At 36.2% G+C, this 243,793-nt stretch overlaps 1 protein-coding gene across 3 annotated transcripts; it reads left to right on the top strand.

Moving 5' to 3' along the window:
• Nucleotides 1-3,439: 3,439 nt before the first annotated feature.
• Nucleotides 3,440-121,482, top strand: ZBBX (zinc finger B-box domain containing). 3 transcript variants are annotated; one of them, XM_036898378.2, is made up of 21 exons: nucleotides 3,484-3,546; nucleotides 8,535-8,590; nucleotides 9,064-9,180; nucleotides 13,583-13,696; nucleotides 16,046-16,136; nucleotides 22,485-22,533; nucleotides 23,426-23,535; nucleotides 29,282-29,377; nucleotides 58,279-58,434; nucleotides 63,316-63,490; nucleotides 69,874-69,994; nucleotides 86,510-86,619; nucleotides 86,993-87,093; nucleotides 88,184-88,266; nucleotides 89,914-90,053; nucleotides 94,924-95,228; nucleotides 99,552-99,705; nucleotides 100,468-100,584; nucleotides 109,021-109,278; nucleotides 118,702-118,840; nucleotides 120,594-121,482. In XM_036898378.2, the coding sequence occupies exons 3-21, from the start codon at nucleotides 9,104-9,106 to the stop codon at nucleotides 120,718-120,720; spliced, it is 2,523 nt and encodes an 840-aa protein (XP_036754273.2). In that variant the 5' UTR covers nucleotides 3,484-3,546; nucleotides 8,535-8,590; nucleotides 9,064-9,103; the 3' UTR covers nucleotides 120,721-121,482. The 3 variants fall into 3 exon arrangements, with proteins under 3 accessions (XP_036754272.2, XP_036754273.2, XP_057355782.1); XM_057499799.1 differs by having other exon boundaries at nucleotides 120,251-120,715; XM_036898377.2 differs by lacking the exon at nucleotides 8,535-8,590 and having other exon boundaries at nucleotides 3,440-3,546.
• Nucleotides 121,483-243,793: the final 122,311 nt, after the last annotated feature.

Below are 243,793 nucleotides of genomic sequence, written 5' to 3'. Positions count from 1 at the left end.
GTAGGATGTTTGTTTCTTGAGATAGTGGAAAGGGTTATCGAGGAGAGAGACACACTTCAGCATTGCTTGGAGGAACTGGGAGATGACCTATGGGATGCCCTTAAGAAAGAGAGACAGTTATTGAGAACACAGGTCACACTCCTCAAAGATACATTAGCAGCGAGGGAGGAAGCAGCCAGAGAATCTGTGTTGCAGGAGGCCATGGGGGAGGGGAAAGAAGGAGTGGTGCCTTCAGCCCACGACATGGTAGAGGGGATGTCATGGCAGGGTGAGGGTGTGGGGCTGAGGGCCAAACTGTTGCTGAAGCCACCTCCCAAGGCACCAGCCCCTCCCACATTAAAAGCTTACATGGTTGTATTTAAGAAATTAAAAATGCAATAACCTTGGGCTCCTCATGGGGAGAAGCAACCCCTCCTCAGGTTGTGGAGCACTCCATGCTCTGTCCCTATACCCAGGATGAGCTGGTGGACATGAGCATCTGGTTTTGGCAGAAGCCTTTGGAACCTCTGTCTACACGGCTTTTGCATCTTTGGGATATGGGGGTGGGAAACATTGTTATGTCAGGTTCTGAAATGAGTAGACTGGCTCCCCTGATGACTAACCATTTCCTCCAGCAGTGGTTGGAAAGTGTCCGTCACACCTCAGGGATTCAGGTGCTTCTGGATTGGCTGACAGCAGCCATCAGGGCAGTTTAACCTAATTAGGGTGATTTATCATACTTACCCACTAGCTGGAAAATGTATGCAGAGCTCCAGCAGCTGTTAGAGGAGTTGGGCATGAAAAACATCATCTATAATATGGACCCCCAGGACCCTGATGAGGAGTTCTTCATTGTTTGAATGAGGATCCCGGAAAAGGACCCTTGAGCCCTGTGTACATGCTAACACACATTGCTGCCCCTCCTATACAACTGTATGTGCAAACTAAAGAGTAGTCATTAAAGCCAGGATATGGCCCGCAGATCAACATCCTGCTGCCAACCCCAAACCCTGGAGACTCTGTTGAGTGAATGTGGCCTTGGACATTTCAACACATGGACCAGCAATGGCTGGCCTTTCTGGCATCTTGGGGAAAAGGCCTGGAAGCTGGCCTCCTGGGTGTTCCTGGAATAACAGCAGAATGGCCCCCAAAGATAATTTTAGTATACCCCAAATGGCTAGGAGGTAAGAGCATCTTACAGGGAAGTTTAATTTTATCTTTATGGCCATTGCATGTACCTCCCATAGCCCTATAAATTGACCCATCTGTAACTCCCACAGGGAGGGAGGTGAAAGTCTGGTATACTAGACTGGGACAAGATCCCATTCCTGCCACTGTCCCATCACAGGACCACTCTCTTGCATGCATCCTACCTGATGGACAAGATTTGCTTATGCTGGTGTCATTAAAACACGTATCTTATCGCCCTTGAAGGTTATTTTCTTCTACAGTCTTTGTGGCCTGGACCCATCCCCTATCTCCAGCTGCTGAATGATTATTGCTCTGAACTCCCTACCTGTTCAGCTACTGGCACCTGTGGAATAGACAGACTATGGACTTAATCTGCATAGGACTTTGAACCTAGCTAAATCCTATGTTTTGAGAATTATCATGATTTTATTGCTGTTGTTATTGTTATTAGTCTGGTGACAGTGCTCCAGTTTTTTCACACAGGGGCTATTGCAGAAGATGGGGAGCAAGTAGATTGTGAGGCAAGATTTCTGGATGGGTGGGCTGTGGGTAAAATTGCAATATTTACAGAATCTCTCACCTGGCCTTAGTTCATCTCCATATCAATATGTGTTTCCAAGGGGTGGAGAGAAGGTGATTACAAGGGGGAGCAGGGGCATATCTGGACTGGAGAGGTTGGGTGGAGTCCTTTTTTGCCACAGGGGCACAAGAGATGTGGATGACCGCTTGTAAGCAATAAATGCATTTCTCCCACTTTATTTCTCCCTTTGACTGATTTCAACTTCAAAGATAATTTGCCCCATGCTGGGAACATAATTATTCCCCAGAATAACACAACATGATGGACTATATTTTCCTCGCTGCAGTATTTTCAGGACCTAGAAGAGTAGAATTTCAATATGTATTTCTTGAATAAGTAAATAAATAGATGAATGAATGGATGCATGCTGAAAATACCTTTCCTGGTAATTCAGAGAGCATACCTGTCTGGGGAATACAGTCCTGCACAAGAAAATTCTGCTAGTATTACATCTATTTGAAACTTGATATTACATTAGCTTTAAAGAAAGAACTTGGTGAATTTATACCATGAATGCTAAGATAACAAACACCATAGTCACACCACCACTACCATTTTTAATCATTTATTAAGTGCCCAGTTTGGGCCTGGGTTAGTGTTAAAGAATTAATATACATTGTTTCATTTGTTCTTCCTGCTATACCAGATAAGTATATCTGATTAAGTGTATTGTTATCTCATTTAACTAATTAAACTGGGTTTTATAACTTAAAGTTGCACAACACGTGAGTTGTGGTAGGATCAGGATTCAAACCAAGGTCCACTGTATTTTCAAAGCCCCAAGTCATAGCCACAGACATTCACTGTTTTTTCTTATCTATGCTGGTTATAATCTTATACAACTGAATCTGCCAAGGGAAAGCATTTGCATGTTTTCTTAACTGAATTTGGCAGGCACATTAATGTGGAAAGAAAAGGTGCAAAGTTTACTATCTTAACTATAATAGTAGAAATCTTAGTCCAGTAATAAGGTAGATACACTGTGCATAAGCCTAGAAGTATTTTAGACCAACTGACTACAGGACCAACCACACATCCTACTGGCAGCATGTAAAAACAGAGATTAAAAACAAAAACAAAAACTACAGCATATTTAGGAAGCCAGTAATAAGTTTGCCATAGGGGAGTGTCTGGGTCAGAAATTTTGAGAAGTGTCGGTTGATTATAAGTCTATGTTTATCTCTCTTTCTCTATATAACCCTCACCCCCAAGAGTTCATATATTTGGTGTAAAGAAAAGGGAGCTCTAGGCCTGCCAAGAAACCTGGATGGTAGTCTTGATTTTGTCTATTGTGAACTTTGAAAAACAATTAACAGAGCATATATATGGGAGTTCTTAATTGCTTGGGTTAATTCTTCTTGGGTCAGCCATTTGCTAGCTTTGTAATTTGGTGGTGTTATTTAAACTTTCTGGGTCTTAATTTTCCTAGATATAAATTGGGCTGTTATGAGGATGAATTAAATATTACAAATAAAACTCTCAGAATAGTGGAATATGGTAGGGGCTCTGTAAGTGTTAGATGTGTTATCCCCTCCAGCAGAGAGCCTCCAGGGCCTGCTGAGTTTACCAACCTTTTAATCCTGAGAAAGAGTTTACCCTTCCCTAATTCCTTTCCTTTCCCTTCCTCCCATTCCCCGCAGGGCTCCCCTGCCCCCTCTGCTGGCCAACCGCGGCAGGATCCGGTGCTATGGTTGCTATGGGTACCGAGGTAACGCGGTAACCACGGAGACCAAGGCGGAAGCTCCGAGCCGCCCGCTGCGGCCGGCGGCGGGGACGCAGGCGGCGGGGCTCTCCAGGTGGGTCGGCGGCGGCGGCGGGCGGCGGCGGCGGGCGGCGGGCGGCGGAGGCTGTGGCGTCGCTAGTGGGGCAGCGCGCCGGCTCTGGGCCGTGCGGGGAGCGGGTCGGGTCGGCGGGAAAGGAGACTGGGCTCCGTGCAGCTGGGACGGTGGCTCAGCAGGTATTTGAGCAGCTCCTTGACGGTTTCCCCACCCGTGCCAGCGCCTCCGGCCTCAAGACACGGCCTTGCCTCAGGGGGTGAAAGTATTAGTTTCTGTAAGCAAGACTTCCCAGCCCACGATACTAATGTTGACATGAACCGAGCTCGAACCCCAGACAGTGTAACTGGGGCCTTAAAGCCCATCTACAACCCGACTTTCTCAGATGCTACCCTCTTTTAGCCTTTGAAGTCATTTACGACTTATGAAAAATTTGGCGCCCTACTGTAATTAGCAATCACAATATGGGTAGGTCAGGGGGAGGGCAGTACAGCGGCAGTACAGCACAGAGGACAAATAATGACTCCTCAGCATCTTACTGAGCTGATGGACAGTGACTGCAATGGGGCTGAGGGTGGGACTTGATCATGTGGGTGAATGTTGAAACCACAATGTTCATGTAAACCTTCATAAGATTGTATATCAGTGATACCTTAGTTAGAAAAAAATTTGGCGCCTTGGCAAACCATTTTCACATCCCTTCTGTGGCCTCCTCTCTGCCTGTGTGGCCACGCACACACGCTTCATTGTAGAAGCCCACTTCTCCCGAGTGGTCAGGTGAGGGGATCCAAATTCCTGAGAAATCTGAAGCTGTAGAAGTTTTTTCTTCTTCCTCATATCAGCCTAAGAGGTGCTCAGATATACAGATTCAGTTATGTAATTTTTATTTTGTGACTACAGAGTTAGACTCATTAAAAAAAAAAGTTGTAACACCTAGATTAAAACTGTGCAGACTGTATGCTTATGAAAAATGAAGCAAACAAGCAAAAAGAAACACTCCACCTTCCTCTAACAACTTATAGCCTGGATAGAAGCCTGTCCTGATCTCCCATAATATTGCCAGTTGTATTACAAATTAATTATTTGAAAGTACCTTGGTTCTTTATTTACTTCACAACATTAATACTTGCTGAAATTATTTTATTTGCTTTTTTATATAAAATATAAAAGAGCTTAGGTTTTTGAAAGTTATGATTTATGACTTTAATACTTTCTTTGCTATTTGTAATCATATATAAATTTTTAGTTGATAAAGAGTTACTGATAATTGTATATTGGTTTACAAAATGGGTGACTCGGCTAGTATTGAGTGCCTTTCAAGATTTTTTTAGACTATAGCAGAGTTTATATTAAGTCTGACTCAGAGGTTCATTTTGTAAAATAGAGGAAATCAGAGAAGCTTGTGGGTAAAGCAGAGAGCATTGATGCTCCCCTATTCCCTTCTCAAGGTGGTTTCTGAGACTGCCCCCTTCCTTAAATCCAAGTTCTTTGGAGGCCCTTCAGGAAACCACTGCTTTACAAGCCACAGATCAGACCCCTTGTGTGATATCCTGCAAATAAGGTTGGGGTGCGGGGGTCCTTACCATTTTATACTTGAATAAACTGAAGCTCAGATTTCACTCTGACACAATAGGTCTTCTGAACTTAAACTCAGTATCTTTCAATGTAATCATTTGGAAAATGTTTTAAAAGGATATCTTTCTTGCCCTTTGGTATCTAAGGGCAAATTTTCTCAGCTGTTCTCAAGGGAACCTGCACAAAGAAGTTAAAAAATGGATGACTTGGCTAGTATTGAGTGCCCTGAAACAGTGTTTAATTATCAGATAAGCTGTTTGGGTGAAAAATTGAGTGCAGCTTGGAACTCAATACCTGATTAACTTTCGGGGCCTGTGCGAGGAAGAAAGGGCATATATTAATTTTGTAGGCCACTGAAGAACAAGCTATTATGTTAGGGATCATGTATAATCAGTCTTTTCCTTACATTTTTAAAACAAGATTTAAAAATATATGAATTTAGAATAAAGTTAATATCAGAGAAAGTACTAAAAGAACAATTCTTTTAAGAGTTTAAAACTATGTTAATTTAAATTCATTTTCATTTAACATTTCTTGCTTGGATGTTTGATTTTTAAATACTTTGACAAACATGTTAATCTCTACAAGAGATCATCAGATGCATTTAAAATATGTGCTAAAGTAATTAAAAATCCTTATTTATTGGCTTTTAAGTTTTCAGGCTAGAATGATCTGGGTCATTAGGAGAATCAACTAACCTTAGATTAGTTTTTGGTTACAGTAAGTGGCCCATCTTGAGAAGAGTGGTTTCTCAAACCTCCTGTTCTTTCAGTGGTGTGATAGCGCATTCTCTGCTGGGTGCATGGGTTCCATTCCCAGAATGAGAACTTGTGTAGGAAGATCATCAATACATCATAGACAATTCAGAGTCATATTGTATGTATATGTGTGAGGAGGAACAAGGTTAGGAGCAGAAAAATGATGCAGTCTAATAAATCAGGGAACTAGGAAATTTTCCACATAGCAACTAAACTTTTGGTGTTTAATTGTAAGAAAAAACCTGAGTGACCGAATGACAGATGGAACTGTGAGGTTTGCATAGTAGGGAGTTTATCTATTTCCCTGGTTCCATTAGGTGACAAAGCTTTGTGCTTTGCTGTTCTTCCTGTTGACATTGTTATATCCTGGTTGTTCCAAGAAAGGTGACGAATTCCCTGTTGGTTTTACAAAAGGAAATAGGCAGAACAGCATGAGTCACAAGTATGATCTTCCTTTTTTCTTTACACAAGAAAATTGGCTTCTGTGTGTGACTTGACAGAACATTTAATTGAGAAGAAGTCTTACTAATTGCATTCAGTGAAGTGAAATACCCCTACATAAGACCATTTATTGGTTAAATCACATTATTAGCAGAACTATAAATCTGAATCATCTCATTCTAATGAAATGTATACTTTTCTTTCTTTCATTTCGGTCTTTGTGTGTCAGTTCAGCTTTATGCATGTATATATGCACATGTAAAATTGTATGTCTCGATGTGTAAATGAAATTAGAGCAATGTGAATTATTTTACTTAATCAGACATTAACTCTGGGGATGATTAAAAATTTTTTTAATGATAATGGTAATGATAACATCATGGAACTTTTCACGAAAAACTTATTCACAGTGGATTTGGGTACAGCAGTTGAATTTCCTGATTTTTACCATCAGCTGGATTTTATGATCAAAAAGGGGTATAGACTCTATGTTTTATGAGCAGAATTACTTCTGGAGGTAGTTTTTCAAAGGTAGCTTTTGTAGCCTCTGTTTGATAAAAGTGAGACACAGGTTCTACCTACAAAGAAGGGGTAGAAGGTGCATCCTCCCTGTGGAAAAGCAAACCAAATCTTGCTTTTCCATTCTTTTGGTATTTTTAGTTTGCTTTGAGACCAATTTTAGCATTTTAGCTTTGAGAGACAGAGCTGGGTGGTAGAGAAATGAATCTAAGTTAGATGTCCCTCCTAAGTACCTCTGTCAGAATAGCCCACAGTATTGTCATTGTGAGGCCTTCCCTTTGTTAGTTCTTTAATGGAAGACTGCATGTCTCATTTACCATTGTGACTTCAATACCTGTAGTTGGCTTTACAAAGGAGCATCTACATACATGTTTGTTGGTTGAGGGCATAAATATACTTAGTTCTATGACATGACCCCTACATTGTTGACAATGTAAAATTATTTTGTATAATTCCATTCTGGAATTATTTTCAGAGAATAAATTCCTTTGAAACTCCCTGTAGTAAAAAATTCCCCAATGTAGTAAAAAATCTACCCTTTCAGGTTGGATTTGAATTTTGAAGGTAGAGTAATTTGGAAGAAGATTTGAGTGTGTGAAATAGTTGCTCGTGCTGGACAATATCATTTTAGTTTCACATGTGGAACAACAAAGTGGATTTGTGTGACTTTTGTGTTTATGATGGACTTGAAAATTTTCAAAAGACGCACTCCCAAAGTGTTCAGTGGTTGGGCCATTGAAATATGAGTCTCCCAGAGGAACAGCACTGAAGTACTATGCATTTGATTACACAGATCTTGATGTCACAAGAGCCTTCCATTTGGTTATTCCTATTCTGATGCCTTCTTTCTTTAAGTCTTTGAGCAAAGTTTCTCAACTTGTTTTCTGTTTTTCCCTCTAAAACTGCCAGTGACTCTCATTAGCTACAGAATAAATTCCAAATTCTTTAACTTGGCATCTAAAAGCACCTATTATTGGGCCTCAGTTTACATTTCCAAACTTATAGCTACTACTCCCCCTCCATATAGCCTGCCTGTTGACCCGATGGAACCAGTCATTGGTCCCTATTCAAGAGCTGTTCTTTCTCACAATGTAGAATATTCATCCAGTCAGCAACTTCATATATGAGCCCCCTTATCCTTAAAGTCCCACTTTAAATGCTAGCTGACTTCAATTATCTTTTTCTCACTTCTTATTACTTCGATACGTTTTATGGTCCTTATAATTTTTGCTTTGTTTTATGACTTTTATATATGGTCTTATAAGCCCTATTTGACTTTGTGCCATTTGAACCCAGAAAACGAATCTCCTTGGGCCTTGACTCTTTAAAGCCTCCTAGCACAGTTCCTTGCATATAGCAGAGCTTTAATAAATATTTATAGGGGTTATGAGCACATAAGGACATATATATAAACCTAAACTGACAGTATCAAATGGTTTGGGCATTTAAGACTATGGACTCTATGATATGGCCTCTTATATTTCTTTTAAGAGCATTTGAAATTTGGAAATTTTTATTCATATAAAAATCTAATAGTTGTGCATGTGATTTAGTAATTCAGCATTACAGAGTAAATTATTACAGAAGCATGAATAATTTGGATACTCAGGAAATAGGGTATTCTGAGTAATTTAATTTTCTGGTTAGGCAGAGAATCTTTTTTGCTTCATTTCTTGTTGAAAAATTTTTCCTAAATATGCTAATTTTCTGTCTTAGGCAAAGAGCATCATTAAAATTTTCTTTGATAAATGAGGATATTAGAATGCCTTTGGGTAAATATTACTATCTTAATTCTCATTTTACTTTACCAGATATGTTAAAAAAAGGTTTTTGAATTTGAATTGTATCTCTAGGGTTCTTTTTCACTATATTTAGCCTTGGATATTATTTTTGGATGAGAACAAATACCTGATATATATTTTTATAATCTTAACTATACAAAGAGATAGAATATGTGCTCCATTTATTTTACTGAATACATTCTTTACTTTCAGTTGAATATTTCCACATTCTTTACTATATAATTATTGATAAAATATTAGTTCCATCCAGTATTTATAACTGTTTTCATATATAAATATTTGTATAACTGATATTTAGCATCTGAAATAACTCTTTATTGTTTAATCTTTGATTTAGCCCTTCTCTCATTTCTGTTTTTAACAGTTTCCTGAATTTTATGCAGTTTTGAATTTACATTTTAACTCCTTTACTGTTAAAATCATTCTTTTGCTTTCTTTTTCAGAAGTTTTCACAAATCACAATAAGTTTGAGACAATATTAAGATGGCAATCATGAATACGAAAGATTTTGTAGTTCTTCCATGGGGAAAACCTGGAAATTCTGTAAAGTTAAAATATAAGTAAGTGCATGTATCTTTATTACTTAAATAGAAACAATTTGCTGAAGTTTCTCTATAATGTAATTTAAAGTATTCTTTTTATTTGAGGTTGTTAAGAGTTCAACTCGAATTTGTGAATTATCATCTCCATTTTCTTCATATTGCTGTATTTTTATAAGAAAGTGGGTTTGAAATATTATAAATACATAATAGTTTAAAAATGAGGATTAAAAATATTTATGCCCCAGAATCAAAGTGAAAAGTTCTAAATGAAGGTTGGACTCATTAACTATTGAAGCAGTATAACAGAAAGTTACAAATTCTTTTGTGACACTTAAAATAAAAAAAGAGTCATCCTGAAAAAATTGAAATAAAGTAAAATTTAGGGAAACTATTAGGGTAAAAGACTTTAAACAGGGAATAGAAAGTACTACCTCCCTAATGCTTTGCATAAAGGATATAATGTTGAATTCACCTTTCTCAAGAATAATAACATCTGTCCTAGATTGCCTGGTAGATATATTTAGCTGTAGCCAAGCAATTCTAGGATCCCAGGAGTTTCATGACAAGGCATGGGTACTGAGAGGTTCAATGTATGTTTCCCTTGGAGATCATCTAGAGTCACTGGAAAGTCCTAATGTCTTCCTCTCAAATATCAGTAAGGGAATGCCATTTGGGACAGTAGTGATGGACCTAGAGGGTATTATGCTAAATGAAATAAGTCAGAGAAAGATAAATATCATATGGTTTCACTTGTATGTGGAAATCTGAAAAACCAACTAACCAACCAAACAAAAGAGGAACAGACTCCTAAACACAGAGAATGGGCAGTTGGTTACCATGGAATGAGGGGGATAGACGAGCGAGGTAAAGGGGATAAAAAGGCACAACCTTCAAATTATAAAATAATTTAGTCACAGTGTAGTGTAGCATAGGGAATATAGCCTATAAGATTGTAGTATCTCTGTATGGTGGCAGATGGTAACTACACATTTTTTTATGGTGAGCATTTAGTAATACACATAACTGATGAACCACTAAATTGTTCATCTGAAACCTGTATAATATTGTATACAAACTGTATTTCAATAAAAAGTTTCAAAGGGCCAGCCAGCATGGGTTGGGGACAGATTGTTAATTTTTAATTTTAGTTTCTGAGTTCCCTGATCCAGATCAATAGACCTGTGGTTATTCAATGTCTTCAGAGCTTTCCTAATTCTCCCTTAACTTTTGAGACACTGTGTGTAAAAGCAATGTGTAAACTGTAAAATATAATACAAATATATGGCATTATCATGATTAGGTTTACCATTTTTGGTGGGAAGGGGAGCTATCCAATTGCTAATATTACCAATTTTTCTTTCTTTATGCAAAAAGAGAAGGGGACATGCATTTGATTTTGGTGATATGCTTTACATCTATGTGTGTATACTTATACATTCATCCAATGAACATGTGCTAGGAATACAAGCTCTATACACTGTGCTAAGGAATGGTTGATACAAAAGTAGAAAGCCATGATCTTTGACCTCAGGTAGCTTGTAGAGGATGTGAATAAGTAAAATTACACTTATAATACAGTGGGAAACATGGTGTGATGTTGAAAACATAAAACATGTTCTATAAGAACATGGCCCAAATTGCTGGAACAGTGGTGAGGAGGTGGCCAAGCTTGCCTGAAGATGCAGTTAGTTGAGTGAAACTTGTGCAGAGGCACAGAGACCACATCATTTGGGGATTTTCAGACATATTCAGTTGGCTAAGATTTATAGAACAAAGTGGAGAAAGGTCAGGGTTGTATAGATAATAAATTAACTTGCATGTCACAATAAGAAGTTTGGAATTTATCTTAGAAATAAGGGGGAATCACTTTCTCTGATCTATCCATGATCCAAACCTGTAAAAGCTAGGATGGGGACCACCCCTCTATGGCAATTGCAGTGGAGTTCCCTTTCTTGTCCTTTCCTTATTTCGGGCCTTTTTTCATTTGATACTGTCTTAACCATATCTTAATATTGTCTTACACTTTGGTGTTCTTCAACTCTTCTCTACCTCTTTCCCAGCCCCCAGGGCATGTCAGTGGGTTGTTTTTGGCCCTTGCATTTATTGATATGGTCTCTGCAGGATCAACCTTAGTTTCCTCAGTGGACCTGCCTGACCTTTTGTCTCTGTGTCCAGGGCTGTTTCCACAAGGAGTCTTATTTCAGACCCATAGAATTCCACCATTAGCTTGACCACTTGGTTGGTAGGCCTATAAAAACAACCAAGTCCTTGTTTTTAGTCTCACTCCTGTGTCACAGTGGAAACGTCAGAAGCATTAAAAGTTTTGTAAGCCAGCAAGTGACACAATCACATCTGTGCTTGTAAACTCTTCCTGGAAGGCATATGGAAAGTGTTCTAAGCTGTTGAAACTTTGGGCCAGGAGGCCAGCTTGGGGAGTGTCCCCAGCCCATCCCAAAGTGATCTGGTTCAGGAAATGGCATCATTGTCCTCCTGGTTGCTCAAGTGAGAAACCTGGGATTGTCTTAGTTTCCTTCCTTGTCACTTCCCTGGTCAGTCACTACTTCTGGTGCATTTCTAAGTCCAGTTATTCCATTTTTTTATGTTTTTGAAATGCTCCCATTTTTCACTCCACCATGTCTATTCAGTAACACCAGCATCATCTCTCTCTAATAGGATCACAGAAATAGACTCTTAACCTGCTGCCTTGCTTTCAGCCTTATACCCGGTAATTAACTTTCCAGAGTGATCTTTCTAAAATGTTAAGTCTGATCAATTCTCTTAAAACCTTTTAATGATTCTTATTGCTCGTATAGTATAAATCCCAGTTCCTCATCATGGCCTCCCCAGCACTACCCGAGCTGGCCACTCTCTCCCTCTGTAGTTCCGTTCCTTGCACTTTTCCCATCTTGCACATAATGCTTGGTCACATGGAACTTCCAGTTTCTTGACCCAAATATCACCCTTTTCTACTTGTGCCACACTTTCTTCCTGGAACGCTACTCTCACCACCTCCCTTTGACTGTTCTTCCATCCCTAGAGCTCATCCCAGATGTCACTCTCTCTGGGAACTTTTCCTGTAGTCCCAGGGGCTGGGTATGTGCTCTTCCTGGGTGCTCAGGTACCTCCCTGTACTTCTCCACGGGCAACATCATTGTAGTGTATTTTGCCACCTTCCTGCTTGTCTGTGGCCCTCTCCACGCTGGAATCCCATTGGCTCTCATAGTCTCTCACGTACTACCGTGCTTCCCTGTAATGGGGCCGAGTCACTCCTTGTGGAAGAGATACTGAAAGTAATGCTTCTCCCTCAATATCTTTGCCAGCTCTTCTTAACCTTTGGGACTGCCTTTGCCTCCCATCACTTTCTGTATATCTCCCCTAGATTGTGTCTGCTTGGGGACATATCTTTGGCCCACTTGTTCTTTGGTAACTGCTCACCACCTCTAAAATTTAGTTCCCCTTTCTGATCTCCATTATTCTTATTTTGGCTGTTTGCCATAGCAAGTATGGGTGCCCGTGCTACTTGATTATGGAAAACACTAATGTAATAATGAAGGAAGAGATTTAGACTCATGATGGATGAGAAAAGCTAGAGAACTAGGTTGGATTAGACCTATGAAAGAGAGAATCAGTGACTAATGCTAATAAGAGACAAGTATTATAAAATAGAGGAAATGGCTTGTGTCAATAGCTTGATGAGACTGATATTATTATCAAAGTCTCTGGCACAAGAATCTATAAGAGGGCTTCGCTCTGTCCTCAGAAAGTTCTTTTCTTACTGCTTTCCTTCAGAGGAAACAATAAGTTGTGCTTGGCTCATTGGCCCATTTAATCCTTTTTGATGATGCCTGTCTCAAAACACTTAATCAGTGCTTTATCCTTAATTGGCCCCAAGCAGGCTCTGCTCATTTTTTTTTTTTTTGGTATTATACATACATGACATAAAGGTAGAAATTTATTGAAGGTTTCCAAGATAAATGTGTTTTCTACTTATGTAGAAGAAAAATTATTTTAAGTACTATGCTTCAAACTCCTTTAGAAGAAAGACAGTATGAAAACAAGGAAATAATTTTTCTTTTGTGTTCTATCTGTGTCAGAGATATTTGTGCATCCATAAAGACATAGCTCGTATATAAAATTATATGAAATTATATAATTATGATTTGAAACCTCTAGCAATGTAACAGGAAAAACAAAAGTCTAAAATTTGATGAAATAACCTTGCTTAAGGAGACTATCAAAGGAAGGCAAATGCCAACTTTAGAAACCATATTTCAGAGAATACAAAGGAAGTCGTTAAAGTACTTCCTTGCTTTGTCTATTACTCATAGTTTTAATTAAAGGAAAACATGATATAAAATTATTTTGCCTTGTTTTTGCTGATTTACCTCAAATGAACATTCTGTATTTAAATCCTACTCAGAAATGCTCGAGAACTGAGGATGGAGAAAGTACAGTTAGAATTGGAGAATCAAGAGATGGAAAAGAAACTACAAGAATTCCAATTAAAAAGGAGCAACACAAAGGAAGAAAGAGAGTGGGTGACATTTTTAGAGAATTTAGAGGAATAAACAGAATTATGTAAAGAAATGTTTTATATATTAGTGTCATTCCAATAAAGATCTGACCTGAATGAATAATTTCTGGCTTTTCCCAATGAGCAAACAATATTAAATTTGCCCTACTTTTTCTGTTTCTGTCCTTTGCGTAAGGCACGTTGCTTTTTAAAATTACCATTATTATTATTATTTTTTCTGAACTGTTTCTGGCCTTACATTTTCTTATTTCTCTTCTAACATTACCCTTCGGAACCATTTATGATCTGGAATGTTTACTGCAGTAGGGCAGAATTTTTCCTTTGCTTTCATGAAATTTCCATCAATAGGAAATTGTCAATTTATGCTTAGGGTCATTTTTATTTAATTAAAGACCTTCGGGGGCAGGAGTTTACATGTACATATATAAGAATCATTCAAACCCTCAAGTATGTTTGAAATAATTTTAGCGAATATGCTTTAGCTGAAATTTTATTAATGAGAACTCTCTAATATTCTGCTTGTATATATGTACTAATTTTACTGAGAAATTTGCTTTATTATAAAAACAATAATGAATACAATAAAATCAAATAGAACTACTGTCTCTTCATAGTGCTAGGCTGACTCCCAGCCCATTTTGTAGTACCACTTTAAACAGTTAAAAAATTTTTCTCACATATGTCTTATCTTTCTTTATACAAGCTTAGGTATGTATTGTGTATGAATGTGTGTGTGTGTCTGATAAGTCTGTTTTTTTTACAAATCAGATCATCTATAAAAATAATATACATTGACTTACATCCTACTTTTCTACTTAAGATATGTTAGTGTTCTTGTCGCATCAGAACACATTGATCTCATTTTTTTAATGGCTACACAGTATTTCTTTGTGTGAACATAATACATTTATTTTTCAGATCTTTAGTAAGTTTTCAGTATTTTGTGATTTTATGTGCTGCCATGAATCTGCTTCTACATATATTTTTGTTTACATATGCAAGATTATCTAAGGGATAAATTCCTGTGTTATTTTAGGTAAGCATAAATGTACAGTTTATATTTAGGTAGACATTGGAGAAATCATCTTTCAAATAGGCCTTAAGACTGTATAACATTCTCCTGTAGAGTATGAGAGTGCATGTTTCATGTGCTTTATCTGGTACTAAATATTACCAGACTCTTTTTTTATTAAATTTGGTTTTGTCTTGTGCTCAAAGCGGTAATAATCAAATATTTATGAGGTACTTTCTGAACCACTAGAGAAAATTCAAATGTTTATTATAGTTTTAATAGTACTTATCTCTAGAGTCTAAACTCTTTGAAAAATATTTATGACACATATTTCTAATAAACAACGCATTGGTTTAAACAAGGTATCTTAATGTTGTACATCATCCCAGGTGACAAAGCTTACTGTGTATCTTGATGCTATGGTCTTACTGATCCAATGATCAGTTCTTTTTTTTATCCTTCACTGCTTTGGACTTAGTTTGGACTTCTCAGTGGATCGTGGATATATCTGGGAATCAGAGTTCCTGGAATCAGCCCACAAGAGTTAGTTTTCATTAGCTGAGAAACCTCTTCTAGATATTTTAAAAGATGTTCTAAAGTTTGATTTAGTTTTTAGAATAGTTGAATGCTTTTCTAAGGTCACATAGTTAATAAATGTCATAGCCAGAATGAGAACTTGCTACTTACTAAACTTGCTACTAGAAAGAAGTCTAGTATTCTAATCTTGGCTTCATTATTTATTATCTGTGTGACCTTGGGCAAGTTTTTGTCACACAGTTTTTAAATGGGAATTGAACCCTTCCCCTCTTGACTTCAAAAAATATTATGAGGCTCAAATAAAAGTACTTTAAACTGTGAACAGTTTGCCTTTTTAGCAATCTCTGTTACCTTTCAATATGGCTAATTTGAAGTCTTAATAAGGAATCATCACTTAGAAGATCTGTTGAATGTTTTAGCTATTGTTTTTACCTCCTTTTCCTCTTTACATTTGTGAACTCTTAGCTTTTAAAACTGCCTGACAATCTGTAAAATTACCAATAGATCAATATGTCTATCTTTAGTCATTGCAAATGTCTAAAAAAAGAAATTCTTCATTTGCATTTGGACATTTCACTTTTATTCATGTCTCCTCAGAAGTTCCAAATATGGTAAAACTATATTTTAGAATTATTGAGAAAATTGTGGCATTATTGATATTTCATTTTCATTTTGTGGTGATTTGTTACATGTTAACAACTGAATCTCCATTTCCTGAAAAAGGAAAATACATTTATATTCATTAAAAGGAGAACTGTATTTAGTAATTACATTTTGTCTTCTGTTTATATATATTGAAGGTCAAATGGATATCACTGGAAATCTGGACAAATGGGCAAATTGGGTAATCGATCACAGGTGATGTCACAAAATAAAGGAAATGTTATTAAGGTAAGAAAATACCATTTGGTTCTCAGGCAATTGGCTAAGCAGAAGACATAAATTCTATTTTCAGATCATGTGTTCCCTTCCATACTTAAGAACCTACTATTCTTGTTTTACAGTTTTGCATGTTATTGATTTTGTATGGGTTAATTTTGTATGGGTTAATATGCAGCTTTCATTATTCAGATATGTTTTTGTCTTTCATCTGAAAGTTGATTTTTAAAAGTTCACCTTGAGTTGAATTTCTCTAAACCAAATTTTGCCTTTTAGTTCAGTTCTGGTTTCAAGTATGTGAAATAGAATTACGTAGTTCTGTATTAAGTTGAAAGCTAAGTTACTTGACCTAACAAATGACAGACTCTTTTCTGCCTTTTTATTGTATCACATTTGTTTAATGTGTTTATGTTCTGCTTGAATAATAACTATTATTTATATGCTGTTGATTCCATGTGTGAAGATACCCAAGGAAAAAAAATGCTCTCAGGTTTCCAGTTACAGAATTGCTTTACCTTTACTATGTATTGTAAAATATAACATTACCTTACATTTAAGATTAAAACCAAATGAGTGTTTTTATCTAAAGAAAACCATTATGCTTCTGGATTCATTAGTATAAGATCCGTGACTTTGTAAGTTTTAACTTACATAGCTTTTTCTCTTTTTATATACCTATCATTAAACTTTCATTGGGTCAGTTGGCATCTACAAACATCTTACTTAGAGCTTCTAACATTTTTGGCTTTGAAAAAGCATTTTATTCTTTAATGTCATTCTCTTCCTGAGATATGTTTCTTTAGGTTTTGGATGAAAAGTTATCTAATTCACTTTCCGTTTTTCATTTTCTTTCTGAGATAGTGTTTCATGTTTCAGATGTTGTTGTAAAATACATTAAAAATGCTGACTCTGATTATACACTTATTTACTTAAGAACGTTTATTAAGTGCCTTCTTTGTCATGTAGTGAGTTACCCTAGTTCTTGAGGAGATCCTCATCCAGTGTGAGAGATGATGCATGTATGAAAATGATCATTCATAGTAAAAGTCAATATGTGATTTTTGCCATAACTATTTAGTGTATGAACCATATGTGCTTGGATGTAATAGTGTAGTTCTACAAATATTTAGTTCTACAAAATAAATCTGAGCCTACTCTATGTCTTTATTAAGAAGAAGTGATGAGTAAATCATAATTCCAGTCTTCACAAACCTCATAATTGATTAGGAGGATGAAAGTATGGAACTTGGGGAGATATAGATGGTGGGTATGAAATGTGAGATTGGGTAAAAGGGATAGTCTTGAATTCTACACTCAGGAGTCTTGACTTTTTTGTTGGGTGAATGGTAATCCCTGCCAGCTTTTGATCAGGACAGTAGCAAGTTTAAAGTGATGATTTATGCTGGTTTATCTTGTTCAAATATCCAATGCATTTGGAGTATAATGGAGTATAGAACAAATTTTATCCAAACTGTTTTGATCAGGCATCACAGCAATAAATAGTATATTTTGAGCATGGGCTTTCTACTCATGAACACTTAATTTTTTCATAAATAGAAATTATTTATGTATGTACTATATTTTCATTATAAAACAAAATATGGAAATTAGTCAAGAATAATATAAACATAAATAGAAATTATACTCGTTGGTCTTTTCCTGAGCTCCCTCAGGAATGTGTACACGCTACGTTGGAAGCTCCTGGCATATGGGCAGAGTGACTATTTAGTGGAGTACTAAAAATGTCTGTAAGTCAGATGGGAAGAGTCTGAATTGGAATGTAACCAAAGAAGTACAAAGGAATACATGCAGCCAAGAAACAGCAAGAAGGGAAAGGAGAAAGTCAAGTATTTAACGATATTCCAGGCTGGACTGACTAAGGGATAAAGTAAAGAAGTTGGAAAAAAACGTTCTGGGGCATAGATTTAGTCCTTTCTTCCTCCCACCCTCCCTCCCTCGTCTTTTTTCTCCTCTCCTCTTCCTTTCCTTTTCTCTTCTCTTCTCCTTTTTCCTTTCTTTCCCTTCCCTTTTTTTCCCAGCTTTGTTGAGGTATAATTGACAAATTAAGTTGAAAGATACCTAGTGTACAACACAATGATTTGGTATACATATATACTGTGAAAGGATTTCCCCCATCCAGGTAATTCACACATCCATCCCCTCACTTTATATACCTTCTTATGAGGGGGGTGGTGAGAACATTTACATTCTACCCTTTTAGCAAATTTCAAAGATTTAGAGTGTTGTTAGAATTCTCATGTGTTAGTTGAATCCAAGAGAATAAATGTGCTCTCTAAGAGTTTATAAAAAGGAGAAGAAAGGTATAAAGAATAAAGCTCAGGAAGGGCGGGTATGAAGGATGAAGTTCAAGGAATATGGAGGCAAAGAGAACTTTAATATTTACTTTTATACCAGTCAACAGTTTAGCTGCTTTTCCTATTTTATCTCATTAAGTGCTTATATCACTCTTAAGAGCTACTTGTTATTTTTCCAGTTCCACAGATGAAGTAATTTAACATCAAAGAAGTTAAATAACTTGCTCAAGGTCAAGTGTCAGGGTCAAGATTTGGAAGGCAGGCTTTCAGGCTGATTCTAAGAGCTCTCCAGTAAAGGGAGCCTGAGAAGAAAAAGAATGGTAGGAATAGAATCAAAATAATGTAATTTCATAGAAGACGAAAGAAAAGAATGGTGTTTTTAGAAAATAGGGGGAAGGGAACACTGACTGATACATTGTGTGAGGAAAAATGTTGTGAATACAGTTTTAGACCAGTGTTTCTCAACGGGGGGGCAGTTTGCCCCCCAGGAGGCATTTAGCAATGTCTGGAGATATTTTTAGTTATCACCACTTAGTTGTTTTTTTTTTTTATGCCAATGATATGTAGTGGCTGCAGGCCAGGTGTGCTGCAACATATCTGACAGTGCCCTGGAGAGGCCCCACAGTGAAGAATTATTTGACCTAAAATGTCAATGGTACTAAGGTCAAGAAACCTGCATTAGACTATAAAGATTAAAATCCTAACTCACTTCACAAGCTCGGTTATTTTAGACAAGTCACTTAACCTTTCTGAGTTTCTGTTACCATATTTGTAAACATGCATAGTAATATTTGCTAACTGCTTAAGAGTTTTGAGCAATGTGTGAGATAATGTGTGAAACCAATTGTAACATTAACTGAAAATCACATTGTAATGTCTATTTACAGAGAATGAGAATTTTTTAAAATACTGAATTTGATTTGATAATTGGGTCATTAGATGTAAAAATAAATTTCAAGTGGTTGAAAAAGAAAGACAGATGGTAATGAGTAAAGACTAATATTACAATGAACATGAGGACAGAGGGTGATCTCTCAAGGGTTTAACAGGATCAAGGAAAGACTTTATTATATTGTTTTTTAGAATGAGGAAGAATACTTGAGCCAATTTGTATTGAGGGAATAGACTCATTGGTGGAGGACAGAGAAGATGCAAATGAGAGAGGTGCTGTTGCTGGGGGTGTAAACTTTGAAGAGGTGGTTCATTCAAAATGCCCTAACCAAGGGATGGAAGACACATTTTCTCTGAGACAAGAAAGTTGGAAGAGGAAACAAGTGGTAGTAAAGGTAAATGTTTAGAGGTTGCATTTAATGGCATGAGCAGGAAGCAGTGGAGAAATCTTCATGGGACGACCTCGGAATTCTTAGTGAATTTGAAGACAAGATCAGCTGCTCAGATTAAGAAAGGGAAATGGGGTGATTTTGAGTTTTTTGGAATGGAGAAGGTTGGGAGTAGTCACTGTGGGAATCATAACTAAAGTTTAACAGCAAACGAATAAATGGGTTCTGAAGAGCCATGAAAGCCTACTGGAGTTATTCAGCTGGGATTTGTAGGGAACTCAGTCAGGATTATTTCATCACAATGGTAGGTAGGTAGATATGTGAGGTCTAAGGGGAAGGAGGTGAGGTGGTAAGCGGTTAGTACTGAGAAACTCTAGGTTGGGATTTTGGTGTGGCCATTCAGATTGTTGCTTAAGTTTAAGTTTTGGTCATGATGGGCAGGTGGCTGCAGAGGCACTCAGATGTTCATAGTAGTCAGCATGTTGGAGGGTGTTCAGTGTAAGCATGTCAGGTCAATAGGGCCTTTGAAGTCTCCATGATCATCATGCAGAAATCTGATGGAGGGAAATACCTAGCATATTGCTGAAGCTGAAATAGAAGAGGATTTGGAATATTGGTAAAGGCAATAGTGGATGGTAAGGACCTTCACTAGAGGCAACTATGTTGAATGATGAGAGTAGAGCTATATTCTGGAAGAGGAACAGAGGAGCAGACAGTAAGAAAAATTTTCTTCTCTCCCAGTGAGTGAAATGGAGTAAAAATGGAGCGAGTTCCTCTGGAGAGTTCTGTGGAGAAGGTTGTGTCTGGGGGAAGGTGGGTCCAGTCAATGTGAACTTTTGAAGAGAGAATTTTAGGAAAGATTTAAGGCGTAAGATAAACGATTATTTAATAAGGGCTCTATGAAATGGCAGGGGAGACTGGGTGAAAGGACAAGCAGCAGGGAATGGCAAGTGTTAAGTAGTTAATTGAATTAAGAATGAGAGTATTTGAAATGGTGGCTCATGGAAGGAGGGTGGGCCTGGCATGGCAGGTTAGGATGTTGGCGTGAGTTTGGAGGCATTTGTGAAATGAAAGCCAAGGAGGCTGAAGATGACAGCATGTCTGAGTCCAGTGGCCCAGACGCTATGTCCATGTGGTGGAGCTGTTAAGCTGCGCTGGTTCCTGATGGCACTCTGCCAGCATCTGCTGGTCGAGGCGTAAGTGGGTTAGTAAGGCAAAGGCTTCAGTATATTGAATTCCTGATGTTTGGATATTCATATATATATATTTATTTATTAATATATATGTCTATGAATATGTGTATGTGTGTGTGTGTGTGTGTGTGTGTGTATAGGTATGTATATGTGTTATGTGTGTATCCTTGGTCCCTACCCTCACCTAAACTCTTTCCCCAAGAGATAAAAATCAGACTTAGGAGAAAATTCTATTTGCCCAAAAAGCAGCTACCAGTTTGTTCATTGAAATATTTTTATTGAATTTAAATTATTGGAAGTCAATATGGCTATATTCATAGAGCAGGGAAATATTATTCACAATAATAAAAGTGAATTGCAAAATTTTCCTAATAATGGGTTTAGTTTGCTTTGGCATATCCATTCTTATCAGATAGCTTATAACTGCATTGATCATGCTGTATTCAGGTGTATCATTAAGGCAATAATATCACATAATTTTTTTATGAAAAATGATGTGAAATTATCTGTAACTTGTATAACATTGCCAGTTTAAAAATAAAAGTGTGATTCACACAAAAATTGATTATTTCAATCCTATTTTCTTTTCTGCTGTGTTTGCTACATAGCATCTGAGCAGCTACTTAAAGAATATGAACAACAAATGCCTTTTTGAAGGAAAACCACTAGCTTCACTGAGAATAATTAGGCCTAAATTTTCAAAGATGAGTGCAGTTGGTACAGCCACAGACATAGAGGCAACCATTGTTCTCATATTCTCATGTACAAATTGGGCAATTGAGCATGCAGATTGCAAACTGAAAACTAGGCATGAATTGACAGTGTCTGTATAAATGGGCACCATCCTCCCTGCTTGTTTGTGTACTCTGAGAGTTGGTTTTAGTAAGACCAAGGCAAGTATGTGCAATAGGCAAGTCTGCTTTATTTCTTAAAATATGAAAGCCCCCAGGATTTTAGGTGATTATTTGAAATAACTAGCAGTGAATCTTATTTTCTCAAAAATTTTTTTTTTGGGCTACAACTTGGGAAAGATAGGGATCACAAATAATACATTTGGAGGTTAAATCTATGATGCTTAAATGTGGTTCTCTAAATTAGGCAAATGACATAATATTGGCTTCTACAGTTATGTGAGATGAGTAGCACAGTCGAATTCAACTTAGATTAAGTCTTCACAAGTATTAGACAGCATTTCAGAAAAATGAGAGAGAAGGCTTACTGAGCCTTTACAGTTTTAGACAGTAAATATTTATCATTTCCTAAAATCATTTCATGATGATATATAATGATTTTTTTTGTTTAAAAATAATTTATGGCATGTTTTTAAAAAACTGGTTTATATGTATTTCCAAAATTTATTTTCTTTTTATGAATTTTCTCTTAATTTAATTAAAAAGTCTCATATGCTTTAATAATGATCTTCTATTCATTGTACAATATTCTTTAAAAGTGTTTGTTTTGTTCAAGACGCATCAAAATGTTATGGCTTCCTAATATTTTTGTTAATAATTTAAATATTCTTTGAATAAGACAATGTATACCTGACAAATAGTATCTATTTCATTAATACAGCTTTCTTCTGGGAAAGTGAAATTAAAATTACTGAAGGAGCAGCTCGAAGGTAAATAGTTTACCAATGTATTGTTAGATGCTAAAGATATAATTTATTTTCTCTTACACATGAATTACATAGAAAATTAAAGTGCTAGAATTGTTCATGCTGTATAAAAATTAGAAGTCTCCAAATGATGAGTCTTTATCTTTGATATTCAAAATATATTTTATTTATGTTTTTTATGGGGAAGGCTTATTTTAAGTGAAAAGTGTCAACTTAGAATATGATTATAGTAATAACACTTTTAAAAAGTGTGGACTTTCATAACGCTGTTCCTTAAACTTTATTAATAAAACTTTTAACCAGAACATAACTTAGTATTATTTTAAATTAAGAATTTAAAATGGAAACTTCACTCTGGGAAATCAAAGGAATATTAAAAATTGCTTTGTATTTAAATAAATTAATTGGCAGAATCCAAAAATCAAAACTCATTTTTGAATTCACACTAATTCCAAAAGAAATTTGTTTTTTATAGAGGATAAATGCATGCAATTTGATGACTAAGATAATTTAGTAGAACAAACTCTAGAAATATATATAACATTTATTATAAAAGTTGTTCTGCTTGGGCTTTGGTTTGATCCATAGAATGGCATAAGAATTCTATCAAGAGCATAGTTTCTAACATAATATTACATGTCTATTTCATGTCAGCTTAAAGCAGAAAGTATATGGGTGGATGTGTATGGCCCTGTGGTCACAGGGACAGGAAGGGGACTGTGGGCTCCCCAGTCTACTGAATAGTTCTGACTTGGCTACATGACATTCTTATTGGTCAATTAATATTCAAATACTGTTTGAGAATTTAGCAATATGCAACTTTTATTACTTTATCAATAAGAAAACTGAATATTGTATTTTAATATGATTGATCTGACATTTTGTTTTCTTCCAGAGCCAGTGAAACAATCACTCAATTTTAAAATGGCAAATTGTTCTGAGCATGGAAAACCCAAGATAAAAGGGAAGGTTTGTGGGCAGTGTGAGAACAAAGCTGCTCTGCTAGTACGTACTGAGTAGTATTCCATTGTACAGATACACCAAAATGTGCTTATTCATTGACATGTTGAATGCAATTTTTGTTGCTTCAGTAATTTTTACTATTACATTTAAGTCTGGACATTTATGTGCAAGTCTTTTTCTTTTCCATGTTTTTTTTCCCCTTAGATTACAGTCATTGTTTTGAAATTTAAAAAAAAGTAGAAAAACATGCTTTCTGACAGCACTCTAGCTTTTTCTTTCAGTGCTAATTTCATGAACTTTAAAACAATTCATGGTGAAATATGCTATAATTTAAAAGTTACCATCTTAGCCATTTTAAGAGTATTGTTCAGAGGCATTAGGTACATCCACATTGTGCTGTCATCACTGCCATCCATCCACAGATCTCTCTTCACCCTGCAGAACTGAAACTCTGTGCTCATTAAACAATAACTCCCTGTTCCCCCATCCCCTTAGCCCCTGGCAACCATCCATCCATTTTCTGTGTCTACGAATTTGGCTATTCTAGGTGCCACATATATGTGGAACTGTACAGTATTTGTCCTTTAGTCACTCAGTTATTTCACTCAGTAATGTCTTCAGAGTTCATCCATGTTGTAGCGTATGTCAGAATTTATTTCCTTTTTAAGACTGAATACTATACTGTTGTGTGTATTTTCCATGTTTTGTTTATCTAATCATTTATTGATGGACTCTTGTTTGTTTCCACCTTTGGCTATTGAATAATGCTGCTATGAACATTGGATGTACAAATATCTGCCCAAGTTCCTACTTTCAGTTCTTTTCAGTATATACCCAGTAGTGGAATTACTGAATTCTCATTCTTTCTTAAACAGTCTCCATTCAGTATGGGGTCTCCACTACTGTCCAGCCACTTCTCCTATCAATGTTACCAGTGACTTCCCCATTCTTAAATACAGTGATCAAGTCTTAGTTCTTATCTTAATCTATCAGTATTATCTGATACAGCACTCGTTTCCTCTTCTATGACTCTTCTCTTGGCTCTCTCTGGGGTGCGATTCTCTCTTGGTTTCATTTTGCTTGCCTCGCTGTCTTTTCTCCATCTCCTTTGTTGCTTTTTTGTATTCTGACCCCTTAATGTTGGAGTGCCACAAGGCTCAATCCTTAGACCTCTTCTCTATATTCTCTATTTATTCTTTAGGTAATTTAATCTATTCTCTTGGCTTTAAAGACCATTTCTACATTGATTGCTCCCAAATTTATATCTCTAACTTACACCTCTCTCCTGAATTCTCAACTCAAACTGCCTAGTCAACACCTCTTCTCGGATGTCTAACAGGAGTCACAACTTGTTCGGAATTGAACCCCTAATATCTCTCCAACAGATTTTCTCCCTCTGCAGACTCTTCCTATAAGTGAAAGTCAACTCGAATGTTTCCTACACTGACAGCCCTTTATAAAACTATAGCAGCTGAGTTGCATTCTCAAGTTTTGTGAAGCTGCTTCATCCACTTACAAAGAAAGCATTTATAACCCTTTATTATATACACTTTTTGTTTATTTTCTACCCACCTACAGTGTTAACTTCATGGGAGTAGGGATTTAGTTTTGTTCGTTGGTCTGTGGCCACCACCTAAAATTATGCCTGCAATTTAGCAGGTACTGGTACTCAGTGTTTGTTGAATGAATCTTTCTTTAAAATTTTCTGTAACATAGACTTTAGATATTATATTCCTTTCAGTTAGTATTGAAAGTACTCCAATATCTTTCGCAATTTAAAATATCATATACACTTAGGAAGCAGGTCCCCCTCCCCCATTTAATGGTTATAACTAATATTTGTAGATTATTGCAACTAATATTATGGTTCCAGAAAATTTAGCCATAATAACTTCCGATTTAAGACTATGTTGCTAGCATTATCTTATGGCAGTTTTAGCCATGCTTAAAGAATTGGAATGCTGTTAAGTCTAATAAAGACCTAATGTAAAGCCCTGGGTCTTAGTATAATGCTCTTACTATTACATTATACTGTTTTCTTATCTTGCTTGATATAGTGGTGGACAGTAATTTAAAAAACTATAACAGGTTGTACCAATTTATAAATGTTTAAAAATGCAAACAAATGATAATATTCCTGAAGTTGGGAGTATGAAAATTAAAAGGGACTTATTGGCTGAGTTGAATTGTTGGGCTCCACTGTCATGGTCTGAGGAAACGTTTATGTAGGAGCTATGAGTCAGTATTTCTTGTGAATTCTATCTGTGTTAAGCACTGTTTAAAGCCATGGGATTTGAGCAATATAGTATATGTAGATTGACTTGATCTGGAAGTAAAGGATCTGTTTTTCCAAAGAGAAGTAAAAATGAGAAAAGGACACCCCATACAGGGTAAATAGCAGGCGCCTTGGCTGGGAAGCAGATGAGAGTGAGGACACGTGCAATGATCAAGCTGACATGCCGCAGACTGTTGTGATCGGAAGCCAGGATTTAGGCCATGCACATTCTTAAAGAATTTTGCAAAAATTTTGAGAAAGGCTGTTCTTTGATTTGAAATGAAAAGTACCCTATGATACTTGTCAAAGTTCAACATAAGTTATTTAAGAACTCAAGCTATGCAGACCTAATGAAGTAGATGGTGGTAATCTTTAACTCTGAGGTGGTCTTCTGTTCTTAGTTTCCATCATTCTAGATGGTAATGCTTATTAGATTATTAGAGTAAACCTTCCTGTATCTGGTGATAGGGTCTTCATCAAGGAAAATTATACATGGGAACTAGGGGTTAAGAGTTTGTGTTCTGGGGGTTTGCATCTCAACTTTATCTTTTATTAGCTATGTGACCTTCTGCAAGTGACTTAATTCCTCTATATTTCTGTTTTCTCATTTGTAAAATGGGATAATATGGATAACAGTAGACCATACCTCAAAGTTATTGAGAATAGTGATTATTGCATATCAATTTGTTAACATTGTGCCTGGAATATTGGTAGGAGACAATAAATTGTATGTGTTTTTTGTGGGCACATTTTCTTATGTCTTGATGCATTCACATACATTGATGGTAAAAAAAACCCCTCAACTTCCAAATTCATTATTCTTTTTAAAGAAATTCCAGTAGCTTTAGGTTGTTTATACATGGAAAATTGAAATAGAAAGTTAAAAATTATATATTAATTTGGAAAATGGGAATAATTTAATTAAACTCAAATGGATCTTGAAGGCTTAATCTAGCCTTGATCAAATTAAAAATATTTGCTAAAACTGCACTTAGGTATTCCATCATTGAAGAAGCATCTGTGGTTCATTGGAGTCCTTATCTGTATTTTTAGAATGTTCCTGCCAGTTATACAGACTGCCTAAAAAGATTTTCCATTTGGCAGTCATTTTAACCCAATTTAAATCCACATATGCTTGTATAACAAACTATATAAGCTTACTCTGCAACTCCAGCTTTGATCTTCTAGTCTTCAACATGCATTTGGCTACTTTCATTAAAAGTCTGTTGTTAGCAAATGCTGGCTTAGAGGTATATGCTGATACTGATTTTCAGTCCTCTATATTACATTGTAAAAACAATGCCAAATCATTACATGAGAAATTCATTGAAACATTAGCAGACGTGTTAAATAAAAATTACGCAGAGTACATTTGAAATCTACATTAATACAATCATACTAGCATATATTTATGTGAAATTATAGCTTTTTGTATGATTTTTGAACTTAAAAATTATTGATTTAGATAATGTTTTTATCATCAGTTCTCTAAGAGAATGCAGCTCTTGAAACAAGAATTGAAAGGGCAGGACCAGTTTCTGTACTAGGGTTACTGTTTATTTTTCTTCCGCTTAAATAAAAATATGGTTATGTATAGCTAATCACAGTTGAAAAAGATATATTTGGATTTTGATAAATTCCAGACTGTGCAATCACTTGACATACTGGATTTTATTTTATTAGAGATTTTATCAAGGTTTTTCAAAAGATGTTTAGTACTGCAGTTAATGGTCAGCGACTAATTATTAGTAATATGGGTCATGGGAAAGAATTTGAGCTTTGAGCCAGACTAGGGGGCTGAAATTCTAGCTCAATTAACTGTACCACTGGGCAGATTCTCAATTATTATGTTCCTTTGTTACCTTATTTTCACAATAGAGGAATAATAATCATGGTAACTTTATAAGGTTGTTCTGAGGATTAAGTGAGATGAAATATATGGAGCCCTAGAACAGTAAGTGCTCACTAATGTTGTGGATATTATTATTTGATTGTAGCCTTCCTTTTTATTTTCATTTTAGTTACATAAATTTATGTAAAATTTCTTATTCTTTTAACCTTTTTAGTGTTGTCCTAATCATTTTATATTTTGTAAACCTGGCTATATTGTATATAACCATGTCCTTGTATGAGGACTTGTAATACAATTTTTAAAAATTAATGGACTCCTACTGTGTTTTTACTAAACGTTTAGCCTACTTTTCCATGTCCTGTACATCCTAGTGCCATGTTATTATTCACTATGTGGTCTGCCCTCTAGCAGCTACATGGGCATCACCCGGGAGCTTGCTAGAACGCAGGATCTCAGAGCGATTCCAGACGTCCTGAATCAGTCTGCACTGTTGCAAAAGCCCAGGTGCTTCCCATGCATGGTACAGTTTGAGAAACATCACTGTGTCGCACATTACAGCCTGCCACTGACCAGTACGAGGTAGAGGAGCTTGGTCAACCTTTCCCAGTCTGCCCCAGCTATTTTATGCTTATCATTCCCTGACACGAAGTAAGAGGAAGGAGGGGAAGACTGGCAGTGACCACCCTAAGGAGAGAGGAAATGAAAGAGTGTCCACAGGGAATGTGAGCTCCTTGACAGAGATTTTCTGACACCATCTCTCCAAGCCTTCATGCTTTCTTATTTGTGCTGCTGGTAATTTTCAACCTAGGTAGGCCAAACTCAAGAACATGAGGGATCTTAGCCATTTGCACCTTTTGAGTATATTGTAAACAGTATTGAAGTGGCTGTACAACTTCATAGTAGTAATTTACTTGCAGTAAAAAGTCCATTTTCTTTTCTCTTTACTGTTAGTCTTGCTCAGCACCATCATAGGTACAGATATATCACATTATTCAATTTATCTATAAATTAAAAAGTTATACTTACAACTGTAGAGAATTTGAAAGATAAATACAAACTTGTCCATAATCATTTCAACTCTCATAAACTTGCTGACATATTGATACAGTTCCATCCAGTTTTTTTTTCCTTATACTTTCTTTCCTTTAAGCTGCCTTTTAAGAATACTTTTAAAGTCAAATTTTGAGAATCACCAGTGAAGTAGTGTCATTCAAAAGCGTATAGGGATTTTTGGAAACAAATAGTATACACATCTTTTGAAACTAATTGTGCCACGTAGATCCATACGGAAAGGTTGAAAGAACTCATAAAAATGAAGTAGCTTCGAGCCAGAGGTGAGGGTGTTTAGTTCTGACCTGGTCGAGCAGTTTGACCTGAGGTTGCTCGTTTTTTTAAATTCATATCTGCATCTAACACATATATCTAAAGCCTATTGTAGCCATTTTTACTTATTTTGATATGAGGATAATTAGAGTATTCAGGTAAGTTTTTCTCAGTTACATCTTAACTGGTTGTACCAGTTTCTTTGGGCATCTCGATTCTGATGATTCAATCTATGTATGTAATTGGAGAAATAAAGATGAGAGCAATAACTTCTTTATGTAAATGTTTTCTCAAAGTCGTATTATTATAAGACTGTATAATTTTTAATATCTTTGAAGGTATGCCTTGAATGTGGAGAAGATTACTGTTCAGGATGCTTTGCCAAAATTCACCAGAAGGGGGCACTAAAGCTCCATAGAACAACTCTTCTGCAGGTAGGACTTTAAAATGGTTTACTTGTAGTGTGTGTATGAAATGTTTCAACACAAATACATTTAAAACGTTAAATTATCTAGAACTTAGGGTGATTTATATTAATTTCTAAAATCCTATTACGTACAGTCTTTACATATATCTTAAAATTATTTTACTGAATGCTTTTTCTGGATTCTATTTTGCTATTTAAACTGTGTTTTAATGTAATTCCTAAAACACTTAGCTTGATTAGAGTTGTTAGATTATGCATTTTGTCTGTGAACTTGACATTTAAAAACTAGACAATAGTTTTATTGTGGTTTCAAATGAACACATGGTTTAAGTATTATTTCTGTTTGGAAATAGAAATCTTGTGTTTTCTTTTCATGTTTATTTAAAAAAATTAGTCTTTTATTTGTCCTTACCCATTATCCTTTAAATAAGCTTATCTCTCCGGTTTCAACTTTTCCTCCTATATACCCAAAACATATTTATCTTCATATAGTCATTGTTTTTTAAAGCGACCAAACTCAAACTCTGTCAGGTGGTTTAAAATTCTAATACTTCTTCAATAAGTATGGTTAAATAAAGATATGACATTATCCCAGGTACATTTCATGATGCATTGATTTGTTGTGGATTTCATTCATTGTACATAAGTCATTCAACAAATATTTATTGAATACTTTTTAGGAAGCAGTGTCTGTACTAGTCAGTGGCCTTAAACAGATGAATAATACTAGGATCTTGTTCTTAAGGACCTGGAGATGAAAGTGAAAACCAAGAACCTTGTGTAACAGGTTAACCTTTTAATATCTTGTAGGCACAGGGAAGGAGATGATCAGATCCATATTCAGAAACATTTCCATCTTTACTTGTTGCTTCAATATAAATATCTTTTAATATTTAACTCTCAAGGATGTTGACAACCCAAGTCATGATAACCACAAAACATAAAATAGGCCTCCCTCCTATCAGTTATTTACCTAAGTGGGATGCTTCTGAGTAGCTACTCAACGTTTACAGAGAGCCTGCTGGCTGAAATGCTGGAGGGGGAAAAAAACCCAGCCCACCACCTGCTATTCCCCTGCTTCAGGAAGGATTGCACAACTTAGACACATAAGAAGTGAAAATTACCATGTATAAAATTGAGTGTAATTGTTAACATAAAAATAATAATTACCCCACTATTGAGTTCATATTAGGAATTTTCCATTCAGTGACTTATTTGGCATATATTCTGCCTTAGTGAATTTACATGCTGTGCTAACTGGTGTGAGAGCTACAAAGGAAAATGAGGCATGGCTCCTTCCTTTAACTTTAGTATTCGATATTAAATATTTATCCTGATTATCTTTTCTCCTTCACTCTCTTCTCTTCTTTCTTACTCCCCTCTTTTCTTTTTCTTGCTCTCTCACATATACACACACAAAATTTCAAAAGAAGTCAAATTTTGTTGTGCTGTGGCTAATTGTTATCCAGAGGCAGGTATGATTATGAGTCAAACCATGTTTATTAAAAGCATCATGGCATAGTATATCCTTTCTAAACATTTAGTGTTTTCCTATTCTGTATTTTATTTTATTAAGGTATCATTGATATACAGTCTTAGGAAGGTTTCCAATGAGCAACACTGTGGTTTCAACATTGACCCATATTATAAAGTCCTCCCACCCCACCCCGCTGCAGTCACTGTCCATCAGCATAGCAAGATGCCGTAGTCATTACTTGTCTTCTCCATGCGGTACTGCCTTCCTTGTGACCTACATATATTATGTGTGCTAAATTATAGTGCCCCTTAATCTCCTTCTCCCTCCCACCCACCCTCCCGAACCCCTCCCCTTTGGTAACCACTAGTCCTTTCTTGGTGTTTGTGAGTCTGCTGCTGTTTTGTTCCTTCAGTTTTGCTTCATTGTTATACTCCACAAATGAGTGAAATCATTTGGTACTTGCCTTTCTCCACCTGGCTTATTTCACTGAGCATGATACCATCCAGCTCCATCCTTGTTATTGCAAATGGTAAGGTTTGTTTTCTTCTTATGGCTGAATAATATTCCATTGTGTATATGTAGCACATCTTTTTTATCCATTCATCTACTGATGGACACTTAGGTTGCTTCCATATCTTGGCTATTATAAATAGTGCTGCGATAAATATAGGGTTGCATATGTCTTTTTGAATCAGGGGTGTTGTTTTCTTCTGGTAAATTCCTAGGAGTAGAATGCCTGGGTCAAATGGTATTTCTATTTTTACTTTCTTGAGGAACATCCATATTGCTTTCCACAATGGTTGAACTACTTTACATTCCCACCAGCAGCGTAGGAGGGTTCCCCTTTCTCTGCATCCTCGCCAACATTTATTGTTATTAGTCTTTTTGATACTGGCCACCCTAACTAGTGTGAAGTGATATGTCATTGTGGTTTTTATTTGCATTTCCCTGATAATTAGTGCTGTGGAGCATCTTTTCATGTGCCTGTTGGCCATCTGAATTTATTCTTTGGAGAACTGGCTGTTCAGCTCCTCTGCCCATTTTTTAATCGGGTTATTTGCTTTTTGGTTGTTGAGGTATGTGAGCTCTTTATATATTTTGGATTTTAACCCCTTATCAGATGTGTCATTTATGAATATATTCTCCCATACTGTAGGATGACTTTTTGTTTTACTGATGGTGTCCTTTGCTGTACAGAAGCTTTTCAGCTTAATATAGTCCCATTTGTTCATTTTTGCTTTTGTTTCTCTCACCCGAGGAGATGTGTTCAGGAAAAAGTTGCTCATGTTTATATTCAAGAGAGTTTTGCCTATGTTTTCTTCTAAGAGTTTTATGGTTTCATGACTTAAATGCAGGTCTTTGATCCATTTCAAGTTTACTTTTGTATATGGGGTTAGACAATAATCTAGTTTCATTCTTTTACATGTAGCTGTCCAGTTTTGCCAACACCAGCTGTTGAAGAGGCTGTCATTTCCCCATTGTATATCCATGGCTCCTTTATTGTATATTAATTGGCCAAATGTGCTTGGGTTTATACTGGGCTCTATTTCATTGGTCTGTGGGTCTGTTCTTGTGCCAGTTCCAAATTGTATTGATTAATGTGGCTTTGTAGTAGAGCTTGAAGTTGGGGAGCATAATCACCCCAGCTTTATTCTTCCTTCTCAGGATTGCTTTGGCTTTTCAGGGTCTTTTGTGCTTCCATGTGAATTTTAGAACTATTTGTTCCAGTTTGTTGAAGATGCTGTTGGTATTCTGATAGCGATTGCATTGAATCTGTAGATTGCTTAAGGCAGGATGGCCATTTTGACAATATTAGTTCTTCCTTTTAATGTGCAAGGCATATATTTCTATGTATTGGTGTCTTCCTTTTTTCTCTAATGAGTTTCTTGTAGTTTTAAGGGTACAGGTCTTTTACCTCTTTGGTTAGGTTTATTCCTAGGTATTTTATTCTTTTTGATGCAGTTGTGATGGAATTGTTTTCCTGATTTCTCTTTCTGCTAGTTCATCGTTAGTGTATAGGAATGCAGCAGATTTCTGTTTATTAATTTTGTATCCTGCAACTTTGCTTAATTCAATTATTAGTTCTTGTAGTTTTAGAGTAGATTCTTTAGGATTTTTTATGGACAATATCATGTCATCTGCAAATAGTGAGAGTTTACCATCTTCCTTACCAATCTGGATGCCTTTTATTTCTTTCTGTTGTCTGATTGCCGTGGCTAGGACCTCCAGTACTATATTCAATAAAAGTGGGGAGAGTGGACATCCTTGTCTTGTTCCTGATCTTAGAGGAAAAGCTTTCAGCTTTTTGCTGTTAGTGTGATGTTGGCTGTGGATTTTTCATATATCGCCTTTATTATGTTGAGGTACTTACCCTCTATACACATTTTGTTGAGAGTTTTTATCATGAATGGATGTTGAATGTTGTCAAATGCATTTTCAGTATCTATGATCTATGGAGATGATCATGTGGTTTTTGTCCTTCTTTTTGTTGATGTGGTATGTGATGTTGATGGATTTTCACAAATTGTACCAGCCTCGCAATCTTGGAATAAATCCCACTTGATCATGATGGATGATCTTTTTGATTTATTTTTGAATTTGATTTGCTAATATTTTGTTGAGTATTTTTGCATCTATGTTCATCAGGGATATTGATCTGTAATTTTCTTTTTTTGTCAGGTCTTTGCCTGGTTTTGCTATTGGGGTGATGCTGGCCTCATAGAATGAGTTTGGAAGTACTCCCTCCTCTTCTACTTTTTAGAAAACTTTAAGGGGGATGGGTAGTAGGTCTTCTCTAAATGTTTCATAAAGCCATATGGTCCAGGGGTTTTGTTCTTAGGTAGTTTTTTGATTACCAATTCAATTTCATTGCTGGTAATTGGCCTGTTCATATTTTCTGTTTCTTCCTGGGTCAGTTTGTATGGTTGTATTTTTCTAGAAAGTTGTCCATTCCTTCTAGGTTATCCAGTTTGTTAGCATATAATCTTTCATAGTATTCTCTAATAATTCTTTGTATGTCTGTCGTATCTGCAGTGATTTCTCCGTTCTCATTTCTGATTCTGTTTATGTGTGTAGACTCTCTTTTTTTCTTGATAATTCTGGCTAGAGGTTTATCTATTTTGTTTATTTTCTTGAAGAACCTGGTTCCATTGATTCTTTCTATTGTTTTATTCTTTTCAATTTTATTTACTTCTGCTCTCATCTTTATTATGTCCCTCCTTCTACTGACTATAGGTCTCATTTTTTCTTCTTTTTTGAGTTTCATTAATTGTGAGTTTAGATTGTTCATTTAGGATTGTTATTCTTTCTTGAAGTAAGCCTATGTTGCTATAAACTTTCCTTTTAGAATTGCCTTCACTGTGTCCCACAGATTTTGGGTTATTGAGTTGTTGCTTTCATTTGTCTTCTTTTATTGCTTGATTTCTGTTTTTATTTGGTCATTGATCCATTGATTATTTAGGAGTTTGTTGGTAAGCCTCCATGTGTTTGTGAGCCTTTTTGTTTTCTTTGCATAATTTATTTCTAGTTTCATACCCTTTTGGTCTGGGCTGGTTGGTACAATTTCAATCCTTCTGAATTTACTGAGTCTCTTTTTTGGCCTAGTATGTGATCCATTCTGGAAAATGTTCCATGTGCACTTGAGAGGAATGTGTATCCTGCTGCTTTTGGGTGGAATGTTCCGTAGATGTCTGTTAGGTCCATCTGTTCTAATGTGTTGTTCAGTGCCTCTGTGTCCTTACTTATTTTCTGTCTGGTGGATCTGTCCTTTGGAGTGAATGGTGTGTTGAAGTCTCCTAAAATGAATGCATTGCATTCTATTTCCCCTTTTAATTCTGTTAGTATTGGTTTCACATGTTGGTGCTCCTGTGTCAGGTGCATAGATATTTATAATGGTTATATCCTCTTGTTGGACTGACCCCTTTATCATTATGTAATGTCTATTTCCTATTCAATATTAATGTCATTAAGATAAATGTATTTTATATTTTAAAGAGGAAGATAAGTGATCTTGGTAGATTCTTATAACATTCTAAATGTAGAATTGAGGAAATTATATTTGAGGTAATAAATATTTACTGAATATACACTTTACATCATACACTGTTGTTTTATACCACCAGCATCACATTTTCTAATTTTGGTTGTAAGAGAGGAAAGGTTGGTATACCAGAAATAGTAGAATGGTACTTAGGTTCATAGTAAATCTCAAATTATAGAAGATACATTTATCTCTAAAAATTAGCATAAATAAATTTCATTATATGTGTATAAACTAAAGAACATAGCAAGTAATAGTGAATCCTGGAGAGGTTTCTTCAAATATAGAGGTTCTTTTATGTATATTTTTTAAAGGTAAATAATAATAAAGACATGTTTATCTTCCACATTCATGTTATGTCTGCATTGCCCTCTTGTTTGTGGACTGAAGTTGCAACTTCTTGTTATCTTGAGGATAGTTCTGGGAAGTTTATTGCCTACTAGGAGAGTCAGATTGTGAGATCGACCCTTAGAAAGGAGCATGCAGAGATCACATATGCTGGAGCTAAACATACATTGCTGTTACTCTCTTTATAGTGTATCATTTCACTTACCCAGATTGCTGAGTAATGAAATACTTGGAGGGAGATAATTTTTTTTTCAGATCATTCCAGTAAATTTGACCATTTATCCATTCAAGAAAAATGTAAATTAAAATGTTATTTTTATTTTAAAGGAAACTGTTTTAAAATGTATAGCTTATTCCCTCCCATCTTAGTTAAGAGTCCAATGAACACAGTATTCTTTGCTGGTGTCTTCTGCTCATTATTTTGACCACTGGCTATTGTAACAGTTACTAAGAGGCCTGACTTAGCTGATCTAGTATGGTTAGCTATGCATTCCTCCTAAAAGACTTGCTCTTTTTGTTAGCACCTCACTTTGCTTCTGGATCATGGCCTTGCCCACTCTCTATCTTCACTTCTTGATTTTGATCAGTTGACCCATTAGCTATCTGCTGTTTTCTTTCCAGTTCTGTCCTCTGTTTAGCCCTTCAATTTTTTTAGTTGTCTTGCTTTTTCTTCCTCCTTATTTCCACCATTCTCCCCTGCCTTTTCCTATGCATAAAGGTGCTTGATGCTCTTGTGCCTTAGCCTGATGGTCAGAATGAGTGGATATCTCTTTCTGTTTAGCTCTTATTAACCTGTCATACAGTGATTCTAGTTTTCCACAATTTTGATAAATGTCGAAGTTGTGAGATTTTGTGTTTTTTTTGTTGACTGTTGAATTCATACCTAATCTGAGAGGTTAGAGCAGATATCTGAATATTAAGCAATACTATATAAAAATCAAGCATTCTAGGTTGATGGCTGCTATACTGTCCATTCTTAACCTATGTGATGTTTCTGGTTGTTATAAAGCATAGTCAAATTTGATTGTTGTAAACCACTTCATCTTCCATCCAACAGCTCAGCGAGTCTTTGCAAAGTTTACAGTCAATAGGGACCATTTTGTATGGGCATATCTGTTTTAGTTCAGAGATAAATTGAAAGCTAACTATTACCAGTTCCGTGCTGACTTACATTAGAAATTCAAAGGGCCCTTCTTTTGATTTATGATTGATTTATATACTTGGCAGTAATTCCAACATAAGTTTGTTTTTTGCCTTCTCCAAACTGTTAAACAGTTTCTTATCTGCAAAATCAAGTGTAAATTCATGAGAATGACAATTCTACTTCTATATTTAGAATGATTTCAGTGCAAAGGATTGAAACAAAAGTTTTCATTGGTTAAGCCTCATATTGATGAAAAATAAGATCTTAATATATGAAACATTCCTATTTCTTTTTAACAACGTATGGTCAGACAGAAAAGACAAAGTTAATCAGTGATAACAGAAGAGTGGGAAAAACAAACAAAAGACATTCTATTGTGAAGTGTGACATGCACAAAGGGAAGTTGGATTAAATAAATTATTAATAGATTTTGGTATGTATATTTTCTTAATTGAAGGAGAGATTTTTTTGACTGAAAGGAGAGACTTTGGAAAGGGAGGGTGGTTAGTAATGACAGAAGAGATAAAGGTAGAATTTCAATGTTTTCTGCTATGAAGCATTTATATGCAGCCTCTTAACTTGTTTATATTCAAAGAAAGGTATGACTATATAAATATGGATATAAATGGGAATATATGCTTGCTTGCATGTACTTACAGAAAAATAATTAGTAGGCAGATCTGGTTATAGTCACAATACTATTATGCTTACTGACTTTATGGTAGATTTTTTATTTTAGTGGACAATGACCAATATCAGCTTTTAGGCTCATGCTATCATTATTCTGTTAATGTTCAGAATAATACAGTATTTTTAGATCACAGCTAGTCATTTGGGTAATATTGTGGATGGTTACTTGGCTGATGTTAATGGACCTGTTTTAAATGCTATGCATAGACATATTGTAGATGCCGTGGTGTACCACCCAAATCCTCTTCTTTAGGACTGAGACACTCATTTCCCTAGCTGCCTGTGGCATTGCCTGCAGATGGATCATAATCTCTCTGCAGGATTTGCCCTTGCCAAAGAGAACTGCCACTTCAGAGTTTATACTCCCCTAGTCTCAGGGACAACTCTGATGGGCCATCACAGCTGCTCCCTTGGGATTGTATTGTATTAAATTCATCTCTCCTCTTTGTCCCACTCTGCTTCCCGCTCTCATCCATGGTGTCCTCAGAGCACTCCCCACTAAAAGTCATGCAGGCAAATCTTAGAGTTTGTTTCCTGGGGAACCTGACCGATGGCAATATGTCATTCAGAGTAAAATTATAGATAATTATTGGCCTAATTTAGAGTGTGCTGCACTTTTTGGAGGTCACTGTATAATGTCTCTTTCTTCACTTTCCAGATTCTGAACCAAGTAAGAAATAGACATTAGGCTCAGAAGGTAGAAATCAAAATACTAATTTTATTATTGATACAATCAGAATCGGTTGTTGTGGATTGGATGTTCTGACAAATTCTGCTTCCTGATACTTCTTGGAATTGAGATTTTTGTTGTCCCCCTATCCCCCAAATTATAGATGTTCCTGTCTAGCAGGGGAGGGCTTACCCAGTACAACTCCTTAATAAATACCTAGGTTAGAATGTAGTCCTCTCTGGGCAGGCAGTCCTTAGAGAAAGAACCCAGAAGGGGTGGAGGTGAGCAGGCTCACTTCTTCCAAAGTCTTACCAATAAGGTAAAAAAAAAGGATGGGGAGGAAATGTTCCTTTAAAAAGGAATTATCACAAGTCCACGTCATTTTAGAATTCAGGTTATGTAAATACCCTAAAAAATGTATAATGTACTACTTATAAATATTATAATTAAGATAAAATAAAATATTTAAAATACATACAAACAACAGAGTATTGGCAGGTTTTTCTTCTGTTTCTTAAATGTGAATAATGTTATTAATGAATATCCCTTGTTCTGCAAGTTTGTGTATATTGCCCTTCAATATGATTATCATTTTGTACTTCCTCCATCAAAAGATTTTTATAACTATAGTTATTGATTATTCACTCTTTTATATATTCTGATGAATTTCAAATCCTGTAAGGAGAGGGATTATTTTTACCTTGTCCATCCTTGTCCATCCTTGTCCATCCTTGTCCATCCTTGTCCATCCTTGTCCAACCTAAAGCGGTACCTGACATGTAAAATGAATTACATTTTTGAATGAGTAAAAACATAAATGAATCCCTAATGATATGATCAAGCTCCTGAAATAATTTAAAACAAGCAAAGATTATTTTTCCCTGAATTTTGAATACCAAATATTGGATAATTAAGATAATTTATGGTATGTTAATGAGTTATGTTTGTTAAGAGTTAGCAAAAGCCTCTTATATCTGAGAATTTAAACTTTAGTTAACTTTCTAGCTCTTACCCTGGGAAACAGATGAAGGCAGTAATGCAGCTATGTTTCTAGAAAATAGATTATAGTAAATATGACTCCTGATCAGAGTCATTAAATTCCATTTCAATGGGAGAATTATAAATACTTGGAGTAAGCAAGAGCTCTTTGAATGAGGTGAGCTTTGTAACTGGCATGTCTGCTGTAGGGCCCTGGAAGCCATGCAGATGGGGATTGACTCTGGTGGAAAAGAAGGCTTCTAAGCCAAGTATGTCCCTCATCTGTCTGAGCTGTACTTTTGCATGAACTGCTGTTAAGACTTCCACTCAACAACTGATGCTGGTCTGTCGGCAAACTGTTGTTCCTGTTCTCATCTTTCTTGAGTAGACTGTTGCTGAGGATGCTTTGATGGCAGCCTGAGTCTGAAAGTTCAGTTGGCCCAGAAAGACTCCTTGGTGTCTTTGATTAACCAGAATTTCAAAATGCAGTATATTGGGATACTCAAAAGATAAAGGAGGAACACTTGCACAGACGTCATTGACAAGAATTTTTTAAAAACTTCTTTATTGAGATATAATTCACATACCAACACAATTCATCCATTTAAAGTGTACAATTCAATGAATTCTAGTATATTCAAAGACATGTGCAAACATCAGCACAGTTGTAGAATATTTTCATCACTTCAACAAGAAACCGCATACCCTTTTGCTACTATGTTCGTTCCTCTACACCTGTTTGTCCCCAGTCCCCTGGCAATTATGAATCTACTTTCTGTCTCTATAGATTACCCTATTCTAGTTTTTAATATAAATTGAAAGATATAATATGTGCTCTTTTATGATTGACTTCTTTTACATAGTATAATGTTTTCAAGGTTCATCCATGTTGTGATATGTATCAGTGCTATAGCCAAATAACATTCCATTGTAATGATATATCACATTCTGTTTATCCATTCATTGTTTGATGGATATTTGATTGTTTCTACCCTTTGGCTATGTTGCTATGAACATTTTTGTACAGATTTTTGTGTGGACATATGTTTTTATTTCTCTTAGCTGTATCTCTAGTAGGGAAATTGATGGGTCTATTGTAACTCTTTCTTTAATTGCTTGAGGAATTATCAGAGTGTTTTTCAAAGTGGCTGCTCCATTTCCTAACCCCATCAGCAGAATAGGAGAGTTCTGATTTCACTTTCTGAGCCAATATTTGTTATTTGATTTTGGTATCCTAGTAGGCCTGAAGTAGTATCACATTGTGATTTTGATTTGCATTTCCCTGATTACTAATGATGTTGAACATATTTTCATGTGCTTATTTGGCCATTTGTATGTCTTCCTTGGAGAAATGTTAACAAGAATTTTTGAGAGGACCTATATGAGAGAGAGTTTAATAAACTGCTCTTCAGTGAAGCTACATCTGTAATGATGAACTTTTACGTGCCAGTACCAAGAAAAGCTAGGGAAAGGGAAAAGGTGACATTTGAAAGGGTTTTGGAAAAGGGAGGCTAGGTCTTCTGTTAAAATTAGTGTAGAGTTGGCAGAAAATAAGTGGTGTGGGGAGTAAATTACAGAATCAGTGACAGAGTAACAGGTAGAGTGGAGTGGGCAGATGCAGAGCAAGGGCTTAATGAGGTGATGGCTCAAATCAGTCTCAAAGGGAGGAAGGGTATTTCTGTAATATTTATGCTAATTGAAGCTTTAAGATAAAACTCATACATGCAAGCTCAGAAACTTGCAGGGTTGTTGTGAGGATCAGATTAAATGACAACAAATATAAAAGTATTCTGCTCATGGCAGGTGCTCCATATATTAAGTTTTATTATTCAGGGTATAGTATTCTAGAACTTCAATACAATATCTACACCATTTAAATTTAGAACCTAGAAAATAAAGTATATCAATGATAATAAGTATAAAGCATTAATGAAATGATTACTTTGGATCTATGGCTGTTTTAAAAAATATTATAGTAATATATATTTTGGAAGGCATTTGTAAACAAGACAGTAAAGTTTTAGAGAAATACACACTTCTGCTATCCAAAGAAGAGAATCATAGAATCTTAATTTTAGTGGGAACCATAAAGACCATTAGTCTAACCACAAGTCTGAAACTTAAATTAATCACATTGGTGCTGGATATTTGAGGGGCCATTATAATTTGCAGGTGCTACTTATGGTATCGCACAGTTTTTCCATGGACAAATTTTATAGTAGTTTTGTTTACTATATTTTATGCTCATTAGTCTTTATGGGGTAAAAAGCATCCAGCTTTGATGTTATAGCATTATTTTATATAAAAACCAAATATGAAAAACTATTGATTGTTATTTGATGGGGGATTTATTCTGCTATGCCTAAAAATCTGTTATTCAAAACATTGCATATAAAATCATTTCTTCCTCATGTGGCTCAAATGTGAGTAATCACAGAAAGAGCTAACTCATCTGGATGCATTATATATGTAATGTTAGTTGAAAACAATAGTAAGTACTTGCTAAGATAATTAATATAGTGCATAATTATATGGCAACAGAACTGCAAATAGAAAGCATATTGCAGGTATGAATTTCTTGAGTTATTTTCTTGTTGCTATTCTGGCTCACTTTTAAGATTGCTCTTTAAATAGAATTTTTTAATGTAATAAAATTTGAAAGGCACAATTATTTAGAGTAATCCAATTTTGTTATTTTTCTTGATATGAAGTGAGTTAAAATCTTTGACAATGTGTTACTTTGTGAATTATTACATTTATATGCTATATTGTCTTACATTAAAATATTTTAACTACATGAAGTGTGCCTTTTTTCATTATTTTCACATTATTAAAACACTAAATATTGAGTCCATTATTGGACTTCTGACATTGATAATTTTTATTTAAATTGTCTATTAAACAGTAAACTGCATTTATGTTTATTTTATTGATGTAAAAGTGGTACATACTATTATATTATTTTTAGGCATAAACATAATTTTTGTCCATAGAAAAAAGTGATCACAACTATAAGTCTAATTACCATCTGTTACTACACAATTAACCCTCAACTATTTCACCCACTCCCCAACTTCCTTCCCCTGATGACCACCCATCTGTTCTCTGTTTTTATGAGTTTTATTTTGTTTTTTAGATTCCACATATAAGTGACATCATATGGCATTTGTCTGGTCTGACTTATTTCATTTAGCATTATACCCTCAGGTCCATAATGTCACAAATGATAAGATTTCCTCCTTCTGACACTGAGTAGTATTTGACATATATATATATATATATGCTGGATCTTCTTTATCTTCATCTATTGACGGACACGTAGGTTGTTTCCATATCTTGGCTATTGTAAATAATGCTGAAACGAATATAGGTCTTTTGTGGTTGCATACAAATTTTAGCGTTCTTAGTACTCATTCTGTGCATGTATCTTTTCAAATTAGTGTGTTCATTTTATTCAAACAAATACCTAGAAGTTAAATAGCTGGATCATATGTTAGTTCTATTTAAAAATTTTTAAGGATCCTCCATACTGTTTTCCATAGTGGCTGCTACAATTTAGATTACCACCAACAGTGTGTGAAGGTTCCCTTTTCTCCACATTATTGCCAACACTTGCTATTTCTTGTCTTTTTGATAATAGCCATTGTAATAGGTGTGAGGTGATATCTCATTGTGGTTTTTATTTGCATTTCCCTGATAATTAGTGATGTAGAACATCTTTTCATGTGCCTGTTGGCCATCTGTATGTCTTCTTTGGAAGAATGCCTGTTTAGATATTCTGCTCATTTTTTAATCAGATTTTTTTTTTTGCTATTGAGTTTTTTGAGTTATGTATTTTGAATATTAACTCTTTATTGAATATTTGATTTGCAAATAATTTCTACAATTTAGAAGATTGCCTTTTCATTTTGTTGATAGTTTCCTTTGCTATGCAGAAACTTTCTGGTTTGATGTCCTACTTATTTATTTTAGCTTTTGTTGCCTTTGCTTTTTGAGTCAGATCTAAAAATTCAACACTAAAACTAATGTCAAGGAGGTTACCACCTATGTTTTCTTCTAGGAGTTTTATGGTTTTAGGTCTTACTTCATGTCTTTAATCCATTTTGGTTAATTTTTGTGTATAGTGGAAGATAGTAGTCTAATTTTATTCTTTTGCATTTTACTAAAGAGAACATCTTTTTTCCATTGGATTTCTTTCCTCTGTTGTAAATTAACTAGCCATGAGTATGATACTTCCAGCTTTGTTGTTCTTTTCAAGGTTGCTTGGCTATTTGGGGTCTTTTGTGGTTGCATACAAATTTTAGGGTTCTTAGTACTAGTTCTAAGAACTAGTATGTTTGGATATTTAACAATATTTATTCTTGCAATCTATAAGCATAGTATATCTTTCCAGTTATCTTCATTTTGTGTGTGTGTGTGTGTCATCTTCAGTTTCTTTCATCAATGTGTTATAGTTTCAGAGTACATAGGTCTTTCACCTTGTTTGTTAAATTTATTCCTAGACATTTTTTTGGTGTAGTTATAAATGGGATTATAATTTCTCTTTCTGATAGCTTGTTATTAGTGTGTAGAAACACAACTTACTTCTGTAAGTTAATTTTATATCTGAGACTTTACTGAATTCATTTGTTATGACTGTTTGTTGGTAGAGTAAGGTTTTCTGTATATGTAGTGTCATGTAGTCTGCAAGTAGTGACAGTTTTACTTCTTCCTATTAAGTTTAGATGCTTTTTATTTATTTTTCTTCCTAATTGCTGTGGCTAGAAGTCCCAATATTATTTTGAATAGTAGTGGTGAGAGGCGCATCCTAGTCTTATTCCTGATCGTAGAAGAAAAGCTTTCAGTTTTCCACCATTGAGTATGATGTTAGTTGTGGGTTTCTTTTATGTGGCTTTTGTTATGTTGAAGTACTTTCCATCTAATACTCTCTTTGTTCAGGGTCTTTATCATAAATTGATTTTAAATTTTTTCAAATTTTTTCTGTATCTTTAAGGTTATCATATGATATTTATCCTCCATTTTGTTAATGTGGTGTATCACACTGACTGATGTTGAACCTCCTTGCATCCCTGCAATATATCCCACCTGATCATGCTGTATTATCCTTATAATGTATTGGTGCATTCTATTTGTTAGTATTTTGTTGAAGTTATTTGCATCTATGTTTATTAGTAATATTGACCTGTAATTTTTGTTATTATTATTTATAGTGTTTTTGTCTAGTTTTGATATCAGGGTTAATCTTATCTTGTAAAACTTTGGAAGTGCTCCCTTCTCAATTTTTTGGAATACTTTGAGAGGGATAGGTATAAATCTTTGACTGTTTGGTAAAATTCACCAGTGAAACCATCTGGTCCTTAAGGAATTTTTTGAGTACTGGTTCACTCTCCTTACTAGTAATCAGTTTATTCATATTTTCCATTTCTTCATGGTTCAGTCCTAGAAGATTGTATATTTCTTGGAACTTATCTAGTTCTTTTAGGTTGTCTAATATGTTGGCATGTAATTCTTCATAAGTCTGTTATGATCTTTTATGTTTTTGTGGTATTGGTTGTACTTTCTCTTTCATTTTTGATTTTATTTGAGCCTTCTTTTGTTGGTGAGTTTAGCTAGAGGTTTGTCAATGTTGCCTATCTTTTCAAAGAACCAACTCTTACTTTCGCTGATGTTTTCGATTGCTTTTTAGTCTCTTACTTATTTCCTTTGTGATCTGTGTTATTTCCTTCCTTCTACTAACTTTGGCTTTATTTCCTCTTCCTTTTCTAGTTGATTTAGGTATAAAGTTATATTGTTTATTTGAGTTTTTCTTGTTTTCTTGAAGTAGGCCTTTATAGCTAGGACCTCCCCCGCCACCTTTTAGAACTGCTTTGGTTTTGTGCCATAGATTTTGGAATGTTTATTTCCATTTTTATTTGTCTCAAAGTATTTTTTATTTTCTGTGATTTCTCCATTGATCCACTGGTTGCTCAGAAGTATATTCCTTAATCTCCATGTATTTGTGATTTTCCAGTTTTCTTGCAATTGATTTCTAGTTTCATACCACTGTGGTTGGGAAAGATTCCTGATTTGATTTCAATCCCCTTAAATTTATTGAGACTTATTTTGTGACCTAATGTATGATCTATCTTGGAGAATGTTCCATGTGCACTTGAGAAGAGTGTGTATTCTGTTGCTTCTACATGAAATGTTCTATATACATCTATTAAGCACATCTGGTCTAATGTGTCATTAAAGGCAGATTGTTCCTTATTGATTTTCTTTCTGGATAATCTATGCTTGTTGTAAGTGGGGGTATTATAAGCCCTTATTATTATATTTATGTCAGTTTCTTTAAAAACTATTAATATTTGCTTTATTAATTTTTAAGTATTTGCTTTATATATTTTGCTTATTATTTGTTTAACATATTAATACATAATTTTATATTATATATTGTATTATATATTAATATATACTTTATATATTTATGTGCTCCTATGTCGGTGCATAAATATTTACAATTTTATGTACTCTTCTTGGATTTACCTTTTATCCTTAGTGAGTAATGCCCTTCTTTGTGTTTTATTACAGTCTTTGATTTAAAGTCTATTTTGTCTGATATAAGTTTCACCACATCAGTTTTCTTTTCATTTCCATTTGCATGGAATATCTTTTTACATCTTTTCATTTTAAGTCTGTGTATGTCAGTAGATCTGAAGTGAGTATCTTATAGGCAACGTATAGATGGGTCTTATTTTTGTTTTTCTTATCCATTTAGTCAGTCTGTGTCTTCTGATTGGAGAATTTCTTCTATATACATTTAAAGTGATTATTGGTAGGTATGTGCTTATTGCCATTCTGTTAATTGTTTTCTGGCTGTTTTTGTAGTTCTTCTATTTTCCCCTCATCTTCTCTTGCTGTTTCTCTTGTGTTTTGATGACTTTTTTAGCATAATTTAAGATTCCTTTATTATTATAATTTGTACATCCAATATAGATTTTTGCTTCGAAGTAACCATGAAGTTCTCATATAACAGACTACATATATAGCAGTGTTTTTTAAAATGATAGCAACTTTAGTTTGAATGAATTCTAAAGACTCTACATTTTTACTCCCCACTGCATTTTATATTTTTGATGTCATATTTATGTCTTTTTTTTTAATCTTGTGTTTCTCTTAACTAATTGTAGGTACATTGGTTTTACTACTTCTTTCTTTTAACCATACTACTAGATTTTAAGTTGTTAATCTACTACATTTACTATGCATTTTCCTTTTCCAGTGAGATTTTTACTTTTATATGTTTTCTTCCTACTAGTGCCTTTTCAGTGTAAAGTTGTCCCTCTAACATTTCTTGTAAGACTGGTTTAGTGGTGATGAGCTCCTTTAGCTTTTGCTTGTCTGGAGTGTTCCTTATCTCTCCTTCAGTTCTGAATGAGAGTCTTGCTGGGTAAAGTATTTCTGGTTGGAAGTTTGTTTTATTTTCCTTTCAACACTTTGAATATATCTGCCATTCCTTTCTGGTCTGCAAAGTTTATCCTGAAAATCAGGTGATAGTCTTATGGGAGTTCTCTTGTAATGAGTTGCTTTTCTCTTGCTGATTTTAAGATTCTCTTTATTATTTGTTTTTGACATTTTAATTTTAATGTGTCTTGGTGTGGATCTCTTTGGGTTCATTTTAATTGGAAACTTTCTTTGCTTCCTAGACCTGTGTTTCCTTACCCAAGTTAGGGAAGTTTTCAGCTATTATTTGTTCATAAAGTTTTCTGCCCTTTCACATTCTCTCCTCCTTCTGGGATCCCTGTAATGGAAATGTTTTTCAGCTTGGTATTTATTGTCCCATATGTCCTTTAAGCAATCTTTACTTTTTAAAATTATGTTTTCTTTTCACTTTTCTGTTTTGGGTGAGTTCCATTGTCTTGTTTTCCAGGTCACTGATCTATTCTTCTGCTTCATATATTGTCTGCTGCTGATCCCCTCTAATGTATTTTTCAGTTGTTATTGTATTCTTCAGTTCAGTGACATCTGTTTGGTGCTTTTATTTTTCTATCTCCTTGTTCAAGTTCTCAGTGTGTTCATCTGTTCTCCCAAGTTCAGTGAGCATTTTTGTGACTGTTACTTTGAAGTGTTTGTCTGGAAAATTACTCTCTCAATTCATTAAGGGTTTTTCTGGGGTTTTTACCTTATCTTTTGTTTGGAACATATTTCTCAGTTTCCTCATTTGCTTTCCACTCTGTTTCTATGTATTGGATGAAACAACTGCCCCTCCCAGTCTTGAAGTGGCCTGGTGTAGGCAATGAAGCTTATTGTTCAACCTTGTCCTAGTTCTTCACTGTCTTTCAAACCTTTGTGATTGTTTAAGCAGCAAAATTTATTGGTGGCAGGTCCCAGCTTTGAGGTTGGGCCAAGCCCTGTTAGTGTTCCAAAGGAAGGGATCTCAGTCAGCATTCAGTTTTGGGTAGATTTGAAGCCGTGCCCTCAGGCAGCAGATTTTAAAGTATACAAATATATGCAGGTCTGTGGCACCACAGTCATAACCCCTGCTGGCCTCCATTCCAGATGATTTGGGGGTGTCCCCTTGGCCAGAGTTGCGAAAATTGAGGCTCCAGATGGGTGTATAAACTCTTTTCTGGGAGGTACTGGTGAACTGTGGTGAGGCCAAGGGAAAGCACAAAGCTGGTGTCCCCCAGCCCATGTTCCTTGAAAGCTCCCCATTAGCCTCTACAAGTGTGGTAAACCTGAAATCTGTATCTCAGGCTGAAGCTCTGGGACAAGTAAATAGGCCTTTATCACAGGAAGACTGAGGGCTGTTTTATTCTGCTCTCTGCTATGCCCTGGGCTTGGTACCCTGTCAAGAACTATCTTTCCAATTGTTTCAGTCCAGATGGCCCAGTAACAAAGGCCCCACTGGCCATCAGAACTAGACATTCAAAAGCCATTCCTGTGTGAACTGTGCACCCACCAGCTTCAGCGGGGCTGCAGTGGAGTCTATAGGCGTGGTTAGCCCACCAGCTGCAGTAGGACTGCATGGGAGTCTGGGAGTTGACAAGCTTGCGTACTGCCGCAGGATCCCCACAGTGCACTGGGTTAGGACAAGTTCAGTAGCTTCACTGGGACCATAGGAGAATGTGGGGATGGGACAAACCCACTCCTACTTATAAGGTATAGGAGCCCAAAAATGGCCTCTGCCAGTGCCAGTGCTAGCAAGGTGGAATGGGCACAAAAAATGGTACCCACCAGCACCTTCCCCACAGATCTCAGCATCACTGGCAGATACCTGAAGATTAGCTAAGGAATCCCCTTTGAGTATGGTCTAGACGCTGTTCAAACTGCTGCTTTTGTGCTAGGTCCTCAGATGAGTGAGTCTGTGTGCAAGGCTTTTAAGAGCAGACTTTCTGTTCCCCACAGCCTTTTGGGTCTCCTGGATGTAAGTCCCATTGGTTTTTACAGCCAGATGTTTTGGGGGCTCCTTTGTGTGGTGTAGATCCTAAAGGTTCAGGGTATGAAACCCTCACTCCTCATAGAAAAACTCCCTATTTATGAGATCCCTCCTGATTTTGGGTCACCACTCGAGGGTTGGGGTTTTTGGCAAGGCTGTCTCTACCTCTTCTACCTGTCTCTATGTGGCCTTTATCCTTTGTTTTGGAGGAACTCTTCAGTAAGTTTCCAGGTTCTTCTTAGAGGGAATTTCTACATATATAGCTGTAAATTTGGTGTGTCTGTGGGAAGAAGTAAGTTCAGGATCTTCCTACTGTACTGGCACCTATAAATGTTCTTCCAATAAGCTTTTTATTTATTTTTTTAATAATCATGGACACATATCCAGGTCCTTACTTATTTTTAGTATCTCTTTATGTGTCAAGGGGGGATAATAATATGTAAATGTTTGATTAATAAAACCTGCTGTTTCCATTAGATCTTTAGAGACAAGTTAAATCTAAGGTTTCTTCAAGTTCTACTTGAAGTTATACTTAAATAATTCAGGAAGAAGTGATAAACTTCAGTCACATGAATTTCACACTTCCAGGATTTGATTCCTATCTGGCTTGCAAGAGTAGTTTTTTATACCATTGATATTTTTGTACTAATTATGCAAATTCTATAGCTCTTTTTTAGACATGTTATGAACAGAACTGGATTTAAAATGTGATTCTGCTGTGAATTCCCCTGTTGAGATTTTTTTTCACCCTGTAAATATTTAGTTTTATCCTGTTTCTTCATGTATTAAGTGGAGACTTTTACTCAAATTCTGTTTTCTTTTCCAGTGTCTGCTATGTAAAATCACTGTCCTTTGCTTCTCTACTTTTCCAGGTGGTGTGAAGTTAAATTAAAAAAAAAAACTTACCTTGATTCTAACAGTAGTTGAAACCTTTGGCTAAATCATTTACAGATACATCTTTCTTCAATTTGCCTATAAAATTCAATGTTGATTCTATGGTAAAGCCTATTTTTAGGAAACAAATGTATAGCTAACACTATTTGTAAAGATAGATTCATCAGAAAAAAAAATTTGTTTTAAGAATGGAAGATATATTTGAATAATGTGGAAAAATTGAGAGATAGAGCTTGCCTTTTCCATTCTTGTTTAATGGATTAGGGTGTTCAAAGTTATGTATTGTTTATAAGTAAATTATTTTTATTTGCAAAGATTTTTACTAAGTAGATGTTTAATGGGCTATAGGATCTTCTCATAGATCCATGATAATTTGAGGAATTTATCTGTTTGGTGTAGTTAGTATTCCTTCTTTTTTATGTAGCTCCCAACTCAAGGGAGGTAATCTGATCTGTTATTGATTTTAGATATGGAATCATGCAGTATGTTCAAGGCAATGTATATGCAGAAACATGCTGGAAAAATAATCTGTAGAATTTTGTTTGGGTAAATAAATTTTGAGCACATGTTTTGATGATTTTAATTTAAAAAGTTTATTTTACTATAAAGCATAATTTTTCACTGTACATGTTTCTGCTATAACATGATACATGATTTCTGAAAAACCTCCCATTCTGGAAAATCACCCACCTAATGAGTCTTGAGGAAAAATTAGGGTTAGGGGAGGGTCAGGTCACTCATATCCTATAGCATTTTGTACTCAGAACATTAATAAAATTAGCTAATAATCCTAATAACACCACTAACACAGATACCTTGAAGTATGCCTACTTCTCTGTGATGTAGGTCCTGGTAGCAAATTATTTCTAACAGAGATAAGTTTCATGAAAATGAAAAAACTGAATCAAACTGTTTCCTCCTTTAGAAATGCATTGTTTTGAATCAGGAGGAGTGTCTACAGCATCTTTAACTGCACTCACTTTTTCCAGATAGCTTAACTTAATGGAATGCATGGCTGTTAAGGCCTTTAAAACAGTCAGTACTTGCACTAAGGGGAGGCATTTCTATAGATTTTCAGCTTCTTTCTTAAGATGTTCCTATATTGCTAAGGTTTTTGGCTTTAATTGTGACACAGCTTGCCTCTAGTTGCCTCAAAACAGTAAAAGGAAAACTAAAAATCAATAAAAATCCACAGTTATACCGATGTCATTCCCCTATTTACCAATTGAATATGAGGTAATTCACATCAAATACACCAGAACAAACCGTACTTGGGAAAGTATTCCCAGTTTGGGAGGGAAATGTGTTCTCAAAAGCAGGACCAAAGAAAAAAGAATTATACATACACATATATATGTAAATGCATATATAAACATATCTAATTATTAGTATGTATAAATTGTATATGTTACACATTAATATATATTATAATTACATGTAAGTTATATATGATTACATATTATATATAAAATATGCAAAATATAAAATTTACACACAATTATGTAACATAATTTATGTATAAAACTATATAATTATATAGTATGTATAATTCAAAATTCCATTAGCATATCATTTGATCATCCTGAAATGATTTTATAGTTGAAAGCTATCCAAGTCCCAGCCGTATTCAACAATCAGTGCAACCAATTAATTCAGAATTCCTAATGTTTCTTGTGTTCTACTGTAACTCAATTATTGTGTGTTCGTGTGTGTGTGTGTGTATATTTCTACCTCTATATTTATTTGCCTAGCAAATACAAGTGAAATAAGAGAACTCTTGTTAAGAAATTAGAGTTTTCAGTTTGTAATGCCAGGCTGTGGTTGCAATAAATATCTTGTTTGATGTTGCAGCTGGACAGTCAATGAAAGTTAACACCATATGCAGACATTCCAGCATTTTTTCTTTTTTCCATACTTAGGAAGTAACATAGGTCTAAATTATGTGTGAATGCCTTTGATCTGGACTTCAGGATACATAAGAAGGCATGGCTATGCCAACCTGATCATTAATATTTATTTCTGTATAGCCAGGGTTTGGGATGATCACAGTAGTTAGACTTCTGAAGCACTAACACTACCGTAAAGCATATCCTTTTTCTAACTAAACTAAAGCTTATTCTTGGTGCCATCCATTCCACAATACTATAAAATATCAACCCTCTTTACTTTGATTAATGATACATTGTCAGAATGATAAATTCTTCTAGAGTGTAATTTGAAAGATAATATCATTCTAGGAAGAAAAAAGTTCAGGTGAGAATTTAGAGTAGTTACCAGATGAAATCTGACTATCACACAGTGTAGTGAAGGATGTGGGGGAATCTGGAAATACTGGCAGTAAATCACATTCTTTGGCTTTAGTTTAAAATTCTATCCTACAGTGAGATATATGATTTACTATGTGCTCTGAAGGCTGTTTGTGTTTGATTTTTAAACTTTTTAGCATGTCGAGAAGTTGCACAGATAATTTTATTCATTTTCAGTCCCCTCTATATCCTGTTGCTATCTATCAGTACTATTATATGTGAGTTTTCATATTTAGAAGAAGAAAATAAAATTATCTTTCAGTTTTAAAATTTTAAACTATTAATAGATGTGGCATAGTGTTATGATACTTACTATGCATTATTAGCTTTAAATATTTTATAACAGCCTTCACATTCTTGTTCATTATTATTACTTAGGATGATTGTTCTGTTATTTAGTGAAAGATAGTATGTTTTGTGACTGCAAACCTAGATGTATTCTTCTAAGCAGAAATAAAAAGATTATAGGGATATAAACCAAAGTCTTAATAGTGATAACCCCTGTGAATTACTGTTCATGAATTGGAAGGACATTCTATTTCTTACTTATAAATATACTGGCATTATGATTTATTTTTACTGGGTTTCTGAAATTAATAAAAATGTTGCTAATTTAACGGTAGGCCCTTGTTACTGTTTCTCAGAGGCAATGCTCTTGAATATTTTGGGCAGGTATTTTTCTTTCTGAGATGTACCATTCCTCACATTTCAGAATATCCATTAAACCTGTTTAACAACCTTTAAATAGTAATAATTCTCTCCAATGATTGTGAAAATTCAAAACACCTCCCCACATTTTCAAACCTCCTTGCCCTGACTGGGAAGCTCTGATCCTTGTATTAGTTAAGTCTCTTTATGCTAGCTTGAGCAAAAAAGATTTTTTCTTGTTGCTAAAAGCCTCACAGATGTCTCACTGTATGGAAGTAGGGATGATAAAGCTGACTCCTAGGACTGGAAATTGAAAAGTTGTTGAGAGCCTAGGCAGACTCCTTCCATTTTCAACTTTGTTTTTATTCTATATGTCTACTTTATTTCTTTCTTGTAATTAGCAAATTATGAATTTACATACTAGATGATCAGTGATAGAATAAAATTGAGTTCAAATCTAAATTCTCATGAGCTCATCCTTGACTAGGTGTTCACTTGTCCAATGAATTATGGCCTAGAGGGCAGACATATATTGAATAATTGTGCCTCCCATGGTAGGGCTTGTGGGGATGAGCACTGCTGTGTGTCAGGGAGAAATTACCCTAGAAGGGAACATTGCTGGGTATTCACTATTCACCCTAAAATAAGTTTCTGCTGTGGTCAGCCATAGTGACGTGGGAAGCTACTTTTCTATTGATTTGTTTTTTAGTCCAAACTCATTTTACTGAGGTTTAATTTACATACTATGAAATTCTCATTGTAACTATAATTCAATGACTTTCTAAAGTAAATCTATAGACTTCTGCAACAATCACCACAATTGAATTTTACAACATTGGCCATCACACCAAAAATTTCCCACTGCTTTTTAAAAATCAACTCTTGCTTGCTCTTCCAGCCCCAGGCAACCACTGGTCTGCTTTCTGTCATTATAGATTTATCTTTTCTAGAAAAGAGAAGCTCAAAAAGCTATTGTTAGTTGAGGACAAAAACAGCTTCTCAGAGACATTAAACAATTTGCCCTCATGAACTACTATTTTATAATACCACTGAATATATATTGGAACTGGAAAATTTGACATGGGCCTAAAGTGATAAAATAGAATTGTAATAAGAAAGCTAGCCTTTCTAAGTAGAGGGAAGAAAACTTTGACAAGACATAGAAATAATGTATTTATACATGCTATTAATGAGAAACACCTTTTTTAAGACTTTTTTCTTTTTTTCCCCGCTGAAACAGTATATCTAGTTAGAGGTAGTTTCCAAATATGAGGGCATATGTTAGGACAATGTTTGCTGCAGTAAAAGAAAAGCCCCCAAATCTCAGTAGTTTAAAACAATAAAAGTTTCACACAACCATAATGCAAACAAAGAAAAGTAACTGGAACTAGGGCTTGCCCTGTCTTGCTGCTCTGAGGAACGTTGCCACAGCAACTCCGTGCAAGGCCCAGGCCAGCCTTGAGGGGGATGAGAGACACATGGCCCACTCATGGCCCTCACCCTAGCCAACAGCCAGACAGCTGCCAAGCACCAAGAGCCACTTAGCTGACCAGTAGCTAACCAGGAACCCACGAGGTAGCTGAGCCAAGACCGGTGATAGAACTGCCCAGTTGAAGCCAGCCCAAATTTTTGACCGCTGGAATCTTAAGTTAAATAAATAGCTGTTGCTTTAGGCGTGGTTCATTATTCAGCAAAAGCTAACAAAAACAGCTAATAAATAAGAACATGTTAAAACTCACAAGCAGCAAATTTAAACAGAACATCATTTTTACTCATCAAATTGACAAAAATGAAGACATGATAAGTTTGGTTCAGTGGCCCTCTTAAAGACATGGAAATAATGCATGCCACAGCAGATCACAGAAAGAGAGTCAGTCATTCATAGCTTTTGAGTTTTAAATTCGGAGGCCCTCATCTAAGCCATGACTATTAACCATCCATCCTAACTGAGATAAAAACACCTCACCAGGCAAGAAGAGAGAGCATAATGCACTTGAGTAGTAGAGTCCAATGGTATCTCTGAAAGGTAAAATGTAACTTAAAATACATATGTGGAGTGTTTACCAGCAGGCTGGCTGGTTTTGTGAGTGAATCTGTAGTCATGGATTCCCCTAAAAGACCCAGCTGATATCCTGGGGGAGCTGTGGATCCCTGCCATCCCTCCCCACCTGCACCCAGGCTGCCACTGAACAGTCCTGCATGGAAACCTCATGACATTCCTACAGAATGTTGTTCCACAAGAAGCAGCCAGATGCTTTGGGCAAGTTCACAGAATTTTCTAAAAAATGCTTAGTAAAGAAGAAAATCACCATGTATGCTAAGGGGAGAGGAAGACTTGAAGATATGACAAAAGTATACAAGAATAGCCTCCTGCAACCTTGTTTCATTCTGCCCATCACCCAGAAAGGGAGAACATCTCGGAGATGTTGCAAAAGAATTGGGAGAATGTTAGCAATAGACTTAGATACTGAGACTGGTGGTTTCCATTGGGGAGGAGCTGGGGTGGTGGGTGACATAGGTGAAGGAGATGAAGAGGCACAAAATCTCAGTCATAATATAAATTAGTCACAGGGATGGAAGTACAGCATAGAGAAGATAGTCAATGGTTCTGTAACATCTTCCTGTGTTGATAGATAGTAACTGCACTAGTTGGGACGAGGATTTAATTATGTAGATAACTGTTAAATCACTATGTTGTATACTTGAAACTAATACTATATTGCATATCAACTATACCTCAATAAAATAAAAATTTTTAAATAAAAAAAGCAAAAAAAACAATAAAAGTTTATTTTTTACTCACCTAAGAGTTCAACATGGATGTTCTTCAGCTGTCTCTCTAACACAGTGATTTGGGGATTTGTGTCTATGCACTACTATCTTTGATATGTTACTTCCAAGGTCACTGTACATCTTCTTATCAAGCTTGCTGAACAGCAAAAGGAGTAGAAAGTTCTTACTACCTCACCACTAGAGGTAAAACTCATTACTAAGTCTCGCATTCTATTCAGCTGTCACAGAGCTCCACCCAGATTCAAGGAGAGTGACTACCTAGGTGAAGAGATGTGTGTAGCAATTAGTTGTCAATTCTTCTCTGAAGTGAGTATGGGAGATTGGGTCTGGAAAACAGGAAGTAGTGAATCATTAAAATGTATGTGACATATTTTTCACATACCTAGGAACTTTTAAGTATTGTAAAAAGCATTAGTACTGTAATTAATTTCTAATCTTAATGATTTGATACATTTTGCACCTCTTAGTTAAAAAAGATAGATGGCTGAAGTGTGTTCTATAATTGTACTCTTCTAGAATACTTTATTTTTGCTCACCCCCCAACCCCATATAAATGGAAGAGGAAGTGAGTTAAAGGAGAATTTCTGTTCCTCCCTGCAACTTGCTAGTGCTTGGCCAAACATGAAAATAAACAAGCAAAGTAAATAAAAACAAAAACTAAACGACCAAATTCCTGTGTAGGCAAGTATATATGGAATTATGGATTTTTTAAAGGCAGAAACAATATTCATATCTATTAGAGATAAAATTTAATATATTTAAAGTTTCAGGAAATCAAAAGTAAAACACTTTTTCTGTGTTACTATAATTAAGTAAGGAAAAGATATTAGGCTAGAAGAAGGAAGAGTTTAGTTCTAATTCCGACCCCAACATTTTGCATCTGTTGGCTTTGACCTAATCTTTATGAACTTGGGTTTCCTTACCTACATAATGGGGATCATAATATCTGCTTACTTTGTTTGCATGATTGTTTTAAGAATAAGAAAAATAAAGTAGAGCTGAACCTTGAACAACAAGAGGGTTAGGGGTACTGACCCTATTTGCAGTCAAAGCTTCACATATAAATTTTGACTCCACAAAAACCTTAACTACTATTAGTCTACTATTGACTGGACACCTTTTGGATAACATGAACAGTCAATTAACATATTTTGTATTTTATATATATCATATATTATATTCTTATAATAAAGTAAGTTAGAGAAAAGGAAATGTTTTTTAAATTGTCACAAATCTCCAAAAATTTTTCTAATATATTTATTGAAAAATATCTGTGTATAAGTGGACCTGCACAGTTCAAAGTCATGTTGTTCAAAGGGTCAAGTATACACATATATACTCTTACAATTGAGAAAAGTAATATTTAAATGTAATATCTTCTAGGAAAGAAAACTCCCATTTATTGACATTTTTTATACCAAATTAATAAAACTTTAAGATATTCACATATAGCATCCCATTTTGTTAGTTATCCATGATGTTTATTTTTTTGGCAATAAATTTAACTTAAGAATAAAACCATTTCTTTTTCATTCTTTGGTCATTTCAAAATCTCCTAATATGCCACCTAAAAATGTTATAACAATTACTGGAACACTGATAGCAAGATTCCTTTTTTGACAGGAATAGTCTTTGTTCTGTGTTACTTAAATAAACATATATATTTGAATAATAATTCTATCTTGATAATTTAATATAAAATTAATACTATTGTTTTTGGTATATTTTAAGATGAAAAATGAAAACTAGATATTTTAACTCCTTTGAAATAAACAGACTTTTATTTTAGGGAATTTAAAATCAGGCTTAGATTGGATTAATCTGTTTAAAAAGTATTTGTTTAAAGTACAGATATTTCTGGAAGAATGAAACATTACCATTGGCTTGAATTTTCTTTACAAATAAGGACTACATAGGTCTCTATACATTTTTTGATGGTAATTGGGAAAATTAGGAAAAGAAACTAGAGGTTTGTTTACAGACAGCAATGTATGTGCATAGTCACATTATTAATCTTTTTATAGATAATTTATTAATTCATTGTGAAATAGCACTAGTTAATTTGATGTTCACTGATTTATTCCAGAATGAAATTGCAATGAATCTTAACAGATTTACAAAAGGTCATAAATGGAAAGTTTCAGTGAAATCTTAGGTACTTAAATAGGTAACTAGATGAAAACTTAAATATAAGGATATTTTCATGGGACACAAATAATTATTATGTCTAAAATAATTATTTCTGATCCTTGCTGAAGTTTTCCTGTTTTGAGGATATTGGTTAAGAAGTGAGACCTATTGCTTGTCTCCCTAATGCCAGGTTCTCAGAGAGTCTTTGAGGGGCCTGCATCTTCCTGGAGGTTGTTTGGTTTGAGCTCAGATGGGATCCAGAATCCTGCTGAGTCCTCGGGGCAGACAGGGTAGTGACCAACTGGAGACCCCTCAAAGAACAGAGCCCTCAAGAATTGCCTGTTCTTTTTCAGCCACACTACAAATGGAAAGGTTTTTTGAATTCCTTTTCTCAATCATTAATTTTAATTCTACAGTTCTTCCTCTCCTCTCCCCATATTTTTACCATATGCTATTTGCCAGGCTTTGCAGTAACCATATCAAAAATGTTAAAAGACATGATTTTTTCTTCTGTAAGCTTGTATGGAATGATGGGATGGAAAGATGCCAAAGGGTGATGTAGTATCAGTATTGTTTGGGCTGGAGAAATATATAGGGTTCAGAGAGCGTAGAGAGGATGGGCATTTCACACAGCTGGGGAGGAGGGCAGGGAAAGGTTCCTAAACCTGGGGAGTAACATGGGATGAATCTAGAAGTACAAGTCTGCCAGGCAAAGAAGACAGTAGAGGAGGGAGAGGACTTCCAGGTAAGTGAAACTCAGGAGCAAAGCACAACATGAGAAACAACTTGGAGTTTATTAGAACTACAAGTAGAGGCACTTCCTTATGTACACTTTGAATAGTTAATACTTTATAAAGAAGTCTTATCACTAAGGAATACTCATTACTGCTTATTCAGACTTCTGGATTAGCTCTATTTAGTTCTTTAGCCGTCATGTGCAAAAAATAACCCATCTGTCTATCTGGGGTTGGCATAGTGGAAAGTCTATGAGTCATTAGAATTATGCACACCTGGGGTCATTTCCCAGCTCTGCCACCCACTCACCATGTGACCAAGGACAAGTTACCTAAACCCTCAGAGCTTTCTTTCCTTTATCCCTAAAACAGTGATAAAATAGTTATGCTTTAGAGTGACTTGAGGATTCAATGATGTGTTCTTGTGATACTTAGGATGGTATGAGCCCAAACTAGCCCCTGCATAGATGGCAGCTGTCATTATTATATTGGTTAATGTAAATGTCAATTTGTGTTTTTAAATATCAAATAAAATACTGAATTTCAGTAGTCATAGAAAAATGAAAGTAGATTTAATGTGCCCAAATTACTTAGGCTGAATATTAGGCTTTTCACTCATATTTTGTTCCTTTTATATAGACAAAACCTCAAATATTATCCAATGTGTTGGATGTTGCCCATCAGTTTATAAAGGAAGTTACTCCAGATGAACTCAAAGAGGAGATTCATTCTACAAAAGAAATTAGTAAAAGTCAGCATAAACCCAAATCTCTTCTGCAGGGGCGCAACTCTGAGGTAAGCTGAGGAAAATATAGTAGGCATTTTCTGCCACACAGGATCATGGAGACTGTTATCTACATACTTAACTAGAGCTATCAAGTTTTGCAGATTATTTTACCACATTGTTGTTTAATATGAATTTTTATTAATAAAAAACATTTTGACTTAAAAATTCTTTTAAAGGGATTGCTTTAATTCCACTAAGTACTAATTTTATTTGATGAATAATCTCTTGACTATGTTGCTTTCTGGACATTTTCTACCCTGTCAAGGAATGAATATTTGGGAGAACCATTAAAAAAAAAACAAACCACAATGCAGTATAACAACTTTATATAAAGAAGGATTTCAGATAAGCTAAAAATACAAAACCTTGCCAAGTGTTTAAGGTGATGGGCAATTTCACAGTTTTTTAAAATTGGATTTATACCAAATTCTGGTAGTTGTTCAGATTGACTACTTATCCCATGATGTGCTAGGTAATGCTTTCACCAGCTCGTCTATATATAGATTTGCAGTTTTGATCCTTTAGCAGGAAATAATTTCCTTAAATTTTGATCTATGTAATAGCCCTCATTCTTTCAGACACCACTTACTATTTCACTGTAGTTCAGAAATAGTGAGTAATTGGCCAGAGTCACATAGCTTATTCCTTGGAGACAGAGTCAATCCTGAACTTCAGTTTGTTGCATCCCAAACCCATACTCATAGGGCATGAAATATACTCTATGCTAGTAGGACCTCTTTGCAACAAGGAACTGTGCTTTAATTGTCCAGGGAAGGCAGGATATTCACTAGATTTCACTTTCTAATAGACTTACCAAGGGTGTTTGTGAGGAATCACTGAATGAGTTATGGCCTCATCATTATAATAATAATGTGCCAGACACTGTCCTACATATTGTACATGCATTACCTCTTTTCATCCTTTCTTAATTCTTTTTTTTCAGATGAGAAGATAATGATGAAAAACGGTTTTTATAAATTTCCCAAAATAAAATTGATAGTGGAACTTAGATTTGAACCCAGACCTTAGGATTCCAAACTGCTTGCTTTTAACCACTACACAGAGGCTGTGGTTTTAGGGGTTTCTACTTTCTGCCTGTGATTTTATCTGATTTATTCTATCAAGAAAAATAGTGATAATACCTAACATTTATTAAATACCTATTCTAGGCATTGTGTCTAATCCTTTCATTGCCTTACCTTATCCAATAATCACAAAAAACATATGTGTTTTGCGTTGTTATTATGCCATTTAATGGGTGAGAAAGAGAGGTAACTAGCTCCACTAGTAGGCTGTAGAGCTTACTCCTTCACCTATGCTCTGAAATCCCTACAGTAAATGCTGCTTCTTGTCCCCGAAAGTAACTGTGCATGCTGTATGGATTCTCCATCTTTTGTCTTAACTGAAAAACCATTAATTTAGTGGTGTCATCCAGAAGTAAACATTAGAATCAATTGGAGAAATGATAAAGAAACACGTATAACCTAGTTCAGCAGCTCTGTGGGTAGGTACAGACAAGTGTGGTTTTAACAACTGCTCAGTGAGTCTGGTGAACGTTCCCAGCTGGCCGTCACTGCTGTCGCCCTCAGGTGTGCACCTGTGTGCAGTGCACATGCTGGAGAGCCAGCCAGCCCGTACACAGGGTTCTCCTTTGTGCCTAAGAGCAGTGGCTCTCCAGTTGTAGTAAGCATCAGAAGCAGTGGGTGAGTTTGTTAAAAATGTACATTCCTGGTCTGCTACTGAATTTTTTTTTTTTGGCATCTAGGTTAGGTTCTAGGAATCTGATTTTTAATTAGCATACCAGGCAATTAGAATGCCTGGAAGATTCTAAATAGTGCTAAAGCCTGCTCTCTGTCTTAGGGCTTTTCTCATGGATTCCTTGAGATAAGCCAATGGATATTCTTAGAAAGGGGTGCAGTTCATGAAAGAGCTTTCATTTTAGAGACAAAAATGTGGGTTTGAAATACTGATCCTGGTTTTCTTTCAACTTTGTAACATCAAGCAATTAATTTTGCATTCTTGACCCTCTGTTTCCATTTCTGGAAAGTGGGACTATTAAGACATATTTTGCAAGGATATCACGAGGCATAGAGAGTAATGGATGTACAGCCCTTAACTCCATGTGTTCCTTCAAATTTCCTAGCCTTATTGGAATTGGACAGGGTCATGTTAGCCCCTGGGTGAAAGTGTCATGTAACAGTTCTGGGTTGCAACATTTAAGAGCTGATATACAATCCTCTTCCTTCTGCCTATCTTGCCACTGCTGTAGAAGCCAAGTACTCCAAAGGCATAGCTATAAAATGCAAATGTCTTATATCTCTGATTCATTATTTGGAAGGGAGCTGCCCTGGAGAGCTGCTAGAATCACTGCATACTAAAACCACTTTCTGTTAAGCAGTGAATTTCCAGTGCTCCTTCATTAGTGCAACACACACACACACTCTCACAGATTATTTACTAGATACTTGTAAATACCTTCCCACATACTTCTAAAACTCAATATTTTCAAACTAAATTCATCTCTCCAGAATCTATAGATATTACCATTGGTGGCATCCTGTCTTCTGACCTTCCAAGTTAGCCAAAACAGTTATTTTCTATAGTCCTTCCTCTTCCTCCTCTGCATATCCAGTTACCATATCTCCTGTAGTTTACTGTCTAAAAACTCTCTTGAATATTTGGCCACTTCTGTCCTATTGCTAGTCCAAATATTTAAATTAACTTTTTCTCTAAGTGCAATAGATTTATAAAGTAGAAAGCACATTTCATTCCCCTTCCAGAAATGAATAATAATTCCAGTGTTATATGTATATATTTATCTAATATGTTGCATACTTTTCTCTAATACTTTTCTCTACTATGAAGACATGCTTTTTACACTTAACAATGCAGTTTTAATATCCATATAAATACATTCTACAACCTTCTCGTTCTGTATAACAGTTGAAAAATATTACATTTATTAGATATAAAATGATTTTTAAAAATTATTTTCCACTCATCAACATTTACACTGTTCTGCTCTTTGCCACTACATATTATAGTATAAAGAGTAATTTTGATAATTTGGTTTTGCATATATGTAAGTATAGCCATATGATAAAATCCTGAAATTCCTAGTGAAGAGGGTCATGCATTTGTAATGTTGATATCAACAATTGGCTGTAACATTTTAATTGGTTTCCTTGCATCTACATTCACTATATTTTCTAATTTTTCTCTCTCTCCCCTACTACTATGTAGGGCACTTCAATGACTTTGTATTTCCAGTATGTTTAAATCTAATTTTCTCCATATGGCAGGCAGGATCCTTCGTGATCTACCCCTGTGTGTCTTTCTACCCTTTGTAGTTTCTCATCTCTCTTTTTGCTAAAGCACACAAACTACTTACAGTTCCATGACACTGTGCTGTTTCATTTGACTCCATGTCTTAGCACATATAGAATTTCCTCTCTGTGGAATACTTTTCCTACCAGTTTGTGTCCTTAGGATTCTTACTAATCTGTGTGAAGTAACCTGCTCCTTACCCCCTTTCTACCATAGACTTACTAACCTGTGTCTCTCTGGCCTCCAGCTGGCACAGTGTCTGCAGGTTCCCTGATGCATTTTGTTTACACTAAATTTTTTTTACACATACTTAATGATCTTCTCTCAGCTGTACTCTTAACAATCTGCTTCTTTATTTATAATTAAGAGCTGAACACATAGGATTTTATGCTTGTATCCAGAAGACACACAATAGAGTTTGGCAGTCTGATCTGATCAGTGTATGCAGTCCTCATCTGATAATTCAGCACTGGTGTGGAATTTATTTTACCTTAGTTTTCTAATTTGGCTGTTTTCTCTGATTCACCTTTATTTTTTACCGTGTGGTCACAGTGTATCAGTATTTTGTAGTAAATCCACCCTTTCCTCCCATGATTACACTGAGAAGCATGCAATGTTTCATACACATTAATTAATTGGCTTATTCATTCAACAAACTTTTAATGAGTATCTACTTTGTGCCACGTGGTGCTCTTGGCACTGAGGAAAAAGATAAAATCTCTGATCTTATTACACTCTAATGGGGAGAGACAGGCAATAAATAAACATGTAGAGTAAACTCACATGGAGATAAATTATTGGCAGAAAAATAAAGCAGATAAGGGCTTAGAGGGAAAGAAAAGGACTCTACTTTTATGGCCCATCAGTAGTGTCACCACCTACTCTCTGAGTAGATGACTTTTGAGCAAAGAACAAATGAAATGAGTGGAATGGCTGTGTGAAGATATGGAGAAAGACCTTATTCCAGGCACTGGGTAAAACTAGTGCAAGGCCCTCAAATGGGAATGTGATTGATTGGTTCTCAGAACTGTGAGAATATAAATTTGGCCTGAGTAGGATGAATGAAGGGGAAAATTGAAGGGAGTGAAGGACAAAGCAGGGAAGTAGGGCTCTGTAAGTCCCAGTAATAACTGGGGTGTTCATAGGAAGTCATTGGAGGACTTTGGACAGAGGAGTGACCTTGGAGGACAGAGGAGTGACCTTATTAGATTTACAGGTTGAAAAACTGCTCTTTCTGCTGTGGGGTGGTTGCAGGGAGCAGAAGGCTGGAGGAGTAGCAGGATTAGATACAAGGCTGTATCATTTGACTCCATGTGCTGGGAGAACATTGGTGAATAACATGATGCATCTGCAGTCCTGTAGGCTGAGTTTTAATAATTTCTGAAAAGATCATTTATAATTGCCAGTACAGTTTTAAAAAGCATATAAATACAACTTAAAACATTCTATTCTAAGTTAAAAAATAATGTGTGATTCACAATGCCTAATAAGTAATGCTATCTGTGCTTTAAGATACACAAAATTTATGAAAGTACACTTAGATGTATTTTTAATTGGTTTAGGTAGAAGTTTCAACAACAAAAAAAGCAGAATGTAGCAATCCAAGAGATAGGCCCTTGTGTGAGGGGACATTTGATGAGGAAGCTTCTGCCCAGTCCTTTCAGGAAGTTTTAAGTCAATGGAGAACCGGACATAATAATGACAATGAGAAACCGAAGTTACACACATCAAAACCAGGTACAGCTATTTTTATAAAATCTGTCATAAAATAAAACTGAATTTATTTTATTTATCTCCATTCTCTGTAAATATAAATGCAGTGTTCAAAAACTATTAACACTAGAGTAGCAGTTTGGTATAACTCCTCAAAGGAGTATTCACTGTATAACCATTGGTTTGTGATTTAATATTTATAGAGCCCTGTATTGGGCATTGGGGGTATGTGTGTTTTTTTTTTCCTATGTAAATTCAGGTTGTCAAATGAATGGAGAATTGGATTCTGTCAGCTCCCCCTCTCCTAGAAGAAAGTTTTTGTCAGGACAACTATTCCTTTATTGAACTGTAATTACATGACAGGAGAATCTGTGATATAAAGAAGTAAAGAATTTTGTATGTGTCTTGAAAAATATATTTCAAGGACCAATGTGAAGTTCATGGGGAGAATTGATTTGTCCTTTTTCTCTCTTTCTGAATAAATATTTCTGGTTTTTATTTTCCCTTGATTTTTATACCCTTTTTCTAGACATTAAATATCCAGATGACTGAAGTGTATAGTATCTGGTTTAAGTTTCCTAGTGTCTCTTAAGGAAAATCAGACTTTCTTAAAAGTGTTCATTAGTTTTATTACTCAGTTTCTTGTAGAGGCTTCCAATCACTTTTCATTTGAAGTAAAATGTTAGATAATAAATTTCAATCATGAATCTTATTTGACAGAATCTAATTTTATTATTTTTATTTCATTATTTTCCAGCAAAGGAACTCTCTTGATTATTATCCTTTATAACATGGTGTAATTTCTAATGTTAAGGTATTATACAGTGTCTTTCCAATGAGAATTGGATTTTTTACTAAACAGTGCTCTCTTTTTCAAATATTTATTCCTCCATTTGCTCCTGATACATCAATTTCATTAATATTCCCAAGACTTTATCTCTTTTTTGTATGTACCTCAATATAACTCTCACTGATTGTGTCCTTTTATGTGCTTTTTATTTTCACTTTCATATTTTGATGTAATTTTTATTTTTCTACTCTGAAAGTGATTATTGAAGTACTTTGTCCACTTTGAAAGACATAATATTTAAAATAATAGAACTTATTAGATAAAGTATATCAGATTATATCAGAGAAGTCCAAAACCATTTAAAAATTTTGTTTTTGTAGTGGAAATAGCTACATAATAAGAATAATATGATTTTTTAAATAATTTGGTTATAACAAAACATTACCGAGAAGAAAATGAAAATAACCCTGTTTACCATCTAGAGATAACCAATGTTAACATGTTGGAACGTATTTTTCAATAGATACAGTTACATACACTTACATACACACAAGCATCAATTGGGTAATAGTGTATATGCTATTTTTTAAGCTTTTTGCATAGATTCTGTCAATAATAGCTTTCCATATAAAATACATAATCATTGGTAACTGTTGTATGATATTCTATATGCCATGATTTACTTTATCAGACCTTTACTGATGGATACTTTGTTTCTAATTCTCACTATCATAAAATAAGTTAATGGTAATACATAAGAAGATGGACCTAGAACTGTCTAACTCCCCTACCAACTTTCACACTAAAATAGCATTCCAGAAGCAGTAACTACATTTCTGGAGACTGCAGAGATTCACGCCAACCTCAAAGACTTGAAAGTTGCAGAATACTACTTTTTCTTATATTTCCACTTAGCCTGACTATTTGCTGCAAAAGTCAGAGTGGTCTTGGAGAATGACTACCTTTATCAGATGATGATGATGATGATGATGATGCCAATCACAGTTGCTTTTCTGCACATAGTGCCTTTACTAGAGAAAACCAACACATTCTTTGTGGCCGGGCAGACAACTATTAAGTTAGTACAGGGGTTGCTAAACTTTTTCTGAAAAGGGCCATATAATAAATATTTTAAACTTTCAGGGCCATTCTGAAGTACTCAGCTCTGCCATGGTAGAGTGAAAGTAGTCATAGACAATCATAAATAAATGAGTGTGGTTTGTTCCAATAAAATCTTATTTATGGACACTGAAACTTGAATTTCATATAATTTTGCACTTTATATGATATATTATTATTTCAATTCTTTTCAACCATTAAAATATGCTTAAAAGGACTCTTAGCTTGAATGGGATAAAAAAACAATTAGTAACAAAATTTCACCTGAGGGCTGTAGTTTCCTGATCCTTGACCTATCAAATGCATTCTTTTCTATCCATCATAAAGATAACCAGAAATAGTTTGATTTCATGCAGCAGGGCTAACAGTTTACCTTCATGATCTCACTCCAGGCCTATATGAACTCTCCTGCTTTCTAGCATTACATAGTCTAAAAGGACTTTGATTGTCTCAATATTATACAGAAAATAATGCTTGCCCATTACATTGATGGCATGACGCTAAGTGATTTTGGTGAACAGGGTGATTATACTGGACCCTTTCCATCATGGACAGGGCTATTATTTGTTCTCCTGGTAAAAGTTCAGGTATGATTTGCCTTCTCTGCCTGCCATGTGTGTGCCAGGAGAAGCCTTGTTTATCACCAAGGTATTTCACACAAAACATTGTCTTAGATGAAGACACATTTTATTATGATAGAGTTATGACAGTAGGCTTATACCCAGGGAATTTCTGATCTTACCATGTGTAGCATCACCCAGAAGCAGCTGGCTTGATAGTTTTATGGAATGGCCTGCTTAAGGTTCAGCATTAGTTCCAGCTAAGAAACAACATCTTATGAAGTTGGGGTGCTTTACCTTCAAAATAACATGACTCCAGTTATGCTTCAGTTAAACAGGAAACTGAGACTGGCCACACATTTTGTGGATCATCAGCACTGAATTAATGATCAGGAAGGGTCACTGTACTAACGATGTTGGTTGAGCACAAGTATCAAAGAACAATTGGCTTGTTATCACACAGTGAAGAAAAGATAGACTTCATCTAGAAACCACTGAATGGTCTTACTCATCTTTCTGTGTCTAGTAACAATGATCATTGGGAAAATGGCAACCCAATGAAAAGGCTTCTATAAATCTGAATATTTTGGGAATGAAGACTAGACTCACCCCACCAGGTAAAATGGTGTTGGCGGATGGTAAGGTGGATGTGGGATGGGTGGTGAAAGAAGGAAGCCATGCAATCAAATCAGTTTAAGGCTTCAAAACCAGCTACAAAAATGGAGACCACAGCATCTGTGTTTATGTTGACTAATTCATTTTTTTTTCTACTACCTTATTTGCTGTGTACTACTGGTATCTAACACTTTAATTTAGGGTTCATTTGGGAGGATCATTACATTGAGGAGTATGTGGTGATACACAGTAACTGTAGACCTTTGTGGTTTCCCTATGCTTCAGACATGAGTTTCTTCTTTTTTTCCCCAGAGAAGACAAAGAGAAATGGATTATCAGATGCAAAATAAGTAGACTGTGTCTCCTCAGACCCATTGTCTTCCATTTCTACCCTACTCTGTGTCCTTACAAGTTAGTCTCTAGAGGACTGTATCACCTGAGCTCCCTTGTTCTCTTGTTCTCCGGCTTCTGGCCATGATTGGCCATTTGGAGACAGTAACAGGGCACTGAAGGGTGAGAAGAAAGAGGTGAAGGTGTTTACTCTCCCTCTCCTTCTTGATGAGCTGAGATTTTGTAGTGACTGCATTTTCTGCCTGTGTCATTAGCACTGCTCAGATGACCTTTCATCCACAGCCGTTGCTTTCAGTGACTTCTTAGGGCAGGTCTCTTGCTTTGTCTCTTACTGTTAGGGTTGGTAACAGCTTTTCACTATTTTAAATCTCTGAGTGCTTCAATTTCACTTGTTCCCTTAACCCTACTACATGATTATAAGTTTGTCCTTTCCTTTGACTTTCTTCAAATTATTTTTTTGAGTTTTTTTTCCTATCAGGACTCTGATACAGACGATCAGAAAAAAGATTTCTAAGAAACCAAGATTTGAGTTGAGGTCTAGAAAATGAGTTGAAGAGTGGGATCTAGAAAATGAGTTGAAGAGTGGGGTCAGAAAACAGCATGTGCAAAAGTTCTATGACAGAAAGATAGTATTGTGTTAATGGAACTGAAGGTAGGTGTGTGTGGCTGGACCTGAGAGACCTAAGGAGACTATTATAGTCTATTACAAAGCTAGAGAGAAATTACATTTAGGAATTACATTACATTAGGAATTACATTACATTCTTGGCCTGCAGAGAAGATAAAGAGTGTCATAGATACATGTAGAAAGAAGAAAGCCATGCAATCAAATCAGTTTAAGGCTTCAAAACCAGCAAATTAACATGTAGAAAGTTGGTAAAGTGTATTATAAAAACCAAAGGAGAATAGTGTTTTTAAATAAACAAGTGAGGTCAACAGTATGGTTGCTGTGGAGAAATCATTAAGATAAAGACTTCTGTTGATATAATATGTGATTTTTTTTTTTTGCTCTAGAGTATTCTGTATATGATTGTGTGTGTTATGTCTGTTTGTAAATATTTTCCTTTCCCTAAGATAATAAATAGATACAAAAAAATATATAAAATTTATACACTTTATGGTGAAAAAAAAACAGTGAACACCTGCTCTCTCGCCTTCTCCCTCCTCTATAAGAGATTATCATTAGCTTGGTTTTTGTGTTTTAAAAAATCTCATTGATTTCCCTGCAGTTTACAGCATGTATGTATCTCTACAAACAAGATGTTGTTAGATTTGCATGTATTTAAACATTATGTAAATGGAAATCTATTATATGTATTCTTTTGTGATTTGTTTATTTCACTCATATTATTCACTGAGGTTTATATGTGAAGATGTGCATAGTTTGTTTCACTCATTTTCAGTGCTTAATAGTCTATTATGCGAATATACTACTCTTTACCTGTTTAAATATTGAGGTTGTTTGGGTTACTTCCCATTCTGCCATTACAAACAATGCTATTATGAATACTCTTACACAGCTCATACATACACATTTCTAAGATGTCTATTCCTGGGAGTAGAATAGTTGGGTCATAGGGTATGCATGTCTTCAACTATACTAGATAAAGCTGAATTATTTAGCAAAGTATTTCTATCAGTTACACTTCCACCTGCAGTGTATAAGAGGTTTGGTTGGTTTCCGTTATCACCAACACTTAAATTGTCTGATTTTTTATTTTCTTCTGGTCTGATAGAGATGGAATGGTATATTTAATTTGTGTACTTCATTACGAATGACGTTAAATATCTTTTCATATGTTTCCTGGCCATTTAGCTTAGTAATATACTTTGAATTTTTTTAGTTATTTCTGTTATTGATTTCTAACTTTCATTTTAGCATATTCTAAAAGCTTGTATTTTTTGTTGTGTAAAAGGCAAGTACAGTGGCCTAGAAACTTCAATGTAATCTGAAGTCCGTTATCTTTGTGATCTCATCTCCTGCTACTCCTGCCCTGACTTCTTCTCTTTCAGCCACACTGGCCTCCTGGCTATTCTTCAAACACCTCAGGCATATTTTCACCTTAAGACTTTTATACTGTCCATTAATGAAAGTACCCACCATCCCATCAATATGAATAACTGGGTATCACACCCAGATTCTCACATAAGTAGCCAGTGAACCATGAAACAAGGGAGCAAACCACAATAGGAGTTGGGTGACAACATTCTTTTGGTTTATTTCTATTATTGGCATTTGATTGTTTCTGGAAGGTATTCATTAAGGGCTGCTACAGTACAAGGTTGAGATTATTCCTTAGGTTCAGAGTCTATAAAAATAATTTTTCCCATCTTTACTACTACTTCTTCCCCTCCAACATTTTTCTTCCTCTGATGGTCAGTATGCAGATAAGGATCATATCTAAGGGACTAGTAATCCTGGATTTATACTGCTTTCTTTCCTAGAAATCTCCATCAGTTTTAAATATCTCAGAATAGTGGTTTTAATTTAATAGTACTTTAGAAACACCTTAAGACCTTAAGCATCTGGAAGTGAATTGCTATTTAGATATAAATTCATGAGGACAGTTGTCTCCTTCAGGTGCTGTTATGAGTTATTTATTTGCTGTTTCCCATAATGTGTAAATATTATTGTCAGTGGCTATCATGCATACCTTTAAGTGTCTGTGCATTCATAGAATATATAATGAATCTATATTTATCTTTATCATCTAAAAGAATTAGGTGCTTTTAAAAACCTTGTGATTCCTAAGATTTCTTTCACTTCAAAGCATTGTTGAAGAAAACTGTCTATACACTTAATAAATCACCAATATTTAACTCGTTTGCATTATTGAAGCCTAAAACTATTGATTATATAGATGAATATCAAAGCACATTTGCCTCAAAAATGGTAAGTTCTGTATCTCAAGAGAAGATGTAGCAGTTTATAGACTAAGTTATGTTAATTATGCACATTGTACTTTTTATAGACTCATTGGAAGAATGTGAAGTACAAACTAACCTGAAAATTTGGAGAGAGCCACTTACAATTGAATTTAAGGAAGACAGTCTATCCTATATGGAAAAATTATGGCTTAAAAAACACAGAAGGTATTTTTTGAAATTTTGCATTATTAATAAAAAGTATAAAAGCTATTTATGTCCCTTGCTTATGTGACATGCTTTTTGTAGCAATTTTATATGTGTTTCACATTTGCATAAATAATCTTAAAGCAATATTAAATCTCTGTTAAGCTTCCACTGTTCTAATGAAAATTTTAATTCTATTTATGTATATGGTACATCATTAATTTAGGGTTTGCCTTAAGAAATTAAAATGTATTTGTGGGAAAAAAGCACAAATAGATTATAGAATTTAAGAATAATAGCAAAAATAATGCAATCAATTAAAGATTACTTTGAAAAGGGACTGCCCTCAGTTTTTTTTACAATAGTATAAACTTTTTTTTTTTTTAGTTTTATTTCGGTATCATTAATCTACAATTACATGAAGGACATTATGTTTACTATGCACCCCCCTTCACCAAGCCCCACCACATAACCGTTCACAGTCACTGTCCATCAACATAGTAAGATGCTGTAAAATCACTACTTGTCTTCTCTGTGTTGCACAGCCCTCCCCGTGCCCCCCCGCACACACTATACATGCTAATCGTAATGCCCCCTTTCTTTTTTCCCGCCCTTATCCCTCCCTTCCCACCCGTCCTCCCCAGTCCCTTTCCCCTTGGTAACTGTTAGTCCATTCTTGGGTTCTGTGATTCTGCTGCTGTTTTGTTCCTTCAGTATTCTTTTGTTCTTATACTCCACATATGAGTGAAATCATTTGGTACTTGTCTTTCTCCGCCTGGCTTATTTCACTGAGCATAATACCCTCTAGCTCCATCCATGTTGTTGCAAATGGTAGGATCTGTTTTTTTCTTATAGCTGAGTAATATTCCATTGTGTATATGTACCACATCTTCTTTATCCATTCATCTACTTATGGACACTTAGGTTGCTTCCATTTCTTGGCTATTGTAAATAGTGCAGCAATAAACATAGGGGTGCATCTGTCTTTTTCAAACTGGAGTGCTGCATTCTTGGGGTAAATTCCTAGAAGTGGAATTCCGGGGTCAAATGGTATTTCTATTTTGAGCATTTTGAGGAACCTCCATACTGCTTTCCACAATGGTTGAACTAATTTACATTCCCACCAGCAGTGTAGGAGGGTTCCCCTTTCTCCACAACCTTGCCAACATTTGTTGTTGTTTATCTTTTGGATGGTAGCCATCCTTACTGGTATGAGATGATATCTCATTGTGGTTTTAATTTGCATTTCTCTGATGACAAGTGATGTGGAGCATCTTTTCATGTGTCTGTTGGCAATCTGAATTTCTTCTTTAGAGAACTGTCTATTCAGCTCCTCTGCCCATTTTTTAATTGGATTATTTGCTTTTTGTTTGTTGAGGTGTGTGAGCTCTTTATATATTTTGGATGTCAACCCTTTATCGGATCTGTCATTTATGAATATATTCTCCCATACTGTACGATAACTTTTTGTTCTATTGATGGTGTCCTTTGCTGTACAGAAGCTTTTCAGCTTGATATAGTAGTCCCATTTGTTCGTTTTTGCTTTTGTTTACCTTGCCCTGGGAGATATGTTCAAGAAGAGGTCACTCATGTTTACATCTAAGAGATTTTTGCCTATGTTTTTATCTAAGAGTTTTATGGTTTCATGACTTACATTCAAGTCTTTGATCCATTTTGAATTTACTTTTGTGTATGGGGTTAGACAGTGATCCAGTTTCATTCTCTTACATGTAGCTGTCCAGTTTTGCCAGCACCATCTGTTGAAGAGACTGTCATTTTCCCATTGTATGTCCATGGCCCCTTTATCGAATATTAGTTGACCATATATGTTTGGGTTAATGTTTGGAGTCTCTATTCTGTTCCATTGGTCTATGGCTCTGTTCTTGTGCCAGTACCAAATTGTCTTGATTACTGTGGCTTTGTAGTAGAGCTTGAAGTTGGGGAGTGAGACCCCCCCACTTTATTCTTCCTTCTCAGGATTGCTTTAACTATTCAGGGTCTCTGGTGTTTCCATATGAATTTTTGAACTATTTGTTCCAGTTCATTGAAGAATGCTGTTGGTAGTTTGATAGGGATTGCATCGAATCTGTATATTGCTTTGGGCAGGATGGCCATTTTGACGATATTAATTCTTCCTAGCCAGGAGCATGGGATGAGTTTCCATTTGTTAGTGACCTCTTTAATTTCTCTTAAGAGTGTCTTATAGTTTTCAGGGTATAGGTCTTTCACTTCCTTGGTTAGGTTTATTCCTAGGTATTTTATTCTTTTTGGTGCTATTGTGAATGGAATTGTCTTCCTGATTTCTCTTTCTATTAGTTTATTGTTAGTGTATAGGAAAGCCACAGATTTCTGTGTGTTAATTTTGTATCCTGCAACTTTGCTGAATTCTGATATTAGCTGTAGTAGTTTCAGAGTGGAGTCTGTAGGGTTTTTTATGTACAATATCATGTCATCTGCAAATAGTGACTGTTTAACTTCTTCTTTACCAATCTGGATTCCTTGTATTTCTTCATTTTGTCTAATTGCCATGGCTAGGACCTCCAGTACTATGTTGAATAACAGTGGGGAGAGTGGGCATCCCTGTCTTGTTCCCGATCGCAGAGGAAAAGCTTTCAGCTTCTTGCTATTCAGTATGATGTTGGCTGTGGGTTTATCATATATGGCTTTTATTATGTTGAGGTACTTGCCCTGTATAACCATTTTGTTGCGAGTTTTTATTATGAATGGATGTTGAATTTTGTCGAATGCTTTTTCAGCATCTATGGATATGATCATGTGGTTTTTGTCTTTCTCTTTGGTGATGAGGTGGATGATGTTGATGGATTTTCGAATGTTGTACCTTCCTTGCATCCCTGGGATGAATCCTACTTGGTCATGGTGTATGATCATTTTGATGTATTTTTGAATTTGGTTTGCTAAAATTTTGTTGAGTATTTTTACATCTATGTTCATCAGGGATATTGTTCTGTAGTTTTCATTTTTGGTGGGGTCTTTGCCTGGTTTTGGTATTAGGGTGATGTTAGCTTCATAGAATGAGTTTGGGAGTATCCCCTCCTCCTCTATTTTTTGGAAAACTCTAAGGAGAATGGGTATTATGTCTTCCCTGTATGTCTGATAAAATTCCGAGGTAAATCCATCTGGCCCGGGGGTTTTGTTCTTTGGTAGTTTTTTTTATTACCGCTTCAATTTCGTTGCTGGTAATTGGTCTGTTTAGATTTTCTGTTTCTTCCTGGGTCAATCTTGGAAGGTTGTATTTTTCTAGGAAGTTGTCCATTTCTCCTAGGTTTCCCAGCTTGTTAGCATATAGGTTTTCATAGTATTCTCTAATAAGTCTTTGTATTTCTGTGGGGTCTGTCGTGATTTTTCCTTTCTCGTTTCTGATACTGTTGATTTGTGTTGACTCTCTTTTCTTCTTAATAAGTCTGGCTAGAGGCTTATCTATTTTGTTTATTTTCTCGAAGAACCAGCTCTTGATTTCATTGATTTTTGCTATTGTTTTATTCTTCTCAATTTTATTTATTTCTTCTCTGATCTTTATTATGTCCCTCCTTCTGCTGACCTTAGGCCTCATCTGTTCTTCTTTTTCCAATTTCGATAATTGTGACATTAGACCATTCATTTGTGATTGTTCTTCCTTCTTTAAATATGCCTGGATTGCTATATACTTTCCTCTTAAGACTGCTTTTGCTGTATCCCACAGTAGTTGGGGCTTTGTGATGTTGTTGTCATTTGTTTCCATATATTGCTTGATCTCCATTTTGATTTGGTCATTGATACATTGATTATTTAGGAGCGTGCTGTTAAGCCTCCATGTGTTTGTGAGCCTTTTTGCTTTCTTTGTACAGTTTATTTCTAGTTTAATGCCTTTGTGGTCTGAAAAGTTGGTTGGTAGGATTTCAATCTTTTGGAATTTACTGAGGCTCTTTTTGTGTCCTAGTATGTGGTCTATTCTGGGGAATGTTCCATGTGCACTTGAGAAGAATGTGTATCCTGTTGCTTTTGGATGTAGAATTCTGTAGATGTCTATTAGGGCCATCTGTTCTAGTGTGTTGTTCAGTGCCTCTGTGTCCTTACTTATTTTCTGTCTGGTGGATCTGTCCTTTGGAGTGAGTGGTGTGTTGAAGTCTCCCAAAATGAATGCATTGCATTCTATTTCCTCCTCTAATTCTGTTAGTATTTGTTTCACATATGTTGGTGCTCCTGTATTGGGTGCATATGTATTTATAATGGTTATATCCTCTTGTTGGACTGAGCCCTTTATCATTATGTAATGTCCTGCTTTATCTTTTGTTACTTTCTTTATTTTGAGGTCTATTGTGTCTGATACCAGAATTGCAACACCTGCTTTTTTCTCTCTGTTGTTTGCATGAAATATCTTTTTCCATCCCTTGACTTTAAGTCTGTGCATGTCTTTGGGTTTGAGGTGAGTCTCTTGTAAGCAGCATATAGATGGGTCTTGCTTTTTATCCATTCTATTACTCTGTGTCTTTTGATTGGTGCATTCAGTACATTTACATTTAGGGTGATTATTGAAAGATATGTACTTATTGCCATTGCAGGCTTTGGATTTGTGGTTACCAAAGGTTCAAGGTTAGCTTCTTTACTATCTTACTGTCTAACTTAACTTGCTTATTTAGTTATTATAAACATGGTCTGATGATTCTTTATTTCTCTCCCTTCTTATTCCTCCTCCTCCCTTCTTTATATGTTAGGTGTTTTGTTCTGTGCTCTTTTTAGGAGTGCTCCCATCTAGAGCAGTCCCTGTAGGATGCCCTGAAGAGGTGTTTTGTGGGTAGCAAATTCTGTCAACTTTAGCTTGTCTGGGAATTGTTTAATCCCTCCTTCATTTTTGAATGATATTCGTGCTGGATACAGTAGTCTTGGTTTGAGGCCCTTCTGTTTCATTGCATTAAGTATATCATGCCACTCTCTTCTGGCCTATAGGGTTTCTGTTGAGAAGTCTAATGATAGCCTGATGGGTTTTCCTTTGTAGGTGACCTTTCTTTTCTCTCTGGCTGCCTTTATTACTTTGTCCTTGTCTTTGATCTTAACCATTTTAATTATTATGTGTCTTGGTGTTGCCCTCCTTGGATGCCTTGTCATGGGAGTTCTGTGTACCTCTGTGGTCTGAGAGGCCATTTCCTCCCCTAGTTTGGGGAAGTTTTCAGCAATTATTTCTTCAAAGACACTTTGTATCCCTTTTTCTCTCTCTTCTTCTTCTGGTACCCCTATAATGTGGTTATTGTTCCATTTTGATTGGTCACACAGTTCTCTTAAAATTCTTTCATTCCTGGTGATCCTTTTATCTCTCTCTGCATCAGCTTCTCTGCATTCCTGTTCTCTGTTTTCTAGTCCATTAATGGTCTCTTGCATCTCATCCATTCTGTTTTGAAGTCCTTCCAGAGCTTGTTTCATTTCTGTATTCTCCCTCCTTAGTTCTTGCATATTTCTCTGCAAGTTCATCAGCATGGTTATGACTTTTGTTTTGAATTCTTTTTCAGGAAGACTGGTTAAATCTATCTCCCCAGGTTCCTTCTCAGGGGAAGATGTAGAAGCTCTCGAAGCTTTCTGGGTTAGTCTTGTCTGGATCAAATTTTTTTGCCTTTTCATGTTGATAGGTACAGTGGAGTGCTATTGATTTGTCTGTCAGCTGGGAGAGTCAAGACTCTTTCCACTTGATCCTGGCCTTTCTTTACTGGGACAACGGCGACCCCTAGTGGCTTGTGTTGGGCAATTGCGTTTAGACTGGTTCTCTCTATCTTGCCCGGCTGGTATGGAGGAAGCTCCCTTGCTGTGGGAATTGCCAGCCCCAGGCTTCTGCTCTGCTATGGCGGGGCCCCGGAGGGGTAATGGACGGGGAGCTCTTTGCCTGTTTACCTCCGTGAGGGGTCTCAGAGCTGTTACCCAGGTTGTTAGTGTGCCCAGAGTTTCCTGGAATTTCCAGCTGCTGGACTATGACCAAGGATGCTTCCGTCCAGTTGTGGGGTCCCTGTCCCTTTAAGACTTTCAAAAAGCACTCGCTTTTCTTTGTCCCAGGGGCACCGGCTTCGAGACTAGCTCAAAGGTCTTGCTGTCCTGCTTCCCTAGTTTCCAGCACCCCACGCACGCACTGTGTCTGCGCTCTGGTGCAGATGGCTGGGGCTGGGTGTTTAGAAGTCCTGGGCTCCCTCTCCCTCCCTGCTCTGACTCCTCTCCTCCCGCCAGGAGCTGGGGTGAAGGGCCTTGTGTCCCACGGGGCTGCGGCTTGTATCTTACCCCTTTCACCAGGCGCTGGGTTCTCGCATGTGTGGATGTAGTCTGGCTGTTGTCCTGTGTCTTCTGGTCTCTCTTTTAGGGATAGTTGTATTTGTTGTATTTTCAAAAATATATATGTTTTTGGGAGGACATTCCCACTGTCCTACTCATGCCGCCATCTTGGCTCCCACTCACAATAGTATAAACTTTTGAGGCTATTCTTTTCAGAATCTCCTTTTAAATTAATTGGACCTTCAATTTTTCAGTTTTGTTAATAGTATTCAGATATTTCTGTTCAAAAACAATATCATTATATATACCATTTCATATATTGTTTGAAAGTTTAGCTATTAAGTATTAAACCAAAACTGACTGAGTACATGTTGTAGGCATTCATAATTTTACCATCACATAAGAACCATATCAAGAGGTAACCTTTAAGGGCCACCAGCCCCGTTGGCCCTGTGGCAGTGCTGGTCACGCTTCATGGTGCCTGAGTTGCCTGGAGACTGTGGCAAAATACAGATTCTTCTTCAGTAAGTGTGGGTGAGTCCTGAAATTCTGTATTTCTGAATTTCTGATAGCTCTCAGCTACTGGTCTGGGTACCCCGTCTCTGAACTACATTTGGAGGAACATGGTGTTGGAGGACCTGTCTGGAATGTGGGTGAGGGCTGGTCCTCAAGCCTTTGCTTCACCTTCAGTCTTACAAAACCATCTTCTGAGATGGCTTCTTCCATCTTGGAACATTCTGCCTGCTATCGTATCTCCTAATGAGATGTAATTTGTTCCTGACTTGTTTCTAAAGTTGTCTCCAGTTCTACAAATGAAGCCAATAGAGAGGAAACTGAATTTCTCCTCTCCATGGCAACTCTTCAGGTTTTTCAAATCAACCCTTCTTGTCTTTCTCGAAGCTTCTTTTATGACATCTATCTCCATGCCCCTTCAACTGTTTTTCATATAGCAGATTCTTTTCTTTAAATTTTCTTATTTTGAAATAAGACGTACAGAAGAATTTCAAAACAGTATAAAGAATTCCCACTTATAATTCTTTCATCTTTTCCTAATGCTAACATCTCACATAACCATAGTGTGTGTATCAAAACCAAGAAATTAACTTTGGTACAATATTACTAACTAAACTACAGTCTCTATTTGGATTTCACCTTTTTCCTACTAACATCTGCTTCAGGAGCCAATCCGGGATCTCACATTGCCTTTTTTTGTCATACCTCCTCATGTACTACAATTCCTCAGTCTTTCCTTGTCTTTCATGATCTTGACATTTTTAAAGAGTACATGCCTGCTGTTTCATGGAATATATTCTGTTAGGGCCTAGATGATGTTTTTTTCATAATTAGATGGAGGTCATACATTTTGAAGAAGAATACTACAGAGAGAATGTGCCCTTCTCAGTGCATGGTATCACAGGGTCCTGCTGTCAGTAATATCATTACCAGAAAGTTAACTCCAGGTAAAGGTGCCAGCAGATTCTGTTTCTGGAGAGAGCCAGTTCCTGGTTCAGGCATGGCTGTCTTCTCACTGTGTCCTCACATCACGCAAGGGGCAAGGCATCTCTCTCTTACAAGGGTACTAATTCCATTCACAAGGGCTCTATTCTCACAACTTAAGCACCTCCCAAAGGCCCATCTCCTAATACTATCAGGCTAGAGGTTAGATTTTAGTGCATATATTTTGTGGGGACACAATCATTTAGAACAGAGGTTTCTGCTCTGACCTCCCAAAGTTCATGTCTACACAAGCAAAATAGACTCATTCCATCCCCAAAGCCCCAAGTCTTAACTCACTCCAGCATCATCTCAAGTCTAAAGTCCAACGTCTTATATAAATATCATCTAAATCAGATATGGATGAGGCTTAATATATGATTCATTCTGAGGCAGATTGATAACTGTGAATCTATGAAATCAAACATGTTTTATGCTTTAAAAATACAATGGTGGTACAGGCATAGGATAGATATTCCCATTCCAAAAGGGAGAAATAGGAAAGAAGAAAGGATTAACAGTTTCTGAGCAAATCTGAAACTCAGCAGGACAAGCTCTGTTAGACCTCAAGCCCTGAGAACTGTCCTCTTTGTCAATGTTCTGCCATCCAAGTTCCCTGGGATGGAGGCCCCACCTTCCAGACACACTAGAGCAGGGGCCCCACCTTCTGGAGACTCTGAGGCAGCCGTTCTACCCCTGTAGCTTCGCCAGGCAGAGGTGATTCTGACCCCATGACTTTGGATGGCCCTCTGGTGGCTCTGTGTTGGGTCACATGCCTGCAACTTGCCTGGACTGGAATCCTGTGACTTTTCTCTTCTGGAGTCATAGGAGCAGCCTTCCCCTCACAGTTTTGCTGGACATTACCAGGGGCTCTTTGCAGTAAGCTCACTCTGGGCCTGTGATAGCAGTGCTAGCCCTGATGATTTCTGAATTGCCTTTGGGGTCATCCTTCCAATTTCTTGGACGTAATTCCTGGCTTCTGCGTAGGTGGCTGACTAATCTCCCTGTCAGAGGATCCTTTGGCCATATACCTACTGTGTTCTCTCCTGAATAGTCTCTCTCATTATTTTCATTACGGATATGCTGAAAATGTTCCAAATATTTAAGTTTTGCTTCACTTTTGATTAATAATTCTGTCTTTAAGTCATTTCTCTCTTCTTGCATTTAACTATGAGCAGTCAAAAGAAACCAGGCCTCCCCTTCAATACTTTGCTTAGAAATTACCTCAGCCATGTATCTAATTTCATCATTCATGTGTTCTATCTTCCATAGAACACTAGGACATGAATACAATTTTGCTAAGTTCTTTTCCACTTTATTAACAAGAATTGCCTTTTCTCCATTGTCCAATAATGTGTTAGTGCCATCTGATACCTCATCAGAATGACATTTACCATCCATATTTCTACTGATGTTTTGTTTAGAACTCAGGTATTCTGTAAGAAGAATTACTTAGGTATTCTCTTTTTCCTTCTGAGCCCTCACCAGAATATCTGTTAAGGTCTGTTTATAGCAATGTAGCTTTTTTCTAGCACGAACTTCAAAATTCTTCCAGCCTCTACCCATTACCCAGTTCCAAAGCTGCTTCCACACTTTTAGGTATTTGTTACAGGAACACCCAGTTCTGGTGCCAATTTCTGTCTTTGTCCATTTGGAACATTGTAACAGAATACCCCAGACCGGTGGGCTTATGTACAACAAGCACTTATTTCTCAGAATTCTGGAGGTTAGGAAGTCCAAGATCAAGATGCCAGCAAACTCAGAGCCTGGTGATGGCCTGGTTCAGGGATGGCTCATAGGTGGCCATCTTTTCACCTTGTCCTTACATGGCTTTCTTAGGGCCTCCTCCATAAGGGCCCTCATCTTACATGGGAACTCTGCTTACATGACCTAAACGCTCCCAAAGGCCCCACTTCTTAATACCATCACATTGGGTGTTAGGATATCTACACAAGTTTTGGTGGGACAAAAATATTTACATCATAGTGAATATTAAGTATTTTAGGGGAGATTCTGTGAGATGCTGCAAAATCCTGTTTTGCCTTAAACTTTCCTCTGTGAATTTTAGCATTTATAAGTGAATTTTGCCTGCAGCAGTTATTACTCTGCTGCTCTATTGGTAATTTTCTATTTCCTTCATTCTGTCTAATTTTCGGTATTTATTAACTGCAATTCTTCAAGGCAGAATAGCCCTTCTTCTACTTTAACTATTTATTAAGCTGTTTATGTAGATTCATGGATATTTATTTTGTTTTCTATATTTATATTCAAAACCACTATTTATTTTGTGACTCAAATAGTTCCTGCTCTGACCATTGAGACTCCTTTCAGATTGATGCCTCTCCTTTTCAATGTGTTCTCATCTCATTTTGTTTGGTGTTTGGTTTGCTTTGAACATTTCTTCATTTTTCTGGCACACAAGGTGCATTTTCCTATTCTAGCCTGAGAATAGTTTCTCCAAAGAATCCTGATCCATTCTGTTGGTAAATGGTATGCAGAAATGAAGATCTAGACTCTTGGTGTGCTCATTGCTTCTCAAGTGTTTATAGATCCTAGGCCTTCTTAGAGACCTTCTAGGAAATACATATATATTTTCTTATCCTGCTATACACACACTTCTAAATATTTCTGTGTCTGTCTGCCTGGATATCTGTTAAAGTAAACATGAGTTCACACTCATACCTCTGACTCCAAACCAACATGACATGGTTCATTTACATTCTCCCTTTGCTTCTTTGTAGCTTCTTTCACCTACAGTGAGAATCCTGGCTTTCCTTATCCTTGATATAGCGATAAATTTACCAACCCTAAGTTTGGAACAAATGTACCAACCAAAGTACATTGTATACAGTGCTTTTTATCTTGAGCCCACAGTATCCAGTCAAAACTTTGTTTTCCCGAGTTGCCTGGGCCACAGTACTCATTTCTTTCCCACTTCCTGTAGAGTGGATCTACCATTCATTGGATTATGCCCATATCCTTAGAACTTCTAAAGGTTTTAATAGCATAAACTTGTGCATTGTTGTATGAGTTTTACCAATGCCTAGGGTCATGAATTCACTGTAGTACCAAACAGCAGAGTTCTGCCATCCTGAAATCCCATGATGCTTCCCCTTTATAGTCAACCTTTCTTCTCCAACTGTGGCAACCATTGGTCTGTTTCCATCCTTATATATTTACCTTTGTCTGAAGGTCATGTAAATGAAATCATACAATATGTAGTCTTTGTGTCCTACATTTAGCAAAATGCATTTAAGATTCATCCACGTTCCTGAGTGAATCAAATCCATTGCTTTTTATTGTGGAGTAGTATTTCATCAATGCGATGTACAGTTTATCCATTCATCTGTTGCAGGGAATCCTGCTGATTTCTAGGTTTTGGCAATTATATGAATAAATCTGTTATAAACATTTGCATATAGATTTTTGTTTGAATATAAGTTTTTAATTCCTTGGGTAAATACCTGGGACTGGATGGCTACACTGTATGGCAAGTATATGTTTATTTTTATGAGAAACTGCCAAATTGTTTTCGAAGTGACTGCAGTTTTGTGTTCCTTCTTCCAAAGTATGAGAGTTCTAGCTGCTCTCCATCCTTGCCAGCACATGGCATTTTCAGGATTTTTTTTTCTTTTGGTGATGATTTTAATAGGTGCACAGTGTATTCCATTGTAGTTTATGTAGCAGGATTTAAGTTCATTCGTAGTCTGGTTATTTCTTTGTACTTACTGTCAAAGTTGTCTGTATCTCTTTTGAAGAATGATGTCCCTAACTATCCTTCGGGTGTGAAACTCAATAATATGTGCCTGTCAACTGTCTCATTCTAGCTTAGGAATTAATATATCAAAGTAATTCCAAAGTCACGTATCTTTTTTTGGTGGCTGCTTTTCACAGTTTCTTATGCAGTAAAAGAAGCAGTTTTCTTATTAAATGGCTACCATCATATGTGCTTTGACACATACAAGAAGCTTTAATAAATGGGCACATGAGATCCTGAGTTATGCTTAATGTTGGTAAATTTCCTTCTTAAGGAAGAATGGTTAGTGAACATATTCACTATTCATTTCGACATAATTTTTAAGAGTAATAATTTTTTGCATTAATGTTTTATGTCTTAATTATGGTTGCTAGGATAGGGCAATCCATTTTCAGTTCAGAAGTTTGTGGTAAATTTTTGAATATGTGAGGCAAAAAGTTTCCCAAGTTGACAGCCATGATCATGGTTTATACTTTATGTTTGCCTGTAATTGTCATGTTTTATAATAAGCTTATAAATATGCATTATATTGCATTTATTTTTGTATTTCTTTTCTGACTTGGGTAGTAACATTTATTGCATTTTTACCTACAACCAATATATAAGTGTTGATAGATATTAATAGCTATCTTAATAGCTCTAGTGGATCATTTAAGTGGTAGGATTTAGAGTATTTTAAAGGTGGATATTAACAGTTAGCTGATATTGACTTCAGTTCCCCTACTTTTTCATTTCATGTAATTCTCAATTCTAGCTGATTATCAGAAGCAACTGGGACAAGTTCTTAAAATACTTATTCATGGACACAACCCCAGAGAGATCTAAAAATCAGTGCTTTTTAAGGATGGCTTTGAGACTTTACATTTAAAAATCATCCTTGGTGATTCTGATGCAAACAGCCTCACAGTGATTCAAAGAATAAATTTAGAACCACGTATCTTGCTTCCCCAAATGAATTGGTCAGTGATCAATAAATATTTGTTTAAATTTTGAGGCGTATCTGGTGAAATAATCGTATTCTAAAAGAGAGTCCATCCTTTATTTATGTGGCATGATCTTTTAGCAAAGCATTGGTGCTAGAATCCCAATATCCAGAGTGCAGACTTAGTACTTAGACTAATTACTTGTTTGTTCATGGGCAAATAAATCACTTAAATTCTCTTGGCCCATCTTTTCTTTTTCTTTCTCCTTTTTTGCTTGTTTATTAAGGCATCATTGATATACAGTCTTAGGCGCAGATTTCATATAAGCAACATTGTGGTTACTACATTCCCCCTATTATCATGTCCGCACCATATACCCCATTACAGTCACTGTCCATCAGCATAGTAAGGTACTATAGAGTCACTACTTATCTTCTCTGTGCTATACTTCCTTTCCCGTGCCCCCCTATATTATGTGTGCTAATCATAAGGCCCCTTAGTCCTTTTATCCTTCCCTTCCCACCCACTCTCCCCAGTTCCTTTTCCTTTGGTAACTGTTAGTGCATTCTTGGGTTCTGTGGTATGCTGCTGTTTTGTTCCTTTTTGCTTTGTTATACTCCACAGATGAGTGAAATCATTTGCTACTTGTCTTTCTCCCCCTGGCTTATTTCGCTGACCATAATGCCCTCTAGCTCCATCCATGTTGTTGTAAATGGTAGGATTTGTTTTTAATTATGGCTGAATAATATTCTATTGTGTATATGTACCACATCTTCTTTATCCATTCATTTACTGATGGACACTTGGGCTGCTTCCATTTATTGGCTATTTTAAATAGTACTGTGATAAACACAGGGGTGCATGTGTTTTTTGAATCTGGGATCCTGTTTTCTTTGGGTAAATTCCTGGGAGTAGAATTCCTGGGACAAATGGTATTTCTATTTTTAGTTTTTTGAGGAACCTCCATGCTGCTTTCCACAATGGTTGAACTAATTTACATTCCCTCCAGCAGTGTAGGAGGGTTCCCCTTTCTCCCCATCCTCTCTAGCATTTGCTGTTTCTCTTTTGGATGTTGGCCATTCTAACTGGTGTAAGGTGATATCTCATTGTGGTTTTAATTTGCATTTCTCTGATGATTAGTGATGTGGAGCATCTTTTCATGTGCTTGCTGGCCATCTGAATTTCTTCTTTGGAGAAGTGCCTTTTCACATCATCTGTCCATTTTTTAATCAGGTTATTTGCTTTTTGGTTGTTGAGGTATGTGAGCTCTTTGTGTATTTTGGATGTTAACCCCTTATCGGATATGTCATTTATGAATATATTCTCCCATACTGTAGGATGACTTTTTGTTCTACTGATGGTATCCTTTGTTGTACAGAAGATTTTTAGTTTGATGTAGTCCCATTTGTTCATTTTTGCTTTTGTTTCCCTCACCTGAGGAGATATGTTCAAGAAAAAGTTGCTCATGTTTATATTCAAGAGAGTTTTGCCTATGTTTTCCTCAAAGAGTTTTATGGTTTCATGACTTACATTCAGGTCTTTGATCCATTTCAAGTTTACTTGTGTGTATGGAGTTAGACAGAATTCAGTTTCATTCTTACATGTAGTTGTCCAGTTTTGCCAACACCAGCTGTTGAAGAGGCTGTCATTTCCCCATTGTATGTCCATGGCTCTTTTATCATATATTAATTAGCCATATATGTGTGGGTTTATATCTTGGCTTTCTATTTTGTTCTATTGATCTTTGGGTCTGTTCTTGTGCCAGTTCCAAATAGTCTTGTTTGCTGTGGCTTTGTAATAGAGCTAGAAGTTGGGGAGCGTAATACCCCCAGCTTTACTCTTCCTTCTCAGAACTGCTTTGGCTATTCAGGCCCTTTGTGGTTCCATATGAATTTTAGAACTATTTATTCCAGTTTGTTGAAGAATGCTGTTGGTATTTTGATAGGGATTGCATTGAATCTGTAGATTTCTTTAGGCAGGATGGCCATTTTGACGATATTAATTCTTCTTATCCATGAGCATGGGATGAATTTCCATTTATTAGTGTCCACTTTAATTTTTCTCAAGAATGTCTTGTAGTTTTCAGGGTATAGATCTTTCACTTCCTTGGTTAGGTTTATTCCTAGGTATTTTATTCTTTTTGATGCAATTATGAATGGAATTGTTTTCCTGATTTCTCCTTCTGCTAGTTCATCATTAGTGTATAGGAATGAAACAGATTTCTGTGTATTAATTTTGTATCCTGCAACTTTGCTGAATTCAGATATTAGTTCTAGTAGTTTTGGAGTGGATTCTTTAGGGTTTTTTTTTATGTACAATATCATGTCATCTGCAAATAGTGACAGTTTGACTTCTTTCTTATCAATCTGGATGCCTTTTATTTCTTTGTGTTGCCTGATTACCATGGTTAGGACCTCCAGTACTATGTTGAATAAAAGTGGGGAAGGTCAGCATCCTTGTCTCATTCCTGATCTTAGAGGAAAAGCTTTCAGCTTTTCACTGTTAAGTATGATGTTGGCTGTGGGTTTGTCATATATAGCCTTTATTATATTGAGGTACTTGCCTTCTATACCCATTTTGTTGAGAGTTTTTATCATGAATGGGTGCTGAATTTTGTCAAATGCTTTTTCAGCATCTATGGTGATGATCATGTGATTTTTGTCCTCCTTTTTATTGATGTAGTGGATGACATTGATGGATTTTCGAATGTTGTACCATCCTCCCTTCTTTTCTCATCTGCAAAATACTGAGTTTAGAATAAATGATCTATAGGGCTCTTTCAGCTCCAATTATGTAATAACTAGACCCTATAAATAGTCTTTGGTTTAGGGCTTTGCCCATAAAATTATATAAGTTTTAACTTCATGAAGGAATGTCTAAATAATAATACATTTATGTGTATCTATGAACTGAATTTTTAGTAGTGTGTATCCATGTCAATCTCATGGGTGGGTACCAATTTGTCTTTCACCTTTATTCTTTAATATTCCAACAATTTGATTAAATTTTGGATGTAAGATGTTATGCTTCTCAAATTTGTTAAGACACAAACTGAATAATATATAAATATTTTGGTGTGTTCTTATACATATATTATGCATATTTGGAAAATGCACATAGTTGTGTATTTCCAGATTATAAAATTTTTAATGCCTTTGCAAATTACAATAGGCAATATATCATGGTAGAGAATATGGACTTGGGGAGGCAGACTCCTTGAGTTTAAATTCCTCTTCTTCATGTACTACCTGAATGACTTTGAACAAGTTGGTTTACTTTGTACCTTGCTTCCTCTTCTGTAAAATTAACATAATACAAATGCTTATTTAATATACAAATGCTATTAAGATTTAGTTCCCCAAATTTTTTAGAACAAAGCCTGGTTCATTGTAAGCTTTGGGTTGTTATCTACTAATACCATTAAGAAGGCCCTGACTTTTACATGGGGCTCTATGCACTTGTATAGTCTAGAAGGGCTATAGCTACTTACATTCTTAAAAGGTGACTGTCTTCCCAATAGTTTTGGAATAATGTCTGGGACCAAACGCACACTCCTGACCTCTGAGAATTCTTGTGTTTTGTTGCCTCCATATGAGATGGGCCACTCCAGCCTTCATGGTTAATTGGTTGATGGATGCCACAGCCAAAATACCTCATACTCATACTGTGGGAGCCAATTTTATCATCCTGATGGTTTGGTAGAATTTTCAAAAACTGTCTTTAGGTCCCTTGTAACTTATCAATATAATGCCAAGGCTGTGAGATATAACACATTCATAAATTAGCTTTTTAAATTGGCATTGCATGTTTCATGAAATCCATGTGGCTTTTGTGAGAACAGTAACTTCCATAAATTTGATTTCTATCCTAAATGAAAAACAGTAGGATATGCAGTGAAAAACTATTGTGTGATGCTAATTTGATTCATAAAATTATTTTAATAGATTAGGATTCTGTTATACAAGCATGATTTTCTTCTGTGAATTAGAGTTACAATTATGGTTTCATCATTAATTTTGTAGGCTCACTTGTATGTGAAATAAATTAAGATCTTGTCTGGGAACGTTTCAAGTAAATGTGTTTTAGTGTTTTAATTGCTTCTGTCTTGTTTTGTAGAACTCCACAGGAACAACTTCAAAATATGCTACCAGATACATTCATATCTCAATGTCAAACCACTTGTGAGGCACATTGTTCTCAGAATGAAAATGATGAAGATATTGATGGTTAGTTCAGTTTTGATAAGCTATTTTAGAATTTATTATTTCAAATTATATATGCTAGGTATTAATCAGCATCTGCTTTTTTAAAATTTTTACTCTATTATTATCAACTGGACTATGTTCCCTTTATCTCCAAAGTCATGTACCCTCTTCCTCCCATTCTCTTGATTTACTTTGCCTTAAAGAGTTTCATTTAAAAATTGAATGTTAAGAAAAAGTGTGTTTCATTTGAACTGGTAAAATTGACAGTATTTATGTATTTGTGTGGCTGCATAGGAGAATTTATTCTTTTATTGTTGGCTATGTTATTTGAAGATAGGAAATGATCAGGTAAGGTATATTCTTGATGACATTATTTTCTAATCTTATTTCCTAGCTGAAGAGACTAAAGTAGAACACCCAGCTCTTTTTCTGCCAGCAGAAGAATTAAACATAGAAAGACCTGAGCCATCTCTAACAATAGTTGAACTGGATGATGTAAGTGCTTTATGACCATTCATATTACTTAACAAACAGGAAATTCATACACTTACGTAATATTTTCATCAAGGTTACTTTTGTAATTCCACAAAGTTTAATGGAAATTTGCAAGTGTTTGAATTTAAATATGCTATAGGAATAAAACAGTATTATTTTTAAGTAGACAGTAAATGTGTGAGCTGAATTGATATTGTGGCATTTTTTTGGAAGCATGTAGTTTGGGAGAAGAAAAGACATTTCACTTTTTCAACTTATAGAGATGCAGCTCCGTGTTTGTTTTCTTTCTTTCTTTATGTTTTCAGGTTTTTTAACAGATTAATCACATATATGGTACCTACTTAAAACATTTGTATACATTTAGTTTCTTGAATGTCATTTAGCATTATTTTCTATTTAAAGGGAAAATTGGTACTAAGATTTAAGGGATTTAGTATAATAATACATTTAATACAAACCTCTAGAAGACACCAAGTAGAGTGAGCTAGAACTAGAGACAGAGTCAGAGCTCCAGGGCCTGAAGGCTTATGTTGTAAAAACTCAGTATCTTTCTGACTTTTTTGTCATCTAGTAGGTGAGTATACCACTAATCATAGGTATTTCTTTTACTGTGGTTATCACAGGAAAAAACTAGAATGGAGAAAGTGCCTCTTTAAATACTACTTTCTCTTTTAGGGTGTGTGTATGTGTGTTTGCCTAGATACACTTTTTGTTATTCCTCTGGAACAAGTTAAGATATTGAACAAATCAATACACACATGCAGGAATATATGTGGGTATGTGCTTGTCATTAAATGGTTGATGCATAAAACCATCTTACTACTTGGAACTTAGTAGTTATATAATAAAACGTAAGTTATTCCTAGCTTTGGGTGTGATTGTAGTGATAAACTGGCTGACATACAAATATCAACAAATATCAGTTGAATTTGTTTACTTCTTTTATAACTCATGTTCTATGGCATATAGTTAGAGAGCTCATGACATTATTTGTAGGAAGAAATTCTCTAAATGTTACCCACAAGTTAGCTGGTTAATGTATAACATGTTTGATAAACATACTAATATTATACAACATGCATTTAATAAGACTTTTGAAGAGGAATTTGAAGAACCAGATGTTGTACCTTATAAAGTTGAGTTAACTGATGTGGATGCAGATAATCAACAAAGGTAAGATCTTTCTAATGTTGATGCTTATTAAAAATCGACACAAAAAGTCAACTCTCTTTAACTGAGAAATTCATGATGTAAAAAAGTGACTTTAGTGTTAAAGTGTATTTTACCAAAGCCATGTTTAAATTCATGTACAATATTGCTAATATTTGTCAACATTCAATAATTAGAAAATTGTCTATAGTGATGCATTTATACTTTTACTTGATATCTAGATTAATAGGGGTTTCTGAATTGTGGAATTATTATTTGAAAAGTCTGATCAAGCCTGATATATTTCACATGAGCTTTCTTCTTTTCTCCTAATATACTCTTTGGATTTTTCTTATTTCATTTTGTTATGAGCCCTAAATAAAAACAGGTATGTTACTGATTAGCTTGAAAGACAAAAAGAGCTGCCAAACTGCAGATTACTTCCTAGGTAGATTTTACCATGTGATAAATTCAATAAATGAAGTATCATGGCTTATTTTGTAACTTTTTTCTATATGTTTTCTATATGTTGTCATTTCCAAATGTAAAATAGTATCTAGTTGTATTTGTTAGTAATGTTAAAAATTACTCCAAGCTCCCTTTGCTGTTGGAAATTTAGCTAGGATTTCAGGTGTTACAACTACAAAGTGTTACATTTGGTAAGCAGTAGAATGAAATTCCTATTAAGTAGCCCCTATATGGATTCTTTGTTTATATGTTCAATCAATTTAGGCCCCTGTCAGCATTTTGGAAGCAGTGGGCCTAAGTGATGCCCTCAGACCTGAAAAGTCCCATGTTTGGACACATAGACCCAGATACCCAACAGCAAATGTGCTTCTGGCAGGAGATAACTGTCTGGTCAGTAGATAAGAGGTTTACATACACTACACTAATGCTAAGGAAATGAATGGCATTTCTGCTCCCTAATTTGACTCTTTTATGTATCTTACTGCAAATCTTTTCTTTGACGTCCATGTATGTTTCTAGAGAAGGTAGAGAAAGTCATTGATGATTGTTCTGGCAGTAGTTTTGCATCTTGGGTTTGGAGGTGCCCATAGAGCTTCTTTTTCCTAAGAATAATCATAAAGAAATAATCATAAAGTGATATAAGAGGATCTTTTTGATTAACTATAATCTATGAATTTTTATAATAGCACAATGAAGAACTTACATAATTATCAGGTATTATTAAATATATTATTTCATTCATAGAGGATGTTGTTTAAATTGTAACTATGATTGTATATAGTACTCATCATTAAAAATTGAAACAAATACCACATATGGATTTTTGACACTTACAGTTTTTGAAGAATAAATAAATTTCAAGTAATAACTAATAATACCTTGATTCATTAGATTTTAATAATCTTGAAAGATCACTCAGAACCAAATCAGAATAATTTTAAAAAGAAACTGTCAATTGAAATTTTGCAGTTATATCATATTTGGTCTAATTGGCTATTTCTTTTAAATCCATAAAACGATTTAGTTACTTGTAGTTTAAAGTGAATGTATCTGCAGTAGTTTTAAACAAATTTTTAATTAATGTGAATAATCTTGTCCACTTAAAGTTTTACTATATTTATTTTAATAACCTGGGACATTTTATTTTCTTTTTCATATCATTTCTTTCAACTGTATTCTTTTGCTCATCCCTAAACATCAAAGTTGCACATTTCATGATTATAAGAGTCCTTTTCTGTATGAAAGTGACATCTATCAACATCACGTTTTCACCAAGGGAAAAATAGACCTCTTACATCTTCATCTGAGCAACAGCTCTTCTGATTTTAAAGATAACTCTAGAGGTAACATTTTTCTTACTGCTTAATATTAATAATGAATGTTGGTAATTTGATAAAACCAATAGGTATTCCAGCATTTGAAAGCTTTGCCTATTATGCTGTTCATTTTAAAGCCAGGAAATTTAGTATTCAGAAGAAAAGTGCTTAAAACTACATAATTTCCCAGCAAATACTCTTTTTAGTCGTTTGTATTCACAAGAAAAATTAGCCAATATTGGTCTCTCTAGAAATTATTATAGACTGAGCTAACATTTAAAAGATTACATTTATAGACTTTTTGTGACAAAAGTTTGATTGGCACCCTGTTGCCTGTCCTTGCATTACATATTTTCTCAAAATATTAAAATTTGATGTAAAGTTCCACATGTGATAAAAACAAAACAAGTATCTTGCTATTACTAGTAGTTCCCTTAACATCTATAGATTAGAATGCTGTGTGCAAATGTCTGGTTTCAATTTTCAGATGGTGACAGCATCATTTAAAGACAGGCACAGAAAAATATTCTGTCCTGAAAGTCAGATTTTGATTCTATTTTTACCTTAAATCACTGTGTGACCTTAAACATGTCACTTACTTTCTTAGATCTCATTTTCTCAAGCTCAGATATAGAAACTAGATTATTTCCAATCTGACTTTCAAATTTATACTTGATCCATTTAGGATTTTCAGACAAACTGGTAAATACATCTTATATGAAGGATTGAGAGATACTAGAGAGCATTATTTAATATAACTAATTGTAAAACTGATTACCTTCTGATTGGAGAGCAGATAGTAGAGAACAGTGATTTCTGATAATACTGCTAGTCTTGACATCTTCAACTACCAAACCTGTAAATCATCAGGACCAACTATGAACTATACCCACATAGGAAATTAGGAATTTATAGGGCTCCAGATCTAGTCTGGAAAGTATTTTTTCACCTAACTGGATCATGGTGTTCTAGCTGCCTTTGAGAAAACGCTTAATATAAATGAAGATAGTCATTAAGTGTTACTTTAAATATACTTTATTTAAATAGACTTTATTTTTTAGAACAGTTTTTGGTCCACAGCAAAATTAATCAGGAAGTACAGAGTTCCCATGTACCCTCTGTTTCCACAAACTCATAGCTTCTCCCACTGTCAATACCTCAACCAGAGTAGTAGTACATTTGTTTTAATCAACAAACATACTCTGGCACATTGTTATCACCCAAAATCCATAGTTGACATTAGGGTTCACTCTTGGTGGTGTGCCTGTGGGTTTGAACATATGTATAATGACATGTGTCCACCATTATAATGTTATACAAAATATTTTCACTGCCCTAAAAATCCTCCGTTCTCTGCCTTTTCATACTTCTCTCCCTCTTAGCCCATGGCAACCATTGACCTTTTTACTGTTTCCATAGTTTTCCCAGAATGTCATGTAGCTGGAGTCATACATTACATACTCTTTTCAGATTGGCTTCTTTCAGTCAGTAATATGCATTTAAAGGTGCCACCATGTCTTTTTGTGGCTTAATAGCACATTTCTTTTTAGCATTGAAGAATAATCCATTTTCTTATGTACCACAACTTACTTATATGTAACTTATTGAAGGACATCTTGGTTGCTTCTAAGTTTTGGCAATTAGGAATAAAACTGATATAAATATCCATATGTGGATTCTTGTTTGGACATAACTTTTCAACTCATTTGGGTAAATACCAAGGAACATAATTATTGGATAATATGCTAAGAATTTGTTTAGTTTTGTAAGAAACTGCTAAACTGTCTTCCAAACTTGCTGTACCATTTTGTATTCCTACCACAATGAATAAGAGAGTTCCTATTCTCAACATCCTTGCCAGAATTTGGTGTTTCAGTGTTTTGGATTTTTGCTATTCTAATAATTGTGTAGAGGTATTTCATTGTTGTTTTAATTTTCAATTCCCTAATGACATGTGATTTTGAGCATCTTTTCTTATGCTTATTTGCTATATATATATTTGTCTTCTTTGATGAGGTGTCTGTTAAGGTCTTGGGCCCATTTTTTCATTGAGTTGTCTGTTTTCTTACTCTTAAGATCTAAGAGTTCTTCTGTATATTTTAGATAACAATACTTTATTAAATATGTGCTTTACAAATATTTTCTCCAAGTCTGTGTCATGTCCTCTCATTTTATTGGCAGTGTCTTTTAGAGACCAGAATTTTTTAATGTTAATGAAGTCCATCTTAACAATTATTTCTTTCATGGATCCTGCATTTGGTATTATGTCTTAAAAAGTTTTCACCATACCTAAGATCAACTGTACTTTCTTCTATGTTATAGAAGTTTTAGAGTTTGCATTTTATATTAGGTCTGTCATTCATTTTGAGTTGATTTTTGTGAATGGTGTAAGGTCTCTGCCCAGATTCATTTTGGAGCATGTGGATTACCAGTTTTTAAAGCAGCATTTGTTGAAAAGCCTGTCTTTTCTCAATTGACTTGCATTTGCTCCTTTGTCAAAGATCAATTGACAATATTTATGTGGGTGTATTTATGGATTCCATATTCTGTTTCTCCATATTTTGTTAATAGCACATTGTGTTGATTAATATTGTTGTATAGTAATTCTTGAAGTTGTATAGTGTTAGTCCTCTGAATTTGTTCTTCTCCTTCAATATTGTGTTGTATATTCTGGGTCTTTTTCCTCTCATAAATTTTAGAATCAGTTTGCCAATATCGAAATGACTTGCTGGTACTTTGATTGGGATATTGAACATTGAAACTATAGATCAAGTTGGGAAGAACTGACATCTTGACAATATTGAATCTTTCTCTCCATGAACATGGACTATCTCTCCATTTATTTAGTTCTTTGATTTTTTCATCAGAGATTTCTAGTTTTCCTTATATAGATCTTATATATATTTTGTTGGATATATAACTAAGTGTTTCATTTTTGTGTGCTAATATAAATAGCATTGTGTTATTAATTTCAAATTCCATGTGTTCATGTTGGTATATAGGAAAGTGATTGACTTTTGCATGTTGACCTTGTATCCTGCAATCTTGCAATGATCATTTACTAGTTCCAGGAGTTTTTATTTGTTGGTTCTTTCAAATTTTTTATGTAATCAATCATGTTATCTACAAACAAAATCAGATATATCTTTTCCTTCCCAATCCGTATTCCTTTTGTTTCCTTTTCTTGTTTTATCCCATTAGCTGGGACTTCTAGTATGATGTTGAAAAGGAGTGGTAAGAAGAGTCATCTTTTTCTTGATCTTAGGGGTAGAACTTCTACTAGTTTCTCATTATTAAGTATGATGTTAACTGTAGGTTCTTCTGTAGATAGTTTTTATCAAGTTGAGGAAGTTCCACTTTAGTTCTAGTTTGCTAAGGATTTTAATCATGAATGGGTATTGGGTTTTGTCAGCTTTTCTGCATCTATTAATGTAATCCTCTCATTTTTCTTCTTTAGCCTGTTGAGTTGATGGATTGCGTTAATTGATTTTTGAATGTTGAACCAAGACATCTAATTTTCATTATTTAACAGTGCATCACATTTTAAATATCGTTAAAAGGCCGTTTGTCCCCTTTCAGCAGCAATGGATCCTAACAGTGGAATTTTGCAACTTTGCAAAAATATTGTAAAAGTCAGCTGTAGCATTTATATATAGGAAATGGCATCTATTTCTACCAAAAGCCAGATAATTTCCATTCAAGTTTAGGAGGAAAGTATAACAGTATTGTGGAAGTTTCACTAAATTGAGAAGCTTTTATAAACTTATAAAATTATTTTTCTAAACAACCTACAAGTTATTGCATGTTTCATAGTTATTGTGCAATTTAAGAGGTGATAATAGAAACAAACTTCTAAATACTATGTGTAATTGCCAAGCTATACAAATATTTGATTGCAGAACATAAGTCCTTTGAGCTGCAAGGCAGAATTTACATCACTAGAGACTATTTTAGTCATAGTCTCTACTATTTTACATGGTCTGTTTAGAGATGAGATATTTATATTGGAAAGAGAATAAGGGATAAACAGATGCAGCTATATTCAATCTGAATAATGGCATACATGTTTTTATTTAAAATTAAAGCAGTATGGTACAAAAATTGTTAAAGAATTTTCATTCTTTAGGAAATCTAGACCTGTATTTCACAACCTTGGTTGCCCATAATAGTCACCTGGAGAACTCAGTGGAGGGAAAAAAAACACTGCTTGAGTTCCACTCCCGGCATCTGGTTTAACTGGTTTGGGGTCAGGCCCATCCTCTGACAATTTTAGAGTGCCTTCAGATGATTACATTGTGCAGCCAGGTTGAAACTGATCTAAACCAACTCATTTATTTAAAGTAGACTTAATGAGATGGTGACTAATAAAATCTTGCCCATTTTGTAGCTTTCCAGAGGCAGGTGTCCCAGCTAAAACATTTTCTGTGCCCCTAACGGCTGCTGCTCTTTCATCTCGCAGATTTCTCTTTGCCTTCTCCTCTTCAGTAGGCATGCTAAGGAAAAGAGGTAAAATGTGGAAATAAGGTTCCCTCTGCATTATTTCTCTTAAATTGCCATTGTAAAATTTGAGCGGGAGTCCAGTAGATAGGAAAGTGGAAATTGAACCGCAGGCTGAAATAAAAATTTTCATCAGTTTAAATATTTTCATTACAAAATAAAATATTTTCTCCTTCCATTAGTCTAACTCATTGAAGTTTGACTGTGTGAGTAAATTATGATTATCATTTATGAACACAGAGTGAAAATATTTTAACACTGAGAACTCAATAAAGAAATGTTAATAAAATAGTGTTTACTGGTAGCAGTTCATGCCATAGAAAACTCTTGGTTTATGAATGTTTTAATCAATATATTTGTTTAAATTTATTTAACTTTTGTAAATGTGTGTTTTCAACAGCAGGAACTTCAAATACAAAATCTGACAACATTGTGGATCCTGATGTGTATTCTCCAGCCATTGAAAAATTAGGGGAAAGCAGCTTTTCTGAAAGAAATTTCAAAGAGAAAAATATAGGTATGGAAAGTAATCAGAAGTGCAATGATTCCTACATAACACTTGAGAACAAGGATTCTTTGCCAAGTATAGACTTAGAAAAACCTTCCCTTGAGGAGAGCTCTCAAGACATCAAAGAATCCTTGGGATTTAATGATCTGCACAAAAGGCCAAACTCTGAAGATTCTGAAACTATAGAGTCACCACAGGTAAATCTCTAATGTTTAATACATTAAACATTTTATAAGGCAAGTTGTAAGAAAATTTTATATTGACACGACATATTCTTAAATGTTACTTCCTTTAGAAGTTAAAATGTGGTCCCTTATGTTATCATGAGGTAGTTGACTTTTATATGAAAGAATGTTAATGACTTATAGGACAAATTCTAATATGGTAAATGCCATAATAACAAATGGTTTTCTTAACAAAAAGTACCTTAAGGCCCACCTCATGAACCACAGCTAGAGTGCTGTTACTTTTACACATGAAATTCATTAATATGAATAACTTAGTATAATAAATCCTTTGTAGCTTTCTACTCTATAGATGCTGTTTAAAATGAAATAAATGCTGATATGTAGGTAAAATCAGTTTCTGTGGCTTAATGTAAGTACAAGGTTTTAAAGGTAATTCCTTCAAGAACATGTCTAATGAAGAAATAAGAATATGGTTTTTGTTTCTTCTTAGAGGAAAAAAAGGTAAAGTAGTTCATTATTGCATTATTGCTAAATTTTAGACTTACATTTGAATCTTTGTTCTATATACTAAAAATCTTAAATAATCATGATTATTAACAATAAATCCTTTAGAAACTAGGCAAGTCAAATGTTAAGTTCTTTGGAAATTAGGCAAGTAAAGCGTATAACAACCCTTTTAGTTCATTTGAAATCAGTCTCCATGGCGCCTAAATTGAAAGGGGGACTAAAAGAGTATGAGCTGCTATTTCTGCTTGAGGGACCTTTGTAACAGGTCTTGTTCCTTTTTGAAATGCAAAATTGGAACAGAGACCTCTGCAGAAACCTTAGATCCACAAAAGTTTGCTCAGTGACTAAAGGAATACACTAGGAGACACACAGTTGCAACAAGATGAAAAGAAACTGATTTCTGTGTGGGACCTGGGCCAGGTCAATAAGCTATCTTCCTGATACATAGAAATCTTGGGCTTTCATTAAGCATAGGTTTAGAGTTTTAATATTTATTTCTTGCTTGGAATCTCTAGGCCAAGAAGCAAACACTGATGTTAATCCATATCTATTGATACTTTAATGTATCTGGCAAAAATAAATCCCAATCCCTTCTATAAAGACATTCCAACAGTTTAGCCCATAATAGATTCCCAAACATAAAGCTGCACTGCCAATGAGCTTTTCTGCTTCCTATCCCAGTGAAGAAAACATTGATAGTAGAATGAATTTCTGCAGATGGAAGAGCCAAAAACTCTTAATTTTCCAGTTACCACAAGGTCTCGTGGAGAGGGCTTGGTTAACTCATGCACGTGCAATGTGCTGTGCTATATACAGGGGAGGGATCCTGAGCACATGGAACCCAGTTCTTTTATAATGGGCATAAACCTGCCTGACCTTTGTCCTAGGGGGATACATTATCTTCTATAAACTACCAAGAGACATTTGGCAAAAATTCACAGAATATAGTCTGTGGTAATTCATATAATGAAAAGCAATGTTTTGAAGTCTATTTTGTCTGATACTAGTATTGCAACACCTTCTTTTTTCTCTCTGTTGTTTGCATGAAATAATCTTTTTCTATCCCTTGACTTTTAATCTGGTAATCTGGCCATAGAAGCCACAGGGCATAAATCTGCAAAGAAGTAAAAAGCTAACCTTTCCAAAGAATATTGCTTCTCTCTCACTTACCAACTTTACATTTCCCTGTATGGCCCTGGAAGATGGCTGGTTAGCCAGAGATGGGTAAGATTCCTCAAGGGAGGAACAACCTAAGACAGGCACAGTCACAGGGGGGCCATCAGGTGAGAAATTGAGGGTCAACAGAGGTGAGGCTTAGAACATCACCCCCCCTGTTTTGAGAGAAATCTTCTGCGTCCGTGGATGTTTTGTTGCCCTTGTCTAGCTTGGATTAATACTTAGTCTATAGGCACACACCTGATCATCTACATTTGCACTCTTACAGCACTAAATTATGTTTTCTACCTTTATCTTGCATCTACATACCACTTCAACATTTTATTAAAAAAATAAAATAAAATAAGGGAGAAATGTGGGATTCACATATAAATCAAGTATAAAAATCAAATGAGTAATCATATCTGACTTGATTGTTTATAGTTCATGATGCGTGATCAAAACTGAAGTTTCTGTGATATGACTGCCCTTGCACTGTTCACCATGTAAGAACTTATTCACTATGTAAGAACTTGTTCACCATGTAAGAGCTTGCTCGTTATGCTTCAGAAGATTAGAGACTGTTGAGAATTAGGCTTGGGGTTGATTAATGATTGTGCATTGAGTCCCCTATACAGAATTTTATTGTTGTTAACAACTATTTGATCAATAAATATGAGATATGCCCTCTCAAAAAAATAATAATAATAATAACAGTAAAAAAAAAAGAAAAGCAATGGAGCAGTTAAAATGAATGAAAAAGAACTACTTTTATTAACATGGATACATCTCAAAAATATATTAAAATTTAAATGTAAAAGGATACATAAAGTTTAAGTCTGATTGCATTTTTGGAAACATTTAAGACAAATTGTAACCTTTTGTGATACCCTCAGATATAGTAATAGTCAAAAACATGCATTGGAATAGATTATGTCAACTTCAGTAATACATTTTGCTCTATTTATAAAGACTATTATGTATATACTTTATATACATGTCTGAAACAAATCTTTTAAATCATCAATATTACATTGTATGATCAAGTTATATTATTTGTTGTACCTCTCTTCATCTTTATTTCACAATTAAATAGAAATGTTGAAAGCTACATCATATTTTAATCCTTTATACTACTGTACTAAAAAATAAGTGGTAAGTGATTATAGAGCATAGTACTTATACCTAGGGGTAGAATCTACTTTCTTTTCATCTCTGATGACTAGACATAAACTGTTTTTATTCCCTTCCTGCCCTAGGTGAAGCCATTCCCTGAACAGAAAGTGCTTAGGAATCTGTTGTTTTCCAGTAGAAAAAAATCAAGAGTGGGAAGTAGGGGCAATTTTTAGCAGTGAAATTATTTGACTCCCAGTTTATGTGTAAGACAATTCATTTTCCACTTCAGTGTTGAGAAACTGAGTTCTTCACAAAGGTGGAAATGCCTATGAAATCAGGTACTAAATTGTAGAGCAGCCGCAGTGAGGTAGGGGCAGGAGCTGCTGGGAGCTCAGGTGCTATTGGTTCTGGTCCTGAAACTATCAGTAGTTAACTTTGTGAGTTTAGGAAAAAAAAAAACCAAAAAAACCAAGAAAAACAAATTAACCCACTCACATTCTTCTTATCTGTTAACCAGTGCTTTAAAACACCCTTCCAGATTTGTAATTGTCTAATCCACATAAAAGCTCCATTCAAGCTGAAGTGGTTCTGTAAATCAGTGATCAGGGTCTGGGAAAGCCAGTGAAGATGTCATGAGTAGAGGAGACTTGGACTAAGCTTTGAAGGAGATGCTTTATTGGTTAACTAGCTCTTTTTGTAGTATTTTATCCTATGATTTATAAATTTGAATAGTTATAATGATTTTCTTTGTATTCTTTCCTCCCTTGAAACAGACTGCATTTGGGCATTAATTAAACCCATTAGGGAAATGTTAAATACTATACCCACTCTGATTATATTTGAAGCCCATCTAGAACTCTCACTTCTAAATTTCTAATCTATTTCTTATGAGGCACATGTATATTTTAATGTTATTTATATTCTTCCCTAGATGAAAGCATATCATAAAATGAATTTGTAACATGGTAGAATTAACCTAGGCTCCAAGTCAGCCACATCTGCCTTCAAAACCTAGGTCTGCTAGTTTCTAGCTGTATAAGTCAAATTACTTAGCTCACTTCTTGCTAGTTTCATACCTGTATTTTGCTTCCCAATAAGTATTTTGTTAAGTTGAATTTTTGTCTGTGATCATGGTCAGATCAGACTTAATCCTGTTGGTATTTTACTTTTATCATTGGAATTATTTTATGTATAGACAAAGACACTAGTTCAAAAGTACAACATCTGAGAGAGATTCTGTTTTTTAAAGTAATTTAGTGTAAAATACTGATGGAAGAAAATGAAAGAAAGGAGAAGGGAAAACTTCATTTTGTTTAATGGACTTCTGTCCTTGGATTGATGGCAGTTTTTAGAAAATTACCATAATTGTGGTTTATACATTTTTCAGAACTTAATGTATATAAATATTGTGTATTATTTGTCTCCACTACTAGAACCTCACTTGAAGAGGGCAGAATCCATGCCAAGAACATAGTAGGTGCTCAGTGAATGAATGTGCTGCTTTGTGTTGATGGAATACAATAAACTTATTTTGTTGAATATTTTGTTTCCTAGTTGTTACAAGAAATAGCCCTCAGAAGTAAGCCTGTAACTGAACAATATCGAGGACTTGAAAGATTCTTTGTTTTTGATAACAATGAAAGATTCAACTTACTTCCTTCTCCTAGCTTAGAATGCAGCTATTCCAGTACTAGGATTACAATTGCAGGTAAATTCAAACATGAAATCAGATGACTTGTGGACCAACCTAACAATTTCCTCAGACATTTTTTAAAACAGTCCATCCTCATTGAAGGATATACTGGCCAATTCTGTTCAACAAATAAAATCATTCCCTTCTTCTCTAGCTGAAATTATTAACCCTGAGTGAGTTGCCACATATTTATATTTAAGGTTACTCTCAGAATGTGAGAGAACATGACTATAATTAGACTGAGGAGAAATTATTTTTAGAATTTAGAAATGTAGTGCTTACTAAATCGTAAAATAGAAATTCTTTGAATCACTGTTAAGTATTGTATGATGATTCTTATATGCCATTTTAAAAACAATCTCAAAGGCTCAGTATCTATGAGGTTTCTGAGACATATCTGTAATTTACTTTTGAAAGCTAGCTAGGTCTTGGTGTCACCTATATTCTTACATTTCCTATCTATTCAAGTGTCTTTATTCACGTACAAAGTATTATAGTTTGTTATATTGTTTATATTTTAACAAATATTTGTCTCTATTCAAATGTGTATGTGTAATATCTTTTCAATTTAGAATTTATTTTTTATTAAGTTGAGGAAGTCTATTGGTTTTTATTATGTAATTATGAGATTTTTGTCTGTCATAATATATACCCTATTGTTACAAATATTCCTTATTTAGCTAAATATTATCCAGAAAGGCAATAAATCCAATAAAGGAACAATATAGATTTCTCTCCTTTTTAAAACTTTTATTATTTTACCATTTTCTATTTCAGGAAACAGAGAATGGATCCCAGACCATAGTGTAAGTACAAGTGCTGATAATGCAGTTGCCGTGGGTGCTCTGCAGAGTGCCTGGACCCCACCATCAAGTAGGGCACAGCAGAAGATAGGTGAGATTGGCTGGAAGACCTCTGCGACTTTGAAGTCTCACTTTGTTTATTAATTTGCCTCTTAGTAGTTTACTAGGCACCTGAAAATTAGGTTTTGTGGTTTCATAATTTGAATTTACTCATTTTAACTAACTGTCCTGGACTTTTCTTCCAAAAAACCAAAAAAACAAGAGTAGCCATTCATCTCAAAAAACATAAGTTACATACAGTCTTTGTTATATTATCTACCAGTGAATTAGGGAATAATATTTTAAAATGTAGCTCAGGATATGGTATGTATTTTGAACAATCTTTATAAAATACATATTAGGTTTCATTATACTCAGAAAACAGTGTATTTATATGAAATTTTACATGCTCTTCCTCTTGGTTCATATTATGATCAGACATAGCCATTTGTGGAATGAATAGTTTATGTTAAGATGCTGATTGTAATTGTGGTTAAGATGTCTCTGTTCTAAATCAAATGCTGAATATGTTAACCTTGGAATCTTGACTTTAGTTCATTAACTCCATTCTCTAACCAAAATAATTATAATATTGTCTATAATTCTTTTGATATGTTGAATTCTCATTGCAATATTTTCCTAGTGAGTATATGCAATTTTGACATCGTTTAAATCAGTAGTGTTATTAGGTCATTCTTTTCATCCAGTAATAAGTGCTAAACTAGGTTTTTTTATGCTAGATTTCTTATGGAGTTTCAGTAAATGACTGACGAATTAAGGGAGTTTAACACTCACATGTGTTGAATGTTGACACTGTTCTGGGACCTGGAGGAAAAGGGATACATAAGTTCTGCTCCCTGATCTTCATGAGTTCACAGTTTAGGAAGAGCACTTTACAAAGGTGGCTAATTGCCTTTATCTGAGGGGTGTCTTCAAGCTAGAAATTTAGTTACATATGATTTGTTCACATATGTGCAATTAATATATGTCTCTCACCCTAAATCCTATGAGTAAAACTCCTCAGCTAGCTCAGATTGATTCCATATACATTTATATTGAGAATCTGTCTGGTTTAAAAGTTTTCTTAGAGAAAAGCCATCCTTTTGTGATAACTGTTTTTTGGTACTGTAGTTGTTGGGCAGGAATTCTGTTTGGAGACCCAGTGAAGTCAGAGTACAAGGTAAGGAAGGAATGGCAGGGAATCACAGTTGCCTTGCAGGCTGCAGAGAATAAGGAAGAACAGAGAGAAAAGGAAGTTCATTGAACTCCTGCTCAGCATAAGGCACATCCCCTGCCAGCACCTAAAGGCAGCCTCACCTGGTGTCCAGTGTCTCCTTGGATCTGCACAGCAAGGTAACTGAGTCCCTACCACCCCAGGATTTGGGGGAGCTACAGAGCACTGGATGGGGTGAGATTATGTTCTGAGAACTTCCCAAAGGCAAAGAAAGGAGATTTTCAGGCAGACTACTAAGGAGCAGATCTTACAGTTGCAGTTCCATCTGGGTCACCCAGTGACAAGAGCTTGCAAGCCCAAATCAGAGCTCTCAGCAGCCCCTCCCTACTTATCTGAGGTAGAACAGAGACAGAGTGAAGATTTGTACTTAAGTCTGGGAGGTAGAATGAAATAGCAAAGTAAAAAGACACTTCCCACTGGAAGAGCACAGAGACAAAACATAGTAAGCTGAGCAGTGAGAAGTCTATTTAAGGCAAAAATGTGCACACTCAAAAAAAGGGAAGTGTGGGGACCTCAGAGAAGAGGCACCTCTACAGGTTTAGGGTCTGGTGTTTTATAGGGCTTTTTGGGTAGGAATCAGCATACGGCATGATGTGTACAGGTAATTAATAATTTCTTTGGAGTTTTGTCTTGAGAATAAGATTATTCAGATGACTGTGTTGGTCTGGATCCCAGCATTCTTTGTCCACGTTGGTTTATTTACATTTCAGAGTCTGTCTCCTGCCCTGGTTACAAAGTTACTTGATTAAGTAGCAGGAAAAAGAGAAAAAAAAAAGGCATATAAGTTAAATTAAAGAGTAAGCTGGCCTTTTTGGCAGTCTAAGTAAATTTTATAATGGCATTATCTAGTTGACACAACAAAGACATGGACTATGCTCAGATGCTTTTCTTTATCTGGAGATTATCTAGATATTCCAAGTTGCTTCTGGCCTTTGGAACTTCAACTAATTAACTCATTCACTCTGTGAGTCCTTTCTGGCTCTCACTGTTTTATCTGGTTAACTCTTTTGAGTCCTTTTTAGTGAACTATACTGGCTTTATTCTCCCTCCACCTACTCATGTTTACTTCTCTGCCTATCATAGTTAGGTACCTATTCTCACATCAAAGTTCAGAGCAGCTTTAAGTATTATGGTTGCTTCCTTCTGAAGCTGTCAAAAGAACCATTTTAAGTCACTGTACACTGATGAAAACAAATTCACATGCATACTGTGAGAACTTTGTTACTAAAAATAAATCTTTATAAATAAGTAGCCAAATGCCTTTAGGTACCAATTTGGAGTAATCAGTTGAAATCAATAATTTACTATAGAAAACATTTGTAGGAGCACCTACTTTATTTAGGCCAGGCATTGCCAGACACTGGTGATACAAAATAAGCCCTGAACCTGTAGCTGGAGAGTTTAGAGATAAAGCAGAGGTTATCAAAAGTCAGTGTGTACATAATCAACTGGGAAACTTATTATAATGTAGATTTCTTGATCTCACTCTTAGAGATTCTGATTCATTAAGGCTGAGATAAGGTCTAGGAAGTTGCGTTTATTTTATCAACAACTCCATTTTATGCTGATTAGATATTCAAAAATCATACCTTGAGAAAACTTGCTATACAGATATGTAAACACATAAATTACATCACATACACATTTTATAAAAGGAATGTTAGTAACATAGCTTGCAGATTGGTAGTTAAATATTACAAGTACATGTGATTACTTAAAATAGATGTAGGTACATTTTCAGTTTTTTAAGAATGGAGATGGTAAAATAATTTTTAATTAATTACAATTTTAAAAATTCAAAAAAATTCTTTTTGTCATTAAAGAATGTAGATATGCAAGGTGTTAGATACTAGATGACATTTCAGCCAAATCTTACTAAGATTTACTCAGGGGTGGAGGGAAATGACTTAGGAAAAGAGATAGTGGCCTGAAATAAAAATAAAGTTTCTCTGCCTATGCTACAAGTTGCAGAAACCTTATATTCTGAATTGATGCCAGTATATAAAGGAGTATCTATTTCAGTAAGATTTTTGAGTCCGTAAATGTAAAAACATGGTAGCTATGAAATAAACATGTTTAGCAGTAAGTCTATTGTTTCTCCCCACCTCTGTCTCTGTGTGGGTAAAATTGCAGTATTTCCAGAATTTCTCACCTGGCCTTAGTGCATCTCTTTATCAATAGGTGTTTTCAAGGGGTGGAGAGAAGTGTCCACCTCCATATAAATAGATGATTACAGGGGAGCTGGTGCAAGGGTGTATGGCACAGGAGAGGTGTGGTGGCATCCTTCTGCAGCTATGTCACAAGACACATGGGCGAGCGGAAGTAGATGACTGCTTGTAACCAATAAATGGGTTTCTCCCACTTTATTTCTCCTTCTCACTGATTGTGGCTTCAAAGGTTATTTGCCCTGGGCTGGGAACATATTTTCCCATGGAGTTACAGTCTATATGGCTCAAGCATACAAACATTGCTAAATAAGAAACCTGGGAGTCATCTTGACTGTCTCTTATTGACCACATCATATTCATCTCTAGATTTTGCTGACTGCTGCTCTAAAATTGATCCCAAATCTAACCATTTCTATGTTTATTGCTTGAGCTGAGCCCAGACATTTGTCCATCATCTCTCACTTTTCTCTCATTTTCACTTTTGCCTCTCCCCGAAGTAGTTGGTATGATTAATGTCCATCAAGTTCTACTGTTTATAGTCAGTGAGTGAATTGTTTATATTTGTAGTCATAAAATTGTTCATAGTTGATAGGAAGTGCATCATATTTTCTGTAAACTTAAACCATAAATTATATCTTGTCAATCTCCTTGAAAATATTCCATAGCTTCCTATAGAAGATAGAAAAAAAATTATATTCCTTACCATACATTACACCTGAATTGGTACCACCCATCTTTTCTAACTTCTCCCACATTGCAACTACGTTGGCTTTCTGTTCTCAGGCCACACTTTTACTTACTTCTTAGCTTTAGAATTTATTCTTCCCTCCAATCTACAATGTTCTGCAACCTCTCTCTCCATCTTCATACCCTTTTTCATATGATTGGCTCTTTCTTATTATCCAATGCTGCCTCCTTAGAGAAGCCTTCTGAAACCATCCTATTTAATGAGTCTCCTAAATCATGAATCTCATTTATTTAAAAAAATTTTTTTCATAGAACCTATCTCAAGCTGAAATTATTTTGTTTACTTGTTTATTTTCTGCTCACCCTACCCTTGATTGGAAAGAAGGCAAGGACCTAGCCTGTCCTGTTCATTGGTGCATCCTCAGAGATGGAACATGGCTTGGCACATTGTCAATGCTTAGGATGTATTTCTGAATAATGAAGTGGGATAGCTGGACTGTGTGTTAGTTTGGAGTGCAACTTGAGGGTGGGAGCAATGTCTCATTCACTTTTGGATATCCTGTTACTGACACAGTTTCTGGCAATTTTAGTATTTCACAAATTATTTTACAATTGAATTGAATTGAATATTAGTGCATAGGTTCTTAGAGTTGGAGGGGATTTAAGGCATCTTTCTGTCCAATTCCTTAATTTTACAGGTGAAATATGATTTTCATGTCTTAGGTCACAGGTTGATTTCTAATTTAATGCAACTAGACAGACAATAAGTTTCTTACTTTCCAGTTTAGCATTCTTTATACTAATTCATGCTGCTAAATAAAATGTCCATATAGGTTTCAAGAACCCTTAGAAATACATCCTTATTTTTTATATATAAATTGTCCAAATTGCACAGTGGAGGAAAATATTGAAAGACAACAATGTAATTTTATATGTTTTTTTTATTGGAGTGTAGTTGATACACAATATTATATTGGTTTCAAGTTTAGAACACAGTGGTTCAACAGCTACACATATTATTAAATCCTCACTCCAACTAGTGTGGTTACTATCTGTTAACAGAAAGATGTTACAGAACCATTGGCTATATTCTCCATGCTACACTTCCATCCCCATGACCAACTTATATTATGATTGAGAAATTTTGTGCCCGTTTATCCCCCTCACCCTTTCCACCCACCCATCCCAACCTCTCTCACATGGTAACCTTCAGTCACTTCTCAATGTCTCCAAATCTACTGCTGTTTTGTTCATTCTGTTAGGTTTTGTTTAATAAGTGAAATCATAGGGTACAAATTAGTGAAATCATAGGGCATTTGTCTTTCTCTGCCTGGCTTATTTCACTTAGCGTAATACTTTCTAGGTCTATTGATGTTGCAATTGACAGGATTTCTTTATTTTTTATGGCTAAATAATATTCCATTGTGTATATGTACCACATCTTTATCTATTCATCTGTTGATGGACACTTTGGTTGCTTTCATAGCTTGGGTATTGTAAAAAATGAAGTAATTAACATAGGGGTGTGTATGTTTTTTCAAATCAGGGATTTTCTTTCCTTTGGGTAAATTCCTAGAAGTGCAGTTACTGGGTGGAATGGTATTTCCCTTCTAAGTTTTTTGAGGAAACTCCATACTGCTTTCCATCGTTCCTGTACCACTTTACATTTCCACCAACAGTGTAGGAGGTTCCTCTTTCTCTACTTTTGCCAACACTTGTTGTTTCTAAAAGACAATGTTTTTCAGCCTTTACTCAGGAATAAAATATTGGGTCCTTTGATCAGAATGTCATTTATTACTGAAACACTATGCAAAAGCATGTTGCTCTGCTTGTTTCACCCAATTCTAATCTTTAAATTTAGAATAGCAATAATAAGAATTATATTAAATACTACTCAGCAAGTGGTTCGTATTTTTCATATACTTATCAGTATTCTTATGCTGTTAATATAGCCCAAAGCACCTTTCTATCTTACCTTCCCATATTTGGCATGGTCTCATTAGTAATCCTACATCACCTATTCATTAGTTAATATCAAGGGCAATTTCTTTTGTGATATAACTGTGATCAGTGTTAATCTGTGATTCCCTAAGATTACATTGCCAGTGATGGCACAAGTTACTCCAAAAGAAATTTCTTTTATTTATAATCAGCAAACTAGACATTTAAAAAAAACTATGGAATGATCCCTTCAATCATGGCATTTTTCATGATTGTCAGTCTTAACTATTTCTTGACTCTTAAGGCTAGCAATAACATTAATAAGCTTATATAGGAAACAGAATGACATACTCACCTAAATGAACAAAATAAATAAATGAAACAAAGGACCAAATTAAAATGTCTTCTGTCTCTTTCTGTGTTTTTGGCACATGAAATTACACTTTGAACATATTTTCAGGAAGAAAGATGGTCCGTCTTTTTGCTCTGTGTTAAGCATAAGTCTGACCCACCCCCGGTGTACTGTTTTTTTCTCAATTGGGATCAATTAACCTCTAATAGTGTGGCAACCAGATGCTATTACAGGAGTTCAACCAGTGTTTGTACTCCCCTGAATTTTCTGAAGGGCATTTACATTATGTTTTTTGTTACCTCATATTTGTCTGTGTTGGCAGAACTCCAGTTCTTCCTAATAACATTATCTATTTGTTTTACTTTAATAAGAGATTTAAGTTCCCTTAAATTTTACTTGACTGAGACATAGCACAATTCAAGTAGGAAGATATGGTTTTCTCCATAGATCTAGATGTTTCCATTTATATAGTTGAATTACCATTATCCTCACTCACCTCTGCTTTTGCTGTTGCTCTTTTTACTACTGACTCTTTATGTAAGAATGACAAGTTTGCTTTTCTGGATGACTATCAACAAAATATTGATTCTTTGCATATTACAGGTAAAAGGGAGAATCATTCCCGAATTCTATTCATTAAAATAATTCTTAGGGATATTTACATTTTTTCTTAAAACATAGGCACATTTTTGTTAAATTAGTTTTCTTCAGAATTTTCTCTGAGCACAAATAGACACAAAAAGGTCAGCATATTAATTTATTCATAATTTTGTTCTAACAAAAAATGTTTTTAAAATTGATTTCTGATTCATTAAAATTGCTGCCCCTTGGGAATTACCTTAGTCAGTTTTAATTGCTTAAATAATTACATGCTGCATTAGGATTCTTCTTAGGGTGCTACCTACATTCAAAGTCAATTTTTAAGTTAAAAAAAGACAGACTCAATAGTCATTAAATATTCAACATATGATAACTGCCTGTAGCCACTCTTCTGAATTTTACATTTTCATTTGAGTCTATGGAGTGGGCTTAATGGGATAATGTTACGTGGTATATGTTCAGTCAAATGTGATTTTTCTGATAATAGCAATAGCTCTTTAAATAATCCAATATTTTACATAAAACCAAGTTGTGTGAAGATTATGCAAGGTTAACTTGTAATATAAACTATTTATATTTACTATAAATATATTTATCTAAATCAGAACTATGATTCAGTACATTGAAAAATACACCTGCACTATGGATTTCTAAGTTTGTACCTTGAATATTCCCTTGGCTAAGAACCTTGTAAGCAATAGTAAATGATATGTACAGTTATGTTGTGTTAGTATAAGATTTGAAGGGATTTCTTTTTTCTACTGCAAAAGAAACACACACGTTGAAGAAACCAACTCAGTCAACCTTTGAAATAGGGCAAGACAAAATGGTGACTGTGCTTGTGGAGTAAAGTGATAAACTGATTTGATTTATGTTTATGGAACTTTTCCACTAAAATACTCTATAAAGCAGCAGAGAATAAACTCATATTTAGGTAAATTTGGAATGTTATCTAAATTTCTTCAAAGCTTCTGTTTTTCTAAAAGATTTTGCATACTAGCCTTTTTTTGTCTCCATATTTGTTTTAATAGAAGAGTGTTACATGTTATCAGGTAAAATTCACAGATTCGCTAGGAAGCAGCACCATATTTATCCTATGGTTTTGTTCTCTCACAAGGCACAGTATGGTATTGTACAAGAATTTAAGAAATGGCACAGTGGTTGGCTATGGGTAGATTTTAAGACTGGGTGTCGAATTGTTCTGGAATTGACTTGGTTTGCAGATGATTTGCTTTAGCTAATATTAAAATTGTCTTTTTCTGAAAGTAAAAAAATAGGGGAAATAACAGAGAAGTATTCTGTATGGCAGAGGGAGAGTAATTTGGGATTAACAAATTGTGGTAAGCCAAAATGGATAGTATTCTAAAGTTCATTTTTTCATTTTCACATAAACTCTGATGCATGAAATTAACTGCTCTAAATTCAGGGGACTATTTTATATTTTTAAGTATTCATTCAGAATTCTAAAAGCAGTTGGCTTAAATTATTTTTCATTTTTCATTTTAGGCCGGACATCACAGAGACCTTCAACAGCAAATTTACCACTTTCCAACACTGCTGAAAGAAGCCCCAGCTGCCTTACTTCCTCTCATCCTCGATCAAGAAGTGCTGTTGCTCCATCATTATCTAGAGCTGCTTCTGAAATTTCGGAAATTGAATATATTGATACTACTGACTGCAATGAGCCCTTCTTAGATTGCACTGCTGATCAACAAACCTTAGACAGTTTGGAAAAAGAATTAAATGTGCTGAAAAATCTTGCAGGTAATGCTATTTTTTTTTTTTTCACTGTAGACAATGTTCCATGTGCTTTCTGCCTGTTCTTTTTATCATGCTGCAAGAAAACAAGCCTTTCCCTTTCCCTCGTTTAGTCACCAACCTTTGTCTCTGTTTCTTGGATATCCTCTGCTGTCACCTTGAAAATGTTATAAGATGTGTGGCTGCCCAGCCACACCAGGGATACTCCTGTTAGCCTACATAACACACAGTTAAGTCATGGCATAAGGAACTTCATGTGGGTAGAAAAAATTTATTTTTCTCCTTTCTACAAACCCACTGAATTACTAATCTCTGTAGCTTTATGAAAGTCACTGCCCAATACCCCTGTTGGAGAATTGAGCTATTAGATCTTTTAAAGTGGTATTTCCCAATCTTCAGTGTATATACAAACCTCCTAGGGAATTTTTAAATGCAGGGTCTGATTCAGTTGAGTCTGGGTGGGGTCCAGATTTTGTACATCTAATGGGTACCCAGTTGATGTCAATGATGCTAGTGAGCAAACCAGTTTAAGGAGAAATTTTACTTGTGCATTCTATTTCCTAAACCTCAGTGGATGCAGTCTAGAAAATCATAACCATATTCTTCAACATAACAAAGGTCTGATTCATAACATCAGGGGAAGTAACCCTCTTAATTTTCATCAGAAAGTTGTTCACACAGTTTGGTGGAACACTGCTGCAGATCCCAGAGGCAGGCCATCATATACTGGTCTCTGGACCTGTGTATTCCACTCATGCTCCTCCCTTGTTTGTTTGTTTGTTTGCTTATTTGCTTTTTAGTGATATCCTCCATATTCACCTTAGAATAATGACTTTGCTATTTTCCTAAAAAGAATACACCTTGGTTTTGACAAATTCAAACAATACGATAAATACAAAAAAGGAAGCCCAAATCTTACCACTCTGAAAACAATCATTTATTAACATTTGATGAGCATCATTTTAAACTTGTTTTTATCATAAGTGTACATATAAGAACATATATTTAGAAGGATGAATAGATTGAAAGATGGTAAGAATTTTATGAAAAATAGACATATGCTCTGCTTAATATCTTTTTAATTACACATTTGTTTACACAATTTAATGAAAGAAAAATTGAAATGAAGTTAAGGAAATTGTACAGTTCAGATAAGTATATTTTCACCACAAAAATATTAAGTTGAACTATATGAAATGAGTTATGCAGACAAAAAACAATGAAATATTGGCAATTTTATATAGTCTGCCCTGTAATTTTTACAAACATCTCTTTAAAAATTAAGGAAAGGGTAAAAAGAAACAGTAAGCCATTGAGGCCATTTCTAGCTATATGATATAGTTTTAGTCAGTAATGATTAAAACCGTGTAATAAAAGATGAGGACTCATTTGTTGGCTCTTTGTTTTTTGTGGAACCACATGTGATTAGATAGTATTGAGTAATCCTGTTATAGTTATTGTAATCCTGGGGGGAAAATGTGTTCCCAGCCTGGAGCAAATAATCTTTGAAACCAAAATCAGTCAAAGGGAAAAATAAAATGGGAGAAACCCGTCTATTGCTTAGAAGAATCCTGACTACATTTGTCTACTCTCACTTGCCCATGTCTCTCCCCATTCTGGCTTGGAAGAAACCAAAAATACCTCTGGTCCAGGTGCACACTCGCTCTCCACCCTCTCTTATAATCAGCTATTGATATGGAGATGCAGTAAGGCCAGACGAGAGATTCTGGAAATACTGCAATTTTACCCACAGTTATGTTCTAATTTTTCATTTTTTCAAAGTCTCCCTTTATTTTCATTTTCTTATTGAAAATTCATAAAGATTAAATGATCAGTATCAGCATTTTTTTATGACTTCCAAATTTTGAACCTTTTATTTTGATTCATCTCTAGAAGTTTTGATTGTGGCATTCTTGAGAATGTCTGTTTTACCTTTATGACTGGTGGCAAGTTAGCTAGTAATTTAGTGGTTCACATAATTTTTCCGCTGCACTTAGCAGACATTTCTCCACTGTCTTCTATCCTGAATATGGTGCTAGTTAGTCCTTTAGCACAGTTTTTTTATTTCCCTTAAACCCTGTGCTTACTGATTCATTGTTTTCTGGGTCTGAATTCTTCTGTAAAGTAGTCTGAGGTCTCTTTGATTTTTAATTTCACCATCTCTCTTGCATGTGACAGCTTTTTTCCTGACTGGGTGTTTGAAGAAATTTTTCTTCCTGATCTTTGAAATTCCATAACTGGACCAGGATTGTATTTCAATGTAAATAATGCAGCATTACTTAAAACACAGTGCTCTCTTTATGTCTGCAAAATAATTTCCTCCTGATTTTTAAAGGAATTTTCTGCTATTGTATATTTGTTTTTCTGTTTCATTTGGCTTTCTCCCACTGAAAAACCTATTTTGTTTTCATTGGATATTCTTTGTGTAATGTATTTACCTATATCTTCTTCAACTGTTTTGTCCATTTTTATTTTCCCTTGAGTATATCTCAAGCTCTTCTTCTATGTTAGAATTTCAATTTTCAGCTGGCTACAGTCCATTCCCTATTGACTGACAATAAATGAAAGGTATTGCTTTGATTTTTTTTGGTAATTTTTCACTTTGCAAAAATGCAAGAATAGTATAAGGAACTTCTGTATATACTTTACCCAGTTCACTACCTCTTTGTCTTCTACTTCATTTGCATATGTGTACACATGGACAGCTTTGTTTTTAACCCTTTGAGAGGAAGTTAAAAACATCATGACCCTTTACCAAAAAAAAATACTTCAGTGTGCATTTGCCAAGAATAAGAACGTTCTCTTATATAACCATGGGGCAATGTCAAAATCAGGAAATTGTTACAATATTATTCTCTACTTCACAGTTCATGTCTCATTTTTAAGAATTACCTCAGTGATGTTCATTATAACATATTTTTTTCCCTAGTACAGAAGTTAATGCAGGAACAGGTGGCTATTTAATTTTTTCCCTTTTGATGTTCGATGTGTTGTTTAATTTTGGGGATTAGTCTTACTCTTTTATAAAATGTCATTTTCATTATTTCTTTGTAGAATTATCTTGTGGTTTTGATCTGGTTTCTACTAGATTGGTCTGCTATGTAATCATACCTCATGTACTGTGGATTCTTGGATTCTACTTTTTTGTTTGCATAGCCAGTTGCTGTCATTTATTTGTGTCTTACTGACTCATACTTATCGTGGGTAGCTTTACTCATATCCTGTCTTCTCTGATACGGTGAGACACACTCTCCCTGAAATGCTCTCCACCTGTACTGAGATATGTCAGTCTTCTCTCAGGAGCTACTATTTGTGGGTTGGGGTATTGCATTATTTTCTGTATCCTGCCTGCTCAAAGAGTAAGGATAGATGGAGGACTGGGGAGCTCAGCCTCTTTTGTTGGAGGATCTGAGCTTTCTTGTCTTTCTCTGGATTTATTAAATGCAAACTTCACTAGACCTTGTTTCAAGTGTGTTCTGTCCCTGTGGGAACACCTGTGGGCTTATAATTTTATTGCCTCTGCCGAAACCTTATGATGAGTATTAGGGGATTTAAAATATTTCAAATGTTTTTTCCTTACTTCCCCTTCACCTCCTTTTTTCCAAATTGGTGTGGTACTGGTAAGATTTCTCAGTACTTTAGATGACTCTCCTTTCCTATTACTTGCTTGGTGTGTATACAGGGCAGGGAGGTAGGGGAACGGACAGTGGCACCCTGGAGCACCTCACAGAATCTTCTGTTTATTTCTTTGTTCACCCCTTATCGACACTTTTTATGTGAACTTGTATCTCTTTCTTTGTTTGATTCTTTTTATGATTTTATTGTAATTTTTCTGCTTTTTCTGTTCATTTTATTAGGAGGTAGGGGAGGAAAGTCTATGATCCATCTTTACCCATCATTCATTTGTCCCACTCTATATCAAGGGTAATTCTCCTTGGAGGTAATTCCTACATGAAAGGCCAATTCTAAAATGAAACATGTCAGGTCTAAACTGCATCAGTTCAGAAGTTTACCATAGTTTTTAATAAGAAAATGAAGAGTTTCTTATTTTGATGAATTGATGTTCCATATTTATAAATGAAATACAGTACAGACAGTAGTCTTTTTTGTTTCTAACCACTCAGCTTTTCCATTTCCTTTATCACTTTTGCTCTTACATGATCCACTTTTTCTTTGTCACTCATTTTTCAATACATCAATACAAGTATTTTTTCACTAGAATACATAACTTTTCCTATATGAAAGCAAGCACACACTGCAAAGCCTATGAACCTCCAGGGCTTTTCTGATTGTCTTGGAGAAGAACACAGTCCCTTATACACACTTGAGCCAGGAATGGCTCACTTTCTCTCTGGAAAGATTGGCTTTGACTGATGCACAGATTTGGAGACATTCACCTCTTGCTGAGGAAGGAATGGGGTAGCACGTCCGCTGAATCAGCCTAGCAATCAGTGAGGTGACAGATGCTGTAGTGGAATCAGACCTCTTCTCAAAATTCATTGATCCTGCTCAGGGCTTTTGTATTCTGTTTAGCATCAGTGGCTAGAAAAATTCCACCCACATTTTGCTACTCATAGTTCAGTCTGGAGAAACTCTTCATGACATTTGGTCTCACACAGATACAGCTGTACAGTTTAACTCTTATACAAACGTAAATGTGTTTGCATCCCTCTGAAAGCTGCTTTTCTGTGAGCAGCAAACCTGACTTATTTTCTGTTAGCTCTAGGATACATCCGCTTTCTCTAAGTTCTATGGAAAACAGCTGAGCTGAGGAGGAGCTGGCTGAAGAAAAGAGAGAAAATAACTGCATTAAGTGAACTGTTTCTTTTTTGACTCAGAGCCATTTCAGAAGTAGGAGGGGTGGGCGGGGAATGTGTTTGTACACATTGCAGACACAACTTTCTGCTGAATCAAGAGAGAGGGAGCAGAGAAACTGGGTGGTTGAGAGCCAGGCTCTGGGGCCAGGATTCTGGTTTTGAAATTTGAAATCACCACTTAACTAGCTTCATGATCCTGGGCAAATTACATCCAGCTCCTTCTATGCATGAAGGATGGGCATAACAATAGGTCCTATCATAAAATTGTGCAATGATTAAATTCATTTCTATATATTAAACACAATACTTACGAAAATTTATTTTTCTATATCTATACACACACATACAAATATACACCTAACAGTTAACAGCCGAGGACATAGTAAGTCCTGAAAAAACTATTAAATTATATAAGGAACCAGTGGATGGTGCTTTCTGTAAGATAAAGTGCTCCTGGTTAGTCTGATTTTTAGTAAAAAACTCTGAAAAACTGGTTCTTTTCTAAAATTATGTTTTCTTCTGGGCTTCTTTGAAGATTATAGTCAGCTATAGTTCATGCCATATTATTATTCACTCCACAAGTATCTTTGTAGATAACATTATAGTAACTGCCTTAATGAGCTCAATGCAGCAGTATAAGTTACTTACCAAGGTACTTTGTCAGTTTTTGGATATCGATGTAGACTGAAGAAATTTGGGAAATATCAGAAGACATGCATCATAAGAAAATATCACTAATAATGCACTTTAAAGCATTCACCTTTCAGTAGTTAAAAATGATTCATTTGTTTCAAACTCATTCTAATTTGTGGCTTAAGACTATTTTGGTCCTTAAATTCCCATGTCAATCCTGTGTTTGTATGAATTCACAGATAGTTAACTGAGCCAAGCAATTAAAGATACAAAAGTAATTTTTTAAAACAAGAAAGAACAGAAATCTGTGTGATGCTAATAGATGCAGCCATACTGTCTGTGAAGTAAAATAGTGAGGTGGTGGCTTCCTGAGTAATTGGAATGTCTGTTCATAGGTTGACCATCAAGTAAGGTATTAAATTGTAAAAGGGCTAATCAGGATTTATAGTTAACAAATTAACTAGATAACCCTCATAAGACATCTGGGTTAAGATGGCCTACAATGGCAATCTTTTCATTTTGGGGAACTTTTGAGTTTCAGAAAAATATTCAGTGCTACCTATAAGTGAAAGAGAACACATTTTTAAAAATGTGTTCTTTCCTTTCTTTTCTGATATAAAGAACATGAAACTATTCAGTGGTTAATAATAATCACTATTTTATATGTGACATTGCTGCATTTGATCTTCATAGCTCCTCTGTAAGGTAGCTAGGACAGGCATATTTTTTTATTTCCCCTTTGTGAATACAGTCACTGGCTCTGGGTGATGTACTGACTGTGCACGGTCCCCGCAGGGGTGCAGGACAGCCCTGGCACAGACCCAGGCGACTCTGCACACATCTTACCACCATCCTGCAGTGTCATTTAAACAGCATGAAATCTTTACTTCACATCTATGCTGTGACTGCTGAAGAGAGAAACAGTTTATCAGAGTGAAGGTAAGGGGAAGAAGGTGTGGAGGGACAAGCAAGGCACAATGCAATGGCAGACAGAGGAAATACGGAGGGCAAGGAGAGCGGGCCTGAAGCGCTGGGGACGGTGAGGGCCCTGGTCATCACACTCTCCTAGCAGGATGTCTTTGCAGCGATGGCCCTTTAGACGGTGGTGGTTCCTGCCCGTTTGCTTTGTTTCCATTCTTTGATGTTTTTAATCTCTTTCTTTAGTCCTTCCTTTCTGCTTTCCTTCATTCCTTTCATTCATATGTGTTTATTTTCCTGTGTGATAGTTTTATGTGTGTTTTAAATGACTTGAGTTTTAAAAACACATCCTAGAACTTCATACCTAGTCAATTTTCCTCCTTTGTCAGTCTTTATTATTGCACTTAAGAGGTTCTTCAATGATCACAGAACATACATTCTTACTCCAGGAACAGAAAAGGTTTAACCTAAGTCCATTCCTTAAAAATCAACTGATTTGATAGTTATAAAGTAACATTTCCAACATAAGCACCAATCTAGTCTTCCCTGACTTTGTATTAGAAAAACCAGGAGACTTAGGTCAATTGTTTGAACAATTGACCTTCTAGGTTTACCACTAACCTGCAATAGGGTTTTTGTAAACAGTTTTGTTTTTCTCTGCCTTGAAAATCAAGTGATGTCACCTTTGCTCCTGTTAACTTCACAGTGTATTCTGAAATATGTTTTTAAGCATGAATGATAATATGAAATAGGCCCATTCTATCTGCACAATCTGAATTAGATCTGTGCTTCTGCTTATTGAGTTAGGACTCAAATAATTAACAGATGTTGAATACCTTTCCTGGTGGTATTCTTTGAATTGAAGCATCACTATTGGGTTTTAGTACTGTAGTTCTAACAATTCCAAATCCTGAATCTGGACTGGATTCCCACAGGTAACATTTCCTTTCATTGGGGCATTGCAGGTGCCTTCCATACCTAGCTTCTTTTCCTCTGTGGAAAAACAGAAAAGATAAAAACCTAGAGCTAATAGATCAACTTCTGGAACGTAGTGATTTATTTTATCGGGGAGCTGAAAGAGCTCTATTCTATTATGTAGCTATGTGATTTCCAACTAGTTACCAGTGCCCTGTGGGCCCTCAATTTCCTAATTTCCAACAGGTGGGGAAGGAACAGCAATTTTAGCTGAGGAACCTTTTGCTTTTTCCTCAAAGTTAATCTCTGTAGAGCCCCCAAATTAAATGAGATCAGGTAAAGCTGTCCTGATTGCTTTGGGGGTGGGGTGGGAGCAGGAGCCTTGCCCCTAAGCTTATTGAATTTCTCCATGTATCATAATGTGTATGTTTCTGGACTATGTAATTTTAAGGACACTTTACGTTGTAATGCACTGAGGTCTCTCTTATGGCAGGAATAACCTGAGTTACTTTTAGTAGGGAAATCTCTGCTTGCCCCCAAATTTCTAGTTAATACTAAGCACACACACAACAATCACACAACAACCCTCTTCGGTCAAGTGTGTAATACATGTAGTTTGGCCTAATCCCCTGTGGGCCCTCAATTTCCTAATTTCCAACAGGTGGGGAAGGAACAGCAATTTTAGCTGATCAATCTTTTGTTTTTTTCTCAAAGTTAATTTCTGTAGAGCCTCCACATTAAATGAGATCAGGTAAAGCTCTCCCGATTGCTTTGGGGTGGTGGGAGCAGGAGACTTCCACCCAAAAATTTCAAGTTAACACTAAGCACCAGAAAAAGGAAAAGATCTCTTCAGTCAAGTGTGTAATACATGTAATTTGGTGTTTGGTCCTTTTCATCAGCAGGATATTTACTTAGTGCTTTATAAGAGTGGAAAGAAGAATAGCACCCCATAATTTTAACAGTTTTAAAAGTCACTCAAGTATAACTTTATGTATATGTTAGATGGCCCTTAAAACTTTATCAATGACTAAAAGAAGGCACCATGGTCTTTCAATGTAGTAATCATAGTTATTTCCATACTTGACTTTGTAGTAGTTTATATAAAGATATATTTGCTTATCCATTTGCTCTTTAACTTGCACTATTTGTCCTTACCTAGGCTGAATCATAGGCCAGCTTTGTGAAAAGGGAATAGATTTAAGACTTCTCCTCTATTACACACAAATGGTTATTATCTACCCAAACACAGCAAGGAGGCTGGAAAAGAAAGGGCAACTTTGCCAACTACTAACCTTTGCCTTGCCTTGGACTCTGTGGGGATAAAGCTTTTATTTCTTAGAAGATGAAAAGAGATGATAAACAGTTTCACATTCAGGCAAATTGTGGAGTTGTACAATATCCTAGCTTTAAAGAGGATCACGTGGTTTTCTTTGGAATTTTGTGAGTTCTCAGGACATTTGACACATTTCTTAAATATAATGTATATTTAAAAATCAATATGGCTAGGTGAAATAGTCAGAGAAAAAGACAAATACTGTATAATATCATCCACATGTGGAATCTAGCCAAACTCAGAAACACACAGAATGGTAGTTACCAGGGGCTGGGTGGTGGGGTTGCATGGAATTGGGAGATGTTGATCAAAGATTACAAACTTGCAGTTAAAAGGTGAATAAGCTCTGGGGATCTAATATACACCATGGTGATTATAGTATATATACTTGGAAGTTGCTAAGAGAGTAGATCTGCAATGTTCTCACCAGAAAAAAGAAAGTAATTATGAGGTGTGATGGAGGTGTTACCTAACACCATGGTAATAATCATTTTGCAATATGTGTTTCTAAATCAACATGTTGTACACCTTAAACTTACACAGTGTTGATGTCAATTATATCTCAAAAGCTGCAACAAGATTGAGGGATTTTCTAAAAAAGAAAATCAATATAATTAAAGAGACTTGATACTTATGCCCTAATTTGGAAGCTCAGATCAAACTTACCTCATGCTCTGCCAAACCCACAAAAACTAGAAAATTGAGATGATTAAATATCAGTGCTGATCCTCATTGTACTGCTTTCAGCACCATAGGTTGTGCATTTGTTTCTTGAATTTATGTGTTGACAATGTATGAAATAAAATATTTCAGATCCTTCAGGAAAACTTTACAGCCTAACCTCAGAAGAGTTGCCAGCATTCAACAACCACTCACTGAATGTAAGTCAGACTACCCTAGATTTCCTTAAGACCTCATGTGTGAAGTGCCCTGATGGAGTTGAAGAATGGAGGTAGGTCAAGGTAAAGGTAGTACATAATAAAATTTTTGACAAGTCCCAACTAGTTATCTTTACTATATGAAGTAAGGTTGTCTTCATGTGTGTACTTTATATGATTATTCTTTATAAAATGTTTGAGTCCTTTGCTGACCTACTATCATGATTTAGTAAAAGGCTTATGAATTGTTACATAAGTTCCAAATGTCTTCTCATTTTTCTGACACACAATGTGTAATAATCCTTCAGCATTTCTTCTCATACTGAGAAACAATTGCCTTACTTGTATTAATTAGCTTAATACACTTCAATACTTTGCATTAATACAATCTTCCCTAAATGTAAATAAAGTATAAAGTTTGCAGAATAGAACATTGAGAAGTTTCTTTCTTGAAATCAAGTCTAGATTGTTAATGATAACATTTTAATTTATATCATTTCATTCTTTCCTCACATAAGGTAAGAACATAAGTTAGGGATGGCGATCAGTTTATAAGGAACATAGGTCATACTAATAATACTTCAGAAATGTAGTCTATCAAGTCAGTCTATTGACATACTGGAATTCCTTGAAAAAGGGGGAGGAATCCTTCTAGAAGGACTAAGATAAATGTAAAGGAAAAAGTCCCTTGAATTGTAAATTTCTTTGATTGAAGTCTTCTTGAAGTCCAATATTGCAGTAAAGGGATCAAGAGTATATTACTCTATTTTTCTGAAGGAGAAAATCATTTATCTGTGGTCCTTGGATTTTTGCATTTTTAACACCACTTAAATTTTTAAAAAGAGGGATCAATATACAGTTGCTATTTTTTTTCCTAAAAAATCATTAAAAACAAAATAGAACTGCCCCATGCTCTAAGCATCTTATCACAAAGGATATTCAATACTAAAAATATAAGGGGAACATACTAACAGAACAAAGTATAGTTCTTTAAAATTAAAAATGTCATTAAAAAGTCATTACCTTGTTCCTATTTTCTATTCTCTTCTTAGACCAGTGAAAATTTTTTCAAAGATCTGCTCTGGTCCACAGATCAGAGTTAAGGAGCTGTGTTGATTTAGCCTGTGCTAGGTACAAAAAAGAATCCCAAAACAGTTACATCTATCACAGAGTGAAGTATTTTATATTATTCAGTGGCATGCACTGGCAGAAATGATAGGTAACTTGAACCAAAACTCTGAATTATACAGGCTCCTGTCTGTTTCCCCACACTACCTCTTTCCCTGAACCTCAGACTCCTATGAGCTGGAGCTTCCGCTAGTTCTTTTCCACAATAAAATGCAACAAAATAAAATAGCTAAATAATTGCTGTCATTAATTTTGGTTTTGACATATCTTGACTAGGTAGCCACATAGTCCTAATTTACTGTACACAAAAGAAGTGATTTATCTGACAGTCTATTCATTGGGATTCTATTAAACAGCCAATATAATGATGAATGCTCTTAATGATGACCCTGCGGCTCTGCAAGTTTCTGAAGTGACTTCTGAATCATCAAAGAAAGACACAACCAGAGACCATAAAACCTTTCCTCCTTGGTTCCATTGTGGCTTTATTTCTTGGGAGAAGGAGAATGATGAGAATTTCTCATTAAAAGGAGGCCTGGTATATTGGGCACATTGCAAATTATGGCTCCAGCCTGAAACAGACCCCTCACGTCTGCCTGCCTCCAATGACTTCAATGTATGCAGTATTGATCAGAAGATAAATGATGAGTTGAAACTTGGTTCTGTATATTGTGTATTGATCTTCTAATGTATTTCCAGCTCTTCTGAAAATGATACTGAAATTCAGTCTTTGCTGACACTTTCTGAAAGCAGCACAGATGAGGAGGAAGAGGATTTTCTTGACAGGCAAAATGTCACCACATTACCATGGTCAAAGAGTACCTGATGATCACTCGTTCATTACTTCTTCCATTTTGTACCCACAATAAAGCAAACAACTGAAAAAATGTAACCAAATGATTATCTTTCCAGGTGCTGGAAAATTTGATTATTAATGTCTCTGAGATTTCAAAGTCTGCAAAGTAATAGAAGTTAGTGAAATTTTAAGTTTAAGGGCTTTTTCTTCCAAATGATACATTGCATGTCAAACACTAATCTGTATTGCAAATCATATTAGTAAAATTTGGTGAATATTTATAAATAACAGTGATAGCTGTGACTCTAGAGCCTACCCTAGAATAGAACATGATTATATTTAAAGTAATTTTAAATTGTTACATTATATTTTAGATAATTACATTGTCAGCAAGAGTATATACTTGCCAGCCAAGTTGTACTTGGCAGGATCGTTCATTGAACCTAGAGTCCATTTTTTACCTTGATAATTACAGATATTTGGTTTTTGTTTTCTTAGTGTTTTTGACATTTACAGAAGTTCTGGCAGCTTCAATAGTTGTGCTAGAAAAGAAAAAGAGTACCCAAAATAAAGTGTACATGAAATTTGTCATTCTCTGTTCTAGTCAAACACAGAAAGACCCCTCCCCATCCCCAGCCTCCCACTAAGCCTGCCTTTGGCTCAAGCTACAGCATCAGTTCTTTCCTGGGTCTCCCGTCTGCTGCCCTGCCCTGTAGATGTTGTATTTGCTGGCCATCACAGTTGGTTCTGTTGCTCTGAAGAGCCCTGACTAATAACAAATACAGTCAGTTTGAAAAACCATTGTGATAGCCAAAGAAAATAACAAACATGGAAATATTTTGCTAGTCTTGGGTAGTACTAGATCCTGGCGTTGGTGCATGTTCAGTGTCTTATGTGATCTTATAATTTAAGGGCTTGAAAAGGCAGAAGACATTGGGGAGACACTCTTATGGTTGTCACTTTGTCACATTTTATGACAGTTTTCCCTTAAGGAATTTGTTGACCTCAAGAAAATATCCCTGCGGGTTGGTTACACCATCACCAAAGCATAGCCATATCTCAGGGTTCAAACTTATTTTTATTCTGTGTGATTGTAGGTAGTAGCCCCTTATATGAGACTAATGGCTGTTTAGGTTTCTTTTACACATTTTCCAGGCATCAATAAGTTGTACTGGAATTCACACACATCATCTACTGACAGGATAGAAAATGATGATGAAAGGACCTATAGCAATTTCTAGGTCTTTTTTTTTTTTTTTTTTTTATTGAAGGGTAGTTGACACACAGTATTACATTACATTAGTTTCAGGTGTACAACACAGTGATTCAACATTTATATACATGATAATTCTAGGTACCAGCTATCACCATACCAAGTTGTTACAATATTTTGACTATATTCCTTATGCTATACATTACATCCTGGTTACTTATTTATTTTACAATTGGAAGTGTGTTTATATATATATATATATATATATATATATATATATATATTTTTTTTTTTTTGTGAGGGCATCTCTCATATTTATTGATCAAATAGTTGTTAACAACAATAAATTTCTGTATAGGGGGGTCAATACTCAATGCACAATCATTAATCCACCCCAAGCCTAATTTTCGTCAGTCTCCAATCTTCTGATGCATAACGAACAAATTCTTACATGTAGTACAAATTCTTACATAGTGAATAAGTTACATGGTGAACAGTGCAAGGGCAGTCATCACAGAAACTTTCGGTTTTGTTCATGCATTATGAACTATACACAGTCAGTTCAAATATGAATATTCATTTGATATTTAAACTTGATTTATATGTGGATACCACATTTCTCTATTATTATTATTTTTAATAAAATGCTGAAGTGGTAGGTAGATACGAGATAAAGGTAGAAAACAGAGTTTAGTGTTGTAAGAGAGCAAATGTAGATGATCAGGTGTGTGCCTGTAGACTATGTGTTAATCCGAGCTAGACGAGGGCAATAAACATCCATGTATGCAGAAGATTTCTCTCAGAACATGAGGGGGGAGGTTCTAAGCCTCACCTCTGCTGATCCCCATTTTCTCACCTGATGGCCCCCTGCGACTGTGCCTGTCTTAGGTTGTTCCTCCCTTGAGGAATCTTACCCATCTCTGGCTAACCAGTCATCTTCTGGGGCCATACAGGGAAATGTTAAGTTGGTAAGTGAGAGAGAAGCCTTATTGTTTGAAAAGGTTAGCTTTTTACTTCTTTGCATATTTATGCCCTGTGGCTTCTATGCCCAGCATTTGTCTTGAGGTGTCTTTACCACTTGGAAGAATTATGATACTCGGTAAATTCGACATGTGGCATGAGTTCTATTTAAAGGTTGTGATTAGGTAGGAAGAAGAAAAGCTATAGAAGTAGCAGGCAGAAGAAAACCTGGGAAGATTGATTATTTCTTTGACATATCTTCTTGTAGAGTAACTTCAGCATGTATAGGTTTTAAACTACTAATTAAATTGTGCGCACACATTAACATAATAGGAATATAGTTACATAACCAAAGCATACCTGTAATTACCAGCCGTCTGCAGTGAAACCAAGAAAACCAGTTAGGCACCTTAGGCATTTGTGAAAACTTATCTATGATATGGTGGATAATGTCCAACTGAACTTGAACAGTCTGAGAGAATTCAGATAAATTAGAACAACCCATTCCTGGGGACTGTTCACATCCCATATGTTCTTTTAACAATAAATAGTCTGTGGTTGTAAGATCTTGGAGTGCTACAATTTGCACTTCTCCTAATTCTTGGTTGAGTTCCAACAGTATAGATCCAGTCCAATTTGTTGTTTTACTGTATGCACAGGCCAGCTTAGATACATGGTAAGTCCAGGAACTGGTGGGATGAGTGCATCTACACCTGTGGCAGTGCGTGGATGTTTTTTGGGGTTTTTTTTTTTTTTTTTTTTTGCTGATCATCTTCTGTCATGAGTCTTCCCGAGAGTGCTGATGTTGGAAGTTCTTTTTCATATCGTATCTTAGTTCATTTTTGGGGTAGCCAAATTAGGCTTTGATCCTCTGTATAAACACAAACAGACCCTTTGCCTACACTTTTATATGCCCTTTATATCATTGTGTAAAACTCATTGGAGGTCACCACACAGGAACTGCTTTTTTTTTTTTTTCTTTTATCATTAATCTACACTTACATGACGAATACTTTGTTTACTAGGCTCTCCCCTATACCAGGTCCCCCCTATATACTCCTTTACAGTCACTGTCCATCAGCATAGCAAACTGTTGTAGAATCACTACTTGTCTTCTCTGTGTTGTACAGCCCTCCCTTTCTCCCACCCCGCTATGGATGCTAATCTTAATACCCCTCTTTTTCTGCCCCCCCCTTATCCCTCCCTACCCACCCATCCTCCCCAGTCCCTTTCCCTTTGGTACCTGTTAGTCCATTCTTGAGTTCTGTGATTCTGTTGCTGTTTTGTTCCTTCAGTTTTTCCTTTGTTCTTATATTCCACAGATGAGTGAAATCATTTGGTATTTCTCTTTCTCTGCTTGGCTTGTTTCACTGAGCATAATACCCTCCAGCTCCATCCATGTTGCTGCAAATGGTTGGATTTGCCCTTTTCTTATGGCTGAGTAGTATTCCATTGTGTATATGTACCACATCTTCTTTATCCATTCATCTATCGATGGACATTTAGGTTGCTTCCAATTCTTGGCTATTGTAAATAGTGCTGCGATAAACATAGGGGTACATTGGTCTTTCTCATACTTGATTGCTGCATTCTTAGGGTAAATTCCTAGGAGTGCAATTCCTGGGTCAAATGGTATGTCTGTTTTGAGCATTTTGATGTACCTCCATACTGCTTTCCACAATGGTTGAACAAGTTTACATTCCCACCAGCAGTGTAGGAGGGTTCCCCTTTCTCCACAGCCTCGCCAACATTTGTTGTTGTTTGTCTTTTGGATGGCAGGCATCCTTACTGGTGTGAGGTGATACCTCATTGTAGTTTTAATTTGCATTTCTCTGATAATTAGCGATGTGGAGCATCTTTTCATGTGTCTGTTGGCCATCTGTATTTCTTTTTTGGAGAACCGTCTGTTCAGTTCCTTTGCCCATTTTTTAATTGGGTTATTTGTTTTTTGTTTGTTGAGGCGTGTGAGCTCTTTATATATTCTGGATGTCAAGCCTTTATCGGATGTGTTATTTTCAAATGTATTCTCCCATACTGTAGGGTTCCTTTTTGTTCTATTGATGGTGTCTTTTGCTGTACAGAAGCTTTTCAGTTTAATATAGTCCCACTTGTTCATTTTTGCTGTTGTTTTCCTTGCCCGGGGAGATATGTTCAAGAAGAGGTCACTCATGTTTATGTCTAAGAGGTTTTTGCCTATGTTTTCTTCCAAGAGTTTAATGGTTTCGTGACTTACATTCAGGTCTTTGATCCATTTTGAGTTTACTTTTGTATATGGGGTTAGACAATGGTCCAGTTTCATTCTCCTACATGTAGCTGTCCAGTTTTGCCAGCACCATCTGTTGAAGACACTGTCATTTCGCCATTGTATGTCCATGGCTCCTTTATCAAATATTAATTGACCTTGTATGTCTGGGTTAATGTCTGGATTGTCTAGTCTGTTCCATTGGTCTGTGGTTCTGTTCTTGTGCCAGTACCAAATTGTCTTGATTACTATGGCTTTATAATAGAGCTTGAAGTTGGGGAGTGAGATCCCCCCTACTTTATACTTCTTTCTCAGGATTGCTTTGGCTATTCGGTGTCTTTGGTGGTTCCATATGAATTTTTGAATTATTTGTTCCAGTTCATTGAAGAATGTTGCTGGTAGTTTCATAGGGATTGCATCAAATCTGTATATTGCTTTGGCCAGGATGGCCATTTTGACGATATTAATTCTTCCTAGCCATGAGCATGGGATGCATTTCCATCTGTTAGTGTCCCCTTTAATTTCTTTTAAGAGTGACTTGTAGTTTTCAGAATATAAGTCTTTCACTTCTTTGGTTAGGTTTATTCCTAGGTATTTTATTTTTTTTGATGCAATTGTGAATGGAGTTGTTTTCCTGATTTCTCTTTCTGTTGGTTCATTGTTGGTGTATAGGAAATCCACAGATTTCTGTGTGTTGATTTTGTATCCTGCAACTTTGCTGTATTCCGATATCAGTTCTAGTAGTTCTGGGGTGGAGTCTTTAGGGTTTTTTATGTACAGTATCATGTCATCTGCAAATAGTGATGTTCTTTGCCAATCTGGATTCCTTGTATTTTTTTGTTTTGTCTGATTGCCGTGGCTAGGACCTCCAGTACTATGTTAAATAACAGTGAGGAGAGTGGGCATCCCTGTCGAGTTCCCGATCTCAGCAGAAATGCTTTCAGCTTCTCGCTGTTCAGTATAATGTTGGCTGTGGGTTTTTCATAGATGGCCTTTATTATGTTGAGGTACTTGCCCTCTATTCCCATTTTGCTGAGAGTTTTTATCATGAATGGATGTTGAACTTTGTCAAATGCTTTTTTAGCATCTATGGAGATGATCATGTGGTTTTTGTCTTTCTTTTTGTTGATGTGGTGGATGATATTGATGGACTTTCGAATGTTGTGACATCCTTGCATCCCTGGGATGAATCCCACTTGGTCATGGTGTATGATCGTTTTGATGTATTTTTGAATTCGGTTTGCTAAAATTTTGTTGAGTATTTTTGCGTCTACGTTCATCAGGGATATTGGTCTGTAGTTTTCTTTTTTGGTGGGGTCTTTGCCTGGTTTTGGTATTAGGGTGATAGCTTCATAGAATGAGTTTGGGAGTATCCCCTCCTCTTCTATTTCTTGGAAAACTTTAAGGAGAATGGGTATTATGTCTTCCCTGTATGTCTGATAAAATTCCGAGGTAAATCCATCTGGCCCGGGGGTTTTGTTCTTTGGTAGTTTTTTGATTACCGCTTCAATTTCGTTGCTGGTAATTGGTCTGTTTTGATTTTCTGTTTCTTTTTGGGTCAGTCTTGGAAGGTTGTATTTTTCTAGGAAGTTGTCCATTTCTCCTAGGTTTCCCAGCTTGTTAGCATATAGGTTTTCATAGTAGTCTCTAATAATTCTTTGTATTTCTGTGGGGTCCGTCGTGATTTTTCCTTTCTTGTTTCTGATACTGTTGATTTGTGTTGACTCTCTTTTCCTCTTAATAAGTCTGGCTAGAGGCTTATCTATTTTTTTTATTTTCTCAAAAAACCAGCTCTTGGTTTCATTGATTTTTGCTATTGTTTTATTCTTCTCAATTTTATTTATTTCTTCTCTGATCTTTATTAAGTCCCTCCTTCTGCTGATCTTAGGCCTCATTTGTTCTTCTTTTTCCAATTTCGATAATTGTGACATTAGACCGTTCATTTGGGCTTGTTCTTCCTTTTTTAAATATGCTTGGATTGCTATACACTTTCCTCTTAAGACTGCTTTTGCTGTGTCCCACAGAAGTTGGGGCTTTGTGTTGTTGTTGTCATTTGTTTCCATATATTGCTGGATCTCCATTTTGATTTGGTCATTGATCCATTGATTATTTAGGAGCGTGTTGTTTAGCCTCCATGTGTTTGTGAGCCTTTTTGCTTTCTTTGTACAGTTTATTTCTAGTTTAATGCCTTTGTGGTCTGAAAAGTTGGTTGGTAGGATTTCAATCTTTTGGAATTTACTGAGGCTCTTTTTGTGTCCTAGTATGTGGTCTATTCTGGGGAATGTTCCATGTGCACTTGAGAAGAATGTGTATCCTGTTGCTTTTGGATGTAGAATTCTGTAGATGTCTATTAGGGCCATCTGTTCTAGTGTGTTGTTCAGTGCCTCTGTGTCCTTACTTATTTTCTGTCTGGTGGATCTGTCCTTTGGAGTGAGTGGTGTGTTGAAGTCTCCTAGAATGAATGCACTGCATTCTATTTCCTCCTTTAGTTCTGTTAATATTTGTTTCAGGTATGTTGGTGCTCCTTTATTGGGTGCATATATATTTATAATGTTTATATCCTCTTGATGGACTGAGCCCTTTATCATTATGTAATGTCCTTCTTTGTCTTTTGTTACGTTCTTTATTTTGAAGTCTGTTTTGTCTGATACCAGAATTGCAACACCTGCTTTCTTCTCTCTGTTGTTTGCTTGAAATATCTTTTTCCATCCCTTCACTTTAAGTCTGTGCACGTCTTTGGGTTTGAGGTGAGTCTCTTGTAAGCAGCATATGCATGGATCTTACTTTTTTATCCATTTTATTACTCTGTGTCTTTTGATTGGTGCATTCAGTCCATTTACATTTAGGGTGATTATTGAAAGGTATGAATTTATTGCCATTGCAGGCTTTAAGTTTGTGGTTACCAAAGGTTTAAGGTTAGCTTCTTTACTATCTTACTATCTAACTTAACTCGCTTGTTGAGCTATTATAAACACAGTCTGATGATTCTTTATTTCTCTCCCTTCTTATTCCTCCTCCTCCCTTCTTCATATGTTGGGTGTTTTGTTGTGTGCTCTATTTAGGAGTGCTCCCATCTAGAGCAGTCCCTGTAGGATGCCCTGTAGAGGTGGTTTGTGGCAGGCAAATTCCCTCAACTTTTGCTTGTCTGGGAATTGTTTAATCCCTCCTTCATATTTAAATGATATTCGTGCTGGATATAGTAGTCTTGGTTCTAGGTCTTTTAATATAAAAATGCCCTTTATTAAAAGTGACTATTGTAAGTTATCAGTAGGCAATAAAGAAAGCCAATAATAGTATTGGAATAAAATTTTTCAAAAGAAATATCTTAAGAGTGTGACCCCACAGTAATTTTTACTGTTAGCGCATCTTCTATCTTAATCCTATAGAGACAACAGTGAGTCACTCTTGAATCTTCATCATTTGTGTCAAAAGCCCTTCTAAAGTCGTGTCCTGAGGCTGCTAGCTTTATAAAATTTTAGTATCTATGGCAAAAATTGGGATTTCCTGTTCATCTGGTAAGATAGGAAAAGGTGTTATTTTTCTTTTTAGCATGTCTGTTCAGGTTTAAAGTCTTTTGACTCCCCCTACCTCCTTTGCTCTAAGACAACATCTTCCTTTACACTTCTGATGAAGAAGCAAATTGTTCCTCTGTGTGCAATTTATAAAACTCCAGTGTTTTTCACAGACAAAGTGGAAGGAGATGTTGTCCTATTCTTATTAGGGAAAAAAAGCACGCTATTTCTTCTGTGTATTCAGTTACAACTTGCGTCTCTTTATGATCTAGCTCAGAAAGAGACTTTATATGACGCCTATACCTCTTACAAGTATCTTGAAATAAAAATTAATCTGGTTATTCATTGTTATCAGTGCATTTCTGGCCAGAGTTTGAGATAAGGAGTATACTATTGACTTTGTCACTTGACTTCCAATATCACATTGAAATTAAACATAAGGGTCCTCTGTGGCAAAGCAGAGTAGACCCCCTTCTGCCTTTATTTGCTTCCTATAACCACACATTTAGAAAAGTTTAATTCCTTTGCCATTAGTCTAATGAGGAAATAAAAACTAAATAAGATTAGAGCCTTTGCCTGAAGCAGCTTCAATGTGTTCTCTCATTTTGAAGCTCAAGTTTAAAATCGCTGTAAAGGCATGTACCTAGTTCTGATTGTGCAGTTGAGTTACAGGTATTCCAGAAGAATCACAACCATATTCCAAATACTAGAGTTAGGACCTCCAGCAACTATTAGACAAAAGATCACATGATTTTATATACATATTGGGATTTAGTAGTTTATATTCAGACTTGCCTAGTAGTATAATAGTCAGATGAAATTCTGTAATTTCACAGTTTGGACATACACATGTGGAAACAAATTGGTTTTATATGAGATTTGGTTATTTTAATACATTGTTTGATATTCACTGAATTCTTGCACATTTAGTGCCCTCTGAGTGTGTCACACAACACAGGCTGGTGGGATGTACTACCCTGGAGACTGACTGCCTTATATATGAGATACACAGCAAACTTTTCTTGAACAAATGAATGTTACAAAGTGGTTCCACCTCTGTAGTAGGGCACTCAGATATTTTAAATAATGCCTTGATTCAGAAAAATACAGCTCTCTTTGTCCCTGTGATTCAGTTCTTGGAAAGCTCTCAAGCAACGCTTATCCTGATTTTGGACAGATGCTATTTCTCATCTCTAAGGTCTCAAAATGTGCCTTCTCAATGAGATTTTCTCAAATTTCTATATACATGAATTCCCTTTGTCCCTTTTATTCCTTCTCCTGGCATTCTACCTTTACCTTCATAGGATGTTAATTTATTATTATTTATGTTATTTAAATTATGGCTCTCTACTAGACTAATATTTCATTGAAGCATGGATTATGTCAATTTTGTACCAATATAAACTTAATCTCCTGCATATGCCTAGCTCAGACTGGCTGGTCATTAGTAATGAATGAATGAATGAATGTGCAGGATACAAATGATAAGACATCTCAGTCCCTAACTTTTCCCAAGAGGAGGTAGGATGATATATGTAATGGGAGGAACATAGGTTATCAGATTACACTATTTCCAGCTGGCAGATCACTTATTTGGTTTTTTTCATCCTGAAATGGCGAAAAAGATAGCTCAAAGAAATGTTGTTAGAATCAATTGCAGTAATTAATGAGAAAACACTTTGTGAACTGGAAAGTGCCATATTTATTCTCCCTTTTCATGAGTTTATGCTACAATCACTGAATATGCTGAAAATTTATGGATGGATCAATTAGTGAATATGGGATCAAGTTGACATAAATGATCCACAAAAATCACTCAGTATCAAAAGTGGAGATGGCTTTCAGTGAGCGGGATGATTAGATTGAGTGATGTATAAAGCTGGTGTTTATGTAGAAAGTTAAACATCTAAATTTCTTTTATTAATATTTCTGAAATATTGTTCCTTAGATTTCTAGTTTCTATTATGTGTAAATTCAGAATTTTAAATATTACAACTGTACTGTTTCTTTATAAACACTCTATACATCATACTTTCAAAGGGGAGAAAATTTTAAAACATATTATTTATACCTCCTCAAATCTGTTTTTATAGGATATTATGTTTCATCATAATTTTCATCCCTCGTTATTTATTACTAGCCACATTTTCATGAAAACAATTTTTATGTCCTCCCAGTTCATCTGTGCCTGCAGTTTATCCCCCACCTAAAGTCATAATTCTTTGTTAGTGACAACCTGATTGTATGCTGGGTAAATGATTATGATGTTGCAAACAGGATTATGACTGTAGCTGGGGAATAACCAGAAGGCATAGATGAACTCCAAGGAAATAACAATCCTCCTCTTTTAATGCAAATGTCTTCCATAGTTAAGGAAAAGGAGAGACGATTCTTAATGTTCTCCATGAGGTGACAGTTATGTTTAGAATTAAAAGAATTAACTGACAGGGTTATCTTGTATTTATTTTTTTTCAAATACATATAATACAATAACAATTATTAAAATGTAGTTTTGAAAGGGCTCTCCATGTGCTCTTATTTCTGCCAGAAGAAAGCAATGTATGTATTGCTTTCTATTCAGAAAACACACATTATTCTAGATACAAATGCTCAGAAAGATGTCCAAGAGGGGAAATGTACTTCACCCCTATTTAACAATGAACCAAACCTTATATATGCAACATAAATATGAAAGAAATGTTTTTGGATAAACTCTGATATGATCTCTCATTTTCAAGATAATTGTCATATTTTTGTAGAATAACATTTTGTAGTTGTTTATTCAAATAGTGACAGAGTTCTTAAACAGCTTCTGTATGTAAAAAACGAGAGCTGCAAGTCAGGCGGGAGATGAACAGATGCACAATTTTCTTTTCAGAAGTAATCATCATGCTTTCTATTCTCACCTCCTATGCCATAGGCCCGGAAGAAGAGCTTGTAAATTAAGCTATTGAATCAAGTGGATTTGTTTTCATTTTATAATACATGAAACACCAAAAAAAGAGTGGAATAACATACAAGTTTCTTTCTCTTATATGTAAAGTCTGGGGATAGGCATTCATGAGCTGTTATGACAATTGCATCTTACTGTTTCATTTCCATCCTCAATGTCACCTCATCATCCAAGATGGTTGCAGATCACCAGCCATCAGAATCTCAGTCTGAGGCATCAAGATGGCAGAAAGTTGGGGGGAAGGAAATAAGCACCTTTAGCTAAGGGAGCCTCCTTGAAAACTGTCACCCTGAGAGAACCACACAAAACATCTGCTTACCTCTTATTGGTCAGAACTTAAGGCACATCTAGATGCAAGGGAATTTGGAAATGTAGTTGCTTACGTGGGCACATTGCTCCTCAGAATAAAACTGGGGTTATGTTACTAGGGAAAATAGAATGGGTACTGAAGGCAACTGATATCTGTGCCACAGTCTCTAATGTTATCCTCCTTACTGATCCACAGCTGCTTGCTTTGAGAATGCAGCCGACCCTTGAACAACTCAGGAGTCAGGAGCACTGACCCCCAATGCAGTTGAAAATCCATTTATAACTTCTGACTCCTAAAAACATAACTACTAATAGCTGACTGTTGATTTTATGGCAGTGAATAAAATGGACTAGTACCTACATTACATATATTTTATGCATTCATGACATACCTAACTTTTTCTTAATTTTTTGGATATTTCTAGGTTATGTGGTTTGCAAGCTTTTTCAAATTATTGCAACTCTCCTAAATTTTTTCAATACATATATTTATGAAGAAAATCCATGTTTAGGTGGACCCACGCAGTTCAAACCCATGTTGAACAAGGGACAACTTTATGTGGATTTTGCTGTTAATGTGGTTTAAAATATGCAGTGAAACCAACCTTTTGAGATTTAAATAAGTCAAATTTGAGACACTACTATACTTAAATCACTTATGTCTTATATAACCCGTAACTTTTTTTTTAGTCTGAAAGACTTAACTTTAGTTACACAAACAGAGACCTCATCATTATTCAGCTTCAAGTTTTCACCTTAGGACTTCTTGAAACACATTCCACATCTCTTTAAAGTTCAGTCTTTGGGCTTATGCCCAAATCCAGTCTGCTTTGGCAAAGACTTCCCATGCACTCTGTTAAAAATATGGTGATATGAAATATTTGTCTCAAATGAATGTTCCAATATTAAGATATTTTGAAACCTTTGATGTTGGAAATTTTCACAAGAATATGCAGAGGACAAATATAAAATACTTTCTCCTTAGAGGAATGTTGAATGTTAGTATTGAAGAGCCAGAGATTCCAGATGGTCTCAGAGAGAGCCTCATGGTTATGTTCCTGTAGAGCAATGCTTAAATCCTTTATTGCTCACATATAAAATGAGAGAGTAATTGCTTTTACACAGAGTTCTGGGGAATCAGGGTTTCTTGATTTGGGTGAAAAGTATGAAAGGGGATTGAGTTGGTCAACAAAAGCATCTATGCTTGTATATTTCTTATATAAAGGGTTCTTTGTGAGATTGAAAAAAGAATTCTGCCACAAATGTTAGCAATCACTGGTCTAGTGTCCTAGGTTATCTCTGAGCCCACTCTCAGGCTGGACTTCTGGGATTTATGTTGTCCTAGAATGTTATATGTGGTTTAGATATGCGACTGGATTTGCATCACTTTGCTATAAGACAAGGCTGCAGAGAACCATGGAGAGAAGAGAGTTTCTCTTTCTCAATTTGTTGAAAGTTATCCAGAAATTACTCAACTTTAGTCAGCTATCTATGTTGCTAATTAACTTCTAGTGAGATATTTTTTTCTACAAACACAGAAATTCATCTAAGATGCTGAAAATGAAGTAGGTTTATTTTAGTGAGAAGTGGAAATTGTATGGAAACTCAGGAACAGTAATGATAGAAGAGTAGAACCTCACAGGAATTTCGGGTGTCCAGACCTGAGACAGCTCTCCATCAGAATAGTTGTAGACACTCACGGGTCCCTGCTTTTTTGGGGCACATTAGCTCTATGTTTCCTTACTGATTGGATTTTTATGCTCACTCATACTTCATTCTTATGCCCAAGGATTTAAATCCTAGGCATATGTATTTAATTTATTATGGTTCATTCAGGCATCTCACTCAGCCTCATTAGCCTCCCTCTCAGCTCTATTCAGACAGCTGTTTCAGTCTCCTGAATTGGATTTTCAATTCTACACCCAGAGAGAGAAGTTGAATTGGACCAGTTTTTATTTTTAAGCCAGACAACACAACTACCTAAGGAGGGTCTGGGGCTGGGTCAGACTCAAACAATTGTTACCAGGCCATGGTGGGAGTGGGAGTGAAGAGAAGGAAGGATACTTTGTTCTAAAACATGGCCTCTGAATCTCAGCAGACCCAGGACTCTGACTTAAGGCAGTTTTCAAAAAGTGACGTGGGTCTGGTATGCTGTAGACTTTTCTAAAAGACTCTCAGAGAAGGAACTCACTGTCAAAGAGAGAAGGTTTGTGGGAGAGAGTTGTAAATGTCAGAGGGGTGGGTATGAGGAGGGAGACAGTAAAGGAATGGGCGTTAAGGGCTGGTGGCACATGTGGACCACCCTGACTGGGAACAGTGCAGGTGGCACCTCCAGTCTCCAACAACATCAACCTGAAGTGCAGGTGCTCTACCTAGACCTCATCAAGGCCGCCCTCACATGTGACTCCAATGTGAAAATCAGTCTACTCTCAAAGAGCCATTCTTGGAAATGAGTTACCTGGAGTGTCTTCTAATTTTGTTCTCTAATGCCCTCATCAGAGACACTTTTTCATTTCCAGGACTGATCTATTTGACAACTATGAAGTGAAATTTCACACCAAATTCCCCTGAGGGTAGAGTATTCTTCAGACATCTGAGCAGACTTTGGAAAGCAGTATTACAAATGTGGCAGGCACCCTCCCGTGGTTTGTCAGGCATCCGGGGCTAGATGGATCTGACGGGAGCTCAGACCTGTCTCATACAGATTCCCCTTCACTGGTTCTTGAAATGGCCCCATTTTCTTCTTTACAGCGGAGGAACTAAACCTCAACCAGATGCTTGTGATTAAAATAGGGGGTAATGATAATAGAACTTCCAGCAAAGATGTCTCCTCCTGCTATCAGATAAATGCCAAGGTGAAAACAAGCCATTTATCTGCAAATCAACATTGCACTGGGGGTAAATGGTTTATTTCCCAAGTTTGAAACAATTATACTTTGACGGCATCACTCTCCTCTCAAGATTTTGGGTTTATTACAACATCATTAAAAACACATTTAGTTGGTATTAGTGAAACACAGCTCATTGCACTGTTATGTAAAAGACAATTTTGACATAAAGCAAGTCAAAAACAATCTCAGTTTAATTTTCCATATTTCTAAAATACATTTCCTATTTTTTCATGAATTAAAGTTATCTGATTCACTGAGACTTCTTTGGATAGATGAAATTTTATTTTCTTTTTCTATGCACAAGAATGATAGACTCCAATCATACCAAATGGCCAATTTTTCATTGTGTGGTATTTCCTATTAGAGAATTTAGAAATAGAAATGCTTCCATTTTTAAATTAGATTTAGATAAATTATTCTACTCAATTCTTCAACACCAGCCAACATAAATGATACCTCAGAAGAAGAGTATTTTTGCATTTTCTTTATGGACTCCCAAATGTACAAAGTTTCAATCCAGGTTAGGAATCTAATTTCTTGGAATGTATACCCTTTGGAATACCCATCGCCTCCCAGGATTTGGTGGGAAATTTTTTTTAAAGGAGATAGAATTCACATCTTCTGCTCAATCCAAAAAGTTCCTCCTAGATAGGGAACAGCATACTGTTATATCTTCCATTGAAAAATTGATTTATTTGAACCCATATCCTCTTCAGTCATTCCCCTCACGATCATTTTTGCTCCCTCCATAGAAAAATCCCTCAGAAGAGATGTTTATATACCACTTCCATTTCCTCACCTCCTGCGTTCTCCTTGACCCGTGAAATGATGCCCTTGCTCCCACTTAATCATAAAGTGCTTGCCGGCAGTGACCCCTATATTTCCCAGAGCTCATCTGAGCCTCTCAGCATTTTTGATGTGCTTGACAACTTCACCCTTGGAAACTGTCCCTCACATATGTTTGGGAACACCACACTGTCATCATTCCTTCTTCTCTTACTGCCTGCTCCTTCATGGTGAGGTCTGAAATTCCTCCTCCATTCCCCAGCTTCTGCATGCCAGTGTGCTCAGGGCACAGTCTTGTTGCCTACACTGTCCCTAAGTGATCCTATCCAAACTGAAATAAATAATTTCATGTTGTAATCGTGTAACCCCAGATTAGGATGCTGAGATGCCCAACAGGACTGTGGATTTTTCTTTGCAAACTGGCTCCTTTTTTGGTCTTTCCCATTCTTAAAATAACAGTGCTGTTCACCTAATTGTTGAGGCCAAAAGCGCTGGGAGTCACCTTGAATTTTCTTTTCCAAACAGGTTCAAATCCATTTTGCAGTACGTCCTGTTAACTCTGTCTTAAACTGTACTGTGAAAACTGCCCGTCCTGTCTGCCTCCACTCTCCGACCTAACTCAATTCATTCCTCTCAACTCGACTCAATGTCTCTACTTCACAAAGCAGCCAGAATTACTTTTAAAAATGAAGATTCTAGAACATGCCTCCACAATGCAAACTCCTCCACTGGCCTCACATTACATTTAGAATCAGAGCCAGAGTTTCCCAGTAGCCACCAAGGCCTCTTAATCGGGCCTCCACAGAGCTCCAGGGCGTCCTCGCCTGCACCTCTTCCTGAGCTCACCCTGCTCTGCGCACACTGGCCTGCTTGCTGCTGTTAGAGTTCGATGCTTACAGCTTGAGGGCCTTTAGAACACACCCTCCTTTTGTAATACTCTCCCCTGGATCCTTACATGGCTCCCTACTTCAGGTTCAGGTCTCCCCTCAAATAGCTCTCAGAGAAGTTTCTCTGGCCACTATGCACTTTTTCCCCTTGCATATTAATTTCCTCAGAACTGTAACAGAGAGCATTTGTTCATCTTTTTACTAGTGCCCTTCTTTAGAATAGAAACTTCCTGAAAGCATAGTCTGTCTCCTTCATAACTATGTACCAGTGTTTGGTACTGAGAACACTCATTAGTGAATATCATTCATTACTGAATATTGATTGAATGCAGGGATGTTTTTTCTTTGCAAAGGCCTGTAGAGAGCACAGTTGATAGGAGAAATTTTCTATAGTAACTTCATAACATAGATTGTCTGCCAAGTGTTATAAGCATTATCCATTGCCTCATAACGAATCTGTATGGTAGGGACTGCTATTAGTCCCCATTTTACATATGAAATATGTCCTCATAAGAAATGGAGGCACAAGATGGTTAAATAATGTGCCGAAGGTTACTGGGCTAGTAAGTGTGGATGCTGGATTACAAACATAGGTCTTCCGATTTCTGAGTTTATACTTCCCGACAGGTACAATAGTTTCTTTCTACTTCTTTTCAGTTCAGTGAACTTTTCAAAGATAGTTTACTATTGACTTATAGACCATAACTTTAGGTGCTAGGGTTTTCTTAGTAAAATATCTGAATAAAGCTTAATTTTAGGTAAGTCACAGTTTAATTCTAAAAAATGTATTTCCTTGAAAAAAAATACAATTAAAAATAATCTATATGCCTTGAAGCTAGTAGGTATTCAATAGGCCTTGATTGAATGTAATATGGAGTAAAATCTAGATATGTAGTAATACTTATACTCTCAACATTCCAGAGGTCATTTTTCTTCCAAAGGTATAGTTTTGTCAATGAACAGGAAGTGGCCAGTCGGGAGGCCATAAGTAGCCTGCGTCCTTTCTGTCCTTCACTGTAGGCTCAGGTATGCTTGTATCATCAGATATTCTAAGTATGCCTGCCCACAAAATAATTCTGTGAGACACCTCATTTAAATCAACAGTCAGTATTATTCACCTAATAAACATTTTTGACAATCCATTATGTGCTTTGCCCCGAGGTAGGTTTTGGGGCATAAATGAATAAAATATGAATCCAAGGATTTATGGTTTGATAGGGAAGATAGACACATAAGTAATTGCACTAATGAATGCAGACTGACCTCACCTCTGTGAAATTTGTGTTAAGGAAGGCTTCAAAAATAACTGATAATTCGGTTTGAGTCTGGAGAATGAATTGGATTTTGTTATTTCAACCAGGATAGTTGGGTGGGGAATGAAAAGCATTACTGGCAAAACTTATGTGGCAGAAATAGCCCACATATAGAAGGAGAGAATTATCTTTTGGGAGTTGTCATTAATAAGTTCATCAATTATTATTCACCTCTGTTTTTAGGCAATTTGTTGTCTAAATATGGAAGATTCTGAATTATCATCTCAAGGTTTGACATCAAAGGTCAGTATATTCTTCTGAGCTCTAGGGACTTGACGTTCTATCCTAATGGGACAGGAAGCAATAGAGTCTGTTTTTCAAATTGTACATTAGGTAGTAATGACAGGATGGAAAAAGAGCAAGAGGAACCTCCCCTGTTACATGAGGACAAGCTGAAGCCAGGGGTGTATCATTCTGCAGATCAGCAATGTGCTTAGGTGCCTTCTCAAATTCCCAGAATTTAAGAATTAAACTGTGACTTACCTATAGTAATGCTATATTCAGATGTTTTACCAAGAAAACACTAGTGCCTAAAGTTATGTTCTATGAATCATCTCTAGGGACTTCTAGTAAAATGAGTGATGGGGTCATAGGCTGTCTTCCTTTTTGATTTTGTGAAAGATGGGAAGCATTATCTGCACTTTTTGTTGAGATATTTATCTCCTGAATTGTCATATGCAGCTTAGATTCAACACAAAGAAAAACATTTTCATGTCAATGTGCTTCAAAGTTTATGCCGTGGATCACTGGCAGTTCCAAGAAGATCCCTCAGGATGGGGGGCTTTGGAGAGTGGAGTTGCCACCCCTACCCAAGTTTTAGTTACAGAAACGACTTTTATCTTTTCCCTATCACTCTTCTGTGTAAGCTTTTCCTCCATGAGAGATTTTTCATCTTTAAATAAGCACTGTTCTAATTCTAAGTGCATTACAGTGAGAAATTGATGCTTTTTATGACTTATTTTAATTGAATGCAAGATTCCCATGCACATTCTTAGTGCAGCATAATGTACAAATCCATAAGGTGGACTGCAGAGCACCTTGTTTTGGAAAAACTGAGCTTGACTCAGAAGCTGAGTCATTGTTCTGATGATACACTTTTATTTTATCAATTTAAGAAGTACTTTACCTCTGCAGCCTTTAGTTCTGCTGAGAGTTCAAGAGAAAGTCTTTTAATGTGTGAAGTGACTCTACAGTCTATTATCATTTACTGATAGTCATTAGAAGCTGAACAAATATGAGATTTTTTCAATCTTTTCACTTAATAAATAGTCAGTATCAGATTTTCTCCCCTACTTTTAGAGTATTTAAAGATGTTTTGGGGGTGGAACTGTAGGGATCAGGAGGGTCCAGGACCTAGACCAAAGACATGTTCCTTTGGTGGGATGTGCCCTGGGGCTCAGGGAAAGGGCCATCCTCCAGCTACAGGCATGGAAAGTGGTCCAGCCTTACAGCAGGCACACAGGAAATGAAGAAGAGGAGTGGTTAGCTGAGCCCTTGTCCCCACTTGATAGTTAGGACAGTAAATGGGGTAAGATCAAGGCAGGACCACAGCAAGAGAACGTCAAGGCACTGAACATCAAAACAGGGCTCAGGAACAATGGGACACATAGAGGCTTGATCAGAGAATTAGGTTAAAGTCTACTTCTTAGTTTGAGGTCTCTGGAATATGGGGTAAGGGGTCCCTGAAGAACCTCAAGGAGTTTTCAAATCCTATGAAATTACAAACTTCATGATTTGGTACTGTGGAAAGAGCCCATGGCTTTCATCAGAATTTTAGAGAAGTCCACACATATGTAAAAAGGTTCAAGTTTGTCTATATATAAAAAAAGTCCAAGTTTAGATTGAACTAAGGCCAAAGTAGGCTGGAACTGAGTAAAAAACTGCTTCCCAAAGGACAGGAAGGGACCCAGAATGTGTGCAGCATAATGTACAAATTATACATTAGGTAGGGATGACAGGATTAGCTGTCCCCTGCTTTGGGGAAAGGTAGAGAAAATTAGGGAAGTGTAACTCTTATCTTCCTGAAGGCTTCTTGCACCAGCCACCAGAGCTAGGACAGCCAACAACAAGCGCTGCTCCCAGCTTTGTCAGGGGGGATCTGTGCGCTTTATTTCCAGCGAACGTCATGCACAGTAATATAGGACCAGGATTCACTCCTATATTCATCAAATGCTTAGTTAGCAGCTATAATATATCCCACTTTGTGTAGGCTTACAATTGGTTCTAGCTTCCATAAAATTTATGACTCAGTAGGGTAGTCCAGTGGTAAATTAGGTACTAAGTAATGACAGTTTGTGCTTAGATATACAAAAGAAATAAAAGTGTCCTGAAATTGCTTTAGTTAGGACAGACTGTGTTTGGGGGCAATAACAAACATGCCCCTCAAATTAGATGATGAATACAATTCATGACATCTATCCATTGGGTCACTGGTGCTGGTTCCCTGGTGCTCTGCTCTGCATCGTTGTCATTCCGCAGGTGAAATCTCTCCTACTTGGAACATTATCAGTTACCATGGAACAAGGAAAGAGAATGAGGCAATCATACACTCCCTCATTAAACTTCTGACCTGGAGAGACACGTGTTTAAAGAAAGATAAAGAATGACTGTATGTGTGTGTGTGTGTGTGTGTGTGTGATATTTTGGGTTGTTAAGAAAGTCCTTTATGAAGAGATGATATTTGAGCTGAGATCTGAAGAATAAGAAAAAGCTAACCACGAGAATAAGATGAGGAGGGGGAAATGGTTCTATTAGAGAGAACAACATACATGGAAGAGTGGGCTTGGGATTTTTCTAGGGCCATATGAAAGATTGGTGTCACCTGGAAATAATTGATAGTAGAGGAGAATGGCTGAAAATGAGGCCAAAAGATAGGCTGGTGTTAGCATTTTATTTTAAGGGCAGTGGTAGAGCACTGGAAGATTTTAAGGAATTGAGTGCCACACTTGAATTTAGAGTTCAAAAAGTTCACTCTTGGTTCTCCATGGAGAATTTATTATTGTGGGGCAAGATTGTGAGCAGAAGAGTGGTTTAAAGTCTATAGATCTATGCTAGTCTAGGGAAAAGGTGATGGCTTTGTTGGGTCAAGACTAAAATATAATTGGGCTACTTTGTTTACTTGAGACTTTATGTCCTTTGGTAAAATGCAAGAATGCTTGCAATACATTTCACTAGATAAACATTTTGAAACCCCGCAGGCCTGGACTTCCTGTTCTCACATAACCCTATCTTTAATTCTACTTCTTAGAACACTGAGTAGCTTCCAGAGGAGTTATTCCTGGGATTAACCTTCCACTGTGAGTTGTTTACCCATGGAAAAGAAGTATGGGGGTGAGGTGTTCCTTCCACGGAACCTGGGGTAGACCAGGTTCCATGACCCATGGACCATTCTATAGCCTCTGCTTTTTTTTACATTAAATTAAATGATAGCCCTTATTAATTAATTCTGTCACTTGTTTACTCATTTTTCCTCTGTGTTCTGAATGCCTGGCGTGTCTGAGGCACTATGTGAGACACAGACAATCAAAAATAAAGAAGATACTTTCCTTTTCTCAAAGATCTTACAGTCTAGTGTATGTGACAGAGGAGCAAGGAAACAGATAATGACAAATATTTCGAGATTAGATTCATTGTTCTCAACATATTTTGAAAGAATTTGTCAAGAGATTATGGTCAGTAAATGCTAGCTAGGTCTGTGCCAGTGGTTTTCACCAATAAGGTGTAACTGGTTCCAGCCTTCCTTGGGTCACAAGGGTCTCAGGAGATGAGCTTTCTTACAACTGGACATACAACACACCCTTTTAATCATGGGAGAAGCATCATGTCCTCACTTGATTATTCTCAGGAGTCCAGAAAAATCCTAGCACACAAAAAAAGGGTGTTTATGTGGAGATTACAAAACACCTATAATTTTATATATTAGTGACATGCACATATATAGGCCTGGTTATAGTGGTGTTACAGAAGGCAATTCATATTGAAAACTCAGAAAATCTGGTCTACCTTTATTATTAAAAATTAATTAATTAATTTAATTATTAGGCTTGGACCCTCCAGAGGATTTTTCACCAAGTTCACTGGCAGGGCTGCTGTGTATGGCTGCACAATTTGTGCCACATCAAGGGGATGAGTATAGGTTAAAACCCACCTTGCACTCTGTTTGAGAAGCCACATGCCCTCATGAGGGATACAGCTACCTGGATATCTTTTATAACTGGGAACTGTCCTGTAGGTAGCTAGGACTCTGCTCATCTGAATTCAGGCAACAAGAATAATACCTGGTCTCAGGAATAAAGTACCTGGAAACTCTGATGTGCCGTGGAATTCCCAATGTGTTTTCTGGACCCTCAATCCTCATAAGAGGATCTCAGCTGATGAAGTACCACAAGGGCACAAAGAACGACTCCATTCACATGGGTTTTGAGACTGAGCAGAGTGCCTGATGTCTTGATGAAATTGATCTTGACTTAAGTGATAGAGAAGGAAGATGCATGCAGTGGAAAGAGATGAGAGACATTTTGAATGACCTGATAGATCAGTCTCGGTGACCAGTGGTATATAAGATCATGGTCCAGCCAGACTGATGTCCCATTATTTATCACATAGTGAGGACTTAGTTTCTGTCTTATTCCACAGTCCCCAAACAAGTGAGAGCTCATTAGCAGGGGCTGCAGAGGCTGAATTAGAGCTGGAAGCAGGGATTGTGTCAGCACCATCTCATTCTCTCTTACCCTCTTTTGTATGTAGAAAGCACTCAAGCATTTAGAAGTGCCGGTAGTAGCAATGCAGAGGGAAAGAAACAGGAGTGGCAGTAGCAGGAATCACATCACAGGACTCAGTTTTCAGATGGGGCTCTCTTTTCCTCCGCTATCCCCTTAAACTTGGTTTAAACCGTGCCCCTCCTCTTTATGGGGGTCCTCAGTCTCTCCAGATTCCTGGGGCTGACAGCCTCATCCTCCTCTTTGCATCGATTCTATGTCAACACATGTCCTTCCAGTTCCATTTGCTCAGTTGCGGCTGAAGAAGAACCACATCGCCTCCCCGGAGAGTCTTCATGCCTCGATGTAAACTGAAGGCTGCCGTTTTCCTAGAGATTTTTGGGGCAGGAAGAAGGATGTAAATTTTATGGAAGATGTCCTATCTCTGGTGGTGGAAAGAGGGGAATATTGGTCTGGACTGGCAAAAGCTTGGATGCCATGGACAAGGCAGAGAGCAAAGGTGGCTTTCAAGTTTTAAGTCAAATAGGGAGGTAGTGCTGTCATTTCCAGAAATGTATAACAAGTGACAAACTTCCAAAGGAGCATTTAATATGATTATATATTTAATTTTTGCCATAATAGTTCCCAAATATATTTTTTGCCAGGGTTAAAATTATATACTCCCAACATTCAATGATTTTTTTTTTATATTAGCTATGACATTAGATTAATTTGAGATTCATACTGTTTTATTCGGTGGTTAGGTATCATTCAGAAGTTATATCTTTCATATCTGCAAGACCTTTAGTATGCCAGTTCATTTTAAAAAATGGAATTAAGCCAATATAAATCAATTTACTTTTGAGAAATCTGAAAATAATACAGCAAAATGTCTTTAACTGATTTGCATTGGAATGTGACGGCTGGTTAACTCAGAAGTTTTATTGGGAAACCAATCTAGCCTGATGTGGAGATAATGGACTGCTAATTGCCATGCATTTGAGCCTGTTAATATTTTGCTTCCCACCCGCTATGTTCCTTCCTGTTGGCATGTCTGCCAAGCATATCGACCTGAGCTGTTGGATAAGGTTAACGTGCTTAAGGCATGAAAATCTCTAGCCATTTCATTCTCATCTACTGCTAAATTAAAACAAAGAATATTTTTAAAAAGAAATGTCAGAAAAATTAGCTATCACAGAGAAATCATTTTTTTAAATGCCGCATAGTTTATTAGTAATAAGAACATGCAAGCTGGATCATGGGGCTGACTAAGGACGCATTTAGCAAGAGTATCACAGAAAAGAAGTTTTGAATGAATTCTCAAGGACTGTAAATGTTTGAACTTAGACCAAGTAAAACATAAAATAATGATTTTAAGGCAGATATGTTACCCAAATTTCCAAGCTGACCAATGGGTTAAAAGGGGGTGTTTGTTCATTAATCATACATCTGACAGAGGAGAAAAGAGTGTTAATCAAAAGTTAAGAGCTAGCTGAAAAATCAATTTAACCTAAACTAATGATTTTATGAAAGAAACTTGAGGGTCAGAAAGGTTAAATGACTTGCCTAAAGTCATAGAGCTAATTAGAGTCAAAGCTAAAACTAAATTTTGACTCAGGATTCTCACACTAAATTACTTCCAGGTTGTGTGACTTATGGTTTCCTAGCAAGTCTCTGTCAATAAAACTCTATTTGGTTCTTTATACCTTTATTGAAAAAAAACTTTTCTTTTGAGAACCTAATGTGTACCTAGCACATTTCTGGGCATTTTGGATTCAGGAACCAATAAGCTCTTGGCTTCAAAGGGCTTAAGTACAAACAGTATACATGCTATATACAGATAATATACAGTATGCATATATACTATGTATATACTATATATACTATACATATATACATATAGTATAGTAGTATAGTATACATAGTATGTAATATGTAATATTAAAGACAGATAGTATAGCATAGTGGTGAACTTAAGCAAAACATCAAATGTGGACATGGGGAGAGGAGCCTGTGGGGCAGGCCAGGTGTAGGTGGAAAGGGAGTAGATGACTGTTAGGTCAAGGAGAGGAAGCAGGACCCACTATTGAACTACAAGCACTTTTGTGTGTCCTCTTTGGGTAGCTACAGCCCAGTCACTTTCTGTGCCTGAATTCTTATGTTGGGCACAATCTCCATAACATAAGCAGAAGGATGTTCCAAGCTGAGGGACCGTACTAGCAAATACTATATGGCCTTATACCTGTGAGGTTGTTATTAATTTAAGAGAGGTAAAAAATTCTGTATGCCAGAGAGTTACACCTTATATTGCTTACAATATACTTTAATTTACATAAATCATTATTTTACTCTGAGCTATAATAATGTATTTATTACAGGTTTTGAATCCTGGCTTCACCAATGATTTATTACCTATGTGAACTACAACCATTTATTTCTTCTCTCTTATACAATTCAGACAAAACATGCAGTGGGAATCTTAGAACATTCTTGTGAGGCCCAAAACAGTAAAATTATCTAGAATGCTTCCAAAAGTGCTTGGCATATAGTTAAATCCTGTATAAATGTTAGCTGTTATTATCTCATTTGATTGATACACTAATCCTATAAAGTCAGCAATAGTACATAATGATCCCATTTAACATGTGACCCACATATCACTTGAGATCTCAACACCACTTAAGATCTTTGTAAGATTGATTGTTGGTTATGGAAGCCCAAAGCCCTTAAAGTTTTTGCAAATTCTTCATGGCTTTTCTTTTCTCATGATTGTCTTGTTCCTTCGTCCTGCTCCGGAGAAGGGCTTGCCCTTCCTCACTGAGTCATCCCTTCTCCTTCCATATTTCTCACTATTTACGGCAACTCTCACTATAAAACTCATCAGCATAGAAGAACTTCTATTGAAATTTGAGAATTTTGACAAGGGATCAAATCACACCATACACAGTAAAACAACTTAAAACTGTATGTTAAACCTTCTCCTTCCCTGCCACAGAGATTTCTAACACCTGTGACATCTCATTGGCCCTCATACTCTTACCACATTGTCACCTGTCCTTCTCCTCTTCTATTTCTTCTTTGATTTTTCTTTCTCTTCTCATTTTTGAGAAAAGTAAAAACTAAATTTATCCATATTCTTGTGCAAAGAAACTAAGCATTCTTTTTTGTTTCTTTTTTTGTCTTGGCTCCTGTTCTCAGGATCTTATCTTCCATCACTGGTGCCCTATCACAGACCTTTTCTAAACAAAGGCAATTCTGTCTCTGGACCTGAACCAGCTATTAAGAAAGTTGATTTTTCTTTTGTATTATCAACAGATGAGGAAACCAAATCACAGAGAACTTATATGGATTGCTGAAAGTTACCCATGGATTTTCAGCAGAACATGCACTTGAACTTAATTTCTTTGACTCAAATCCAGTATACTTTTGGATGTCTTCTTGTTTAAGGAACAACTATGAGTGACTTGGAGTGCCTTGTCTTTTGACATATTTATTGAGTATGCATTCAGCTGAAGGCACTATGCCAGGGATTAAAGTTTCAAAGATGAATCAGATTTAGTCTGTGTCCTCAAAGTATTTAAAAATTTACCATGGGCAACAGAATTCTTTATAGATTACAAAGCAAATAACCTTGCATCAACTAGAGAAGTCCTGCTTTTGCCAATATTACATTGTGAGCTGCTGTCGAAGCCTTTTCTTGAAGAAATAGTTGATAGTTAAACAAAAGGAAAGGAAAAGAGAAAAGAAAAAGAAAGATCACTGATATGGATAGATTAGTGTAAAAGTCCTTTTGTTCATTCACCAGCTTTCTTCCTTAATCAGCTGTTATTTCATGATTCATTTTGTAATTCATTCGAATAGTAATTTGATCCATTCCTCTTTAAATAAATATCTTTGTTTAAAAATTCAGAAGAATATAAGGATGAAAATAAAGTGAACTTCACTTACTCATTTATTCTGTTGACTTTTTGTCATATTTCCATTTAGTTTTTGTCATAAAATACATATGCATATAGCCAGAGAAAAATTCTCCTACATATCATTGGTGTTATGGACTAAAGTGTGTCCTGTCAAAATTCATATGGTACAATTTTTAACCCATCTCAGAATGTGACCTCATTTGAAGATAAAGTCTTTAAAAAGGTGATTAATTTAAAATGAGGTTGCTAGGATGGGGCCCTAATCCACTATGATGAGTGTCCTTATATGTGAAGAAAGAGACCCCAGGCACAGGCGTGTACAGAGGAAAAGCCATGTGAGGACACGGTGAGGAGGTGGCGGTCCATGAGCCCGGGAGGCAGGCCTCAGGAGAGACCAAATCTGCCCATACTGTGATCTTGGACTTCTGGCCTCTGCAACTAGAAGTGGGAAAATTGATTTTTGTTGTTTAAGCCACCTATTCTCTGGTAATTTGTTATGACACCCTTGAAAACTACTTCAAGTGGTATCATGTTTTCTTTCACAATTGATATTAGATCATGAGCATTTTGCCATGTCAATAAAAATTCTTCATGAGATAATATGCTACTACAGGGAACATCATAATTTAATTAACTGTTCCTCATTGTTAAACTTTCAGCCTTTGTTGCTGTTTGTTAAAGAACCTTCAAGGTTGAGAATTAATGAAACTGTGGGTCTCTTAAGGTGGTCTGAATAGGAAACTATTAGGTTGATTATCTGAGATATAATAATACTGACAGTTTATTTTACCTAAGAATGGTAAAATAGGCATCACCCATCCAACCACAAACAGTGTTGCTTGATTGCAGAAGTACCTCATTATTACTAAGGCAGTTAAAGGCCTGTCATATCAACTTCAATTTTCAGGGGTTTAAAACATGGCTATTAAGATTTGATTTAAAAGGAAACTGCAGAATCATTTTTCATGTTTTCTTTTTTAGACCTTCAGTTCTGAACTTTCATTGTAGACTTGGTTTGAATTTCATTAAAACAATAGAGGAGATTACTAGCAGGAACTTACTATCTTCAGATTTTGTTCTTGGATCCTTTAAAACAAGTGTGCCTTAAAATAAAATTTCATAGACTATTGCTCGATCATATTGATTTGTTCAGCTTACTAAATTATCTTAAAACCACAGACATCTTAGTACATTGATGGACAGTGACTGCAATGGGGTATGGGTGGGGGCTTGATTATATGGGTAAATGTAGTAACCACATTGCTTTTTAATGTGAAACCTTCATAAGAGTGTATATCAATCATACCTTAATAAAAATAAATTTAAAAACTCACAGAGATATTAAGTCCAAATAAAGGTTGCATATCTCCAACAGCTGTTTCTCAGCTATTTGATCCACATCCTGATAATACTTCTCACAAATATGAGGCAAAGAGAACAACTGGCTGTTCTATCTCATGAGTTCCAGTACACTATTTCATGAGGATAAGCTTTTCCTGAGACAATTTGGAACTTCATAACATGAAAGGAACACCACTGAATTGTTAATCAGGATTGTGAATCAGGTTCAAACCCTACTTCTCTTACTAGGAAGTTGTGAGTCCTTGGATATCTCCAGTGACATTCTTAAGCCTCAGATTAGTTACTAGATGGTAAAGGTGAATGCTAACAGTGGCTCCCATTCCTCCCCACCCACCACAACTGTTAGGGACCAGTGAAGCAGAGTAGGCATACGTGCTTCATAGACTGCAAATGTCAGTCATCATTATTCCTTGGTGTGTAGATGAGAACTGTGCTGACCATTTAAACAGACAGTACATCTGTGGTGCTCTCAAGATGATGCATGAAAATGCTGTGAGGCCTTCCTAAAATACAGAGAACTAGAAATTTCCTAGTTAAAGACCTTAGGCATTTTCCATATTGTCTGGGAACATTTCCCTGAAAGTTCACCTTCCTATGTGTAGAGTTGCATATTTTGTCTGTTTTGAGGACATATTTTTTTTCTTCCAAACGTTATTTGAAATGCAGAGACACAACAAGCAAGTCTGCATTTCCTGGAGTTTGACTCACAGTGTTATTTTTAGTTATTTAAACTGCTATTTTTAGATTTCTTTTTGGTGATTTATGTAAAAAGTTAGCCAGTGCCTCTATTTTAGAGCAATTTACCTTATGTGCTCCTGACTTATTTATATCAGTAAGCTAAAATAAATAACCAATTAGTACAGTTTTGTTTGTGTTTTAGAACTGAGAACATTCAGTCTTTTTCATTTTATGTTTCTAATTGGAAATCATCAGTAATGGGGCTTTTATGGATTAGTTTGGAATGGGAATAATTCTTTGACTGCTTAATTGTTTAATAAGGAATGAGTAACAGGAAAATCATTTTAGCAGTTGTGAAAGGAGGGAAAGAAGAAATGTGTGTTAATGAAAAATCTTCTTGACTATAAAATTCTCAGAGCACTGAGAATTTTTAAAAATACATCTTTAAAAATAACTTGTGTCATGGAAATACAAAATAGATTTCCCCTCTCAGTCTACTTCTGCCAAACACAACCCTAGCCTACCACATTGACCTTGGACTGTTATGTGAACCAAATATAAAGTTAGGTTGTGTTTGAGCTATTGTACATTTTGGTCTGTATTGTACTTTGCAATTCCCAGGGGAGTTTTGGAAAGTCAAACTATTCTGGATCTACTGAGTCAACCTGCTTTGGTATGAACCAGAGGAGTTCAGAATAATGGGGATTTTGGCAATGAAGATTGAGAAGTACTGAATTAGGTGAATCCTTCATCATTAGTCTTCTTCCGCAGACTAGAGGCTCCTATTTTGGGTCAAATTATTCTCTCTGCCTAGGCTCTTCTGTCCCACCCAACTTCTCATTTCCTTTCTATCTCTATCCACTTCTAAGGCCCAATTTCAAAGCTAACTCTCCATGAAATCTGACCTGAACCTTCCAGAATGGGTGGGGTAACAATTAGTTGAGATTCCTTCTACATTGCTCATCCCTCTTTGGTGGCACATATTCTGTTCTGCTGCAGTTATGTGGGAAATGTCTTCATCATCACTGAAACTGATATGCCCCCTGGAGCAGGGGCATATCCTATTTCTCTTTCTCTACCATCTGAGTGTCATACTCATTATTTTCACATATTGTCATATACTGTGAATAACTTAATAAATATTTATTAAGTGGAATTCATCAAGACTTCAGATTCCAAGAGAAAGTGGGGCAAAGGAACAGGAAGGTTGATGTATATACTTATGCAATTATTAGAGAGAGTGGATTAGAACTCAAGCCACAGGGCAACCTGAAAATCGTTGATACTTTTGCTTAATTTCAGGCTCTGCTCCACTTTCAAAATCTGTCTGTTCAAAAGGCATGTAGAAATGAGGTGATGCTGAAGAGTCTGAATATTCTCTAGGAATCAGTTTTCCAGATAAAAATACAAGACATCTAATTACATTTTAATTTCAAGTTAACAACAAATAATTTTTAGTATAAGTATGTTCCATGTAATATTTGGGAGCAATATGTAATGTTCATGTGACACTCAAATTGAACTGAGTGGACTGGGTTGAACTGTGTCTCCCCAAAATTCATGTACCTGTGCATGTGACCTTCTTTGGAAATAGGGACTGTGCAGATGTAATCAAGTTAAAACGAGGTCATATTGGATGAAAGTGGACCTTAAATCCAATCACCAGTGCCCGTATAGGAAGAAACACAGACACAGAGACACAGAGGTGAGAAGGCCATGTGAAAATGGGGAGGGAGATTGGAGTGATAAATCTACAGACTAAGGAACCCCAAGGATTGCTGGCGACCACTAAAAGCCAGAAGAATCCAGGAAGGATCCTTCCCCAGGGCCTGCAAGGAGAGCATGGCTCTGCTGACACCTTCATTTCAAACACTTCTCTCCAGAACTGTGACAGAATACATTTCTGTGGTTTTAAGGCACCCAGTTTGTGGCACTTTGTTAGGGCACTCCAGGACACTAATACACTGGGTGTCCTTTCTTTGTCCAATCTGACAACCCTGTGTAGGATCTCTTCAGTTTCTCAAGGATACTCATTTGGTCATATTATCAGGTATCTCATGATAGCACTATGTGTTGTGACTACAGCTATCTATTCACAAAGTGCATTATTTAATAAACCATAATTTCAATAGAAATTTGAATTGACTCTAGTAAGTGATGACTCTTTGATAGAATGTAACATTAAACAAATATCTATTGGTTTGTTACATAACCATGTGCATATAACAAAACCTTTTAGACATTCGCCTGCTAGCACTCCTCTTTAACTGTGAGAGGCACAATGGAAAAATAAGTTTGTATGTGTGCTTTCCTGGATCAAAGGGCATAGCAGATTGGCATCAGGTGGCCACATTCATGTCCCTTCTGCCTACCTAGGTGGTCACCTGCATACAATATTCATACAGTCTGATGGTTTTGTGGGTCCTGCTTCCTGAAAGGACAGAATTCAACAGATTCTGTAGCTATCCTACTTGCCACCATAGGGCTAGATGAACCAGAAAGTTCGTACCCTCTGAGTGACCTCTGGTCAACAAGGGATGAGAGTTGGTGAGTCTTAGTGGTACAATAGTGGTACAGCTGCATTCCACAGTCTCTCAGATGGTCCCCATCAGGATTGGGATGGGTACCCACAGAGGTAACCTGCCATCACCTCATCCTTCATTGGCTTCCTCTGCTTCCCTGCCCTACTGCCTCAGTCTATTATGTGCTTCCTGAAATCACATGCCAAACTTTTTGTGTCTAAAACTTTATCTCAATGTTTATTTCTTCTTTCTTTCTATGCTTTTGGAAAAATCCAAACAGAAACAAAGTGAACACACATTTTTAAAGCTTTACATTTCAAACTAAAGGTTGTTAAATTGCTTTCCAGAAAGATTAAATCTGCCTGCTCTCCTACTGAATGATCTTTACTTTCTATTTTTAACTGAATTAAAGATTTGCCCAAACTTCTGAATCCTGCTTGACAAAGATAACCCCTTACTGCCTGACAGGTGTAGAGCGATTCTGAAGGTACATTATGTCATTAACAAATCCAGTGGCTCAAGTTCTAATGAGTTGCCCAAAATGCCTACCTCAAAAACCAGTTATGCTTTTGCCCAGTGGTTTTTAGAGCTTTATGTCTCCACTCAGATCTGATAAGTATTTTTATCTCTATTATTTGGCTAGAAATCTGACACAATTTTAGATGGGACCATTTAGACAAGACCTTTCCATTTAATCTTCCAATTCCTAAAATGTAACCTCTACTATTTTATGGCTTTCATGTTTTAAAAATGTGCTTTTGAAATAGTCATAGGATCTATGCTAACAAATTCTTAATTGACCTTTAAAAGAGATGTTCCATCTTCAAATCTAAGAGGTAAAAATGCTGCTGTTTTTCTTGTTTCTGCTTCACTAAGTATGTTTCAAGAATATTATAAATAAGTTTTTAGCAATGTAAAAGAGACAAGAAAAAGGAGACCTCACTAGGATTAATAAAGCCCTTGTACTAACTTTGTCACATCCATTGAAGCATGTAAAAATACACAGAAAACCAAAAGGGGAAAGCAGAGGATCAATTCTGAGGAAGTTTCTATAATGTTAGATGTGATACTAACCAGGACACTCCTCTTCAAGTAACTAGGGTGCCAGGAAAAGGGTAATTATCTTTTCTTTCCCTTTTGGGTCTTGGCCAATTCTCAAAGAAAATTATGGAAAAATCAATGTCAGTCTCCTAGAAGAGATGCTTTAAATGCACTTTAAAAAATTCTTTATTATGACCTTTGGTTCTGTTTGACTAGAGAGCCTTTTATAGCTTCTATTTTTTTATTTAAAACATTTCTTATAGTGAGGTACATACAATAAAGTGGACAAATCTTAGTGTACAGCTTGATGAATTTTGACATGTTATACACTCATGTAACCATTGCAAATGGCCTTGCAATGATCCTGAGAATAATCCTTCATGGGTGATTAACAATATTTTTCTAAAATAATCCATAAGTACAATGGGATATATAAGATACTTACAAATGGGGCTGCAAGGCTTGTATCCTGGACACAGACATTTACCTCGGTCCAGCTCCAACACTCCTAAGCATCAGAAAAGATTAACTCTGGTAAAAATGACTATGACAAGGAGGTAAAGACAGAGAAACATTTATGTGTGTGTGTGCGTGCATGTATGCATGTTTATTCATAATCTTCTAAAGCCAGCTGTTGAGGAAAATATTAAGGTGTCACTTGAGTAATTCGGTAGGACTGATTAGGGTACTCGAACAAAGAATCACATGTTGGGAGATGGAGAAATAACTCATCACTTATTTCATCCCATGTTTCTCCTTCCTTTGTTGACCTGCTTTAAGTAAGTGGCTCTTGATGGTGACAGGCCAGCTAAGAATTCTTCTGTGAAGAATATCCTTACTTTAAATGTGGTAAAAGCAGTGTTGGCAGAAATCATGGTGTGTAGAAAAGTATACAGTATTTACAAGACTCAAAAAGTTGTTCTTAAAGATATCAGATCTGTGGTTACAAGAGGGAGGAGAATTGGATGAAAGTGGTCAACAGGTAAACGCTTCTGGTTATAAGATAAATGCGTACTGATGACGTGATGTACAACACGATCACGATAGTTAAAGATGCTGTATAGTATGTCTGAAATTTGCTATGAGGGTAGATCCTAACAATTCTCATTACAAGGAAAAACACTTTCTTTCCTTCCCTTTATTTTCCTTTGTATCTATATAAAATGATGGATGTTAGCTAAACTTATTGTGGTGATCATTTCACAATAAATGTGAGTCATTATGCTATCATTAAGCATCTACAGTGCTGTGTGCCAATTACATCTCAATTGAATTGAAAGGAAACATTAAAAAATAAGATAGAGGGAGATAATTTTTTTTAAAAGATGGAAAACAGACTTGTGAGTTGGAATGATGACCCAAAACCAAGAAACTGAAATTAAACATATTTGCCTGTACATACATTTAAAAAATTTAATCATTTCATAGGGCTGAGAGAATCTTGAAAGTAGCAAGTCATATTAAAAATATAAAGACTCTAGAGATATTACTTAATTCCATGGTTCAACATGTGGCTGTCAAAGAAAATAATGGCATTAAAAAAAAACATTTTTCTTTTGATAATGGCCTCTAAAATCAATATGGATACTTAACTAAGGCTTTTTGTCTATTTCCTATGTAGAGATGGGGTCTATATAACTTGTTATATCAAATATCTGGACATATATGGTAGTCCTTATATGTCAGTATTATTTCCTGTAATTTTTGTACAAACAATATGAGAATGTAATGCCTACAGCACAGCAAGATTTGATGACCATGAATTTTAATAGCAACTTAATTTTAAAAATAAAATAATCTATTTTTTTAATATGATTCATTTGGACAGCTTGTCAATAGCACAAAATTCTTTGAACTTTTCTCTATTGCATATACTCTCAAAAATATCTGTCAATCTGGGGTTCCATGTAGTTAATTTAACAAGCCAAAAGTGACAAATTAGAACTTCTAAGGAAGTTGCCAAGAGCAAAATCTGGAAACAGCTAGATGATCAAAGAAGCAGTGACTGTTCTTCCTCATATGAGGAAAAGCATGTGGTTGTAAATATAGGGCAGTAAACTCTAGCAGTGCATAGATGTGACATAATCTTGGGATCATTTTGTAATGTATACAAATATTGAATCATTATTATGTACACCTGAAACTAATAGGATATTATATGTCAATTGTATTTCAATTAAAAAAAGAGATTAGAAAACAAATCACAAAAAGATTTGTATTCTATACTGATTTTAAAGGCTGAATTGTGGCTCTGACTGTAAAAATTCTTAAATCCTTAGCAAGGGAGTTCCTGTCCACTTTGTGTAATTCTATTCTGTAGATATGACTTTTCTTGAGTGGTGGACCACTACGTTCATCAGGCAATCTTTGGTTGAATGCTCCTCTTGCCCTGAAAGGAAAGCATCACCAGCGAGAAACAATGCATTGCATTCATTTTCATACACCAGCAGTTTCTGCCTTTATGCTTATTGTGTGTCAATACCTGCCTGATGTCTTGGCATCTCCTTATAATGTCAATAGTCAGTGAAATAGCTTTGCATTGTATGGACGTCTTCAAAGGAAGAAAATAATGATAGAAATTGAGTAACCTTAGGAAGGCTTGGAATGGCTGCTTTCCTTTTGGAGCTATTTCATTAGAAATACTTTTCATTGAGTGAATCCCTTAGTACTGACATGTTAGCCTCAGAAAGTGATACTGGAAGCTACTATTTCCCATTTTTTAAAAAATTCAGGTACCAAGCACAACCTCTTTAAATTTTTAAATAAGTTCACCATCTGTTAAGCTGGTTATTAAAATATTCTAGCATAAACTGGAATCCTGGTACCCTAGAAACTACTATCATCAACAGGGTTAGCAATGGGTGATGCAGAAATTGAATTGTTACTGAATGAATGGGAATTTTTTTTTCCTTGGTATTTCCACCTTAGTAGTTGTCAATTGTTGATAAACCTGGGCTGTGGCTAAAGGTCTATTTACGTTATATATTTACTGTTGAATCTCCTGCTTAAATCAGAAATATAGATAATATTAATCCCTAGCATTTATTTTATTAAAAGCTTTCTAGGTGATTTCAAATACAGTCAGGGCAGAATCATACCTAATAATGTCTCCAATACCAGCAAACCGATGTGGTATGCTAAACTATTTACATAGTAAGAGGCCTTCTTTTAAATTTTCTGCTTGCTTCAGAAAATACATCCATGGCTTTTACAGTCAGTGTAATGTCTGATTCTTGATGAAATGTATTTTAGTCCCTGGGTTAGTTTCCAGATTATTGTCTAGAACCTTAGTGTACTGATTCCAAGTATGGTCTAAGGACTGTTCTCTTGGTCATACCACAGACAAAAGAGGTGTTTGCAATGACTAAATAAATTTCCTATGGTAAGGAAACACTCATCACGACAGGTTTTATCAGTAACACTATGTGACTGATATCATACACAAGAATGTATGGTAGACATAGTAACTTAAACAACTAATGGATTGAGAAAATATTTGGGAATGGCTTCATTGATATCAGACATGCCACAAATATTACAGTATGCATGTATCATTTTTTACTGATTGCATACACTGGAATCCCAAAATGAGTTAATCGAGAGAATGATAATGTTAAGTGAAGACGTGCGTTTATTTGATGCCAGATGGTGTAAACTGCTGTGACAGCTCTTGATTAGCTTATATTGGAAACCATTGCTTTATACTCTTTGGCATAGAGATAGCTTGGGGCTTTCTTTAGGTCATTATAAACATCAGATTTGATGCATTTAAAGGCTACCATTGTAGCTTCAATTTTAATAGCATATATGGTGATTCTGTAAATATGTTCTTTAAGAAATCACCAAAATGTTATTGTTACAACAACAGATGGGTGACTCTATGATATAAGAATTTCTACATCTACCAGGAAGAAAATTTGTCTCATTAAAATTTCAGTCTGATTAAGATTGATGCTGATTAAATGTATGCTTTTTACAGAGTCACACATCTTGAATTTCTACATAAAATACTATTTGGGAAAGGATTCATTTGGCATGTATTTTGTTGCCATGTTATTAAGAACATTCAGGTGTTTTTCTTAAAACTCTTCATATTATTTTGTTCTAGATATGAAGGAAATTTCTCAGTTCATAATTACACAAGAACAGATTGACCAATATCAATCTCTCATTGCCAGAATCCAAATCAATTTGAATGATTAACTTAAGAGCTAATAATGATTTTACATTCAATGATATTGATCAAGTTTATTCTTAACACATTTCTTTTCTCATTAGGAAAATAATGCTGTATTAGACAGGAGAAATGGAAACTAAGAGGATAGGTAGTCATGAAATTGTTTTTAGCACAGGGAAATCCACTCTGATTTAATCTGATTACACAGCTTAAGGCAGAATTCAAAGATGAATATGCAAAAGAGGAAAAATACTCACCTAAACGCTGTTGACTTTACATAGCAACTACTATTGTATATATTACTGGTAAATATTTGAGATCTGGCTGCTATATATCCTTGCATGGTGGATTAAAAATGGCTACACTTTCTTTCTCCTTCCATTGAGCAGTTGACTTGATTTCTCCTTCCCTTGATTCTGAACTGGCCTGGAAATGTTTTAATTAACAGAATAGGGGGGGTCTGATGCCATGTCAGTTCCAGGTCTGGACTTTATGACACCATCCTGTGAGAATCCAGAACACATGGAGAGCCCTATGAAGGTGCTCTGATTGATAAGCCAGATGGGCTTCCTTTATCATGATTTGATTGTCTCACCAGGTCATAGTAAGAGAAGCCAAGGTACTCAGGTCTCCCTTCTACCCCTGTTCAAGATACTTAGGATATAGAGGAGTGAGTAATACACGTGCCTAGAGAGCAGACTGGATCCTAGGGGCAGGCGCATGCGGAGTGGGCTTTGATGGCTCTCTGCTCAATGAGCAAGTTTTGCCAATCATAAAATTGCTGCTTTTCTCTTGAGAGGAGGTAAATGAGGAACTTCACCACAAGATCAAGCGATCTCTTTCTAATATTCCTGAGGTGGAGAAAAGTGTAGGAGTGTCGTGATGGAGAGAGAAAGGTACCCCCTAGAGCAGCTAAGACCTTGGAAGTTCCCGACTTGTGAATGTTCTGTAGCTTCTGCGATGAACCATGCCTATCACCTGAATTAGTATGTATGTTCCCGTGCCAGCAAAGGCAGCCTATATCTATTGATTCTTCAAAGACTGAATGTGAGAAAACCTGTTTGAAATTTTCCTAATCCTTACTTTCAGGAGGGATCCTTATAGATCTCCAGAATGGATTTCCTTCGTTAATGACTTAGTTGAAATACAAAACAGTAGATAGGACTCTGTAAGGCTCCTATCCCTTCAGGGTTTGTCGCTATGGGTATATTCATACTGGCAGCCAATGCTGGAGCTGTCTGATGCCTCCTGTTAAGCCTTCTCTCTTTTCAAATGAGCCATGCCTTCATGAAAATAAGAACCAACTCTAATTACTATAACTAATTTAGGGAGCCTCCAATAGATCTTTGCACCAGGATGCTCGGAATTTCACTTCAAAGGCTATGCATCTCCCTGGCATATCCTCCTTTCAGTGTGCTGTGCGCCAGCCCCGACTCTTTGTTGGGCCAGAGTTTAGAGAAGTGATAACAACTGACCAAGCTGATAAGCTCACAACTGCACAAAACCTCTAGCAATAAAAGCATATACACTATTTTTCAGTTTTTAAAGTAAATTTTATACATTTTCATAGTCCTGTGAAAGATTATTATTAGCACCAATTTATTTATAATGAAACTGTGGTTCTACTTGGCCAAAGTTCTTTACATTGCAAATGACATAATTATATAATTGAAAGAAATTTTTTATAGTTTCAAACACTGTGTTCTTTTCTTTTACCACTTAGGCTTTATGCATATGATCTCCAGAACTTTGTACATGAAATGACAATATAATGAGCAAGATTCTTATGCTACCCACAGTTGTGATAAGAAAGGAGACTGAAGAGCTAAATCTTCTTTCTAAATAAAAACTTTCTAAATAAATGAAAACATATGTTTAGGAGATTCTATGACATTACCAAAAAAAGTAAGGTTAGGTCTATATGGACCCAAACTGGTATTCAGTGAAAAAAGAAATCACTGTTTTACAGATCACTGTGTAAAATAAGACATATCTGTTAAAAGTCTGCTGTAATGATGAACATATGTCATTACAATTGTAGAACACCAACGTTAAGCCCTAAAGTAAGCCGTGAAATTTGGGTGACAATGATGCATCCATGTAAGTTAATTTTTAGCAGCAAATGCTCCACCCTGGTGAGGACACTGTGTACGCGGGGGAAGTAGGAGTGTTCCCTGTACTTTCTGCTCAATTTTTCTGTGAGCCTAAACCTGCTTTAAAATATAAAGTCCATATTTTAAAAAGTGTATGGCTATATAAAATAGATAATATTCTAGAAAAATTAGCACCTATTTATAATTATTACTCTGGGATGTGGAATTCAGGGGAATTTGGTGTGTGTGTGTGTGTGTGTGTTGGATATCACTTATTAGTATACTTCAAAATTATGAAGTAACAGGTGACTTTAAAATTTTTTGAATTCTTTAATTTTTAAATTTTAAACTTTTGAAGAGTATGACATACTCCTTGTTGATATCCTTCAGTTTGGAAGACACATGTTTTCACATTGACTGGGATGAGCATAAGTAAGTTTCTAGATGCCGATATGCAGTGAGAAATTTTCTCAATGGATGCATTGTGCTAGGATCACAGGAATCTGTTTTCTCCTTTAAAAACTGAGGCCTTTATATGACTTTCAGTCTTTTGGAATAATGTAATCTGAGAATATAGGAGACAGGGCCTTTGACTTGTCAGGATTCTTGGCAATTTATTTGAACTCACAACATGACCCTTGTTGATCAAGTGATAGCCTATACCAAAGTTAATTCTGAAAAAGAGGCATTCTCAAATATCTTATAATTTCTCAAATTTTAGTATTTCTCTAAGTTCACACTCATTTCTTTATATACCTTTCAACCCAAAAATGTAACAATCATCTTCATAAGACTGAGAGCATAAAGTACGAAAATCACCTATAGCTTTTGTCCAGAAGATTTTTATTTTGTCCTTTAAAATTTCCAGTGGCTCCTCAACAACCTCCTTTGGGACCTTTTGCCAAAAAATGGCAGCCCTGACCTTATAACGTGCCTTAGAGCAACAAGTACACCTGCTTTGCCTTCCTCACCAGGCCCTTGATACCTGGAGGTTTTAACCTGGTCCAGGGTCAAGAATTAGTCTTATTTGGGTCTTCTAGTCCAAATAACTGGGCTGTAAATGAAAAAGGAAGCCATCATATAGATGAAAGGTCAAAGTAATTAGGTCTTCTGAACCAGAGAAAGGAAGAAGAAATCATCATTTGTGTTCTCAATATACCTCTTGTCATAAATATTAGATATGTGACTGACTCTCAGTATCATAGTAAAGGACATTATACTGTGGATTTTTTCTTATGCTAATGACCAACTGATCACATTTAAATCACATATTCATCTACTCATCCTTTAAGATTTAGTTTAGACATCACAGCCAATTGGAAGAGTTTAGTGCCCCTCTTAAAACCTTATAAATGTTTCCTTTGTACATCATTCCATTATAGGACTTTCACATTGTTTTGTGCCATCTCTCTACATGTCCTGTTCTGCACTGACTTGAGTTCTTCTAAAAATGCATATCTTATATTTATCTTTTTATCTCAAGATGCTACAAGAGTGCTCAAATGTAGTAGCTACTGAATATATGTTTTGATAAATGAATCTGTGAATGAACAAAACTAAATCTTTCCTAATGTCCCCTTACTTTCTGAAGTTCAAAAATTCCTTGGTTTTTTCTCCAATATTTTCCCTCCAAATAATTGCTTTTATGGTAGTTGCACTGATTCCACAGAGTATAATCACATTATCTTCAATCTCAGTCAGATTTTTTTCTCTGTAATGATTTTTTTCCTGCAATTCAAAATTATCTTCTCCTTTGTCTTTGAGGTAAAGTATGGTCTGCAGATCTGTGGTTTTCTAGAGTGCTAGTTTGCTATTTTGAGCCATTCTACCAGTTAGTATAACAGTGGAATATATTCTCAGTATTAATTGGTTTCTCTGATAAATTCCTTCTGGGTGAGTCAATGCAGGAAATAGAAAGCATAAACCAGTTATGCATTTTCATAAACACTGATGAATGAAATACTGGACAGTTTTATGCTCAATTCCAGCATTCATTTGTATCCCTTGCCACCTTGGTTAGTAATGTCCTTAAGTATATCTTTTCCACTATTAGCCTGCTGCAGACTGGGTATTTGTTGGGCTCATTTCAATTATTCAAATACAAATTAGAGCTGACGAATTTTGCATGACTTATAACTAACATTCCAAGTAATGTTTGCTTTCATTTTACTAAGATACTGCGCATCTAAGTATGTGGGGATTTAGTGTGACTCTGTCATTCACAACAAAAAGTGACATGTTGTTTGGTTTTGGCCTCTCTGAAAATCTTCAACGTCAGTGACCAATTATCATTTCTCTTCTTATCAGGACAATTCCAGCATTGCTCTGACGCAGACGCCATCCTCCTGCCTTAGCAGAATTGGCTCTAGGCACTCCAGGTGGGCCACCAATATCCCACAAGTTATTCTCTTGGAGGTAGGATGGGGGAAGATGATTTTGTACAGTATAATTCTCACATGGAACCACCAATCTGTGATTTTGCCCCTCCTTGTCAAGGACAGATTTCTCACTATACCCACTATTCTGCCAGAAATGTACTTGTTACACCTGCCATCTCACTTGACAAACAAAAATTCCCCATCTGAATAAGATTGGTGTCATATATGGTATAATGACAGGAAAGGGGAAGTTAAAAAGCAAAACAAAACAAAACTAGTAGTTTGGGTCTATAGCAGCAAACCTCCCTATTTTAGCACTTTCTCCCCCTCTGCAAAATAAACAATCAAAATCCCAAAAGCCAAATACATTGAGACTTGTTGTCACTTTTACTAAGTAGAATATTTCAGTTACACCTAATACTTCATCTTCACCTTAGAAATAAAAGTACATCTTAAAGGTGAATAGGTAAAATTTTGAAAGAGAGAAAATATAGCAAGCATCCTAATTCCTGTAACAAAAGTCCATCAGCTCAAATCAGCAAATAGTTAAAAAATAGTAAGCTAGAAAAAGTTTGGCACCCTATTCAAGGTGACTCTCTTCTATCTGTGTCAGCAACATATTTGAAAGGGTCCTCGTTATTGATTCTTCAACTCAGAATTATCTGTTTCATTCAATCAATATTATTGGCTGAAGAAAACTTTTATGTATATATTTGACTGTTAGAATGTAAACTTACTGAGGTCATAATTCATATTTAATCTGTGCTTTTTTATAATTGTTCTTTTGAAGCAAAGAAAAGCAGCAATGTAGTTATAGCTATGTAATAGCAGTGTTAGAGGATTCTGGCCAAGGGGATTCAAGAAAGAATAAGGACCACATAACCTATCAGCGTTAGGGGTTATCTCAGACACTTCTGTCAGACCTCCTTGTTAAGATGATTACTCCTGTTCCTAACTGTTTTTCCCATGAGTAGTGTGTTCCCCTCCCTGTCTTCTTTTCTTTCTTCCAACATATATTTTTTGAGCATCTAGTACTAGCATGCAGTAGCCTCTGTACAGATTACCAATGACCAACATGTGGTCCTTAGGTTCAGTTTGCTTAGAAGAGTTTTCCAGTGAAGTTGTCATAATCTGGAAGAGACTATTTAGGAAAGACTACTTATCCATGGCAAAATTGCTATACTACACATTAAAAATGTATATAGACAAAGGACATTGATAAACTATGCCTAAATGGATGAATTTGTGAAATGCAAAACAAACTGTTGAAATAATATAATCAGTAATACACAAGAAAAATGGAAATTAAAGCAAAATACCCTCTTACACACATAAGTTAAAAACACTATATACACACACATATATACATATAATTATATATAATATAATATAAATTTATGTTTTGGGTAGGAAAATAAATACAAATCTTTTAGGAAAAATGGGCAATACTTATGAAGGAAAATTAAGAGCTCATTGTTATAATTCCATACATTGAAATCTACCCCAAGGGAATAAATCAATAGAAAAATTGGTTGTGTATATCAAGATGTTCAATGAAGTTTTGTTTATAATAATAAAAAATTTTAATGTGACTCAAATATCCATTACTGAGGAAAGATTAAGTCGGTTATACTTTCACGGGAGAAAAGAATATACAGATGAAAAATGATTATAAATATGTTTCTATTTAAAATGCTTATTTTTAAGTGGAAAATAGAATATATGTTGAGTTTAGTTATAGAATTATAGTATACATAGATGGCATACGAAAACATGAAAGAATGTGATATCTTGGGATGGCTGAAATTATGGGTGATTTTAAAGAATGCTGTGATTGCAATTTTAATGCTTTTATGGGCCCACTTTTTATAATTTTAACCAATCTTGAGTATTCAGGGATCAAACTAATGTGGCTTCCTTTCTTTTCTCCCATTTTCCTTAATTAAGGTAAAATTTACATGTTGAAATTTTGCGCTTTTATTGTACAGTTCCAAGAATTTTGAAAGAAAGGGATACAGTCATGTAACTACAACTGCAATCAATATAAAGAACAAAATATAGAAATAGTTCCATCTCCTAAAATTCAACCATGCCCCTATTAGTAAACCACTTACCCTTATCCCTAGCCTTGTTTACTCTCCCCCAACAAAGTTTTGCTTCTGAAAGGATGTGATATAAGCAGAATTACAGACTATGTAGCTTTTTGAGTCTGGTTTGTTTCACTCAGCATAACCCATTTGAAATTTTTAAATGCCATTGAATGATGTATCAGCAGTTATTTCCTCTTTATCACTGATTGGTTCCCCATTGTATGAATGTATCATCATTATTTTATCCATTTCCCAGTGGAGGGGTATTTGGGTTCATTCAGTTTAGAGCAATTACAAATAAAGTTGCTATATAAACATTTACATGTAAGTTTTCTTTTTGTATATTTTAATTGAAATGTTAATTGAGGTAATATTAATTCACATGCATTTGTAAGAAATAATACAGAGAGATCTTTTGTTTCTTCTAATAGTATCACTTTGCAAATATGCATACCATAGTGGTATGGCCCATAGACACAGTCCCAGGAATGGAGGATGATTCTTCTGTTCCCTTCCCCCAGCCCTGGTGGTTCTTCATCAGTGTTCTAAAGGCAACAGGCTTTTGCTACCCCAACCCCGATACTTGTCTTTTTTCCATTGGAGGGATAAGTGAGAAGAGTTTGGGCAGTTTTGTGCCTTTTCCACAGCACTGCTGTTTTCCTCTCTAACACCTGTGTGATGATGGAGGCTTTCTCAGGCATCCTGACTCTACCTTGTTTTTCTTGTGATCATCATGTGAGGTCTTTGAAGAATCTGTGAGGAGGTGTGAATTCAGCTTGTGTCTTTGGCTCCCAGGAGTTTTATATTCTCATTCCTGCCCACACATGGGTAAAAAATTTTGCCTGAATTCTTCTTCCTATCTCCTTGGCAACAGGTGGCTCCCTGGTAAGCACTGGTGTCCTTTTTCTTGTTGGAGGCAGCTTTTTTCCTTAGTTTCAGGTCAGTTTGCTCTGAGACCTCAGCTTTCTGATGTGTTCTAGACAGTTTCGAATTTGTTGATTGTCCCTAATTTTTGGTTGTTTTTGTTGCAACTGTGGAAGACATGCTCTTTTCAGCTTTCTGCATCTTAAGCAGAAGTTGTATCCCTGGTTTCTTCCAGAATATAGCAAACAGTTTGAGCCAAGTCCGACTTTCATTTGAATGTGGTGTTTGGATTAACCTGTGTAGCCAAACTGACAAGTTTGAATCATAGCCCAAACTCTTTATCTCTAACCCTATAATGCTAACATCAAGCCATATTTAGTGTTTTCAGTTAATTTGGTCAATTGTGCATAAATATATGCTTGAAGTAGATAGTGTTGGAGGATACTACTGCTGACAGATATGGTATTAAAAACTACTATTTACTTAATCTCCTATATGTTATAAATTTTGCATACATTAGCTCTAATTGTTACAACATTACTTTCAGGTAGGGGTTATGATCTACTTTCCACAGATGGGCAAACTCAGTCTAAAGAAGATTAAATTATATTCTCAAGTAACAGAGGCAATAAGAGGCAGAATCCATGTCTTTCCCAAATACAGTGATTCCAAAGGGGGGAGTAATGGTTAGAGTATTATAATGATGAAGTTTCATCTTAATGCTTAGCAAATTTTTGTTCATAGCAAAGCTTTATTTTTCAGCAGATTTACCTCTGGCAGCACTTGGCCTACTTTCCATATTGGAATGGTTTTAATCCTTCATTTTCAATCTGTCGAAATGTGATAGAAGATTTAATGTAGATTCAGTCATTTTACCAGTTTAAAAATAAGTATGTAGATACTTTTTTAGTGAAAAGTCAGGGTAGAGTTTGCCATGAAGCTAAGGAATACTAAGCTGTAGGGTCCCTCATTGACTCCTGCATTGGCTTCATTTTAGATTTGTTGCATTTTTTCAAAGTCCTTCCCCCTGAAAAAATTTGTATAAATTTTGGGCTCCACAAAGCTGATTCCTTCATCCCTAGGCACAAATTTTTATCTCTCAGACTTTTAAGTATTTTACTACCAGTTTGGCTGAGAAAAGTTTGAGATAGTCTTATTTCGCTTCTGCTTATCATAAAGTCTCACAGGAATCAGACTGCTCTTTAATTAAAAGGAAATAGTTTCCAACAGCTATCATTTGCAACAGCAAAGCACTTCTGAAAAAATGACTTTTGGCAAATAAATGCAAAGATGTCTTTTAGGTAATTACCTATTTTTATTCTATATTGAAAGTTTTGTGTTGCAAAAATTAAATAAAACATCAAGAAATGTACAGGTATATTGCTTTAGAGACAATATAGGAATGAGGTCAAGAAAACCATCTGAATATAGAAGAATGAAAAACACAAATAAGCTGAGTAAATGTGAATGCAATAAACTATTTTTAGGCTTCATCTTTGCTGAAGGTTTTTCTTTATGACTGATAATTTTGGGAAAATATGCTCTATGATTGATTAAAACCTAATATAAAGGTAATTGTACATTACTTTGGGTAATTCTCAAGAAGTTCATTTCTGACAATTTAAAAGGCAGTTATAATATACAAGACTTCAATATACAACCCTGTTTGCAAGTGCAATTCATTTTTGAATACAAATTAAAATTCTCCTAACTGTGCTAGACAAGAACCACCAACTTAAATGCTTGAATGAAACGTGTCTGTTTTGAAATTCAAAATCACTTTACCCACTGTGCATTTTGAATAATGAGATTTCCCCACCTGGAAGATATTTAGCTCTGTAATTTTAATGATGCTACCCATATTTAGAGGATTTTTGTTATTTATTAAGCAACTATAGTATTCTGGGTATTTGTATGTACAAATCACCATAACATTCATTAGTCTCTTGGACTTCAGGATGAAAAAGCAAAAAAGTGAAATAGTTCATGGAACAAAAACATTCTGAATTAAAAAATATATTGTTATTGTCATTACCTACCACCCATAGAAATAGAATCTATTCTATTCTAAATAGGTCTATTTGTGGTAGATAATGAGAATAATCACCCAGAAAGGAGAGGTTGGAGGATTCTTCCAGTCAAGGATTTTACCCAACAATACATGACTTTATTTATTCAAAGAATTCAGTAAATGAAATGACCTTGTGCATCTTTAAAGTGAAACTATAAATGGTAATGATAAATAGGTCATTGATGAAGAATATAAGAGGGCAACTTAAGGAACTATATTAATGCATTTCCATTGCTTGATACAAGTGTGTGTGTGTGAGTGCATGTGTGCATGTGTGTATGCATGTGTGTGTATGCAGTGTGTATTTCACCTACTCAGATGGGAGTCTGTCTTGCTGACTCTCTTTGGGTTTCAGTGTTTAAGAGAATAGTGCAGATTTGTAAATTACCTCCTTTAATTGACTATATTTCAATAGCAAAGTTGGCTTAACAAACTTAATCCCATTCAATCCTTTTCATATGTAGTTTTATATTAGAGTTATATAAACCTCCCAAGTCTTTGGTTAATTTCAAAATGTGGATATTCCAATGAAAAAGCAAGTAAGTTATTTGTCTGCCTTGTCTTTTCTATCCCTAAACTTGTAGAGAGTAACATTCTTGTTAGATCAACACAACTCAGTTATCAAGAGCACCTGGCTAAATAAGCTTATCTCCAGGTTTTTTCATACCTAGGTCTTAACTTTATTGAAGGCTCTTTCCAAAATGTAGTGTGTAATTTTAGGAAACCATGCACTGCATGTAAACTGATGTTTCTGAAAAAAAATGGTGATAGGTAATTTTCATGAAGTTTATACATTTTGTTTCTGGAGAATTATTTTTCATAGTTATTCTTGATGGCGTTTCTTTCAGACTCTTCTGTCAGGAGAAAGGGGCCATATTGTTTAGGACAGGCATGCTTCAAATGTTTACATAAAGTAAAAGAAAATACATTAAATGAAAACTAAAACTAAAAAAATATAATTAGGGTTCTGTTCCATAATAGGATAAAAATATAGTCTTGTGGAGGACTGTACCCTTAGCCTGTGAAATCTGGCCTAATTCTGGGTGCATGGTATCAGAAATTATTGCATGCCTTGCCTTAGACCCAATCTTGCCTTGAGAATGAAAACTCAAGAGCAAAATACATTCAATAATACAGAGATTTTGGAAAAAGTCTAAAATAGAGTAGACTTCATTTAATTTTAAATTTTAAAAATATAATTATGACATGAATCATATTTTGTTAGCAGGCCTTAAATTATATATCAAAGGAAATGGTTTTCATTCCACCATATTGCCTTTTATATCATTCAAGTCAAGCCCCTTGTCTTTGGCTAGCTGTTGACTACTGTTAATGTCAGGGGACACCTTTTTATCAGAAAGCTGGTCAAATTTCATAAAGAATGTAATAGAAATTGTCTGACAATTTACAACTGGTAGGTGAGGCATAGGTCAGTAGATAAAAAATAATAGCATTTTATATTTAATGGTAGTGATTGTACAGCATAAATCTGATGCTTAGATTTAAAATTAGTAAGCAAATAATGAAAAAGCTATTAAATAGCCTTGAGAGTTTGGTAAAGTAAAAAGGAGTGAGTCTATGTAATGTCCTGTACTTACTTAGTAAATAAACCAGATGCTGAGGTTTTCTTAAATAAGTCCTTCTACCTGCCTTTCCACTGTTATTAAGGCTGAAACCCTGTGAAGCATCTCTACAGGTTTAGTAATAGTGGATAATGTAAAACTCAGTGGGATGGTCATTAGCACATGTAAAATGGACCAATTCTAAAGAGGCCTTTATAAATTACTATGGTATAATCACTATCTAGCTCCTAAATCCATCATCTTAGTGGATGTGAATTGGAAATAATGATGAGTTCTACACAGTGAGGAGGCTTACTAGATAACAGAGACAGAAAAGAATTGACTGAGCACATGGAGGAATAACAGAAACTGGGAATATGGCCCTGAATTCTAAAGATGAGAATCTAAAATAATTAAAAATGTTCCTATCAGGATGTGCTTTATATCTCAGAGTAAAACAATAGTACATTCAGGTTAATTTACCAAAAAATGTATATAAGAACATGTTAACAATTACCCAGTGACCTTTGTATTTGCAAAATGATTACTTTTTCTCCACCTTGAATATGACATCACTGCTATTACAGATGGCTTAGTAAAAAGATATAATATTTTGATTCTACGACCTTTTTTTTACTAGCTAAGTAACCCAACTTCAAGTTTTAGATTTCAGTTCTTTTAAAAAATAAAGTTGTACTCTTCTTCTCTCAGAGCACTGCATGGTTGCTTCTCCTTTGTGGAGTGTGTGGTGGAATAGGTCTTAGAGGTTTTTAGTTCACACAGTATGACTGTGTGGCCGTTTTCTCTCTGTATGGCTGATGTGGGCAGCTTGAGGTTTGGCTTCAGGACACTTAACCAGTGATGCAGAAAAATGACCCTCTTCTTCCACATCTTTAATTTTTCCATGGAAGCACTTACCTTTTGGGTTCATTTTGATACTGAGGGGAATATAAGATAATCAGGGATGAAGTAACCTAACCTGAACATGTCTACCACACACCAACACTTGTTTTGAGAAGTTTTGAGGTCTTGTGTTTTGATAAGCTTTTTTATGCAAATAGTCTGACCATTTCTACTCAGCATCTTCTTAAGTCATATGGTCTCCTCTTATTCAGGGAAAATATTCTCAGTGTTTAAAGTTTTTAATAGCACATGGATTCTAGATCCTGATTGTATTAGTCAGAGGTCTATAGAGAACCAGTAGGGTATATACAGATACATAGGGAGAGATTTATTATGAGGCGTTGACTTACGCAATTATGGAGGCTAAGAAGTCCCACCATCTGCCAGGCGCATACTGGAGTTTCAGGAACGCTGGTGGTATAGTTCCAGTCCAAAACCGAAAGGCTGAGAACCAAGGGAACCGATGGTGTACGGCCCAATCTGAGTCCAAAGGGCCAAGAACCACGAGTGCTGGTGTCCAAGGGCAGGAGAATGTGGGTATCCCAGTTCAAGCAGAGAGCAAATTTGCCCTTCTTCTGCCTTTTTGTTCTATTCAGCCTCTCAATGGATTGGATGAGGCCCAGCTGCATTGGTGAGGGGATCTCTTTAGTTAGTCTACCGATTCACATGTTAATCTCTTCCAGAAATACCCACACAGATACACTCAGAAATAATATTTTACATGGGTTTCCCTTAGCCCAGTGAAGTTGACATAAAAGGATTCTACTCCAAAGTCTTATTGGTTATTGATTTTCCTCAGGAAATGTGGCATTCAAAACTGAAGAGTATACCCTAGACGAGACTTGACCAGAGCTGCTTGAGAAGATCTTTCTGTTACAGCCAGTGCTCTATAAAATCACTTTAGCATTCTAGCCAATTCCCATAAACTGTTTGCTCTGCAGCAGTTGTGCAGTAAAAAGTCAGCAAACATAAATTACAGCACATGAAGCCTCCATTACTCAATTCACTATGAGGCCAGATATTTATATTTCTATACAATGTTTAAAATAAGTGCATAACATTTTAAGACATGCTCTTTTAAACAACTCAAACAATGCAAAGGTAAACTGAGTAAAAAAGAAAGAGTCCCCTTTTATCCCCATTACCAAAACCTTTAGAAGAAGTAATGATTTATGGCAAATTCTTCCAGGCCTTTTCCAGTGTATTTGTTATATCACATGGTATGTTTTTTTTTTTTTTTTTTTTTTTGCTACTTGCCATTTTCCACTTGCAAAATATATATGTAAGCAAATTTTATATATTGATGACTGCCACTGATAGATCAGACATTTTTAATTATTGCATAGTATTGCATGATATAAGAATGTTTCATAGTACATTTAACCACTTTGTTATTGATAGATATTTCAATGTTTTGTAATTTTTCCTATTACAGTGAGACATTGAGCAACGCTATGCATTTTCTTTGTGTACATAAGTAGGTTTTTTTTTTTTAATGATAGGTAAATAAAAGGGAAAGTATTTGGGTCAAAGAATTTGTGCTTTTCATCTTTGGATATTGTACCAGTCATAGTTCAGGCAGGAAAACGCAACCACTGCTAGTCTTATGGAGATAAGGGGTTTATTATAGCGATTATATCCTATGTGAATGTGGGTTAGAATTTTATTTTACAGCTAGTCAAGATTTGTCCTTCAGGAAGATGAATTTTGTTAGCAGTGTGTAGAGTTAATGTGATAGAGAATATATATACACATACATATATATATGTGAAGTAATTTAAGATATCTGAAAAACAGAACTAGGACTTGGTATGTTAAAAATTGGTAAAATTATGAGGTTATGTCAGTTACATTACAATGTCACAATGGCTAGCTGTGGGTAAAACTGATTCTGAACAATGGATTATATAAAAATATATTAGGTGGATTAATCATGAATGAAAAATAGAACCTGGAATGCAGTGGGCATACCCAGGAAGTAAGAAATATTACAGTTTGGACAGAGCTGTGATAATTTAGAAGGAAACAATAGAATATAGAGATGAATATGAGCTCACATCATGATGGATGAGGTAGGTTAGTTCTGTTTTCAGGGATAAGCAATAGGGCTGGAGAAAGGGTAGCAGCAGTGGAAGTGAAAAGCCTGGATCCAGTCTGAGATGGCATAGGTAGTCCTACAGAGTTTGGTATGTGAAAAGGGTTAGAATGTGAAGAAAGAGTCACATTCTGGCATCTATTGATGCAAATTTGCCATAGCCAATAGTGGTTAGCCCAGAGGTGAACATCTTAAAACACTGTAAGCCATTGCCTTCTGTTTATAAGTCTGCAGACACTATTCAAATAGTTGAGCAGAAACCAAATGAGAAATAAGGGTTAAGAACTTTATCTGTTGTCCAGACATCTGTACCCTCAGCAAGCTGTCAAAAGAAATGCTGCCTTGAAAGCCAAAGTCACCCAGGGGGCTAATCAGCTTAAACACATGACAAAAGTCAGGGACAATTCCAAAGTGCTAACTATGTTAACTAACAGAGCTGCCTGCCAAGCAAATGCACACATCACTGCCAAAATCAAAAGAATGGTTCCCTCTGATGAGCTTTTGGAATTTTTTTTCCTTTTTTTTTGTGGACATTTTCAACTATATTTGGAGAAGATGCTAGTAGAGAGGAACTCTCACTCTATCTGGTGAGAGAGCCAGGTTTGCAAAATTAGACTGGTTTGGGTGCCAAAGAAAGGTAGTTAAAAGAACAAGTCGATGAGTGTTTGGGAATATAATGCTCCTTCAAGAATATTCTTCCAGCCCCAGCTCACTTTTTTGATTTGCCTCCTTTTCCATTTCTGGCAGTGTGAAGAATTAGTGACTTTTCAAAAATTATGTAAGGATCACTCTTTTTTTCTGACTTCTGATCTCAGTGATGTTCATATTGAAAGCCCCTAAAGGTCTTGCCTGCCTGTATTCCACTCTTGTCTCTATCAGGGCTTGATGGGAAACTGGTAAAGAGCAAGCATGAATTAGAGTGTGCATAAGTAATTACTGTGGAGCTATTATTCCCTTGTCTTCTTGTCACTCCATTCACTAGTGTCACTGGTTAAATTTTATTGCATTTCCCACACTTCGAATTGACAGGAACAATGAAGTCATGACACCGTAATGTTGATTCTTTTCTCAACATGACATTTGGCATTGGCACTTCATTAGTTTCCTTATTTGCTACACATTATATTCAAGGTATCTGGGTGGTTCATCTTATATCTTTGTACTTCGGCAAACTCTAAATTTGCCCACTTAAAATTTTTAAATGTGACTTGGAGAGATCTTTGTCTTCTTTTTTATTTAAATTACCTTGAGGTTGGTCTTTGATCATTTTTATATAGGTTTGTAGATCATATCCCAGTTTATAGTTCAAATACAAATTTTTCTGAGTTTGCTAATAGGGTAAAGACAAGAATGTTATTAGGGTGTGTGCTGTGGCCTTATGAATACCATTCATTCTTTTATGTCTTCTGTTTACTCAACAAGTATTCATTTAGTACCTATGATGTGCCATATGCTGTTCTAGGGACTAGGGATTCAACAGCAAACAGACAAAAAGAGTCCCTTATCCTGGGGATCTTAGTCCTTGTGGAAAGAGATAGATAGCGTGAAATGTAGGATGTTGAATGTAGGATGTTGAATAGTTGTTAAGTGCCATGGAAGGGATGCTGTGAGTGCCAAGCAAAGTCAGAGAGGAGTTGTGATTTTAAGCTGGGGGTCAGAGAAGCACTCATTGAGAAAGTCTTACTTGAATAAAAACCTCAAGAGTTGAAAGATCAAGCCATGTTTAAGCTAAGAGAATTTCTATCAGAGGAAACAGCAAATTCAAAGGCCCTTAGGAGAAAGTGGATTAGGGGACAGCAGTGAGGCAAGTGTAGCTCTGTGAAGTGGAGAGGGAACAGGTAGAAGATATCAGCGGGAGAGGTAGAAAGTGGGGAGCAGCCTGGGTAGAGCTTTGTCGGACATGTAAGTATTTTGGCTTTCATTCTGAAGGAGAAGATTCTGGAAGTATTTGAGTCAGTGACATGATCAAAGTCGTGTTTAAAAGAATCATTGTGGCTGCTGAGCTGGTAAAAGTTGTAGATTTTCAGTGGTGAGAGCCGGGAGAGCAATTAGGATATCTGTGCTCTCCAACATGTGATCTCTGAAGTCACAAAATTAGATTGGCTCTAATATTTTTGGAAATGTTACAAAATTTGTATATGTTTTATTCAAAGGAATGCATAGCAGAACAACTTAGGACTTGGGATCAGAAACCAGTGACTGAACCATAATTCCAAATAAAAGTTACATTTTTGATCTTGGTCAAATTATCTAACTTCTCTAGGTCTGGATTTCTCTGGTAGTATTTCCTTTTGAAGAATACATTATGGAGACTAAATGAGACAAGACATAAAGTTCTTTGCATGGTGCCTGAGAATAAAAAGCACTCATTAAATATTGTCTATTAACATTGCTAGTTACTTTTACTATTTTGGTTCATATTGTTTATGAAAAAAGTATTCCATAGGGATGGTGAGCGTAAAACTACATCTTTGCTGATTATTGAAGAGGAAATCATGGAAGAGGAAAGAGGAAACCAATTTCCATCAGTTATGTAAACAGGACACTTTTTCCTTAAAGGATACTGAGGGCACAAAGGAATCTCCTTGGCTGGAAGTTTTAAGAGCATAATAGATTCTTATCTGTCAATTGGTGACCATTTACCATTCTTAAAACTCTGATTCTGCTTGAAAACAGACTAACATACCAGATTAGCAGTACAAAGCCATTTCACCTTCTTGCTGAGAGAGTGTGAGTCAAGTGCCACAGAATGTCAGTTTCATTCATTTAGCACTCTGCGCCAGGCCACAAGGGGATGCAGGAGTAAAAACACATGCTTAGGCAAGAAATATTTCTGTGTTATTAACAGGGCTTAAGGGTCCCTTCCAACTTGGTAACGTGAGAAATTAGGTTTAGATTTCAAATACTGTTTTCTAAGCAAGAGGAAAGGAGAAATAGACCAGCTGAATAATGCAGGCAAAATTTTAGAAGTCTAGAACTGTGGGTAAAATTGCAATATTTCCAGGATCTCTCGCCTGGCCTTAGCACATCTCCCTATCAATAGGTGTTTCCAAGAGGTGGAGAGAATAGCCATTTCCATATCAGTAGTTAATTACAAGGGCCAGCGAAGGCATATCTGGAGGGGAGAGGTTGAGTGGGGCCCCTTTTTTCTTCTGCAGCCAGGTTGTGAGAGACATGGGAAAACAGAAGTGGATGACTGCTTGTAAGCAATAAGCAGGTTTCTCCCACTTTATTTCTCCCTTTGACTGATTTCGGTTTCAAAGGTATTTTGCCCCAGGATTTTCCCCCGGAGTTACAGGAACTGTCAAGAAAATTAGGCAATAGTATTTTTTTTTTTTTTTTTTAATAATTATTTTTTATTGAAGGGTAGTTGACACACAGTATTACATTACATGAGTTTCAAGTGTACAACACAGTGGTAGAACATTTATATACATAATTCTAGGTTCCAGCTATCACCCTATCAGGCTGTTACAATATCTTGACTATATTCCTTATGCTCTACATTACATCCCGGTTACTAATTTATTTTACCATTGGAAGTCTGTCCTTTTTTTTTTTTTTTTTTTTTTTTTGTGAGGGCATCTCTCATATTTATTGATCAAATGGTTGTTAACGACAATAAAATTCTGTATAGGGGAGTCAATTCTCAATGCACAATCATTATTCCACCCCAAGCCTAATTTTTGTCAGTCTCCAATCTTCTGAGGCATAACAAACAAGTTTTTACATGTAGAACAAATTCTTACATAATGAATAAGTTACATAGTGAACAGTACAAGGGCAGTCATCACAGAAACTTTCGGTTTTGCTCATGCATTATGAACTATAAACAGTTCAAATATGAATACTCATTTGGTTTTTATACTTGATTTATATGTGGATACCACATTTCTCTCTTTATTATTATTATTTTTAATAAAATGCTGAAGTGGTAGGTAGATACAAGATAAAGGGAGAAAACATAGTTTAGTGTTGTAAGAGAGCACATGTAGATGATCAGGTGTGTGCCTGTAGACTATGTGTTAATCCAAGCTAGACCAGGGCAATAAAACATCCACGTATGCAGAAGATTTCTCTCAGAACGGGGGGGTGAGGTTCTAAGCCTCACCTCTGTTGATCCCCAATTTCTCACCTGATGGCCCCCCTGCGACTGTGCCTGTCTTAGGTTGTTCCTCCCTTGAGGAATCTTACCCGTCTCTGGCTAACCAGTCATCTTCCGGGGCCATACAGGGAAATGTGAAGTTGGTAAGTGAGAGAGAAGCCTTATTGTTTGAAAAAGTTAGCTTTTTACTTCTTTGCATATTTATGCCCTGTGGCTTCTATGCCCAGCATTTGTCTTGAGGTATCTTTACCACTTGGAAGAATTATGATACTCGGTAAATTTGATATGAGGCACGAATTCTATTTAAGGGTTGTAATTAGGAAGGAAGAAGAAAAGCTATAGAAGTAGCAGGCGGAAGAAAACATGGGAAGATTGATTATTTCTTTGACATATCTTCTTGTAGAGTAACTTCAGCATGTATAGGTTTTAAGCTACTACTTAAATTGCACACACACCTTAACATAATAGGAGTATAGTTACATAACCAAAGCATATCTGTAATTACCAGCCATCTGCAGTGAAACCAAGAAGACCAGTTAGGCACCTTAGGCATTTGTGAAAACTTATCTATGATATGGTGGATATTGTCCAACTGAACTAGAACAGTCTGAGAGAAATCAGACAAATTAAAACAACCCATTCCTGGGGACTGTTCACATGCCATATGTTCTTTTAACAGTAAATAGTTTTTAGTTGTAAGACTTTGGAGCGCTACAATTTGCACTTCTCCAAATTCTTGGTTGAGTTCCAACAGTATAGATCCAGTCAAATTTTGTTGTTTTACTGTATGCACAGGCCAGCTTAGATATCTCCTTCCTCATTCCCATGGCAAGTCCAGGAACTGGTGGGATGAGTGCATCTACAGCTGTAGCAGTGCGTGGATCTTTGTTGGGGTTTTTTGATGATCATTTTCTGGCATGAGTCTTCCAGAGAGTGCAGATGTTGGAAGTTCTTTTTCATATCGTATCTTAGTTCATTTTCGGGGTAGCCCAATTAGGCTTTGATCCTCTGTATAAACACAAACAGACCCTTTGCCTACACTTTTATATGCCCTTTATACCCTTGTGTAGAACTCGTTGGAGGTTACCACACAGGAACTGCCCTTTTTTTTTTTTTTTTTTGCTATCACTAATCTACACTTACATGACGAATATTATGTTTACTAGGCTCTCCCCTATACCAGGTCTCCCCTATAAACCCCTTTACAGTCACTGTCCATCAGCATAGCAAAATGTTGTAGAATCACTACTTGCCTTCTCTGTGTTGTACAGCCCTCCCTTTTCTCCTACCCCCCCATGCATGTTAATCTTAATACCCCCCTACTTCTCCCCCCCTTATCCCTCCCTACCCACCCATCCTCCCCAGTCCCTTTCCCTTTGGTACCTGTTAGTCCATTCTTGAGTTCTGTGATTCTGCTGCTGTTTTGTTCCTTCAGTTTTTCCTTTGTTCTTATATTCCACAGATAAGTGAAATCATTTGGTATTTCTCTTTCTCCGCTTGGCTTGTTTCACTGAGCATAATACCCTCCAGCTCCATCCATGTTGCTGCAAATGATTGGATTTGCCCTTTTCTTATAGCTGAGTAGTATTCCATTGTGTATATGTACCACATCTTCTTTATCCATTCATCTATTGATGGACATTTAGGTTGCTTCCAATTCTTGGCTATTGTAAATAGTGCTGCGATAAACATAGGGGTGCATCTGTCTTTCTCAAACTTGATTGCTGCATTCTTAGGGTAAATTCCTAGGAGTGCAATTCCTGGGTCAAATGGTAAGTCTGTTTTGAGCATTTTGATGTACCTCCATACTGCTTTCCACAATGGTTGAACTAACTTACATTCCCACCAGCAGTGTACGAGGGTTCCCCTTTCTCCACAGCCTCGCCAACATTTGTTGTTGTTTGTCTTTTGGATGGCAGCCATCCTTACTGGTGTGAGGTGATACCTCATTGTAGTTTTAATTTGCATTTCTCTGATAATTAGCGATGTGGAGCATCTTTTCATGTGTCTGTTGGCCATCTGTATTTCTTTTTTGGAGAACTGTCTGTTCAGTTCCTCTGCCCATTTTTTAATTGGGTTATTTGTTTTTTGTTTGTTGAGGCGTGAGAGCTCCTTATATATTCTGGACGTCAAGCCTTTATCGGATGTGTCATTTTCAAATATATTCTCCCATACTGTAGGTATCCTTCTTGTTCTATTGATGGTGTCTTTTGCTGTACAGAAGCTTTTCAGCTTAATATAGTCCCACTTACTCATTTTTGCTGTTGTTTTCCTTGCCCGGGGAGATATGTTCAAGAAGAGGTCACTCATGTTTATGTCTAAGAGGTTTTCGCCTATGTTTTCTTCCAAGAGTTTAATGGTTTCATGGCTTACATTCAGGTCTTTGATCCATTTTGAGTTTACTTTTGTATATGGGGTTAGACAATGGTCCAGTTTCATTCTCCTACATGTAGCTGTCCAGTTTTGCCAGCACCACCTGTTGAAGAGACTGTCATTTTGCCATTGTATGTCCATGGCTCCTTTATCAAATATTAATTGACCATATATGTCTGGGTTAATGTCTGGATTGTCTAGTCTGTTCCATTGGTCTGTGGCTCTGCTCTTGTGCCAGTACCAAATTGTCTTGATTACTATGGCTTTATAGTAGAGCTTGAAGTTGGGGAGTGAGATCCCCCCTACTTTATTCTTCTTTCTCAGGATTGCTTTGGCTATTCGGGGTCTTTGGTGTTTCCATATGAATTTTTGAATTATTTGTTCCAGTTCTTTGAAGAATGTTGCTGGTAGTTTCATAGGGATTGCATCAAATCTGTATATTGCTTTGGGCAGGATGGCCATTTTAACGATATTAATTCTTCCTAGCCACGAGCATGGGATGAGTTTCCATCTGTTAGTGTCCCCTTTAATTTCTCTTAAGAGTGACTTGTAGTTTTCAGAGTATAAGTCTTTCACTTCTTTGGTTAGGTTTATTCCTAGGTATTTTATTTTTTTTGATGCAATTGTGAATGGAGTTGTTTTCCTGATTTCTCTCTCTGTTGGTTCATTGTTAGTATATAGGAAAGCCACAGATTTCTGTGCGTTGATTTTGTATCCTGCAACTTTGCTGTATTCCGATATCAGTTCTAGTAATTTTGGGGTGGAGTCTTTAGGGTTTTTTATGTACAGTATCATGTCATCTGCAAATAGTGACAGTTTAACTTCTTCTTTACCAATCTGGATTCCTTGTATTTCTTTATTTTGTCTGATTGCCGTGGCTAGGACCTCCAGTACTATGTTAAATAACAGTGGAGAGAGTGGGCATCCCTGTCTAGTTCCCGATCTCAGAGGAAATGCTTTCAGCTTCTCGCTGTTCAATATAATGTTGGCTGTCGGTTTATCATAGATGGCCTTTATTATGTTGAGGTACTTGCCCTCTATTCCCATTTTGCTGAGAGTTTTTAACATGAATGGATGTTGAACTTTGTCAAATGCTTTTTCAGCATCTATGGAGATGATCATGTGGTTTTTGTCTTTCTTTTTGTTGATGTGGTGGATGATGTTGATGGACTTTCGAATGTTGTACCATCCTTGCATCCCTGGAATGAATCCCACTTGGTCATGGTGTATGATCCTTTTGATGTATTTTTGAATTCGGTTTGCTAATATTTTGTTGAGTATTTTTGCATCTACGTTCATCAGGGATATTGGTCTGTAGTTTTCTTTTTTGGTGGGGTCTTTGCCTGGTTTTGGTATTAGGGTGATGTTAGCTTCATAGAATGAGTTTGGGAGTATCCCCTCCTCCTCTATTTTTTGGAAAACTTTAAGGAGAATGGGTATTATGTCTTCCCTGTATGTCTGATAAAATTCCGAGGTAAATCCATCTGGCCCGGGGGTTTTGTTCTTTGGTAGTTTTTTGATTACCTCTTCAATTTCGTTGCTGGTAATTGGTCTGTTTAGATTTTCTGTTTCTTCCTGGGTCAATCTTGGAAGGTTATATTTTTCTAGGAAGTTGTCCATTTCTCCTAGGTTTCCCAGCTTGTTAGCATATAGGTTTTCATAGTATTCTCCAATAATTCTTTGCATTTCCGTGGGGTCCGTCGTGATTTTTCCTTTCTCGTTTCTGATACTGTTGATTTGTGTTGATTCTCTTTTCTTCTTAATAAGTCTGGCTAGAGGCTTATCTATTTTGTTTATTTTCTCGAAGAACCAGCTCTTGGTTTCATTGATTTTTGCTATTGTTTTATTCTTCTCAATTTTATTTATTTCTTCTCTGATCTTTATTATGTCCCTCCTTCTGCTGACCTTAGGCCTCATCTGTTCTTCTTTTTCCAATTTCGATAATTGTGACATTAGACCATTCATTTGGGATTGCTCTTCCTTTTTTAAATATGCTTGGATTGCTATATACTTTCCTCTTAAGACTGCTTTTGCTGTGTCCCACAGAAGTTGGGGCTTAGTGTTGTTGTTGTCATTTGTTTCCATATATTGCTGGATCTCCATTTTGATTTGGTCATTGATCCATTGATTATTTAGGAGCGTGTTGTTAAGCCTCCATGTGTTTGTGAGCCTCTTTGCTTTCTTTGTACAGTTTATTTCTAGTTTTATGCCTTTGTGGTCTGAAAAGTTGGTTGGTAGGATTTCAATCTTTTGGAATTTTCTGAGGCTCTTTTTGTGGCCTAGTATGTGGTCTATTCTGGAGAATGTTCCATGTGCACTTGAGAAGAATGTATATCCCGCTGCTTTTGGATGTAGAGTTCTATAGATGTCTATTAGGTCCATCTGCTCTACTGTGTTGTTCAGTGCTTCCGTGTCCTTACTTATTTTCTGCCCAGTGGATCTATCCTTTGGGGTGAGTGGTGTGTTGAAGTCTCCTAGAATGAATGCATTGCAGTCTATATCCCCCTTTAGTTCTGTTAGTATTTGTTTCACATATGCTGGTGCTCCTGTGTTGGGTGCATATATATTTAGAATGGTTATATCCTCTTGTTTGACTGAGCCCTTTATCATTATGTAGTGTCCTTCTTTATCTCTTGTTACTTTCTTTGTTTTGAAGTCTATTTTGTCTGATATTAGTACTGCAACCCCTGCTTTCTTCTCACTGTTGTTTGCTTGAAATATGTTTTTCCATCCCTTGACTTTTAGTCTGTACATGTCTTTGGGTTTGAGGTGAGTTTCTTGTAAGCAGCATATAGATGGGTCTTGCTTTTTTATCCATTCTGTTACTCTGTGTCTTTTGATTGGTGCATTCAACCCATTAACATTTAGGGTGACTATTGAAAGATATGTACTTATTGCCATTGCAGGCTTTAAATTCGTGGTTACCAAAGGTTCAAGGTTAGCCTCTTTAGTATCTTACTGCCTAACTTAGCTCGCTTATTGAGCTGTTATATACACTGTCTGGAGATTCTTTTCTTCTCTCCCTTCTTGTTTCTCCTCCTCGATTCTTCATATGTTGGGTGTTTTGTGCTGTGCTCTTTCTAGGAGTGCTCCCATCTAGAGCAGTCCCTGTAAGATGTTCTGTAGAGGTGGTTTGTGGAAAGCAAATTCCCTCAGCTTTTGTTTGTCTGGGAATTGTTTAATCCCACCGTCATATTTGAATGATAGTCATGCTGTATACAGTATCCTTGGTTCAAGGCCCTTCTGTTTCATTGTATTAAATATATCATGCCATTCTCTTCTGGCCTGTAGGGTTTCTGTTGAGAAATCTGACGTTAGCCTGATGGGTTTCCCTTTATAGGTGACCTTTTTCTCTCTAGCTGCCTTTAACACTCTTTCCTTGTCCTTGATCTTTGCCATTTTAATTATTATGTGTCTTGGTGTTGCCCTTCTTGGATCCTTTCTGTTGGGGGTTCTGTGTATTTCCGTGGTCTGTTTGATTACTTCCTCCCCCAGTGTGGGGAAGTTTTCAGCAATTATTTCTTCTAAGATACTTTCCATCTCTTTGCCTCTCTCTTCTTCTTCTGGGACCCCTATAATACGGATATTGCTCCTTTTAGATTGGTCACACAGTTCTCTTAATATTGTTTCATTCCTGGAGATCCTTTTGTCTCTCTCTATGTCAGCTTCTATGCGTTCCTGTTCTCTGATTTCAATTCCATCAATGGCCTCTTGCATTCTATCCATTCTGCTTATAAACCCTTCCAGAGTTTGTTTCATTTCTGCGATCTCCTTTCTGGCATCTGTGATCTCTTTCCGGACTTCATCCCATTTTTCTTGCGTATTTCTCTGCATCTCTGTCAGCATGTTTATGATTCTTATTTTGAATTCTTTGTCAGGAAGACTGGTTAGGTCTGTCTCCTTCTCTGGTGTTGTCTCTGTGATCTTTGTCTGCCTGTAGCTTTGCCTTTTCATGGTGATAGGAATAGTCTGCAGAACTGGGACGAGTGACGGCTGGAAGGACTTCCTTTCTTGTTGGTTTGTGGCCCTCCTCTCCTGGGAGAACAGCGGCCTCTAGTGGCTTGTGCTGCGCAGCTGCGCGCAGACAGGGTTTCAGCTTCCTGCCCGGCTGCTATGGAGTTAATCTCCGCTGTTGCTGTGGGCGTGGCCTGGCTCGGGCAGCTACTCCAAAATGGTGGAGTCGCGTTGGAGCAGGAGCTGCTGGGAGGCTATTTATCTCCGTAAGGGGCCTCCCTGCTCCCTGCAGCCCAGGGGTTAGGGTGCCCTGAGATCCCGGGTTCCCTACCTCTGGATTAAGTGACCCGCCCTGCCCCTTTAAGACTTCCAAAAAGCATCCGCCAAAACAAAACAACGACCACAAAAAAAAACAAGAAAAAAAATTTTTTTAATTAAAAAAAAAAAATTTTTAATTAAAAAAAAGGTGGTCGTTCATTTTTCTTTATTCTCCGGTGCCAGCCTCAGGCCTCTGCTCACCGGTCTTTCTACCCTGTTTCCCTAATATTGGGGTCCCTGTCCCTTTAAGACTTCCAAAAAGCGCTCGCCAAAACAAAGCAGCAAAAAAGCAAAAAAAAAAAAAATGGTCGCGCGCTTTTCTTATGTCCTCTGGCGCCCAGCCTCCAGTGCCTGCTCACTGTTCTTGCTGCCCTGTTTTCCCAGTATCGAGGGCCCTGCACTCTGGCCCGGATGGCTGGGGCTGGGTGTTCGGCAGCCCTGGGCTCCGTCTCCCTCCCGCTCTGCCTGCTCTTCTCCCGCCGGGAGCTGGGGGGAGGGGCGCTCGGCTCCCGCGGGGCCAGGGCTTGTATCTCACCCACTTCGCGAGGCGCTGGGTTCTCTCAGGTGCGGATGTGGTCTGGATATTGTCCTGTGTCCTCTGGTCTTTATTCTAGGAAGGGTTTTCTTTGTTATATTTTCATAGATATATGTTGTTTTGGGAGGAGATTTCCGCTGCTCTACTCACGCCGCCATCTTCCGCCCCCTCTCCTAGGCAATAGTATTTTGTCATTCCAATTCATGGATTTAGAGAGGGTATAGAGACAATATATCCCTTTTTGTCAAAGAATGAAGTTTATGGTGTTTAGATCTAGTGCATGCTACTAGCCAAAAGTATTTGTATTTAGAAGTGAGCCACTAGAGAAACCCAGGAATTTTCTATTTTTTAAGAATTATTTTCTTGGGGTTATTTGAGAGTAGTGATTTGCCAGATGCCCATTTGGACAATTAGGACAGCATTGTTTTTTAGATTTGGGTTTGACAGGGTGAGAGGTAAGAGGCTAAAATAAGACCTAGAAGAAAAGCTGGGAACCATTTTTCTTTTTCAGGGCTTGCTTAGGTTAGAGGCTTTATAGGAGAGAGATTAGACTGTGAAATTTATGTCTTGCATTATTTTGGGGAGTCATAATTTCAGATATTCCACCACATGGTTTTGGAACATGTGGTTTAAGTTTGGAAAATGTAGTTGTGTTAGGTACAATTGCTGACTGAATGCAGGTGCCAGGCCAGACGGAGAGGGTGCATTGAGGTGGAGGTGCTGTTTGCATCTGTATGTGGCAGTGGCGGCAGCGCCAACTGACTGGGGCTGTGAAGATCAGGTTCGGTGGCAATCACACGGGGCTCAGGTTCTGCTCAGCCATGTCCCAGCAGTCTAAACTTGGGCAAGTTTCTTTCTTTTTCTAAGCTGCAGATGTAAAGTGGGGCAAATAATGCTACTTCAGGTTTTTAGTAGGGATTAAATGAGAAAACATTTTACAGACTTAGAATAATGCCTAGCATGTGGTTGGTGCAGAATAAATGCTAAGTGTTTTATCATTCTATAATTGATACCGGGGTTCTTGTTGGCAGAGTTAAAGAATGAACTTTGCAAATGCTCAAGGTAAGGCAAGCAGGAGAAGAGGGTTTTATTCAGAGAAAGGAAAGCACAGAATTTCCAGAGAATGCTGGGAGGGGCAAGGCTGCCACTTATGCTCAGGTTCTACGGGTCTTATGCCTGTTGTATTTTCTTTAACATTCCTGAAGCCTTAGCAAGGTTTTATCCTTTTCCCTGGGCCTGTATCCTACTATAACTGGACAGGGGCTGCCTCTTGTCAGTTCCCTGTCTTATTATTATTTTTATTAGAGGGTAAAATTTCATAAATCCTACAGGAGCAATTAAATTTTATTGGGAGATTAATCTGAGAAGAAAGGAAATCTGAACTCTTTAACAATATGAAATCCTCAAAAGTATTTGAGAATTTCAATAGGAACCTTTCAGTGACAAGAGTCATTTTTAACATTATTAGTTTCTCAACCAGCTGTTATTTTCTACATGGATTGACCTAATAATCCACATTGCTATTTTCAAATTTAGTAAAAGATACACTCTGTTGTTTGAACTTGACATGGGATTGCAAAATATCTAAGTTGTAGTATTCCCTGTATTATATTAATTTGTAAGCAGTGTTTTCCACATCAATCACATGTTTTATTATAGAAATTTAAAGAGTAAGTTAGGTCCTTTGCTCATAAATGGTTTATCATCTAGAGAGAGACAGATATAAAAAAAATCTACTTGAGATTTCTAAGTGCTACAATGGAGTTATGAGCTAGGACTTGGCTACCATTCAGAAGATACACCAAGTAATGATGGACAAGCCAGGAACAGAACTACAGAGTAATTGCTTTGTGCCATTCTAGGAGTTTACATTTCATTCTTTAGGCAAGAGGGAGTTTTCTGAAAGGTATTGAAGTGCTGTTTTACTTTTTTAATATTTCAGATAACCTGAGTGGTGATACGGAGGATAGGTGGAGTTCTAAGAGCCATATTATTACAAAGTCTAAGAGAAAAAAAACAATAGTTCTGAGGTCAAATGCCCTGAATGTACATAAGATTTTGGTATATCTTTATTACCTTGAAAAAAAATTACCAAACCTCTACAAATATATTCTCTTAGCTGTTCTTTCCTAGTTTGAAGATTGTTGCTATAAGGCTCAAATTAAATACATGTTATATGAGTCAGGATATCAAAATGCCCTGAATCTCAGTGGCACATATCTAGTGCAGGTGAGGCTGTGATTCACACAGTGTGTGGATCTCTGATCCAGAGAGAAGGATCAAACTGTCAGTGACTATTTCATCTTGCAGATAAAGCTTTTGATAGGTGTGGCAGGTGGCTTCGAAGATGGCCTACCTGTGTTGCAGGTCGAGTTTGCTCTCCTCAGATTTTGTCTCTGCCGAAACAAAGAGTTAAAAGCAGAGACACAATAGCAAAGCAGAGCTGAAGTTTTATTTGCATACACTCCAAGGGAGATCAGGTAGACAAAGGCCCTGAACTTACAGGGGAGGGTCTCTGTATCACTACCTAGCTGAAAGGCACCTGTTTGTTTGACAGGGTGAGGTCATTTGATTGACAGTTCTAGGTATACACCCATTCCTCTTGGTGCACATAACTTTTCCAAAAAATGCACACAAAAAAAGCTGGGGGCGGGGGCGGGGACCAAAACTGCAATTTTAATGAGATTATGATGAGGGGTGGTTTGGGTGGTTCTTAGTTTTGTTTGATTGCACCCAAGTTGGGATCTGGTTGGGACCAGTTTGGCCTGATTCTGATAGGCAAAGAAGTTACGCCCCTACGAAGCCTTTGTTGTCCTCACTTGGGACCCCCTATCTGGGCAGAGTTTGGGCATTTTTTTCCTTGAATTTTATCTTCCCCTTCCCTGGCTGCTCATGTCTATCTTTCTACCTAACACCAGAATACCCATTTTCTGATATTTGTGGCCTTATATACTACCCTCCCTTTGATTAACTTGCATCTAACTGATAGGCTAACAATGTGGAAGACATAGCACTTTTATTACTGGGCTACAAAATGTTGTGGCTTCTGTCTTACTAGCAGATACCCTTTTTTACTGGCTGATCTGAAGCGAGCTGCCATGTTGAGAAATCCATGTAGCAAGGAACTGAGGGTGGCCTCTAGGCAGTGCCAGCAAGGCCCTGAGGCCTCATTTCAATAACCCTCAAAAAATTGAATCTTGCCAAAAACCATGCAAGTGGGATTAGCAATGGATCTATCATCAGTTAAGCTTTCAGTTGAGATCCCAAACCCAGTTGACATCTTTATTGCCTTTATTGTGAAAACCCTCAAGTAGAAGACTCAGCTTCTACTTGATTCCTGACCTGCAGAGACTGGAGGACAAATAAGTGTGTGTTGTTTAATGCCACTTATTTATGGGATGATTTGTTATGTGGAAATACATAACTAATGCAGTAAGATAAGAGAAAATTGAACCATTGAGTTCTAGGACTTAAATGCTTCCACTTGGAAATGACAAAGGACATGTCTAATGAAAGCCCTTTTCCAAAACTGGTCACAAAGATGTACCTAACTGCAAGAAGGATGGGAAGCATTGAGACAGCCCGTAGAATGCCTGGTGTACAATGTTCTGTCTGTCACAGATAGCAAGGATCCGGCCCCCACACATTTATTTTTTAATGAGTACATGCTGAGCCCAATCTTTTTCTTTTTAATTGACATACATACAATAAAATGCATGAATCTTCATGTACAGCTTGATGAATTTTGGCACATGTATACACTCACGTAACTATCATCCTAGGCCCAGTCGTAACTCCTTATGCAACCATATAAGTAGGGGCATGATGCAATCACGAGCAATGATCTTTTATCTCCTCTATTTTTAGTAATATCATGAAGTTTATCCATTGTAATGATTGCCATTATCTGTATATAATATTTAAAGCATTTTTGTATCTGTTAACAAATCATCATTTAAATTTTAAAATAAACTCTGCTACTTGAAATTACACATTATTTTCATCCATTTTATGCCTATTAAACCAATTCAGAGGGATTAAAGAATCTGATCAGATCATAGAGCCAGAAATGTGTTTTAAATTTAGGCCTTATTCCTCAAAATCCTGTACTTACTTCTTTATGAAGGATACATTTGCTTGTCAGTGTTTTTCATGGTAGATTAGATAGTAAGGTCTTCCAAATAGAATGAATGCTTACCAAAGAAAACTGTTGCTGAATATTAAAATTGCTAATTTGGATGTGTGGTGTGACAGATGCTCTAAAATGATGGTTATTATGAGAGCAATCTTTAGTCAAATATGCAATTTTAACAGTGGCAGGGTTGCAGTAATTCATGATTTAAAAATAAAATTAGTAAAATAATATCTATATATAAAGAAGTTTCACATATACTTTTTGCAAGGAGAACTGTTGGACTTTATTGCTGGACCAGACTCTATCTTGCTGTGAGACCTTTGGCTCCACACTTGATTGACTTGTACCTCAGTCAGTCCAGATGGAAAAATGGGGAAAAAGCCAGAACTCACTAAAAACCAGATGCTGCTTCTGAGCTGTGATTTCCTAAGTAACTGAATTACCAAGCACTGTAGAAGAGAGTATGCTGATGAAATAACCTAGCAAGATGCAGTGTTGTCTCATGTTAGAAATATTAAATTTAAATTATATATATGTGTATATACACACACCCACACACACACACAAAAGATAGAGACAGAAGTTTTCATATGAAGTTTATCCATTGTAATGATTGCCATTATCTGTATATAATATTTAAAGCATTTTTGTATCTGTTAACAAATCATCATTTAAATTTTAAAATAAACTCTGCTACTTGAAATTACACATTATTTTCATCCATTTTATGCCTATTAAACCAATTCAGAGGAATTAAAGAATCTGATCAGATCATAGAGCCAGAAATGTGTTTTAAATTTGTGAATTCTTTTCATAGCAATAATTTAAACATAATGGCAATTGTAGCTCATAGAAATGAAGTGACTTATTTTCTTGAGCTCCTTAATGTGACAAATGTTCAACTTTTACTTTTCTGGGGAGGGGCAAGTATTACTGCTAGAAATTGCCCTTGTAGAATTATTTAGCATATGTTGACTTACACAGGAAAAATTACGGGTAAGTCACTTAAAATGAATTATGTGCTTTTAATCATTAAAAATATATTTCCTATCAAGTAAAAAGAAAGGGACAAATAAAACTTGAAGAAAGAAAGAAACCAGTTATTTTTACCAGACAACATGAGAGAATTTTGCACTTACATATCACAGAGATAACAAGGACAAACACAATTCCAGTGTACAAAAATCTGTCATGAACACGTGACACTGAAATCTAGCAGCTCTGATCTTTCTCATACATGTACTGGAAACACCAGGATATCTAGTAAATGGAATTAGAGAGAAATGGAATTGGATGGCATTAGAAAATCAAATCTCATGTGTTTCAGGCTTAGAAGACCGCTGACAGTGAGATCCCAGATTGGACAAAAAGTAATAATAATGCCACCATTTGAATTACATGATTCCAACCAGAAATTCTCTGGGGAAAAAAATGGGAAGGAATTTTGTCCTCAGGAAAGCCACCTTTTTGGGCTGAGAGTTCCAGCGTAAGTTTGCGTGGAAATAGGAAGCTGATGATGACTTGGGAACATTTCAAGAGTTCCTGAGAGATCACAATATACGAGTTTAGAATAACATGTTACAGAAATTCCTAAATCATCAAAACACAGTCCTTTTCAATTTCCATTCTCTTGTCATGGGAAGAACCACGCTAGTTGAAGCCACAGTTGTTCTATTCTGTCCTACATCCCATTTATAAGCTGCATGTGGTTAAATTCAATTTTGAAAGTGCAAATCTGATTATGTCATTCCCCTGCTTCCCACAGTAAACTGAATCCCATTATCAGGGCTTACAAAGCCCTGTCTGGGCTCCTCCTACCCTCTTCTCTGTTCTCATCTGTGACTAGACTGTCCCTGCCTCGTCCTCATCCCTTTCTGACTAAGATTGGACTCCTTGGTCTTTCATAATTCCCCACAGCCTTCTCTCCTCCCTGGAAACACTTCACTCTCTGCTCTTGTGCAGCACAAGATGACATCTTCTGTATTCTAAGCTCTATGAGAACTGTGTCTCTACTGCTTATTCAATGTCAACCAAAAATTTTGGTTGAAAAATGAATGAATGAAGGAACAAATGGAACGATATGTAACATGGTATGTGTGAGTAAAATGCAAATGGGATCATAGAACAATAATTAACAAGTGATTCAGTTATATATATATATATATATATATATATGATTTGGGAACAAGATCTTTAAAAATAATGCTATTTTCCAGTTATGTAGCTAGCACGAAAGAGGAAGTTGAATTGTTTACTTAGCTAAAATCCAAAGACAGATTTAGGGCACATTGTCTGCTTTAGGAAAACTGCCTCTCCCTTCAAATACTTCGTGTAGGAGTAATGGTGGGATTACAGCCCATTTTCATCTTCTCTTTAGACTGTGTCATATAGTGGAAATAGAAAATGCCTACTGTTTGGTGTTTTGTCTTGTGGGAATTGTGTTGTTGATGCTTGTATCTAAAACACACATGACAATTCAAATATCAACTGTGCAATACATATAAAATACCTTCCCTTAATGGAAGATGGAGTTTGGTGATTGAATAAATACACCCCTCCCTTCTTTAGTCAAATGGAATGTGGTGTCCCTTTGTTACAGAGACCAGATGCTACAATTTTCTTCCTATCCCTTGTCTTACATTACAAAGTAAAAATGTCACCAGTGGTAACCAAAGTCCTGATCTTAGAGAGAGAAGTTTTTGGGGGAATTGCTTACCTTGGCTTGTGTGCTCCTAAACCTTTGCAGACATGCCGGTCTGAAGCAGGCACAGATGCTCACATTTGCTGAATAATTATTCAGTCCTGAATAATGATTTTTTTCCTGCATTTTAAAAAGTAATCTATTTCTTGGTAAGGCTCTTGGGATTCTGACAGCCATGGTGAAATTCAGTTTTATTCTTCAGAGGATGCATTTCCTTAATTCCTAGAATTTCTCCCTACATTGGTCCTAACCGTACAACACAATACCCAGCTGCCCTGCCTCAAGAAGTCTTTCTCACCAGTGAGCTTGTATTTGTGGCCCTCTGTTTATACCTGACATTTATGTGAGTGGGTGCTAAATAAATCCCTAGGCCTAGAACATGTTCCTGACTTTTAAATATTTACAAATTGTATATCTCAGGACAGTTTATGGTGGAGAGAGGAGTATGGTGTGATTCAGAAAGACTAACCATTGAACTGACCACGAGAATACCTAGGTTTTAGTTCTGGCTGTGAGAAGTTTATTCAGCTAACATACTTATTACAGCTCCTGACATAAAGCAAGAAATGAATTATCATTAGCCAATACAAGTATCACTTTACATGTCTGTGAAATGTACAATTTTACTTTAGTGACTAAAATCCTGTCAATAATAAATCAAGGAACCTGTGGGAGATGGGTGAGTGGTGCTGAGTATAGACAACTAAAGAACTTGCAGATCACCATCAACTGGTAACCAACCAGGGCGTAATATTCTTCAGTCAATTCAAGGTGGTTTCGAAAATCAGTAACAAAATGAACAAGAGAAAGTTATTTTACTCATAGGAAAATTAAATTCAGTGACATTATTTAACCTGGTGTATAGCTGAATGTTAGAGTAGGAGAGAGAAAAAAAATTAGTAACTATACGCAAATAGTCACCAGTTGTATACAACCGGTGCTTCTTTGGTCACTCATTTGTGTTTATAGCCATCCTGGCTGGGAATTTGTGTCCCTCATGAGGTGTCCTCTTCACCTCTGGTGAGAGACAAAGGGCCACCCTGGGCTTCTTTAATTTAAATCCTCAAAGCTATATTACTCCTCAAGTGTCCTTCCACATGCTCATCTCCCTGCCAGGAAAATCTCTCTCCTACTCACAATCATAATCATAATCTCTGCACAATTAAATCCTGTTCACCTTTCAAATCTGCAAAAACATCACTTTCCCTAGAAATCCTTTTCAAAATGACCTCAGAGAAGACTGAGTCCCTTTACTCTCAGCTTATGGCTCCTTACCATTGTCTTTCATAGTACTTATTTTAATATATGCATAATTTTCTATTTCTCTATGCAACACAGAAAGCTCCGTGAACGCAGGGACTTATCCGTCCTGCTCATCTTGTTATCCAAAGATGCCTAGCATATGGGGCCCAACGGATCATTGTCACTGACTACATATTTGCTGGGTAACTGTATGGATAAATTTGAGAATCCATATAAATTGTGATTTTTGTACACCTTAGTATACTTGTGCTGTGTATAACTGCACATTGTCACATAGTACTTACATCTTTTCATCCTCAAGCTGAGGAATAACTGAGTGGAGTCTTGAGGTCATGACCTTGCCACAAACCACACAGGGACTCTGGGAGTTCTGCAGTGGCTTTCCACACAGTGACTCTTGTTGGTAACTTGGGATTGCTTTTGTGGCTTTCAAAGCTCTTCTCTTGTGCCTCCAATATCTATGAAATAGCAGCAAAATGAATTTTTGGGTTTACAACTGAAGATCTTATATTCAGAAGGGTTCATTGCCTTCGCTAGATAAACCAACAAGGCACAGGGGCCGAGACGGGAGGACAACGCGGGTCCCCAGTGTTCATTCACACTGCTCACCTGAGCGACCCCCAGCGGAGAGACGGCTCCCTCTCAGAGCCCTACCACAGCGGCCTGAGGCAAGGCTGGAGCAGAGCCCAGAAACCAGGACTTCCCTCCGGAGAAATCCAAGAGGGGGTAGTTCAGAGGTGCTTTACCCCAGGAAACTCCCGAGGAAGCAAAAACCCAAGCATGAGGTGAGATGAGATTGGAGGTCCAGTCTGTAAATAAGAAATGAAATGGGAGGTTCAAGAGTCAGAATTCTAACTCATCAACTGGCGTGCCAGAAGAGCAGAAGAAGAAGAAGGGAGAAAATAAGAAAATAGTGGGTCTAAATATAGTCAATGGGAAAAAGGCTGGCATGGTCAGGTTTTGGAATTTTTTTTTTTTTTTGAGAGGGCTTATCTTATATTTATTGATCAAATGGTTGTTAACAACAATAAAATTCTGTATAGGGTACTCAATGCACAATCATTAATCAACCCCAAGCCTAATTCTCAACAGTCTCCAATCTTCTAAAGTATAACAAACAAGTTCTTACATGGTGAACAAATTCTTACATAGTGAATAAGTTCTTACATGGTGAACAGTGCAAGGGCAGCCATCACAGAAACTTTCAGTTTTGATCATGCATCATGAACTATAAACAATCAGGTCAGATATGAATATTCGTTTGATTTTTATACTTGATTTATATGTGGATCCCACATTTCTCCTTTATTATTATTATTATTATTATTTTTAATAAAATGCTGAAGTGGTAGGTAGATGTAAGATAAAGGTAGAAAACTTAGTTTAGTGTTGTAAGAGAGCAAATGTAGATGATCAGGTGTGTGCCTGTAGACTATGTGTTAATCGAAGCTAGACCAGGGCAATAAAACATCCATAGAAGCAGAAGATTTCTCTCAAAACAGGGGGGGAGAGGTTCTAAGCCTCACCTCTGTTGATCCCCAATTTCTCACCTGATGGCCCCCCTGCAACTGTGCCTGTCTTAGGTTGTTCCTCCCTTGAGGAATCTTACCCGTCTCTGGCTAACCAGCCATCTTCTGGGGCCATACAGGGAGATGTGAAGTTGGTAAATGAGAGAGAAGCCATATTGTTTGAAAAGGTTAGCTTTTTACTTCTTTGCAGATTTATGCCCTGTGGCTTCTATGCCCAGCATTTGTCTTGAGTATCTTTAGCACTTGGAGGAATTATGATACTCGGTAAATTCGATATGAGGCACAAATTCTATTTAAGGGATGTAATTAGGAAGGAAGAAGAAAAGCTATAGAGGTAGCGGATGGAAGGAAACATGGGAAGATTGATTATTTCTTTGACATATCTTCTTGTAGAGTAATTTAAGCATGTATAGGTTTTAAACTACTAATTAAATTGCACACACACATTAACATAATAGGAATACAGTTACATAACCAAAGCAGATCTATAATTACCAGCCATCTCCAGTGAGGCCAAGAAAACCAGTTAGGCACCCTAAGCATTTGTGAAAATTTGTCTATGATATGATGGATATTGTCCAACTGTACTTGAACAGTCTGAGAGAAATCACACAAATTAAAACAGCCCATTCCTGGGAACTGTTCACATCCCATATGTTCTTTTAACAGTAGATATTCTGTAGTTGTAAGATTTTGGAGCGCTAGAACTTGCACTTCTCCTAATTCTTGGTTGAATTCCAACAGTGTAGATCCAGTCAAATTTGTTGTTTTACTGTATGCACAGGCCAGCTTAGATATCTCCTTCTTCATTCCACTGGCAAGTCCAGGAACTGGTGGGGTGAATGCAGCTACAACTGCAACATCGCCTGGATCTTTGTTGAGGTTTTTTGATGATCATCTTCTGGTATGACTCTTCCAGAGAGTGCTGATGTTGGAAGTTCTTTTTCATATCGTATCTTAGTTCATTTTCTGGGTAGCCAAACCAGGCTTTGATCCTCTGTATAAACACAAACAGACCCCTTACCCACACCCTGATCTGCCCTCTACACCATTGTGTAGAACCCATTGGAGGTCACCACACAGGAACTGCTTTTTTTTTTTTTTTTTAAGAGAAAGGAATATTATCAGAAAAGTGTACCTCCATAGCCAATCATCTGACACCCTTCAGGTGACCAAAGTTAAGGATATTCAAAGCATGCATTAATCGTTGATCTACAGTTAGTTTTATCCTATCATGGAGTAATCCCCCTTTACTTTCTTTCTTTCTTTTTTTTTTGTTATCTTTAATTTATACTTACATGAAGAATATCATGCCCACTAGGCTCTCCCCCATACCAGGTCCCCACCACAAACCCCCCCCCAGTCACTGTCCATCAGCACAGCCAAATGCCGTAGAATCACTACTTGTCTTCTCTGTGTTGTACAGCCTTCCCCTTTCTCCCAACCCCCATGCATGCTGATATTAATATCCCCCTTCTTCCTCCCCCCACAATCCCTCACCACCCACCCATCCTCCCCAGTCCCTTTCCCTCTGGTACCTGCCAGTCTACTCTTAGGCTCTGTGATTCCGCTGATGTTTTGTTCCTTCAGTTTTTCCTTCGTTCTTATACTCCACAGATGAGTGAAATCATTTGGTATTTCTCTTTCTCCGCTTGGCTTATTTCACTGAGCACAATACCCTCCAGCTCCATCCATGTTGCTGCAAATGGTAGGATTTGCCCTCTTCGTATGGCTGAGTAGTATTCCATTGTGTATATGTACCACATCTTCTTTATCCATTCATCTACCGATGGACATTTAGGTTGTTTCCAATTCTTGTCTATTGTAAATAGTGCTGTGATAAACATAGGGGTGCATTGGTCTTTCTCAAATTTGATTGCTGCGTTCTTAGGGTAAATTCCCAGGAGTGGAATTCCTGGGTCAAATGGTAAGTCTATTTTGAGCATTTTGAGGAACCTCCATACTGCTTTCCACAATGGTTGAACTAGTTTACATTCCCACCAGCAGTGTAGGAGGGTTCCCCTTTCTCCACAGCCTCACCAACATTTGTTGTTGTCTTTTGGATAGCAGCCATCCTTACTGGTGTGAGGTGATACCTCATTGTAGTTTTAATTTGCATTTCTCTGATAATTAGCGATGTGGAGCATCTTTTCATGTGTCTGTTGGCTATCTGTATTTCTTTTTTGGAGAACTGTCTGTTCAGTTCCTCTGCCCATTTTATAAATGGATTATTTGATTTTTGTTTGTTGAGGCGTGTGAGCTCTTTATATATTTTGGACGTCAAGCCTTTATGGGATCTGTCATTTAGAAATATATTCTCCCATACAGTAGGGTGCCTTTTTGTTCTATTGATGGTGTCTTTTGCTGTACAGAAGCTTTTCAGCTTAATATAGTCCCACTTGTTCATTTTTGTTGTTGTTTTCCTTGCCCGGGGAGATATGTTCAAGAAGAGGTCGCTCATGTTTATGTCTAGGAGGTTTTTGCCTATGTTTTCTTCCAAGAGTTTAATGGTTTCATGACTTACATTCAGGTCTTTGATCCATTTTGAGTTTACTTTTGTATATGGGGTTAGACAATGGTCCAGTTTCATTCTCCTACATATAGCTGTCCAGTTTTGGCAGCACCATCTGTTGAAGAGACTGTCATTTCGCCATTGTATGTCCATGGCTCCTTTATCAAATATTAATGGACCACATATGTTTGGGTTAATGTTTGGAGATTCTGTTCTGTTCCACTGGTCTGTGACTCTGTTCTTGTGCCAGTACCAAATTGTCTTGATTACTATGGCTTTGTAGTAGAGCTTGAAACTGGGGAGTGAGATCCCCCCTACTTTATTCTTCTTTCTCAGGATTGCTTTGGCTATTCAGGGTCTTTGGTGTTTCCATATGAATTTTTGAATTATTTGTTCCAGTTCATTGTAGAATGTTGCTGGTAATTTGACAGGGATTGCATCAAATCTGTACACTGCTTTGGGCAGGATGGCCATCTTGATGATAACAATTCTTCCCAGCCACGAGCATGGGATGAGCTTCCACCTGTCAGTGACCCCTTCAATCTCTCTCAAGAGTGACCTGCAGCTTTCAGAGTTTAGGTCACTCACTTCTTTGGTTAGGTTTACTCCTACGTATTCCATTCTCCTTGATGCAACTGTGAATGGAATTGTTTTCCTGATTTCTCTTTCTATTGGTCCATTGCTAGTGTATAGGAAAGCTACAGATATCTGTGTGTTAATTTTGCATCCTGCCACTTTGCTGTATTCTGACATCAGTTCTAGTAGTTTTGGGGAGGAGTCCCCAGGGTTTCCCATGTACAATATCATGTCATCTGCAAATAGTGACAGTTTAACCTCTTCTTCACCAATCTGGATTCCCCGTATTTCCTTGCTCCGTCTGATTGCCGTGGCCAGGACCGCCAGCACCATGCCAAACAGCCGTGGGGAGAGTAGGCATCCCCGTCCAGCCCCCGATCTCAGAGGAAAAGCCCCCAGCCTCTCGCTGTTCAGTACAATGTTGGCTGTGGGCCTATGATATATGGTCTTTATTATGTTGAGGTACTTGTCCTCCATTCCCACTTTGCTGAGAGTTTCCATCATGAATGGATGTTGAATTTTGTCAAATGCTTTTTCAGCATCTATGGAGATGATCATGTGGTTCCTGTCTCTCTCCTTGTTGATGTTGTGGACAATGCCGATGGACCCTCGAATGTTGCACCATCCTTGCATCACTGGGATGAATCCCACTTGGTCATGGTGTATGATCCCCTTGATATACTTTTGTATTCAGTTTGCTAATATTTTATTAAGTATTTTTGCATCTACATTCATCAGGGATATTGGTCTGTAATTTTCTTTCTTGGCAGGGTCTTTGCCTGGTTTTGGTATTAGGGTGATGTTGGCTTCACAGAATGAGTTTGGGAGTATTCTGTCCTCTTCTATTTTTTGGAAAACTTTAAGGAGAATGGGTATTATGTCTTCTCTGTGTGTCTGATAAAACTCTGAGGTAAATCCATCCGGCCAGGGTGTTTTGTTCTTGGGTAGTTTTTTGATTACCGTTTCAATTTCTTTGCTCGTAATTGGTTTGTTTAACTTTTGTGTTCCTTCCTTGGTCAGTCTTGGAAGGTTGTATTTTTCTAGGAAGTTGTCCATTTCTTCTAGGTTTTCCAGCTTGTTGGCATATAGGTTTTCATAGTAGTCTTTAATAATTCTTTGTATTTCTGTGGAGTCTGTCGTGATTTTTCCATTCTCATCTGTCATTCTGTTGATTTGCGTTGATTCTCTTTTTCTCCTAATAAGTTTGGCTAGAGGCTTATCTATTTTGTTTATTTTCTCAAAGAACCAGCTCCTGGTTTCATTGATTTTTGCTATTGTTTTATTCTTCTCAATTTTGTTTATTTCTTCTCTGATCTTTATTATGTCCCTCCTTCTGCTGACCCCAGGCCTCACCTGCTCTTCCTTTTCCAATTTCGATAATTGTGATGTTAGACCATTCATTTGGGATTGTTCTTGCTTCTTCAAGTGTGCCTGGATCGCTATATACTTTCCTCTTAAGACTGCTTTTGCTGTGTCCCACAGAAGTTGGGGCTTTGTGTTATTGTTATCATTTGTTTCCATATATTCCTTGATCTCTATTTTAATTTGTTCATTGATCCATTGATTATTTAGGAGCATGTTGTTAAGCCTCCAGGTGTTTGTGAGCCTTTTTGTTTTCTTTGTAGAATTTATTTCTAGTTTTATACCTTTGTGGTCTGAAAAGTTGGTTGGTAGAATTTCAATATTTTGGATTTTGCTGAGGCTCTTTTTGTGGGCTAGTATGTGGTCTATTCTGGACAATGTTCCATGTGCACTTGAAAAGAATGTATATCCTGTTGCTTTTGGTGTAGAGTTCTATAGATGTCTATTAGGGCCATCTGTTCTAGTGTGTTGTTCAGTGCCTCTGTGTCCTTACTTATTTTCTGTCTGGTGGATCTGTCCTTTGGAGTGAGTGGTGTGTTGAAGTCTCCCAGAATGAATGCGTTGCAGTCTATTTCCCCCTTTAGTTCTGTTAGTATTTGTTTCACATATGCTGGTGCTCCTGTGTTGGGTGCATATATATTTAGAATGGTTATATCCTCTTGTTGGACTGAGCCCTTTATCATTATGTAGTGTCCTTCTTTATCTCTTGTTACTTTCTTTGTTTTGAAGTCTATATTGTCTGACATTAGTACTGCAACCCCTGCTTTCTTCTCACTGTTGTTTGCCTGAAATAAGTTTTTCCATCCCTTGACTTTTAGTCTGTACATGTCTTTGGGTTTGAGGTGAGTTTCTTGTAAGCAGCATATAGATGGGTCTTGCTTTTTTATCCATTATCTGTGTCTTTTGATTGGTGCATTCAGCCCATTTACATTCAGGGTGACCATTGAAAGATATGTACTTATTGCCATTGCAGGCTTCAAATTCGTGGCTACCAAAGGTTCAAGGCTAGCCTCCTCAGCATCTTACTGCCTAACGTAGCTCGCCTATTAAGCTGTTATATACACTGTCTGGAGATTTTTTTCTTCTCTCCCTTCTTATTCCTCCTCCTCCATTCTTCATATGTTGGGTGTTTTGTTCTGTGCTTTTTCCAGGAGTGCTCCCATCTAGAGCAGTCCCTGTAAGATGTCCTGCAGAGGTGGTATGTGGGAAGCAAATTTCCTCAGCTTTTGCTTGTCTGGGAATTGTTTAATCCCGACATCATATTTAAATGATAGTCGTGCTGGATACAGCATCCTTGGTTCAAGGCCCTTCTGTTTCATTGCATTAAATATATCTTGCCATTCTCTTCTGACCTGTAGGGTTTCTGTCGAAAAGTCTGATGTTAGCCTGATGGGTTTTCCTTTATAGGTGACCTTTTTCTCTCTAGCTGCCTTTAAAACTCTTTCCTTGTCCTTGATCTTTGTAATTTTACTTATTATGTGTCTTGGTGTTGTCCTCCTTGGATCCTTTCTGTTGGGGGTTCTGTGTATTTCCGTGGTCTGTTTGATTACTTCCTCCCCCAGTGTGGGGAAGTTTTCAGCAATTATTTCTTCTAAGATACTTTCCATCCCTTTTCCTCTCTCTTCTTCTGGTACCCCTATAATACGGATATTGTTCCTTTTGGATTGGTCACACAGTTCTCTTAATATTGTTTCATTCCTGGAGATCCTTTTATCTCTCTCCTTGTCAGCTTCCATACATTCCTGTTCTCTGGTTTCAATTCTGTCAATGGCCTCTTGCATCTTATCCATTCTGCTTATAAATCCTTCCAGAGTTTGTTTCATTTCTGTAATCTCCTTTCTGGCATCTGTGATCTCCCTCCGGACTTCATCCCATTTCTCTTGTGTATTTCTCTGCATCTCTGTCAGCATGTTTATGATTTTTACTTTGAATTCTTTGTCAGGAAGACTGGTTAGGTCTTTCTCCTTCTCTGGAGTCTCTGTTATCTTGGTTTGCCTGTAATTTTGTCTTTTCATGGTGATAGGAACAGTTTGCAGAGCTGGGACAAGTGATGGCTGGAAGAACTTCCCTTCTTGTTGGTTTTTGGCCCTCCTCTCCTGGGAGAACAGCGACCTCTAGTGGCTTGTGCTGGGCAGCTGTGCGCAGACAGGGCTTCTGCTTTCTGCCCGGCTGCTATGGAGTTTGTCTCCGCTGTTGCTGTGGGCGTGGCCTGGCTCTGGCTCCTGCTCCAAAGTGGTGGAGTCCCGTTGGAGGGGGCGTGGCCGGGAGGCTATTTATCTCTGTAAGGGGCCTCCGTGCTCCCTGCAGCCCAGGGGATTAGGGTGCCCAGAGATCCCTGGATTCCCTACCTCTGGATTAAGTGTCCTGCCCTGCCCCTTTAAGACTTCCAAAAAGCACCCGCCAAAACAAAACAACGAACACACACACACACACACACAAAAATTTTTTTAAATAAAATAAATAAAAAATGGCCGCTCGTTTTTCTTTATTCTCTGGTGCCAGCCTCAGGTATCTGCTCACCGGTCTTGCTGCCCTGTTTCCCTAGTATTGGGGTCCCTGTCCCTTTAAGACTTCCAAAAAGCACTCGCCAAAACAAAACAACAAGAAAAAAACAAAACAAAACAAAACAAAAAAAATTGGCCACTCACTTTTCTTTTGCTCTCCTGCGCCAGCCTCTGATACCCACTCACCAGTCTTGCTGCCCTGTTTACCTAGTATTGGGTTCCCTGTCCCTTTAAGACTTCCAAAAAGCACTCACCTCAACAAAACAACAACAACAACAACAAAAAATGGCCGCTTGCTTTTCTTATGTCCTCTGGCACCAGGCCTCCAGTACCCACTCACCGTTCTAGCTGCTCTGTTTCCCTAGTATCCAGGGCCCCGCGCACGCACTGTGTCTGCGCTCTGGTCCGGGTGGCTGGGGCTGGGTGTTCAGCAGTCCTGGGCTCCCTTTCCCTTCCTCTCTGCTACTCTTCTCCAGCTGGGAGCTGGGGGGAGGGGCACTCGGTTCCTGCCCCCTCCGCGAGGCGCTACGTTCTGGCAGGTGTGGATGTGGTCTGGATATTGTCCTGTGTCCTCTGGTCTTTATTCTAGGAAGAGTTGTCTTTGTTATGTTTTCATAGATATATGTGGTTTTGGGAGGAGATTTCCGCTGCTCTACTCACACCGCCATCTTGGCTCCATGCCCCAAGGTTTTGGAATTTTTAAATTCAAACTTTTTATTTGGTTTTTCTCCTGTGTCATATCCATTGGATTACCCACGGTCTCGGCTTTCCACACACCTACACCAAGCCCAGGCTCTGAGGACCCCAGCCATGTGCTAAAGCCCATTTTCTGGCTTATGTCAGATAGCCATTAAAAAAAAAGAAGCTCAGAAACAGATAATTCCTAATCTCCTAATTCCTATATTCATGATTTACCAGCTCCTCTTTCACAAGGATAAACCCAACATAGGATCTCAGATTAAATTAATTATCTAGGTGATCTCTGAAAAAGAAATGTTACAAATTCATTGTAAACAGGTTTTAAATTTTGTGGGGAGCAGTAAAGTAGATCAATAAAATCAGAATCTTAGTCATTCTTTTGAAGTGTAATGTTCCCTTTAAAAATGTTAATAGTAAAATGTATGCCATAGTATAATGGGTCTCTTATGTATCCTTCCCCAACTTCAGCACCCATCAACGTCCCATCATTTCAGCTTCATTTAGTATCTCATTAGCATTTCCTTTGGGATTGCACTGAGATCTTCGCTATGAGCAGTGTTAATGGTGAGTGGAGGTGCCATGTACAAGGGGAACTCCTTTCTGTATCATATAGAATGCTCCATAGGGGTTTACTGGAATGAGCACATTGCCTCTTATGTGGAGGCAGGATTGAGGGATTTTCTTCAAAAGAAAGAGCCTGTGATACATTGAATCATGTCCTTTTGAGATGAATGATGCCAGGGGCAGAAAAGCAAGATTGTTACTTTTGGAAAAGCAATAGTCTCCTTAATAAATGCCAATTCTGTGCATTTACAATAATAAAGCAGTATGAATCTTGCTTGTTTCTAAGAATTAAATCTGTTCCTGGAAAGCTAAAGGCACAGTATGGAACACAGAAATAGTGCTTTTTGATTTTTTGGTAGAGGAAAAATGTCTGTGTGTGTGTGTGTGTGTGTGTGTGTGTGTGTGTGTGAGCTCTTTAATCTATCTTTCTGTGTTGATCTATTTCTAGCTATCTTTAGGACAAATCTGTACTGGACATCACCATTTCAGGGAACAACTTCCATGTTTTTGAATATCTCATTTCCACTTTCCTTTATGCCTTTGCCAGTGAACACAGAGCCTCATACATAACATGTGTTTTGGAAGAGTCAGTTGAATTAATTTAATTTGTTTACTTGAACTGATATTCTTTCCCTTCTAACCAATGCCTCCCACACTTGCCAGCCTCCTCACTACCGCATAACTCACTAATATGACATGCAGTTATATTCTCTCCCATGCATAACCACATAATATAATGATGATGGCGATGAGGATGAAGGCTATGGTGACAATGTCTTCACCCTCTTTCCCCTGGATTTGGTTTGTAAGGACATACAGTCAGTGAGAAAGTCTTGATGACACATAATCTTTGAAAGATTGCTTTTCAGTAATACAAAAGACTTTGCTGTGCTGCTTTGCATAACTTTACTACCTATCAGAAGTCACACTGTGATCTTTGTGGGCTGTGTTGAAGCCCGCAGGAAAAGGAGATGTTTCAGTGGGTTCTACTCAAACTGACATTTTTCTCCTGACTGTCTCTGTTGTGGTAGTGACCCTGACAAAAAAGGAGGATTATTTCTGTTCTTGTTCTTTTTAATGAAGTGCAGGTGGAATAATTTGTGGCCACTAGAACATAGGAAAAGTCTTCTTCCTCTCAGATGAATCTGTGCAGTCAGAGGAGATAGATATTCAGTGAATTAAAAAGAAAAGGTCTTACTTATAATGTATTTGATTCAAAGATCAGTACATATTGTACCACCACCCCCTTAAGCACAAAGGCTTACTTCTTGAAACTATTTTAAAGTGGATTGGAAAATTTTTTAAATCTATAGTTATCTGTAGTAATGGATTGCAAAATGCATGCTGATGCATTTTAAAAGAAGCTGCAAAGATAAGTGATTATTTACGCTTGACTACAAGTGTTGATCTTCTAAAAACTCAAGTATTCACTGATCCTCATGAAGGAAATAATTACTTCTTTTTGGAATTATCATGACTAAGTTTGCTTGGAAAATCCTATTAGCTAGATTTTCAGGAAGCACAAGTGACAAGCTTCTGTAGATTAGGCCTTGTGAGATTTTTAGGTATAGTTATAAAAGATTCTGTGTTGAAAACATTAAACTTATTTCTTGAAGCTGGGAGTTTTAGTGTACTTTATGTTAGAGGATTAAAAATAGAAAAAAAAAAGCAAGAAAGCTCTTTCCTTTCAATCTTTGTTCATTCCTTTCTGTAGATGTCACTGTAGCATAGCAAAAAGAAAGAGGACGTTTTTTCTGCTGAAAATATATGACTTCTGCATGCAAATGAAAGAAAGTGGTGATTTGATTTATTATGCCAGGGTTGTCATATCAACAATAAGGTTTCCAAGCAACAAGCAGAATAAATTATTTTATAGATTTATTTTCTTAGCCTCATAAAATGGACCAAATAGAAGACACTTTTTTTCTACCCATGATTATGTGGTAATTAAAAAAGGTCATTATACAGAAATTATGCATTAAATTCACATTACTAAGAAGAGTTCAGAATGAATCATGTGAATGTAATCAATGCCAAAAGACTTAATGAAGATTTGCTGCTTACAAGAAAGCATTGTTGTTTCATGTTTATATATTTTCAATAATTGGTTTCCAGGGTCTATACCATGATTTGCATAAACTTGTTCCAAATTTACTCTTCAAAGAGGCTAACATATGCAGCCTTCACTACTGTGCCCTTTAAACACCCTGCAGAATAACCTCACAGAACCCTGGAGCTCATTCTATTAAACAGAGGGCCTTAGAATCCTCTACATATGCAAACAGCCTGTGCCTGTTCTTAAAAGACTTCCTAAAACTTACTGAACATATTAGAAAATGAAGCATTGATTTTTTTATACAATTGCTCTGGGGATGTTAGATACTTGGTAGACATTCACAGCCCATTTTCCCAAAACACCCTCATGTAGATTAAACATTTCATTGCCATTCTTGAGTAGCTTAAATCTTTACTTGGGAAAAGTCTGACCTGAATGTAACAGAGCCAGTCGCCAACACCACTTCTTTTATCAGAACTTTCACCAAGATTTTGGTTTGTTCAAATTGCTGATGATGTGAAAAAAAGATAGACCAAATCTCTCAGTTTAGGCAAGGGAAGCAAAAACCTTCCATGCTGTCCTGGGGCGAGCTATTTTGTATTTATCTGCCACATTTACGGATGGAGAAAATGATGACTGACTATAGAAAGCATCCACTTTTTTTTTTTTTGCTTTGTCAAGAATGGCTTTTTCTCTCACTCTGTTTTCTTCTGGAAATATTATATCTTTCAAAAACCCATAGTCTGCACATAGCCAAAGTATCAGGAAAAAACACTTACATTGAAAACTATTAAGCAAACCAAAGCATTCAACTGGATTTTCCTACTTGAAACTTTAATGAAAATGTAGCTATAATTTTCCAAGCTATGTGTGATGGGACATTTCTCTGACCAATTTGATGCATCTGTGCCATTATGACAAACATCTTTTATACTCCTATAGACATTACAGAGAGTCAGCAAGTGGAAGGAAAATATTTCTCCCTTCAAATGACATTGTCCTAATGTTATTATGCTTGCAGCACATTGCTAAGCAGTGTTCCTTCTGCATCTTAGTGTAACTTTAGACTATGGGTGTTTTCTTCCTGTTTTCTTTTATTCAAGTCACCACTGCCTCAAAATAAAAGACAACCAATTTCATGGCAGTGCTACATATACCCGAGCACTGCAGTAAACCCGGTCCTGTACCGTGTTTGTTTGCCTGTCACCTGCCAATGCTCTCCTTCACTGCTTCTGGACCTTAGGTTCAGTTGCATGCTCTTAGGCAAATCTCCCCTATTACCATTCTGGAGAAGTCAATTTATTTTCATCATCTCATGTTACAGAAAACAAATGGACACATTTTCAAAGAAACTCACTCAGTCTCATCTTTTTTCTTTTTAGATTTTTGTGTAAAAATTTTGTTTGTAAAATTCATGTCTTTGATTACTTAATTGATCTCATAAGTTGTCACATGCAGTTTCCATAAGTGGGAGATTTGAAAATGTAGAGGGAGAGTTTCCTTTTTTTCCCCCCACTATGCTTTCCCTTAGGTCATCTTGACCACTGCTTGTCAGACATGAATGTACATACCGATCACTCAGGGATCTTGTTGCAGGGCTCTAGATTCTGGAGGTCCCGGGGAAGGAGGTGTAGGGCCTGAAGGTCCCTGTTTATAACCAGCTGTAAGGTGATGCCCACAGTGACTTGCAGGCCACTTGTTGTATACCAAGCCTCTGGAACATCTAACTTTCTGGGGGGGAAGCTGAAGTCTATAGAATACTGAATGGATGTACCAAATGTGTTTTTCCACTTTATTACTAAATCAACCTAGAATTTCTTGCAAAGCAAGAAAGGATGTGCATTTTCTGTACAGGTTACATGAAGAGATGGGTGGATACCAACAATCCTGTGCTTGGAACCAGTTCCTTTCCCCTTCGCTGTACTGGTGGTTAAGATTCTTTCCTCATCAGGTTTGTTGCCATGTTTATTTGTCAACAAAACTGACATACGAGTTGAAATGTAATATTTTTGAAGTTCAAAGCTATCATTTTCCTTCAATCTGAGAGACAGAGGTTTGGGAAAAATAAGGAAATTCATCTTCCAGTAATCACAGGGTACTTGATAGCAAAGGCAGGCATATTTTAACACTAAGAATTCATTGCTGTGTTTTAATGTAAGTTTTTTTTTAAATATGAGCTTTCCAGTAGTAAAATAAGTGCAATAAAACAGATGGGATAAGACATTGGTGGTGCGGCAATTAATTTTTTGATGATTCATTTAGCTGGCAAAAAAAAAACAGTAATTTAAAGGCATGAATGCTATTCTCAGTTTCTTAAAGGAAACCATGCCTTTTTGAAAACAAAAAAATTCTAAACTGAAAAGAATCGGCTGTTGCCACCTTCTCCCATCTCTAGTATTTTCTGTTGTGGTCAGGCAAATGTCCCCTTACTCCCATGTCATTCAACGTGAACCCCCTTCAGAATGTTATGGTTGGTCAATGGGGGAAATTTTTTTTCTGATAAAGTAGAAATTTCCATTCTGCTTATGCTGCATGGTATATATTAGGACTTTGCACCCAGGAAAACTTAGTTCATATATGTCCACTCACCAGTCACTGACCCAGAATCTTAATTCTAATGATCCAAGTTAATAATAGATTGGAATTTCCAAGGTGAGTAATTCAGTGTTCATAGTGAATAAAAGTCGTGCATGTGGATCATGTGGAATCATGAGCAATGAAGGAAGAAAATGAGAATTTCAGTGAGTGGGAACCAAACACGCAGATGAAAGCTCTGAATGGGGTGCAGTTCACATTGAGTTGGCAGCCTTGCAGCAATACTAAAGCAGTCTGTCTCAGTAGGAACAGGGAACCAGAGAGAGATATTTCAAAATAGGTTCCATTCAGCCTCCGCAGAATATACTGGGTCACCTTTATTTTGCAATTACAAATGTATGACTTAAAGTGGAGTGGGAGTCTTAACCTGAGTGTCAAAGAGATCAGAAAATGTCTCCAAATTGTATAAGAAAAAATTGTATGTAGGGGTGTGGTTTGCCATGGAGAGATCTGTAATTTTCAATGGATCCTTAACAGGGTTGGTTACTACAAAAAATTAAGGCCCAGTGACTTACAGTAAAATACATTAACTTGCAGAGGGTGGTGAAGAAATTCTATGGAAATTGTGCAAGTATGAATTTTAGAAATGTGGAAAGGATTAATTATTAGTATTACCAAGCTTTATGAATATGAGATATATTACATTATGTCCTTGTAAATTTGCTGCAGTCAAGAAGTACAGGTTTTATTTACACAGTATTAATCTAGAAAATTTAAAACAGAAAGTAAAATACAGTTTTGAGTAGATATCATACTTTATGTATAATTATCATTAATTAGCCTGCTTTAGTTGAATAACAGCAAGGAAATACAGTTCATTCTCAGTTTTAATAGCTTCTTTTCTGGACAATCTGCTGTGTTTCTTTTTGTCTGGCTCAACCAGTACAGTTCCTTTATTAGTTCATTTGATCAGTAAATATTTCTGGAAAGCCAACTACAGACTTAACAGTGTGTTAAACTCTAATGGATAGAGAAAGTAACATTCTTTGCTAGCAAAATATACTGCTTCACTCCTAAAGTAGTTTATAATTTGTTTATGGAGAATAACATATGTTAACAACAATATGCAGTAGAAAGTGTATGATTGTCATATTGGTGCTACAGAAAGAAAGTGTAATGGGATTTCATAGCAGTACTGGAACCCTGCAGATTGGTTCCATGAATTAGTGAGGAGTTATGCTATTGTTTGGAGAATGAATATCATTTGGTCATCATGTGAAATGTGTGTTCTGTCTCTTTGTTGTTTGATGATTATGTTCTCTCATAAATTACCAGGCTTAGGTATTTCTGTTTCTGAATCTGTGAAAGGGACACCAATGTCATCCTTCTTCCTGAGGTTTGGAGTGATGATTATGTGGCTGGTTGCATAATAGATGCTCAGTGAAGAGGGCACCCAGAAGACTGTCATCTTCACAGGATGAACTAGAATTAACCACCCTCTTGTTGTATTTCAGTTTTCTCATACACAAAGGGAAGATGTCATTTATAATTGGCTAAACACACACACACACACACACACACACACACACACACACATCTAGTTTAATTCCATAACAAAATGCATATTACTAGAGTGTCATTTCAGTTAGGCTCAATGGATCCTTTTGTCTTTTTTGTTGATTTATTCATTGATGAATCAACAACTAGAACACTGGAGATACAGTTGACTAAACCTATCTCTGCTTTTGTGGACCTTGACTTTTAATTAGAAAAGACTTGATATGAATAACTGCTGTGGAGGAAGAAAAACAGAATGCTAGGTTAGAGAGCTGGGGGTGGTGATAGAGTTGGGAGATCCATATAGGTATTTTTTTAAGAGAAGTGTCACTGAGGTTAAACACTGTTAAATAGGGGGTGCTTCCTGTATTTTCATAGGGATATCTCTGAACTAGATGGGAACAGAGCCTTAGGTTTTAAGGTACCTAAAAATCATCCGGCCAGCTGATTAAAATAGCAGATTCCTGAACATCTTGCTTTGTAAACTTCAAATCTCTGGGGATGAGGCCTAGGACTCTTCATTTTTTTTAAAAGCTCCTTGATAATTCTTTTACAAGTGGTTCATGAAGCATAGTTTGAAAAAATATTTGCTTGAAATGTTCATAATTTTGTTATCACTGGTGATTTTTTGTTCTATGATTCCACAAATCAGTGACCAACCAACCCTCTGAGTAACTGAGGCAGTTTATAGAAGAGCTGATTATTACCTTTGCAAAATAGTTTTTAAGTTTTAAGTCTTGCATAATTCATGAAATACAAAAGTCCTTTAAATACCATTTTCATTTGCCTTTTGGTTTGGAGGTTTCCTTTACCTCTTTTTGCCTGCTCTGAGTGCCAGACTCTTAAATTTTTAGATTATATGCATTAAGTCTTGATATTTCCCAATGACAATATGTCAAGGATTTGGAGAATATACAGAAGAATTATTTGAGCATTACTAAATATGCAGTCACATGATATGTGTTTTATTAAAAGCAAGTACATATACTTTGAAAATTTTAAATAAAACACATTAAAAATGGTACCTATGGAGGTTTTATTCCATTAAGAACTGTTGCATACTCTAATCTTGGCTAAGAGATGAGTGATAAGAAATTAATTCATAGATATGTGTTTTGTTTTTTTTCCATTTCATCCCTACCTTTTTCTCTTAGAATTCCAGTATGATTTTCTCCATAGAAGCTATGATTTCCTAAGAGGAGTTATTTCCACTCAGGTTGAGAGTGTGAATCTTTGTCGAAGTGGGTGGATATCTTTTATTGGGAACGGTTGGCAGCTATCACTAATTCAAGTCCCAGTAATTAAGACATGAAAAAGCAGATATCTTCTTACCTGAAAGCTTCCTGTCTTTCCCTAAATGTCAGAAGGTTCTTTCTCTTTCCAAACCAATGTTTCTGAATGGGGTTGCTTCTTCCTGGCACCAAACTTCCTTTTTCTTTCTCACTCCTCAGTAGGAACCTAGGTATTTACAGATTACAAGGAAACTAAAACTGATTTGTTTGCAAAGTAATTGGGGAGTAGGAAAGAGGTGAATGTAATTACCAATGATTTCATAATATGAAAAAACAGAAGGAAATAGAAGGGAAAATGTGATAAAGCCTGAAGAAACTCAGCTTGATAGGGAATCATGGTTTTAGGAATAAAAGCATATACATTTTAACAACCATGCATTTGTGCATCCATCTTTGTGTAAATAGAGGATTAAAATAACCTTGCATTGGAGAAATCTCTTTATCCTGACATGGTAAAATAAACTAAGGGAAGAGAAAAATTATAAACAGCTCGGCTTTTCTATTTATCAGACTGGCAGACAATATTATCAGAAAAGAATAATAAACTAGGAAAGACTATGCCAATATAAAATATATTTACTCTTTATGAAAATGTCAATGGACATCATTGTGTTAACTATCTTTGATTTTATTTTGATCTAAGCTTTCTATAGGCTCACATATGGTTGTCATGTGCAATGTTAACCTTCTAATACAACACAGCTGTGGATGCACATTTGTCTCATTACAGTGGACTTTATAATGAATCATTGACATATCAAATTAACACAAGCCAGACAGAGCAGATGATCTACAAGTCACCCAGGAGGAGAAGTTTTCCTCTAGTGCAACTTGGGTAGAAAAAAAATAGATCAGGCTCCAGGAAGTCACATATTCAGATCTTTGTAGTACTTATTTTTGCACAGAACAATGAAAAGATACATTATGTGCTAGATGACCCAACATTTGGTGGGCAATAATACTTCTAAGGGATTAAGAAATAAGTAACATTTATGTTAAAAATTTGACCTTGCATTATGTACTGAATTTGTGCTAGACTTTCTTGGCCTTGGCCAAACAAATTTATGAGAAGCAGCAATTCAAGGAACTTGATTTTTCTATTTCTTGAAAGAAACAGCAATAAAATGGTTATACATGATTACTTTATCTCTGTTCATTCCACCAAGGCACTAAATACTAGTCAGGTTAGAGTCATTAATCAGAAATATAAGTATATTCTTGGAAAAATTGAACTAGCTATCAATCTTAGTATTTTAGTGCACATTAATATATTTAGTGTTTGTATTAAATCCTTTTCCCAATGTGACAGAATAAAATACTGTAATCACGAACAACTTCCAGGAAACACTATGAAATACTATCAGATACAAGTTAGAGTATTAGTTTAAAATATTATCTGCCCATATAGGATTGATATGGGTGATATCTCTCTGTTCTCATAGATAACAATGGATGGGACTTACACACAATGACAATAGTGAAAAGATGCGTTTTGAACATACCTGCTATGATTGGTCATATATAATACTGAATCATATATTTCAAATGTGAATCTCAATTGAATAGACAGGAACAAGTCTATTTTGATAATTTTTATAAGACAATCCTTTATTCTAAACTAAAGAATTCTGCAAAGGCAGTGAGAAGTGAAAAATCTTTATCTGAACATTTCCTCAGGACAAATAGGGTTTTTCATTGCTCTATGAATTCTCTGTAGATTAGAACATCACACCCAATTCTGCTATTGAGCAAATGTCTCTGATTTGTCATTTAACCCCTCTGGGATTTCAGGATTTTTTCTACTTTAAAATAAGGTTAAAATAGCATCATATCTTAAGCCTTTAATGCCCCCAAATGCTATAAAATCTATGACTATCCACTGAGAGAGCTAAATGTGTGTATGTTTTCTGGTTAGAGTGGCAAATTTTATAAATATTACCAAGAATTTCTAAATCAATATTTTTAGAATGCACGTATCCTCCCATATAACTTCACTGAAAGGTGCATAAAAATAACCATTAAGAGAACTCTAGTCTTACATAGCAGAGATTTCACAAATAGAAAGCACTTCATGTGGATCCTTAGATAATTATAATGACTACTATAAGTTATTCTAAAAATAATCGTTCGTATTATCTTACTTATTAAACATCTGATTTTAATTTTTGGTAATACACATAGTGTCATGGATGTTTGAACTGAAGTGTTCCTAACAAATCATCTGCTTTAAGCAGTAATTCAGATGAGAGTTAATGTCCTGATATTTTCAGAAGTGACCAAGGCTCAGAGAAGTTAAGGGACTGTCAATGGTCACTGAATAAATTAAGGTGAGGAAATGGGGCATGTCGGCTGCCTGATGTGATGGTCATTCTGCTGCCCAGACCGTCTCTCACAGTGAGTGATTGATTCCCACTGAGGCAAGAGTAGGTAGTTCATATAAATGTTGAGACACTGATGAGCCCGGTACTAACAATCCAATATTTAAGTTACATATACTGGACAGGAGCATAATTTGGTTAAGCAGTAGCTCTGGAGAGGAAGCTACTCATTACTGACTGAAGAAGAATGAAGCTACAACTAAGAACTTCATCTTTTGCAACTGAATAGTCTCTGAAGATATGGTCCCAATAAACAAATCATCCCTAGAAAATATATATGAAGATATTTTATAGACATAACTTAATAAGGTATGAAGTCCTTTTAAAATTGAAGTAGAACTGTTGTACACCAAATCGTACATGTTTAAATTATATAACTTACTGTTTTGACTTAACGTTTACAACTTTAAAACTATTGCCACAGTAAGGATAGTAAACATACTGATCACCACCAAAAGCTTCCTCATGCTCCTTTTTAGTTCCTCCTCTTTCGCTCTCCCCAGCAGGCACCAGCTGTGACCTGCTTTCTATCATTAACAATTATTTGCATTTCCTTGAATAGCATATAAATATAATAATACTCTTTTTTTGCCTTTTTAAAACAAAAGCAGCATAATTTTTTGAGATTCATGTTGAATGCACTATAGTTCATCAATTTTTATTATTGAGTAGTAGTCCATTGCATGGATATACTATTATTTATCCAACCACCTGTACATGCACATTTGGTTTGTTTGCAGTTTGGAGTTTTTACTGATAAAGTTTCTATAAACACTCATGTTAAGTCTTGACATGGACATATGATTTCATTTTCCTCGAGTAAAGAAATGACTAGGAGAGAAATGAGGGATCATCTAGTATGTCTATCTTTAACTTTTTAAGAACGTGCCAAATTGTATTTGAAAGCAGCTGTGTCAATTTACATTCTTATGAACAGTGTATGAGCTTCATTTACTCCATGTACTTGCCAGTGTTTCTAATGTTAGTCATTCTAACATTATCGATATACAATGGCATACATAATAGGTATGCAGTGAAATCTTATTATGGTTCGAACTTGTATTTCCCAAATAACTAAAGATTTTAAGCATCTTTACCTGTGTTTATTCATCATCAACATATCCTCTTTGGTGAGGTATCTGTTCAATTTTTTTTGTCTTCCTGAAAGATTCGGTTGTCTTTTCTCAGGACAGAGTTCTTAAAGTTCTTGATATACTGCAGAAAAAAGTTATTTTTTAAACCTATACCTTGAAAATATTATTTCTGTCGGTCATTTGTCATTTCAGTCTCTTAAAAGTATCTTTGAAGAGCAGAGTTTTAAATTTTGTTTTAGTACTAATTATCAATTATTTTCTTTTATAAATTATGCTTGTGGTATTTAGCCCAAGTTCACAAGTGTGTTCTATTTTCTTTTATAAATTTATGATTTTATTTTTTACTTAAGACTATGCTCAATTTTGAGTTAATTTTTTACATTATATGTCTCCCTCTCTTTTTTCACATACGGACACAAGTCATTGGTTGAGGTCCTTACTAGATCAAAGATGATCATCTTGAGATCCTTAACTCAATTACATCTGCAAAGATCCTACTTCCAATTAGAGTCACATTGGCAGGTACCAAGGATTGACACTTGAATATATTTGGGCAGCTATTACTGACCCATTGAAATTTACATGCCATAAATTTCACCATTTTAAAATATATAATTCAGTGGTCTTTAGAATGGTCACCAAGGTGTGCTACCAATAACATTATCTAATTCAGAGCATTTCCATCACCCTAAATGGAAACCGTAAATTCATTAGCAGCCATTCATTGTTTCCCCAAAGCCCAGACTCTGGCAACCACTAGGCTACTTTCTGTCTCTAAGGATTTTCCTATTTTGGATATTTCATATAAATATAACCATACAATATGTGTTTCTTCTGTTTCTGTCTTCTACTTAGCATAATATTTTTTAAGATTCATCTGTATTCTAGTATGAATCAGTGTTTTATTCCTTATGGCTGAATCAAAGTCCAATGAATGGATATACTATATTTTTCTTGTTCATCAGCTGATGGAAATTGGGGATTCTAATTTTTAGTTATTTTAGCAACACTTGGGTGCAAATTTTGTGTGGGTATATGCTTTCAAATCTACTGGGTATCAATGATGTTTTAAAGAGTTTTAAACAAAAATAAAAGGCTTATTTTATCTTTTATATTTTAATAAGAAAAAGAAAATTTAGACATTTACTAGTTTGGTTACTTACCATTTCTATTTTTTATAATTCCTTTGTGAAGGTCCCTATTTCCTCTTGTATCATTTTTTGTCTGGCCTAAGGACTTTCTTTAAAATTTCCGATAGTGCACATCTGCCTGTGATTAAATCTTCCAAAGTTTGCTTGTCAGAGTGTGTTGATTCTGCCCTCTTTTCTGGAAGATATTTTTGTCAGTTATATAATTCTAAATTGGACAATTTTTTTCCCTCTGGTACTTTAAAGATATTGCTCCACTATCTTTTTGTTGCACTGGTTCTAACAAATACACTGTCATTTTTATCTTTGTTCTGTATATACGTGTCTTATTTTTATGCTGTTTTTATGATAGTTCCTTTCTCTGATTTTGAACAATATCAGTGCGCTATGCCTTGTTTTGGTTTTCTTCATATTTCTTATGTTAGAGGGTCATTAAGCTCTTTGTATCTGTGGGTTTGTAAGTTTTATCACATTTGGAAAAATGGTCATTATTTCTTTATATACAGATTTTTTCTGTATCTAAGATTCCTTTGGCTACTCCAATTATATGTCCAATGAGGTTTGAAGTTGTCCAATGGGCGGGCCATTGGTGTTCTTTTCTTTCTTTTAACATTTTTTTATCTGTTTCATTTTTGGTAATTTTTATCCCTGTGTCTTCATGTTTACTAGTATTTTTTTTCCCATCTAAACTAATCTTAATCCCATCCCATTCAGTGTATTTTTCATCTCAGACATTATAATTTTCATATGTTGAAGTTCAGTATGGGTCTAGTCCATATTTCCATGTTTTCCTTAACTGTTTGAACATACGGAATTCCGTTATGACTACTTTAACGACCTTGTCTGCTAATTCTAACATCTGGGTCAGTTCTGAATGGTCTTAATTGATAATATATCCTCCCCATTATGAGTTACCTTATTGCTTGTTCACATGGCTGGTTATCTTTGAATTCCATGCTTTTTGCATTTTACCTGATTTACTACTGAGCATTATTGAATTCCTAAAAATTTTCTTAGTATTTTTGTTCTGGGATGTAGTTAAGTTACTTAGAAACAGTTTGATTCTTTTGGATCTTACTTTTAAGACTTGTTAGGCAGGATCAAAACAGCATTTACAGTAGAGACAATTATTTCCCACTACTGAGACAAGACCCTTTTGAAAACTGTACAATATCTAATACATTGTAACTTTTCCATTCTTACTGGTTGGAATTGATAATATTCCTGGCCCTTTATGAGCATCAGCCACTGTTGACATTAATATTTATGGGTGATTCTGTAAACATGACAGACTTATAAGGTTTATTTAAAAACATGCACCAATCCATATTCTGTTGAATACTCGAGTGGGATCCTCTGCAGATATCCATGATTCTGTTTCTCTATACCTCTTTCTTCTCTAGTATTATAGGTGCAAATTCTAGCCAGGTTGGTTTCCCCATACTCTCAAGTTTTTCTCTTCAACTCAGAGCATCTCCTGTGTCTCCTCTTCCTGGAATTTCTCTTTAGTTTGTAGGCTGGGACAAGTATAGGGCTCCCCTCACTTATTTTCTATCTTTCAGGGATCACTGTCCCTCATTGCCTGATGTGCAGAGCCTTGAAAATTGCTGCTTCATATATCTTACCTCTTTGTGTTTGCTTCAGGTGGAAGGGTTAATACAATCCATGTTGCTGTATTTATTTCCAGGCAGTAACTTAATGAGTTAAAATATAACATGCATTCATAAAGATGTAAAGTGAAAGCATATGGCTTAATGAGTTATCATATAATCATGTACATATAACCACTATTCAGGTCAAAATAAAGAACATTATCAGTATTTAATAAATTACCTTACTAATCCTCTATAAACAAAACAAAACAAAAAATATCCCGAGTTTTAATTCTGTAACTATACAAATGGCATCCTTATGTATATGTTCTTTTTTGTCTGCCTTCCTTAATAAGCATTATGGCTGTGCCATTCAGACATGTCCCTGTGTATAGCACTTTGTGTATTTTCACCACTTTATTGTATTTCATTGTATGAAAATGCTATAATGTTTTAATTTTTCAGTTGATGTACATTTGGGTTGTTTCCTGTTTTTGACTATTACAAATAATGACGCTATGAATATTGGTATATGATTTTGCTCACATACACATAAACACACACACACACATGTATACAATTTTGAGTATTTAATTTGGATTGGATTTTCTGGTTCTGAGGGTTTGTATATGTTAAATTTTAGCCAACGTTACTAAATAATTATGTAGAGTGGTTTTAAGAAGATACCTTCGTTTTCCTTTTCCATTCACAAGCATTGTATAACAATTCAGAGCATAACAGTGTCCTAGCTGTCCCAAATCTTGTACATTACTGTCAGTTCTAAATTTTAGCAATTTTGGTATACATATAATGGTATATAGCTGTGATTTTAAGTTGCATATCTATGATAGGTAATGATATCAATCATTTTTTAATACTTATTGGCCATTTGAATATCTTCTGTGAAATACCTGTTAAGTCTCCTACCCATTTATTGGATCATCTGCCCTATTGACGTGTAGAAGTTTTTCCTTTTTCCAATATATGTACTATATACAAGACCTTTTTTACTTATATGTGTTGTTTCCACACTGCATTTTCTCTTTCTTTAGGTGAAGAGAAGTTCTGACTTAATGTAATCCAATTATCAATCTTTTTTCCCTTTGATGAGTCATAATGAAAAAAGAGTTTCATACATACACCAAGTTCATGAAAGTATTCTCTTCTACCTTCTGGGACATTTAATGTTTTATACATACCATTTAGAATGACAACTCACCTGGATTTAATTTTTGAGCATGTTTGAAAGTAGAGGTTAATTTTATATTTTCTTTTACATGCAGATACTCCACTGACCAAACGCCATCCTCTGAAAAGGTAATTTTTTGCCATTGCCTAGTTAATGAAAAATTGTCTTTGTCATCAATCAAGTATTCATATATGAGTTCTTCTCTTCTCAGACCTTCTTTTCTGTTCCGCTAATATATTTATCTGTCTTTGCAATGAGGCCATACATATTACTTTAGCTTGATAATAAATCCTGATATCTGGTGGAGTAAGTCCTATGTTTCTTCTTAACATTAACAGCTTAAAACTAAGTCATTGTTTTTCATAAAAGCTTCTCATAGAATCATACAGCACTTGAAAGATAAACCACAACAATATAGAGATATTGAAAAAAATTCTTTTAAAAATACTCTTCCATAGGATAATATTTGTTTCCTTTCTTTTCAAGAATATACCAATAAAACATTTGAGCATTAAAGAATGAAGAATCATCTATTTTTGTTCCATGTCACTTATGGCATATTATAAGTAATTAATCTCCCTCTCAACCATTTTTAGCTTTAGTAATTGCTATTAGCATAATTTCTTATTAGAATATTCATAAGAAATATCTGTTCAATTGCCTTTTGTGGGTTTAAAAATCCATTATTTCAAACTAAATGGGGTCTAAATTCTTAACCTTTGGAAGTAAGTTATGTATTGGAAGATAATTATATCTTTTAGATGATTTTTGCCAATTGATAAAAGAGTAATAATAACAATGGTGATCTCTACACCCTTCCCCTACACAAACAGTGCCATACATGGATTACTACATTCATATTAATATGTGGAAGTGGCTTAGAAAAAAAGTTTAGTGAACTTTTTCTTAGCCTCTGACATATTCCAGTGGGTTCATAAGCAATACCAGCAGTGAAGAAAAGGAACGCCATGTGTCTAAGAAAGATGAACAGAGGTGATGTCCTGTGATCATATACTGTTACAGCTCTGCCTGATAAAAGTCTCTGTTTGCTGCCTTGTGAGAGAGTTAAGTTACAGAGATGCAGCAGAAATTGAATAAAGGCATATCTGGTAAGTTCCAAAACAGAGCTTCTAAAGATAAGAAAACCTGGAATGTATGTTAAATAGTCAATCAACAATATTAACCATGAATGGAAAGATTTTGAATATGTCCCTTTAAAAGGAAAGTTGGAGCTGCTTTTGAAGACATAATACCAAGCTATAAATTCTCCTATAGTAACTCTTATTCCTTCAATGTTTATATATGTTTATGTGTGTTTGTTCACTTTAATCAATTTCTGCCTATGTGTGTTTGGCTAGAGCCTCACAGTGTGATCTACCTGTCTCTGAGAGAGACCAATCAGATTCCCAAATATCATAGATTGTTGCTAATAATTTTTCCAAGTTTTTCAACCTAAGTATTTACATCAAACTCGACATTCCATATATAAAAAAGAACTTTGTAGGAATTCAGCTATCCATATTGGTAGATTGGACAAAACTACATTTTTTGGCTCCAAAGAGCTATTGTTTTAAGGATCTGAGAAGGATGTGATCTCAGAAACATATTTGTGGTTGTTAAACTGGGAAAGTATGGACGTTTTAATCTTGCATACACCAGAGTTTAAATAAGGCTGTGTGAAGAAGATCATTTTTCTTCAGAGGCATGTATATTTTACTTTGTAAATGGTCTAATCAATAAGTCTTCATATAACATGTTCAAAATGAAACATTTTATTTACATACTATAGAAGTAAAAGTAATCAATCACAAATTAAACTCAGCATTAATTTTTAACCATGTAATCTTAAAATAGCCAAGCAGATGTTCATTTTTCTGTTTCTTTATGAGTAAACAAATTTTATATCTATCATTTTTAAGTATGCTATCATATTTACCTTATGAAATCACATCAGTGATTTTTAAAGCTATTTTAGGTTTGGAAAAAAACTCACAGAATAATGTGAGTCCACAAAATCTTATTTAAAAGAATAGCGTTTATATATCAGTAGTTTCTAGATTCTTTATATTATAAAGTACATGATTTTAATTACAAATTAACTTATACAACATATGCTCACATAAAAATATTTGCCCAAGGATATAAAAGGAAGATAAAAGGAACCTATAGAGAATAGGAAAAATAGAAAATCATATACTTTCACTGTAATTTCATAAGAAAAATGGTATTTCAATATTAAAAATACAGGACAGAGATAATTTCAAACTACAGTTCTATAATCCAAATTATGTAGATCTCACAAAATTATGAAATTATTGATTTTTTTCTTATTTTGGTACAGATTGGTAAAAACTTACTTCTAAATCAGCATTTGGTCTGTAAACAGCATTTGAGGACTGATGCCATACAAAGAACCTTTGCATTCAGTGGCAGAATTATACAAAAGTCTTCTCACTTTGGTAAAATAAGACTGTCTACTAAGCCAGTGATGTGTTCAGAATGCTTGGATTTTCTGAACCCAGTTGAATTATAACATATTTATTCAATGTCAGTCCCATGCTTGGTGGTAGAAATAAAGAGCAAGATAGGAATTCTGCTCACAAGTTTTGTTAGAATTTAGTTGACAGTTTGTAGCAAATTTCCACCTATATATCCTTCACACCACCATTTCTGTGCTTGCAGGCCTAACTTCAAATTGAAGCCATTGATACCTGCCCTGTTTGCAGAGGTGGCAGGAAATAACAGGTAATAAATGTCCCCAACCTAATCTCCTCTCATTAGGAGCATTTAGTAAATAAATTCTCAAGCTCCTTTGCTCATTGGTGGAATTATTCTAGCGTGTGTATTTCATGCTTTTTTTACTGGGTTTCCTAAGAAATCTACTCCAGTTTTCTGCATTGGTAACTTGCTTAACAATGTATCTTTTATTTTTTTTTACTTATTTTTTCCAGTCTCAGCACTGCTCCCCAGTAGTTCTCTTTTCTAGAACCTCCTCCCGAAGAAATTACCAGTACTTGAGTCCTGTTTCAGAATCTGGTTTTGGGGAAATGCAAGATAGAGTCATTACAAATTGTGTTGTAAACTTGAAACAAAACAACAAAACAATCATTTAAATGGTGCTTAGTTTGATTAAAATTAAAAGTGCAAAAAATAAAGTGACAACAGGAGACCTAGGTTTATGCTTCAACATTGTCATCTAACTAGCTCTGTGGCTCTGGGTAAGTCCGGTTTTTTTCTCTAACCTTTTTTTTTTCTTTCTGTTTTAAATTTTTTTCTCCTTTGTGGTAAGAACACAAGATTTACCCTCTTAGCAAATTTGTAAGTATATAATACTGTATTGATAACTAAAGGCACAATGTTGTACAGCAGATCTGTAGAATTTATTCATCTTGTGTAACTGAAACTATATCTTTTGAAGGGCAATTCCTTTTTCCTCCTCCTTTCAGCCCTTGGTAACCACTATTCTGCTCTCTAAAGCTGGCTGTTTTAGATACCTCATATAAGTGGAATCTTGCAATATTTATTCTTCTGTATCTGACTTATTTCACTTAGCATAATATCCTACAGATTATCCAGGTTGTTGTGTATAGCAGGTTTCCCTTCTATTTTAACACTGAATAATATTCCATTGCATATATGTGCCTCATTTTCTTTATCCATTCATCTATGGACTCTTAAATTGTTTCCATGCCTTGGTTATTGTGTAATGAACATAAGAGTATATACATATATGTATCTTTGAGATCTTGATTTCAATTCTTCAAATATATACCCAGAAGTAAGACTGCTGGATTATATGGCATTTCTATTTTTAATTCTTAGAGGAAACTTTGTACTTTTTCCATAGCAGTTATATCATTTTACATTTCTTCTGATAATGTGCGAGTGTTCTAATTTCTCCACATTGTCATCAACATTCGTTATTTTTTTTCTTCTTCGATTGTATATAAGAATAATATAATCCTTTCATGATACTGTGATTTATAAGAAGACATACATATATATTTAGTCTTTGACCCTGTTTCTGTCACAGAGTTCCTAAAACCCTTGGAATTTCCTGGATGAGTGCAATAAAGGTATATTTTTTCATGTTAATAAGGTGACTAGGCAAGCACCCCAGGGTGAGAGCTGGTTGCCAGGGGACCAACCAGTTAATAGAAGGTTGGAATTCCCTGATTTCAGGGCTGGAGGTTAACTCAAACACCAATGGCCAATGATTTAATCAGCCATGTCTATGTAATGAAGACTTTGGAAAATCCCAAAGGAAGGCCTTCATAGAGATTTCGGGTTGGTAAGCCAGAACAATTCCACCTGCCACCATGCTGGGGTCCAAACTCCCAGAGGACAGAAGCTCCTTGGTTCAGTACCTTGCCCTAGGTATCTCTTTATCTGATCTTTGATTCCTATCTTTTGATAACCTTTGTAACAAACCAATAATTCAGTAAGTAAACTGGTTTCTTGAATGCTTTGACCCACTCTAGTAAATTAATTGAACTCAAGGAGGGGATTTGGGACTTCCAATCTATAGCCAGTTGGATAGAAGCACAGGTGACAGCTTGGACTTGTAATTTGAAGCTGAAGTGGGGACAGTCTTGTAGAACGGACGGATCTGGTGTTATCTATGGGTAGATAGTGTCAGAACTGAGTTGAATTTTAGGGTGCCCAGCTGCTGTTAGAGATTTGCTTGGTATTGTGGAAAAAATCCACACACACGAATTGGTGACCAGAGTCTCACTTTCTTAAGAATTGTTAGGCATAAGTAAGATAATTCATATGAATATATTTTTATAAGCTAAGTAATTCACCAGTATAAGCTATTAAAATTATCCATATCATTTTAGACTTATTCTCCTATCACAGGTATTCATTCAAAAGTACTGTGAAATAAGATATGTTAAAAGATATATGAAGTGGTATAAATGTATGTAAATTAATGTGCTCTCTCTATGTATTTTGCCCTTTTCCCCAATGCCTATAGGCAACCACTAAGACTTGCTGAATTTGATTTGTCTAGTGGTTATTACCAATTTGATAATATATGTATACCTAGATTGATCACCTTTAAATATATCTTTTGACTCCTCATCATAGGTTTGAGAAATTTATTATCTTTATATTAAATCCTGACTCCTTTACATGACTTTTTATAATTATCTTTCTCATTTTAATTTTTTTGTGGTTGTTTACCTGCTCTTTCATAAATCTGTCTTCTTGACTTATTAAATTCAGGCTGTCTTTATTGACTCCTGTTCTGAAACATAAGGAAATTAGCACACCTACTTTCCTTTCTACATTTCTTGCTTCCCATTCTGTTTTTTGTTCATTATTATTTTTAGATGGTCAAAGTTGGAGACATTGCATTCTGTTCTGTAACTCTAATTATCCTGTCCTTTGTCAATAGGCAGATTCTAAAAAACAGAAAACTCCAATATATCATTTGTAATGTTATGATCGTATAAATACTATTCATTCTAGTAGAATCATTAAACACATATATAAGATGACTTCTTGTGCTGTTAGTTCTTTTATTTCAAAATGATATCCTAAGTATTGCTCTAGAATCTGTGATCAGAAAAAAATTTCCAAAGAAATGAAACTCTCTATATTTCTTCAGTGTCATATTGCCACTGCTTCTTGTGTCTCATGCCATGCTTATTTTTTGATTCCCTGTTTATTATTCTAGAACAATCTTTGAGCAATTTAATGTTACAGGTAATTTAAAGATTATTTTGCACACCTGAAAATGTCCTCATGTATACTTGAGTTTCCCTGGCATAAAACTGTTGTGACAAAATTGCTTGTGTTTATCATTTAGAGTGTTGTTAATGGGGTATCCAACAGGGTCAGTTAATTATTAAAACAAACTTTTTGCACTTTGAATTAGGAAATTTTACCAGAATATTTGCCTGCATAATTTTGTTATTGTTTTTGTTTTGCTCTCTCCTTTATTTGTTCTGTCTGGTACTAAATGGGCTTAATCAATCTGAACACTTGATCTGTGATTTTGGCTGTAAAGATTTTTCTTAAATGATAATTATTGCTCATTGAATATTTACATATTTCCCACTATAGATTAAATTTGTCATATATTCAAAACTAGTCAGAAAATAATTATTTTAGGGGAAAGATGGGGTAATTCTCTCTTTTAAATGAATTGCTCCTTTTATGTGATTTACTTTTATGCTTTTGTGAGTAGAATACTATTTATAATTTCTGTAAGGTCTTTAAGCTAAAATTTGGAAAAATCTCTTTCTTTCTAAATTAGAATAGTTTCCTTCATATCAAGAGTTGTGTTTGTTCATCTTGGTCTTTCACGAACATGATACAGATTTTCTTCAAATGTCCAGTGATCTGTTTTTTTTGTCCATTGTATTGATGATTATTACGAACTAGGTTGATCAGTGTGTGTGTGAGATTTTCCTGTGCAGCACGATGATTTGTGTCTCTGTTGGGCTTTTCCACTAAATGTGAAGGTGTCTGGGCTTGGCGTGAGTATCTGGAGTGTACCAGCAGGTGGATTTTTCAAAGGGTGAGGAGCAGACTGGTAGCTGGTGCTCTTTCTCAAGTTGTCAGATGAGCTAGAGTCCCTTGTCTCATTTGCTCCCAGACATATCATCCATTCCTGCTTCACTATTTTCTTTTATCTGCTAGTATTTCAGGTATGAAAGGAACTTCAGTTCAACCTTGTTATTTTACATGTCAAGAAATTGAAATCCTAGAGAAATGCATGAATTACATCAGCTTAGAGAACAAATGGTGACAAAGCTGAGTTTGAAAGTCAAGAACTTCTGTTTGTAAATCCAAGTATTTCCAATTATCTCAAGACTTTTCCATCTGGAAAGCATATAATGTTCTCATTCATGAATAACTTTCTAGGATAGTTTGATAATAGCGGAATCATTGCTCTGCTGGTGTTAAGTTTTATTAAAAGTTATTTAAGGAGCAAAACCTGTGTAAGACAGGGAGATGATAAGATGTACTTGACAAGGGAATGAAGAAGCTGAATATCAGTCTTGTTCTAAGCCAGTTGTTAATCAGTCTGAGAAGTCGTGGAGGGAAATATATAGACAGAGGGTAAGTGACCATCCAAAAATAAAATACTTGGTTAGGACAGGAACCTTCTGCAAGGTGTTGCAGGTTGACATGCTAAGTCTGAAAAAAATCTGGGAAACAGAATTCAGGAAAGCAACATATGATTTAGACTATGACTAGACAGAAGAGAGATTTTTATATCCATTTGTTAAGGTATTTTCAACCTTATGCCAAATCATACCATCTTCAGGCAGCCTTATGTAAACGTCACCTTGAAGAACTTCAAAAAGAGCGATTTAATGAACTTTCCACTGCTCATCCTGTCTTCTTACACACAGGTAAGACTAATTTGCTATTTGGTGTGCTGAAGTTAAAAAGAGTTTTGGGAATAAGAAAACTTCTTCTATTTGCATTTGAAAATGAAACTAATTCAGGGCACTTCTGCAAACTGTAAAATGATATTCTTGGTAGGCATTGTGTAAAATGTTTCTAATAACCTGAAAGAATAATATCTGCTATTCTCCCAGAAAGTTTAATTTAGTTGTTAATTCAATTCTATTAGCTTTTTAAACTTAAAAATAAGGAGATTAGTTAAAGTAAGTTTAAACAAACTTTTAGCATGTCTTTTCAGTTAAATATGGTTAAACAATAGTTATTGCCAATAAGCTGTATAAACAAAGAGTCAGAGACCTTTGGTGGGCTACTAGGGGTCCAGAAATTGATTCATGAATTTCCAGGATAAGAAAACCTATTTTATTTAGGTATTCTAGGATAGTATCAATTCTGAAGAACTTACACAATAAAAGTATCCTAAAGATACTGATTATTGTAGAGTGTCAAATTATTAGATTATAATGGAAGATACATTTTATAAGGTCCCTAATGTTGACATTTACTAAGACATCTCCCTTTGTCAGAGCAATATACTCAGGACTCCATAAATCTGTGAGTTTATATGGGTGAAGAATAAATTTAGATTTTTAAAAAGGGATGTTTCTATCAAACTACAGTGGTTGGAACAATCATTCTTCATGCTAGAGATATTTATAATTATTGACAAATACTGGCTCTTTAGAGTCAATCCCTCATTTGCATGGAGAAAATAATATGTAAGAACTTTTTAAATGTGTATTGATTGCACTGAAGGTAGGGAGAAAAATGAAAAGTTCCAAACTTTTTCTTTCCTATTTTCAGTGTCTCACTTCCTTGAGTGTGGTCACCAATTGTTTAAGAATGTTAGGATACACATTAGCCCAACAAAACCTTACTTCCTTCAGTTACGCCCTAGTCACTGTTTATTACGCTGTTGTTTCTGGGTCTGTTTTGTTTTGTTTCATACTATAGAGATGGTATGATCTCAGCAGCATGCTGAGCTTGCAATCAGGATGCTTGGATTAAAATCCCCCTGTATTTCTTTGTTCCATTTTTTTCTCATCTGCAAGATAGAGATAAGATAAAGGGGTTTGCATTGACATGGGATAACACGTGTAAAAACAACTAGCATTAATCCTGGCACATAATATACATTCAGTAAAATGTTTATGCTATGCTATGAATTCATGCTGAAAACTTTTACAGGGTGTAGGAGACATCTTGTATTGTTAATGTATTTATGAAACTTTCTCCCCTTAATAGATTTATTATTTCAAATGCAACACACTTTTATATCTTCTCAATTCCTTAAACAGTGTTATCTATGTAGAGGTCTAAGATTAACCAAGTCTATACTGAATATTATTACTTCAATGTTATGGGATGATGTTGCTAAATTATAAGTGTGTCTCCTCTTGGAGCTTATACTGGTGTTTTAGGCATGGTGTATATTGGTTGAGAACCAATTCTGCTCATATCTTCCCAAGCCCTCATTCAATAACTGTACCTTAACAGGAATATTCATACCATGTACATCAGCAAATGCAACAGATCAGATTTTAGGCTTATGGGAGTTCTACCATTTCATACTTGCCCCATGGTACTGCAGTCATGGCAAAGAATGGCTTTCTCAGGGAGGTTATGCATTATTTTTCTATGCGTTGGCTTCCACTCATAGCTGTTTTCCAGAATTAAATAAATGGCTGAGCTTAACTGCAAGAGAGCAAGGGAATTATGATGGGCAGAAGACATGTTTTGGGAGCACCACAATGTATGCCATTGATAGTGATTAAATGTTAAATAACTCTTAATTTCTAGTTATAGATTCTATTGCTTTTGAGAAACCCATTTAGCTAATAATCAGTCATGATTATCCTGATGTACTGAAATTACCTGAGACTTAATTCATAGCTTCTTGATGGATGAAGATGGCTTGTCATATACTTTGAACTAATGAGATAGCTCCATTGAAATATTTTCCAAAGGACTTGTGAGAAAGAACTTATCTTACAGGGAGAGGAAATAAATTTACAAATTATGCCAAATAACTCTTTGATTTCCAAAGGTGAAGCTTCTGAGGAAAAACATGGGGTTTGTTCCTCAGGTATAACTGTCATCTCAGCCCTGCCTGAGATATGATTTGTAGGAAAGGGAAATAAATCTTACACCAATAAAAGCTATTTTGTATTAACACCCTATAAAATATTGTAACAGTGCTTTCCATTACTGCTAAGGAGTATAATGCAGAATAGCAGAAGGAAATTCTACTTTGACACATAACTGCAATCATTCTTAAGCTTTGGTAAAAGTAATAAGCCCTATGCCCAGAGTAACACACTTGCAGATATGATTAGGCACACATTCAGCATCTGAACTGCAGTGGTGCATACCGTCCCATGTAACATACCCCTGCTAATGTTCTCTTGTGGCAGGCAATGTGCGTACCACGGCAGTGCGGCCCACCAAGGCCACAGTCTTAGCAGAAGTAACTACGCCGGAGAAGCAGTTCTTGTCAAGCAGGTGGTGCATAGCGGGCAAGAGCAGTACCCAGAGGAGTTAGTGGTTGGCTAGTAGGAAGCAGCACTGCTGGGGCCAAGGATAGAGGAATCTAAGGAGATACCATTTGCAGAACCGTTTGAAATCTCTGTTGTAGGCGTTGCTTCAAATAGTGAGATCACAGCAGACCATACATTGTTGTGAACTCTCAGTTGTTTCACAAAGACTGAAATTTGAACAGTATACTCTATAAAGATATAGAGGCTATATAAAGACTCTATCTAGATCCTTACCATTACAGAGGTAAATGAGTTAATATATGCAAAGATCTTATATAAGTGCCTGGCATATAGTAAATGCTATATAATTATTAGTTGCTATGTTGTTATTATTACTATTGCTATTGCTATTGTTATATTTCTAGTATTATTATCATCTTACTTCTCTATATGTTAGAAGAATGTTTAGCATTCTGCTTCTAAGTAAACTAAAGGCAAAATTAATAAGCTTTGGAGTTTAGGGCACTGTGGAGGCTTGAATGTCCACTAGTAATAAGGACAGTGCAGAGAAGTGATACTGAAGTCATTTTTCTGCATGGAAGTATAAAGTGGAACATAAGAATATATATTTTAAACCTAATTTTTTTAAACCTAACTTTACACATTATCTGTATGAATGTTCAGCTTTCTATAAAAATTTTAAATTATAATTATGTTACTCCTTTGAGGTAAATTTAGAAAATATAGATATTTTGCTCTCCAACATAGACAAGGTGGGAGATAGTACAAGGCACACACCACTGGGTGCTGAGCATGGAATGGCACAGGGGAGTTCATTTTAATTATCCTGAAAAAGTGGTGCTATTAAATATAGTGCATACATTTTCCCACAAATGTTACTAGTACATGTTCAATGTCAAGGGAATTTCAAAAGCAGTTGCACTTGAGTAAGGTATTCCTCTTTCCTTCGAAGACATTGCTAACATTAACTCATTCATGGTGTAGCATAATGCAGATGCATTTTAATGCACTTTGCATTGTCAAAGACAGTGTGACTGTAAAGACACAGGAAACTATGATCGAGATCGTGTGTGTGTGTGTGTGTGTGTGTGTGTGTGTGTGTGTGTGTGTGTGTGATTATAAGCATGTTTCTTCATGTCTGAAAGATAAAGCTAGTTTCTGGCTGTACATTCTTAATCTTTACAGAATGCTGTGGTTGAAAAATTAAAAAAGGAGTCTGACAAAGGGGACAAATTGGAACTAAGGAATGAGATTCAGAAATATAAACTCAAAAGAGATAAAAAATTTGAAACTACAGTAGAAGTAAAAAGGTAAGTATCAAAATAACAGAAAATAGGGAGTGATATTACTGGCATTAAATGTTAATTTGTCACTTTGACTAACATTACATATTTAATAATTCAGAGTAAATATTGAGTGGGTAATGGCGAGTGGTGATTCTTTTCTTTTCTTCCTTATATTGTTCCTCAGGATATTCTGAACATTCTCATTGTGTTAAGCCGGGAACTAAAATGCAAAAAACAATATAAAATTATTTTTCTCTCTTATTTCAATTTGATTATAAATAAAAGTACTAAACATTGTATTAAGTACATTTATAGCACTTTATTTTGAGGTGTTTTTTAAATTATACATCTGAATTCCTAATTCTAGAACAGCTATTTAGTTGGAATTATTTTGCTTGGGGAGGAGGAGGAGTTGTGAGATTTTTCATGTGCTTTTTTTTTTTCCTTGAAAATGACTTAGTCTTTCAGTCTTTTGTACATACATAGAGACTGGATTATAGCTGGCTGCTTGCACAAATGTGTGTGAAGGACTCTCCCAGTGTCTGCGGAGTTCAGCTCTTCTGGGTAATTGGAGGGAGTTGTGGCTCTCTCCCACTGACCCCTTAGAATCAGTGAACCAGCATAAATGCCAATATGTTGCTTGCAGTGGGAAAGGCAGGAATAACTGAGATCTTCCCTTGTCCATGTGGGGAGCACAGAGGCATGCCGGAAACTGGGCTGGCTGATGTAGCTGACTTATGGTTAATTTCTCTAGCAGGGCTGGAGAGAGGGCACTCAGGCTTTTCTCCTGAGAGGTGTTGGCCCAATTCAGCTGCTGCCAGCCCATTCAGCAGAACTCTGGTGATTTCTGTTGAGGAAAAGAAATAGGGGAAATTGAGAAATAAGTGAGTTTTCTTTGGTGGTTGTAATATTTCCATTTCAAATGCCTTCACTTGCTGATTTTCTGAACTCCTTAGGATGCCAGAACTCTTGTTTCTTTCCTCTACCCATCCAACAAATGTGACTGAATCTACAGCAGACATATGCAAACCAGTTGCATGGATGTAGAGAAGGAAGGGGGTGAAATTCTTACCTAGAAATTCAGCCTTTCTGAGAAGATAGTGGTTGGAGAGAAATTGTTGGCTAAACTTCCTGGGGGTCTGTGTGGGTAGGGAGTTAACAGATCAGGAGAGCAGCCTGGGCAAAATCATAGAGACACATAATTTGTTGTGGTTGGATGACAGGTAATACGTTTAAAAGTGCTTAAAGATGAAACTCTATCTGACTTCCTCCCCCAATTATAGCAGTTAGGACAGGCCTAACAGTGGAGGACTTGAATGTATAGAGATTCCAAGAGTAAGTTCTAAATTGTAAGAGATAGTGCCACAGATTTAAGAAATATGCTAATAAAGTTTCATGTTAGATCCAGATATACACAGGGCCGGGAGTGAGGAATTCTAACTAGAGGTCCTAGATCTGGCTGACATGCAGTGGGGGACTGGGAGAAGAAGGAATAAGGGGAGAGCACCCGGGATTTCTGAGCCTCTCTCCAGCCAGCTGCCAGCCTTGTTCCCACCTCAGAGCTCCTAACTGCTGTATGTCCTGCCTGGAATGTTCTTCCCCTTCTTCACTGCTAACTCCTCCTCATGTCAAGGAGATACTCTCTAAAATCCTTGTCACTATCAGGTTCTTGTGTTGAGATGCCAAAGGCTTAAACCATCAAAGTGGGATAAACAACTGAGCTTTTAGGTTAGTTTAGGAGGTAGAATGATCAGGAGTGGTGACTGATTTCAATTGAGGAGTGAAAAGCAAGGCTGGTTAAATAATTTGGGGGGCCCAGTGGAAAAGGAAAGCATAGGGCACATTGTTATAAATTATCTGGAATTTCAGATGGTGACACTGAAACCTTGACCAGGTGTGGGGCCTTTCTGTGAATGGGATCCCACGCACTGCTCCAGTCCTACACACGTACAACTGGTCCTGATAAACGAGAGGCAGGGGATCCAGATTCTTTTCAGTGTGAGTTGTTAGATGGTCTTAGGTACCCAGAGTGGAGAAAATTGATCTAGAGAGAGGAGCAGAGTGAAATATTGAAAGTCATTTACTTGTAGCACATTGGCCAGGCAGAGTCCTGTGGGCAGTTGAATATCTGCCTTTATTTTCTCCATTACCCATGTGCTCCTACTCCAGCCCCAAATCCACAATCTCTAGTAACTTTCATATTTTAGGATAGACAAAATGTTAAGTCAAAGAATTAATGGATTCTGCTAAAAGTAACAGAGAGAAGGCTTTGAGTCTATGGTGTATGTGTTATTCTCAACACGGGGAAGGGGAGAGTCAAGCTGGTATTTCAGCACACTGCAGACAGTAACTGGAGACCTGAAAGATATAATAATCTTCCAAAGATGCCCTTTGTTGACCGTTCCATCTTAGGGATTTCTGTTTCTTTGTCCTCTGTACTACTTTTAGTAAGCCATTTACTTCCATAATAATCTTAATGATATTTATTTCTGAAGTTACATGAAAGCCAACTATGAACCCTACAATATAAAATCATCCTACACGACCCAGCTTCCTGATTTCTGACATGGGCCTTTGTGGAGAAAGGTGACTGGTGTTTAGCTATTGTGTTAAGTCTATTGAAAGATGACACAGATGATGGTGCTGCCGAGAGCTCCCCTGTGACTCACAGGCAGAGTTGCCTAGTAACTAACCTAAAATAACATCACTGAGGCACATCAAACCCGAGAGGGCTGTGCTGCTATGGATCAGGACAAAGGTGCCCCTGGCAGCAGTGAACTTTTCCTTCTCATTCATGGCTTCAATTTGGAGATTTTGTGGCCTTTGGTCAGTGATCCATATAGTGAATAAGAACTTCTGAGTATATAACATCAAATCCAGTGGCTTCCTCTTTTTCTATTACTGACTGTGGTACAGGCTTCTCTGAAAGTTTGATGCAATCATGAAAGATGTGTGGGTCAGCTCAAACTAAATAGAGTTATAAACCAGTTCAGCCCTCAGAAAACACCATGAGTTCATCAGATTTTTCCAGAGCTTGAAATCTGTTTAGGTTGCTTTTTAACTGTTTTAAATTATAGAAGTAAAACATACTCAAGCTTCACAATTAAATTAAAAACTTCCATTGCTATTTGTTCTTCCAAAAATACATGTAGACATTGTACTACAATTGATTTTAATTATGTTACTTTGTCATTTTTACCATGTATGATGAAATAAAGGCACCAACTAAATACATGTATATCCATATGCCAATATGTGTGTGTGTGTGTTTACATGTACATTCACTGTGCTGAATTCAGTATAAAGCTAAAATAAGATGAGGATAGAGAAAAGTTTATTGAATTTGCAAGTTAGGTCATCAGTGATCTTTGTCTGAACAGCTTTACTGAGCTTTGCCTGGACAGGCCAGAGAGGAACCAAGAAATAAACGATATATTGCTATGAAAATGTAGTTTTTACTGTGGGTTGTTATCCTTAGAAAAGATAAAAAAATAAAAGAAGTATTTTCTTGTCCTTATTTAAAATTTGAGAACATCATGTCAGCTGTGATCTCAGTACTTTAAAAAAATTGCATATTCATTCTGCTTCCTGAAATTGTCTTGCTACAGCTTTTTTGCTCTTATTTTCATTAGTAGCTGTCTTTAAATGTAGACTAAGGAGTGTCTCTTTCTCCTACAGGACTTAACAGTACAGGTCAGCTGACTGCTCACTTCCTCTTTGTGGAGGAATGTGTGTGTCAGGAGGAGAGGCTTCCCTCATTCCCATTATCTTTCACACAATCAATTAGAGACAGTTCTCTCTATTCTTTGTTTGTAGGTATGCTTGGTTAAGGTATGTGAGTGGTAGTACGTAATTCTACCTAAATCTCAATTGTATTGTATTAAATGGGGTGTATATTAATTACCATAATAATAATGATTAATATATCATATTTAAACATTTTCAACCAATATGTCAGCACAGAAAATAAATTCAAAACAAACTTTAAAATTTTTATTTATTTCTGCATTCAAATGTAACATCACCTATGTCAGAAAACCCCTGCAACAATACTGGGGTAGGTGATATTTAATGGGATTGACCAAATGACATGTTTCAGTTTTTCAAGTGCTCTTTGAAAGTCCAAGTTCTCATCTGATGTTTATAGAAATCCTGGGAAAAGAGAAATCTGGAAATCCACTTGATTAACAGTCTACCTCCTGAAGTCAACATAGCTGGATGTGAAGACATGAATGAATGGTTTCTTTAATGTTCCCTTTGACTTTCTTTTTTTTTTAAATTAAGTATCATTGATATATAATCTATATACATCTTATGCTCAGATTTCACATGAGCAACATTGTGGTTATTACATTCCCCCTATTATCAAGTCCCTACCACATACAGCATTACAGTCACTGTCCATCAGCATACTAAGCTTCTCTGGGCTATACTTCCTTCCCTGTGTCCCCTGTATATTATGTGTGCTAACATAATTCCCCTTAATCCTTTTATCCCTCCCTTCCCACAGACCCTCCATAGTCTCTTTCCCTTTGGTAACTATTAGTCCATTCTTGGGTTCTGTGAGTCTGCTGCTGTTTTGTTCATTCAGTTTTTGCTTTGTTGTTATACTCCACAGAAGTGTGAAATCATTTGGTACTTGTCTTTCTCTGTCTGGCTTATTTCACTGAGCATAATACCCTCTAGCTCTATCCATTGTTGCAAATGATAGGATTTGTTTTCTTCTTATGGCTGAATAATACTCCACTGTGTATATGTACCACTTCTTCTTTGCTAAATTCATATATTAGATCTATTAGTTTTTGAGTGGATTCTTTAGGGTTTTTTATGTACCATAACATGTCATCTGCAAACAGTGACAGTTTAACTTCTTCTTTACCAATATGGATGCCTTTTATTTCTTTGTTGTCTGCTTGCCCTAGCTAGGACCTCCAGTACTATGTTGAATGAAAGTGGAGAAAGTGGGCATTCTTGTCTTGTTCCCAATCTTAGAGGAAAAATTTTCAGCTTTTTACTGTTAAGTATGATGTTGGCTGTGGGTTTGTCATATGTGGCCTTTATTATGTTGGGATATTTGCCCTTTATACCCATTTTGTTGAGAGTTTTTATCATGAATGAATGTTGAATTTTGTCAAATGCTTTTCAGCATTTACAGAGATGATCATGTGATTTTTGTCTTTCTTTTTATTGATGTAGTGGATGATGTTGTGCATCCCTGGGATGAATCCCACTTAATCATGATATATGATCCTCTTGATGTATTTTTGAATTAAGTTTGCTAGTATTTTGTTGAGTATTTTTGCATCTATGTTCATCAGGGATATTGGTCTTTAATTTTCTTTTATTTTTGTGGTGTCTTTGCCTGGGTTTGGTATTAGAGTGATGCTGGCTTCATTGAATGAGTTTGGTAGTATTCTTTCTTCTTCTATTTTTTGGAAAACTTTAAGGAGAATGGGTATTATGTCTTCTCTAAATGACTGATAAAATTCAGTGATGAAGCCATCTGGCCCAAGGATTTTGTTCTTGGGTAGCTTTTTGATTACCGATTCAATTTCATTGATGGTAATTGATCTGTTCAAATTTTCTGTTTCTTCCTGGGTCAGTCTTAGAAGGTTGTATTTTTCTAGAAAGCTGTCCATTTCTTCTAGGTTATCCAGTTTGTTAGCATATAATTTTTCATAGTATTCTCTAATAATTCTTTGTATTTCAGTGGTGTCCATAGTGATTTTTCCTTTTGCATTTCTGATTCTGTTTATGTGTGTAGATTCTCTTTCTTCTTGATAAGTCTGGCTAGGGGTTTATCTATTTTGTTCATTTTCTCAAAGAACTAGCCCTTGATTTCATTGATTCTTTCTATTGTTTTATTCTTCTCAATTTTATTTATTTCTTCTCTGATCTTTATTATGTCCTTCCTTCTACTGATTTTGGGTCTCATTTATTCTTCTCTTTCCAGTTTCAATAATTGTGAATTTAGACTATTCATTTGGGGTTGTACTTCCTTCTTTAAATAGGCCTGAATTGCTATGTTCTTTCCTCTTAGAACTGCCTTTGCTGCATCCCACAGAAGTTGGGTCATTGAGCTTTTGTTTTCATTTGTCTCCATATATTGCTTGATCTCTGTTTTAATTTGGTCATTGATCCATTGATTATTTAGAAGCATGCTGTTAAGCTCCATGTGTTTGTGAGCCTTTGTATTTTCTTTGTACAACTTATTTCTAGTTTCACACCTTTGTGATCTGGGAAGTTGGTGGCATAATTTCAATCTTTTTGAATTTGCTAAGTCTCTTTTTGTGGCCTAGTATGTGATCTATTCTGGAAAATTTTCCATGTGCACTTGAGAAGAATGTGTATCCTGCTGATTTTGGGTGGAGTGTTCTACAGATGTCTGCTAGGTCCATCTGTTCTAGTGTGTTGTTCAGTGCTTCTGTCTCCTTACTTATTTTCTGTCTGGTTGATCTGTCCTTTGGAGTGAGTGGTGTGTTGAAATATCCTAAAATGAATGCATTGCATTCTATTTCCACCTTTTAATTCTTTTACTATTTGTTGTACATATTTGGATGCTCCTATTTTGGGTGCATAGCTGTTTATAATGGTTATATCCTCTTGTTGAACTGACCCCTTTATCATTATATAATGTCTTTCTTTGTCTTTTGTTACTTCCTTTGTTTTGAAGTCTATTTTATCTCATACATGTATTGCAACTCCTGCTTTTTTTCTCCCTATTGTTTGCATGAAATATCTTTTTCTATCCCTTCACTTTTAGTCTGTGTATGTCTTTGGTTTTGAAATGAGTCTCTTGTAGGCATCACATAGATGGGTTTTGCTTTTTTATCAATTCTGTAACTCTATGTCTTTTGATTGGTGCATTCAGTCCATTTATGTTTAGTGTGATTATCAATAGATATGACTTATTACCATTGTAGGCTTTGGATTCGTGGTTACCAAGGCTCAAGGGTAGCTTCTTTACTATCTAGCAGTCTACCCTAACACTTTTTTATCCTGTGTTATTATCCTGTTATAAACATAATCTGAAGATTCTCCCACACATCCTTCTTTTTCTTCCTCCTCCTCTTTTTATAGGTTAGGTGTCATATTCTGTGCTCTTTGGGTATCCCTTGACTTACTTTGTGGGTAGATGATTTAATTTAGCATTTTATTAGAATTTAATTGGTCTGCTTCCTTTGCTGTAGTTTTATTTTCTCTAGTGACAGCTATTTAGCCTTTGGCACACATCCATCTAGAGCAGTCCCTTTAAAATATACTGTAGAGACCTTTTGTGGGAGGTAAATTGTCTCAACTTTTGCTTATCTGAGAATTGTTTAATTCCTCCTTCAAATGTAAATGATAATCTTGCTGGGTGAAATGTTCTTGGTTCGAGGCCCTTTGGCTTCATTGCATTGTGCTGAGAAGTCAGATGATAGACTTATGGGTTTTCCTTTGTAGGTCATCTTTTTTCTCTCTCTGGTTGCTTTTAATACTCTGTCTTTGTCCTTGATCTTTGCCATTTTAATTATTATATGTCTTAATGTAATCTTCCTTGGGTCCCTTGTGTTGGAAGATCTGTGTACTTTCCTGGCCTGAGAGACTATTTCTTTTCGCACATTGGGGAAGTTTTCAGTAATTATTTCTTCAAAGACAATTTCTGTCCTTTTTACTCTTCTTCTTCTGGTACCCCTACAATGCGAATATTGTTTTGTTATGACTGGTCACACAGTTCTCTTAATATTCTTTGATTCCTAGAGATCCTTTTTTTCTCTCTCTGCCTCACTTCTCTGTATTCTCTTCTCTAATTTCTATTCCATTTACTGTCTCCTGTACCTCATCTAATCTGCTTTTAAATCCACCACTGTTTGTTTCATTCCAGTTATCTCCTTCCCAAATTTGTCCCTTAGCTCTTGAATATTTTTCTGTAGCTCCATTAACTTGCTTATGATTTTTATTTTGAATTCTTTTTCAGGAAGATTGGTGATTGCAGACTCACCAAGCCCTCTTTCTGGTGTTTGAGGGATTTTGGATTGAACAACGTTCTTCTGCCTTTTCATAGTTCTGGAGCATTGGGAGTGGTTGCAGGCGAGTGGCGTGGGTATCAGCTGGGAGAACAAAGTCCCTTCCTGTTTTCCAGTCTCAGTGACTGTCTCCACTGTCTGTGCTAGTTAACCATACAGAGGGAGCAGCCTCTGAGTTTATTCTAAACTGACATGGGTGGGGCAGCCCTCAGGATAGCCTAGGGTGATGGCGGGAGTTACAGAAGAGCAGTATGGGAATCTGCTGCGAGGACAAAGCCCTTTTGTGCTTCCCAGTCACCATGCCTGTTTCCGCTGTCTGGGCCAGTTAACAGCATGCATGGAGAAGTTGGTGCGCTAAGCTGTGTAGTTGCTATAGGCAAGGCTGGCCTCCAGCTGGTCTACAGGATTGGTGCAGACAGCAGGTTTACCCGCAGGTGCCATAAGGGAGGAAGGAGTGGCAGGCTGCTTATCGTGGTGAGGGACCTTGGGGCTGCATTGCCAATCAGGGGGATGGAGTGCCTGGAGCTCCTGAAAATTCCCAACTTGCTGGGCTGAGTGTCCTGGGCCAATTTTGCCCACCTTTTCCTTCTCCTAAACCCTTGCCCCTTTAGCAGCCTCTGACTGTTGAGAACTCTTTCAAAACACTTGCTTTTCTTTTGTCTCAGGGCAGCAGGTTGTGGGAACCTGTTTTCAGTCTTAGTCTCTGACTTTGGTTTTCAGTCCCTAACCTCCAGAGCACCATGCAATGTGGGTCTGTGCTCCCTGGGTAGACTTCTAGGGCTGGGTATTTAGCAGTCCTGTGCTTCCACTCCCTCTCATTCTGATTCTCTTCACCCCACCCTGAGCTGGGGTGGGGGCAGTGCTTGGGTCCCATCAGATGGCAGCTTTTTTCTTTACCCTTTTCCATGAGATGTTGACCTCTCCCAGATATAGACTGGCTAGTGTCCTCTTACTTCTGGTCACTCTTCTAGGAATAGTTGTATTTGTTGTATTTTCAAAATAGATGTGGTTTTGGGAGATTTCTGCCACACTTCTCACACTGCCATCTTTTTTCCAAGCCCACTTTGATTTTCTTAATAGTGGTGTTGGAAATCATGATCAAGTTGCCCAGTGCCTCAGAATGATCATCATTAGCATTTACCCCCATTTTAAGTTTAGAATTTGGATCTCATTAAATGTCATGCTAGGAACAATTTTAAATTACAATAACTGCTGAAATAAAGTTCAGATAAGAGGTAGTGGCCCCTGGGATGCTCTACTGACAGGCACTTATGTTTTCATGTTTCCAGCCATTTTTAATATTGACAGCTGATGATTCAAAGCTAAATCCTTTCCTAGTAATTGCCCTCACTGGAAGGAAGCTGGTTCACCCAGATCATGCTTCTCCTAGGGGTAGTCAATATTCAGTGATGGTGCATGTGGGGGCCAAATACTTTTCCCCTAACTTCCAATATGAAAATCTTTGAAGGCAATGAGGGCTTCAAAACTCACTGTAGGATTTGCCAAGGCTTTGCTGAAACAGCTTCACAGTTCAGCCTCTCCCTCGTCCCAGTCCGTCCTTCTCAAGTGTTGTCCCATCCATGGTACTTCCTGCATGGAAATCTTGAAAGAATCTTGAACATCCAAAAAAAAAAAATCTTGAAAATGCAAGAAAAAATCTTGAGAGTCCAAAAGTATGTTTCATATGACCTGTGATAGAAGGGATAATATTCAAATATATTGAATCAACTTTATTTTTACAAGTTTACTTGTTAATAAGTTAAGCCAATAAAGAGTATTTCCTCCCAAGCCTATGGCATAGGAAGAGCCCAGTAGACAATGTACACCATATCTAATCTCACGTCTCAGGCAGAGAGAGCCCAATCCTTCTAAACGACTTTAAATAAAGAGAATCAGAATATGATTAATGTACAAAAAGCATGCTGGCAACTAAGGGGCCGTTGGATCAGGAGATAATGAAGTATCTGTTCAGAAGCTGCTTTTGTCCAGCTAAGAAATAATGGAAATTGAAAGATGGTTGATTCACTGGGGGCCAAAAGGAGAAATATAAAAGACATGCAGGAGCACAAATCACTGACTTGTGTATCTGACCTAATAGTGCAAAGTTTTGATTGGATGTTGCATGTGAGGGCGAGAGAGGGAGTCAGAGAAAAGAGTGGAGATTTCCAGGTCTGTTGGCTGTCTAAGTAAATGGTTATGTCCTTCACTGGCTTCAGATAACTGGAGAGGAAATAGGTTATGGAGGACATATAATCAGTTTTAGACTAACTAAATTTCAACAAAACTACTTAGAGGGAATGGAGTGATATTAGGTGAGAGAGATGAGGTTACTTTGACTAGTATATTAGAAATATGAAGGTTTTATGCTTTTCTTTTTGTAAAAAAGTGAGTAGTATTACTTAGACTTGATATAATAAAATACCTCTCCCATCATTCTCTTCCTGTATCTCCACTTCTGTGGTCTCTGAGCTTGTTCTCTTCAAACCAGACAACTCAGATGGGAACTTTATTTGAGCACATGTGTCATTTTTCCACAGCAAAAATCCTTCTGGTCTAAGATAGGTCCTCAGAAAAGCACTGATTACCTGATTGCTGAGAGCCGCATTCAACCAGATAACTATATTCAGATCAAAAAAGGGGCTGAGGCAGCAAGAAAGAGAATAAGGAAACAGGCATGTTGAAATATTGACTGTACTGCCTCAAAGAAGATATCATTCAAGCATGGCTTAAATTCTCTCTTCTTTACCAAAAAGAAGTACTGAACAAGATTCTTTCTCTCTCTCTCTCTCTCTCTCTCTCTCACCCACACACAAACACCCCCCCCCACACACACATACATTTCCTTTACATCTATCTGACAAATGTGGGCAATGTATCATTTCTCTTCTCCATTATTTTATAAGTTAGCATATAAACACTCAGAATGGATTACAAGAAAAACATTTTGGGGCAAATATCACAATTGAAGGGTCTATATAAGGAAAAAAATCTATAGAAAATGGATTATTATGAGCAAGGACTAGTGTATCTGACCTAATAGTGCAAAGTTTTGAATCTCAGAGGGACTTTCTTCCTCAACTCATGAAGGCAAGTCATACATTCCATGATAATGAACTGAGTCAAGTACTTTGCTATTTCTAAAAGAATTGTTAGCATGTGAATGTGCCCCTTCACGGGGGTGGAAGCTGTGGAAACAGCAACTTCTTCCCTCATCATTTTCACATTAAAGGAATAAATTCAAGTCACTTCTTTTGGATGGATTAACAGACACATCACTATTAGTTTATGCAAAAACAGTAATAGCAACATAAATAATAAAGTTTGCCACTTTAGAAGCATTTCTTCTCCAAGGCCTTCGACCAGATTATCCAGAAATTAATATTTTGATCACTTCATCTTAGACTTTGTGCCATTTGTGATAGGCTGACTGTGAGGTATTTTTTTTTTCTTTAAAAACAAATAGGTTGTGCAAATGATGAAAAAATAATGAAAGTCATGGAGTGAAAAAAGAAAAATCTTTCTTCTCCTATGAGTCATATATTGTAAGTGTGATTATTAAAATGTGGCCCAAATGACCTTGCTTATGGACTGATACCATCTGTTCACCTGTGGATTTCTGTTTATGGCATAATGCCCACTTGCAGATGAATCCTGGAGCTGTATAACATGACATACTGCTACCTGCTCCTACTCCTCAACTGCCCTTCTGGTCCCAGAAATATTTATTTATTCAGAATTAGAGGTAACTGGGAATAACATAAAAAAAAAGAACTCTGTTACTTGTAATTATTCATCATCTTAGCCTCTCTAGAATTAATTTTTTCTAAAGAAGCATTATAAATCCCCCTGGATCATATGTCAAAACAGGAGAAAAATTTCTACCTATGGAGCACAGAAGGATCACTTTATTTTTAGATGAAGAAACATGAAATAATTTCATTCAAACTCTTTTTAAAGCTTTATAGATGGCTTTTATCAATTTTGACCTACTACGAGGGGCAAAACCCATATCCATTTCATTAAAGTCATGGGCTTTATTTATTTTTTTAATGTAAAATAAATGTTAAAGTATAGTTTAAAGTTGCTTTTTCAAGAGTAGGTGTTGAGTGCCATCAAAGTAACTTTTATTAGATGGAGAATCATTTCATATTCCTGCTGGACATCTAACCAAAGGCAATAAATTAGTTGCTGGACATATGCAGGTCTAGAAGGGAATAACTACAGGCTGAAAATTCTAGAAAGTACTGCTTTCTAATACATTTTGGATTTCACATTAGTTTCTGATGTAGAGAACTGGTTCTTAAATTCATCCCAGGGAAAAGGTTTAAAGAGGCCGCAGTATGGAGTGGAAAGTTGGGTCTAGACAAGAATGCCAGATCCATGACTTAGTAGCTAAGTAAGATTGCGTATTTAAAAAAACTGTTTATGTCTTAATTTTATATGAAGTTGGGAATCATCCTAGTTTCCTCATATGGTAGGTAGAATGGGGAAGTAACATGGAAAACTTCTGGCACATGGTAAGTTCTATATAAATATGTATTTCCCCTTGTTTTTTAAATCATATCTGTTATTTGGAGACATGTATTGCCAAATATGTATATTTGTTTTGCTCTTTTTGAGCTAACATGAAAGATTTTATTTTCAAATCTGAGTCACACAAATTGAAGGTGTTGCCTGTTATTAATCTTAAGGGCAATTAGGAAGCCCGGACAAAGTGAGGAGAAGTCCAGGGCACAGAGGCCAGATTCTTTTGTTCTTCCTACAAAGGTCATGTGCTCTCTGGCCAAGAGCCCATGTAGTGTCCAAGTGAGAGATTATCAATTCACACAGCAGAAGGGTTTCAATTCTCTCCATTTTATAGCATAGTTTATTTAATACTGCCCATATGGAGCCACACTTCATAAATCTACAGATTCCAGTTTTATTAACTACAAGCATGGGAATCCTGTAAAGAACATTCCATGGATAAAGATCTTCCTCTTAGTAAATATCATTATGCTATTAACCTAGAGGTCTGGAAAATTATTGAAAGGACAAGATATTAGACTTGATGTCCTGCCTTCTTTTATTTCCAGCAGAAGCATCTCACCAGGAAAGGGAATGAATGGATCACAGCCACTTACTCCTTTTTCTCCATGGCTTCTCTCTACTTAACAAAAGCTTAACACAGTGGGTGATATATAGACATGCCTGTTTCCTCCTTTTCTTCTCACAGCACCTTCATGTAAATGTAAGCTGATTCTTGTGAAATAATGGAAAGTACCTTGGACAAACATTCAGGAACAGGAATCCTTGTGGTTGCCTTCACCTTGTGCATGTTACTAAAAAGCTTTCAGATTCCTTGAAAATTGTACACAATAGTGATATTGAAATCTAAATATTTCTGAGTCATTTCTTTATCTGCTAAATTGAGATTATGCTTGTTATGTGTAGTCAGAAGGATTTGGGGAGTTACATATGGGAAATATATGAAAAATAATAGAAAGCATAGAAATATTACATCTTGTTCACATATCATCTTAGTCTGATTTTTTTTTTTTTGAAGGGTAATTGACAACAGTATTACATTACATTAGTTTCAGGTGTACAACACAGTGATTCAACATTTATATACATGATAATTCTAGGTACCAGCTATCACCATACCAAGTTGTTACAATATTTTGACTATATTCCTTATATTCCTTATGCTATACATTACTATATATATATATATATATATATATATATATATATATATATATATATTTTGTGAGGGCATCTCTCATATTTATTGATCAAATAGTTGTTAACCACAATAAATTTCTGTATAGGGGGGTCAATACTCAATGCACAATCATTAATCCACCCCAAGCCTAATTTTTGTCAGTCTCCAATCTTCTGATGCATAACGAACAAATTCTTACATGGAGTACAAATTCTTACATAGTGAATAAGTTACATGGTGAACAGTGCAAGGGCAGTCATCACAGAAGCTTTCGGTTTTGTTCATGCATTATGAACTATACACAGTCAGTTCAAATATGAATATTCATTTGATTTTTAAACTTGATTTATATGTGGATACCACATTTCTCTATTATTATTATTTTTAATAAAAGGCTGAAGTGGTAGGTAGATATGAGATAAAGGTAGAAAACACAGTTTAGTGTTGTAAGAAAGCAAATGTAGATGATCAGGTGTGTCCCTGTAGACTATGTGTTAATCCGAGCTAGACGAGGGCAATAAACATCCATGTATGCAGAAGATTTCTCTCAGAACATGAGGGGGGAGGTTCTAAGCCTCACCTCTGTTGCTCCCCGTTTTCTCACCAGATGGCCCCCTGCGACTGTGCCTGTCTTAGGTTGTTCCTCCCTTGAGGAATCTTACCCGTCTCTGGCTAACCAGCCATCTTCCAGCGCCATACAGGGAAATGTTAAGTTGGTAAGTGAGAGAGAAGCCTTATTGTTTAAAAAGGTTAGCTTTTTAGTTCTTTGCATATTTATGACCTGTGGCTTCTATGCCCAGCATTTGTCTTGAGGTGTCTTTACCACTTGGGAGAATTATGATACTCGGTAAATTCGACATGTGGCACGAGTTCTATTTAAAGGTTGTGATTAGGTAGGAAGAAGAAAAGCTATAGAAGTAGCAGGCAGAAGAAAACCTGGGAAGATTGATTATTTCTTTGACATATCTTCTTGTAGAGTAACTTCAGCATGGATAGGTTTTAAACTACTAATTAGATTGTGCGCACACATTAACATAATAGGAATATAGTTACCTAACCAAAGCATACCTGTAATTACCAGTCATATCCAGTGAAACCAAGAAAACCAGTTAGGCACCTTAGGCATTTGTGAAAACTTATCTATGATATGGTGGATATTGTCCGACTGAACTTAAACAGTCTGAGAGAAATCAGATAAACTAGAACAACCCATTCCTGGGGACTGTTCATATCCCATATGTTCTTTTAACGATAAATAGTCTGTGGTTGTAAGATTTTGGAGCGCTACAATTTGCACTTCTCCTAATTCTTGGTTGAGTTCCAACAGTATAGATCCAGTCCAATTTTTTGTTTTACTGTATGCACAGGCCAGCTTAGATATCTCCTTCATCATTCTCATGGCAAGTCCAGGAACTGGTGGGATGAGTGCATCTACACCTGTGGCAGAGCGTGGATCTTTGTTGGAGTTTTTTTTTTTTTGCTGATCATCTTCTGTCATGAGTCTTCCCGAGAGTGCTGATGTTGGAAGTTCTTTTTCATAACGTATCTTAGTTCATTTTCGGGGTAGCCAAATTAGGCTTTGATCCTCTGTATAAACACAAACAGACCCTTTGCCTACACTTTTATATGCCCTTTATATCATTGTGTAGAACTCATTAGAGGTCACCACATACGAACTGCTTTTTTTTTTTCTTTTATCATTAATCTACACTTACATGACGAATACTTTGTTTACTAGGCTCTCCCCTATACCAGGTCCCCCCTATATACTCCTTTACAGTCACTGTCCATCAGCGTAGCAAACTGTTGTAGAATCACTACTTGTCTTCTCTGTGTTGTACAGCCCTCCCCTTTCTCCCACCCCGCTATGGAAGCTAATCTTAATACCCCTCTTTTTCTGCACCCCCTTATCCCTCCCTACCCACCCATCCTCCCCAGTCCCTTTCCCTTTGGTACCTGTTAGTCCATTCTTGAGTTCTGTGATTCTGTTGCTGCTTTGTTCCTTCAGTTTTTCCTTTGTTCTTATATTCCACAGATGAGTGAAATCATTTGGTATTTCTCTTTCTCTGCTTGGCTTGTTTCACTGAGCATAATACCCTCCAGCTCCATCCATGTTGCTGCAAATGGTTGGATTTGCCCTTTTCTTATGGCTGAGTAGTATTCCATTGTGTATATGTACCACATCTTCTTTATCCATTCATCTATCGATTGACATTTAGGTTGCTTCCAATTCTTGGCTATTGTAAATAGTGCTGCGATAAACATAGGGGTACATTGGTCTTTCTCATACTTGATTGTTGCATTCTTAGGGTAAATTCCTAGGAGTGCAATTCCTGGGTCAAATGGTATGTCTGTTTTGAGCATTTTGATGTACCTCCATACTGCTTTCCACAATGGTTGAACAAGTTTACATTCCCACCAGCAGTGTAGGAGGGTTCCCCTTTCTCCACAGCCTCGCCAACATTTGTTGTTGTTTGTCTTTTGGATGGCAGCCATCCTTACTGGTGTGAGGTGATACCTCATTGTAGTTTTAATTTGCATTTCTCTGATAATTAGCGATGTGGAGCATCTTTTCATGTGTCTGTTGGCCGTCTGTATTTCTTTTTTGGAGAACCGTCTGTTCAGTTCCTTTGCCCATTTTTTAATTGGGTTATTTGTTTTTTGTTTGTTGAGGCATGTGAGCTCTTTATATATTCTGGACGTCAAGCCTTTATCGGATGTGTCATTTTCAAATATATTCTCCAATACTGTAGGGTTCCTTTTTGTTCTATTGATGGTGTCTTTTGCTGTACAGAAGCTTTTCAGCTTAATATAGTCCCACTTACTCATTTTTGCTGTTGTTTTCCTTGCCCGGGGAGATATGTTCAAGAAGAGGTCACTCATGTTTATGTCTAAGAGGTTTGTGCCTATGTTTTCTTCCAAGAGTTTAATGGTTTCGTGACTTACATTCAGGTCTTTGATCCATTTTGAGTTTACTTTTGTATATGGGGTTAGACAATGGTCCAGTTTCATTCTCCTACATGTAGCTGTCCAGTTTTGCCAGCACCATATGTTGAAGAGACTGTCATTTCGCCATTGTATGTCCATGGCTCCTTTATCAAATATTAATTGACCATATATGTCTGGGTTAATGTCTGGATTGTCTAGTCTGTTCCATAGGTCTGTGGCTCTGTTCTTGTGCCAGTACCAAATTGTCTTGATTACTATGGCTTTATAATAGAGCTTGAAGTTGGGGAGTGAGATCCCCCCTACTTTATTCTTCTTTCTCAGGATTGCTTTGGCTATTCGGGGTCTTTGGTGGTTCCATATAAATTTTTGAATTATTTGTTCCAGTTCATTGAAGAATGTTGCTGGTAGTTTCATAGGGATTGCATCAAATCTGTATATTGCTTTGGGCAGGATGGCCATTTTGACGATATTAATTCTTCCTAGCCATGAGCATGGGATACGTTTCCATCTGTTAGTGTCCCCTTTAATTTCTTTTAAGAGTGACTTGTAGTTTTCAGAATATAAGTCTTTCACTTCTTTGGTTAGGTTTATTCCTAGGTATTTTATTTTTTTTGATGCAATTGTGAATGGAGTTGTTTTCCTGATTTCTCTTTCTGTTGGTTCATTGTTGGTATATAGGAAAGCCACAGATTTCTGTGTGTTGATTTTGTACCCTTCAACTTTTCTGTATTCCGATATCAGTTCTAGTAGTTCTGGGGTGGAGTCTTTAGGGTTTTTTATGTACAGTATCATGTCATCTGCAAATAGTGATGTTCTTTGCCAATCTGGATTCCTTGTATTTTTTTGTTTTGTCTGATTGCCGTGGCTAGGACCTCCAATACTATGTTAAATAACAGTGAGGAGAGTGGGCATCCCTGTCTAGTTCCCGATCTCAGCGGAAATGCTTTCAGCTTCTCGCTGTTCAATATAATGTTGGCTGTGGGTTTTTCATAGATGGCCTTTATTATGTTGAGGTACTTTCCCTCTATTCCCATTTTGCGGAGAGTTTTTATCATGAATGGATGTTGAACTTTGTCAAATGCTTTTTCAGCATCTATGGAGATGATCATGTGGTTTTTGTCTTTCTTTTTGTTGATGTGGTGGATGATATTGATGGACTTTCAAATGTTGTGCCATCCTTGCATCCCTGGGATGAATCCCACTTGGTCATGGTGTACGATGGTTTCGATGTATTTTTGAATTCGGTTTGCTAAAATTTTGTTGAGTATTTTTGCATCTACATTCATCAGGGATATTGGTCTGTAGTTTTCTTTTTTGGTGGGGTCTTTGCCTGGTTTTGGTATTAGGGTGATGTTAGCTTCATAGAATGAGTTTGGGAGTATCCCCTCCTCTTCTATTTCTTGGAAAACTTTAAGGAGAATGGGTATTATGTCTTCCCTGTATGTCTGATAAAATTCCGAGGTAAATCCATCTGGCCCGGGGGTTTTGTTCTTTGGTAGTTTTTTGATTACCGCTTCAATTTCGTTGCTGGTAATTGGTCTGTTTAGATTTTCTGTTTCTTTTTGGGTCAGTCTTGGAAGGTTGTATTTTTCTAGGAAGTTGTCCATTTCTCCTAGGTTTCCCAGCTTGTTAGCATATAGGTTTTCATAGTAGTCTCAAATAATTCTTTGTATTTCTGTGGGGTCCGTCGTGATTTTTCCTTTCTCATTTCTGATACTGTTGATTTGTGTTGACTCTCTTTTCCT

Source organism: Manis pentadactyla, chromosome 1, assembly GCF_030020395.1.
Source record: "Manis pentadactyla isolate mManPen7 chromosome 1, mManPen7.hap1, whole genome shotgun sequence".
NCBI lineage: Eukaryota > Metazoa > Chordata > Mammalia > Pholidota > Manidae > Manis > Manis pentadactyla.
This window is presented reverse-complemented; position numbering and strand designations above follow the sequence as displayed.

Coding starts and splice junctions, on each gene's coding strand:
- ZBBX (XM_036898377.2), top strand. CDS start 9,104: ATGGCAATCATGAATACGAAAGATTTTGTAGTTCTTCCATGGGGAAAA. Junction 9,181..13,582: donor TCTGTAAAGTTAAAATATAA/GTAAGTGCATGT, acceptor AATCCTACTCAG/AAATGCTCGAGAACTGAGGA. Junction 99,706..100,467: donor TACTAGGATTACAATTGCAG/GTAAATTCAAAC, acceptor TTTCTATTTCAG/GAAACAGAGAATGGATCCCA.